This window comes from Lipophrys pholis (assembly GCF_963383615.2).
Source record: "Lipophrys pholis genome assembly, chromosome: 2".
Lineage (NCBI taxonomy): Eukaryota > Metazoa > Chordata > Actinopteri > Blenniiformes > Blenniidae > Lipophrys > Lipophrys pholis.
Window position 1 is genome coordinate 23,003,517 of NC_137636.1, and position 236,552 is coordinate 23,240,068.

Below are 236,552 nucleotides of genomic sequence, written 5' to 3' on the forward strand. Positions count from 1 at the left end.
CCTGAATGAAAATGTGTTTGACCCCCCCCCCCCCCATGATTTATTTCACAAGAATAACCTGTGAAGACCAGTGTCTCTTAATGCCAACAGAAGCCAGATTTCAGTCAAGCAAGGCTTTCTACTGAGGTAAATATCAGCTTACTGGAAATCGACCAATCAGCAGAGCGGTTTCCACAGAGGGGGTGGGACTTAAAGAGACCAGGACCTAACCTGCTGCGGTCTCACAGCCACTGAATTCTCACTGGTTTGACTGTGAATGGAGCTAAAACCAAACCAGTGAGATGAAGCGCTGCATCCTGGAGACAGAGTCACTCTGCTTTCTGTTCTTCTGGGGAGCAGACAAGCTGGACTTGAAGAGGAGGACGACGGGCCGGATCCGCCGGGAGAGGATCGACTCCCCGCTCACCAACGACCTGGAGAACCGGAGGAGACCCCGAACCAACAGCCAGTCAGACCCCATCCGGAGGGGGAGGGGCCGACCCAAGACCGTGGGCCTGAAGAAACAGGACGAGGACAAAGGTAGAGACAGAGGAGGGGGGGTGGGGGGGTAGCTGTCTGAAGAAATGTGGTCATTACAATAATGTGTGTGTGTGTGTGTGTGTGTGTGTGTGTGTGTGTGTGTGTGTGTGTGTGTGTGTGTGTGTGTGTGTGTGTGTGTGTGTGTGTGTGTGTGTGTGTGTGTGTGTGTTGACAGAGAAGCAGGAGAAAGAGGTGGATATTTATGCCGGGCTCTCTGACGAGAAGGCCTTCGTATTCTCCGTGGCTCTGGCTGAGATCAACCGCAAGATTCTGGGTCAGAGACTCATCTTATAGACGAGCAGGGAGCCGAGAGGACGAGACCAAAGAGACAGAGACTGACACCCCCCCCACACCCCACCCCCCACCCCCAGAGACTGAGCCTGCTCCTTACCTGGACCAAACCTGCAGGAAGTCCTCAGCTCTAACACACACACACACACACACACACACACACACACACACACACACACACACACACACACACACACACACACACACACACACACACACACACACACACACACACACACACACACACACACAGTGTGCTGACTCATCAGGATTAAGAAGATGAGCAAACAAACACTTTTTAAACTTTGTGGCCCATAAAAAAAACACAATACAGTGTGTGTGTCAGAGTGTGTGTGAAAGTGTGTGTTCATACATTCAGAGTGTATTTTGTAAGTTGATGAAAGTTTAAAAAAAAAAAAAAAAAAGTACTTTGGTTTAAAATAAAAAATCAGTTTATATATCAATTAAATCTTCAACCTACAATTGAATGAATCAAAAGTCTAAATGACATTGACAGCCTGTTGATTATTTACAGTTAGATGATTGTCAAATATATCTGGGTGTTTTCTTCTCCAAAGAGTTGAAATGTGCTCGTCCTGTCAGACCAGATGAGTCTGACCCCCCCCCCCCCCCCCCCCCCCCCCGTTTACACATGTTTTTAACTTTTCACTCCGGTGCTACATTGATGATGTGGATCAATATCCAGAGTGGGCCAGTGGTTTGCAGTGTTCCCTCACAGCAACAGGATCACGGTTCCACTCCAGGCTTTGGGACGTTCTGTGTGGTTTGCATGCTGCGACTCTGCTCTCTGGATGAATGTTCCACCCTGCAAGGTTAAAAACTGTTGAACTAAAACTGACTGTAACATCCCATCCATTTATCTTCTGTACAGTTTTATTCATTTTTCCACTTCCATCCATTTACATGTCGAACGTGCGTTTAATTGGGCAAAGTGTAATTTGACTCCCTTTATTATTTCATTACGTGTCAGTTGTTACTTTTATATTTAAAAAAAAAAAAAAGTGTTTTAGAAGAGATCAAACATCTGGCCATCCAGCTTTACTAAACAGGGATTTTCTTCGGTGAGAAAAGTTCATGTCACACACGTGTTGTGACGTGCGGTTTTATTAAAATGTAAGTATTATCTGTGTATTATAATGAGATGTTTTACCTCGTGCTCACTTATGAAGAGACACGGTTCGGGCTCGCAGGTTAAGTCTCCTCGCGATATCAGAGGAGTTTTTATTGTATCACTTGAAATGAAACCAGTTATCTACGGTTCTAATAATAAAGGCTTTACACAATAATAGAAACGGTTTATTCTGAATTTATTTCACTTCACAGAACAAAATAACTGAAGTAGGTTCAGGCACGAGTCAGACATGCAGGAATCACCCGTTTATCATTTCCAATGATTATTGAGAAAGAAGTGGAACTTCTCTATCAGGAAGTGTAATTAGTTACTCATTCTCAGGTCCTTACATAACACTGCACATAATGATACTGGCTATAGAGTAATGGGGTTGAACAGGTAATATGTTTGCTGAATCTGAGCTATATCGAAGTGTTTTTCTTTAGTGAATAGAGCCATTAAAAGTAGTTGTCTTGTTAATGGCTCGTAAGTTATTCTACTGCATCTCGGATGGATTTAAGGTAGAAAACCAGGATGCCACTGAGCTTCACCTGCAGTTTTTATGTTGGTTTTAGTTTTTTTTTTATCTGTTTAATCTTGTTTTAACTGGTCTACAAACATTTCTCCAGTTCAGTTGAAATGAGGAACATTTCTCATCAGTTTAAATGTTTTTTAAGCAATTAATTCATAATTTACAGTTAAGTTGCTGACGTGTGTAAATAAGTCAACAGGCAAACAAAAAAAAAAAAAAGATGGAATCGTAAAGTTAATTTCATTTTATTTCAGTAAATGACAGTGATAAATTCTGTTTATTTTGCATCTTTAACTGATTTACAAGAGGGTTTAAACACGTATTTAAAAGCAGAAAAAAAAACAAAGAAAAAGAAAACGCCTCCAGCAAATCAACAACAGCTAAAGAAAGAGAAATAAAGAGATTCTGACGCTGCGACACACGATACATCATTATAATTATATACTCTGTCAACCACCGTACAATCCTCAGGAGGAGCTGCATCAGTCCCACAGGACAGTGATACTGACAGAGGGGGGTCGGTGGTGGTTTTGGGGGGGGGGGATTACAGACCTCCTCTGTAGTTAGTGATGTCTGTAGAGACTAATCTGAAGAACTGTGGTCTTACAAGCATGAAGCATGCGAACACACCGGAGCTCCGAGCAGGTCGGCCCATCCAGGACACAGACAGGCCAGGAATGCTTACTGAGATGGAGAAAACAATACGGATCTGTTGGAAAGATGCACACACACACACACACACAGGAATGATGGCGGGGGGAGGGGCACACGGCGCAGACACATGAGGATCAAAATAAAGGACTGACGTCTTTCAGCTCATCTCGATATTTATTATTTTTTTTCTTATATTTCTGGCCTACAGAAGAATGTGGTGTGTGAGTGTGTGTTCTTCCGAGTATGTGTGTGTGTGTGTGTGTGTTGTGGAAACAGTGAAACTGGGAGGCTCTAAAGCACAAGGCCCTCGTAGGCGGGGCCCTCGGACTCGGGCGACTCCCTCTGCAGGCGGAGGTGCTCCAGTGTGTTGTGGAAGTGTTTGTTGATCTGCTCCGTCTCCTCGCTGGCCTCCAGGTTGGGCAGATCTTCCCGGATCTTTTGGATCAGCTGGTTTAATACCTGCACCGTCACCTGGAAGAGAGAGAGAGAAACCCCCTTCAGTAAAAACAACCCCGGAGCTACAGATGATTTAATGAGCAACATCTTGATAAGAGAATGTTTCAGTTGTGTTTTCAGTGGTTCAGAGCACCAATGTGTCAACGGACACACAAAGCGCAACTAAAGTTTTTAGTTTTATATTGAAAACGTTAAGTAAACATGTGTTAGTGTTATATTTTTGCGTCTGAGACCCTGACATTTTCTTTTTTTTTTAATAAACCGGTGACTTTAGTAGATTTTTGCCTGACTCCGCTCCGTCGGTTTGATCAGCATGTCAAGAACTGAAAGGAAGTTTCTTGGGAGCATTCAGAAAAGTTCTATGACCATTTAAATATGTTTTATATTTTTAAATACATTTTTTTGTTTGAATTAAAATCAATATGTTGACATCCTGACTCTAGTTTGGACCACAGGAGGGTTGAACAGGAGCTTAGAAAGAATAAAAAAACTTTTTAAAAAATTTAATAAAACTGCCTGCAGTTCCTGAATCGTCCACAAACTGAATTCGCTGCAACAGTTTGTTTCCTTAAGACAGTAATTTGCCTCATTGATCTGAACAGAGTCCAGGTACAAACACCTGAAGAACAGCTCCATTTCTTTTATTTTTTCTTTTCCTTCTTTCTCATCCTGTGTTTTCACTTTCTTTGTCCTTGGTGTGTGTTTGAATAGAAGTTGTGTCGTGATGTGCAGACGTGTCGCACCGCGTCGTTTTCTCTCTCGTAGAAGCAGACGTATCTGTTGAGGATCTCGATGAAGAGCTGCACTTGCAACGAGGGGTCCATGCACTGGTTGGCGATCTTCAGAGCCTTTTTCAGACACTCCATCACCCGCTTCCCGTCACGGATCTGAAGAGAGGGAAATACATCCAGGCACTACTTTCTCTGATCCGTGAATTCATAACTAAATGAATTAAAAGTCTAATTTGAATCTATTGGTTTGAATGTATTTCACAATAAAATCAAAACGCTGACAGTTGAGCTTCCAAATTCATTTTCACTTCTCTCCATTCAGGTTCAGTTTTTTGATTAAATGCATTGAGCCACACGTCTAGGATCTGGTGTCAGGTACCACTAGTCAAACAAAGATGGAAGGAGGTTGATTTGACGACAGCAAAGTGCTTTCATTTTTTTTTACGTGGCGTAAACACCTCTGATGCAAACAATTACTGGAAATGTACTGTAACTATAAAGTGGCCCGCTGGCACACCGGGACAAATCCTGGTGAGCCGACGTGACGGTGAAAACAGTCCGAGATGAATGGCAGAAAATATCCTCAGGATTTATTAGGATGCTTTTCTGTAAAGAAAGAAAACCTCAAACTCTCAACATGAACAGAAACGATGTAGAAAGGTACCTCCTCGCCGTTCTTGTCGGTGCTGCGTCCAGACCAGAAGAGGTGAGCACAGATGCTGACGGCTCTGCACTGGTCGGGTTTCTTCAGCAGTTTGGACGCAGCCAGCGCGCACTGAGTCCTCAGAGGCTCGTGGTTTTCCTCGCTGAAGCAGCGCATGCGCTCAAAGGTACCGATGATCAGCGTGATGGCCGCCAGCTGGGCTTTGGAGTCGCTGATCTCGTCCTCGTACAGGGAGAAGGCCTGAGGACACGGAGTTAGCATTAGCATTAGCAGCTGCAGCGGCCTGCAGTCGTCACTTTACACCAGCGAGACCGGGGTTCAGATAAAATTATTTTTAACCTTCGTCTCTTATCTCGTACTTTTGATGTGACAAATGAAAAATGAAAGATCGGTTCAGTCATTTGTCAGCGAAAATATGAATCACATCCTAACAAGTCAAACAACAAAAGGTAAAAGGTGAAAGTGTGACATGGACATGTAACAGGTAAAATAGGTAAAACTGCCAAAAGAAGAACTGAAACAGTGCAGATGGATAACACAACTAAAATATAAAAAACTGTTACACAGATTAATAAAAACAAAAACTAACAAAAGAGCAAACATGGCTGAAACAGCCAGACGGCTAAAACTGCAAAACACATAAAATGGCAAAAATTGCTAAAGAGCTAAAATACTGAAAAATGCAAAAGATTGAAAATGGATAAAAAATACTAAAGAGTAAAAGGTAGCTAAACATGCTAAAGAATCAAAATAGTGAAAAATGCTAAAACAGCTAAAATGTCAAAGTAGCTTAAGTCAAGTTTTGGGGAAAGCTTCAGAACTTCACACTAGGTTTTGTGAAGCAGGCGAGAACGTCTCTCTGGATGATGAAGGAAGCCGACGTCCAGTTCAGGCGTCACTGTCGTTACCTGCGACATGAACTCGTAGGCCACTGTCTCGTGGTTCTCAAAGCCGATTTCCCCCGCAGCCAGCGCCCCCTGCAGGAAGAGTCGCAGTGGCAGCTCGGCCAGCTCCGCCTTGATAAGAGCACTGATGGTCTGGTGGGCGAAGGAGAAGATCTTTTGGCACTTTTTTTCCCACTTGTCGTCCTGATGAGAGACAGAAGTCGACCATATAAATCCATGACGAGGGGCAGGACCATGAGAGGGTATTTACAGTTGTTTTATGGGCCGCACTCACCGTGGAGGAGTTTTCCTTGTATCTGAAGGCCAGCTGGTAGGCAGCAAACACCAGAGGAGGCAGCGTGTAGCGGATCCTCTGGTTTCCACCGGCGCCAAAGTGTTTCCGTGCCGTGTTCAGAATCTACAGGATCACAAACCACAAGGACCATCGATCAGAGAACAGAGAGCACCGGGACACTGGAAACTCAAAAAGCATAGAGACTTTTAATGAGAGGGTTTTCTATTACAGTGACAATCTTCAGATAGACCCTGTATCAACCCTCTACACCAGGGCCGGCTTGTTATACTGTAGAGGAATTGTGGAAAAATGAGGAAGCTACAACTATGATGACAGTATGTTAATTCATTGACATCCCGATGTTTACACGTGGACAACAACAAATCAGGGCTAAAAGCAGGTCCGGAAGACTTGCAAAATTCAGGTTTTTCTGTTTCATGTCACAAAAACAATCAATTAATTAACAGAAACCTCTTCTGCTCAGTGTCTGAGGAGTTTTAGCGTCCTTAAGAAGAAAGAGGCATTTAAAGACAGAATCTGTTGTGATTAGTGTTTTAGAAAAACTTGGGAGGAAGTAGCAGTTGTAGATCCACAAATGAGAAAAGCCCTAAAAAAAACCCAAAACCCTCACAAGATACTGTTGATCTGGGTCGTCCGAGTGCAGCAGATGGATGAAACGGCCCACGAGGCTCTGCTCCTCAGCGAAGTCCTCGGGGTCAGGATCGTCTGCTGGCTGGTCCGGTTGGTCTTGGATTAGTGTGGATACCAAGTTCAAGATGGAGTCCACCTAGAAAACATTCACAAAGGTCACATTTAATTTTCTTTTTACAAAAAATAAAAACAAACTGATCATATAAATGAATGAGAAGAAAAAAAACAACAATGATTCTCAACATGGAGCACGGAGGAAGGAGCATCATGATGCACGGCTGCTTTGTGAAGCATTGTGGGTCGTTACTGTTAAACAGCGGTGAAAAAATTGCAAGTCATTTTAGACAGTGTCTTGAAATATGATAAACAAAGCGACTTGGTTGTGTGGGTTTGTCTTTAATCAACTTGGCTTTTAATTCAAAGTGAAAGTCTTTCTGAAACAGGAGGATCCAGAAATACTGTGACGCTCAGTCGTCACTCTCATGACTCCAACTTGTCCAAAACGGTGCTCGCTCTTTAACGGAAACGTCCCGACGTGAACATCTTACTCCTGTGATTCAGTTTCTCACAGCTCATTTAGGAACAGATTTAAAGCTCCTACTTTTATTTTGAAAGCCACTCGTGGCCTTGGTCCACCCTCCCCGTCTCTATGGTGACGGTGCATTCACTGTCACTGTCACACTCGTTTAAATCAGGTGAGTTTGAAGATGAGATTTAAAAAAGTATATTTATATTAAACAATGTCAGTCTGCTGCAAATGCCTGAATGTTTTTGTTTGTACAGTTTTTAAATTTTTTTTAAATGACGTTTACTTGTTTCTAACTGTATTTTTAACATGTGTATTGCACAGTGACCTTGGGTGTGTTGAAAGGCGCCGATAAATAAAAAGCAGTTGTTACTTTTATTATTACAAGTTCAAAACGTATTTAAAGTGGCTTTCAATGTATAGTATTTACCGTTTATGTATTTGTAGATTTTAGAGTATTTCCATTCATTCGTATTGTGTTTTTGTGTATTATGTATTCCGGTTCATATTATTCCACTCAATCTGATGCAAGAGGGTTTTATGGATGCAAAGTGATTGATTGGTGGATAAAATCCAGGTTCTACCCTCACACTCTGGTTTGCATCAGGTTATATTTCATGATCAGTTTATACAGTAAACTGGGACATCTGAACACATGTTGTTGCGCCTGTGTTACGAGAAGTGAAATAATCAAACTTCATTAATGAATAATAATTCTCATCTTCTGCAGGTACGAATCATCAATATTAACCATGGACATAATTCCTGCCTGCTCTGCAGCTGTAATTGGACTTGAAACCCCCGACAGCTTCTAAGAAGCTGCAGACGTCTCTGATCTGTTGAAACATTCCAGTGAAGCCAAACAAAGCCGACCTGCTCCTGGGCCACGATGGTGGTGTTGTAGTCCAGCGTGTTGCTCAGCACGTAGCAGCTCATGCTCTTGCGGGACTCGTAGTCGAAGTACTCGAAGAGCGGCGGGAAGTGTTTGAGCTGCAGCACCATCAGGATGTTGTTGTACGTGTCCACCGGGATCTTCAGCAGGCGGGTGAGCTCCTTGGACACGGCGCTGCTCGTTGCGATGCTGCATGAAGGACGAGGAGAGTTCATTCAGAGGTTTTAGATTTCACTGTCATTATTGAGACCCCGGACCACAGAATTATTGATGCGATTGTTGCCCATCACAATGAGCCAGTTTACGTCTCCAGGTTTATCATATCATCCTCTGACAGGTTAAAGTTCATCATTGGATTGATTTCAGTTGTAAGACTCAAACTTCTTTTTATTGTTTTAACATCTGGTCTTGTCTGGTTGAACAAGGTGAATTCGGCTCTTAGCTTTAGCATTAGCTGTGTTGAGGATTTTCATTTAACGTAACTTCATCTCTTCACTCCAGAACTTTCCCTCCGGCTGTCCGCCTGCCGGCACTTTGCCTTGTACATACTGTATACTGTATACTACCACTGGCTTACCTATATTCATCTTTCGTGTGCCTTAATTTTCCTTTATTGTCATTATTAATATTGTCCTATAGTGCGCCAGTAAAAACAATCCCAGCACTTGTCTGTTTTTTTGTTTTTTAACAAACGGAGAAGTAAAAGAGCAAACTAAATAAATTTAACAGGATCTATGTACAGAGATATGGGAGTAGTTTGGGATGTAGGCGTGTTAGTCTGATTAATCTCACTAACTCCAGACAATCAGATTTCTCATGCTGTTGCACTAAAAGGAACAAGATTTATAGAAAATTATTAAATGTATTGTGATTGTCTTTTATGTTGCTGTGGCACTGTTGAGAACAATTGTGTTCACGGCAAGTAATGAAGTTATCAATGTAGCTTTACTCTGCTCGCCGTCATTTGAAATGTTTTGCTTTGTTTCATTCTATAAAGTCTTCTGAGCCCATCATTAAATCACGAATGATTGGAAGACTGGAGCGATAACTGAGGGGAGCAGAATGGTAATTAAAGTCTTGTTCACCTGATCTTCAATTCTCTGGGTTCAATGGAGTGATTGATTACAGCACAACAGCTTCACCGTTTCTTCATGAAATTCTAATTTGTAAACGATGCAGATTGCATCAAGCTAAGTTTGAAAAGTGGAATGTTTGGTTTTATATTTCAAATAGTGGAAGACTGAAGTAAAGTCCCACATGAAGCCAGAACAGGACAGCCTGGTTGAGGTTTCAGAGTGTTGAGGACTGTGCTGACGTACTGTTCCAGGTTGAGCTTGTTGAATATCTCCACTGTACTCTCCAGGACCTTGTCCACATAGTCAACGCGCTCAGGGTAGCACTTCATTGCCAAGTTGATTAGAGACACTTGAAGAGACACCACGTCCTCTGATGGCATGTCCTGGCGAGACTGTGGGAAGAATCACAGGAAGAAAAACATCCGCTCAGTTTATTCAACACTTGGGTTAGTGTAAAGGTCAAGGTGTGAAGCTAAATGAAATTTACCTGAATGACTGTGGCCACCTGCTGAGAGAAGATGTCGAATAGTTTGATTTCGGCCGGGATTCCCGGGCCGTCTTCTCGATGAGCAAACAGAGCAAGTCTGAAAACATTTTAAATCGTATTTTATGTCCAGTAACTAATGAGATAAACTACCAACATGAAAGCAGTTCCTAGAAAAGAGTATAACCTTTATTCGAGGCTGCGAATGCAGCTTCTTGAATACATTAGCACTGAGGATTAAAATAAAAGACCCATAACGCAGAATTTAGCACATTTTACAGCAAGATATTTTAAAAATGGTGTGTGATTAAGGAGCCATTTGAAGATTTTAATCACAATCTGTAACAATTATATTGGATAAATGAGTGACGTGACAAACTAGGTGTTGCCTTTCTGCTCTACGACAGTTTTCATATAGTAACATGTCATTTTCTAAAGCCGTATACACGAGATTGTTGATCACCAACTCATACAGACGTTGATGTTAATACATTCCTACAGTGCACAAAGTACACAAACTGTTGATTTATTCTACTGTTGAATTAATTTAATTGTGACAAATTCAATTTCACTTGATGTGAGCATGGCAAGATGGCTTCACTCAACATCTTCTGGCTTCGTTAGATCAGAGAAACGTACCTGTCGATGAGGGCGATGATGATGTTTTTTACATTAACGTGTTGATGGAGCTCAGCACAGGATCGGAGGAAAGGATTCAGAGTTTGAAGGTGGAACTCGTCTGGAAAAACCTACAAAGACCACAGTGTTGTTTAGTTATCTACATGCTAAGCATTATTAAAGTGATATACTGATTAACAGAACGCTCGGTCCCTCGGTGCACAATACGCTTCGGGCTGCGCGGAAATAGAAAACAAAACCTTGTATCGGTGCATCCCTACTACAGATACACATTTTATTGTAACCAACTCATTGTTAGTAGATTATAGTCCATCCACATTTTGTTTCCACTGTTTTTGATGTAAAATCGATCCGTTTTGTATTCATGTATTCACAAAGCGTTTCGGCATGTTGAGGATTCAGAGTTTAAGAGAGGAGGACGCTCTCCTCTGCGTCTACCTGAATGATGCACTCCATGAGATATTCCTGGGCCAGCGAGTCTCTGCAGTTCACCACCTGCTCCAACACTCCAGCAAGCACAATCTGCTCAATTCAAAGAGAAAACACACTCAAACAAAACATCCCCAAACATTCCTGAAAATCTGATGACGGTCTCTACTGCATGAGCTGTTCTCTTAACAACACTTGTTCGGAGACGGTTTCAAACCAGACCTGCTTGTATTTCTCCACGTTGACGCCCTCCAGCTGGCTGAGGCGAACCAGGTTGGTTCCCACCAAGATGCGCAGCTCCTGCCGCTCCTTCTCCCTCTTCTCTCGGTCGCGGCTGTGACCCTGATGCTGCATTCGAACCCACAACTTGTTCATCTCCGCAAAGTTCAGCAGCACAAAGTCGATGGAGTCGTTGATTTCGCCAGTCATCTCCTCCGTCCCCCTGCAGAGTAAATGGTAGACTTATTCAAACACTAAAGTCAGTTCATTCAAGAATCTGGTTCACTTTTTAAATAGCACCACTTTATTGCCGTTACATTTGTAGAACATGACACAGTGAGCAGTGGATCAGACAGCACGTAGCACTCGTCCTTACTCTGCCTGCTCTCCGTCATCCGGCAGGATGTTGCGGGTGCACTGCAGCAGGTAGTTTCGCAGGAAGAGGCCCCTGAGAGGGTGCTGGACCCCACGACACATCTCAACCAGGTCCTTCAAAATGTCTTTACGGGACTGAGGGAAGGAGCGGACGTACACCACGCCCACCGTGATCAGCAGGTAGCTGCAGGGACACACAGAAGAAAGAAAACCGCAATCCATGGGTTAATGCTTCAAAAATAACTTAAATTGAAAAACTAGAAGAACAACATTTATGGTGAAAGGACTTTTACTATGTATAGCACATGCTCAGTCACAGTAACACACACAATCATTTACACACCAATGAGGACAGCTGCTGCACAAAGTGCTCATACAACACCGACAGCAACCCAAAGCGTAGTGTTTTTGCTCACATGGACAGTTCAATATGGCGGTCCAGGCCACCAACCTTTGTGAAGACTCAAATGCTCAACTCTAAATATGCAGACAGAGACAGGCGGGGCCTTCTGTCTATCTTTTGTGGTCATTATTATGTAATTTGGTCTGTTCCCCAGGAGTTCAGCTGTGTAAGCAAACCGAGTAATACTACTAGTGACCTGCAGGGGCAGCAACTCATGTGTGACCAGAAGTTAAAACTATGTAATCATATCCCAAGACAACATTTTTAATATAACTTGCATCATAAATACCCTTTTTATTAGTTTTTAACCAATTTCATGACTGTTTGGATTAGAAACATTTTCCTACATAAAGATAACATGCACTGCCCTCTACTGAACGTATTGATTAACAACCACACAAATGCAAGAGAGAAGCATGACGATTGAAAGGCACAGTGAGTAATTCACTTAAAGGAAGCATATTTGGACTTTTATACCAACTGAGCCCAAGTCAATTTAAAATAAAACTAGTAAAAATAAATGCAAATTCAAGAACACTGTGATTTCAGACAACCCAAGGATGAAAAGTACTCTGTATACAGCGAGTGAGGTAACTAGGATATAGTAGTGGGTGTATTTCGGCAGTTGTGCTTCGTTTGCAGTCAATCTTTGGATAAAAGACGCTGGAAACATCCCTGAGATTTTGCTCCATTTTAACGCGACGACGTTGGAGAACTTCCATCTGTTCTGTGTGTGAAAGTCCCAGCAGGTTGTGAAACATGAGACCTTCAGTTCTCTGAGTGAAGCTGCTTCATGTCTGAGGGCGGCTCGGTGAGCTACTCACAGTCGGGGGATGATGTTCCCTGCATACTGGACCAGCTCGTACAGGTCCGCCACCTTGCGTCCTTTGGTGAACTCGTCGGTCAGGTAGACCTCCAGGTAGTGCAGCTCGTCAGAGATGGCCATGTCTGAGAGCAGCTCAGGACCAAGACAAACAACAGCAGCTCCACTTCAATTCTACACAACAAACTCCTCAGACACTATATGGAAATGCTCCGTATCATTTTTCAGTACAGGACTAAAAATGAGTATTTGTTTGAGACTTTGGTTTTCATTGCTGGAAGAAGCCAAATAAAAAATAAAAAAAGGTTTGCTCACAGTGGATTTATGTACAATTTCAAATAAATGCACTATTTCTGTCCTGTTTTATTTAATCAAACATTTCTAATAATTTAAACATAGCTGAAGGATATACATTATGACATCCAAGCTCGTCATGAATAACTTGATTGTGCATTAAAGGAACAGGATAGGACATAAATTATTGTAAGAAAAAAAAATATATAAAAAAAAAATTATTTGTTGGGTCTTATAGCTTCACATCGTTACACCATTAGTATACCCTGCATACATGTTTTTTTCTTTGGGAATTATTCTTCCTACATTCACTGTCGCACCATCCTGATCCAGATTTATCACTTATACATACAAACATTCCTCTATATCAGGAGGCAGGCCTGTGGGTCAACGCTGGCCTACAAGAGGCTCCAATGGAGAAAAAAACACTAAGAAAATAGTGAAAATTTTAAAAAAGACATTGATTTCCAGCTTGTGGCATTGAGTTTGGATTGTGTCTTTTGGACATTAAACTGTATTTTGCACCAGAAGGTTTGATGAGAATCGGCTTTATGATGAGATTTTAGTCATTTTCTATAGTAATTGTTTTTGTGAAAATATGGACATTTTCCTCACGTATACTCTGTGCCTCAAGAAAGAAAAGTTTAAAATGAAAGATTATCATGGCACTATTTTACCAGTCTGGCCCACTCAAGATGAAATTGGACTGTATGTGACACCTGAACTAAAATGTATTTGATACCTCTACTCTGTATAAAAATAAAATACATTAAAAAACAGGAAGTAAAAATAGCTGATACAATGTGTGGAATGACAATTTAAATGTTGTCGTTAGTAAAGGAGCAACTAGAAAAATAAAACAAAACTGATGTGAAATAATTGAATGAGTGAAATAAGAGTAGGAAAAAAAACCCATAAAAGAAATGACATAAAGGATCAGTCCAAAGTTTTGGAGCAGTGTTTGATCTGTGAAGGATACAGAGCTCGTAGTAGCTCTTTGGAGACAGCATGGACGTGCGCAGCTCTCCCAGCATGTTGGAGGCGTGTTTCAAAGCGTCCATCAGCTTGTTCTTGTCCTGCAGGTCACACACAAAACTTTTAACAGCATGGTTTAAACAAATAATGTGTGAGAACAAAAATGAACATGTGAGCAAACCCTTTATTAGAAATTTATGAAAAACAAGAGACATGATTGATAAGCAGCAACAGAAATATTCACTGTGTGAGACACAAAAGTTATTTCATAACCATATTGACAAAAATGTGCTTATAAACAGAATTGAATCTGTGGAGAACTACAACTAACTTAAACCTGTTTGTTACTGCAGCAACACGCACATATCAAATAATCTTATGGATCAGACATATATAGTAGGTGACAGCAACAGCTTTCAAAATAGTTGGGACACATACAAGGTTAAAGCAGGAGAACTTGAAATACAGCAGTAACATGTCAGGAGCAAGTAATCAGCCAAAACATTATGACCAGCTGCTTAATGTCATGTAGATCCAACTTTTTCTGCTAAAACAGCCCTGATCTGTTGATCCTGACTCCTGCGCTGGTATCTGGCAACGAGATGTGAGCAGCAGATCTTTATGTCCTGGAAGTTGTGATGAGCAGCTTCACGGATTAGACTTGTTAAACCACAGATGCTGGATTAGCGATCTGAGGAATCTGGTTTGTGACATGCTGCATCATCCTGCCGATAGCGGCCATCACGGATGACCCTTTTCTGCGACAGGGTGCACGGGGGCTGCAACAATGCCCGAGTAGGTCAGAGTGATATTCACATGGACAGCATCAGTGAAAGCATCATATTGCTTCCAACAGCTCGCCTTCTTCCCAGAATTCATCCTGGTGCACACATGATGTAGAAGCAGTTTGCATGCGCAGGAGTCAGCACAGGCGCCCTGACTGGTCTGCAGCCTGATGTGCAACAAAGGCGGAACACGGGCTGCACAATAGCAACATGGATACAGAACGACTTAACTGCAGTAAATTATATTTACATGCACGAAGCATTCATGCGCTGCAAATTCTAAATTGTAGACTTGTGCAATTAAATCATTAGTAAATCACAAAAATTGTTCAAACAAACTAAATTTCTAATGTTTGACAGCAAGAAGCACAAATCGGAAATTTTCAAACATCATATACTTAAGCCTTTTTCATTACAAGTCATATCTTTGTAGACATATTTGGTAAGATTTTCACATATTGCACATTGATCCTGCAGCCTTTATGTGTTCTGACTTTTCTCTATTAGAAGCAGGATCAACTCCTGCAGCTACACAAGCTCGTCCACTCAGCTGAGCGTGTATTAGCTTCATCCTCCAGGTGCATTAGTGAGTCTGGGCCGTCCACAACTTGTGCAGCTTCAGAGATGCTCTGACCAAGTTGTGTAACAATCCCATGCTTCAAAATTCAAATGTTCTCTAAATAAACCCCTCCAACCACCAGGTGCCATGATAAACAGATCAAAATGTTATGGATGTAGGTTACAACTCAACCTTTCAAAGAAGAGCGCAGAGGAAAGGGAGAAGTCCTACCAGGCATCTCTTCATCTGAAAAGACTGGACCTTCACAGCCTGCACAGCTTCATCCAGAAGCTTCTCCTGCTCGTCCTGGGGGGACTGCTGCGTGGCTGGCTGCAACGACAACACACACAAACACACAAGCAGCAGAGTTTATCAACCGGCATGTTCCTCCAAAATCAGCTCGGACGTCAAAATGTTAAGGAGACAACCCGAGAGGCACCATCATGAAAATATACATGTTGGTTTTAGGCCATTTTAAACATTAATGTACAAAATGTGACACTAAAAGTGCCTGAAAATCTAAAAATTGTATAATAAGAGTCAGATTTGGAGCGAGGTAAATATATGGATTTTGAGTCTAAAGTAACACGTCTCCTGCAAATTATCAAATAAAGCTGCAAAATGAATAAATCGTTATGACATCAACATCTCACAAAGAACTGAACCGCATTAACTTTCCACACGCTGAGCATTACTCATATCAAATTTAGTTACTTTGATTTTCTTTTATGGGTTTTATTAGGCTCTTTATTTTGTGTACAGCACTTGTTTAAAAGTGATTTACAAATAAAGATGGAATGGATTGAGATTGATGCTTTGTAAAATAAAGACAGAATTACAAATGCAAAAGATGTGCAAATAAGTTAACAATATTGTGGAATTGACGGCCCTGATTATTAAATACCTGACGAACACAGGGTCAGAAGCACACACATCGAGAAGAAAGGACCAAAAAACTAAACAAAAAATTGCTCGAAAACAAAAAGCAAGTATTTAATTAAAATATCATCATTGCAACAGTCTCTTCATTGCTTGATTAAGGTTTTTGTGTCAATGTGGCCTGATGTCATCCAAATTCCAGTCTGAATAATGGTCCCACATCGTCTGTTCCGTCTGTCTGGAGGATTAACTCCCTCGTGGGACTTTTATTCTGCTCTGGTTATTGATGCAGACGTCCTCAGTGATCATGCGACTTGAAGCATGATCAACTTGCAAATCACAGAAAAATACACACTTTATCTAAAAGGTACCAAACAGTATTTTTGGTCACCTAAATTTCAGTTATTGCCTCCTCCAATGTGTTTACTGCACATAATGTATGTTTACCGTCACAGGAAAATCTTCATTGTCAGTTTGTCTTATTTAAAAATTAGGTCGTACAATGAATCGTTAAACATCACCAGACTTTTAATAAGCCGTCATTTGCAGTAGTGTTGAGCTGTGTTACATTGAGGTGTTCTAAATAATTTGCACCTCTGATGTTGAAAATGTTAGAAACGGCTCAATATGTTGAAATCCTGCTCAAAACACCAGGTGAAGTAGAAGAATGTATTATGTTTTTGACATTTTCGGTCACATGCAGTCACTTAAAAGGTACATCAAATCCGATTTTCTTTGTGACATTTTTTTGAAGATAAACATCTTATACTTCTTCAGAAAATCAAACATTAATGTGGTCGTCAGGGTGCAATTTAAGGCCCTGTCCCCATGACAACGTTTCAAGTGAAAATAAATTATTTTTGCATTTTGTTTTTAGAAATGTGTGGAGTTTACATGACAATGTTTTAAAAACAATGTCTGTTCACACCGAAATGGCAGAAACGCTGAAAACTACGCACTTTTCATGCTTGGCCACTAGTTGGTGCTGTTTGTTTCTGTGATGAAACTACACACACGAGCAGCAGAGAACAATCCGCTCTGAATGTTAACAATGATAGAACACAGACATACGTATAGACAGTCAACCAAGTTGGACCGTTATTACAGTGACTGTCGACGATAAAACTACCGAGTCCCAGGAGAACATAGACTGGGAGTCATGACACTCTGGAGGAAACGTTCTTGTTGTCCTTCTACTGAGCATGTGCAGAACTACTAGTTAGTACAGCATGCGCAATAGCAGTGTTTCAAGAAAAAAAAAAAAAAAACAACAACTGCGATTTCTCTCGTTTTCAACAAGACCGAGTCAGAGCGTTTTCAAAAAGTTGTGTTTTCATTGGCCCCGAGGACCGGTATCATAAAAACAAGAATACATTTTCTGCTTTTGCTTAAAAATGGAGGCCTAATTTCGGAGCAATTGATATGAGTAATCATCTTTTAGTCCCCCGGCTAGCTCAGTTGGTAGAGCATGAGACTCACAATCTCAGGGGTAGTGGGTTCGTGTCCCACGCCGGGCGCCACCTTCCCGTGGGCCCACCACCTGCAGGAAGGTTCTTAAATGGTGCATTGTGATCTGGGTGACAGTGCTCAGACTGTCACCCCCGTGACCCGGAAACGGATAAGCGGAAGAAAATGAATGAATGAATCATCTTTTATCTCTTATTGTGGCCAAACAAATCTTTATTTATAAGCCTAGAAGTTCGGGATAGATACTAAAGGTTTTATTCTGACACTTGCGATGGACTTTCATGACACAATCTTCACACTTGACCTTTAACCAAACAAAATGATGTCAAGTGTCTGAAAGTTTGATTGTAATTATTTTAACCATGGAAATAGTTTGACAGCTGCTGCAAAGCTGCTCACGACTAATACAGAAGCAGCAAAAAATGATCAGTGATCAATGTGACACACACACACACACACACACACACACACACACACACACACACACACACACACACACACACACACACACACACACACACACACACACACACACACACACACACACACACACACACACACACACACACACACACACACACACACACACACACACACACACACACACACACACACACACACACACACACACACACACACACACACACACACACACGGATTGCTATAGAAGTACAATATTGGACCATGTTCACCTCTTACCTTCGTCACTTCCTACACAAAGCTTTCTAAATGCTAAGAGTGACATGTTCTATTTTAGAGGTGGACCATCTTGTCATTAATCAGATTATCCGAGATTGCCCAATACAAGACGGTGGGGTAGTAATTTACACTTTTTTTACAGTGATGAAAGACGTCATGCTACGGCCACTCACAGCCACATAACCTACATTCTGAACACGGCACCTTTAAAACAATGTGACACAGACTTTCAAAACAACACTGACAAACCTTTCATGAAATCTCGTCACTGAGCCACTAAGAACACTTCAGTTCTTAAACTGCTGGTTTCAATACAGAGGTCACAAATAAAACAAATGTATGAAAATAAACTAATACCAGCAGTTCTTTCTACTCAGACATTGACCCGAGCTTCACTTTGTGTGTGACAGAGTGGTTCAGCTTAGTAGTATTTGTCAGATTTTCTTTCAAGAAGAGTTGTTTAATCTGATTCATCACAGCCTTTAAAGTGCTGACCCTCGGTCCTTCAGTCAAACAGTCCTGCTAATGATCAGGTGCTCTGCAGAGCTTGATGAGGAAACATTCATCAGATTAAGGTCCTGTTTACACGAGAACAATCCACTGGAAACTGGATTGTTTTTCCTTTCTTTGTCGTGCAGGCCCAATCAGTATCTGTTGTGTGAGAGAAATGTGTCTCCACTGATCCAGACGATGGCGAAGCGAATATACATATAGCCTAACACAAGAAATTCTAAAATCTTGCTGACTTACTCGCACACGTGCAGAAAAAGTGTGCATGAGCAGCACTGTGCATTTCAGAAAAGAGGCATTTTAATTCTTTACACGGAGATAAAAAGTGGTTCTCTGACTAAACGTTTTAATCTATAAGGGATTGTGATAAAGTGCTGGTTTCAGTGCCTCCGTTTTCATGTAAACAGGAAGAACAACAAACGTTTTTGTACTTGTTGAGTAAATGGGGCCTCAGGCTTATCAAAGAGATGATACTAATGATACTTTGTGAAACTGTAAGGTTAGTATTCTCAATCATTATTTTTCATTCATACACACATCAGCCTCTGACATCCTGAGCTTCAGCATGTTTTGGTCACTCACACCGCTGTATCAGCATCACTAATCACATGCAAGAGGAAGCAGGTTGACCAACCAGAAGGAAAACGGATAAATGGCATCATTGTTGTCACTTTGATAAGACAATTCCACCCACTCTCTGGGTCTTTAACGTCACACTGTGCAACACAATCCCACTTCACTTAAACAAGCGGAGGATTCTTGAAATTATCTCATGATAGAAATGAAATACTGCCACACAACTCTGAGGCTTGCCGACTAAAATGCATGTATGTTCCAAACTCAACCACAGACTGTGTTGAGGTCATTTCAATTCGCTGTCCTAAACACACCTCGACCTCCAGGATAAATACTAAACTACAGGGCAAAAACAAAGCATAAAGTGCACCAGTTGTTTACAGATTAGGACGGAGCTTGATGAAGGATTAAAAAAGACACAATCCATCTTCCTCCTTGAGAAGGAATCTTGTTCATGTCTGGGTAGATCCATGCTCCAATGGTGATTGCTTTCCAAGTATTTATATTTTTGTTAATTTAATACTACAACCTGTGCACATATCTACCAACCAAATACAACCGTAATAAAGGATGTTTATATCCGTCTGCGTTGTTTCAGTCTGTGGTTTCATGCTGGATGTGTGGATAGACGGACTAACTATGTAGCCTGTATTGTATTTAATGTCCTTTTAATGTGTGAAAACCCACGAGCAGCTGCAACACACCTGGAAACTGCAGGACAGAGACCCTCCAGGTCCTGATCATGCAGGACAGAGACCCTCCAGGTCCTGATCATGCAGGACAGAGACCCTCCAGGTCCTGATCATGCAGGACAGAGACCCCCCTGGTCCTGATCATGAAGGACAGAGACCCTCCAGGACCTGAATCATGCAGGACAGAGACCCTCCAGGTCCTGATCACGCAGGACAGAGACCCCCCTGGTCCTGAATCATGCAGCACCGAGACCCTCCAGGACCCCGGTCCTGCCCTCCGGATCCAGCCTCCCGATGAGGAGAACCAGGAAGGAGCAGAAGCTGCTGGATGACTGCAGCTGATACAGACGTGCTCACAGTGAACATTAATGTGCAGGAATGTGCAGTAGCCGGTGTTAGTGCGAGTTTCCGACTCCGTGTTTGTGTTTGTGTCCGGCGGAGTAGGACTGGAAGAGTCCAGAGAAACGTCGCAGCAAAGCGGAACATCATGCTAACAGCAGCTAGCTCCTCCTCTGTCACTGGTTCATCCGGGGAGCGTCAAACTCTCCACTTCGCTCAAAAACACATTAAATACTGAATAGAACTCCCCGGCTGGTGCTTCGAACGTGCCGTGAGCGAGCGAGGCCGGGAGAAAACACGTCTCCAGCAGCCGGGACGTCGTTAGCCGGGCTAGCTGCTGTCAGAGGCGCTAGGCCGAGGCAGCTCCCCGGTACCGCGGAGCCCGCCGACCTGACACCGGCCGCTACACCGAGCACTGCGCACCCCGGGCGGGTACCAGGGGTGGTAGCTGGCGCCGCACGGCTCGGTGTGGTGTTCGCGATGGGCTTACTTACCATGGTGGCTAGAGGTGCTTCAGACGGCTCCGACAAGCTCCGAGAGGCTGGCCTGTCATGTGACTCACATTTACGGTGCGTTCACGGTCACCGCGGAGCGGGCGGGGGAGGAGGCGGGGAGAGCGGGCGGGGCCGCGGTGGATCCTCCGGCTCAGAGCCAACCCAAGTTAACCATCAAAAGCTGTCTTCTTCTTCTTCTTCTTCTTGTATCAAAATATATAATTATATTATATTCAGTTGAGTTTCACATAACAATATTAAATAGTTAAATGTGGTATTTGTCTCGGAGTCTGGTTCAACAGAAAGTCTCCATCATTAAGTCTGGTTCTGCAGTTTGCTTCCTGTTAAACATGTTTTTCAGTGTGAAGTCACATTTTAACACAGAATATTTTCTCCAATGAAACTAGATATAAATAGATTATTTTCTGATGTGTGCAGATTGTCTCATGACAATGATCGGCTATTTTTTCTACTGTTACTCAATATATTGAAACAATAAAAGGAAACATCAAATACTCTATTTATTTAGCACGTTTCAACCTTTTCAATTCCATATTTTGATCATGTTACAATGTTTTAAATACACAATGTGCGTGTGCCAGTGTGTTAAGAGTCCCTTAGTCCCTTAAGTAAGTATTCCCTGGATTTAAAGTTGACATTAAAAGGTTTTATGGGTGAATGAATTATGCTGTATGACAAAAAGTCTTTTTTTCTTCCATGACACAAAACACAACAACTTTCTAAGTTAGGAAACAGTTTATTATCGAAACTAAACAAGCAGGAACAAGAACTCACTGTCATCAGATGCTGTTACAGCTGGATCATACAAACTCATCCAGACGTCAGAAGAAATGTTTTTTCTTTTAATTTTTCCTGAAGAAAGGACTGTCAGGAGCTTTGTTTCCTCCTGTTGTCTCAAACCGCCAGCACACAGACCACATCTATCCTAAAACCTTTAGGCCCTCGGCTCCTTCTCAAAAATTGAGATTGATGGACTGTGGACAAACACGTATCTGATCATTTTCTGAATATCTCTCTTGATCTTTTTGAATGAATTGAATTTAAAATAAACACATTTTTGATACATTTTTGGAAAATGATCAGTTTGGTAACATGTAATGTGGAAGTCAATTACATAGTTTTGCACTAGACATCATAATTGAGTTCAACTCACAAGTAGCCTGTGAGTCAGTTCTGGTCCCTGGTTTATACAGTTTCACTGATTTAAACAGTACTTAAGTGTCATGCAGTTGTTTTTAGTCCAATTATTATATTCTAAATTTGGTTCAAATGCTATTTCAAGCCAGTTTCGGTTCAAATCTGTCAAAGAAAGGAGGACACAGAGGGAGAGAAAAAGAAAGTAAGAAAGATTGAGCTAAAGAAAGAAAAATAACTTTTATAATCCCCTTGGGGAAATTCATTATTAAAATCAAAAAGTCTTTTCTAAAAATAAAACATGATGCATTTCTTTTTTGAATCTTGTGGATTTATTTGGCAAAAAAATGTACTTCTTACTTCCAAGACATTTGAATTATTTTAATATACTATCACAATGTATATCTAATCCCCCCCCAAAAAAACTTCTTAGAAGCACCATTTTCTGATTGTTTCATATTGACATTCCTCACTTGCAATCATTTTAACAAGAAACACTTTTACCTCCTTTTTCTTCTTAAAGCAGAGTTCCTACTTCTATACATTACCCATGACGTGGGCTCACAGAAGGCAGGCTTTTGCTCTGTGTGTTTATAATACTCTTCTTGTTCCTCCTCTGATGAATACTCACCCTGTCACACCAGGAGGAGACCTCCTGCGTTAGAGACGCTCAGATTTCATCAGCAGATCGTCTTCACCAATGTCCCGATTGATGCTTGCTCTTCTTTTTCCCAGGTACGGCTCTCACTGGTTTTCATGTTGAGGTTAATTGTTGTGTGTTGATGATGCATCAGGTTAAGTACTGAGCTTTGTGGCAAAAACAACAACTCATCAAATCTATAGTTTCAATGGAAGCAGCAGAATAGACGGTTATTGTCTTGTTATCTGTAAACTAATGTCACACTGACGACTGATGACAAAATGTGACCAAAATCAGCAAGAAAAAGTGTTTGAACAAAACACATTTCCATGTGTAAGGAACTGTAACTTTTACTCGCGCTCACAGATAATGTGGATAAAAGGCCGATCACATTGTTTAGAAAAAGACGCCTCCGGCAGACTAAATGAAAGCTACAGGATTTTTTAATGCATCATCAACAGCAGTCATTGATTCCAACTTGTTGAATATTATATGATTTGAAATAAATACTTTAATAGATGACATCATCTTTGTGCGTTTGAGACGTGTTCTTCCAAATAACAGTGCTTTCTCTTAATTTATGAAAATTGATTTAGATGAGAATTTATAACAATAAACTTAAGTTATCACTGTTCAGTCTCGTTCATGCGCTGACATGTCATATGTCACAACTTTGTGATATATATATATATATATATATATTGCGCTTTCGTGGTTAAACAGAGTTCTTGTTTTAAAGTTGCTCATGATCAACCTGATGTCAATGCGGAGAATGGAAAACAAAATCTCACATTCAGCATTTTTACAAAGAGAAAGACTGAAAGTAGCAAGGAAAAAGTATGACGCAGACATACATACAGTATTGAGTTGTCCGAGGTGATTGTATGCGTTATTTTTGTTTGTTTTTCAATCATAAATCAGTCATTTTGAGTGTTATAGTGGGGCAGTGCAGCTGATGCTGCGCCCCCTCAGGTATGGAGTACTCAGGTTTATATCGTTTTCTCATTGCCTGAACATCTTATAAGAAGTTTTCATGGACCAAACCAACAAATCAATTAATAGGATTATTAAATGTTTTATGAAGACGGTTTGACAATTTCTGGACACACTGGATTCTTCATAGGGACGTGTGTTTGTATTTATTTGGCTATGTATGAAAACTTTAACAGTAAGTAGAATAAGTTGTAACCTGTCTGAATGACAATAAACCTGAAGCCTGAATCTGTACGGTGGAAGGAGCATCAGCATTTTGGGCTGCTTTGTGGTAGTCATGCAGTTATGATCAGGAGCTACTATTTCAGGTTATTAATGGTAAAAGAAGTTAAAATTTCGGGTTTTGTTTTGTTTTTGCAGCACCAGTATAAAGACAGGAAGCAGAATAATTTGCGTGGCATCAGCTGAACTTGAGAGAGAATGAGACGTTTTGTCTGAAAAACAAGTTTGAAGTTAACCTACAAACACTTTAACGCTTGTAAATATGGTTTTGCTATTTCCATCAAAGATGTAAACAAACTGAATTTCTCAAACTCACAAATTATAACTGCTGATATTATTTAAATACTACTTCCCTTAGCCATGTGTTTTTACCTAATTTAGCCATTTATACATATTAAATATGTTTCCCCTTGTGAGCAGTTTCACTTTTATACCCTTTTTTTTAACATTTGGAGCCATTTTAGCTTTTTCAACATTTCTTCTCTCTTCCATTTTAGGAAATTAAGACATTTTAATAATTTGAGCTATTTTAGCTGTTTTAATGTATTTGTCTGCTTTGAGCTATAATTAAGCTATTTAAGCTGTTAAATACATGTTAGCCTTGTTGGAAATTTACCTTAAAGACCTTTTAATCATTTTGAGCTGTTTTAGTAATTTCAGAACCAAATAAATGATTTTAGCCATTTTGACTAGTGAACATCTTTAATAGCCACTTCAGTGAGTTTTTATATTTTCAAACTTTGGCTTTAACAATTTTATTCGTTTGACCTTATTTAGCCACTCTTTTGAAGATCCTCATATTTCACATGTTTTACCATTTTAAAAAGTTGTACTTCTCTTTGCCATGTTCACCAATTGAGTGTTTTTTAACCACTAGTAAGGGTTTTAGCTGTTTTAGTTTCAACTAGTTTTACTTTGGTCTCTATGGTTCTTGTATATTTTTTGCATTTTTTTTGGTGAGGTTAATTTGAATTACTTCAATCTGATTTAGTATTTGTAAGAGTTTGTCATGTCAATTTAATCAAGAATAAAAAAAAAAGGGTTTTGAAGGTGTCTGAATTATGTTATGAATCGTTTTTGTGTGCATTTCTTCCCATGTGGTCACTGTGTTGGAGCACGTCAGTTCACAGCGAGACAACGAAGACCAACGCAGAGGTTTTAACCAAGTTACAAACATCTGAGTAATTAAGGAATGGATTCACAGATAAAACTGTGCTTAGTGTGTGGAGAGAAAAAAATCATCTGGGACAAAAATGACAATTTAAATGAACATTAATAATAGAAAAAATGACAGAAAGTCAACATGTAGATTAATGAAGTGCTAAAAATAAGGAAAACATCTAAACTACACTCTGCTGCATGTGACGATTGTCGCTGTAAATCCTCCATGAACAGATAGTTGAATAGTAAATAGGAGTCAGGAATCTCTAAATAAAAAATTAACAGGCCACCTTTACTTTACATGAGTAGTTCAATTAGTTCCTCCCAAAGTGAGTTTAAAGAAAAAGGAAAATACTGATTGTGCAAAACGCTTGGCACAAGTTTATTTATCAATTTGAACTTAACACAAACTATAATATCACATTTTGCCAAGAATTTCAGTGCAGATATATATAAAAAAAAAAGTATGCATGCCAAATAAAGTAACAAAAGGCTGTCCACTGATTCCCTAAAGTCAAAAAAAAAAAAAGATGATAATAAACTGAGTGAAATTTTCTTCCAAAGGAGAACATTTTCTGAGCTTTAGTTTTTTTTTTTTTTTTTTACAGACAAACTAACTTGATTAAACTGCATTTAACTCCCTCGACACACACACACACACAGCAGCACCCACACAAAATCATATCTGAAGATCACTTTGTCCACCACAAAAGAAGAAACTCTGAGGAAGGGGGCGCTGGAAGGGCTGCTGCACCACTCCGCCAATGAAAACAAAACCAAACTCACAAGGCAAAAAAAAAAAAAAAAAACTGGAGTGGTTACATCAGCGAGCTCTAGAAAAATAGACTTTCCTTTTTTGCTTGGAGTATTTTATTGATTTTCTTTTTTTATTAAACTATGGAAACATGTTCAGTGGCAGTCTTTCTAGGGCCCGTGTCGGGAACACACACAGGACGTATGAGGAAACAGGAAAAACAAAAAAACCTCCCCAAACACAAGGTCAAATGTGAAACTGGAAGCATCAGAGAAGCGCAGAGGACAAGGACTGGACGATGAACTGTGACGCCACATCAACATGCTAGGGCAAACAGGAAGAGATCTAGAAAAAACAAAAAGGACAACAGGGAGACAAACTGGGGTTAAAAACAGCGAATGGGGCACAAGACAGGAGAAAGAACAGAGAGACACACAGTGATCGAGTGAGAGAGTGTGTGTGTGTGTAAGTGTGCTACTCTCTACAACAATCAGGTGAGACACATGCAGAACTGACACAGCACATGTAGGACAGTCTGTGATCCCGTATGGAGGCTAAAAAGTGCCACTGTAATAATCATCATTGGCATTAAAGCTGTATGGACAAAAGCCAAGGTCAAAAAAAATATATATTTTTTTCAAATTTAAAATAGCAAAAAATAATCAGTGCAGAAGTGTGGAAAAAAAAAAGATGTTTTAAATGTTATGTCATCTTTACTCATTGAAGTATTTTATGTATACAATAGTGATAAACTGATCTGGGCCAAATTGTGTGTATTTGAACATGTATGTATGTGCATGTTTTTAATAATTCTTTGGGTATTCCAGAATTTTATCTCTTTTCATACCTGTTTAGTCTATTTTCACTGTTTCACTGACAATTTTATTGTAAAAACCAACCAACAATGACAATGAAGTTTCTAGTTGAATCTAATTTGAGCTTCTTCTTTCTTCCGACTTAGCCGATCACCTCTGCGGTTTTATTGTGAGAAACAACTACAACATTCATAAGAAAATATAATTTATTTAAATATTTTACTAGTAATGTAGTAAAAACTGGTCATATGTAAACTTGCAGCTATTGAGCGGTTCATCAATTCTAAAGCTTAAAAACAGATAATGTACTTTTTAAAAGTGTGTTTTAAAATACAATTTTAAGAGAAACCAAAACAGTTGTGAGGGGACATTGTAAAAATGATGAGCTCAGTTTTTAACTGTACAGAATCACAACATATTATTACACCAGTTATGGGCGATCAGCACTGAGGAAGAGCAGCGTAGTCGCAGCTCGCCTGGCCTCTGCAGTCATCACTTTACACTCTGTGGAGTTTCACTGATGGTGCGTTTAAGTTCCCTTCGAGCTTGGGAATTTGCATAGTTTTTTGTCGTTGTGGAGGAGAAATAATGACAAACCAAAAATAGTTGGCATAAACAGCAGTTTTTTCACCGACTCATACATTCAGATCAGCTATAATGTTACCTGTAGACATGAAATTACCTTGTTTTCAGGACTGTAATATCACCGGAGTATAAATCAAAGAGAGAAAAAAAAAAGATTATTGTAATTCTTACATGTGACTTGCTTAAAGAGACAATTCAACGACGCCCTTTGAGATTTCACTGGTTCCCTTACAAGCTTCTTGCAGTTTGACTATTTTCACACCAGCATGAGCAACTTAAATCTGCCGTTTTTGCTCATGTGGGACACGTGAATATTTTCTAAAGACCTCTTTCATATGTAGTCCTAAATCAGATAAAACACAACTGAACTATAAAATATTTTAACGATCATGTAGGATTTATCTGACTCTTACGTCAAGCTGGATACGGCAGAATAAGTGGATGTCACCTTATCTGCTGCTGATTATTGGCGATCAACATGGTGGCCATATTGGATGAGGACCCATTTCTCTGGGTCAGAGGGGAATCCATCGCCATTTTATTTTCTGGACGATAACTCACTTTTTTGGTTCATTTTTTGCTGCGACCAATATCAAAGACCAACTTGTATTCAAAATATACCACCAGTGACCACTAGATACCACTGTATGACCACAGAAAAAATCCTTCATTACGACACTGACTGACAAGGCAAAAAAAAAAAAAAAAAAGTGTCTCCAAAAACAAAAATCTCCCCAGCAGAATTTAATGTAGAGATAGAAAAATTAAAGAGACCAGCTCCATGTAAACTGCACCTTTTCTGAAACACTGCTAAAGCCCATTACTACTGTAGTAACTCCTTATTCTGCACATGCTCAGTAGATGGAAAATGAGAACAATGAGTATTATGACTCCCAGTCCATGTTCTCCTGGGACTTGGATTGTTATTAAGTTGACTCAACTGTAAAACTACCAACTTGGTCGTCTGTCCATACAAATGTCCGTGACCTCCCATTGTTAATGTTTGGAGTGTATTGTTCTCTGCTGCATGTACGTGTGGTTTCATTACAACAACACCAACTAGTGGCCTGGCATGCCAACTACATCATTTTCAGTGTCTCTGCCATTTCTGTGTAACTGGACATCGCTTTCAAAACGATGTGTAATCACGAAACTTTACCGGAACAAAAACACAAAAAAGATGCATTTTCACTTGAAACATTGTCACATAAACGGAACATTAGAGTTCAATTGTACACTAGAAAAATCATTAATGGAACCATAGAAATGAAATTATATGCACATAATTTCATTATGTATTTTCTTTGTATTTTTCCTTATTGCATCATTTGTACTTTGCAAATATCCATCTTGTAAGCTTTTTTTAATTATAAATACTGCAATTTTTAGCAGTTTGTTAGTTTGAATACGTGATTGCATTTTTATTTTCCTATATTTTTAATTTTATTGCAATTTTTACTTGATTCATTCTGTTAGTAATTGAAGTTCTACATCGGTCGTATTTGTCTCTGGAAAGAATTAAAAAAATAAAAAAGTGAACTATTCTAACGACACATTTTCCACTTTACATGGCTTGTTACAAATTATAGATGTAAAAACCGAGAATAAAAATCTTGCTGTAACAATTTCTTGTGCTTCCTTTATACATGTTCTGGTGATTCAATATTTTATGTCATACTTTATGTTTTTAGGTACAAACAGAAAACAAAAGTAAAAAAAAAAAAGGAAATCTGGTCCGTATCATCACGGTTGTTCATTTTTCACACAGTGAAGAAGTTTCTGGGCCGTCCCAGCCCACAGATCTACAACTAAACATCCTCCCTGGTCTTTTCATTCACCGGAGGGAAACCACTGAGAGTCCACGGGGAGAATGAGCTGCGTTTGTGGAAAATCAAGTCATTTATTTGAAGACACACATGACAGGAGATTCTGTAACCGATGGATCCAACAAACACTGTTTCTGTAAAGTCCGGATGCTTTGTAAAGAGCAGTGAAAACAAGAATCACATTTGGTTTTTAGTCGACAAAACGATTTTCTTTCATCTTGTGAGAATGTAAACGATTAAAGGATTTGATGCCTGAAACACATTACAAGGGCAGATTGATGGATAAAACTACAGATCAACCCCATTTTAATTAAACTTTACAAGATAAATAAGAATAGTCCATTTTAAACTCGACTCTTCACATCTGTCAACTATTAAAATTATAGACAACCAGATGATGAACGGAAAAGTGCTGGAAACTTGCAGGGAAAAAAAACAAAAACGGAAGAATTTACCAAACAAAGGACACCACGTTTATCAATTTTTCTAAATTGTGAAGGTTCATTCATGTTGAGGTGGTTTTCTGACTTTCAACTTGGGTAAACTTAAATTTTTGCTGACTTTGCTACTGAAGACAAATCTTAAATACGTCTCTAATGGGTGTTTTCCACCACTCGCTGTGTCGCAGGCAGGAAAATCAGTTATTAAGAACGAGTTGAAATATTTTTAAATCTGACTGAGGTTTGTTCAAATTTGAAGTTTGCGAAAATATTAAGAAAGAAAAAAAGAAGCAATTTAGCACTTTTTCGTACTTTAAGAACATAAGGCACAAGATGCAACAGTCCTTCCATTTTGTCGAAGGTGTTTGGTTTAGTGATTTGTAAAAACAGTAACACTGCTACGTTGTTTCAGTTAGTAGTTAGATAGCAGCTGTTTTTTTTAATCATTACAAGAGCAGTTGAGAATTGAGTTGTGAGTTTACTGTTTTAAAATAGTCTTTTATTCAATCTGCTGGTCAAGCAGCAGGAACGCAACCTTAGTTTTTGTGAACAAGAATTCAAACGACATGAAAACAAACTGCAGGCTTGAACAAACCCAAAGAGCTTAGTCTTTGAAGCACAAAGATTAAAAAGGTTCGAAAGATTAAACCAATTCCTGATTCTTGTTTTTATTGCATTTTACAAAATAAAAAGGTTCAGAAGGTTTGTACATACACAGTTCATGCCACACTGACAGATTGTACACATCACATAAAGAAACCAACACTGAACAGGCAGGAAGACGACACACCAGAAGTCTTTTAAAGTAATTTCAATTCAGATAAATAATTTAGGCAATAAATAGCTCCCCGACACACAGGGGAAGTATAAAACCTATATAAAAATAGAAAAGGCATAATAGTTTGAATATACAACTCAACATCTGTCTTGCTTTCCTAGCTCTAAATATAAAAACAGGATCCTGGAAGCTTGTGCAGGTCCAGGTTAGTCGTGATATAAATTCTCTGATAGTCGAGACGTGGAGGTGCAGCCGTCTGCCGATTAACTGTCAGCTAGCAGGAGTGTGTGATGACTTAAAAAAAAAAAAAATATATACCTGATTTCAGAAAGCTGCGAGCCTCCGTTCACCGTATTGCGCTAATGACAGCTGACCTTTGACCTGCCGCTAAAGCTCTGTGTTCACACTCGGTCTGGCTCAAATTATTCCACCAATGAAAACAAAGCGAGGAAACACTGACGGCGAAAAACACGTCACAACGCTAATATGTGAAAAAACTACACAAACCTGATGAGAAATCACCCGCTTCATTAGTGAGAGCCGTGCACGAGCAGTCAGACATCACCGAGCATGTGATGTCATGAGGGGAGGGGGTGGGGGGCGTGTAGGGGTAACTAACAGAGACCCAGGCAGCTTCTTTCTCCACTGTTACAATGAATGGAGGTCACACACACACACACACACACACACACACACACACACACACACACACACACACACACACACACACACACACACACACACACACACACACACACACACACACACACACACACACACACACACACACACACACACACACACACACACACACACACACACACACACACACACACACACACACACACACACACACACACACACACACACACACACACACACACACACACACACACACACACACACACACACACACACACACACACACACACACACACACACACACACACACACACACACACACACACACACACACACACACACACACACACACACACACACACACACACACACACACACACACACACACACACACACACACACACACACACACACACACACACCTCGGAGCTACTCCGGGGGAAGTGAAGAAGTAAGAACAGATTTGGCACCCACTGGTCAATGTGCAACGTATCGAAACAAACGACTCAAATGTGAATCATCTACCACAGCAAACTGACACCATGTTAACTGAAATCAAAATACACCAGTCGCTTGTCAAAAGAAAAACAAAGTGCGTAAACCACAAAACAACAGGGGGTCGGAGGAGAGGAATCCAGTCTAGTCTCAAAAACTCCTGCAGGTAGCGTTGAGCGCTGTATGTGTTTGCGCCTCGACAAGTGAAAACGCTGAGGAGAGGCTGAGCAGCAGATCACTAATGCACAGACAGAGTGCACCAGTCTGAGCCAGTGTGGATGCTCCACTTACCAGAACAGCACCCTGCCTAACTAAGTCTGGAGCCCGGCAGTGCCCTCAGTACGGCTTGCTGTCGTTCTTTGAGCGCTTCAGCTGCACCTTCAGTCTTTTCATACCGATCTGGAAACCATTCATGGACTGGATGGCCGCCTGCGATGACACTGGGTTGTCATAGCTCACGAAGCCTGGACAGGAAACGCACACAATCACACACAAATTCAGCAGGACTGTTCAAAACACTGTGCACTCTCCTATTCCAATGTGTAATTTTATAAAACTTCCCAGCATAAACAAGTAAGAATGTAGTTTTACAGAGTTATGACACACTTACCAAAGCACTTGCTGAGGTTCGTCTGCTTGTCGATGAAGACTTTAGCAGAAATAACATTTCCAAAGGGCATGAACATCTGGAGCAGGTCCTGGTCTCCAAACTCCTGCGGCAGATGGTAAATGAACAGGTTTGCGCCTTCGGGACCTGCGAATAGACGAATGTGTTCAGACGATCCTGCAAACAAACTGAGAAACCGACAAGTTTTACAGCAAAGATCCTAAAAAGTTGGGATTCTGAAAAATATGAAAACTGAGGAAAATGATGAGAAAATCATTTCAACTCTACACGTACAACCTGGAGATACAGAATGAACCAATGTCAGAATGCAATGGTGTGCAAATCATTTCCTCTTTAGTTATTGGCAAATAATACAAATATCCACTGTTAAGAAATTAATCAAATATAAAAAGCACAAGTCCATTTTGACTGTGATGTCAGCAACATAAAGGCTTTGAGATGAATCTTTTACACATCCAATTATCAAAAATACTGGTCACATTATTAAATCTTTGTTTGAGCATCCGGCTATGGCCGTGGTCTTTAATCTTTTAATAACAACAAAAAAAAGTCTTCTAATATCTGATGATAGTGCTTCAGTTCTATTAACCAGCTAGATGTAGCTCAGTAAACTCTGTGTGGCACGCTAGTCACATGTTATAGGAGTTCATGTTAGACAGTAAAGAATGTGATTGGTTCACACAATCCATAATTCTAATGTGTGCAATGCAAGCATGCTTAGAGGTTGTTGTTTTCTTTTTTTATTATGTGTGTGTTCACAAAATGTTTACATTTTAGCAAGGACAAAATGTTTGATTGACCCGATTGTGATATGGTAAGAGTCACGGTTAAGGTTAGGCCAATAGTAGTGAACGCCGAGTTTAGAGTAAGTCTGCAGAAAAGGAATTTAAATGTGACGTTCCTGCAATGACGTGTGTGCATTAGAGTTAAATTAGTTCATCCTCTCATGTCGTTGTTGGTCATTATTTAAAGACATTATCATTAGTTTAATGGTTGTGGATGTTGTCATTAAGGCCTGGGTTAGGACAGGTCAACACAATGTAATCAGAAGTGTGTGTGGTCTCTATACAGGGAATCATGAAATTAAAGGTATGACAAATGTGTGCCATGCTGGTGAATATTGCCTTTGATTGGACTGTTGTAATGGGGAAGTTTTAACATTTTCGACTAATCATAAACAGTCTCAGAGTTCTGGTTAAAAAAAGTAAGCATGACAAACATCATCAGTGGTGACATGTTAGGAATACAAGTCTGAAGGAAATTCATGTAAATCCACTGAATGTATACAAACATGTAGGTATGTTTGCATGACTTAATGTGTTCCTTATTTTCCAAACCATTTTGAATAATTTTCATCTGGGTTTATTAACATAGCAATGTGTGACCAGATAAAATCAGACTGATATCAAGTTGAAATTGATAGTCTATGTCAAAACAATATTTATAAATAGGGATTTAATAATTTGCACATTTTTTTTAAATCGTGCCCATTTTTGGTCACAAAAAGGTGGGGGGTTCAGAGCAGTGATGAGATCCTCTGAAAGGACTGATGGTATAAAAGAGGCGAGCAGAAGCTTTCTGTCGGAGCCTTTGGTGTTGAAATGGTCCGAGGCCGCGTTAGAGAGAAGGTGGTGAAATCTTACCGGTACTGCGTCTGTTGCTGGCTGTTGCAGCAGATTTAAAACAAGACAGAATCCTTAGCAGAGAGTGAGGATAAAACACACAACACACCTGAGGCCTATACCATGCAGCGGGATTTTCTATTATCGAGGTAACTTCAAGATTAACTCTGGTTTTACGTACTGCGACGCTGGTTCCCTTCTTACCTGGTAAATCACCGCGGTAACTTACGCTGAACGGCTCACCTGCTCGGGAGGAGGTTATGTTCTGGATAAGAGATCAACTAGTATATAAACTTCGCCTCCTGACCAATCGGATCTCTTGGATTGTATAGGTCATTTTCAAACAAGATCCTGATTGGTGTGTGGATTCAAAGGGGAGAGATGCAATCCTTTTGACATAATAAAATAAAGCCTCGTCACTGAGCTCTGAAGAATGCTTTTGTTCTTGTTCTCGACTTGTCCCCAAGTCTGTTTAGCTTCACTACGTTATTAATGAGGTTAATGACATAACTGCAGAAACATTAATTTCTGGAATGAACAACTACTCTTGACGTCACGGAATTAATATTCCAACACAAAACGCACGGGGGGCGGAGCCACAAAACAACTCTATGGAAAATATCAACTAAATGAAGCGCGGTGAGGAAACTCTGCCTGAAGCGCTTGTACCATTATAAAGTGAAATTGAGTGATTAGAGTGCTGCCAGTTGTCCGATGACTTAATACAATATAATCTCATGAAGATATACATTAACAGAGTCAGCAATATTCTGTCAGCATTCCTACCTGCCTTTGACTGCGGCAACAGTCTTGCTTTTAGCCTGGTTGATGTGTTTGAATCCTTCATATTTTTTTCGTCTGCTCCCCCGTTACATAAGCTGCTCTTCAGGGTTCCTCCATGTTTGCGATTGGTCAGAAACCCCAAGTCCCACCCATTGCATGTGCTCACACACTGATCAAAGTTTGAAAACTCTGGGTTGAACTACCAAGTTGATAACCTGCTTTGAGTTAATGCTTATCGGGATCGCGCATATCTGGGTAAGTTAACCAAGGTAACGGAGAGATATCCTGGGTATGTTAATCCCGCTGCGTAGTACAGCCCTCTGCTCAATAAATACTGATTAAGGATTGTTAACTACTAATTCAGCTAATCTATAACACATTTTTAACAACTAATGTTTGATGGAGCAGTGCCATGAGCAGCAACAATATACAATACAAGTATTAAACTTGACCCTGAGGCTTTCCTCCCAACATCCTACTTCCTACATTAGTGCTGACAGACAGCCGCCGTCTGGAGGACCCACCTTCTTTCTGGCTGCCTGCAGCGGAGACGTTCTGCTGGGACAGCAGGCTTTGGTTATACAGGCTGGGGAGCGCAGCCGCAGCGTACTGCTGGATGCCCGAGTACGCCTGGCTCAGCGCCTCCATTGTGTTTCCTGAGCCGTTAGAAAGACCCCCAGAGCCGAGGCTGCCGTTCAGTGCTGCCATGCCTGCATCAGTGAGAAATCATTCATGATGTGCGGGGACATAGATTGAGGGTCTGGGAAAGACTCGACCCTCCATGACCCCTGGTACCATCACTGATCGGTCCAAATGTATTAGCAGATTGCGTGTAAGAAATTATGAAGCAAAAACACCAGAGTCACATTTATATTAGTTAATTTTCAGAGATGTGGTTGGAACCATTTTTGTTTAAAAAAATAAAGAAATAAATGACAAAGCAGGAGCAATTAAATTCTGTGTTTTGTTGTCAATTTTGCCCACTTTAAACTTAATCATATCTGAGAAATAGATATAGGTATGTCACACTGGTATAAGATGCATTTATACGTTCAGTATTTCTTTCACTTTACAATAATCCATCAAGAGTATTCCAGAAAACACCAGCTTAGAAAAAAAAGAAGCCAAATCTAGTCATATAGTAACGTTTTAGAGAAACCCAATCTCATTCCACACGCGTTTCACTTAACTATAATATGCAAAGACTACACAATAACCATGACAAACAGAAGCAGAATTTCTATTTTTGCATAATGACAAAAGTTTCTTACTCCAGATAATTTTTTTGTTTCAATTCTGCAGTGAAGCTTTTTCTATTTTACACATTTTTCTTCGCATGCCAGTAGAAATGTTCTTTTTTTTTTCTGTGGTCCTGTAGCAGCTTACAGTGACATCTAGTGGACACAGACGGTATGCACCTCTATAGCTTAATCTATAAATCATGACCAATTGTGTAAAAGTAAAGCAGGAAAGTATTAAAAAAGCTACACAGGAATTTTGTTCTGGTCAATAAGAATAAGACAGACCGCTTGTAACCAGAAGTTCACAATGTCAGATTACATAAAACTGAGCCATGCTTCAGTAATCTGAAGAGGGGATTGACTGAGTGCAGGATGTGGGAGGAGCCTGGTGTTTTGGAGTTTTTACCTGCCAGGGAGCCCATGTTGAGTCCAGCTCCAGCACTGGCAGCCAGCGACTGCAGCGCCCCCAGAGACGCCATGGGGTTCACTGAGGAGTTACTGCTGGAGGTGGGGGAGGAGCCTGATGAGGGATTAACACCGAGTGTCACTGGTAGAAGGAAGATTACACGAGAACACGATCATCTAAAGCTCATTTTTTAGTGAAATTCCACCTGGACGGTCCACAGCTATGAAGCCTTCCAGTAGCGGACAGTGAACCACTTTCATGATCATTTTTGAAACTGGTCACTTAAATAAACTCCGTCAGCAGAGGAGATATTTGGTCTTTGTGTTCTTTGTGATCATCAAACCATCCAAGATAGTCGTTCATGTATTGTCATAAATAAGGCAGCTTACATGCATTTGTTGTAGACCAAAGTGTAAATGAGCTGCTGTTGTTTGGCTTTATTCTCCAATCACTGCACTAACAACAGAGGAGCTTTGTGCTTCCATGATGGCAGATATGATGACACAGACACATGTGGTTAAAAAACCTGAAGTTTTTGGCTTTTTTGCAGATAGCAATATGAGAGGTTATTCTTGTGTGTTGTGCATATCTGTGCACTTATAAAGTTATCTGCATATACTCTCAGCTCAGAATTGTGGCAAATGCAGGTTTTTAGAGCTTTTTTTTTTTTTTTTTTTTTCCACTTTTTGATTGACCAACTTTGACGTTTATGATAAGATGATTCAAAATAGACAACACAATAGTTAAAACTGGAGAATTAATGTTCGATGAATAGTTGCTCTTGGTGTCCATGTAGATAATTTGAGTTGCTGCACAGACGGTCAACAGAGAGAAACTTCGGGATCTGATCTGTCACACACCTCCATATATCACTGTGTACCTTTACAACGACACTGTCCAGTATTGAGCCTGTTTTTCTCACCTGAGCTTGCTAGTGCACTCAGAGGGCTGCTGGAGGTGGTCATGGCACTGGAGCCTGAAGGTGTGGCCTGTGTGGCAGTTGCTGCTGCCGCTAAAGCAGCCAGGTTCTGCATTGCATTTAGACCTGTTGAAGACAGTCCAGTTTAAGACAGTTAAATTGAGTAGAAGTCCAGGAAACTGTGTATGAAAGCCAGTGTTTGTGGTTTATCAGCATTGGTCCAAACCTACACAAGTCTGACACGATCATTATTTTTTCCTACTGATCAATTGAGACTTTTGTAAAGCAAAAGTTACCCAATGATTAGTGGTTGAATATGATTTGTTTAGAATTATTGAGCCTTGTAAGTCATTATTATATAATAACGATAAAATGCAAGTAATTTTCTATCAAATATCCTTAACTCAACATATATCTTTTATTTACATTTTGTAATAAATGGTCACATATTTCAGTGGCGATTACAAAAAGCATAATAGTCTATATATAGGGGTGTCCAATCCTGGTCCCAGAGGGCCGGCGTCCTGCCCGTTTTAAGTCCCTCACAGGTGCAACACACCGGATTGCATCAAATGGGCTCGTTATTCGGCTTTTATACAAGCTTGACGACATGAACATTAGATTTAGACACGCTGAAGCAGAGAGATGTCTAAAGCATGCAGGACGGAGTTCCTCCAGGACCAGAGGTTGACTCCCCTGGTCTAAATGTTGATGAACAGTGCAGTCGATGACTACAATATAGTACACGTTGCTGTCTGAGAATTTGAAATAATTCACTGATTTCTATTCACTTTTTTGGGGGGAGTCCATGACTATAAGTAAAATTGTATGACTGACTATATGTTATACATGTGTGCATGTACAGCAGAGCTGTGTCTCTGCAAAGACATCCTTTCAGGTTGGTTATTACTTAATGACTAATCAAATGAAAAATAAAATAAAAAAATGTGTGTGTGTGTGTACCTGACACAGGGTGCAGGTTGTTGAGTGCGTTCCCCGTGGAGGCTGACTGCTGCAGTAACTGTAAGTAGAGCTAGAGTCAGGAGGAAGATGAAAGTGACAAGTAATGTTAGAGAAGTGACACAGTTTGGTCGGGGGGCTCACTCTGGGATTGTGGCTGAACACACATGGCCTATAAATCGCACGCACGCACGCACGCACGCACGCACGCACACACAGGCACTCACTGCGAGGTACTGAGGGCCCAGGCTGTTGAGTCCAGTCAGATTTCCCCACATGGACGCTGCACTGAGCTGCTGCATCTGCTGTTGCAGCTGCTGGGCCATGCGCTTCTGCTCCTTGTCCTTCTGAGTGTCCGCAAACTTCACCACGATGGGGGACGAACAGCCCTGAACACACACAAGTCACACACTCTCGGTCTGTGATGCACTCATCTCGAACTGAAGTTGAATGGTTTCAGTTGTTTAAAATGGAAAATCTGTGCAAAAACAGATAAATGGCCCTGGAATAATAATCAAACTCAAGCTCGTGTTCTGAGTGTGAACTTCACCTCCATGGTCTGAGACTGGTGCATGGACTTGATGGCCGACTGAGCCATTTGCCTCGCTGTGAATGTTACAAAAGCACAACCTGAAAGAGAGACAGATGAGGCAGGTTTTCAACTTCACGTGAAATTAAATTTCAACTAGTTTGCCATTATCTCTCAGCACTTATGCATTTGTATGTAAAAATCACTCACAATAGATGTGTAACTGAAGTGTAATTCAATTTTCTAGTACACTACTCGAGTATTTCACTCTAATGGCACACTTGCTGCATTTTCACTGGGTTAATGTACTTTGTTATCTACCAAAGCTCCATCTACTGGGCTATATAGCTCAAATGTTGCCGCTGTATATTCAAATTTAAATCGGATAAAGAATTAACTTCTACAGCAGTTTGATCTACAATCTGTTTGGTCAAACCGCCTCCACCAATGAACCTGACCCTGGTTCACCGTTTCTTCTACCTTGGACCGCTTCTGATGGATAAATGAAGTTTGATTTGATTAAATTTCTCTCACTACAGAATAAAAGATGCAGCAACTGTTCCATGCAAGATCATCTTTAAGTTACCCTGTACATAGAGCTTAAATAATATATTAAACTTGGATTTTTAAAACAAGCAGAGCTTCATGAGTTTAACAATAGATTTTAGAAACCTCCATATAAGCTGGGCTCCTTTGAATAACTTACTTTTAATATCTTTTAAGTCTTTAGTCATTCAGATTAGTGATAAAGAGAAAACTTCGACCTGCACCTAACCTACACACTAAAATGTATACACATACATGATTATCTTTAAATGCCATCATCAAATCATCCAAAATGCCCTTGAAAAGTTTGGTTCCTTGTAAATTCATTTTGAACATTTGCTCTCAAAGAATCTGTAAATTACCCCAAAATGATCAATATTTTGTAACGACAATATATTATTAATGTATTTATCAATACCACACTTTGATTGCTTTCTTTCTGACTATATCTATAAGTTATAATCCATGACTACTACTACATAAAATAAAAATGAATAAAACCCAACCTTAATCAGTAGAATCAGACTACCGTAATTTCCAGACTATTGAGCGCCACTCAATGAAATCCACACCCACCGTATTTAAGAAGAAAAAAAAAAGATAGGAGTTACATGATGCACCTGAACGCATCACCCATGAATTGCTGGCATGTAGCTCCTTAACCCGTAAAAATCCATAAATTAGCCGTGCCATTGTTTAAGCCATAGGGTTCAAAGCATGTGAAAAAAGTCGTGGCTTATAGTCTGGAAATTACGGTATATTCATGACTAACTGACTCTCAAGGCTGTTTCATACTTGACGCACGGGCGTGAAGTGTAGAACTTAAACGCGTGGAATCATCTCTTGCCGCACAAGAGAACGTGTGCGGCATTTATACTACACATGGCTCCCACTCTCAAACTGCAGGGGGCAGCGCATTACAAACACACTTCCACCACAGTATTATATTAGAGCAGAAGAAGTACACTTCTTCTCTTCAACACCAGCAGGTGATCCTGCAAGTGGAGAGCGGACAGGAGCATGCAACTATTGTTTCGAATTACATTTTCCCTCTGTTGAAGTCTGACACTGAAGCAAATTAGCATTTATGAGTCAAATCTTGCGTTTTTTAGTGTGGATGTGAAGCTTTATGCTTTTTGTGTCTTTATAACCAAGTCTTCAGTCCTCCTCCTCTTCAGCGCCGCCATTTTTCCCCCATACATCTCCGTCCATGTAGTCAGAAATATTTGGAGGCGCACGGAGCGGTGATGTCCGTGTGAACAGGGCCACACAGAGGGGCGTGGCGGCTGAAATGAATTCGGCCGCACAAAGCCGTGCGGAACTTGCGGGCGCATCAAGCATAAAACAGCCTTCACTCACAGTCAGGCATCTTGGGGGTGTTTAGGAACAGAACTGGAGGCACATTAGAAGCTGAATTACCTCGGCTGAGTCCGTCAGGACCTCGAAGTATCCGACACTCCTCTATCTGCCCGTATGGAGAGAACATCAGTCGGATGTCATTTTCGTTACATTTCTTGGAAATCATTCCAATAAATAACTTCCGGTCCTCCACAGCTGTAAAGCAAAACACCAGAATACGTATTTTACTACAATCTCACAACACTTATCATCATATAGTAAAGTTAAGGAGAATATCATATAGTAAATCACAATTGACAAATTATATGGTGAGGGTATTTTCCACTTCAATATGAGCTGGAGGAAGTAAGGATGGATGTATGAATCAAAGGTTGAAGGGATTGAAGTATAGGTCAATTACTTGCTATTATTACATAGTTCACTAAGTTTTTATGAGATGTATATTGTGCATGTTGATAAATAATACTGCCTTCCATCAGTTAGTCTAGGGCTAATTTAAGTGTGGATGGCAAGATTAACCGATTAAACACTGCTTGGATAACGTAAAGAGTAAATAAATGTATAGATTTTTTCCAAATTCATGATGATGATGCCACGGTCAGCACCGTACTCCTCGGCGAGCTGGCATTTTAAAACGGTGACGCCTGGCTGCAGAGAGGCTGCCTCGCTGTACCACAGCTTTGCAAACATTGCACACTGCTGCAGCATAAATACGGCCAAACAGCGAACATGTTGTCATGAAAAGTTGGATAGCCACAGCACTGCTACGCTGGCCTGCTCACTGGCTGCAAACTGTGTAATGGATTTCCTGACTCCATTACTCCACGTCTCATTGAGACCCGCCTCCATTCAAGAAATCCTTTCCACATTTTGCAGCCAGCGAGCAGAGCAGCCTGCAGGGAAACACTTGTAGAGTCATTTCAGCAGAGTAAAGCAGACGAGGCTTCATGGATCGGAAATCTCTGCAGGTTGGATCGGAAATTTCATATCTGTGAATTACGTTGGTATCGGAACCCGACACAGATACTGGATTGGACCCATCCCTAATTTCAAGTGAATCGTTCTGGTGTTTTCATTTCAGAAAAGTGTTGCGTTCACACGGCAACGCTTTGAAAACGATGTCCGTTTACATGGAAAAGGGATAAAAGCTGAAAATAATGTGGTATTCATGTAGGACCACTAGTGGATGCCGTTTGTTTTTGTAATGAAACCACACATATGCACACAGAACAATACGCTATTAACATTAACCATGTGAGTACAGACATTCGTATGGACAGATAACCAAATTGGATCGTTATTACGGTGACTGTCAACTATAAAACTACCAACTCCAAGGAGAATATGGACTTAGCAACTTTCCCTCTTGTCCATGGAAACAAAGCGTTTCAGATAATCCCCCCCCCCCCATATCATTTCTTTCCAGTCATGGGAAACAGGTTACAGCTCATGTGACCCCTCTTTGAATAAAGTGGAAATTAAAATGTATAGAAAGAGCAATTTCATACAGAGCAGGGTCTTAAATCTAAAGTACTTACCATTGTTCTTCTCACTGTCAGCTGGCTTCATTTGAATTGGGTGGTGCATCTGAACACACAGACCACATTATAAGTATGAAAAAAACTAAAAAGCACATGCCATGATACTTTTTACTTAAAACACACATTTAACACAACTACAACAGTAGACTTTGGACACTGCAAATGATTGTTTTTGTTTAATAAATTATTTTAATTGTCACTTTGGTTTCAAAGTTATTCACCAATCTTTTAGTGTTATCTAAAAAGCAAATAGTCATTTACGTGTAGGATTGCTTTCTATTGGAGGTATGTATAATCTTCTAACACGTTAATGAATTAATGAATACACCTCGATATATTGCAGTCAGCCTCAACATATCTTTAAAAAACACCCTTAAAAAAAATGTTTTATTAAATGAAATCCTTACTGATAATTTCAAGTCAAACTAAGTATGTGCTCTCTTTGGTGAATAAGAGCGTTTTACTTGACGCTTGTGTGTTGGCAAGTCGGTGGTTATTCAACATCAATAAACATTTAGAAAATCTAGTACAGCAGGAGAATTTCACCTAATTTTAATAACTAAAAATTACAAACTTAAAAAGAAAAAGCCTGCTCCATTTAAAGACATTATATAACCAGTTACTAGTAGGAGATATTGCAGTTCACAGCCTCGATGTATCATCTATCTGAATCAAATTTGGATTTGGAGTTTTTTGAACTGGAACAAGAGTTTGAATCAGTTCCTGTAGGAATCATTTGTTTATGTCTGTTCATTCCACAAACTGAAGCCAGAGCTGCAGCTGATCACAGGCTGTTTTTACCAACCAGTAAAAGAGCAGACCAGAGGTCACTCACCCCCGGCAGGATCTTCATGTTGTGCAGAGCGTTCTGTGCTTCTAAGGCTGATTTGCGGGTGTAGTACGTTATGAAACAGCAGCCTGTCGAAGAAGGAAAAGAGAGACGTGTTTACCAGCTACCTCCTTTGACAGAATTCCTCTTGATCTGAGCTGTTAAAGAAATGCAGAGATTTGTTTCTAAATGCATTTAACTGCCCATGAAAATGATATAATATTTCCCTTTTACTAGCAATTGAATCATAACCAATATAATTTGACTTTTCAACAAGAAATATAAAACTTGGATGTCAATATGAATACAGATTTCTGCAATATAAAGTTGGTAAATAGGAACTTAATGAGGTTTCATTCTGACCACATCAAAAACACATCAGTATTACATTATGAATATGAAAATCCACTTTCTTTGTGCTGAACGTGATGTTCTTTAATACTATTTTGTCTTTATCTTTTAGTAATGTACACCAGATCAGATGGTTTTCTAACAAGAAATACTGAACCAAATATATATATTAATCAGAATACTAACAGATTATTGGATGCTGTGACTAAGATAACACTAAAATATATTTTATAGTTTTCAATTTAAGTAATGAAAATCACTGCATACAGTGAATGTTACGGATGCAATGCGCAGTGGAAATTAGGTTAAAACATTCTTTTTGTGTTCATGCTGGTTTCATTTAACATTTATAGATGAGTGACACATGAAAAGTTTTAGGGAGATTTTTTTGTTTTACTCTTCATGATTTTAGCCTATAAATCATGAAAATCCACAATACAGTATTTTAAAAGGTCACAATTGGGTCTTCTTTTCTTTCAGAGGGCCATGATGGGGATAATTAAAATGTAAAAAATGTTGAGAATCCAAATAATATTTTTTGTAACTTTTTGGACACTGATACATAGACAGTATTAAGATGGCCAATTGTATTTCTGTTGCAGCATATTATGATATAAAAAGAAATATAAAAGCAGTGGATGTGCTGCTGGCTGACCTTTGCTCTGTGGGGGGTTTTGGCTGCGGTCTCGGAGGACATTGATCTCATAAACTGCTCCGTACGGCTCAAAAAGCTCCCGGAGCTGCTCCTCGGACCATGACCGTGGAATCTGGCCGACAAACATCTTGATGGCGTCCACATCCGGCTGGTCGGGGTGGTCCAGAGACCCGTTCATCTTCTTCCCTCTGCAGAGATGGTACAAGAAAAGAGACAAACGTATGGGCCTGGACGTCTTATTGTCTTTTCAGAGGGAGGTTTGAGTTCAACTTATATGAAATACAGCACTGACGCATTCTGGAAAAAGTTATGGTAAGAAGCTTCAAACATAATTTTTTTTAACCCCTAACCAATTAATCATACTATAAAACAACCAAACGCCAATCATTGCAGCTATTTTAAAAATGTGAACCAGTAATTACTGCACTTTATTTGTCATTATATTATGCAATACATTTACCTCCAATGTCATCAGAGCAGCACACAGACCATGCTGCCACTAAAAAAAACAGTGTACAAATATCATGTTTCTTTAGGCAGGTATTTTCTTGTCTTTTTTTAACTAAATTTTTCACATCCTTATAACAAATTAATTATAAACACACATCATCCACTTCAACTTCACATCAACAGAATCTTTAGTGGCACATGTGTGATCTACAAGTGGCAGGAAATGGTTGGACACAAGACTACTTGTAAAATCCAGTCCTGGTAATCACACAGGATCACATTATATTTAGTAAAACATCAACAGGTATAAAGGAAGCAGTGGAATTATGAACCACTTATGTAGCGTCCCTCTAGCTTGAAAGGCACATTGGTCACAGACCTCGTCTTGTCCATTAAAGGAATAAAAACTAAGCTAAAACATCAACAAGACAATTCCCTGCAAGCTGCTTACATTCAAACACCATCACTGTGATCACATTAGTAGTTTTTATCGTCTATGTAAGCATTTATCTGCCGTTTTATTGTTTTATCTTTGTCTTGTAAAGTGTCCTTCAGTGTTTAGGAAGCCTTTTTAAAGCCGAGGATCGTCTGAGGACTTGTTGGGTCACAAAAAAGATGTTTGTCTCTAAGCCCCAAACCACCAATCTGAAGTATTAAACTTGCCTCCAGGCTACATTTTTACATCGTCCTTGTCTGTATGAGTGAGGACGTTTGACATGAAGCTGAAGGTCAGAATGGAGGCTACAGAATAACTGACTAAAGACCTTCAGTTATCAGCTTGTCAACACTGTCTGTACTCAGATGAAGGGAAGTGACAACATTTTCCAAGTGAAAATAGGAAACTTCTGTTGCGTTTTAGAGTCCGTTTACACAACAAAGGTGCTCTGAGCCACTGAAAATGCAAATTTGTGAAAACTGCTTTCAAGGTGGCACTTTTTGAACGCTGCTACTTCACTTGTGCACCACAGTCGTATTAAATACTTCTTCTGCACATGCTCAGTAGCTGGACAATAAGAACAAAGTTTCCTCCCGAGTGTCATGACTCCCAGTCCATGTTCTCCTGGGACTTGGTAGTTTTATAGTTGACAGTCACTGTAACAACAATCCAACTTGATCATCTGTGTATACAAATGTGTCTGTGTTTTTTCATTGTTAATGTTTTGCATGTTGCTCTCTGTTGAGCGTGTGTGGTTGCATTACAAAAACAAACAGCTCCCACTAGTGGCCTGGCATGCCAATGACAGTTATAAGCATTTCTGCGTTTCTGAGTAAAGAGACCTCATTTTCAAAACACTGTCGCGAAAACACAAAAACAATGCGATTTCAGTTGAAATGTCACAAAAATGGGACCTCGGTGCCACAATGTGTTGGAGGTATGGGTGAAGGCCATCAGAGCAAACACAGACAATCTCACACATTTCATGTCAACAATCAAACTCCAAAGCACATTTCTTTTCAGCTGTAGAAGGAAACCCTACAGAGAGAACATGCAACGCTGCATTTCCAGGCCTTGATTTGATCTGGTTTCATCACCAAAGTCTAGTTTCTTGTTTGCCAGCCATTTGTGGATGTACCTGAAGCAATGAAGATGGATTTGTAAGGTGGACTAATCAAGCTTGCTGAAATAACACTGAAACGTTTCTCTTGTTCATAATTTGATCAGGATAATGCTTCTCATTCATGTTTGAGAATCCTACAGTTGTTGTTTGACAACCACTGTTAGATTAAGCGGACAACAAATAATTTGTCCCCAACAATGGAGAACTGACCAAAAGAAGTGTGAACATGAAGAATAAAGATAGTTAGAAAGCACCGAATAGAAATTTTCTCACAGACCTGTTTATATGAAGCATATTATTCCCATCATTTCTATCTGATAGACCAGAAAAATTATTATTTTAATAGGAGGAGGAAATTGCTTCAACTAAATTTAAATCACAACACTAGCGTTAAAGTACACTAACAAAAGCACCTGGTTTCCCGAGTTGTACAAAGTATTGTATTGTTGGATATTTGAAGGAGACTAAACTTCAAATATCCAACACAGTTTATTCTTATTTTGATATGAATTTCTCCATATCTGATATAAAAAAGGGCAACATGATGTGCTTGTTTACATTACAATTGATTGTAATATTTTGAATGGGTAGCTCCTGTACTGTGACACATGTTACCCCACCAGGTTCTTACCAACACACAGCACTGATGACTCCAGTGTTTAAGTTTAGCAACGCTACATACAGTTAAAAGAAAAATTATTCAGCACAACATGTTGGTTGCTGGGTGTGCAGCATATATTGGTCTAACTTAAAAACCATAATGGTGCTATAAAATGATTAATGTACCAGAAACACTTTGATCCGTTATTTTTCTCAAAATGTAACTAAACCAGAATCTACTGGGCCTATTAGCATATGAGAAGACAAATGCTAAATTGCGATCTGTTGTTCTGGTCATTTATTGAATTTCTATCTTAATTTGTCAACTAAAAATAAAATAAAGGCACGAATAACAAAATCAAACACAAAATTAATAAACTTGGGCTACATGTCCTAACTGTCATAAAAACAGGTAAAATAATTTCCATCAGCTTGGGCCAAATAGCGCTAAAGTAAACTCAAACCCGAGAACCAATTTAAACTGATTGTTGTTCCTGGTTGTGGAGCGACACAGCAAATTAACTTCTCACATTCTCCCTTTTTGAAACTTGCATTTCCCACAACATATCTTTTTATCAACCAAACCGTTTCTGTATGACTGTATTTTGTGTGTAGGATTATGTGTTTGCCTGTTGATGGCACTGTAACCTATTCAGTGTGTAGCTTGTCCTTCACCCACTGTGTCCTTCAAGCAATGCTAGTGGTGAAGGCCAACATGTACAACACATGCAAATTAAACTCCTGAAAACAGTTTGGCAAAACTGTTGCATGCAATATCCATAATAAACATGAGTTGTGAGCCACTCGTCTTTGCACAGTAATACAACTCCTTGAAGTACCGAGAAAACTCAGCACCACTAATGCAATTTTGAGTTTAATCAGGCAAACCCTCCCTGAGTCCAACACACTAATGGATGGACAAATGGGTGCGATTGTTCAATATTATAAATATAAGACGAAATAAGATGTTACAGATCTATATTTTTATGTCTACCTACAATAAAGCTTAAGCAAGGAAACTTTAGAAGTTCGAGTCAAAATGTGCAAACATACATTTTTTTCCCTAGACAACAAGTAATGGGTGAATAATTTCTCTCAATCATGCATTAGAAGCAGATGCAACCACGATGCCTTACCTCAGTAATCAGTTATAAACCCTCTGCACTGAACTAGATACTATACAGCAACTGATGAGAAAAACAAAAGAATCAAAAGAAAGACACAAAGACTTCATCTCTTTTTGAGAAATTGCAGAGAAAGGAAAAGAATCAGTGAGTGTGTTACTCAAAACTTCAACACTAAGAAATGTCGACCACTGACAGAAACATGTCTGGCTCCAACAAAGATCGGTCCTAAACCACAACTGAATAAAAATTGATTATTGAAAGGAAATAGGTGACGATAACAATGTTATGATGACTGGAAAGACATGACATGAGAAAATTAGGCCAACAGGAGGCCCAAAGGAAATGTCTTCACTTTCTGGGGGCGACGTGATCCAGAAATATGAGTCAACATAAAAAGAAAGGCCTGATAGAAGGCAGATATAGAATACTTTTTGGGTACAGTCAGTGGTGGTCCAGGAGCCACCAGTGAGATAACACCCTCAACAAAGACCTGGGAAACCTTGGGAAGAGTTGGATGATGCCATGGAGAAAAAAAAAAAGAGAAGCATTTCTGTCTCCTTAGTTTTGTCATCGTCACATATAGACAAAACAATTAGAAGGATGAATTAACTAAAAGAAAAAAAGAAAAACACACACACTTGCCCTTGGTCACAAAGCAAATGCAGTATACTTTAAAAATAGATAAAACAAAATACTTCACTGTATCAGATGAGAAGCTTGTGTGTCATTTAGAAGGAAAAAGTATGATTTCTCAAAGTCTGACTTCAACTATCAGACGTGGCAGGAAAAAAAGAACTTTGAGAGCCTTTCATTGGGCTCATATTCACTGAAATGTACAGAGTGACAAACAACCTAATAATAAAGTGGAGACATCGGTTTCATCATGTTTAAATATAGGCAGTTTTATAGTGGTGTCATCAGCAACGGTCACAAAGGTTTGTCAGTTTGAAGGGATGAATGTAGAGAAAGGGGCCGAGTACACATCCCTATGTCCTGCTTATGAGGTGTTGCTCCAGATGCCCAGAACACAAGCTCACAGTGCCTGAGAGGCCAGTTTCTGTTTGAGTTCAATAATATCACTCGCATAGAGTCCACCTTAGCATCTCTAGACTACCAATATAATACACCAACTGTGGGAAGCACTTGTTAACTATGCAGACTGTGAGGCAACTAAACTGATGGGTGTCATTTCATTGCGTTTGTCCCGATTTTAAATGATATAGTGAAATGATTTGATGTTGGAAAGCTCGGTCTGAGCCGAAAACATCTCCCGTATTACATTTCACCAATGACTCGAGGAGCACGTCAATATCTGAGAAACACATTTTGGGTGCAACATGTAGAATGGCTTGACATTACTAGAACATTTGACAATGACTAGTCTACTGTGACTGTTGAATTATTTGTAAATGATGAGCCAAGTATAAATGTGATCTAGAGATTATCAATTGCTTCATTAATCAAGAACTACACATTGATTAATGCACGTGGCCTGCTTGCTTAGAAAGTTAATGTCACAAAGGAGAATGTTCAAAATATCATGATGGTACAGATAGAACAGGTTTTGCTCTTGCAACAGGAAGAAACTTTATCTTTATGACACCGGAAGGCTCTCAAATCACATAATACCATTTGCCTAAGCTGCCGACCAGGACAAGGGGTGAAAAAAAATAAAGTTAAAGTTTCCAGCATAAGCACATGATAACGATAGCATTTAAAGTTATTTTGCTTTTTGGTCCTTTAGTTCAAATCTTCACAATGTGATAATGTTGGTTAATGGTTTTCCCAAGTTACATCTAAACAAATGTATTAAAATACTGAAAAGTCAAATGATCTTGTTACAACATGCAAACACAAAATCACAAAATCCTTAAAGTGTCTAGATTTATGAAACTGCACTGTCAGGGATTGAAATTCTCAAGAGTTCTTGAAACAAACCAAGACTGGAAAAACTCAACAAACCTACTTTATGCTTTTATAAAAAAAAAATTTTCCCAACTTTTTTTCTAACTGATTCTTTAAATGGGTCTTAAATATTTTTGTGCATCATTCTGCGATAGAATTTTAACCAAAAAGGTACAAACTGCCAAAGTCACACACAATTAAGTGTTAATTAGTGACAGCTGACCTGCTATCAGCCCTAAATGTTATTTTAAACGGTGATGCTCTTCAGCAATGACGAAAAAAAAAGTTGGCAGATTAGTCCCCTTGACTTTGCCCATTAAGCAAATTTTGCAAAGTCAGTCAGTTATTCATTGTGACTGAATAATAATTACTATTATGCTGCAGAGTGGAGCCTGGCTCTCACATCCAGCGCACAATGGTACAATAAGAGGGACGACTCATTCAGTTTACAAACCCTGAGAGCAGCATCATAAATTAAAATCACATTTAAATCTATGAGTCTAGATAAGATCTTTAAAAAATAAATAAATCTATAGGCTAAAACCTAAATGTGACACCAGATATTTAGTGCAATCATACCAGTATCCAGAATCAAAGTAATATCATGAACTAACTACATTGGGAAACCTGGACAGACCCCCTTTTTTAATATGTTAATATATAGCATAAGCACCCATTTTCATATAAATACAACCTCTTTTATGTTACTTTTTAGTCACTTTCCAATATAGTAGATCGAGTTTTAGTGCTGGTGCATCCCTAATAGCACTGAAAGCCTGACATTGACCACACGTTTCGACTCTTACGTTTTAAGGCTTAAACTTCAGAAGACATTCTAGCAAAGTCCTTCAAAGTCCTGGGAAAACGGTTCTGTAAATCAAACCAATTTTCAAACAGAACCAGACATGTGGATATTTAACAAGCACTTTATATCAAGAATAAATTCAGGAGAGACACAATTACGTAATAATTATATGCTAAATCATGATAAAGAAAAGGCTGACAGGACAAGCCTATGAGATGAATAACACTGCGAAGACAGGCGGAGAAATGTACTCACACGGGACTGGAATTCAAAGTGCAGTGGTCCACCATCATTTCTGGGAGAAAATCCAGCTTAAAAGAAGCCATGATGGTAAAATCTGTTTCCCTGTCTTACTTCTTCTTCTTTAACACGATGAAGTCAAACCGACACAGCGATTAGACGGCGGTTTTATACTCCAGAGTGTACACTTGCTGGTGGACACTGGTGTAATCAGGCAAAAGTGCACAGAACGCACGGAAAAACAGCTTCACGACAAACCAATCCACATGGACGACCCGTTGACTGGAACAAGGACACAACAAACAAGATCTGGCCGAGAGGACACCTTCGCCTCAGATGCGTGCCTTCGGGTTGGCTTTCCAGGTTCTGAGACTGGAACTAAACACTGTGTGGAGATCATGGAGTCCAGAGGGATGCTGGGATAACTGGGGCCAAAGGGAGTAATGGCCATTTGGCCCACCACAATCAAAATGCTGATGATCCATGGCCTTTGTGAACATTTCTACTAGGCCAGCAGATCTGGCTGCAGCGTCAGATAAACAGGGTGTCAGATTGATGGTGATAAGGCCCAGTGGGCAGAGGGAATGAAAGGGCAAGAGAATAGTACTCCCCAGTCAGGAGCTAATCCCTGGACTAGCCACACCAGGGGCTAACAATTAGGTTCCGGCCTGAGGGGGGCTGTGTTTGCCCTGTTCTCCTACATGCTACACTGGTTTGTGTGTGAGTTGTGTGTGTCAAAACAGAAGTGAGGCAACGTCAAATAACGCTGGCTGTGGCCCATAGACCACAGAAAAATCTACATGCACAGCTACCTACAACGAGCACTATTTCTGTTGTTACGGTAACAACTGTAACAGAAGTAAAGTCAGCATGACTCATTAGTTTTGTGTGTGTTAACATGAGTTAAACAAGTTCATAGCACTATTTTTCAAAGGTATCAACAATAGTATTGTAAAAAAAAAAACACTATTAATTATAATCTCACATACGTAGCTGAAAGTAAATAGTAAAAGTGTAATATACGGTAACATCATTCACATGTGCCTTCCGATGGTACAATGCCCAATAGTGAAATGTCCTGTATAGTGTGCCACCCAATGGTACAATATCCTCAACACTGCCCTACCATCCTTAACTGCACGACCCAGTGGTGCAACATCCTTAATACTGCACCAAATAATGGTGCAATGTATTCTATGCTGCGCTGCCCAATGGTGTATTATCGTGTACACTGCGCTGCCCAATAGTGCAACATATTTAACATTGTGCCACCAAAGGGTGCCACATCATTATCACTTTGTCACCCAATGGTATATTCTCAATTATGCTCTGCTATCTGATGGCAAGTATTGACATTCATCTTAGTGAATGTCATTATGCTACATATTGGTTCAGCCATAAACACTGTGCTACTCAATGTTGCATTTCCATTTCCACGGATTGTCTTTCAGTTGCATCGTTATGAGTTTGATCCCTCATCTCGTCATGTTTGTATGTCCAAGTGTTCTTGAGGAAGACACGGAAGACACGAGCACCTTGGCTGGTTCCCGTCCTCATTTGTATGTGCATATGAATAGGTACATGACACAAACTGAAGAGCACTTAGAGCTGAGGCAGTGAAAATGCCCAATATGAGAGGTCTATTTATTTACTTTTCTGCTGCTGTGGTGATAACTTTGCACTAGATTTGTGCCGACTGGCTAAAGAAAGCTAAAGAACGCTTTTTTTAAATAAATGTAGTTTTAATTTGTGATGACTGATTTAAAATGAAATTGATGTCTCCAACAGTGTGACTCACACTGAGATGCAGCACCAGCTTCTGAACGCAAACATAAGAGGTCCATGCCCACTTAATATCGCGACTATATGATTTTCCTTACAAAATTACAATAGCTTAAAATATCCTTTCAATTTCTTCATCACATAGTGATAAATAACAGGAAACTAACTGAAGTTTATGGTGTCAATGCTGCATAAGTGACATTTTCCACCTAAATAAATGAATAACTTTATAATGTATATATACATATATAAAATGTAATATAAACTTATGCATTATATTACTTAAATCAGTAACAATGTGTCCTCCCCTACAGATGGTAAAGTAGTATGATGTTAAATCTGCTAGGGCAAAATGTCATTATTTCCATCTCGGGAATGGTGTGATGCCATTTACACTTTGCAGTAGTATTAAGTTATTTATGTGGCATTGTCGTCTGCAACAATATTATTTCATTTCTACTGTGATGTGTAGTGGGTCAGTGATCTATAGGTCATCCTAACAATAAAACAATGAAAAATTACCATCTTCTGCCTCGGAGTAGTATAATTACTCTTTACCATGGCCCTGGCATTTAAAGTGATCCCCTCAACAGTTACTCACACCAACAAGTTGGAATATTGCCATTGTCACATCATTGTGTTCATTATTCCATTAGAAATGTTAGAAATATCAAGTAAGCTACAACATTCCCCACCTCTCATATGATTAAAAAAAAAAAACATCACTGTTGTATAGATTTGTACATAGCTCTTGTAACTGTTGCACTGAATTAAAAGACACAAAGAAGGAAACCTTCACCGTATATATTTAAAACTGAACCAGAAGACATTGCGTTGTAACATTACAGCTAAACCACAGATTACAAATCTACAGTCGTATCAATCTCACACTCACAGAGAATGTATTGAGAATGACCTGCAATAAGTTATGGATTTGTCCTGCACTGTGCATACATTAAAACACATTTAGACAATCTGATAGAGCCATGCAGTCCTTCATGGTGTTTAAAAATGATGGTATATTGTTTCAATATTACAATATATTAAAACTGGGAGCAAAAGGTGAGAAGCACAAATGCAAAAATAAAATCATAAGAAAAAATCAGACTGAATACAACAAAGTGTTCTGCTTCTGAAACACAAACATGTATGTGATTATAAAACAAAAGCAGCACATTATCCTGTTGAGGGCTGCAACTAACGATTATTTTTTTTGATTAATCAATGAATCGGATAAAAAAAAAAAAAAAAAAAAAAAAAAGCATCTCAAAGTGTAGGACCAGTTGATTTTGAACGAACCAAACACCAAATATGTTATGGTTATTTAAAAGCACATAACTGAACCAATACAAAGACGTGTACCTGCTCTGCAGGTTGAGCTTCTGTTTTTAAACTTTATTTCTGTCAGCCAGCATTGATAAAAGTTCCAAAGGTGAACTAAACGGCTCCGTAAAATGACGAGTGACGCATAAATCACGTGACACAACGAATTGATAATTTAATTTGTTGCCAACACATTTTCAATAATCGAATTGTATCGATTCGTTGTTGCAGCCCTAATTCTGTACACACATCATTGTTACTGTTTATATTGTTTTTCCTACTTATTTATTGTTCGTATACTTTTCTTTTGGTGTCTTATATTACTGTACCGTTTCCCCATTGTGGGACAAATACAAGATTATTTAATCTCGTCTTCATCCCAAAACAGAAAGACATCAACATCATAAAGTTCAAGCGATCGCAATAGTTCAAAATGTTATTACAGTGATGATGTGTCAAAGTTTGGGGATTTGAAAAGAATAACGTTCTTAAATATACTATTCCCAAATGTCTCAAAAGGCCTCAAAGAGACAGAAAGTTTGTTCTTCAAAAGAGATGTACTCACTTTTTCCACAGAGGAATTTTAAATAGACTAACCGACTGAACTGTGGAAGAATCTTTTTTCTCTTGCTACCCTGTTCAATAGAAAGAAGTGGATAGAAGGTGTGGTCAGTTTGTTTTGAGTGTGATCAGAACCACACTTCTTACCCCTCTAGAGCCAAGCTGGAGACCTCCGGGTCAGGGAGGGAGAGGGAGGGCTGTCCAGGTTGCTCTGGAGACACATACAGGGTTTCGGGGTCGAGGCAATCCATCCAGAGCCTTATACAGCTACTGTTGGACAACACAGCGAGACAAGACACACACAAAAAAAAAAACTATCACACAACAAACACTCACACATTTTACACATGAAACAGGTATTGTTGAAACAGCGACAGGGAGATAAAGAAAATGAAAATCACAAAAAAACATGGGCAAAAAAAAAAAAAAAAAAGATGACTCATGGACACTAACAACTCTGAAGTGGGATTTGAAAGTTCCATTTTAAAAGAACAAGAGACCAGAAAGAAAAATATGTAGTGAAAAAAAAAAAACACAACAAAAGAAATTGAAGAGATTCTACTGGCTTTCTCTCATGAGACCTGATTTAAAAAAAAAAAAAAAACCTTCTTTGAAGTTATCTTCTTATCATTCAAGAGGACAATTTCATATAACAATGTGAAATGACAAATGAGAGGCTGTAACCATAATACCTTGATCATGATTAGATGAATGATTATTGTACACGTTTATGTTGACACTGAAACTAAAACTTTATTTTTATTGGTGAAAAAGGAACTTCCTGAGATGCACTTCTTTTTCAAACTTTGTCCAAGATTTAAAAAAAAAAAAAAAAGATTGACTTTTAATGTCTTTTTAAAGAAACCACAAATGTATGGGTTATTTGTGAACAAATCAACTAATTCAGCAGCAGTTATGTTTAAATGAAGATTAAAATATCAGAAAGAGGAAACCGCTTTTTTTTTTTTTCTCTTAAAAAAAGCAACTGCACGTTAATCAGTTCTGCTCACAGATGTGCAGCTCCTCCTCGTGGTGTGCAGTTTCATGTGTTAATGAGCCTCTACCTGTCTGGACCAATGAGGAGGAGCAAACAAACCACAGTGATGCAGCTGTGGAGAGCTGAAGACTGATGACAGGCTCACTTTCTGCCCTCACAAATGGTACGCCTAGGTTTACTGTCGTTTAATTGATAAAAACAATAAATCACTCTCCAACATCGCTCCGAGGTTGTCTGATAAATAACTCTTTTCTTGAATGGTGGACAACACACGGATGGCACGGCCAACGACACACACATTTTGCAACCTCGTACTTACAGGTGTGATGCTCACACATTTTCAAGTAGGCAGCTACTTTAAAAAAAGTTTTTAGGAAATCAATCTGAAAACACTGCTTTGTACAGTGTGGCTGTTAGAAATACTCAACATGACTGCTTTGTGAACAGAGAGAATTCTGTAGGACCGGACAAACAGAAAATCCTGTGTAGCCCTGCACTCTACCAGGGTCCCGGACCAGGTTGCCGCAGACAGAGTGAAAAGGACTGGAGCAGATTGTTTTCAGCTAGTATCCCACGTGGTTTCTCCCTTGTCAGTCTACAGCAGTCATGTGACTGTGCGTTGCTCCTATTGGTCATTAAGCTATGAATCTGTCCCGAGCAGTCCTGGACCACCACAAACATGCAGGATCAATACATTTTAGTCCAGGACCACTCCGGACAAGTCCTGAAATATCTAAATGCTTTCACATGGCCAGGATCACACCGGATCTGGTCCAGGAACAAAAAATGTTATCCGCTGGCCTCGCAAAAAGAGCGCGTGGGGACACATTTCTTGTCCAGAGACAAAAATAAATCCGTATGTGATCCACTGTTATATGTTCATGTTGGTCATGGTGGTGATTTGCCAACATTTCCTCAGGTGGTACTCACAGTGAAAACTTTAAATTCCTATGATCCACACATTTTTGACTCGTCATCACGCAAATAATTTACCAGGTTTAAAAAGTAGATCAATCTGCGCAGACTTGACGTGATTACACAAGACTATAACGTCGTATGCACGAGTATGCACCACCCCTTCAGGAAAAAAAAAAAAGGTGCAGAACATGGACAGAACTCTCGCCCTTGAGGTATTCTTATGTTTGGAGAAAAATCCTGTGTCGTGAGGATAACTACGTAATGTTATACTGCATTTCTATTGGTTTGTTTAAGCTGACATGATCGCAGCTGTCGCTATGACTCCCCAAATATCAGACACAGTCCGATATTGATTGCTGGCTTACGAGTCATACCTCAGCCGTCCCAGAACTGTGCACAAAGCCGACCAATTTGTGCAATGTCCGCAGATTTTACGAACGATTCTCCCACGATCCGATCTTTTGTCTCAGACGGCCGAAAATTGCTCTGTTTTTGGGAGCCTTAAAGAGTGTTTAGTGCTTTGTTAGCTTCAGTCATGACTTTTACAAGAAAACTTTAGGACAAATCCCAAAACGATCAATTACATTTTATGAGTTACTACAGGATAACTGCAAAGAGTACTACCTGTTTTGTTTTTCTTAACTTCTGCTTTAACTGGCTCCAACCGCTGACACTATCAGGACCAAATCGTGATTGACATACAGATTTTCTAAACAAAAAAAAAAACAAAAAAATGCATTCAACAAAATAGTACCAACAGATAAATGATGTCCGTTGCTGTGATGAATCTGCATTCAGCTTAAGAAACCTCAATATACCCTAAAAAAAAAAAGGACATTTTACTTCAGATCACATGACTAAAGCTGCTGTAGAATGGTTAAATGTGTGTTTTGTTTTTTTAACATGAGCATGCAGATTTTGTAGCACAGTAGTTGTTTTCTCCAACAATGATCATTTAACTTGAATGAGGAAGAAAAAGCCAGCTCTGTCTGGTTTACCTACTTTACAAATGCAACAAAAAAAATAAGGTTTGAGCAAGTAGATCAGGAACAATCAGAGTACATTTATGTGAAATACACTCACGTGGACACATTCTAGGTGAACTTCCAGACAAAAATAAAATGTTTTTTTGAATAACATGAAGCCCATCAAAACAAAAAGCAGTCATCATTGTTTGGTTTATTTTCAAATCAAACTGTGATGAGCCAAATGAAGACTGCATCTAATCGTAACATGAACCCAAGAGTTTGTTTCAGACCGTTTCTGTAACTTTCAGGGGCAGCTGTCTGTTCAATCTGTGGTTATGCATAATCCCCACTACGATCACCAATACTCAGTCTGATTGGTTGTGTATAGATGCCTCTTGCATGGTGCACTGTGTTTAAGTCCCCTCCTCAGGGGATTCTAACAGCTTGAAATGGAATAATCTAGCACATTTTAGCAGTGAGTCGACACAGAAAATGTCCAAGGGCACGTCCAACTGTTAATTGTTGTATCTGTGTTTCAGACAAGGTCTGTGCACTCTGATAGTAGAGATATCTGAATAACAGGCACAGACAGACACTGTCTGCAGGTAAAGTCCCAAAACAAACTCAAGAAACTCAAGAGTAAAAGCTACATTCAGGGCAGAGAAACATCCAAACTAATACGTCGATTCAAGCTGAGTGCAATTAATGAATCACCCACTCTTACAAAAACAATCTTTACAAAACCAATACAAATTTAGAAGGTGATGAACGATAATGAGTTTGCAGTGAGTTCAAATATATTGCATTTTGAACGGTGCAGCGTTAGTTTATGCTACTAAAACATGGCCGAAGATCCTCCCGAATTATTGTCAAATTATTCAGATTTGTATCACGTGCACGTGATCTCACTGACCTTGAGTATTCTTAAACTACAGTGAAAGGAGTATCAAGCTGCTTGGAGATTCAGTTTTAGGATTTGACCCGTCTGTAGTCATTTTGAGATCAGTTCCAAACACCACTCTTTCAGTTTTCTACCTTTAGTGAGGCGCAAAAAATGTATAGCTGTTTAGAAAACTGAATACATCTCACTGATCAAAGAAGATGACGACTTCTGTTGTACATAGAATCACTGGATCACTTATTAGAATGACTCTTCCTTTTGCACCTGCACTTAGGGCTGGGCAATATGGCCTTTTCTCAATATCTCGATATTCTTAGGCCATATCACGATACACGATATATATCTTGATATTTTGCCTTAGCCTGAACTCAACACTTTTGATGCTTGCAATCACACTAGTATGGCGATTGTATGTCTACATTAAAACATTATTGTTCAAACTACATTAATAAATGCTAATATTTAACTTGGATGCAATAAGGGGGAAATCACAACAAAGTGAATCTTGCCAAAGCAGTATTTATTAAACAGCACCATCATGAAATTGTCATTTATTTATTTATTTCCTTCTCTCACTTGAATAAACAACGCAGATAGAGCTTTCTCAGCTAAATATTTGTGACCCTTGGAAATTTCATCTTGGGTCAAGTGTGTTTTCTGAATCCAGACTTTTCAACCACACTTACTGCGACCATGTCTTCTGCTATGTGGTTTCGACAGCATAAGACATGGTCACGTCTCCCGCCGTGTCGCGGGAGACGTTGGACCGTTGGAGGTTGGCTGAGTACCCAGAGGGCACGTGGAGTGGGCAGCCTGGGCTGGGCCACCTTGACCGCGTTGACAGTTTGAGTTCCGAGTGCGGACCCCCCGCATGGTGCCAGACATGGAGCACATGCCATGGTGTCCTCCCCCGAGCAGGCACCCACCAAGATGACCCGTAGCGGGGGAGAACGATGGGCAGGCGACGCAAGCCCGCAGCGTTCATCCGGGGGTCCTGCACCATGGTCAGAGCCAGACGGAGGTGTTGCCTCGGGGCGATGGGCGCAATCTGCAAGCACTCTGCTCAGCTAAGGTGTATGACACAGCTCTGGCAAGAGTACGGGGCGTTTGTAGGAGCGCTCGCTTTGTCTCTGACAGTTGGTCGCCAATTGAATGCCTGCGGCTAAAACTTACAGTGTGATAGTCGAATATTCACGATAGTCATTTTCTATATTGCACAGAGAACAAACAGCGATACATTGAGTATACTGGATATATCGCCCAGCCCTACATGCACCCACAAGGAGAAACCAGTTAAACCAATTCATAAACTAATGACAAGAAACAGCTGAAGCAAACTACAGACATGAAGTTGAAAGGTCTTCTAAAAAGGAAGCAAACATTGATCAAGACTGTGAATTCTAGCCACAGCTACTGTAGACACAAACTAATGCTAACAGTTTTCATGTTGTTTTCAGGATGACAGAGACGCATCGCTTTTTTCCCAGAATAGTTTCACATTTACACGGCAGTGTATAAATGCTGAAGACAATGTAGTTTTCACGTAGGGCCACAACTTGGCATTGTTGTTTATTTTTGTAATGAAACCACACACATGTACACAGAGAACAATACACTATAAACATTGCCTGTCTATCAATCTATCTATGGTTAAAATTTAATTTTATTGTCCATCGACTCGCTCATCTGCAGAAAAATCATTTACTATGGCCGTGGTGCGCATTCACACTTGCAGCATTTTAGAAAAGTTCCTCCCCTCCACTTCCATGGAGATGGCGCATCTTCAAAAAGTTCTATTTTTGGAGCCGCCGCCAAAAGTTGCCTTTCAGTGGCTCCAAGCACCGCTGTGGTGTAAACGGATAACAGAATATGCAAATAAAGTTTTGCATTTTCACTGCAGTGTGAACAAGGCCTTAATTAGTTCAAGGATAATGATAATGACCGACTCCACTTCAGTTAAACAAGAGCTTTTGAAAAAAGAAAATGGCCACAAAACACCAGCTGATAGAGACACAGATACACATTGAGATTAATAATGTCTTTCACAAGTGTGTCCTGAGGAGCTTGGGGGGCTGAGGGTCTTGCTCAGGGAGCCTCGGAGCATGTTTGAACTAGTTCAAAGTTCAGTTCACAAATTTTAAGATGAACTAGTGCAGCTCATAATTCCAAATTTTTAACTAAATTCACAGTTCGAAAAATTAACTATTTCATAGTTCTTTTTTTCCCCCCCAATATGTTGCTGTGAGCCATTTCCGGAATATTGAATATAAGCCTCACCCACCAAATTTAAAAAGAAAAAAAAGACAAAAGAAATATCGGAGTTACTTGATGCACCTGAATGCATCACCCACATATAGGGGCATGAAGCTCGTTAACCCTTAAAAAGCTGAGTCATCCTCAGTTCAAAGCATGTAAAAAAAAAATATATATATTTTTTAAAAGTAGTGGCTCAGTTCACATTCGCCCACATTATAAACGAGGTCATGAACGAGCGTTCAGTGAACTCGTTCAGGCCCAACACTGACCATGCGGTCTCATATGTACGAATAACGATGGGTAACAACTCGGGCTCAACGATTAATTGCATTTGTGATAATATTGCGATATGATTAAAACAGGATTTTCTAATCCCAAGGGCTGCGATTTCACTTCTCACGTGATCCGGTCACGTGACGACTTACGCGTCCTTCGCGTGTGATCTGCCCACCTTAGCCGATTGGGCTAGTGGTTTTTAGGGATGGAGCCGATCCGGGATCGGGTTCTGATATCAACGTAATTCACGGATCGGAAATTTCCGATCCAACTTGCAGAGATTTCTGATTCAAGCCTCGTCTGCGCTTTACTGTTGCTAAAATGACTCCACAAGTGTTTCCCTGCTGCTGCTCTGCTCGCTGGCTGCAAACTGTGGACTGGATTTCCAGAGTAAAGAGTCAGGAAATCCATTCCACAGTTTGCAGCCAGCGAGCAGGCTAGGGAAGTAGCTATCCAACTTTTCATGACAACATGTTGCTGTTTGGACGGATTTTACACTCAAAACACCACAAAGCAACGTGGATGTTTGCAAAGCAGTTGTACAACGAGGCGGTCGCTTTGTCAACAGACGTCACCATTTTAAAATGGCCAGCTCGCCAAGGAGAATGACACTGACCGCTGCATCAAAACAATGATGAGCTCGCTCCTCTGCTGGAGCAGTCGATTCACACCTCCGTGAAGCTGCGTCCTACTCCGCGTTAAACTCCCTGAAAACAGTCCCAATCATTTGTGTTGTGTTCGAGCTGGAAGCACTGCTGTTTGTGCTGCGCTGCTAAATAATTTCCCCGGGAATTAATAAAGTGATTCTTAGGTTTGAAAGACAGAACTAGTTTATTCTGAGATGATGACGTCACGTAGACCCCCACATTGTCCAAAGAGAACAAAAATAGTTTGTACTGCTTCCTTTTGTGTCCTGATACTAACCTCAAGTTGTCTTGTGAGAGAATACATGCATACATTTGTACAATTCATACAATACTGTAGCGAGGAGTTTATTACAGCCTCATTTAAAGTCAACAATAATGATAATAATATTAAAGCAAATAGAGCTCTGGTATCAGAATCGTATCGGCAGATATATAAATTTAAGTATCGGGATCGGAAGTGAAAAAACATGGATCAGTGCATCCCTACTGCAATATAGATGAGCAAACCACTCAAAATCCTTAATGTGAAGCCCTGCATTAGTATAGTGACCCAGCCTGGGTTTACGGCTTTGATAAGCACAATGGACAAGCAGTTGGCTTGTTGTGGTGAACGCTTACAAGACTGCAAGTCACAGTATTTAGTAAGTTTACAACTGTAATTGAAGTAGAAGATAAATAAACTGTCTTTCATATTAATACATGCTTCATTTGACTTTATCTTAACATAAGCCTAGCCAATAACAAAGCACAATTTATGTATAACAAATCTGATATTGTTTATTATAATACAGATTGATTGATTTATTGCTTGTGTCTGTTGAAATATACATGAGAAGAGGACCTTGAAAAAATAATCGCAATCGCAATATTGAGCAAAAAATAAATAAAAAAATCGCAATTACATTATTTTCACAAATCGTTCAGCCCTAGTAACAACCTCATTGAAATGTCAGTGATCATAGCTGCATTACACATTTCCATATGAGTGGAGCATTTTTTCCTTCCTGTGCACAACAATCATTAAAATAATGCTGGAAGTGCTGACTGTACACTTATGTATGTACAAGAGATCCTATCAACAACTGGATTAATGAAGAAAAGTTTGAGCAAATAAATTTTACTTCACCACAATGTTTATGATTATGGCCATCTGTTGCCTTGCATTGCGATGTCAATTATATATTTTTTCCTTCAATATATAATTTTTTTCCTGCTTTTGTAAGACATGGGCTAATTGAGAACTTTCTCTGGAAGTTGAACACTCACCACCACCATTGTTTAGTGTTTCTGCCACACTGCCAGGCTCAAGTTGCACCTTTGCAGGTAGACACCAGCTGTCTGTACCTGGACCGAAGTACATAAATGCAACAGTATACCGGCTTGTGTGGGGCCAAGTAAATGCACGTGCATCCACAACACACAGGAATGCACCTCATAGAGAGGGGCTTTAATCTGCATAAAGACAAAAAAAAGTCAGGTCTGTGATGGACTGCATCAGGGAATGTAAGGGGATCAGCTAGTATGAAAGAACATGTTCGGCTCAAGATCAGTAGCTAAAGTTCTGATCAAGACATCCTGAATACCACACGTAAAACTATAGAAGAACACAGACAGAGCAGAGATAGCCTGTTGTCGTTACAGAACGAAATTCAAAACTGAAAAAGAAGAGGTCGATATTTATTTATTGTTAAATTGATATAGAACTTATGGCTACACAGAAGCCGGTTCGTTTTAGGTCACATTTTAAATTCTCAGGCCCTGTTTTCACGACAACGGTGCTCGGAGCCACCGAAAACACAGCTTTTTGAAAATGGCTCCCAAGGTGGAACTTTTTGAAAATCCTCCATCTTTGTGGAAATTCAGGGGGGGGGACCTCTCTGAAACACTGTTACTGTGTGTGTGCACCAAGTCTGTAGAAAATTGTTTTTCTGCAAATGCTCAGTAGTTGGACAATAACACCAACGTTTGCCTCAAGAAAAGTTTTCGGAAAGTTGCTGCGTAAACGCAAATCTTTTCTGAAACGAAAATGCAAAAATGATGCGTTTTCACTTGTAATGGTGTCATGCAAACGAGGCCTGCTACAGAAGGATTACACAGACTGGAACATCCACACAGACCCTCGTGCTTTAATCAACTTGACTCACTCAAATTCTAAAAAGGAAAAAACTTTTTTTTTTTTTTTTTTTAAACTATAGAAGATATCTTCTATATTTACGCAGCTACATACATATCAAAGCCTGTCTCGAGCTAATGTTCAGGTAATTTAAGTAAATGATTGCTTAAACTCTGTGAAGATCATTAAAGAGTCACAGATTTTTTGGAGCAATTCTGATAAAAAAAACAAAACAACATGTGGCAGTCAGGAGGTCAGAGTTGGAGCTTTTCTCTATATAACATCCTTAAAATAAGTAGATTATTTTGGTACAGAGCAACACTGATGGGAGAGCTGAGGATCAGCAGCTATGCCTGATTCCTTCACACCTGCCAGCTTTGCTAACTCAGTCTCATAGTCTGTTATAATAGAGTGATTGTTGACATTTGCATATTGACTTTCAGCTTGCATTGTGGCATCTTTGATGATCACTCCCAAAAGCTAGAACAAACAAACTTAAGTCGTAATTTCCACAGAAGCGCAAACGTCTGCAGAGTAAAAAACTCAAACTATGCTTCAAGAATCCAACCACAAAATGTTACATAATCCATATTGTTGGGGTGAAAGTATTTATCATTTTCACACTAACTGAAAATTTCCCCTCCGATCACAGTGAATGTAAGAGTGCAAAAATAAATTGAGGTTTTATTCAAATCACAAACTAATTACTAAAAAACTAAAACATTGCGTTCAACGTACAGAATCCAAATTTTCTCTAGACTGATTTCATATTGAAGTATTACCAAGGGAAATGCTTCCAATTTTATCAGAATTCTCAAAAGTTGTCAGCAAATCAAAATAGAAACTTTATTTAAACACAAAGATTTCACTGGAAAGACACTTTTACAACTGCAAATATGCTCAGAAGTGAGTTTTTCTTCTCCACAATGCCCACTCATGTGGGTTGTTCAGTGTTAATTTGTTTGTACATCACTTTCAAATGGTATTGCACTTTTGTTTATATTGCAGTATTTGGGGTATAAACTGCACCACACACTATGTATGAATTTGTTACTGAATTTTGCACGATTAATCATAAATAGAAATATTAATCATTGCACAGCATTACTCTTTTAGTGGTTGTGTACAAGTGCACTTTTGCTAATATTGTTGTAATTTGGAGATCAATTGCACCATATTTCAGCAATTGATAACTGAATTTTGTGCAATTAATAGTAAGTACGAGCATTAGTCATTGCCCAGCGTTACTTTTCTTAGTAGTTATGCACATGATTTATGGATGGTGTTGCACTTTTGTTTATATAGGAATATTTTGGGGTTAAATTGCACCTTATTGGACAGAATTTCGTACAATAAACCAAGTGTTAATTGTTGCACAGCATGACTTCTTCAACCATTCTGGTCCCGAGTCCAAGTGGGGGGTCAGACAAGTGGAGATACCTCAGTGACGTCACGGAGGTGCTCACCTTACGTGCTGTAAACACACTGTACGTCACATTGTACGTAGCTACGTACGTTCACTACCTGCCCGTCGTAACAGTGCAGCTGCAGACGTCACAGCTCGCATATGCGAAGTCACACACAAGTGAAACATGAATCCAATAACACATGACTGTCATGGCCAAAAACTACTAGAGTTTCTCATGCAGGTGTAAAAACCATGAGCGTGTTTGACGCCGGAGCGAACGTTGGAGCACGCTCCGCGCACATTAGCTAGCAACAGCGGCATCTGACAGCTCGCCAGGAGCAAATACTCACCCGCGTGTCTCACGCCACCATTAAAGTTGCGTTCCAGGGAGCTGCTGAAGACGGGTCGGTGGGATGTCAGTGATTCTGAAGCCCTGGCTGCGACATAAAGCAGCGGTGTTTCGCCCCGGAGCGTCAAGCTAGCAGCCACAGTGTAAAATGGCAGTCCTGCTCGGGCCCGTCCACCCGTCAGCTGTGCGGGGGGTGGGGCCCGGAGCGGGGGGGAGGCTGCAACGTTGTGATACTCCGCTCTGTGAGGAGGATTTAAATAGCATCATGGGGCTCAGGATCCTCACAAGCAATGTCTGTCTTTATTACCTCACTGTGGTATTTGTTGCGCCATGCAACAGGAGAACAGGTCCAGGTGACTACTCCCTTGGTTGAAGACTAACGTGGTACGGTCCAGACAGGCGTCCCCACTGTCAGGTTCTTACTTTATTTTTATTTACTTCATAATTTACTATCTCCTTTCATTTTTACATTCAATCAGGATAAATGCAACAGATGCACATTGATCATGTGAAAAATCAGCAATCAAAACTCTTTTTGGCATTTAAACAAATGTAAGATTAAATGTTTCATAATTAACCTCTAAACGTAAGTATTTATCCATCCAGGGCTAATCCTGGCCAAATGAAAGACACTATGAGTAACGTTCCCATAAACAGCAGGAGTAAAGTATGTGTCATTAATTGCAGATAAAAGAAGCAAACGTTAACTTGGTGGATCCAACAGAAGCAGTTGCAGAATGTAAGTAAATAGTGTGAGATTGTGGGAACTGACAGAAATTGAAAGTCAAGAAAAAAAAGGACTTTTATAGCTGAGTGACGTTATTAAACACTGTCAAAATAGATAATATCATGAAATATCCTTGTGTATGACAGGCCCTCATGAGCACTGAGGCCAAACAAAAATTTGTAATATACCTTTTTTGCAATTTGTGAATTTGGCTGAAAATGTAAGGGAAACGTTTCAGAACTATTTACTCCAAACAGTCCCGTGAACACCTGCTTTATTTATAAGCATATTTCTTTTTCCAAAAATTACATTATCTCCAGTTCTTTTAAGTTTGGCTTAATTAGTGAAAAAAAACTTGGGCTGCAATAATGTTCCAGAACAATAATCCATGATTTCAATTCAAGCACTAAAACAGGATAATGCAACTACAAAGACACATCAGAAACCAGCTCATTGGCTGCTGTTCAAGCTGGAACAAAATATAATTTCATAGTGTTACTGATGAAAAACTGGCAGCCTCTGAGAGTGAAAATTAGTTCCCACACTCAGGAGTGTTATTGAGTGATGGGAGTATATTTTCAAAACTGTAGTACTATTAGTTATTCAAAATCAATCAGTTATTGGATTCATGTTTCACTTGTGTGTGACTTCGCATATGTGAGCTGTGACGTCTGCAGCTGCACGGTTACGACGGGCAGGTGGTTTCTTAATTTTAAATTAAGAAACTACTTCCGAATATTGATGAGTTTTCAGAATTTGTTGTGATTATTGGATCATCAACACAAAGTCGAATAACATAATTATAGTGTAATTCCAGTATGGATGAAAGAACATATTAAAAGATATGCCGACCCGAACAATCTAAACCCATAAAATGGAAAAAAATGACCGCTGTGTCCGTCACCAACATTCATTTACTGCAGGTCAAAGATAAAATACAGTGTTACAAGTGTGCCGCACCTGCAAATGTCTTAAAATAGACACATATGACACATGAACAACAGTATATTCAATAGATATTGTCCGGTTCACATCCAGTAAGGAGGATCATGTCACACTGTCGAGTCCTCTCCGATCTTCTTGACTCAGCTCTTTCTTTCTGCTAATAAACATCCCTCCTCCTGTCTGAGCCGGCGAGTTCTTCTGCAGGCTCTGATGCAGGTAGCCGTTGTAGAAATCAGCTGCTGTTAGTCTCTTTTTGTGGAGCACGGCCTTAAACCCAACCCAGCCATCCTGGACAAGGAAAACAAATGTCAGCGCCATAAACATAAAAAAACAAACAAAAAAAAAAACCATCATTACATCATGACATTCTGTCCTTATGATGTCAGAAATATCCTCATCTACACGCAGTTATAAACACATGAGATCATTTCTTCCTTCATCTTTCAATGCAGTACATCTTTTAACTCCGGATGGTGCCATTACAGCACAATATAATTTATGATTTAATAGAAGAGTTAATATAATAAATATTTAATGTTACAATGAGTTAGAAAGCAGCAGATGTGGAACATTTAGGTCAGTGGTGTCAAACTCAGATACAGAGAACCGAATTCAAAAACCTGGTAGAAGTCGAGGGACGGACTGATTCAGTCTTTATTGAAAACACTGGAATGACCTTATATGCACATATTGAACCATTACCTCACAAAGCCAATATGTTATTGCTTATATAATATTAACCATTAAGTAAAGGAAAAATCAGTTACATTCATTTCTTAGGTGTCAATAGCTGTTTGAGCTATCAGGAGCAGGAAACAATGTTTTAATGAAGCAACCTGCCTCCAAACCAAATCAAAACCAATATTCTGTCTCCTTGTTTCACCCTGATCAATGTGAGCAACAGGCATTGTTGGAAAAAAAACAAAAAACAATTTCAACATGCTGCCAGTTTTTAGAAAAACTCAAGCAACTCCTTTTAGGTTGTAGATATTGGTACTAACACATCTAAAAATAGCATGATGGACCCTGGTTAGAATCCCAGTTGCAGTCAAATCTTCAGTGGAAGGTGTATTTCTTTGCTGGACTGACTCCTGTAAATCAAGGCACTTCTAATCTCTGACAGTATACAGTGACTGTAGGCAGATGACTTCTGTGCTTCAAACTATGGTGCGAGCGACATATTTTTGCTGCGTGACCCTTGCATGACATACGAGTGCTTCTCCCATCCATCCACCTGCCCGTCATGACAGCTTTTGATCAAAGGAATGAACGTTAGCAGGGTATCGCACCATGTTTGCCATCATCCCCGAACGGAGACAATTCTGTCCAGTGTCTCCACTGGTTGGATTAGGATTTATCGCTTCTGGATACAAACAGCAGCATTATTTTGATCCAACAAAAATAACCATTAAAGTCTTTGCAAGCGTCGAGGTAAACACTGCTCAAGCTGCAATGTGTGTTTTCATTGTATTCACCGGTGGTACAAAAGCGGACAACCTATAAAAAACACAGAGAAGCTTTTATTCTCTGGGGATTTGATGATAATATTTTACTGTAGACAAGGAATTAAGCTCATATTCCCATTTTAAATGTGAGGATTTAGGGGTTTGTGACTTGCTGAGTTGATACTTTTGTTAAATGGAATTATTTTGGAAGATAATTTGCAAAAACCTGTAAGCCAAAGTGAAACCTGAGAATTTAAAGTCTGTCAATAAAAAGCAGTGCATGAGAGCAGTTCGCTTTTTGTATGACTGGGTTTTGTTTATTAATGATGAAAATGAACTCTCTCTCTCTCTCTAAATAAATATACTTTTTGGAATCATACTTGCTGTCTTATTAATGAGCACAAAGATGAATTAAATGGCGACCTCTTCTGTGTCTAGAACTCCAAAATCCTTAAAGCTTTACTGTTAATTCTGGTAATTGTAATTAGTTGAACTATAAATTCACATTCCAAATTAATTATTTAGTTTGAGACTGAATCGGCTATCATTTCCTGTTAAACAGGTGGTGCTCTTGAGGTATCTGATACAGATCAGATTCAATTTTCAATAAAATAATTAATAACTATCTTTGAGAATTATTAATTATTAATCAATAGCCAAACTGACAAAATCCAACATAAATGGTACCCCGTGTGCAGATTCCCAACATAAGTGGTAACTTGTGATCCTTATGAGGTAAGAAATCACAACATGTAAATAAGTCTCTTTTCTTAATACTGAATTTAACAGAAACCAATGGGATCCATTATAATATTTTTGATATTTTTATCATGGCTACAAATGAATCTGTATAAATTAGAGCTGGTCGATTTCGCCTAAAAACACAAAAAATATCATGATTTTTTTAAAGAAAAATTTGTGATTCAATTCGATTTTTATCGATTTTTTTTATTTTTCTTCATTGCTGTAAGTGTCCTCAGTTAAAAAGTAATACAAACAATCCCAAATTAAAAAGTAATTGAGGCTCAGTCATTCAACAAATTCAATATAGACCAGGTTTAAGCAAAAGTGCAACAGGAATGGTAGAACGGAACACAAACAATGTGGAAAAACGGTGGAGGGGAAACAAACTTGAATTTGCAAAATAAAAATCTTTTTTTAGCTACAAATTCGATAAATCGATTTTTTTGCCCAGCCCTAGTATAAATGTTATATGACTACATGTAAGTGTCCTGGTCTATTCTTATTTCTACCCCAAACAAATTCCCTGTATGCTGAACATGCCCAGCATTATCAGCCTTTCAGATTGTTCTTTCTGATAATCACACTTAATTTGGTTTGGAACTTTTATACAAAATGTAAAAATGTATTATAGTGGATTAACTTTATTGATCCCCAGTTTTGTTTATGTATTTATAAATCAGATGCTTCACTGATCCCCTTGGAGAAACGATTTCTCCACATTCAACCCATCGTATTCATATTTAAACTTTACACACACCAGGAGCAGTGGGGGGCTGCTGGGGGTCCAGAGTCTTTACTCATGGAACCTGTCGGCAGTGGGATTCAAACCCTCCAAACACAAGCTTGCTTCTCTAATCTTCAGGTCATCACTGCCATGGTTTGGTTCTGGGCTTGGGTTGTTTTCTCTGAAGAGTTTGTGCATGTGAGGATTTTCTTTAAGGACTAGGATTTGTGACTTGTGTTCATGTGATGAAAGCGATGAAGAAAAGAAAGTCAGGGGTTAAACATTCGCAGGGGTACAGAGTTGGACAGACCTTACAACAGACAGCCAGAGTATTGGACTCCTTCTGATAGCTCACTGAGCCGGGGACGGGTCTCTTCCTTTCGTCTGCAACAACATGGGAGAGAAACATGTCCGACTGAGGCTCAGCACACCGAACGTATTCCCAAAAACTGCTTTTTATATTCAGAGGATATTATAGCTGGGCTGCATTTCATACGTACAACCCTGGTGACACGTATGTACTGTATATGTGAGAGGTCAGTGGTAGAAAAACCACCGGTCCTTGCCTACAGAGATGTCATGAAACAAGTGATTCTTAAGACAACAGCACCAAGTTCAGTGTTTTGAAAGGTAGAGGGAATTCAAGGACAATACAAACATCTTTGTTTATTTCAGACTGACCCACCTCCAGTGTCCATGCAGCAGATGGAGCCAATCACATGTGTTAGTCTTTAGATCAGGGGTGACCATCATTTTTCAGCTTGTGAACTACTCATAAAATGACATGACCTGATCCATCTTTACCGAGTATCGTTTATCTATCCTTTATATACAGAATTTAAGTCGGAGTAGCTTGCAATAACCTGTCTGGCATAATGCCAGTACATTTTTGGTCAATCAGCCAGGGTTGACGAGTCAGACAATAGCTGCTGATAGCTGCAAAACTGTCTAAACTGTGAATAGAAACATTAGATGGAAACAGAATGAACTGATAAGCACTTACCTGCCAGTGAAATGTGACATTTTCCTACAAAATCCAGAAGCTTTATCGTCCTTCCATCCCACGTCGTCCTCAAAGCGGTCTGATAACAGACAGAATGACAGGATGGTGAGATTTATGTTGTGTTGTTGATACAGTCAAGACCAGCGTTTTACTGCTGCTCACTCGAGAGCCGATGGCACGATAAAGACGATCGATTTGATCGCAGCTCTGCTCCTCCCACAACACCCAGCTCATGGTCTTATTGATCTTCGGAGCTGTGGGAGGAAATAAAACCCTTCATTTCCACGTTATGTACATTTAAAATGATTGTTTTCTGGAGTTGAGACATACGTACCAAACGTGGCTCCTGCCTGACTTTGCTCCCTCTTGTTTTCCATTGTCTCAGAAAGATTCTTCAGTGTGTCAATAAGCTGCAATAAACAGCATCTTCTGTTAGAATCCTCTTTACCTGACGATCACATAAGCTTTTCCTGCACCTCATATTTCAGACGCTCACCAGATGTGCTCCCTTCCTGGCGAGCACAGCTCCGAGCTGGTCTGCGGTGCAGCACTGAGGGACCTGGTGGAGCTCCTGGTTCAGGATGGGGCCCACGTCAAACCTGGGACAGGACGTCTCTTTTAGTCTGTGCTCGGACACAAGACAACACCGAGGGCCGTCTCCAAAGTGCTTACCGGTGAGGGCGGATCTGCATGATGGTGACTCCTGTCACGGCGTCACCGTGCAGGATGGTGTGGAACACGGGGGCAGGACCCCTCCACCGAGGCAGCAGGCTGGGGTGCACGTTCAGAATACCACTGCAATTAAAGATCAGCGCCCCGTTTTCACAAAGCATCCTAAGTAGCTCTGAGTGACGTCACTCTTAAAAATAAATCTGAGAATTCCTCGAATTTTAGGATTTTTCTTAGAATTTTGCCTTACCAAGATAAAAGTAATTCACAAAGCATCTTAAGCCCTAAGAGAGCTCCTAAGGTGGAAAACCGTTAAAAGTAGTGAGGAGGACTTTCAGGAAGCCGAAGACTTTCTTAAAACAGACAAGGTGACAGAAAGACAAAGAGAAAGGAAAGATGTTCTCCGTCTGTTTGACGACAACGATCTAATGACACGCTACCGGCTCGATCGAGAAGGAACAATGTTTGTCGTCAACCTCATCAGGGAGGAGCTTACTTCTCCCACAGCGAAGCAACACAATAACGCCGACATGAAGGTGAGCACAACATTGCCATACGTCGCTACAGGTAAGCTGCAGCAGTGTAGCGGTGATGACTGTGGTCTGTCCCAACCCTCCGTCAGCAGAGTGATCAGTCTGACCGTTACGGCGCTGTCACAGCCCCACGTTGCTCGTAAATCACCGGAATCGGTGACGCTGCGTCCGTGTCCACCATTAATACCAAATACATTAAGTGGTAAAAATAACCAGCGTGGACAGAAAAGATAATAATTAAATCAATATAATAATCGACACGTGAACAAGGTAAGTTCAATCATTTTTAAGCCTTGAATAAATTAATTCAAGCTTTCTGAGTTTCATCATCACATAAAAGATATTTGATGGGTTAATTTTACTCTCCATTCATTACCAGGAGCACAGAGGCTTTTTTTCCTGTCTTCCTTTCTCTAACAACCGATCACAGCTTTCAGCAGACGGCATCATAAGTAGCAGCGGGGTCAACCACACCTCCTCACGAAGATAAAGGTTTCTGTCACCTCCTTGCTCAGAGTTGCTCTTAGAAACTTCCTGAATCACTTTCAAACTAAGACTCCTTGCTAAGAATTTGTAGGCTAAGTTAGGAGCTCTCTGAGAGACTCCGAGACGCTTCGTGAAAACAGGCACAGGAGCTTTCCAAAGTGCGGCAAGGATGAGGCACCATCTCCGAGAGCATGAAGCACAGTTAAAAAAAAAATCTTTAAATAGCCTTCAAATGACTTTCTCCAGATTACATGGCGTGGAATTAACAAGCATCACTAATTGTAAAAAGTGATCCTCACTGTGGAAACTTGTTGATCAGTCCCTTGTTGAGCAAACAGCCAAACGAGACGACCACCCCCACATCGAACTGTCCGGTCACGTCGTGCAGAGGCCAGCTGTGCAGTGTGAGGCGGTTCTGTTGAGCGAACCTCTTCACCGGGACGTTACCGGACAGTGTGACCACGTCCAGGGTGTCCACGATCCCCTCATTGGCGTTTCTGTCATAGAACGCAAAGGTTATCAATGGTGTGGCCGAGTTCAACAAGGTTAAATGGCAAAAACTCACTCTACTAATACTAATATACACAAATCTCTGTAAAAAAAAAAGCCAACAAGTAAGTTTAAACTCCAACTAGCGATCACCTTTACAATAGCTCCTACAGAAAAGAATCCGGTTATGAGAAACAAGCAGCAGACTTTTGATAGTCACAGCTCCAGCTTGAACAGGTGAGGCACACCCCAAACCCTAGCAGAGGGTTTTTATGAGATGATAACTTTGTCACTACACTGATATGACTTTACATCTATCAATTCATCCACTAAACCTGTGCTATCCATCTTAGAGTCGGGTGTCTGGGACTTCATGATGGGTCACATGGTGCTGTGGTGCTTAATGCTCCAGCCTCATCGTGGGTTGGGGTTGGGGTTGGGGGACATTCATGGGTTTCCTCCGACCGTCCAAAAACATGCATGTGAGGTGAAGTGATTGTCTCTGTGTTTATCCTGTGATGGACTAGGGACCGGTCCAGGGTGTACCAGCTCTGGGTGGTGACCCTGAGCTGGATAATGCAGGAGAGAAGGTGCATGGGTCTCTGATGTTCTGCGAACTGAGGAAGGTTTTAATTCAAATCTGCCTGCAAGTGTGCAACAATCAAGTGACGGGTCGTGCAATTAAGAGTTTAAAATTATCTAAAATGCCGTGAACAGTGACTTATAAAGTGATGCCTCACTGACGCTTCACCACTTTTGACATTAACCCCTACCAGTAATTAACGGATTACAGCTAAGGAAATAAACGATGTGGTTGCAATTACTGATGTTTATTGTTATTGTATGTTATTTTGTTAAATAATAGTGACGCTGCTTTCTCCTCCCAGTGTCCATAGTATAAGTAGCTTGATACTACAGAACTACCACGTTCGTCCCTCATCAGTGATAGGCTGCATATATGCTGCAAAAATGATTTCCCTGGCAAGATTTCTTTATCTTTGACAAAACCTTCCGATATTTCTCACAGATGCCTTCTTTAAAGAAGGTTTTGGCAGGTTTTCGTCTTTTTAACCCTTTATATATAAAATATGTTGTGAATAAAGGTACATCAGTCTTATCCCTGGATGCATTTGACCACAGTCACTACTCTACTAAACTCCTGTTTATTGGAGGACTGTTTCATTATATGTTCCATATTTGATGTAAATTGAGCTGAACCACACAGTGCTGACAGCTCACATGTTGTGTCACAGCAGCTCTGCAATAATAATAATAATAATAATACACACGTTACAAGGACAAGTGAATCTGGAGATATGAGGAAAAATAGGACAACAGGTACAAGTGATAAACAACTTTTTGTATTCAGTACCTCCACCACTTTGAAGAAGAAATGATCTTGTTATTGTGACCAGGAGGTTTAGTGAGTCTCACCTGCTGGACGTGAGCAGCTTCAAAGACTCCACGGCGAACTCATCCGAGCCGAAGAAGAGGAGCCTCCAGGGAGGTGTGGATGAAGACATCCGTGAGCAGAGGCGGTCAGAGGAGCTCTTCCACCTCCACCTCCACCTCCACCGGCTCTGTGTGCAGGGCTGCAGCAGGAGGAGCTGCATTCTGAGACAAGCTCCGGCCGTCCTGCCCGGTGACCACCACATGCTGGCTGCTGAGTGTGTTTACACACCGCGAGTCCACAGTGTCGGTACTGTCAGTCCTGCAGCAAGCACACAGTCTGCTTCTGCGGGGCCTGACTCCTCTCCATGGTGCCCAGGCAGGGCGCCGCCATGTTTCCTCTCTCTACTTCTGATCTGTCTTCTTCTTCTTCTCTTGCGTTCTGGGCAGGCCGGGCGCCATCTAGCGCATTGCTGCCCTTCCACCATCCATCATGTAGGAGCCAAGAGCGCTTTAGATCCTGAGGTGTAGATTGGTACTGCAAATAAATTCCCACAGCGCCGCCGCTACTTCATTCCTCTGTAATTCTGGACCCAGTATTGTCTTTAATGAAAAGGTTGTTAAGCCAATTTCCCCAAGTCTTTTGAAGAGACGGATTATTTTGCTTGTACATATCGCAGTTCATCAGAATGTGCTGAACAGTCTCTTCACTTCCACACTCACACAGGCCATTTATTTCTTTTCCAATTACAGCCAGATCCGGGGCCAGGCCAGAGTGTCCTAATCTTAATCTGGAGAATATGATCTGTTGATACCTGCCCTTTCCCCAACAGGAGTCCCCACATTTAACACTTTGTTGAATTGAGTAATAATGTCTCCTCCTCGTCTCTGTGTCCCACCCTCTCTGCAAGATTTGGGATATCTTCTTTCCTACGATGCTATAGTACTCTGAGGACCTGATAGATGTAATTACATTGACAGATTCATGATTCAGTGCCTTTTTAGCAGTTGCATCTGCCACCTTATTGCCTGTGATTCCCACGTGAGCAGGGACCCACATAAACACCACAGATAAGCCTATAGACTCAGCTCTCTTATGTGCAGACAGAATCTCATATATTAGGTCAGACCGAACTCGTGGTTCGGTCTGACCTAATCGTGGCTTCCTGACCAATCGTGACCATATCAGCAGAGTTTTCCTTGCCCTTTTCCCTGAGAATGTCTCTAGCAGTCCAGTCTATATCAGCCTCTTGAAGCACTCATGGGGGAACAGAAGGCCACACGACACTCAGAGCCATATCCAAGACCCAGAACTCGGGGGATTTTGCCCATACTCTTTTAACAAATGCTCCTCTCCCCTGCCCACCCTGAGCTGTCTCCCAACTTTTCTGAAGCAGACATTTCAGCGGGTTACACTCTTCCTGGCTCTGAATTCTTCCAGCATACTGGAGGCCTAACTTTTCTCATCTCAGCCACAGGGACATCCGATCTGTCTATTTCGTGAGAATTCAACAAAAGATGTTCTACTTCTACCATCAGGACACTTTGGGAATTATTATCTTTATTATCATTATTATTGTCATTATTATTATCATTATTATTATTATTATTATTATTATTATTATTATTATTGATATTATTATTATTATTATTATTATTATTATTATTATTATTATATAAAAGCTAAAAGCTTGACTTCCATCTAGGGTGCCAATTTGGACATTCTTGAGGACTATTATTTCAGGAGATTGACGTCCTTCAACATGTTTCACTATGCTGAAAGTGTTGTATTTGATCCTTTCTCTGTGTATATTAATGACCATAAAGCCTGCACATATTGATATTTAATATCACTTATCTAAATTTATCCTGTATAGTTGATATTCATCTATGTTTTCTATCTATTATGCTGTGTGGGGCAAGACATTAATAAATTTCCTTCTGGCATCACTAAAGTATTTCTTTTCAATTATATTCAATTCTAAATGTAACCACCCCTCGCTGCAGCGTGCAGAATGAGTCGGGGTCCCACCTTCACCGCTAGGAGGCAGCATTGGGACCTGATCGAGTCCATTCTACCGGAAATACTCATCGAAGAAGTATAAGCGGAAGTAAACGCTTCCGATATTAAACCTGATCCGAGCGGAGTTAATCTGAGACTTTCTGTAAAACTCTGTGATTCTAAAGGATTAACAGGATTTGAAGTGAAGAGGAGACGTCATGGCGACTACTATCAGCACCCAGAGAGGACAGGTAAACCGCTGTGTGTTCGGTGTGTTGTGACGTAGCATAAAGTGCCGCTGTCATCAGAATCTGACATGTAAACACAGCAGCTGACATGTAACTCTGGGGTTAGTTATCAAACCACGACATAGAGTCGCTCACAGCAGCATTGACACTGTTATGTAATGAGGAGCGGTCTGATCCTGCTCCTGGTGGAAGACGTGGCCCTGAAATCTTGTCACCAATTTAACTGGTAATATAGTTTTCTAAGACAGTTAACGTGTCCACCCAGACTGAACTAAATCAACACAATTTTTCTTTTTACACATTCTCTTCCATTTCTCGCCCATCCTTATCTCGATCCAGCTGATATGGGTCAATATTTAAACTACTCATAAAATGTAACGTGACCTTCTTTAAACTTCTGAATGTCCAACTGTTCAGTGTTTTAGTGCTTTGTGCACAATCTACTGAGCTCTAATCAGGTGTTTGTTCCACGAATGAATCCATACATTTCTTGGATTCAACTAGAAAAGGCATTGAAACAGTCCTCCTGCTGTTGAACTTTTTAACTGTTGTCACCAGACGAGTCTTTGGCAGTGGAGTTGTTACCGTGTGGGCCAGTGTGGAGTCAACACAGAACTGTCCTACTCTTTGTGAATGGTACAGTGATGAGCCCAGAGGACCTGAAGAACATCAATAATCCAGTCAATGAGCCCCTGCATGAACAACACTGGCCTTGTTTCATCTTTATGGACCACAATGCTCCAGCTCATGGAGCTGGTATCGTTTAGTGAACGACTGCTGCACACTGGGGGACCTCAAATGGAGCCTGCACGTTCTCCACACCTGAATCCATAGAAAACCACTGGGATCAGCTGAGTCTCCATGTCCAGCATGAGATGTCATCAAGCTGTAATTGATGCTCAAGGCCACATGACAAATTATTGAGACACTGACATGTTTTGTTGTTTTCTACCCTCCACTGTTGTTTGAGATGAGGAGATCACCATTGATGCTTTTATCTAAATGCTTTACTTTCCTCATATAATATCACTGTAGCATCAACCTTTTCCATAAATTACACTTGAAAGCCAAATATCCTGAACAAAAATTCCTGAAATTCCCGTTTTCTGTAACTTCCTCCAGCCCATCTTGCAAGATAATTTTATTCATCAGTTCTCCTTGAATCTTCATAAACATCTCCATCATCAGCTTTAAAGTCTGCTCTAATGCCAAAAATGGAAATATGAACCAAATCTAAAGTTCGTCTTTATGCTTATTTTGTGCAAGTTGGACACAGATTGTCTCGATTCATTTAATTAAACTTGTATATAAGTCCTGGATTACCAGAAATGATCTTTCTTGTCTCGGCTGTGTTAACCTGTCGCATTCTGTCGAATTCGAAGTTTAATGGTAGCTTTTTTGAAACAAAAACAACATTGGGTATGTCATAAATATTCAGTTCTACAATGGAACCTCCACATTTTGGACATGCGGGTGGCTTTGGTCTCGTCTCTGTTGGGTTTTCACCTTCCTGTAGTAGAGGCAGTCTGAGTCTCTGTGTGTGTGTGTGTGTGTGTCTGTGTCCACAGGTGTACATCGGGGAGCTTCCTCAGGACTTCCTGAGAATCACTCCCACCCAGCAGCAGCAGCAGGTTCAGCTGGACGCTCAGGCGGCCCGCCAGCTGCAGTACGGCGGCGCCATCGGCACGGTGGGACGGCTCAGCATTACGGTGGTCCAGGTGAACACAGCTAAACTAAATCATCTGACACAGTCATTACACATCAATGAAACCTAAAAAAAACAAACAAAAAAAAAAAGTTATTTGAAAAACACACTTCATCATCAATTTTCATGCCGAGGAAACTAAAACAGCCAAAGTTTTGTCAATGGATTCAACTCACAACAACACACATTTCCTTGACGGGGCATAACGGGTTACCATGTGAACGTACATTCATATTTTGAACTTGATTTTCTTTAAAACTACAATTCAAGCACAAAACTTGAAATGCAAACATGCAAAATCCTTCTACATCTATTTCTTCAAATATGTCATCACATGTAATAAAAGCTGGCTTGATATTCAGATGCAGTGACTAAAAACTAGGAGATGTCATCTTTGTGGTGACTGTGTGTCTCTTAAAACGTGAAGAAATATAGTTCGTAGAAGCTGTACAAATATACTCTGTGTCTGGAAAAATAAGCAGGATTGTTGTGAGCTCCTAAGATGTTTTTGTAGAGATTTGCACAAACTAATCAATGTTGTTCACGGTCCAAAAACTACACGTGTTGTGATTTAAGAGATGAAATAATGCAGAGCTGCATGCATCACATTCACATTTATCAGCAGCCAGTGAGCCACAGCGGCTTCTTTTGTGCTCTCCAGGCCAAGCTGGCCAAAAACTACGGCATGACTCGGATGGATCCGTACTGCAGGATCCGGCTGGGCTATGCAGTCTACGAGACGCCGACGGCTCACAACGGCGCCAAGAATCCACGCTGGAACAAGGTGATCCAGTGCACGGTGCCTCCCGGGGTGGACTCCTTCTACCTGGAGATCTTTGACGAGGTGAGGGGGGCCCGTGGGTGTTGAATCCCACTGGTCATGTACATCACATCACTCCAGAGTCCAGGACAAGTTCTCAGATCCATCTGCTTATTTGAAACAACAACAAAGACGGTAAATCAAAGTCTAAACAGTGACATTTGAGAATTTTAGCGACGAGTAAAAATGTATGAACCCAGTAAAGTTATCCGACTTTTCCAAGAGGAAACATTCATCAGTGATCAGATTTTCATAAGATGCACAAATAGAAATTTGTTTCATTCAATTTATTGGAATATTTCATGTCTTTTCAAAAGACCCAGCGAGGTGAGAAAACACATTATCTTAGTTTGATTATATAACTAAGTTGTTGATATATGCTAAATTAAAATAGAAATCCATAAAATGTCCTCCTGTGATTTGAAAGTAACACTTTAAAAAACCTATTTGAAGAAGTTGTTTAACCAACATCCAACAGTTTATTTTTGTTTCATAAGACCAGATGGTCTTATTTCTTTAAATACATAAAGTATGTTTTCTTTTGTTTTCTGAGGAGAATAAAAGAAACTTTGAAAGACTCAGATTGCTGTCGATTTGTAAATTGTTCCTCATATTAAAGTCCATTATTCATTACTTTAGGAATATTTGAGGGAATTTCATGTTTTGCCTTAAGATGCCTGTTTGTTTATTATATTATAAGTAAAGTTTAAAAAAAAAAAACAGTTTTTTGTCCTGTAACGAAGGAGTTAAAATGATCTTGTGAATGAAAAGTAACCAGTATGTTTTCCCGTGTGTGTGAGTGCAGAGGGCGTTCTCCATGGATGACAGGATAGCGTGGACACACGTGACCATCCCCGAAGGCCTGAGGGACGGCAGCGTGGTGGACGAGTGGTTCACCCTCAGCGGCCGGCAGGGCGATGACAAGGAGGGAATGATCAACCTGGTCATGTCGTTCGCTGTGAGTGGGACACAAACAGACACCTGATATGTGACTGTAGCTACAGGATTATTTGTTAAGAAAAAAAGAAGTTAAAGGCATTTTACTGTAAAATTATAGTTTTAATAAGGCACCAACCTCAGTTTGTTTGTTTGGATATTTAATGTTTTGAATTATACAAGCTTCATAAGTTCCACCTGGTCGAGGTAGATACAGCAGAGACAATTATATTGATACATAACTCAGCTGTGTTCCCCAAAATAAACCAAAACTCTCCTTCCTGAGTAGGTTCCTGTTCTTATACAAGTTTTTCAAAGTTATTGTGTGTGTGTGTGTGTGTGTGTGTGTGTGTGTGTGTGTGTGTGTGTGTGTGTGTGTGTGTGTGTGTGTGTGTGTGTGTGTGTGTGTGTGTGTGTGTGTGTGTGTGTGTGTGTGTGTGTGTGTGTTTGTTTCAGTCGTTACCTGCAGGGATGATGACCCAGCCTGTTGTTCTCATGCCCTCTGTCTATCAGCAAGGAGTTGGATACGTGCCTATCGCAGGTCAGGCACACACACACACACACGACTGGGCTGGGCTGGGCTGACATTTAGCAGCTGGTGTGTGATCTGTGTGTGTGTCTTCAGGAGTACCTGCAGTCTACAACCAGGGCATGGTGCCCATGACGATGCCCGCCGGGATGCCAGCCATGGGGGGCCAGGGGGGTCCGGTGTGCAGCGAGGAGGACCTGAAGGCTCTGCAGGACATGTTCCCCAACCTGGACCAGGAGGTGGTCCGCACCGTGCTGGACGCCCAGCAGGGCAACAAGGACGCTGCCATCAACTCTTTGCTGCAGATGGCCGAGGAGCTCTAAAGACACACGCACACACGCACGCACGCACGCACACACACACACACACACACACACACACACACACACACACACACACACACACACACACACACACACACACACACACACACACACACACACACACACACACTCTCCTGGCTCCTGCTCGCTCCCCCTGCTGGTAAACACAGAGACATCTCGTATCCTGTCCCGAGTCGGTGGGCGGTCTCTGCTTCGAGCCGTTGGACCCCAGATCATTCACTTTGGTCTTAATCGGTCAAATCAATGTTTTGTGTCACAGAAAAAGACTCAAACCAAACATGGAATTGGCCCCCAAGTGTTATTGTATTCTACCGTCGTCATGGTAACCCAGTCCGCATCCCGATCCCAAAGTTTGATTTGCACTTGTTGGAGCTGTGGCGTGTCCATCTTCCATTCCTGTCTGACTTTTTTTTTTTTTTTTGTATGTATGTGTGTGTGTGTGTGTGTGTAATCCGTAGGTTTTGTAGTAAGTTGCAGTGAAATGTTTCGTAGCTATAAAACTGTTGAGTTCACGCAGAATCAAAAAGAATCGTGAGGGATGTTTTAGACTAAATGACAGGATGAAGAATGAATGAAAGCTAAACATTGCACCCATTCACTGTTTCCTAAATATCTGCACAGATTTTAGTTTCTGGTGGAATCGGCGCATTTCAGAGCGAGCGAGCTAAATTGCTAATGTTGCTAACCTTTGCTGAGTGAAGGTCTGAAATGTCTGCAGACTAGATTTGAGTTATCTGATGCTTCAATGTAACAAACAACAGCTTCTAAGTGCACAAACAAGCTTCATATATCTAATCTTTTCCACAGGTTAAGTATTTTGTGTTTCTGTTCACACCCGTAAAGGTTTTGTTGCTAACGTGCTGCCTGCCAAAGGTCTCGTATGAGGAGGCGCTGTCTGGCCGTGACTTCTAAACCATCCACATGTTTTCAAATGTTGTCACGTTGCGTGGTTGTTCTTTTTATTCACGACACGGGGTCTTTAAGCCAGAGCACTTTCTGCTGAAGTTTGATTTGCAGGTTTTAAACTGTTTTATTTATTGATGCTTTTAAGCCACGAGGCGAGAACAAAGAGTGTGGGTGTCCATTCCTTCTCATGACACGCTGAAATACACTGACCAAAACTGGAAACGCTGCAAGTCATCATTTCTTATGTTTTCAAAGCTGTAATGAATAGACACAGGTAAAACAGTCTCTCACACACACACACACACACACACACACAGAGAGAACATGCAAACTTCACTCAAACAGACCCGTCCAAGCCCAGAATCAAACTGTGGTCTTCTTACTGTGAAGTTCATCCGTCTCCGTCACAGAGGGATGTGGCTGGTCGTTATTGTCTTACAGTATTTTGCATGTTGGGTTTAACATTTGTTGAGTCCTCTCTGTGTTGTGGTGTGGAAATGAGTGCAACAGGATTTTCCCATTTCCAGTCCCTCATTCCCACAAAGAGTTCAGAATCGGATGTTTAAATTGCAGAAACACTTTATTTATAGGATTTACTATGTAATCACAAGATGAGAAAAGTATGAATCACAGCAGTACATTCTTGTACGTATAGGAAGCACATAGCGGGATATAAAAACAAAACAAAAGTTGAGCTGAATGTCTGATTCTGACGGAGAGCTGGGAGTGCGTCATCAGCGTCTGCGATCTTCACACTCTGTTTCGCTGCAGCGGCATGATTCTACTACGGTGTAGGTGTGTTGGGTCTTGGATCCGTCTTCACAGATCAGCTGCACCTGCTGCTTGCTGGTCTCCTCCTCCTGGCAACACTCACACTCGTGCATCATAGTGTTGGCTGCTGCTGAGTACCTGAACACACACACACACACACACACACCACAGCTCTTATTTACTGCACTGACTCATGAGGAGCCTTTTATTTTGCCGTTAATGTTACGCAACGGTCCCAACTTCAAGACGAAAACCATGTAATAGTGGCCATCAATGTCATAATTTAGGTAATTTAAAATATAATTATGCCAAAAATGTAATACTTTTAGCCAATTTAAACATTATAAAGCTAATCATTTTAGCCATTTTAAATGTAATAAGGCCAATAATGTACCAATTTAGGTAATTGCAAGTGTAATAAAGCCAATAATTGATCAATTTTAGTAAATATGATAAAGCCAATAATGTAATAATCAGATGTATGAGTTCACGTCATTTTAAATGTAATAATGCCAATGTTATACTTTTAGCAATTTTAGATATATTAAAGCTAATCATTTTTACCATTTTTAAATCATGTGATTTAGTTCATTTTAAATGTAAGTCAGCCAATAGTCTATTTGTACATGCCAAAGAAAACCACATTAAGACCAAGACCTCCGTGGGGGATTCACAGGAACCTTTGGCTGACCCATGGACAAAAGGTTCACAACTGCTGGTCCAAACTATAGAAAATATCAGGTTTTAGGCTCCGATTACACGTTTTCAGGTGAAAAAGCAAAACTTCTGTAGTGTTTTGGGTGTGTATTTACTGGACAATGGTGCCCAGAGCCACTGAAAACTACTTTTTGAAAGCGTTCCGACTCTGTCACCATGGAAACGGGGGGAAAACCAACTTTTGGGCTTTGTCTCAGTGTAGACGGCCGTAGTAACTAGTTAGTTGTGCACATGCTCAGTCGATGGACAATAAAAACAAAGACTGCTCCGGAGTGTCATGACTCCCAGTCCACGTTCTCCTGGGACTTGGTAGTTTTATAGTCGACATTCACTGTAATAACAATCCAACTTGGTCGTCTGTCCATATGAATGACTGTTCTACCATTGTTAATGTTTAGAGTGGATTGTTCTATGCTGCATGTGTGTGTGTGGTTTCATGACAAAACCACCCAACATCGTTTACTTGTGGCCCAACATGAAAACTACATTGTTTTCAGAACATTGCTCTCTACACATGAAACTCTTCTTAAACAAAAATGGACACTTGATGTGTTTTCACTTGAACTATCGTCTAAACCTGGCCCCAGATGTTCTATCTAATTTGGTAACCATTGCAGCTCTCTTATCTTTTCTTTTTCTTTCCTCTTGAAGTGGTTTCAGCTGTGATAGCAGATTTAGTCATTTTAGCCTTTATAACGGTTTTAGTCAGTTTAGCTGTTTAAGACTGTTTTCAACATAAATATTTGGTTTTCTAATCACATATTTAACATCACTGACGGCAAGAGAAAGGAAATGAATCCATCCATGGTTGTTCATCTTACTGAGAAGTACGTTGCGATGTGATAAAAATATTTATCAAGCTATTCAATCATTATCTGCTCTCGAGCTGCGAAATAAATGTTTGCTGGACAACAAAATCATAAATGACATAAAAAGTCTAATAAATCATTTGGTGAAAGCTTTAGGGAGCCAAAGCAGACCGATGTTATATACCGTATCTCTAAGATGGTATTTACTGTATTTATTTAATTAACTAGAAGGAAACGAGCGGCTTTGTAGCTATTCTTGTATCTTTCTATTGAAATTGACCAGGATGGTGATTCACGTTATCAACATATTGCTTCAACACAAAATGAAATGCAGGTTGTTTGAGAAGAAGCGTGTTGTGCGCAACAATTTGGGGAGAAGATAAATGACCATGCACTAACTTTGACGAGCTTCCGCAGTGTCCGCTGCACGATGAGATGGGGACCGGTCCCACGCTTATGCAGTCCTCCACCTTGATAACTGTCTGCTTCGTCGTCCTCTCACAGACGCTGCGGATCTTACCTGAAACACAAGACAGCTGTTACCGACAGAGCACAGTGTTTGTCCTGGAGTCCACGTGTCGGCTTGAGCTTACAGCTTCTGCAGCATCCCGCAGCGTCAGTGGTCTCCGTGCCCTGGAGGAGGAGGACAGAATGTTAGACAGGAAATGAGGGGGTCAGTGTTCTGAACCCCGGAGGTCTCACCAACTCACCGGCTCGCAGTCCAATTGGTTGAAATCAGGACAAGTCTGTATCTTTATCTCCGTGACGAACTGTCCCTCCCTCTCCACACAGCGGTACACCATACAGGGGTCATCGGGGGATTTATATGTTTCGTTGATCTGTGTGAACACAAGCAGCAGGAGATGTTTCATCCTTCTTGTAATGACACTACACAGCCAAATGACATTTGAAATCAACTTTGCTCACTGGACATAGTTAATGTGAATAATTCCAAGTTTGCCTCTATGTTAGGTTATATTTCTTGGTTTTGGTGGGATTTTTGGAGGAAATTATCATATTTACCCTAATATAAGTTACCTTTCTTTCTTGTGTAATTGATCAAGCAATCAATTTACACATAAAAAAAAACTGGTAATACCTACTGGGACCTCTAGATGTCACTGTATGACAACAGAAAGCTGTTACAGTAAAGCAATAAAAAAAACTACATTACTACTGTATTTCACAGCGCAAGTAAAATGGTCAGACAGAAAAACCTAAACAGCAAATTGACAGCGAAAATGATCAAATGTGCAGCAGAAAACAATCAGTAAGAGTTTAAAGTTTTTGAGAAGCTTGTGACAGAGAAAAGCAGAGAAACTATTACCGTGTTGACGATAAAGAAGAAAATATAGAAAGCTATTTGCGAAACGGTGCAGTTATTACATGTTTTTTAAAATATTCATTACACATTTTGTGGCAGCTGTGACTTATACTCAGGTGTGACTTATAGCGGAGAATACAGGACACATTTTTCATTAAATGTGCTTTCCTGTCTCATTATTTCAGGGATATCACATCACTCAGTTCTGATGGTTCTTTTTGTGTTTGATTAGCCTGGAAACAACCATTGTCTTAACTACTCACTAGGTCTTTATCGTAAGATCAACTTTTTGTGTCTTTACAAACATTTATAAACTCTGCATGGATGCAGGACAGTCATAGCTTCATCTCTGTGCTTACATTTTAAACTGCAATACTTCTGTGTATTTGTACAGCATGCTATTTTAGTAGTATTTACCACTATGAGGCAAAGGGGTGGAGGACACAATTGGAGCACAAATATAAAATCAACAAAAAGTACAACAAGATCAGAAAAAAAAAGCAAATTGCAGCATTGACGTGTGATAAGTGGAGAGAAATATTAGATTCATGCTATAAAATCATCCACGTATATTATTGTATTTGCTTTACGGCTTGTTTTGGGCATACATTCTATTGTTGTACCTTCTGAAAGGTTTACTCTAATCCCATAGGAGCTGGAATATCTAATTGAGAAAACAAAACGTTTCTTGAAATGAGATCAGCAAAATTCAGGACAAATATTCCAGAAAAACAAAATTTTCTTAAATTTAAATTTTTGCATCTTTCGTTACATTCTCAAACCATGGCTCCTGCTTTCACTTTCACCCTGGTTTGGAAAATATGCCCTCATGATGCAGGTGTGCACCTAAAAACAAAGGAACTGGGAAATAATATGATTGGCTTTGTAATGGTTTCCAGATGAAACCTTTCTAAAAGTTGAATCTGAATTTTGGGGGAACTGCTTCAGTTAAAACAGGCCTGAAGAAACATATGAATTCATACTGACCTTGATAATCACTGTCTTGTTGCTCTGTGGAGTATAAATGCAGCTCTTCTGAACGCAAGATCCACAGCACTTATCCGGTGAAATCTCATATTCATACCCCTGGGAACAAAGAGAATACAGAAAGATTAAGAAAACCAGAAAACTGCACTTCAACAGGCGGAGATTTATCTGATTTTTGCTTTGTGTGAATACATTTTGAGTTTTGGGTCCAAATCCATCGTAACATTCCGTTATATTTTTCCACCATTTCAGTTGATCAATTTCCAACAAGCTTTGAAAATTCATTGTAACTCCTGGAACACTGTCCCAATGCTGAATGTTTTGCAGCGGACAGTGGTCCAATTTGGAACATGGAAATAAAGTTTGTGTCTGGAATATTTTACACAGCAACTGAGCATTTTTAGTTTTTTCCTGAAGTTGATGAGTTTAAGAGCAGAGAAATGGACAACTGTGAGGATTTGAATGAGTTTGAACCAGGTGAGAAGGCTGCTTTCATCTAATAGTGTTGAAAGTGTGTGTTAGCTTACTGCAGGACATTCTTTTTTGCACACTTTCGGGGTGCAGACGATGACGTTGAGCTTGGTGGCTGGATTCACTTCAGAGCTACAGTAACAGTCGTGGCAGGCCGGCGGTTTGAAGGTTGCTCCTGGTGTTGTTTGTCCAGGAGTTGTTTGTCCGGGTCTTGTTTGTCCAGGAGTTGTTTGTTCCCCTGTTGTTTGTCCTGGTCTTGTTTGTCCAATAGTTGTTTGTCCAGGAGTTGTTTGTCTGGGTGTTGTTTGTCCAGGAGTTGTTTGTCCAGGAGTTGCTTGTCCCCCTGTTGTTTGTCCAGGAGTTTCTTGTCCCCCTGTTGTTTGTCCAGGTCTTGTTTGTCCAGGAGTTGCTTGTCCCCCTGTTGTTTGTCCAGGCGTTGTTTGTCCAGGTCTTGTTTGTCCAGGCGTTGTTTGTCCAGGTGTTGTTCCTTCTGTTCCCTCAGGTTTGTCTGGTGTTGGTATCTTCTCACCAACCTGCAGAAACACGTTACATATTATTGCTCTCAATCAAGTCGTCGTCCCCCCCCCCCCCCCCGAACAGTATTTCAGTCATTCGTGTCCACAATGAATTCGTGCAAACTAGAAAACACACCATTCAAGTCAAACTGACTAAAATGGTTATGCAGCAGACTTCGTCAATGTCCATGTAGTTAAAAGACTTCAGGTAAAATATACATTAGTATTTCAGTAACAAATTTGAGGCACAAATATCACCCTATCATTATCCAATCACATGTCTAGGATCCAGTGCATGAAGCCGAGGATTCATACCAAGGCACCCGTGGCAGTTTTTTGATGTTGAATTAAACACACCCATTGCCATTTTTTCATATGTCTGTGGAAAACATGTGACAGCCAACATACACCTCACCCCAATCCGATGACACTCTGAGACTGTGTGAACAAAGAATTTGAACTGTGTGTACCTTAAACTCAGTCATGTCGCCGACACATACACCTTTAGGATCTGGATGAAGAAAAACAAGAAAGTAGTTGGATTAATCAGTGATTCCTCCCTTTTTTGGAACGCTAAAGTTAGCCATGGTGTTCCACATGGTTCAGTATTAGGACCCATACTTTTCACAAGGCTAGTTGGTAATGATGCATACCATAACAAAAACACACCCAGCAACCCTGCATACATCTCAGTCACTATGCAAATGACACTCCGCTCTATTATTTTTTAAAAATCTGATAAAATTGTAAAATGATAAACATTTCTGAAAGGAATGAGTGTCTGGATGAGGTGTGGTGTTCTACCTCTAATCATATTTGCTTCTACTGCTCCTCCTCATTGTGGACCCCCATTTCTTGACAGTATTTGGTTTCAAACTCAACTTGTGATAATACAATTTGTCTGAATAGCATGACTTTGACCTTCAATACCACAACAGGGAATGTTTGACCAGGATTTGTCTCAAAAGCTGACTTCTTTCACTTGTTTGATACAAAAATCACACAGATCCAGTCTTTGAGTCACACTAAAAAACAAAACAGTCCATGCATCAGTCACGTACCACACGTGTAGATTGGGCAGCAGGAGGTTGGAGTAACTTTGAGAGTGAAGCCCAACGGGCAGGTGACGGGAGTAGGACACAACTTTACATTGCATTCTGTAGGAAACAAAGATTGACAGTCTATTAGTACTCTCTGAAAATGGAGATGTTGAAATGTTTTAATATAGAACAGTTAATATGGAAAACACACTGTTGATACACACACACCTCTGTCATGCAGTCAGTCTGATCACTGAACTGGAACACAGATATGTTCGATCTGTGCTTCTGTTTAGTTTTTCTTACCAAAACAGGAGCTTGTCTTTGGTTTGTTTGAGTTTTGGGGGAAATAAACCAGTGCCTGACTTTAAAGACGTCATTGCTGGTTATTTTGGACATTTTAAAGTGTTTTGATTATTATATAAAACAAAAATTAACATTTTTTTTATTTCTTTTTAGCTAACAATATTTAAAAATTCCAGTATTGTGTTAGTGCTGTTAAATGATCTAATTCACTTCTGCACATCAATGTGCACATCGATTGGTTGATCTTTTAAAATTTCTGCAGAGCTTCTCAATGGCTGTGCAGTCTATGCTGTGCTACCCACCATACCACAGTATGTTACAGTGGTATGGTGGGTAGCGCAGGTTCAATTGCAGATGTAGGGGCCCTTCTAGGTGGAATTTGCATGGTCTAGCTGTGTGTGGGATTTTTCTGGGTGCTCTGACTCCCTCACACAGTTTATGTGTGGTAAGTACATGATGTGCGTTCGTGCGTGCGTGCATGAGTGCACCAATCTGCGTTTGCAGCACTACTTTGTTTGTCAGCCTGGTTCTTTCAGATCAGATGGTTCCATTTACGTGAACACTAAATAAAATTGATCAGATTCATGTGCCAGCTTCTACACACAAAGAATGTCTCCCCAATCAGTCAGTGGATCAATTCCATAATGCATTGCACTTCGACATTGGCCCTTTGTGACATGACCACATGTTCAGAGTCATGTTCATGTTCAAGACCAGCGTTTCTTCTAAATCCACCAGTACGGCTGCAGCTATCAGTGTATTTGTGTTGCTATAGCAACCCCTGATGTTAGTGTGCATAATTTCTCACAATTTTTTTTTTGCTGTTTCTTTCTTCATTGTTCATCAAAACAGTAATGTCTTATTACTTTCTGGGCCTTGTATGATGATTATTTTAAAGATTTGATCATGAATATATTCCTAATACAAACAATTTGGCACACTTCATCACTCACTACAAAAGGGGAGTCAAATATGAGGCCGGTCGGCCAAAATTGGATCTAATCCAAAGAGGCTCTAATCTGGCCAACAAACCACCAAGCAAATTTGAATTTAAAAAAAAAAAAAAAACACAGACGATTTAAAAAAATTATTTGTTACAAGTAGCAAACGCAACACAACACTGAAACCCGAGCTGAGATTTTGGTAATGCTGCCATAAAAGACAGCAAACTAGCATTCGCTTCAAAGCCTTGCTGTCAGGGTGAGTTTGTAAAAATATGACCGTATGTGGCCCCTGAACTAAAATGTGTTTGACGGTTAAACAATGCTTCAAGTTAACTTGTGAAGTTTGTGATGCTTCAACATGACGTAATATGACTTTCGAGACTGACTTGGTTTGTTATTGTGCAAGCTTTAACCTGGATACCCTGTTTTCCTTGGCCAGAGTAATTATACCTGAGCTTGGGACACAATCAGGATAGAGAAGTTTACATGAGAACGACAGGTGTACACAGTTCTGACTCAGCAACTGACCACATGTTTCTACTGGGCAGCACTTCTCTCTTTTCTTGACGAGCTGATAGCCGGGCATGCTGCAGTCGGGAGGCAGCGGCAATACGCACTCATATGGCTTACACACCACACTCATGGATTGATTGTTACACTCGCACGTGCTGCACTCGCTTTGCCATATATCGCCAGGCTGGTGAACAGGAACAAAGTGTGTTAGACGCACAGCTCATGTTTTATAAGTGTACAGAAAGATAATAGTCAGAGTTCTCACTTGTTTGGGTTCTCCTGTGGGCCCGACACAGCCTGAAAGCCAAACAAACAGAAGTGGCTGTCACTATGCTTGGAAAGGTTGAAAGTTCTTTGTGTTCATTTTTGCATTGAGTCTCACCACAGAAGGCAACACATGTGTCTTGGACTTTGTTAAACAGGATGGTGCCTTCAGGGCAGAAGCAGCCCTCCTTGGTGTCTTCAGTTCCTGCCTCATTTACCGTGGATTTGTTGCTGTACCTGATGAGAGAAATGGACTTACTGGGAATTGTTCCCACTGAATAATATTAAATACTACCTACAAATACATTTTGTTATTGTGAATTATCAATTCCAACAATCCATTTGTATGTTTTAGATAACTACAGAGGCAAGAAAGACGTGAATCTTGTGGCTGTGCTGAGCAGTGTGGATTCAGGTCTGACTGGATCTATTCCGAAGGCGGATTTTCCTTTTTGCGTCAAACTTACTTCAATGTCTAATAATGTCTAAAACTGCAGCAATAAACTTACACTGATCTGCAGGTGGTGGACACTGTCCTTTAGGAGAGTCTGTTAAACCTCCATCCATTGGGCTATCACCTAAATGATCCACGTTTTTAAAAACGAATATGCAAAAACAATGTGTTTTCACATGTAAACGAGGCCTCAGCTTGTTAGCAAAACCCTCTCAATGTCAATGTTTTATGACGTTTTAAATCACATTGGCCAGTTTATATTAACGACTTAGCATAAACTCCTCCCAGTATTTTGCACAATCTGGGAAACACACCTGATATTTCACATTCATGAAGGCAAACATGCTCAACGGATAGTTTGAGTGAGACACAATCAGTAGGTGCCCTAAGATCAGCTTCCACACCAGTCATTAGTGCTTCAGGGTCTCATTCAAATAGAAAAATCAGCTAAGCCTTGAGGGCATGAGGCAACACCCTTTGATTATATTAACTATGTTCAGAATAGTTTCCCTGATATTAGTTTGAACACACAGTGTTTGAATATAAATGTCAATAACATGCAGAGCAGATTTATAACCAGTTTCAACACTTTGTCTTGCCACCGGCATCAACTAAAACAGCCGAAGATGAACACATGAAAATATCTGCTATTCTTAAAACTTTCACCTCTCGTTACATGTAGGCTGTACAGACGGTCCACAGGCCTTGTACACTTTATCACTGGAACATTTGTGTTCTGCAATACAAAAAAAAATATATAAAAATGTATACACTTTGTAATGAATCTAATAGCTGCAGAGTCACAGTCGACTGTTAGCAACATATAACTCACCACACAGGCCGTTGGTACTGTTCCTCCAATCAATGCAAACTCCTGCACTGGCGCACACGGTGGCGTAAGCCTCAAGGCTGGAGCACGTGTTTTCACCATTACAAGTGTCTGACTCACACATTGTCTTGAACTTTCCCGGAGCCACGTATGTGTGGCATTGTTTAAACAAGCTACAGAGGAGAAAGCAGTGTGTCAGGGATACAATTCCACTCACAGGGAATGACTGGAAAGACGTAAACATCTTTAAATGTGCCAATAAATGAAATAAGTTGAACATGAAGAACAATGAGGTGGGGTGGGTGGGTCAGGATCACGGTTACCTGCTAATATTTTACAATATATAATGATCAAAAGAATGAAGGGGAAATTATATTGTCTGAATGGAGTCAAATTACAGCTATAATAAAAACTTTAGTGCAAAGTGTAACGGTTAAAACATTTGGAGCATATATATGAATAAATATTTCAAATCTAAAGCATTTAAGTCAGTCAGGAGTAACTTTTGATCCTGGTGAGGGCAACAAAAGGGTCATATTGTCTACCTGTAGGCCAAAGTTTGAATGACTGAGAAGCAGTAAATTACCTTGAATTGAATTCATGTAGTTTGAATGTGATTATTTATTTGCATTTTCCTCATGTGGAGCCATGAGTTTCACATGTCTGAGCTAATTAGTACAAGTGACACTTTTGTTCTTCTACAGATCCCAAAAGCTGTTAATAAATATGCTCAGAGTGGTTCAAACTCAGCAAGGGTGGGCTCATCCTCCCACAGTTTAAACTTCAATTCATGTTTTTTACCAAATATTTTCTTCATTAATTTGTACAATATTCCTGCACAATATTTTAAAAGGTAGTGACCCCCTCCTAATCTGTGAAAGACTCAACCTCACTATGATGTTATACCGACGTTATATATTCATCATGTTAACCTCAACTGATGCCAGTTGAACTCTGTGGCTGTAATATGTCTTTTAAAAACAGATTTCCAATATCGTGTGATAGGTTTATTGTTTCTTTCTTCTAGTAAGTCATATTTAATGTGCTTTTTTTGTAATGACAGATTGTAATCTAGAACTTGACGCTCAATAATATTGGCATTCTTTCAAGGAAGCTTAAACCTATTTTCAATTAGAAATACTTATTATGTGCGATGTTGTTATTTTTACCACTTTGCAGGACATTATACTTCATACTAATTGAAGTTTTGAAGTATAAAACAATGCCTTGAGGTTAAATTCTCTAGTATTTTAGACAGTGCACTATAAGGGGTTGAATTAGTAATGCTTGTCTTGTGTGCACCACATGCTTCACCAAAAACACACACAGACCCATAAATCCTAACATATTTGTTCTTGGCATGTCAAACACTGCACTGTGCTAATGCCTTCAGCGAAATCAATATTTCTTTTCTCATAATCTACCATGAATTGTTTGGTATTTCTCTGTAAAATGGCCGTGTTGTATTTGGCACGATAGAGATAAAGTCGGATTAAATTGAATAATGATCAGTTTAATCATATATTTCTTCTGCAGCCTACCACAGCCCCAAAACATTCATATAGAGATAAAATTAGTTAAAATGAGTCCCCTTTGCACCCACAAAGCACTCACATCAGCTACATTTATTCAATTAATGTTCACATAAAGCAACAGGGCAAATCAGGCAAAGGTAGAGAGCAGAATAGAAATAATTTAGAAAAAAAAATGAATCCCAGAGTGAAATGCTAAAATGCTTAGAATAGGCAGCCTGTCAGATATCCCACATGAAAAAAGACAGAAATGTGTTGGTGGTTGCTCTGACCTGCTGGTGAGGATGTTGCAGATCACAGGCTTGCAGGGTTCCTGTGGTGTGGTGGAGGTGGAGGGTGCTGTGGTGCCGATGGGCGGTGAGGTGGTGGTGGGGATACATTCGCTGCCAGGAACCTCCCACTGGGCTGCAGACTCAGAGCAATTCACTACCTGTCCATTTGGAGAGCGGCACTCGTTGGCCAGGGAGTTGTCACAAGTGCCTGGAAAAGAAGAGGTGGGCTTCGATTTCAGGAATCACTTCTGGTCAGTTTAGGACTCAAACCATGCAAACAAAGACAGATTGTATCTCTTGTTGACTTGATTGAAGAAGAAGTGAATGAACTTGGACAACAGTGTTTTAATATCGCCATCATATGCAATCCTGTTTCATGTTGCCTTATAATTTGTCCTATGTGTACAATTTGTCAACTTTTTTTACGCTTTCTATTTATGCACAAAGGGAGCAGCCCCTGCAATTTCATTCAATGTGACGTACAATGACAATAAAGCGGTTCAATTCTATTCAATATAAAACAGAAGATGAGGGCTACAAATCTTCCGGCATCCCACTCACACTATAAAAAGTTTTTTCGAGAAAAGGCCAAAGGTAAAAGAATAAAGCACAGAAAGATGAATTTGAGCAGAAACTCCATTACACAAAAAAAACCTGCTGAATTACAGTCACGTGAGTAAATGTAAGTCGTTACTTTCCACTGTCCACCTTTTCCGATTGACTTGAGAAGAATGATATATGACTGATCAAGTGTCAAGTTCAAAGTCAGTGAGTGGCCGAGTCGTCGCTGAGTAGTGTTGACTTAAAAAGCATGTGTTGGCTGTTGTGCTGACTCACCACACTGTCCCTCTGTGTTTCCTTTAAAGAGAGAAGAGGGAATCTCGACGCTGAAGAAAAGGTCCCTGTAGGTCACTGTTGTTTCAATGTCTGGGATTTTTAAGGTCATCACCATATTTGTACTAGTTATTAGCACGTCACTGTTCGAAAACTCTTGGTAGATGGTTTCATTATTGCGCGTCACCTGTAGGAAAATGAGAAGAAATGACATCAGAAAAGAGTAGAAACTAAGAACAACACCAGATGTACCACTGGCCATAATACTGATGAACTATAAAAGCGTCAGTGTGTAGGATTCAGACTTTAGGGCAAGTGGCGAATGAAGCTGTACTATCAAGCATATGCTGATTTTGTTACTAATTGACTGGCCAAGTAAAGGTCAAGGCTGCACGGTGGCGCAGTGGTTTGCGCGCTCACCTCGAGAAGGTCCAGGTTCAATTACCGGCCAGGCCTTTCTGTGTTGAGCTTGCATGTTCTCCCTTTGTGTGTGTGGGTTTCCTCCAGGTACACTGTTTTCCTCCCACAGTCCAAAATCATGCATGTGAGGTTAATTGGTGACCCTCAATTGCCCCGAGGTGTGAATGTGAGTGTGTGTGGTTGTCTGCCTCGCTGTGTTTGTCCTATGATGGACCGGTGACCTGGCCAGGGTGTATCCTGTCCTTGAACATAATAAACTGGGATTGACTCCAGCGCAGCATGACCCTGAACTGGATGAAGCGGTATAGATGGTAGATGGATGGATGTAAAGGTCAGAGGTGTTAGTTATTTTTACCAGTAATCTTGTCTTTTACTGTCTTTGTCTTTTTATAACATCAACAACTAATGTGACCTTTGATATGACTTATACATTTGGGTTTGCTTGATTGTGTCCACAGCAGCAGTGTACTTGACTTGTAGTGGCCTCTTGCAGTAGAATGAGTAAACATGGTTTAATAATCAGCATGCAATGTGTTTGTGTGCTTATGAATGCTATATATTATTGAAAGACTGATGCTGCAACTCGGCCAGCAGCATCCACTTCTGGTGGGTATATCAGCGATGTAAATGCTGTTAAAGCAGTGAGCTCAAGATTGTAGCAGTATGAGAATTGTGCATCATGACTACGGTGAGTTTAGAGCCCATTGAGCTCTGTACGCACAGCCCTCTACTACTTCTGCACCCAGCCTTTGCATGAGAAAATGCCAGAAATGTGATGGTAAAGTAGCTTGCATAGACGCATCAACCCTGGAGTAAAACTGACCTGACATAACACTTGTTGTGTTGATATGTCTACAATGTACAGTGGCATAGTGGTTGGCATCCTCGGCACAAGGCGAGAATACAGTATAAACAGTATGTTTGAGTGTGACTTCCACAGTGCAAAAAATAATAACTTCAAGTCAGTCTACTTTGTGTTTTTGATGGTAAAAAATTGCAAATCGAAAGATGAAACTGAACGGTCCTGCAAATATTGCAGAGTTTCATTAAGTATATTTTTAAGATATTGGTCACATGTTGTACTGCGGTGTTTGGTTACCCTTCAAACTTCACACTAACCAGACTTCAGTTGAATTCTGAGCTTATAAATCTTTCTGAGTGGAGTATGTTCTCCCCTGTTCTGTGTTTGTCAGCGCTCTGGATTCCAATGTTCGACACATGCACACTGAAATACTTAAGTATGTCTGTCGCTGTGAATGTGTGAGACGATCTGTGTGAAGCTGACTAAAGTGGTATGAAATATGCAACCACACAAGATTGGAAATTTTGCAGTAGCTGTAGGTGACATGATGTGTGGACATTTACATGATTTACCAATCTGTAAACTCATTGTTAGATCCCACTAAATCATACACATTGAACCTTTAAACAAACGCTCTCGAAACGATCAACGTTGTGAAATTGTAACACGAAAACATAGATTTTTTAATTGCTTACCACAATTTTTAGTGTTCCTGAAGTGTTCTGCTGCATCAACACAATGTCATTGTCCTTGTAAATAACATTGAAGGCCTTTCGACAGAATGGGACGTCTGAACCGTAACAGTTATTGTGCAAGATAATAGTCAGGTTGTACTTCGTTTGGATCTCCTTGACCAGATAGTAGGAGCACTTCTCGTTGAAGTTGTATAGTTTCCCATCAAATGTGTTGTAATTAGACGCACCCGAGACATGGCATGAACCTGCAGGATAAAGAAAAATAAAGAAGCTATGGGTGGAATTTTTACTAGATAGCAAGCGCATATTTAGTTTTTCAAGATTTGCCACAGTAATAATCCCTCTTGATATGGATTTGTATTGAACATTTGCTATCAATACATTCACAACTTTTTTTTTGTATAATGGTTGCCAACTTGTTTCAGGCAGAAATGATATAGTGAGTATTCTGCAACATACAGCAAAACTCCCCAAAAATATGTTTTCTATATACATCTTGTTTTCTCTTAACATTTTGTTGGATGCACAACACTGGCGCCCTTCAGCAAGCATTTCTTTCAGAATGTCAATATGATTGTAGCACACTGACAGAAACTATCTGCAGGAAAAGAAAAAAAAAAGCCTTACATGGACAATCGTATTTAAAGCAACATCCCTCATCATCATACACCTTGACCGATTTGCGACCATTGGCACAGATGACTTCTTTTGTGGAGGGACATGTGGTATTTGTCTTTGTGATGTTTCCGTTGGTGCAGGTTGATGTTTGGCAATTGTTATCCTTCCAGGATTCTCCATTCTGAAAATATATGTAGAGGCGGTCCGTCAAACAGGAATTATAGAGATGCATCAAAAACTGTTTAAGAATTTTTTTTTTTATACATTTCAATGCAGTTGCATTGACCAAATACTTTTCCACCATCATTACATGACAATCATGGTCGAGGTTCCTTCTATTGTTTTAAAATCCCAATAAAAATAGCATCTGTTCTTAAATCACCTCTCTCGGGGGAGACACATCGGTACAATCTTTTGTTGTAGGGGTGAAGGTAGGAATTGTTGTGAGTGGAGAACTTGGTCTTGACTGTGTGGTGGTGCTTAATGGTATAGTGGTAGGAAGTGCAGTTGTTCTGGGAGTCGATGTTGTTGGGCAATCGAAGGGTATGGCCTCAACTTCGCAAGAAGCATTGCAATGTGCAACGTAACACCATCCTAACCCATCAGTGAAGTTGTACACCTTGTCTCCTGCAAAAAACAGAAATGGCAAGGATTTAGTGCACCAAACTGACACTTCAGGAACAGTTGTAATTACTAAGAGACGAGACAAGTCCAAAGGACAACAGCAAAGTCATGTCACTTTGCCAAAATCATTTGATGATGTGAAACAAACCAATGGATCAAAGATGGAGCAGAATATAAACTCATAAAATTGCTGTTTCACTTACTGCCGCATGGTGGTGCAAACATTGGCGAGAGAACTTCTGTTTGAACTTATGCTGAAAATGTCTCAACACTAATCTAAAACTGTATTTCAATCAAAAGTATCTTGGACATTTAGATCCAGGTGCTTCTCAACGAGCTGAACGTTTCTGTGCTTGTTGTGTTTTGCATTTCTACTATGACTTAGAAATCCCACACATATCATGGCAATCAGGCTCATGATGTAGGGAAAAGCAATGAATGTAAATGCATTGCAACTGAGGGGCCAGGAAGCTTCAGTAAAAAGATGAAGAAAATCACACCATAACAATGCCATCTTTGTCTGAAGGATTGTGATTATGGTGGATGTATTTGATGGTGCTTTACTGCATTGTAAATGGGTTGATTAAGACAACAATTGAATTGAAATGCAGAACCGAAACACCAGAAATGCTACAATCCTTCATCACCTGCAATCACCTGTTTTTTTTTATATGTTGGGTGAAATATGGTATGAGTGGTCATTGAGCAAGAGATGTTTATCACTGCACATCACACCCACAAGGTTTCTAAACCGATCCAATCCTTCCTTTTCCCAAACACCAGGAACTTTTTCGGGAACAAAATGTTCCAGCTGTCAAAAGCCACCAACTTTGTGGTTCCTGGCACTGATGGAACATTTCTGCAGTAAAACCACAGCTTGAAACATACACAGTCATAACTATGAAATATCTTACACATCTCCATTTCTTATAATCAAGGGAACTCTATCCAACTATTAAACATCACCACAAGATGAAACTGAATGGGGCCCAGGTTAAATAGGAGGAAGATGCAAAACCAAAGCATGCCAGTGTGCCCTAAAGCATAATGAAATGGTTTAAGCTTGGAACACACTACCGGATTTTTAAAATCTTCACAGATTTAGAGAACACGCACTTGATGATCACAAAAGACAGATCGCACGAGACCTTCCTCAATTTGATCTGATAGTGTGTGGTACGACTCCAGAGCTCACCACACACTAACCTATCCTTCAGCAGAGTAGCAGGCTCTTCATCATAGACTTCTATAAAACAATATATATATAGGGCTATGTTCTTCATGCTCAATATTCCAAATCTCCCATAGTCAAACGTGAGTCTGTGTAAAACACAGCATGTAGATGTGAACAAACATGTTGCCACAAATCAACCTCGGCCTTATGTCACAAATTAGGATTTTCTTTTATTGAAGTGAGTTCAGGATTAACCCTAGGATTTCCGTACTTTGAAGCAGATTCACTTCTATCAAATTAATCAGACAATTTCAGAATGGTAATTTTTGTGAAGTACATTCCCATCACTTTAAGTGTGGTTAAAAAGTGCTCTAAACTGACATATTCACCCATGCACATGCACTGTCATACACCAGTTGTAATGTTTATCATGCAGTGTTCTCAACCTCTGAAATGCACAAGTTGGGAAGGAGTGTCATGTCCATGGAATCTATGACACTGTCCCTTTAGATCAGAAGACAACACACTTTGACAACAGTTACACAACTGCCAAAATTGAATATCTGAAGATTCAAGAATAATCAGCAACAATTTTGGTAGGCAAAACTATTGTTGAAAAGGACATGATTGGAATCATAAAAAGCTTTGATATGGATGTCCAAAAGGTACAGAATTTAACATTTTGGGTGAGGATATCAAAACAACCCAAAGAAAGTCCAAATAAGATCCAAATTAAATAATTAATTAAAGAAAAGGGAGAAAATTAAATGTAACCTACCACGGAGATATGAAGTTCCATTGTAGAGACAAGAACAGACAGTTGAGGCTGTGGTGGCAACAGTACTTGTTCTTGGTTGGTAAACAGTGGTAGTCCCAGGAAGTGTCTTTGTTATGGGACCAATGGAAGTTGTGGCACCGAGAGTTATTCCTGTTGTAACTGGAGTTGATGCAACAGTAGTGTTGAGTTCTAAAAACTGCGTATTTGTAGAAGGAGTTGTGAACTGTGTAGGGCCAGTGACTACAACAAGTGTTGTATTTTTTACAATACTCGTAGATGATGTCATTACAGGGACAGTAGATACCACTGTTGAGGGTTTACTTTTGCTGGTTGTGACTTCTGCAGTGGTTGTTTCTTCAGGTGTGGCAGTAGTTCCCTTTGTGGTGGTGCCAGGGCCTTCAGTTGTTTTGGTGGTGACACTGGGTGTGGATGTCACAACTGTTGTTTCTTGGGCCGTTGTGGTCTCCTCTGGTGCGCTTGTTGTGGTTTCAACAACACTAGTAGTTGAAGTGGTTACAGGGCCAGTAGTTTCTGCTGCAGTGGATTTAATTGTGACAGTTGTGACTTCTGCAGTGGTTGTTTCTTCAGGTGTGGCTGTAGTTCCCTTTGTGGTGGTGCCAGGGCCTTCAGTTGTTTTGGTGGTGACACTGGGTGTGGATGTCACAACTGTTGTTTCTTGGGCCGTTGTGGTCTCCTCTGGTGCGTTTGTTGTGGTTTCAACAACACTAGTAGTTGAAGTGGTTACAGGGCCAGTAGTTTCTGCTGTCGTGGATTTACTTGTGACAGTTGTGACTTCTGCAGTGGTTGTTTCTTCAGGTGTGGCTGTAGTTCCCTTTGTGGTGGTGCCAGGGCCTTCAGTTGTTTTGGTGGTGACACTGGGTGTGGATGTCACAACTGTTGTTTCTTGGGCCGTTGTGGTCTCCTCTGGTGCGCTTGTTGTGGTTTCAACAACACTAGTAGTTGAAGTGGTTACAGGGCCAGTAGTTTCTGGAGGAGTGGATTTACTTGTGACAGTTGTGACTTCTGCAGTGGTTGTTTCTTGCGGTGTGGCTGTAGTTCCCTTTGTGGTGGTGCCAGGGCCTTCAGTTGTTTTGGTAATGACACTGGGTGTGGAAGTCACAACTGTTGTTTCTTGGGCCGTTGTGGACTCCTCTGGTGCGTTTGTTGTGGTTTCAACAACACTAGTAGTTGAAGTGGTTACAGGGCCAGTAGTTTCTGCTGTAGTGGATTTACTTGTGACAGTTGTGACTTCTGCAGTGGTTGTTTCTTCAGGTGTGGCTGTAGTTCCCTTTGTGGTGGTGCCAGGGCCTTCAGTTGTTTTGGTGGTGACACTGGGTGTGGATGTCACAACTGTTGTTTCTTGGACCGTTGTGGACTCCTCTGGTGCGCTTGTTGTGGTTTCAACAACACTAGTAGTTGAAGTGGTTACAGGGCCAGTAGTTTCTGCTGCAGTGGATTTAATTGTGACAGTTGTGACTTCTGCTGTGGTTGTTTCTTCAGGTGTGGCTGTAGTTCCCTTTGTGGTGGTGCCAGGGCCTTCAGTTGTTTTGGTGGTGACACTGGGTGTGGATGTCACAACTGTTGTTTCTTGGGCCGTTGTGGTCTCCTCTGGTGCGCTTGTTGTGGTTTCAACAACACTAGTAGTTGAAGTGGTTACAGGGCCAGTAGTTTCTGCTGTAGTGGATTTAATTGTGACAGTTGTGACTTCTGCAGTGGTTGTTTCTTCAGGTGTGGCTGTAGTTCCCTTTGTGGTGGTGCCAGGGCCTTCAGTTGTTTTGGTAATGACACTGGGTGTGGAAGTCACAACTGTTGTTTCTTGGGCCGTTGTGGTCTCCTCTGGTGCGTTTGTTGTGGTTTCAACAACACTAGTAGTTGAAGTGGTTACAGGGCCAGTAGTTTCTGGAGGAGTGGATTTACTTGTGACAGTTGTGACTTCTGCAGTGGTTGTTTCTTCAGGTGTGGCTGTAGTTCCCTTTGTGGTGGTGCCAGGGCCTTCAGTTGTTTTGGTGGTGACACTGGGTGTGGATGTCACAACTGTTGTTTCTTGGGCCGTTGTGGACTCCTCTGGTGCGCTTGTTGTGGTTTCAACAACACTAGTAGTTGAAGTGGTTACAGGGCCAGTAGTTTCTGGAGGAGTGGATTTACTTGTGACAGTTGTGACTTCTGCAGTGGTTGTTTCTTCAGGTGTGGCTGTAGTTCCCTTTGTGGTGGTGCCAGGGCCTTCAGTTGTTTTGGTGGTGACACTGGGTGTGGATGTCACAACTGTTGTTTCTTGGGCCGTTGTGGACTCCTCTGGTGCGCTTGTTGTGGTTTCAACAACACTAGTAGTTGAAGTGGTTACAGGGCCAGTAGTTTCTGCTGTAGTGGATTTACTTGTGACAGTTGTGACTTCTGCAGTGGTTGTTTCTTCAGGTGTGGCTGTAGTTCCCTTTGTGGTGGTGCCAGGGCCTTCAGTTGTTTTGGTGGTGACACTGGGTGTGGATGTCACAACTGTTGTTTCTTGGGCCGTTGTGGTCTCCTCTGGTGCGCTTGTTGTGGTTTCAACAACACTAGTAGTTGAAGTGGTTACAGGGCCAGTAGTTTCTGCTGTGGTGGATTTACTTGTGACAGTTGTGACTTCTGCAGTGGTTGTTTCTTCAGGTGTGGCTGTAGTTCCCTTTGTGGTGGTGCCAGGGCCTTCAGTTGTTTTGGTGGTGACACTGGGTGTGGATGTCACAACTGTTGTTTCTTGGACCGTTGTGGACTCCTCTGGTGCGCTTGTTGTGGTTTCAACAACACTAGTAGTTGAAGTGGTTACAGGGCCAGTAGTTTCTGCTGCAGTGGATTTAATTGTGACAGTTGTGACTTCTGCTGTGGTTGTTTCTTCAGGTGTGGCTGTAGTTCCCTTTGTGGTGGTGCCAGGGCCTTCAGTTGTTTTGGTGGTGACACTGGGTGTGGATGTCACAACTGTTGTTTCTTGGGCCGTTGTGGTCTCCTCTGGTGCGCTTGTTGTGGTTTCAACAACACTAGTAGTTGAAGTGGTTACAGGGCCAGTAGTTTCTGCTGTAGTGGATTTAATTGTGACAGTTGTGACTTCTGCAGTGGTTGTTTCTTCAGGTGTGGCTGTAGTTCCCTTTGTGGTGGTGCCAGGGCCTTCAGTTGTTTTGGTAATGACACTGGGTGTGGAAGTCACAACTGTTGTTTCTTGGGCCGTTGTGGTCTCCTCTGGTGCGTTTGTTGTGGTTTCAACAACACTAGTAGTTGAAGTGGTTACAGGGCCAGTAGTTTCTGGAGGAGTGGATTTACTTGTGACAGTTGTGACTTCTGCAGTGGTTGTTTCTTCAGGTGTGGCTGTAGTTCCCTTTGTGGTGGTGCCAGGGCCTTCAGTTGTTTTGGTGGTGACACTGGGTGTGGATGTCACAACTGTTGTTTCTTGGGCCGTTGTGGACTCCTCTGGTGCGCTTGTTGTGGTTTCAACAACACTAGTAGTTGAAGTGGTTACAGGGCCAGTAGTTTCTGCTGTAGTGGATTTACTTGTGACAGTTGTGACTTCTGCAGTGGTTGTTTCTTCAGGTGTGGCTGTAGTTCCCTTTGTGGTGGTGCCAGGGCCTTCAGTTGTTTTGGTGGTGACACTGGGTGTGGATGTCACAATTGTTGTTTCTTGGGCCGTTGTGGTCTCCTCTGGTGCGCTTGTTGTGGTTTCAACAACACTAGTAGTTGAAGTGGTTACAGGGCCAGTAGTTTCTGCTGTGGTGGATTTACTTGTGACAGTTGTGACTTCTGCAGTGGTTGTTTCTTCAGGTGTGGCTGTAGTTCCCTTTGTGGTGGTGCCAGGGCCTTCAGTTGTTTTGGTGGTGACACTGGGTGTGGATGTCACAACTGTTGTTTCTTGGACCGTTGTGGACTCCTCTGGTGCGCTTGTTGTGGTTTCAACAACACTAGTAGTTGAAGTGGTTACAGGGCCAGTAGTTTCTGCTGCAGTGGATTTAATTGTGACAGTTGTGACTTCTGCAGTGGTTGTTTCTTCAGGTGTGGCTGTAGTTCCCTTTGTGGTGGTGCCAGGGCCTTCAGTTGTTTTGGTGGTGACACTGGGTGTGGATGTCACAACTGTTGTTTCTGGGGCCGTTGTGGTCTCCTCTGGTGCGTTTGTTGTGGTTTCAACAACACTAGTAGTTGAAGTGGTTACAGGGCCAGTAGTTTCTGCTGTAGTGGATTTAATTGTGACAGTTGTGACTTCTGCAGTGGTTGTTTCTTCAGGTGTGGCTGTAGTTCCCTTTGTGGTGGTGCCAGGGCCTTCAGTTGTTTTGGTGGTGACACTGGGTGTGGATGTCACAACTGTTGTTTCTTGGGCCGTTGTGGTCTCCTCTGGTGCGCTTGTTGTGGTTTCAACAACACTAGTAGTTGAAGTGGTTACAGGGCCAGTAGTTTCTGCTGTAGTGGATTTACTTGTGACAGTTGTGACTTCTGCAGTGGTTGTTTCTTCAGGTGTGGCTGTAGTTCCCTTTGTGGTGGTGCCAGGGCCTTCAGTTGTTTTGGTGGTGACACTGGGTGTGGATGTCACAACTGTTGTTTCTTGGGCCGTTGTGGTCTCCTCTGGTGCGCTTGTTGTGGTTTCAACAACACTAGTAGTTGAAGTGGTTACAGGGCCAGTAGTTTCTGCTGTAGTGGATTTACTTGTGACAGTTGTGACTTCTGCAGTGGTTGTTTCTTGCGGTGTGGCTGTAGTTCCCTTTGTGGTGGTGCCAGGGCCTTCAGTTGTTTTGGTGGTGACACTGGGTGTGGAAGTCACAACTGTTGTTTCTTGGGCCGTTGTGGACTCCTCTGGTGCGCTTGTTGTGGTTTCAACAACACTAGTAGTTGAAGTGGTTACAGGGCCAGTAGTTTCTGCTGTAGTGGATTTACTTGTGACAGTTGTGACTTCTGCAGTGGTTGTTTCTTCAGGTGTGGCTGTAGTTCCCTTTGTGGTGGTGCCAGGGCCTTCAGTTGTTTTGGTGGTGACACTGGGTGTGGATGTCACAACTGTTGTTTCTTGGACCGTTGTGGACTCCTCTGGTGCGCTTGTTGTGGTTTCAACAACACTAGTAGTTGAAGTGGTTACAGGGCCAGTAGTTTCTGCTGCAGTGGATTTAATTGTGACAGTTGTGACTTCTGCAGTGGTTGTTTCTTCAGGTGTGGCTGTAGTTCCCTTTGTGGTGGTGCCAGGGCCTTCAGTTGTTTTGGTGGTGACACTGGGTGTGGATGTCACAACTGTTGTTTCTGGGGCCGTTGTGGTCTCCTCTGGTGCGTTTGTTGTGGTTTCAACAACACTAGTAGTTGAAGTGGTTACAGGGCCAGTAGTTTCTGCTGTAGTGGATTTAATTGTGACAGTTGTGACTTCTGCAGTGGTTGTTTCTTCAGGTGTGGCTGTAGTTCCCTTTGTGGTGGTGCCAGGGCCTTCAGTTGTTTTGGTGGTGACACTGGGTGTGGATGTCACAACTGTTGTTTCTTGGGCCGTTGTGGTCTCCTCTGGTGCGCTTGTTGTGGTTTCAACAACACTAGTAGTTGAAGTGGTTACAGGGCCAGTAGTTTCTGCTGTAGTGGATTTACTTGTGACAGTTGTGACTTCTGCAGTGGTTGTTTCTTCAGGTGTGGCTGTAGTTCCCTTTGTGGTGGTGCCAGGGCCTTCAGTTGTTTTGGTGGTGACACTGGGTGTGGATGTCACAACTGTTGTTTCTTGGGCCGTTGTGGTCTCCTCTGGTGCGCTTGTTGTGGTTTCAACAACACTAGTAGTTGAAGTGGTTACAGGGCCAGTAGTTTCTGCTGTAGTGGATTTACTTGTGACAGTTGTGACTTCTGCAGTGGTTGTTTCTTGCGGTGTGGCTGTAGTTCCCTTTGTGGTGGTGCCAGGGCCTTCAGTTGTTTTGGTGGTGACACTGGGTGTGGAAGTCACAACTGTTGTTTCTTGGGCCGTTGTGGACTCCTCTGGTGCGCTTGTTGTGGTTTCAACAACACTAGTAGTTGAAGTGGTTACAGGGCCAGTAGTTTCTGCTGTAGTGGATTTACTTGTGACAGTTGTGACTTCTGCAGTGGTTGTTTCTTCAGGTGTGGCTGTAGTTCCCTTTGTGGTGGTGCCAGGGCCTTCAGTTGTTTTGGTGGTGACACTGGGTGTGGATGTCACAACTGTTGTTTCTTGGGCCGTTGTGGACTCCTCTGGTGCGCTTGTTGTGGTTTCAACAACACTAGTAGTTGAAGTGGTTACAGGGCCAGTAGTTTCTGCTGTAGTGGATTTAATTGTGACAGTTGTGACTTCTGCAGTGGTTGTTTCTTCAGGTGTGGCTGTAGTTCCCTTTGTGGTGGTGCCAGGGCCTTCAGTTGTTTTGGTGGTGACACTGGGTGTGGATGTCACAACTGTTGTTTCTTGGGCCGTTGTGGACTCCTCTGGTGCGCTTGTTGTGGTTTCAACAACACTAGTAGTTGAAGTGGTTACAGGGCCAGTAGTTTCTGCTGTGGTGGATTTACTTGTGACAGTTGTGACTTCTGCAGTGGTTGTTTCTTCAGGTGTGGCTGTAGTTCCCTTTGTGGTGGTGCCAGGGCCTTCAGTTGTTTTGGTGGTGACACTGGGTGTGGATGTCCCAACTGTTGTTTCTTGGGCCGTTGTGGTCTCCTCTGGTGCGCTTGTTGTGGTTTCAACAACACTAGTAGTTGAAGTGGTTACAGGGCCAGTAGTTTCTGCTGTAGTGGATTTAATTGTGACAGTTGTGACTTCTGCAGTGGTTGTTTCTTCAGGTGTGGCTGTAGTTCCCTTTGTGGTGGTGCCAGGGCCTTCAGTTGTTTTGGTGGTGACACTGGGTGTGGATGTCACAACTGTTGTTTCTTGGGCCGTTGTGGTCTCCTCTGGTGCGCTTGTTGTGGTTTCAACAACACTAGTAGTTGAAGTGGTTACAGGGCCAGTAGTTTCTGCTGTAGTGGATTTACTTGTGACAGTTGTGACTTCTGCAGTGGTTGTTTCTTCAGGTGTGGCTGTAGTTCCCTTTGTGGTGGTGCCAGGGCCTTCAGTTGTTTTGGTGGTGACACTGGGTGTGGATGTCACAACTGTTGTTTCTTGGGCCGTTGTGGTCTCCTCTGGTGCGCTTGTTGTGGTTTCAACAACACTAGTAGTTGAAGTGGTTACAGGGCCAGTAGTTTCTGCTGTAGTGGATTTAATTGTGACAGTTGTGACTTCTGCAGTGGTTGTTTCTTCAGGTGTGGCTGTAGTTCCCTTTGTGGTGGTGCCAGGGCCTTCAGTTGTTTTGGTGGTGACACTGGGTGTGGATGTCACAACTGTTGTTTCTTGGGCCGTTGTGGTCTCCTCTGGTGCGCTTGTTGTGGTTTCAACAACACTAGTAGTTGAAGTGGTTACAGGGCCAGTAGTTTCTGCTGTAGTGGATTTACTTGTGACAGTTGTGACTTCTGCAGTGGTTGTTTCTTCAGGTGTGGCTGTAGTTCCCTTTGTGGTGGTGCCAGGGCCTTCAGTTGTTTTGGTGGTGACACTGGGTGTGGATGTCACAACTGTTGTTTCTTGGGCCGTTGTGGACTCCTCTGGTGCGCTTGTTGTGGTTTCAACAACACTAGTAGTTGAAGTGGTTACAGGGCCAGTAGTTTCTGCTGTCGTGGATTTACTTGTGACAGTTGTGACTTCTGCAATGGTTGTTTCTTCAGGTGTGGCTGTAGTTCCCTTTGTGGTGGTGCCAGGGCCTTCAGTTGTTTTGGTGGTGACACTGGGTGTGGATGTCACAACTGTTGTTTCTTGGGCCGTTGTTGTCTCCTCTGGTGCGCTTGTTGTGGTTTCAACAACACTAGTAGTTGAAGTGGTTACAGGGCCAGTAGTTTCTGCTGTAGTGGATTTACTTGTGACAGTTGTGACTTCTGCAGTGGTTGTTTCTTCAGGTGTGGCTGTAGTTCCCTTTGTGGTGGTGCCAGGGCCTTCAGTTGTTTTGGTGGTGACACTGGGTGTGGATGTCACAACTGTTGTTTCTTTGGCCGTTGTGGTCTCCTCTGGTGCGCTTGTTGTGGTTTCAACAACACTAGTAGTTGAAGTGGTTACAGGGCCAGTAGTTTCTGCTGTAGTGGATTTAATTGTGACAGTTGTGACTTCTGCAGTGGTTGTTTCTTCAGGTGTGGCTGTAGTTCCCTTTGTGGTGGTGCCAGGGCCTTCAGTTGTTTTGGTGGTGACACTGGGTGTGGATGTCACAACTGTTGTTTCTTGGGCCGTTGTGGACTCCTCTGGTGCGCTTGTTGTGGTTTCAACAACACTAGTAGTTGAAGTGGTTACAGGGCCAGTAGTTTCTGCTGTAGTGGATTTAATTGTGACAGTTGTGACTTCTGCAGTGGTTGTTTCTTCAGGTGTGGCTGTAGTTCCCTTTGTGGTGGTGCCAGGGCCTTCAGTTGTTTTGGTGGTGACACTGGGTGTGGATGTCACAACTGTTGTTTCTTGGGCCGTTGTGGACTCCTCTGGTGCGCTTGTTGTGGTTTCAACAACACTAGTAGTTGAAGTGGTTACAGGGCCAGTAGTTTCTGCTGTGGTGGATTTACTTGTGACAGTTGTGACTTCTGCAGTGGTTGTTTCTTCAGGTGTGGCTGTAGTTCCCTTTGTGGTGGTGCCAGGGCCTTCAGTTGTTTTGGTGGTGACACTGGGTGTGGATGTCACAACTGTTGTTTCTTGGGCCGTTGTGTACTCCTCTGGTGCGCTTGTTGTGGTTTCAACAACACTAGTAGTTGAAGTGGTTACAGGGCCAGTAGTTTCTGCTGTAGTGGATGTACTTGTGACAGTTGTGACTTCTGCAGTGGTTGTTTCTTCAGGTGTGGCTGTAGTTCCCTTTGTGGTGGTGCCAGGGCCTTCAGTTGTTTTGGTGGTGACACTGGGTGTGGATGTCACAACTGTTGTTTCTTGGGCCGTTGTGGACTCCTCTGGTGCGCTTGTTGTGGTTTCAACAACACTAGTAGTTGAAGTGGTTACAGGGCCAGTAGTTTCTGCTGTGGTGGATTTAATTGAGACAGTTGTGACTTCTGCAGTGGTTGTTTCTTCAGGTGTGGCTGTAGTTCCCTTTGTGGTGGTGCCAGGGCCTTCAGTTGTTTTGGTGCTGACACTGGGTGTGGATGTCACAACTGTTGTTTCTTGGACCGTTGTGGACTCCTCTGGTGCGCTTGTTGTGGTTTCAACAACACTAGTAGTTGAAGTGGTTACAGGGCCAGTAGTTTCTTCTGTAGTGGATTTAATTGTGACAGTTGTGACTTCTGCAGTGGTTGTTTCTTCAGGTGTGGCTGTAGTTCCCTTTGTGGTGGTGCCAGGGCCTTCAGTTGTTTTAGTGGTGACACTGGGTGTGGATGTCACAACTGTTGTTTCTTGGGCCGTTGTGGACTCCTCTGGTGCGCTTGTTGTGGTTTCAACAACACTAGTAGTTGAAGTGGTTACAGGGCCAGTCGTTTCTGCTGTAGTGGATTTACTTGTGACAGTTGTGACTTCTGCAGTGGTTGTTTCTTCAGGTGTGGCTGTAGTTCCCTTTGTGGTGGTGCCAGGGCCTTCAGTTGTTTTGGTGGTGACACTGGGTGTGGATGTCACAAGTGTTGTTTCTTGGGCCGTTGTGGCCTCCTCTGGTGCGCTTGTTGTGGTTTCAACAACACTAGTAGTTGAAGTGGTTACAGGGCCAGTAGTTTCTGCTGTGGTGGATTTAATTGTGACAGTTGTGACTTCTGCAGTGGTTGTTTCTTCAGGTGTGGCTGTAGTTCCCTTTGTGGTGGTGCCAGGGCCTTCAGTTGTTTTGGTGGTGACACTGGGAGTGGATGTCACAACTGTTGTTTCTTGGGCCGTTGTGGACTCCTCTGGTGCGCTTGTTGTGGTTTCAACAACACTAGTAGTTGAAGTGGTTACAGGGCCAGTAGTTTCTGCTGTGGTGGATTTAATTGTGACAGTTGTGACTTCTGCAGTGGTTGTTTCTTCAGGTGTGGCTGTAGTTCCCTTTGTGGTGGTGCCAGGGCCTTCAGTTGTTTTGGTGGTGACACTGGGTGTGGATGTCACAACTGTTGTTTCTTGGGCCGTTGTGGTCTCCTCTGGTGCGCTTGTTGTGGTTTCAACAACACTAGTAGTTGAAGTGGTTACAGGGCCAGTAGTTTCTGCTGTAGTGGATTTACTTGTGACAGTTGTGACTTCTGCAGTGGTTGTTTCTTCAGGTGTGGCTGTAGTTCCCTTTGTGGTGGTGCCAGGGCCTTCAGTTGTTTTGGTGCTGACACTGGGTGTGGATGTCACAACTGTTGTTTCTTGGACCGTTGTGGACTCCTCTGGTGCGCTTGTTGTGGTTTCAACAACACTAGTAGTTGAAGTGGTTACAGGGCCAGTAGTTTCTGCTGCAGTGGATTTAATTGTGACAGTTGTGACTTCTGCAGTGGTTGTTTCTTCAGGTGTGGCTGTAGTTCCCTTTGTGGTGGTGCCAGGGCCTTCAGTTGTTTTAGTGGTGACACTGGGTGTGGATGTCACAACTGTTGTTTCTTGGGCCGTTGTGGTCTCCTCTGGTGCGCTTGTTGTGGTTTCAACAACACTAGTAGTTGAAGTGGTTACAGGGCCAGTAGTTTCTGCTGTGGTGGATTTACTTGTGACAGTTGTGACTTCTGCAGTGGTTGTTTCTTCAGGTGTGGCTGTAGTTCCCTTTGTGGTGGTGCCAGGGCCTTCAGTTGTTTTGGTGCTGACACTGGGTGTGGATGTCACAACTGTTGTTTCTTGGACCGTTGTGGACTCCTCTGGTGCGCTTGTTGTGGTTTCAACAACACTAGTAGTTGAAGTGGTTACAGGGCCAGTAGTTTCTTCTGTAGTGGATTTAATTGTGACAGTTGTGACTTCTGCAGTGGTTGTTTCTTCAGGTGTGGCTGTAGTTCCCTTTGTGGTGGTGCCAGGGCCTTCAGTTGTTTTGGTGGTGACACTGGGTGTGGATGTCACAACTGTTGTTTCTTGGGCCGTTGTGGTCTCCTCTAGTGCGTTTGTTGTGGTTTCTTTTGATTTGGTTGTAATTTCCTGAGTAGTCCTGGTTTTTTGAGTGGAACCCTGTGTCATTCCCTCCGTAACTGTTGTTGATTCTACCGTTGTTGGAGTTGTGATTTGTGTTATGGTCATTCCCTCTGTGACACAGATGAAGACATTTGACACTTAATCAACTGACAAAAGAAAGTAATTCTTTTTATCAAAATATTAACATTCTACAGTCATTAATTCATGAAAAATGTCCTCACCTGTGGTAAATGTAAAGGGGGTAGTTGTAGGGACTGAAGTTGTGGAAATTGCACATTCATATACATCTCTTGTTATAGTTTCATTCGCTCCACAGCTCGCTGTTATGCATTTCTGCACCCCATCTGTTGTGTTATATATGATTTCTCCATAGTAGTAGTGTTTCCCACTGACAACGCATGTACATGCTGCAGATAAGAAACATTAAATTTTTAATCCTACAATAAATGCAAAACACTTGTATCTACATCTTTGATACGATCTTGAAATTCCTATGAAATTATAATCACACAGCTTTATATGTACTCACAGTTGACGTCGTAGCTACATTCAATCCCTGAGTCTGTGCAGGAGCTTTGAAGATAAAGAAATTGTTGAATCATTTAACATGAACAATGATAAATTCACACATTTCATTTTCACCATCTCCCTTCTTTCAAAATACATTGATGTGCAAAAACAGTTCATAACATATAAAGAAAACTAACGAACAGCAGTCGAACAGTTCTTCCAAGTGGCCAACAAGCATATCCCTGGTTTGATTTTTGGCTTGGGGCAAGATTGAATGATGTAGAAATTGCTCAGTCAGGGAAACAAAGAGGTCATTAGTTTACCCTACATGGTGACCTTTATACAACTGTATGAACACATTTCCATTAGTATAATAAACATCATGTGCTTCAATCTGCCATTGTGGCATAGTTACAGACAAAGATAGTTTTGAAAAGAAAATATGTCAGGAATACATTAAGCCACACAGGTTTTTCTGCAGCTTTTCAAAACATTAATTTGAATAAATTGTAAGTTTTTTTCTGGCTGTATGTTAGCATATGAGTTGCAACACAAAATGATTTTTCAAATGCAGATTCTGGAAAATAAGTCAGCCAGCATGAAGAGTCCGACCCAGATCTTCAATGCAATTTAAAATGCAGATGCTATTTACTGCTTATACACAGAAAGAGATCAAGAGGAACACTAGATGATTGCGTTGATGTACAACAGGATTGTAAGTCCAAATATAACATGTCATCAAATAAAATAGGGTTTGTCAAATGAATTATTCCTCTAAACAAACTTAAAATTGGCCTAACAGGCAGTTGTTGTTTTGTACTTTTTACAAATGAGTCAATGAAACGCTGCTGCATTCTGCTGTATTCAGACTCTCACGCAGAGGTGTCCAGCTCGAGGGCCGCTGTCCTGCATGTTTTAGCTCTTTCCCTGTTTCAGCATACCTGAATCTATTGTTGATGTCATCATCAAGCTTGTGAAAAGCCCAGTAATGAGCCTCTCTTTGCAATCAAGTGTGTTGTAACTGGAAAAAGACCTAAACCATGCAGGACGCTGGAGGTCGAGGACCAAGTTTGGACATCCCTGCGTAACGTTTTCTGAGATAGATCCAAGTTGAGACGTACCAGGTGTAACAGTTGTTCCCTGGAACTTTGTCTCCAATATCGAAGTGGTTGCCTCTATTGTCATAACATCCACATTTTTCCCAGGCCACACACTTCATACCATCTTCATAAAAGAAGGGTTTGCTTGGGGGACACTGTGGATAGCAGCCTGGAAAACCATTAAAACATACCAATTAGCTTTACAAGCAACACAAGTTAAGTAAAACTGTAACCTGAAAAGTCATCACACCAGTCTAAAACTGGCATGTTAGAGAATGGTTATATCCTACCTTCCAGGTTAGTGATGAGATGAGAGCACTCTCCTGATGGATTCCTGCACGTCTTCATACATTTAGCTCCACAATGCCTGTAGTGCCACTCACAGCCATCAGGGGAGTTGTAGTAGTCACAGAAAATAGCTGCGAGAGACCAAACATGATTCATCAGTTTTTTACATAACCTGCTTTATGTGGCAAACATATTGTGCTTTGGATGTCCAAGTTACTCATTCAAGTATGGAGAGGCTAAACTTACGGCACAGTTTTGGAGATCTCCATTGAATGCAGGCTCCAGCTTCATTACACGCTTTGGCATAGGCAGCCACAGCAGTGCAGAAACACTCACAGTCGCCACCGGAGTCACAAGCACAAGAGTCTCTCACACAAGAATCATAATACGGACCAGGATCAACCTGCAACACACAATAAGAATGTTCAGTTAGTGAGAGCAGTAAAGGTCAAGGATAATCAAAACGTTGCACTGTGGAGATAACAGTACTGTTAGCAATGCAAGTCAGCATGCAGGTTTGGCTCCTATTGTACTATTATGAGTAATAAAGGAGTGAAAAGCCATACAAAAGCAATACAATTTATGTTATCTTCCGAACCATGGCTAAAATAGTGCAACATGCTGGCGGTGACTGGGGTTACCTGTAAGTGACAATTCATGAAGGTGTCACTGGTGATGATGCTGCACTGCTTCTGAGACCAGGCCCTCCGGTACGGGTTGGAATCACAGGGATCTTTGATGAGCTTGGCATTGGGGCAGGTGGACGACACTCTCCAGCTGTTACCGAACTGCAGAACATCTGCCACCGTCTCCTGAGAGCGGGTGGTGAAGTCGTTCTTACTGTTCTCATCATAGTTTCCACAAAGACCACAGACTTGACCCTGAGAGAAGAAAACACATCAAACTAGTCAATCAAGTCAATCAGTCAATAAAGGGCTACAATCTTGTATCAGTATTCATATTCTTGGGCCGTTCTGTCTCCACAAAGCCCTGAGCCAAAAACCCTCTTAAAGTCTCTTGAGAACATCCCAATGTGATTTCAGCTGGGTCAGACCTGCTCAAATATCCAAGTGCTTCACTATGAGCCCTCTATTCTAGCACATTTTTTTCTTGAATGTCTCAATAAACATACATATAAATGTACATTATTGTTCTATAACTCCAGTGCCATAGGCAACAGAGCAGCACCACAGAGGGATTCTGCCTCGTTTTTATAGTATTTAGGCTGTTTTTGTCTTTATGCACTTGATTTAGTGGCTTAAGTGGAAATTTCCTCCTTGGATGCAAAATGATGTCATTAGAATCGAAGAATTTTACCAAAAGTAGTGGCGTTAGCAATTATGACTGCAGTTCTTTTGTGGAGAAAAACCTTTTTAATGGATATTCTGATGGTGTAGCTGCTTTCGAATAAACAAGCTGAGGTGACTTTAATGTACAGACTTTACCTGGTAGTCTGCACTGACTGAGATGAACAGACTAGTCTTCTGGTCCCACATGAGCACGAGTCCTTTCTTGATCGCCAGCACCAGGTAAATCCCCATTTTCTGCACCTGATGGTGGAGCAACAGGCTGCTCCCCTTCACCACGTGGAGTCTGTCATCTTTAAACTGAAACTCACTGTCCTGTGGGCATCAACATCAAACACACGCAAACACACACACACACACACACACACACACACACACACACACACACACACACACACACACACACACACACACACACACACACACACACACACACACACACACACACACACACCTTTGTAAGTAATTGATTACCAAAGTGAACTTCGTTACAAATGCTGATGTTTCACTGTTACTTTCATATGGATGAAAATAGTTGAAGAGCTGCTGTCGTTCTTCCTCTAACGTATTATAGAGCAGTTTTTACCCCCAAGAAGATCCTGATGGTCTTGGAGCAGGTGGTTCCGGTGGTTCCACATGGAACGTTCTCAGTGATGATTCGGAAGCTCCCATTGATCTTACTGTTGCCACAGTAGTCCTGAGTGAGAGAAAGGCCAAAGATATTGTCACAAGATTTATTGGTAGTTGGATGATTGGTGCAAATGTTTGGAAGCCACAGCATGCTAAAGATAAGGAAATGTACATCACAACATGCTTTACATGTCAATAAAAAAACAATCTGATGGCATTATCTGGACTCGAATTCCACCCCCAGCCTCGCAGCAGGAGATTGGCTCAGGATTGTCTGTTGGCTTTACTTTAAACAGACACATGTGAGGCGGCGCTAATCTATTCTTGATAGTGCCACACACAACCACAATCTGTTCTCTTAATTACTTTCAAAATCAACAAAATGTTCACACTTTTGCTCCTCTGCCACTTTACCTGGAGGAGTGTGTATTCACACTGTCCACTGAAGTCAAACCTCTTATCATCAAACGTGATGTAATGACCGTCGCCATAGATGGCACACTCAGAGTCGCACACGTTGGTGGTACATATGAACTTTCTTCCACTGCAGAAGCTGAAAGACAACCACACACAAACACCATCTAAAATGTAACACAAAACTCCAGAGAAAATGTGTTTTGGTTTTAAGATAACCAAACAGAAACAGAGAGCTTTTTGATATTTCTGGAAATATATCCATGCAGATGCTGGTGTGTCTTTGATGCACAGTACAAACCATGTGTTGCAGTCGACCTGCAGTGTCTCTGCATGCTGGTACATCTTTCCATTGTGATAACACGGACAGTCACTCTCATTGACGCAGTTTCCTGCTTCATCTGACAGCAGCCCATCGGGGCACATGCAGCCTGACGTGCAGCCCATGCTTATCTGTATCCAACCAAAAGGTGAATGAGCCACAACAAAAATCTTAACATATGGTGGAGTAACCGCGCTGTACTCACACAGGGACTGTCCACTGTTGTGCAGCTCTTCTGACACTCAGTCCCAACGGCCTCCAGAGAAGCATTAGAGCAGTCGAAGTACTTCATGGAGGCAGAGCAAGACTTTGGGTCTGGATGATGAGTGACAAATTCAGAGTTTTTGAACGAGCCATGGTATTATGAAACTAGTGTACACACTACAAACAGAGACATACCCCTGGTCTTTATTTGTTTGGAGCAGTTCAGATATCCATGTTTGCATAAGCTGAGGAAAATTGAAAAGGAAAGAAAGAATAGCAATTTCACTTTTGTCCTGTCTTTCAGTTTACCTTTTTTTTTTTTTTTTTTTTTTTAATAATTTAGTATTTGAATGAGTCATCTCTACCCCATCATATATTTTGTTTGTTGTACTGCAGATTTTGATTTGATCAAAGATCATCCCCATGCTGTTTTGGGTTTTTTCTGTTCCCAAATTCCAATATATTGCCACATTATGACATATTTGATAACATCCTCTGTCAACAAGTGTAATTCCATCACATATCTGTGCTGGTGGTGACTCAACACTCAATGGACTCACTCCATAGTGACACAGGCAAACAAACAGAAACTCTACCTTTTCCAGCTGATCGGTCCTGTGTCAACAGGATGTAAAGCACACAAAACCCTCATTTAAATGTTCCTGATTAGGCGTGATGACGCTCTGCGTCTTATTTTGAGTGTATCACATGTAAAACACAAGCAAACTGCTTTTTTGAAGATTTCTAAACTAATAAAATCACCTACAGCCAAAATCAAACCCAAAAGTCCAACAACTTTAATATTCAGCACTTACCAATCAACTCCATCCTTGCGGACCATCTCTCCAACAGGAATGACGTTCTCTTTATCGTAACAGGGGCAGTCAACGCTTTTCACGCACAGGCCCTTCTCATTCATATATGTTCCCTCTTCACAGCCGCAGCCGTCCACTGAGACGAAGCTGGTCTTGCAGGAGAAGTCAATCTGACTGAGGGACTGGCAGGTTCGACTGCAGCACGTCATGTTGTAGCTATACGTTGTCTGTGCTGGACACAAGTTGCTGCTGAATTCTTCTGTTTGGGAGAAACAAATCATGACAATCAGATTTTTCATCAGGGCAGTGCAACCTGAAATATCAGTTTTAAGTTCTTTTGTGTGAAAAGTTTCAATTGCACTTAAAAAAAAAAAAAAAAAAAAAAAGAGCTAATAAAATAGAAATACGAAATCTAGCTAATTTGAACATTTTGATGCAAAATGATTAAAAGGTCCTTCATTGTCATTGCTATGCTGCTGTTGGTTAAGACTATTTGGGCACCAAGTGAAGGGGGTGGGGCGGAAGGGTGGATATCGCTATGTTTTTATTTTCTTTTTACCCCAAATGAACATATAAATTGCATAAACTAGAAGGTAAAAGAAATCAATATGAATAAATTGTCCGTATTTTGGGTATTTTGATAAAATTATTCGAACCCATTTTGAATTGAATCAATGTTTTGAGTTATGCTGCTATAGGTTTAGAATACTGGGGAACCTTCTCCGAATGGACCACCTGGTTTTCATTTTGGATGACATTTTCAATGAAAGTTCGGACTTTTGGTGCAACTGAAGAAAAATCTGAGCATGGCGTAATATATGTCAAGTAGGTTCAAAGTTTCAAGCTTTGATCCATTTCATTGTGATGCTGCTATATGTTTGCACTGCTTTCTTTCGCGCAGTCTTTCTGCTCCAAAAGACGACCTATGCATCTATATGCTACAATTTCATTGGTAAGTCAGTATGTGAAGCTTCATTTTCATCAAAGTGAAAATGGAAAACTTCCGTAGCATTTTTTTGTGTCCATTTACACGACAACAGGGCTCAGAGCCACTGAAAACGCAACTTTTTGAAAACGCTCCAATTCCATCGTCTTGTCGTCCGAGGAAATTGCAACTTGGTAGAAACGCTCAGGCTTCATCTCCATGTCGACGGTGGAGACACTGCTGCTGCGCATGCACACAACATGTTTCAAAATATAATTCTGTCCGTTAAAGAAGATATAATTCTGTAAAAATGTTGCATCATGCACTGTTTAGAGAATTCATTTAATATCTAACTTGAGACTTGTATGAATAGCAGCCCGGCACTTTAAACCTAAACTTTTTGTATTATAAAGGGAAGATAAATTGTGTCATAATTACCACAGATGGTGGCCCTCCAGCCGCTGAGATGGATTCCCGCTGCTGAACAGGCGTAGACATACGAGGAGACTGCAGAGCACATGCCTTCCTGACTATTAAGAGCGTTACATGTGTCATACATGCAGTGCTGTGAGGGACAAGGAAGGAATGGAGTGATTAAAACATGTTCAGCAGTTTATTTGTAGTGGAAACTTGTTATTCAGACCGACCTCTCTGTATGTGTTGGGGCTGATGACAGCGTGGCAAGGGGCGAACACTCCTTTGGCATCAGTCAGTTTGGAGCACCAGTGGTTGGCATAGAACCCTAAGAGGTAGTCAGTTAAAGCCCAAAATATAGTTTAGGGTGATGTAGTATTGCAGTGGCATTGAAAAACAGAGCTTTTTGTACCTTTGTTAATTCCTTGGCTGCAAGGGTTTCCAAATTGCATTATGACGTCTGGGCAGTTGGCAGAGATTTTCCATGAGTTGGCAAAAGCTACAGAGCCTTCAACGAGCCCACTAACTGCCATGAAATCATCCTTCATTTTGTCGTTGAAGTTTCCACACAAACCTGAGGAAAGGAGCGTGTTGAGAGTTACACACACACACACAAATACTTGTACACTCAAGTCCTTATATGAAAAAGTTTTTGCGAATAAGAGAAGATGACGTTTTACCAGAGGTGGTTCCTTTGAGTAACGTGTCGGCTGAAATAAACACCTGCATCATGGGGGACAGCTGGACAATTATCTGTATGCCCACCTGGGTACTGACGAAAATGTAGAAGGAAGACGGCTTGAAGACGCTCAGTTCAGCTGCGGCAAGCAAAGGACATCAGTTACTCAGTGTAACAGCGACATGTCCATTCAATCACAGAAACACAAACATAAAGCAAATATGTATTTTGAATTGAGGCCAAGTCCATGCTTGTTTTCTGATCTTCTTGTAAACTTGGTCATCCGTCTGTTCTTTGAATGCCAAACAAAGAAAAATCAACGGCCAAATCTTTCTTTAATTTGTACGGTTTTGTTGAAAAGCTGAATTAAAAAAAATCAGAAACACAATACACAAGTATGCATCTTTCAAGAGTTAAAAGTTTTGGTGCGTCTTGAAAAAAAGAGTTCTGTTCTGTCATGAGATCTGAGAGAAATGTAACTACTTGGCTCGATGGCACTAACCCATAGTGTATTTTCAGGGTCTCAGATTTTACTACAGACTTCGTTCGTTTTCACACTGGCCGCCATTTCTTTTGTAACTCAGATTCAGACCCTGGACCCCAAATCTCAAGATCAGGACTGAACCAACATTAGTTACTTGAACATTCAGAAAAGTAAGTTTAAGAATGAACAAGTCAGAATAATAATAGAAAAAAAAACTCAGTTCAGTAAACTAGTGACAACTCAAGCCATTACTAACCAGTAGGAAGTAGCTCTAAGTCGGAAGAAGCTTTAAAGGGCCCATATTATGCAAAATTTACTTTCTAATAGTTTTCTAACAATAGCATGTGTCCCCACAGCCTGTGTATGAGGCCCCAGAAGTGAAGCCAATCTGTCATCTCCCTCACTCGCTTGTGCCACTTTTTAGTGAATGTGTGCTCTTACAGGCAATTCAGAGATTATCCCTTCATGATATCATGCAGGGAAATAACCCCTCCCTCTGGTAGTGGATACTACTTTTGACCCTCCCACAGGTAGATGAGCTCTGCCCTTTAAAATGGAAAGTTGAGCGCAATTTTGTTAAATGCTACCAGAAAACTGACATGGAGTATGCGTGGACAGACACCGCTCATTAGTATTTAAAGGTACAACAGCCTGTTCTCTGTCATGCTCACAAGAGGGACTTTTAGACTGGCTGATATTCAAGATTTGGGGAAATACACTTTGAATACAGTGTTATTGAACCTCTGATATCTATGTAAAATTGTAAAAAAATTAAATAAAATAAAAAATACATATAAATTGAAAGTTTATGGAACATATTTAAGGTTCATAAAATTGCTGCTGTAGGTTTAGATTGCTGGGAGACATTTTTTACCTAAATGATTTTGTTAAAAAAAAAAATTTCTAGCACGCTATCAAATGTTTTTACAAATTCCAAACATCATTATTAGATTTCCCTCTTTTCTATGGTGGGTATTCTGTAATATAGATGATAATATCTGAAGGAACTCACATATGAACAGTGGCAGTTGAGACTCTACTTGGTTGAGCAAGACTTTCCCACTCTGCTTGATTTTAACCTGTCATTTGGAGAAAAGACACATTTCAGAGTACATCAAACATATGTCAAACAGTGTTTTAAATTCTAAGTCCTATTTTATCTACAACCTTGAAAACTGTTTTTTTCCTTCATGTCGATGGGAACAGGTACACAATCTTATCCGATATTCAGTCACTCGTTCTTTCACTCTTAGATCATTGTATTTGTTCAATCAAGTGTTTTCTGGGAATCAGGATATTATGATTGGTTCATAATTTCTGACACACCTCAAAAGAGCAGATTCAATTAGATAGAAGTCCTATTTACATGACGTTTAATTGAAAATTGTACACTTCCATAGAGTTTTTGGCTGCTTGGTTACACCACAATGTCATTGGGAGTCTGAAAAAGGCCCTTTTGAAAACAACTTCCAGAGTCCAAGTTGTTTCGGGACAAACCATTTTCCGCCTCCTTTTAAACAGGACAAAAGCAAACTTTCTGAAATGAGCAGTACTGCGCATATGATCGAGTCAATGGTTTTTAAGTTTGACAATAACTACAGCTTTTTTTGGGTACTGCTCATTTTTTAAAATTTATCAGCGCTTCTTCAATAAAGACTTAAGATTTACTACACCATCATCTGGAGACACATTTCTAACATGCAACAGATCGTTTTCACTAGGCTGCTGTCTAAACATGAAATCCTTCTGAAAATGAAAGAAAACTATGTGGTTTCCAGTTAACTGTTGTCATGTGAAAACAGCAAAAATCTGAACCTTTCTTGTCTTTTGGTGTTTGTAAGAGAATTTTGTTGACATAGTGAGAGTAGGAGATTTGAGATCCCGTGTGACCTCCTAAAATTGCCAGAATTTGTGAAAACATAAAAATGTTCTAAAATTGACATATAGACGGGCATGTCATCAAATCAAAATCATATAGATTGTTTTGTGTTAAGGTTTTGGAGAACTTAGAATGAAAGGTGAAGTCTTCATGAAATAGATGTGACTATACAATCACCTGAAATGCCAGAAACATTAATACAACTGTGTGATTGTGCTGATGCTTACCATATATTTGTTGTTTAAGACCAGAGTTACAGATCTGAGACATGTCTTAGTATCCGTCACGCCACATTTGACCAGCTCGCCCACCACAACGAACGAGTCATTACTCTGCAGTAACACACAACGGGACGAAGGATACCATCAGCAACAAACATTCACTGGATATCTGGGTCTATGTAACTAAGTAAGAAGTTTGTTTCTTTGTGTGAGAAAACAAAGTGTAAAGGAAGAGTGTGATGTACTCAGTATTGACACATTGTTTTAGAAAAACTGTGCTAACAAACATACTTAGCAGGGTCATTCTATCCAAATTGACTTGCAGTTCAATGCAGTTCATGGTTTGACAATAAAATTGTGAAAGCTGTTCGGATATTCTGATATATGATGATCGCTGTGTTTAGCAAGATTATCAAACCCAACGCCAAGACTCGAGCCACGAGATCAGTGGTGCCGTGGTCAAAGCTAAAGTAGCCTTGGGATCAAAGCCTTCGTGTGGCTGAATTTGCGTAAACATGCCACCATTGGTGTAGTTCCCACCAGTTGGCATCATTAAAAATGGATTTGTGTTATTGCACTTATATGTCTTTAAAAATATTATTCACAGTTCAAGTTATCAAAAACGTAGAATACTTATTTACACAAAACCAAAGACAATCTTTGGACTTGTCTGATAGTTTGTATTTCAGAGTTATCATGCAATCTGTCCGTTTATTATTTGTTTTATTATTCTGGCTAGCTTATGTTTTTCAGGCTGTTGATAGTCAATCAAAATGCTTTTACCTTTTTCACCCCTTCATCGAGCACATTTCAACCCTCATTGTTTGTGTCACAGTTCATATTGCCTAAAGCATGTTAAATGTTATTAACTTTACATCTGTGTTAAAATACACATTAAGTTTTATGAATATTCCAGCGTAACATTCCCACACATCTATTGCTTTTTTTTGCATCTGCAAATCAACATTTCACTGTAATGACAATAAAGTTGTATGTAATCTAATATGCATATAAGAAGAATAGTGTATTACAAATGCATTGTGGTTGGTTTTTATGGGAATCATCATTTTTATGTTGGTATTTATTTGTTATTTAAAGCATGTAAATTGAGTGACATGTCATCTTGTAAATTAAGGAGTATGGTAAAAACAATGCTATATCATTTAGCATGGAGATGTTGTTTTTCATAGCTTATCAAAAACAGGGACATCAAGCACGTTTCTACTGAGCTGCCTTTAATGTTCTCATACCTTGGCAAGAATATATGTGCAATCCCCATGGAAGGTGTAGACTTTCCCATCAAAGGTGTTGACGTGGGCTCCTCCCTCCACCGAACAGGTTCCCGGGCAATTATCTTCGATACACTGCCACTTACCCTTCTTACACACACTGACAGGGCACACACACACACACACACACACACACACACACACACACACACACACACACACACACACACACACACACACACACACACAAACACACACACACAATGGTACATTCACTTTTGTGTCCTGAGATGTCCTTGTTCAGAAGACCACCTGTCTGATAGTGACTGTAGTGAAGTGTTAAACATCAGGATGAAGCTTCGGGAAGTAGTTTCACTCTATTCCGTACAACCTTGCATTACAAAAATGAGTGAAAACACATGAGTCACACCAGCAGCTATGATAACAGCCACAACAAGACTCCAGGCTGAATCTGCCCCCCTTCCTTTTCTACCCAGAACACACACCTACATAAGAGAAATGGCTGCTGGCTGGAGCTCCTAATGATGAGTGAAGCTCCGCAGGCAGCACGTGTTCTTTACTTATATTTGCTTGTATTAGCACCTCTGGAGCAGGCTGGAGGAAGTGAACGAGGAGCAGGTGAATACATTCAACTGCAATTTAGTCAATGACATTTGAAACCAGCGGAGCCACAAGAGAGGATTTTTAAAAAAAAAATCAAGACGTCAGGCCAGAATTTACAGAAATGAACTTCTCTTTTGTTTTTTAATGTGATGTTACAAGTTAAAGTGAATTTTATCCCCCCCCCCCCCCCACCTCCACTCACTTGACCTGTCCCCATCTCCACTCTCAGCCAATCACAGGCCACAACAAGAACACAACTGCAGAGATGTTACACTATTTTTGTAATTTTTCTGAGTAAAACATATTTTGGCAGAAAGTCCCCCCTTTTTTTACAATCAATCAATCAATCAATCAATCAATCAATCAATCAATCAATCAATCAATCAATCAATGACTTAATTTGTCCCCAGAGTGCAATTAAAAGGTTTTATAGAGCAGGCAGTGCAAATAAATAAATAGATAAATAATGCAACAAGAGACAACAACTACATCACTGGGTAAATAAATACCAGTAATAGTAAATCAAACAAAGAATGAAGGTCAAAGGTTAAAATATGTATAAACATGGTGCAGGAGGCCAGGCAGGGATCAGCAGTTGTTTCATTTTCTTGTTGAGACGATGCTGCTGCTGAAAGTAACTAAAAAAAGTAACTTTCAATCTAACTTAGTTACTTTTAAAAGCAAGTAATCATTAAAATAATAGTTACTTTTAAAAGGAGTAACTAGTCACCAGTAATCAGATTACCTTTTAAAGGTAACTGTGGCAACACTGGCTGTCACTCTCTTTTGTTAAAAAAAATCTAAACATTTGACACTTAGCTATTGGATAAACACACAAACATGTCTGGAAATGTTCAGCTATATTCATGACTATACATTGACAGAAACATTGTCTTCTTACCAGTCTCTGCAGTTAACAGAGAAGGAATCTCCTGATTGGTAGATTTTGTCATTGTGCACGCATGGACAGTTGGAGACGGGAATACAGCCAGTCATCGAGATGTCGTCAATGACCGTTCCTGAGGACGTAAAAAATAATACAAGTCTGAGCTTACAACATGAGTAATAGTCATGAGTAGCTCATATAGGACAAGAACTGCCTATCAAAGGCTTGCAGTCCAGTTTTTGTTCACACCACGGCATTTTCAGACCTAGTATTATTCAGTCACGCTGCTGGTATATTGCTACACTGACTCGACCCCATCGAACGCATCACCAACACGGTGCTACACTGTTTCAAATCACAACTAAAAGACAGAAACGTCTCTGTGTCAGATGGTGATTTCAAGTCAAGGCTCGATAATATTTCATGTGGTGTTCCCCAAGGCTCTGTCCTGGGCCCACTATTGTTAACACGCTTCCACCGGCTGCCATATGGAATACTGTCTCAAAAGTATGCAAATGAAGCACAAAGTTTCTCTTTCAGTTGGAGCTATACTGCACTGCAAGCAGTAAGTCAATATTTAGTTGTCTTCAGCTTGATGACTGAAGATTTTGAAGTCATCAGGGAGTGTTATCGTGGGGTCTGACAAGCTATTATAACATGCATGCGTGTGTGTGTGTGTGTATGTGTGTGTGTGTGTGTATGTGTGTGTGTGTGTGTGTGTGTGTGTGTGTGTGTGTGTGTGTGTGTGTGTGTGTGTGTGTGTGTGTGTGTGTGTGTGTGTGTGTGTGTGTGTGTGTGTGTACCTGCAGGGCAGTTGCAGCCATCGTGGCAGTGGCTGTCACACGACTGACTGGCTTCAGGCGTGGAGCAGCTGTCAGGACACGAACTCATGCATTCCAAGAACTCCATGTTGTTTGGACATTTTTTAGCTGTGGGGACAAAATTCCCCATTTTGCTACATCATCCACGATCAAACAGTTCTACTAAGGATTCAGGACAGGCTTTTAAATGAACTGTATGTTGCACCCTTACGGCAAAACTCATCGGTCCTCCATTGTGTAGGCTTCCCTCCAGCGTGGACACACTGTCTGGAGTACTCTGAGAAGGTTTTACACAGCATGGCATCCGTGCTTTCCTTGGTGCACTTATCTACCATGCAGGCCTGAACGAACCTATCCAAATCCAGAAGGTTTTCACAGCTGGCAAATGCATCAATGTTGAAAGTCTCTCTGCAAGATTCCTGAAAAACAAGCCAAAGAAGAACAAGATATAGGTTCTGTTCTTTTATTTTTCTGAGAGATTTGGTCTGATGTGGTAACAATCTGTCAAATTCTAGGTTTGTTAAGGTTTTCATCAAGGAATAAGTACAGGTTCTCAGGGGATGAACAGGTAGACCAATAAACTGCCACTTCACTAGCACAGTGGAAAAACGCATGTGAACCTTAAGATATGACCAATCTTCATTTAAAGGAGTCATCACCTGGTATTCTCAAGTAGCCAGTCTCCCTTAAATTGTCTTTAAATCAATTCTTTAAATTTATTAGGAAGAAAAATCGAATATAGACCTTGTTCTGACCCTTTTTCATACCGCAACTTCCTCTTGACAGTACAGGTAAGATTTCGACTGGTATGGATGTTAAGCATGCGTTGAAAGGCCACAGGAACTGTACATCATGGATAGCATAGCAATAGCCATAGCGGTCCTTTGCTCACACGAAAAAAACAACAACATTGTGGAGCCCCATCTACAAACATCCATGCCACAGAGCAACGTCATTTGTAAATCACATGAGGTCCAAAGTTTATAATAGTCCCATTAGCGGCTAACTGCTAAATCTAACAGAGGTGATTTATGGTACGATAAAACCTCGTTTTGAGGAGCGCCACCGCCACCGCGCTACTGTGATTTGAGCAAAGAGCCCAAATAAAAAATCTCAACCACTTTCAAACTGCTGATTTTCAGGCAGAGGTCCAACGCCAGTATGCATGTTTCAACAAGGAAAAGTGGGATTTCCGGTGATGAGTCCTTCAAGTCAAAAATATGATATTTAAAGTCTTTGAAAGACAGAACTCTCACTGGAATTCATGTTTGAAGCAATCTGGTTATAGAGGTACTCCTCTCAAACACCCACCGTGATTTAGATGTCGTGTTTTAGGCTATATCTGGTTAGTCCGTCATAGCCTTGATTTTGCCCAAATATAGTCATTGAAATTGGGTTGTTATTGGACAGTCCAATGTGGTCCAAATATAGCCCAAATTTAGTCGTTGAAATTGGGGTGTTATTGAACCACATTGGACGGTCCACCAACACCCCAATCTCAAGACTAGATTTGGGCTATATAGTAAATGTGGATCGGACATTCAACATTCAAATTAAACATTCAAAGACAAATATTATTGATTTTTCCCATCAAACTAGTGTTCTTAGTCCTATTTATCATGATCTCATGAAGAAACGTGGTATATCTTTTCACACCTTAAAAAAAAACCCAAACCACTTTTACAAATCAAGGAGAGGAACTGAAATACAAGATGAGAAAACTGTGATGCTGCTGGGTTGTTTTTATATGTATTTAGCTTTTTTTTATTTCAGGTTTCAGGTTGATGTTGTTTACTGAGATCCCATTTACAGGACAATGACTCAAGTGAGAACATTTTACATTTGTTTTTCCAAAAAGTTTTGCATTTACAACGTTTTGAAAATGATGTCCGTTTACACAGGAACGGCAGAAACACTGAAAAGATGTGTGTGCTGTTGGTTGTTTTTGTAATAAACCTTACGTGTGCACAGAGCACAATACGGCATAAACATTGACAATGGGAGTACACAGAGATTCATATGGACAGACAACCACTTTGGATTGTTATTACAGTGACACACAACTATAAAACTACCAAGTCTCAGGAGAATATAGACTTTGTGTCATGATACTCTGAAGGAAACATTGTTCTTATTGTCCATCTACTTAGCATGTGCAGAAGAACTATTTACCACCGCCGCATACGCAGTAGCAGCGTTTCAGAAAATCTGTTATCCCCCATTAACATGGAGATGGTGTCGCAGCATTTTCAAAAAGTTGCATTTTCAGTTCCTCCGAGCACTGTTATCATATAAACGAACTCCCCCAAAGGCAAGAAAATAACTATCTGGATTAAGATGATAGAAAGGTTGACCGTTACCTCTTCGCCACAGCTCTGGAGGGGTGCGAGCTCGAGCTCCTCACAGCTCTCTGTGGCGTTGTCCATCTTGTAGAGTTCAATATAGTCTTCTTTCGACAGCTCGACGCCTGCAGTCAGCACATATTGAAAAGTTTTTTTTTTTTTTTTTTTATGTTGTTGAGAAATCATACATTGTTCCTGAAATAAATACTGCTATATTAATTTATTCAAGCTCTGTATTAAAGGGGAAATTCCTTCCTGTATTTACTCATCGGTAGCAGCCACACACATGCCAGTGCATGTTTTTAGGAATGAGGGAGGAAACCCACATACACATGGGGAGAACATGCAAACTCCACACAGAATCATTCTTGCTGTGAGGCGATAGCACTAACCACTGTGCCACAGTGGTGCGTACATGTATATACATATATGTACATGCATGTAAAACATGTATATAAATGTATATGCAAAACATGTGCAATTATATTTGTAAAAATATATTTAAATCTTAAAATCCATTGACGTCCTATATGAGTATAACAGGTAGTCTCAATAGGCTGTGTTGCTGTTTTTATTTATTTATCTAACTCAATCCAAATAATCACAACTTCATATTTTTTGGGTACCTTAATTTCCGTATCAAACACAAAAAAACAACCGATTGTTTTTGCACTCCACAGTTGTTGTTCTTTTGGTTTTTTTCAACGGGTAATATATTTTATTAGTCACATTACATTTTCCTATTCACACTTTTGAATATTTTAATCCCATAAAGGTTTTGAAACCTTACTTTCATGTATTTTTGACAGCACAGGCCATTGTTAACATACTTTTTAAACATCATTGAGAAAAACACCAAGGGTAAAGTAAAAACTTGTCTGGTGAGTTAAAAAAATAATTATATATATATATATATATATATATATATATAATGAAGATATGACCATGAAATGCTTAATTAGGGTATAACCAATCCACCATATTTGTGAAAGTAGCCCCTTAGTGAATGAATACGAGCTTGTAATAAATCAGCCATTGGTTATTATGTCAGTACAAATGGTCGCTCCATAACACCGAGTCGTAATCTCACCGCTTTGGCTTTGGAAGTCGTTAGGATAGCCATCAAAGTTTCCACACAGTCCACAGACTTTATTTTGGTAGCTGCTTTCCAGTTCAATCTGTGGAAACAGCAGAAAACGGTCATTCCTAAAATCACAAGACATTATTCATTTTGTTTGGATGGATGGATGGATGGATGGATGGATGGATGGATGGATGGATGGATGGAGGAACTTATTAGTTATTTTACTTATTGATTTATTTCGTTTCATATTCACTGGAGATAATTACATAATTGGATCTATAATAAAAATAATAACAAAATGTTATCCCTTATTAATGACAAGAAAGCAAAGTGATACCTGAGTTCTGTGTGGGCGGGCTGTAAAAAGGACGGGTGTTCATCAAAAATACAAACTAAAGTATACTTAGTAATAACAGTTTTGTCATCAATAACCTGTACAATTTTGTTTTCCAGGTCATAATTATAATGAAGTGTAAAAATAACAACAAGCTTTGTGAATGAGGTTGTTTTATTTTATATTATTCTGATTGCTCACTGGTAGAATTTGAACCTCAATAACATGAACAATGAAAAAATCCCATCCAGCCTTTCTCCCAGTCACAACGTCCTTTAATCACTTTCTCTTCCATGAAGTGCTCACTCATGTATGTTTACTTGTAGCAGATATATTTGCACTGTGGCATTCAGTATTCAGACTTGAGTTTTTCTAAATGTTTGCTTATCTCCTCAGGACATATCCCATAAGCCCATCCCATGACTCACCAATACTCATGCACCATGCGTTAATCGCTGTTTTCTATTATTGTTGTCACTTGGATTCGTTTGGATCGCATGAAGACTCAACATTAGGATGAGTATTACGGACTTATGGTTCACAGAGACAGAATTAATGAGTAATATATCAACACAATACAACAGCATTAAGCCTAATAATGTCTTCTAGACCATTTCCCACCTTTTTTTTCCTGGAGCCTAAGAAAGGTTTCAGCCCCCCTACAAACTCTGATTTCCGAAAACATTACCGTGAAGCCAAACACTGGCAGATACACTAAAAGTAGAGCAGCGTTTCTAGGGTCTACTCTTGTTCTTGAAAGTGTCTTATTAAGGATTTCTTTGAAAAAGTTACTTTGAGACTCTCAGAGCAGGCAAAGCTGGACCACAGGCTGAGAATCAAAGGTTTAGCTCAAGCTGCCGTTCAACGCAGTCATCACTACTTTAACGGTAACCATCAGGTCTGGTTTGGAAAATGTTTGCTGTTTGGTTTCTGACCCATGACTCAGCAGTTCAGGCAGTTCCCGACGCTCTCAACAAGTTCTCTAGTTCTGCACACACGTTTGAACACGTTGGTCAGAAACTTTGTCCAAAGGACATTTCACATTTTAACCCGTGTGATTTTGATCTTTATGGAAGTTGCAGGGACTGAGAAAGAATTACTGCTCAACCCTTCTTCATAGATCGGCAAGCACATGGATGATGTCACTGATCAGGGTATAAATGAGTATTAAACTACACACTGGATTAAAAATGCATGCAGCAAACTGTCTTCTGAATCTTTAAAGCGACTTCACTCAGCTCCTGACTCATCTTCATATGACTCAACTCACTGACTCTCCACCAGCCAGAGGCAGAAATTTGTCACTGAACTCGCTCATCAAGTGAGTCTAAAGGGCCGCTTTCTGTATTTGTAAAAGTTTGAAAAAAAAAATCATTCATATGTTGTCTCGGAACGACGCCAAAAGAAAGCATGTTTTGTCTCTGCAGATGCAGATGGAGTACAGAAACTGGAAGCTGGGAGCTGTTCTCAATAAGTTGCGTTTTCAGTGGCTCCAAGCACCATTGCCATGTAAACGGATACAGAAAGCACAACAGAGGTTTTGTATTTTCACTTGAACATGTTGTGTAAATGGGCCTTAGGCCACATTTAGACATAACTGGGTATTTACAAAAATGGTATGTCCTCCTCTACGTTTTCAAAAATAACATTGTTCACACCAAATCATTACAAAAAAAAAAAATTTAGAACAGAGCCACATAACAACCTGGTTAAGAGCTATTACGAACATGACAAACAAATAGGCGGCAGTGTAACGAGAAACATAAAGCCACAGTTCACATACAAATGATCCTGATGACACTTCGGTTGTGTGCTGTGACGTTAAACTTCATCTCACTCTGTCTACATCCAAACGGAAAGACAGACTTTTTCCAAATCTCCACTTTGGCCCGGAGTTTTCAGATATGATTGTTTTCAGTGACTTGTAGCTTTGTTTAGGTGTGAATGAAAGGCCCAAAGTCATTTTTGTTGTCATATAAACAGGACTTTGGACTGCTTGGAGAGCTTCGGGCAATAACACTTTCATTACATTGTAGGCATATATAGGCCTCCTCTGCATGTCACTAACATTCTCTTGCAGTCTGTTCCAGTAGCAGGTTGATTATTGTGCTCTTTGTTGCTCATTGTGCAACTGAGACCTGTACTCAATGACATTGGTAAAGAATAATAGATGAATACTTTCATGTTCTGTCACTATTCATACAACTGAAACAGCTGCAAGACTTTACGGGTTTCTTGCAAATGTAATGTTAACAAAACAATCTTGTAGTGAAACTGGGTCGTTTAGAAGTGCTTCTGGAGCAATAACAGATGGGTAAATTTGTCTATTGTAAAACAAGACATGTGCCTGAACCCAAAGAAGAGGATGTGTGTGTGTGTGTGTGTGTGTGTGTGTGTGTGTGTGTGTGTGTGTGTGTGTGTGTGTGTGTGTGTGTGTGTGTGTGTGTGTGTGTGTGTGTGTGTGTGTGTGTGTGTGTGTGTGTGTGTGTGTGTGTGTGTGTGTGTGTGTGTGTGTGTGTGTGTGTTTGTGTGTGTTTCTGCGTGTTTGATACAAGGGTGGGCGTCATACATCCAGAGAGTCGTCCAGGTTCCAGATGGCTCGGAGTCCAAACATGGCGTTCACAGTGATGCTGGATGTGGTGCGCTTGATAACAGCCTCAACCGAGATGAGAGGCAGAGATACCCTGCAACAAGAAAACACACCAAGCTGTGGAAACTGAGAGATACATGTCACACAACAGATAATGACTGAATGAGTCTGAAAGTGTGACAGGGTGCAATACTTCTTTAATAAATGTGGTGGCTGAAATATTACAAAGACCTCTCAACATCGCCACTGTTTATGTAAAACCTTTATCGTGATTTCAATCAAAGCAGATATCAGATTGTGAAAGTAATATACTGGCCTCTTAGTGTATCTTTTACAACTCATGTTCTACCACAAATACAATCTTAGTCTCAACTTTCCACATGTTTTTGTGGTTAGAAGTTTTAAAGAAAATTGCATCACTGATGTTTTCTTCATTCTTGCTTGCAGCATTTTTAAGCATTTAGACTTTTTTTTTCATTTGTTCACCTCAGCCTCTAAACAAGACATGTATGGAGCAGCTAAAGGTTGACAAAAACCAAAGAATCACAAACTTTGAAGAGTGCATTAAAGCCATTGCAGTAAAATAACATGGATAGTGAAATGAAGCATAGCAAGTGTCAATAATAGGGAACAGGGTTTGGAATCTATGATGATTGAAGGATCATCAGAACGTCAAAAAGTCAACCAAAAATCTACAGTCATTTTGTTGTTATGGAACCGGGAACTTGAATGGTTACTTGGTAGGAAGTTTTCACTTCACAAACCAACAACAGCCTCTAAAGTGGCTGGGGGTGTGTTTTCATAATCTAGATGCCATTAATAATACACAAGTTAAACAGAAAGCTCAGTCTACTGTTGCAAATGCTCAATCTGCCACTCTGTCCAGTCTTGATGCTGCCGACTGAGCGACTGCACTAAACTCACGAAAGGACCACTATCTTGTGTTACGTGTGATATTTTATTGTTTTACTCTGCTGAAGCTGTTTTTACTGTTTTCACTGCAAAATATTTGTCACTTGCCAAGACCTAAAATCTTATTTCCATACATGATTGATAATTTGGCTTGTTTTAAAACGTAGCTATCCACATTTTTTTCAATCAGGCACCAGCAAAGACCAACCAAAGATAAGATAGTTACCCTCTCTATCTATTTTCTATAAGTCTGTTTCATCTCGACACAAATGTTCAGAATGACATCATGTATTTAAATGTGCATGACCATTTTTTTCAATTACGAGTAATTCAACTCGTTACTATTTCCAAACCAGTAATCAGATTAGTTACTTTTTCAAGTCACTGTGCGTTACTATTGCAGCGTCCCGCAAAACGTTGGAAAGGAAGATGCATAAAGCTGCTTTATTCCTGAACAGAATCGGGCCGCACCTTCATTCTCCTAATGGACACACACACATGCAGTCTCCATCTCTGCATGCTCACCTGGCCCGCCCCCTTCTCCACTCTCAGCCAATCACAAGCCAACTCGCTCTCACTGCACATTCAGGTAACACAAAGGAATCGGAACCAACTCGACATCATCGCTAAGCCTTATCATTGCAACATTAACACAACTGCAGACATGTTACACTATTGTTGTAATTTTCCTGAGTCAATCAATCAATCAATCAATCAATCAAATATTTTATTTGTCCCCAGGGGAGCAATTTAAAGGTTGCACAGAACAGGCAGTGCAAATAAATAAATAGATAAATAGGGCAACAACAGATGAGTCAGATATAAATACAACAAATAATGTAGGTCAAAGGTTAAATATGTATAAAGATGATGCAGGAGGCCAGACAGGGATCAGCACAGAGTTTATGGAAAAACCAGTTGTCATTTTTATGTTGAGACGGTGGGGGGTGTTGTTGGCAGCAGCTGAAAATAAATAAAAATTTACTCGTAATCTAACTTAGTTACTTTTAAAAACAAGTGATCAGTAAAGTAACTAAGTTACTTTTTAAAGGAGTAACTAGTAATCAGTAATCATATTACTTTTTCAAAGTAACTGTTGCCACACTGTTGGTGACAATGTGTATCTTGTAATTTGTGGTTATAGCCAAGGCTTTAAGGAACACTATTCAATGTAAAAAGGCTTGTTCAATATTGATTTTTAAATAGTTTTCACATTTCGGTGACACTGTTTTCCTTTTCTCCATGTTTCCATTCTCATATAACTTTTAATACATTCATGTGAAGCCATTACGACACATATTGTGATAACTGAGGTTGTCATTGGAAAAGGGTGTCTTTTGTCTAATGACCCTGAACAAGGCCTCTTAAAGTCCCTTTGATTGATTGTTGTTGTTGCAGCTGCCCGTTGAGGTTCAGTAAAGTGGTGTGAATTTGAATCTGATTGTATTAGGATAGCTTTTGAGTTAAATGGGTTTGAATAATCAAAACCGCACAAAAACTGATTGAAGCTCTGTAGTTGATCCCGTGTCAGCAGTGGCGGACCTGGCTGCTTTCCTCTCCTGGCAGAACTGAGCTGCTGCACGGCGCGCCCCCGTTAGGTTTGTGCCCTGGGCAGCTGCCCCACTTCACCCATAGCAAAATCCACCACTGCGTGTCGTCTTCACAAACCCTTGCAGATAGGCAGCGGAGAAAGCATCACTGTGTCTGATTGGTGAACTCACTGTTCTCCGTTGACAATGACGGCATTGGAAGAGAGCTCCACCAGCATCCCATTCAGCTTCATGGTGATGAGGCTGATGGTGGAGCGGCCGCCGACAATGCTACGCCTCAACTGGATGTTGAAGTTTTCGTAGTTGTCCTTACAGTCCGAGGCCAGGATGTGGTTACAGGTGGAAGGCAACTGGAAGAATTGTCCATCGAAGGTCTTGAAATGGTGGTTTCCCCAAGTTGTGCATACTCGGCCAATGTGAGAAGCATTAGCTGCAAAAAAAAAAAAAACACCAAATTAATACGGATGGAAAAATTGCTGTTAAAACTAATTGTTAAATAAGCAAATGTAGATACTGTGCATTTGTTTAGTTACCTGAAGTCACGGTCAATATCGGTAGATTTGGGTTTGAAGTTGTGAATACTGCAAAAGAAAATAAATGTAATGAAAATTACGTATTACTCACATCACATGATACAATGAAACCAAGTTGACATATGAAACAACACAAACAATACTTCAATAGATATTTCCAGAAATGTACGCTTTCATAGAAAATGTTACAGTATGTCAACAAGCAGGGCATTTTTAAAGTACTTCTATTCAAACAACAGTATTTGCTCCAGTCAAAGAACTCAAAAGAGAGAGATCATTCTCATTTACCCATCCGAGTCCGCGAGCCGACCATCAGGTTCAGGTAGATGACCCACAGGATCAGCTGGACTCCTACGGCCCCCATGTCAGTGCTCAGGACTGACCCTCTTTGAGACGACTCACCTGGAGGACGTCCTTTTATAAACTGTCAGTCCAGGTGGAGCTAAACAGTACGTAGAACCCTGAACTGTTTACTTTTAGTCTGCAAATATGTTCTTGACGGCAGCACACCTCCTAATGTTTCTTCAACCTACAGGCATCTGACAAACTACATGAACTATGGGTGGCGATGTTTGGTAATGTTTCTGTGTCAGTGATGGTAAAGTCTCAGCTGTTTATGGGCCTTGAGTGGTGCAGCCAGATGATCACAGAGAGGATTTGTGCACTGAGAGGTTGTCAAAATAAAAAATGCACAGAAAACAAGTTAATACACTTTTTAAAATTTATAACAGACCTGAAAAAATGTCTTTCATTGTCCAGAGTCCTGAGGGTGAGAAAGTGGCTTCATTGGAGGTTTTTGGTGAACTGCAGCTATTCCATCCATCCATCCATCCATCCATCCATCCATCCATCCATCCATCCATCCATCCATCCATCCATCCATCCATCATCCATCTATCCATCCATCCATCCATCCATCCATCCATCCATCCATCCATCCATCCATCCATCCATCCATCATCCATCTATCCACCCACCCATACACCCATCATCTATTATCCCTCTATTTACCATGCATTCATCCCTATATGTATCACCATCCATCCATCAATTTATTCATCCTTTCATTATTCATCCACCCATAAACTATATACCATCCATCCGTCCGTCCGTCCGTCCATCCGTTCATGATCACAGGATTGACACACAAAGTCAAACAGTGACACTCCCTCAATGTAGACTCACTGATTCACTCACCAAGGCTTGCTGTTTGTTCTATGTGCTCTTTATTCCAATCCTAACCATCTTAATCATCCACTTTATTAATGCTCATGTCTGTTCCACTATGCTATTGATAAAAAAACATTTCCTGATCAAACATTGGACACATTAAACTAGTTCAATATTACAAAAAAACAATCCGGTAGTGCATTTTAAAGCAGGAAAATTGTGCTCCATAGCATTCAGCCAATGTTTTACAGGAATACTGCGAGAAGTATATCAAAGAAACAAACCTTTTGAACTCGCAATGTGTGATTTTTGATCATTATAAAATATTTCAACATGTAAACACTGATGTGTGAATAGTATTGCAGGGTTGTTTTGTTTACACTGATTTTAAATTAGTCAAATTTCCTTGGATTATATTCTGATGTCCGGTGTCAGACTGGCGACCTGTCCACGGTGAACCCTGCCCGCGTGCAGAGAAGGCTGGGATCAGCTCCAGCGCCCCACGACTCCGATCTGGATAAGCAGGATAGAAGATGGATGGATATTCGTGTTAGTATTTTAATGAAGACTGAAACAAACACAATTTTTTTTTTTTACTTTGAGTGTATTGTTGCAGCTGTTCTGAGACATTGTCACATTAGTAAATGTAAGTTTTCCGCTTTGTTTCACTTGAATATGCTCTAAATGAAAATGTATGAATAGCCTATAAACTGTGTTAGTGATGCTTTATTTTTTATTCCATGGTAAACTGTCTTAAAGTGGCTTTAAAATTAGGTTTTCAAAAAAGTGTGAGGCAGCAGGTGTTCAAATGTTAGGCTAATTTTTACTGAAATACTCCAAATATGTCTAAAATTGAGTGTTGCTGACATCTATCACATGCAAAAATCACACACGTGATCATCTTTCACTAGATTTCTGTATATGGTTGACTAACATATTTATTATTGTTTTACATCAGTTTTCATCATATTTTAAAGAGAAACGCTTCAATCTGCAGATTCTGTTGTAGATGCAGAGGATATTATATTTTCAAGTGTGAAGCAGAACGGTTGAAAACAAATTCCTGAAAGAACACAAAGACAACTGTCGCTTTTTTCAACACAGATATTGAATCTTGTCCATTGTGACTCACATTAATCTATTATTCATGGTTTTCCAGGATATTTATGGAAGTCAATGAAATGGTAAAGAGTTAACAGGAATCGGCTTATGTTCGGAATAATTTACCCAGTGTTATATAAAAATGGTTCAATGCTGAAAATAACATGAAAATAAATACTTCCATTTATTATCAGGAATTTAAGTTACAAGTTACAGTAATTATGTAATGCTTTGAGATGCTTTATATTACTTTTACCGTGTAATTTTACTTATACTGAAATACAATTTGCACCATATTATCTACTTCTAAATAAAATCCCACACTGCTTTTCAGGATTGACTCGCTAGAAGCTGAAACTGATGGTGAAACTGATGAATTAATCATTCCGGGATATATTTCCCTTAGTTTGTGTGTCACTTCGGTAGATGAAAACATTTGGAGGACAGCCGTCTCTCTCAGTTCTGCTCCATCGGGGCAACATCAACTGAAGATGTTCAGAACTCAGAGATAAACTTGTTATATAAAATAATGAAAATCAAATAGCTTATAAATATTTTTGCGTCCTTATTTGTGATTGATACATTTTTGAATCATAAAGTTCTCAAAAAGTGATATGAAATAATTTTTGCCATCTAAAATAAAGTCATGTGGTTGAGGTTTAAAACAGATATCTTACTTTTCTTTGCTCAAAATGTGATAAAAGTGACTTACTGGAATGACACTTTATACTTTGTCCAGGAAACAAACTTAGAAAGCTTTTTTTTCCGAGGAGGCTGTGTTATTGAATGCATTGAAATCAGAAAATAAAGCATCTTAGATCTGGGCTAATATAATGTTTTAAAATGTTTTGAAAACGGGCCGCCAGCTCAGAAACATTGACATAAACAAATCCTGGGAAATAAAAAGTCACACGCAAATTAGTCTGATGATTCCTTCTTGTAAGTACAAAGCACTAACTAGAGATAAACTTTAAGTTTTGATGTTTATGTGGAGGTTGTCTTTACATGTGGCTCCTATCTAACTGTTATAAAAGCGTGTCTGACGCCAATGGCTTCTGTTGGCAGCTCGGAGCCACTCTGCATCAATTGTTCAGGGACAGAACAGAAGAGGGTTTATAGTGTTGACTTTGCCTACAGAATCTCTACGTCCTGATCAAATCAGACATGTGTGGCATGTACTTGACAAACAAATCCAATGCATGAAGGCCACACCTGAAATCCAGTGATTCTCCACAAGATCTGCAGCTCAGACATCTGAGGATTGATGGCGAACAAACGTGACATAAGCCAGGAGATCATCATGTCATGTCTGTTAATCCTAACTAGCTGAATACTTTGTAAGACAGTCGGACTGTATGAGATTTTATAATCTCTTATATGAATGTAATTTTTTTTAGGGTTAGGGCAATTTTTGTTAGTTTTACACTTTCTCTCACAGATTTAACACCAAATAAAACACAAATAATAATAATAATTATAATAATAATAATAATCAATTTCATTCCTTTTTTGGAGACTTTAGTAACTTTAAAAATGGAAAAGGTCAGAAAGGTTGCAATTCACTTCTATTACAGATTTTTAAATAACTTGTGAAATACTGTTTTTAAAATGTTCACAAACTAAAAAGCTCAATCAAAAACACTGGAGCCTGAAAACGTAATCTAATATAAAGATACTGAAGTGGTGCAAACTTTAAATTGTCACAGTATCAATGACACTTGAGGTTTTAGTGATGAGTCATTGCTCATATTGATTGTGCAGTTCAGTGGAGGTTACCCAGTGAGTCGTCCAATCAGCATGAAGACATGATTAACGAACCCAAACCGGACCATGATGCGCGCTGATGTTTGTCACAAATGATTTACGAGTGACATTTCATAAGATGTCAGTTGTCATGTGTGTTGCTCTAAGGAGGAGAGAGACTGTAGGGCTTGTGTTGGGTAAGCCACAGTGACTCAGCTCACTCTATCCAGGATATACATCCTGCGATGCTTCTATAAGAAACTCTACTGTGTTTTATGTCAATAAAGACTTACAGACTATTCATGGGTTGAAAACACAGTGATCACTGAGTCAAGACTGGAAATTCTTCTATAATATTGCGTTAAAAGGGATGTTTACTTTGACTTTCACTTTTGTAGAGTCTGTGTGCAGGATGTGGGAAGTTGCTTTCTGGAAGTAAAGTTTATGTTTATTCTTCACTTTCTCTCAGGGGACTCTGTTCCATCTACTACAGGATGTTTTTTTCAGCTGCACTGGGAAACATCCAGTACTGCCATGTAATTAATCAATCAATTAATTGAGTTAATGATTTTTACAATGTTCATTCTTAATTACTTTAATTCCCAGTCCTTCTTTGAATGGATTCAATAATAATTAATTATTCATCATTTATAATTAATTTTGTAGCACATTGTTGGAAATACTGTAGTGACTGCAACCTATAACACTTTCATCAATTTAACTATTGAATGACCGATGAATCAAGGATTCAGAAATATGTCCACAAATTAAATGAAGAGGACAAACTAAGTCTGGAAATGTATGAATTTGAATGAATGAATAACTGAACTAACCAAGGTAAATTGGCTGATTTCAACGTTTAAATACGTCATCCTATAATTAACTGTGAAATATTTTCCAATATATTTGTGTGTTTCATGTATAATGTTACTGAATCTATGTTTTTATATGTTTATTCAAAATAATTAAATTTAATTCATTCATTCAAACCAATAGTCGTTTCATTTTTGGTGAATTTATGCCACAAAGTTTGAGAATGTGGCCCACATGTAAGCCACAGATCGCCAGATTACCTCATCGGCATTAATATGTATTTAAAAGTTCTTTATACATTTATTTAACCTTAATTAAAACAACCTTAGTCAATAATGTATAATTCAATAATGTAATAATTGTGTACAGGTTTTTTCTCTCTGAATGATTATACTTTGTTTTGTTTTGTAATGGAAAAACGGCCATTCACCAATATTGTTTAATTTGTACTTTGTATATTTACATCATGTGTATATATTGTCTTCCATTAATGTAATAATCTTGTGTCCATCATCTTCGAGCACTTTGTGGGGACATTTCCCAGTTGGGGGATGCCACACAAGTTCTAATATTAGTTTTAAAAATGTTATACATGTCCTCCAACTGCATCAAACTGAACTTTATAATGTGAGATTTACACAGAATTTCAAACAAAGCTGATCTCAAAATATAATCTGATTACAATGAAAAGAAGCTAGTTTGGGTTATCATGTTTTTGATTTGTACACCAGTTTTAATTAATGTTAACTACATTGCATGTCCTCTACCGTCCTGAAGCATCCATTTATACATCCACCTCTCTCAGTGCAGAAGACTACAGTTGAATTTCAACATCCTGCCAATGAAACTGAACCATACATGAAGGTGTTTATGTATACTGAGCAGAAAACTGAGTTTTTGTCAGGTCTCTGTGTATGCCCCTGTGTGTCTCACCTCGTGTTTCCAATTAACCAATGGCCTTATCCCTCTGTGTGCACCCATCGTTTTGTTACACTTGTGTCCGCCAATTCCTTGTGTATTTAAGCCCCCTCTCCCTCTGTTGTCCTTGTTGGATCGTTGCTCCTCTTGTCGCCCTCGTGTCCCCTCGACATGAATAAACTCTGTTTTTTACGGAACTCTGTGAGTCTCTGCTTGGGTCCATCCACACACCACCTGCAATCCCAGACGGTTTTGTCTGGTGATCGAGATGCTATTTCACTGCAGGAGTTTGGTACTGTACAGTACTCGGAGGGAGAGAGACAATGCTTGCTAACTTGTGAGTTCAGCTACATCCTGGAAAGGACTTCAGTCAACTCTGAGCAAACATTTGTAATCAATTAGACTGCCCAGTATGTACATCTTTGCATTGTGAGAGGAATAAAGAGTACTAAGAGAAAATCCACACATGCACAAAAATGTGCAAACTCCACATCGGCTCTGAACTGACGATGTATTCACCCTATCGTCATGCTGATTAATACCCAATGATACTCCGACTCCTCCACCACAGGTAGGTGCTCAGAAAGAAGATGAGGATGTAAACGGACACCAGGTCAGATGGATGTTTGGCGTTTACACAGTATTTTACTTGTACTGGAATTGCTGACAGATCTACTTTGACAGTAATTACTTTTCATTGATGCTAAATAACTGTTAAATGAGTAAACATCCTTATGTGCTAATACTCTGCCAAGTGCTTGTTTCCTCCTCTTGGCAGGTCTTCAGTGAAAAATTAGATTTGTATGTGAGGCCCAGCCTTGCCAACAGTGTCGGTGTTAGTGTCCCGCCCTGTGCTTCCAGCCACTGAGTGTGTCTGGTTTGTCATCACAGCTTAGGCTTGATCGCTCTCTCTCTCTCCCTTCAACACCTTCGCCACAGAAGTCTTCTGCAAAGAGGAGTAATCCCCAAGCAGGATGCGGCCACGGCTCTCACATAAGAAGGTGATGAATGGCTCACACGGCTGCTTGACTGTTCGGCTTTAGCTGTGTGCAAACACACGTATCAGAACAGAGGTGACTATACAGACGCATGCGGACTCCTTGACTGACATTTGTTTCTCGTCATTCAACTTAAACCTACAAGATCTTCGATTCCATTTTTTTTTTACCAGATGTAGAAACACACACATCTTCACCTACCAACACATTTAGGCACATGTGGTTGATAATTAAAGGTCCCACACTATACAGGTTTTCAACAATTTCACATCGGTGTACGAGGTCCAACAACATTGAATTCAAAGTGTATTTCCCCAAATCCAGCCTTGGTCCTGGATTTCAGCCAGTCTAAAAGCTCCTCTGGTGAGCTCTGCTGAGAACAGGTTGTTTCTGTGTCTGTATGATGAGCCGTGTCTGTCCAGGCCACTCTCTTGGAGAAGATCAGTGTTGTCAGATTTCCACCCAATTGGGCTTCTTGGGGAGCCTGTTTGTATCACCGATTTTCTTTGTTTATTTAGCGCAGTTATGTGCTGATGATGTGTTCATTATGCATATAACAGTTTTAGGGTTTTAATATGAAAATTACAGAGGTTAAGTTTTGGGCTGGTTTAAATCAGGTGGGCAGGTTTTGCATTGTGTATTGGGCTGGAAACAGCGAGTCAGATCTAGAAACCAAATGGTTATTTGTCTCGACATTTATAATTAAAGTGTAGGACGTTGACTTGTTGTTTATGTGCTCTTCTCCGTGACCTTCTGAAAGTTCATCTCAACCACATCTCACCAGTTAAGCATCATGTTTACAACCTCATCTTCAAACGATCACAAATTCAATCCATGCCAAAGACGAATGTTTCCTCCAGGTCTAAAGTCGTCAACGACCAGCCCACAGGAGCAGCTAGCTAGAAGTAAGTTACAATGAAGCTTGTGTACAGGAGCTTGAAGTGACAAAGCACAACAACCAACTCCAAACCAAAGTGCTGGACGGGGAAGCTCGCTCTCTGAGGGACAGTATCAAGATTGTCGGGATACAAGAGGATGGAGATAAGGGCAGACCATTGAAATTTGTCTCCTAGCTAATACCAAAACTACTAGAATACTACTTTCCCCATCAGTTACAGTGGCTCGTGCGTGCTGCAGCAAAGGCCGGCCGCTAACGCCAGACTGCGCACCATCCAGGCACGCACCACCTCTTTCAGGATAAAGAGTTGATACCGCGCCGCGGCAGGATGCAACCTATAGAATATAACGGCAGTAAGATCCTGATTTTTCCAGACCAGAAACCAAAAGAGATGGCCCAGTAGCGTGATTTCCAAGATGTCATGCAAATCTTGCAGGATCAATGAATTGGATCTTTTTTGCGGCTCTGACGAGTCGATTTATCCTGTACTTTTGTGTTCTCAAAGAGCAATGGGAGGGAGGGAGGGAGGGAGGGAGGGAGGGAGGAGACGAATCCGGGCAGCTACAGTTTGATTGTCCTTCAGAGTTTTGATAGGAAGATAATTACTGAAATAATGACGTGTCAGCTGAACAAACACGCCATCAATCATCCACTCTGACCTAACAAGTTTTCATTTTTAAACGTAAGATGTGTTCTTAACACTTTATAAATAAAATATGCTGGGACCAAAGGTACATCAGTCTTATCCTTGGATGCACATAAGGACTTTGACCTAGTTGTGTGGCCTTACATGTTTGAATCATTGCACAGATTTGGATTTGGTGAAACATTTATAGCCTGAGTTAAGTTGTTATGCGCCAGTCTTAATGCTCCATCTTAACCAATGGTGCCAGATCAACCCATTTCCTATTAACAGCGTTCTGCACAGCAGGGCTGCCCACTTTCACCAGCCCTCTTTGTTCTGAGAAATCAGTTTCCATCAACTTTGGGCTCATTATCTCTTTTAGTAGACTGTCTAGGAAAACAGCCACGGTGTCTGAAGGAGAGATACCGCCGGTCATTCCTCCCTGCTGCAGTCAGACTCTTCAACCAAGCCTGCTCCCAGTAGACCACTGACACACCACAACCGGACAATATCACTCCACTCCAACTGTGCAATAAGTGGTGCAATAACAATAATAATCTATAAAAACGTATTTACTATGTGCAATACATCCACCCCCAAATTCTGTACATGTCCACACTTGTAGGCACCGTGTGCACATATTTATTATATTATATTTTTATCTGCTTTTTTAGTTTCTGCTATGTGTGTTTCTTTCTCTTTACTATCCTGTTGTACCACTGCAAATTTCTCCACATATGAGATAAATAAAGGATATCTTATCTTAACAATAAACTAATCAAAAAGTGTGTTTATGCCCCTATCCGATGGAAGTTTTCTTGAAAATTTGCATTTTAAACTATGCAAATATCAGATCCTATCTTGGCTTGACAATGTCAAACAATCCTAAACTTTTATAATCTTATATTCAAGCTACACTTCTCCTTCAGTAAACCAAAACACACAGGTTTGAGGTGTAGATGTATCTCCCAGGCTTATCAATCACCTTTTACCTCTGAAACTGAGACAGGCATCTGTTGGAAATAGAAATTACTCTCCTTTCCCCGTAGACAAAATACCAAACCTCTAAATCACTAGATGAATACAGAGAAATATTAAAACTTATTAAAACCCTGCCTTAAAATTTGTACGAGTCTAATATTTGTCTCATATTGAAAAAAGTAAGGGAGGAGACGGATCCAGCCAGCTACAGTCCCGTTGCTCGTCAGAGTTTTGATAGCTGAATAATCACTAGAATGATGGCGTGCTGACTAAATGAACACATGCCATCAATCATCCACCCTGATCAAACAGTCTTCATCTCTGGAAGGTTTTTGTTTTGTTTTTGGTCTCAGCACAAGACGTCTCCTTAACACTGCTCATGGCATGTTCTTCAATAAATCAATACCGCAAGCAATATAGATCCCCCCCCCCCCCCTCTTTTTTTTCCTCTTCTTTTCTTTATTGTATTTTGTTGCCAACATCTGTTTTAGTTTTGTCAGTACACTCTTCTATTCCATTGGACTATTTGAGAGAAGTCAGAACTCAGTGAATGCCGATGGTATCAGTTGAATTATATGTGATTCTGACGTTGGATTTATTTTTAACTTTACTGGTATCTTTACTGTGGCGCCTCCTATCGTGTCACAGCAGACATCTTTTGTTTGCCACAGGCAACAGTCTGCCGGACCATCCACAGCGTTGTGGATGAACTAATGAACACCATCCACAAAGTGATCCACTCCCTCAGACAGGAGGAGATGGAGAACATTGGAGCTGGTTTTGTTTCCTGGTTGACTATCAGGTAATCTGCTGTGCTGCTGGGGCCATTGATTGGTGCCACATCCAAATTCTTCCTCCTGCAGACCCACAAACAAAATCTGTTACCTAAACAGAAAACTTTTCCCCTCCATTATATTGCAGTCTTTGTGATGCCAAAGGGACGTTTATTGACATGGACATTGGCAACGATTGGTCTGTGCATGACGAATGCCACCATCCTGCAAAGATCACCAATGTACCAGCAAGCGCTGTATCCAAAAGCTGGGTACGTTCTGATGGAGGATACCCATGCCTGCAGCTCCCAGTTGCCATTATGACATCCTACCAGCAACCTGTTACAAGTAAGAAAGCTTTATCTCAATAATCAAAAAACATGAACACAAAGGATACGCAATGAATTCTAACCATGGTTACATCACAGTAAACAAATGTTTTCCATGTGAATTTTAATTGACAGGCCAGGTCGAGGCCCGGTACAACAGACACGGCGCCAAAGGGAGGAACATAACAGAGCGCATCTGGAGAGGTCTTCTTTTGTGACAAAGGCAGTTGATACCTGCTGCATCCTCTGTAACATCGATGCAGCAGCGGGTGGCATCATGGAGGTGGAGGAGGAAGGACCAGGGATAGATGATAGAGACGATTCAGGAGAGGTTGGCCAGAGGGACCTGGTAGGAAGCAATGTGCGTGTGAGGCTTGCTACTCAGCTATGTGCTCCCGAAGAGCTGCCTGCATCCCTCAGTGAGCAGGACTACATCTAGACAGGAAGCTCTCCAGATGGAGTCATGTTCACTAGTAATTTGTAAATACATTAAAACCTCGGATGTAGGGACGCCCTAAAATCCAAAGAAGACAAGTGTCTTCTCTTCGGAGGGATGGGTCACAAGGACAAAATGTAGGACGAGTTGATATTAAACGAACCAAACACCAAATATCTTATGATTATTTAAAAGCATATAACAACCAATACAAAGATGTATACACTGTAAATGCATATATACATATGTATTTAATATGTATACAAAATAATTATTAGATAAGATTAAATGTACTTCAGGGACCACATACAGTCAAGTTTCATCTTAAGTGGACCAGACTGGTCAAATATTGCTATAATAACCTTTACATTTACACTTGAAAGTTTTTTTTTTTCTTTTTTGTGGTCACAGTGTTGAAATTGTCTATATCTTTGCAAGATCAAACAGTTAGTACTGAGCATAAAGTCAAGGAAAACACACTCTGCCCCTAACTGAAGAAAAGGTGGTCAATCTTTCTTCGAATGGTTTAAAATCTATGATGAATATTGGCTAACCTAAATACATGGTCTCCTTTTCCCCGTGTGTTCCAGTCTGTTCTGTTCATAGAGAAACGGCTCCAAATGGCTTTTTGACGGTCGAAGGTTGCCGACCCCTGCCCGAGTCCCACTGCACCCTGATGGACGGCAGAGGACTCTGGTGCAACAGAAACCTTTCTTCTTGGCGCTGAAGCTTCTCCCTCTCCATCAGAAGTCTCTCTCTATCAATCAGAGGACTTTGATGCAGGAGACACGTTTCCCCTTGAAGGTGAAGTTGCTCCCTATGATACACGGATTCTGCCACTTGCTGAAACCCAGAACAGCACACAGTCCAGCCAGCAGTTAATCTCTGTGTCCATAGCTACCTCTCTCCTGACCTTCTGATTTTCTGTTTACCTTTGTTTTGTTGCAGGAATGACACTGCATTTGTCATGTGCACAGATCTGTTTGTGAGGTTTTCTACAGGTTCTCCCCACAGTCCAAAGATACGTCACTTTATTGAAAATGAACACTTGATTCTTTTGGTCATCTTTTATTTGGTCTTATTTCTTATTTGTATTCCAAACTACTGATACTGACACTGAAAACATTTTAATAATGGTCTCCTTCAGGATGAACAGCATTAATCGTGCTACACTGTCATATATTCATTGTCACTTTATCTTACACCATAAAACACAAGAGAAACGCCTAATATGTGGACTACAGCAGCAAGATGACTCTGTTCATCAGATAAGGGGGAAAAAAACAAAGCAGAAGAATTTATATGTATAGCACTATTCCTACACAAGGAAATTCAACGTGCTTCACAAAGATACGTCAAGATATTAAGGAAATAAAAGTACATTTAAAAGCTACTAAAACAGGAGACTGAATGGTGAAGAATTCAAAATGAAGCTAATAAAAATGTATTTATAATAGTGAAAAATTAGAATGAATATGAGTGAAGTATTAAAATCATGAGAATGCTGGAGTGAACAACGAGAGCAATCAGAGATTTCTGACATCTGCCAATGGTTGACCTGGACTCAGAAAAAAAAAGAAGCTTCTAGATCACCTCCAAAATGTATTATGTCCTTGGCAGACGTAATAAGGTTTATTGATTGAGTTAAATAAACCAAGATTTTGAGCAGACCTCAGGTGTTCAACAAGTTTGGACCTAAAGTGAAGAGCATATAGAAACTAAATGCTGCTTCACTTTGTATGGCTCTAGTTCTGGGAACACATAGTAGACCTGTCCCAGTCTGGATGCTTTATAGTGAGGGAACTAATAAATCTTGTAAATATGTTGGTCCAAGACCATTCAGCACTTTGTAGATCAGCAATAAGATGTTAAAATCTATCATTTGACTCATAGCAAGCCAGTGTAGTGTTTTGAAAACTGGTGTAATAAGGTCCAGTTTCTTGGTGTTTGCAAGATCTCTGGCAACAGCATTCTGGATCAGCTGAAGCTGCCTGATTTTTTTGTTAAGACCTGTACAAAAGACATTTGGATTAGCATTAGGATTCAAATTTATTTTCATTACACATATACACATACATATACTGTACACAAAGTCAGAATAATGAAAAGTCGGTTGGCATCTAATACTGAAGTGCAATGTACAGATTTTCCACATGTTGGTAATTATGAATATATACAACAAATGTACAGATATACTGTACCATACAGAAGTATATATACGTATACATATATTGCTTTCAACTGTTGATATGCTGTTTATACGGAAGAGTTTTAGGGCCACTGAAGAAAAAAAAAAATTCGGAGGCTAAAAAAAAAAATCTTCGCGGCCCCAGAAAAAGTCGAAAATCAAAGTCGAGATTTTTTTTTTTTCACGGAGAGACCGTCTCTCCATCCCTCATCATTTGCCCGTAGATGTGAATTCACATTAAATCACTTAATTCTGACTATATCGGGTTGCTTACTGCTTATGGACAAGTGATTTTACACAGGATTTCCTTGATTAATAAGAACACATTTAAATAAGCAGCCCGGGATCCGTGCCTTTGTCCTTCGTACTCGACGAACTTCCGCGACGGAACAAGGCAGCAGGCTGCTCTGTCTCTTATAGTCCTGATACTGATGATAACTGCACCGTGTTTATGAGCTAGATTCTGTCCTGAAGCATCTTTTCATCACTTCATTAAACCGCCTGATGTGCATTTTGAGGAAGCAGTCACAAGCGCTGGCATGTGGATGGACGGACTTTTTTTTTCCACCGTGAAAAAAAAAGTCTCGACTTTGATTTTCGACTTTTTCTGGGACCACGAAGGTTTTTTTTTTTTTTTTATAGCCTCCGAATTTTTTTTTTCTTCAGTGGCCCTAAAACTCTTCCGTACTGTTTAGGTTCTATGTCGGTAAAATGTTTTGTTTTGTTTTGGGGCTGCAGCGGCTCATTTCGCACTCCATCCGGTAGGGGCGCTATGGTAAATAAAGCGGAAGTTAACCGTACTGGAGGAGTGAGTGTCTCTTCCGGTCCCGGTCTGTGTGAAGCAGCGTTGCACACTGCGAGACGAGGATTTTGTCCTCATGCTACATAAATAACCCTTTTAACTCCTCTAGTGTTTGTCGTCGACATGGTGAAACTCTCCGCGGAGCTCATTGAGCAGGCTGCTCAGTACACCAACCCTGTGCGGGACAGAGAGTTGGATTTACGAGGTCAGTCTCAAGACGACGTCACGGCTTCATGTAATCCACGTTAGCCGGTCTGCTAGCCGGTGTTTCGGATTAACTGGTTGTCCTGTTAAATGGTGACCGACCGCTTTGGTGTCTTGTTGCTTCCAGTAACAGCACATGTTAAAAATAAGACAGTAGTCAATAGCCGTCCTGGTGGACACTGTTTAGCAACATTTAAAACAAAGTGTACTTTTTGTGGATCTCTTGTTTAACATAACGATGTTACAAGCGGCAACGAGCGGACGTCGGTCACCAGTTAACCGGCAAACAAGTTAATCCGCAACACCGGGCTGCTAGCTTTAGGCGGGCCTCTTCAAATTGTTCAAAACCTGTATATTTTTTAAACATTACTAGACAATACTCTTATAAATGAGGATGAAATTCAAATATACGAACTGTAATGACGGTAGGAGAAAATCGTGAAATTTATCGGCCGATCAAAACATAAAAGTAACTGCTCTGTGGTTTTAACATCTTCGGTCTTTGTTTTAACCAATTTTTGACATGCTTTCTGTCTGTCACAATGACACCTGGTGTTTGAATTATTAATTTGCCACTGTTGGTATGAAAATATCCCAAAACACCAATTGCGACTTAACAAACATCTTCCACGGTGAAATGCAGATTCTTACGGACTACTTATTTCAACCTCTGATAACCCGTGACTCTAATGTAACCGATATTTTATCAACATTAGTATGCTAATTTGACTAAAGTACGTTAAAGATGGACAGTAAAATCAGTGAGCATGAGCACAGCACACCACATAGAATCGAAATGTACCGCACTCCCTCTATAGCAAGGTATTGATCCATATTTCTTCCTGCAGAAAGGTAATGATCCTTATCTTCACCCCATAGAAATTTATTGATCCTCAACTCCCCCTCTAGAAATCCATTGATCCATGTCTCCCTCTATGGAAAGGTATTGATTTCCTTATAGAAATCTTATAATCTTTAATCCTAACTTCCCCCTTGATAAATCTGAATTTTATCTTCCCTATAGAAATCTATAGATTCTTATCTCCCCCCTTGAGAAATCTATTGATTATCTTTCCTATAGAAATCTATTGATCTTTGTCTCCTCCGATGGAAAGGTATTGTTCCTTGTGGTGAGATATGACTCTTCTTCAGCCCTTATATCAGATGTAGCAGGTCAGGGTGGGTCTGATCATCTACAGTTCAGCTTCTGAGTTTTGAAAAACATTAATCAACATCCAATCTGCCACAGATTAGTTTTGAAACAACTATAGTAAATGTTTATTTCTTGGTCAAAACACTAGACGCTAACATCACAACAACCTTGTGAGAGGAAACAAACTCTCCACCATAAATAATATTCATAACGTTTCAGAGATACTGAACTTTATGGAAACATCTTGGAGGCTGAATCTCAATAAACTGGATAAGGATAAACTAATACACAAATCCATATCTTTAACTAAAACAGAGTACCTTTGCTGCCAAAGGTAGAATGTCTCTTTATCGTTTCTCTCTCTCTTTCTCTCTCTCAGGTTATAAAATTCCTGTTCTTGAAAATCTGGGAGCGACTCTGGACCAGTTCGACACCATAGATTTCTCTGATAATGAGATCAGGAAGCTGGACGGCTTCCCGTTGCTCAGGAGACTGAAAACACTGCTAATGAACAACAACAGAATCTGGTGAGTTCGGCATGTCATGAAGAACAATGTGAGACAGATATGTTCTCCCTGTTTTAGTTTTTTATGTCACTTCTTATTGTGCGCATGCATGCTGAATGAAATAAAGCCAGATAGCAGCATACAGATGGATTTACCTCTGATCATCAGCTGTGCGACCAGTCTCGCCACAGAAGGCAAAATCTTGTTACCGTCAAGAAAGTTAACAAAATATTAACGCGTGTCAGCACGTTAAAATGGTTTTAAACGCTTTGAATGACTTGACCTCAGGTACACAAAGGCGGTATGAAAATGATCTAACTGTAGTTTTCGGTGAGGAGTTGTCACTTCATGCTGGTAACCTTCTGACGTGTCGCTTCAGTCGCGTCGGTGAGAATCTGGAGCACTGCCTGCCGAGTCTGACGGAACTGGTCCTCACCAACAACAACATCCAGGAGCTCGTGAGTATAAATACTCTATATTTAAATTACTGTGATGGCAGATACTTTGAGTGGACGCTCACCAAGGCACTCGTGTTGTTTGATGTTGTGCAGGGTGACCTGGACCCCCTGGCCTCAGTGAAAACTCTGACTCTCCTCAGGTATGGCTACAAATGTTGATTATTTTAATGTGAACAAGTCTGCAGACCTGATCTGACACGTCTGTACTGACTTTGTAGCCTGTTGAGGAATCCTGTGACAAACAAGAAGCATTACAGGCTGTACGTCATCAACAAAGTCCCACAGATCCGCGTACTTGACTTCCAGAAGGTAAAACTGAAGGTAAGAGGATGAGTTGGAGTCAAAAGTACATCTGAATTCATAATGTCTCTACAGGATGTGAGAGATGGACGGTAAAGCTGCGGTGGTGTATTGTGGATGTCTGTGCTCTGGTTTTGCCGCCCCGCTCGGCTCAGCCAGCAAATGACCACGTTTGTTTTTCTCACTGAAACTGTGTGATATCGCCATAGGAACGCCAGGAGGCGGAGAAAATGTTCAAGGGCAAACGGGGGGCTCAGCTTGCAAAGGATATTGCCAGGCGAACCAAAACGTAAGACGAATGTCCGCGTCAGACAGCAGCTCCTCAGAAGCACTGGACCCCGGCTGGAGAAACTAAAAGGCCATTGATCATTTATACCACAAGATTGGCATGAACTGCATCAAAATCATCTACAAACCATTTGAAATTTAAATGCTGCGTCAGGTCTGGCCTCATCTGTAACTTCTTGTCCTGGTTTCAAATAACTTGAATGCAAATCTGTTTCTCAAAAACACGAGAAGCATTTTCACTGCATATTTGCATACCAGACTCCACTGTGAGTACTTTGCATTTGCATTTTGATTTATTTGGCATATAAAGTGAGTGCTTATCATCTTTTGTAGTTGCACCATTTGACATTTAAAGTCTTTGAAATCAGCATGAACACAAAGTCCAGATTTAAAACAAAATTCTAGTGTTTTTCTTCGCTCAAATCTTCCTCAACCATCATTCAAAAACAGAGACAAATAGTTTGTCCATCAGCCGAAAATTCACGAGTTAAATTTCACAACTAAAAGGATAACACGCACTGCTGACTCAGCAGATCTTAGCCAGAAGCTTTCAGGACTGCTGTCTCTGGACGATGTATCAGTGTGTTTGACTGAAGAAAAGATACTACACTGGTTGGAGGTCAGAGAAGCCCATGTGTGTGCACAGATGCTCAGAGTGAGGTGTGTGGTTCCTTTCAGGTTCACTCCTGGAGTTCCCGCACAGCCTGAGAAGAAGACGGGACCATCTCAAGCTGATGTGGAAGCCATCAAGGTTCACATCCTGCTTTCTCAGTCTCATTTCAGGCCCTGTCCACACGAGCCAAAATTATCTTGTTCTCAAAAATAAATTTGTCCACACGTCACTAGGAACACTGCTTAACACAATACCTAAGAGCATGTAATATAAGACAGGCCTTTAGGGGCGCTGTTTGGTTGATGTAGAATTGGATTTATCAGACTGCACAAGCTGACTTTGAAACGTTTGTGTATCAGAACGCTATCGCCAACGCTTCGTCCCTGGCAGAGGTGGAGAGGTTGAAGGGGATGCTGCAGGCGGGGCAGATACCGGGCCGGGACCTCCGACAAGGTCAGTGCCAGACCTGTTCTCTGAATCTCAGCTGCTTTGAGCGGAAAACGTCCCTGCATTTGTTCTTCTATTAGCACTATTTAGCCACAATAACGGCTACAGTTGGATTCTTTAATACGCATTAAACAATCCAATAAAGAAGTCCAAGCGGATGCATAACTGATCTCATATTCTGACATCAACGTCCATCCAGGTGCCGTGGAGGAGGAAGAGGAGGAGGAGGAGGAGGAAGACGAGGAGCCTCCACAGATGGAGGCGCACATGGACGGAGGCTCCGGGGAAGAGATAAACGAAGAGGATCGAGCAGAGGATGATGAGGATATGGAAGAAGAGCCACCTGTTAATGGATCCTGAGTTAATGCTGAAGGCAGCTTTTTGATGCTTGTAGATTTGTGCTCAACACGTGTTGGCCTGATTTCTTTTTTTTTTTTTTTTTTTTTACTCTGTAAAGTGAGACAATAAACTGATTTTCTTATACTCTTGTGGATTTTGCCGCTTTTCCTTATCAGGTTAAATTCCAATTTTTAGCTTTAATGTTGTACACGTATCAAAGATGAAGGCTTCAGCATGATTTCAACAAGAGAAAGTTTGTTATTGATACTTTTCTTAATCTTGAACTGTATCAGCATGATTGAGAAGATCACTGATAAACAATATCACATTTTCTTTCATTCTATAGGCAGTGAGCAGAAAAATAATTTATTGTGCAATATGCATGACAACTGAACCAAAAGGTAGTTGTAGTTGAAGACAAGCAAATTGAAAACGTGAAATATGAAGAGTATAATTGCTTTGAAGAGAAGATGGTACCGATTTATTTTGGGGTATCTATTGAAAAACCCAATTACCTTTTAGAACAGGGTGGGCAACAAAATTTCCCAAAGGGCTGGTTGTAAAATATGCTCAACTACTGAGGCCTGAAACAAGTAGACGAGTTCTGCTCAATAAGAATTCTCTTGGGGAAACAATTAAGAGCTACTATTGCTCTGCATCACAGTTTTGAGCTGGGTACATGAGTTAAAAAAAATAATTTTTTTTTAATTTGTGAGGTAACTAGGTTCTAATCCGAAATAAAGTACAAATCCATTGCTTGATCTTCCAGCCTCTCCCCTAAATCGACATCTTGTGCTCAAAATAAAGAAATCCACTGAACAATTCAGTGACATTTTCACTCTTTATTTAGAAACTACACAAGAGGGTTCAATAATCTTTAAAACAAAAGAGATGGAGATTTTAAAACTGGCTCTGCTCCACTGCATGTGCATACTTCTCACACTCGTCGTCAGCGCACTGCCCGTGAGTTCGCCAAAAACCTTACATTTTGGCTCCCGTAGTAATAATTGCTAGACCCAACCATAGTTGTGAAAAAGCCAATAGTAACAGTAAATTTAATTTGATTACAGATTTCTCAGAGACACCGTGAGGGCTGGTCAAGCTTTATACTGTCGGTCTCTTTATGATTGCATGCTTTACGGAAGCGTATTAGGGCCACTGAAAAACATTTAATAAAAAAAAAACCTTCCATGCCCTCCAGAAAAAGTTTGTAAATGTTCAATAAGGACAAAGTAAAAAAAAAAAAAGTCTTTATACTGTCAACCACTAAAGATTCTCTCCAGTGAGACGACACTTGCTTTTATTAGACTTTGTCCGTTTTCATTGAAAAAGAAAAAAAAAAAAAAAAAATCTGTTTTAGGGGGCGGGGCTTCACTGTGAATGAAGTACGCTTACGTGTTTACGTCACGTGGTGACACGTCATCTGAAATGATGATGTGCATTTTTAGTTTAAACAAACATGGCGGACACAGGAAGCAGAAACCAACATAAATAAAACACAGTTACTGAGGTTTATTCGCTTTTCGAAGTCTCTACTTTGGTATATCCACGTTTGAAACCCGACATGGACGACGTGGAGATTGAAGACGTCAACGACGACTCTCCTTTCCTGGTGGAGAAGGAGCCGCTTAAAAACCAGGACCTGAGTTCCTTCGCTGACATCGGTAAAAACATCCACATATCGCTGCTGGTTTGACACGTTCTACCAACTATACGACCTTTAGCTATAGCTGACACTGTTTGGATATAAACCCAGGAAGTCTGAATCTCCGCTCCTTTTTATTGAATTCGCTCCTCAGCATGTGAAAACTGGAGTTAGCATGCAGCTAACTCAAAGCCAAACCTGCATATTTACACATTAGTACGTTGTCGAATAGTTTTAGTCAGTAAGATTTCCCTGGACGTGTCATACCTTCATCTACTGTTGTGTGCTTTCTTATCTACTGTTGTCCACACCTGTTGACATGCTGCTTCACATGATGATAACTGTCTTTGAACGCAGCATGGTTCTGAGTTTCTCACAACACGATGATCTCCTGGGATTGTCACACACAGCTATCTGAAGAGTTTATACTGAACGTATGACGAGAAGCTGTCCACTGAGCAGCAGTTCTCTGGGTGGCGTTGTCCTGTTGAGTTCAGAGGAGAATGATCAGGCTCATTGAATATGACAAAAACGTCAACAGGAACTAAAATAAATGCTGAAACATCTTTCAGCAGATGTACTAAGACAGTAAAAGGCCAAAGCTGTCAACTAAACACAAGAAATTCAGTCAATTCCTGATCAGCTTTTTGTTTCATCCAAGCATGGATCCGTCCTGCCTTGAATCAACAAAGCATAACAATTCCTCTGCACACTTTAGGCTCCTGAGTACCAGCAGAGTGAGTTTAAACTCTAGAGTCAGAAGTTGTGAGCCTCATGTTCCCACTTATTCCCAATAAATCTGCAGCAACTTTATCATTTCTTTCCCTCCTTCCCAAACACAAAACTGTCTCAGAATCCAGAGTTTGAGCACAACATGGCTGTAAAGAGGCTCATCTGGGATCAAGGTGGAAGCTTTAGAAAAAACATCTTAATCTGAACTGTTTCCTTTGTTGTGGAACAATAAGTCGCTAGTCAAAAGGTAAACTGACACACAGTTTCCAGGACATAGAGTTCAGCTCAATATGGCTGCAAACGCTGTCACATGTTGGCATAAACAGGATTTTATTGTTGGTTTTACCACACACGGTTGTTTCATGACATTATCAATGACTTGTACATACAGCTCTGCCCGTGGGTTTGAGAATATGGTCAATGTTATATACCTGTTTAGACTATCACATTGTGTGGTCACCTGTTACTTACCCCGTGTCTCTGCTTGTCTGTTTCTGTGTTACCCCCCCCCCCCCCCCCCCCCCCCCCCGCCCCCAGCTGGAGAGGTCCTGTCCCTGTACGGGTGGCACCTCCTCCTGGTGGCGTTTGTCCTTGTTCTGCTCATCCAGCAGCTGAAGAAGAGAAGCTCAGGACAGAGCGAGTCCAGCACGGCTTCTGCAGCGTCACAAGGTACACATGCAGGTGAGGATTCACATAGTGTTCATGATTTGCCTAAATCTCACACGTTCTGTTTAAGAAGGTATAAAAAACGGGGAACAGCTGCTCCACATCTGCTCCACATCTGCCATAATTTCCACTCTTCATTTGGAGAATTTAAATGAGAGGATCAGATGTGCAGGTTTCAGTGCTGTGTGTTCTGTTTTGTTTGCACAGACGCTGCGTTTGTGGCCCGGCGACAGGAGGCCGTGGAGGCTGCTCGCAGGAAGATGCAGGAGGATCTGGATGCCAAAGCAGTCCTCTACAGAGAAAAACAGAAGCAGGTAGGACGGTGAGAGGAGAGAGAGGTGGAGGTGTCTGTTTCCAGGAGGTCACAGTCGAGCGTTTTCTGTGTTTCCTGGACAGAGAGAAGAGGAGAAGAGGAGGCAGAAGCTAGAAAATTACAAAGGAATCGTACCGTCTCAGGACGAGGCCGCCTCGACATCATCAGCTGCCGTGAAACCAAAGACAGACAAGAAGCCGCTCCGCAGCACTGGTACGTAGGTCCGAGGGAACGCTTCCCGTCATCCAGCTCCCTGCAGAGTGTGTGTGAAGGTCTTTGATCTGTTTGTAATCCTAACGTGAAGAATTTGTCACATTCCCCTGAGAACGTCTCGTCTCAATAAGGATGTTTGTTCCTCACCCTGTTTTATCGACTGATAAAATAAGGTGATATGTTGATAGAAAGATGCTCCGTTGGTTTAGTGAGGGAGAGATTTTCCGGTGGAGACTGAGGAGGAACCAGAGAGGATGAAATATCCTGACGCGTGATGACCAGAGCGTCTGTCTTTGTGTTCCAGACTACAGTCCTCTGAGCGGACAGGGAGGAGCAACGTGCACCTGGCGGCCGGGCCGGAGGGGGCCGTCGTCCGGTGGATGAGGGTAAAGAGCGTCAGAGACGGTGGTCCGTGTGACCTCTGACCTCTGACAGCTCAACGCTCGCGCTGACTGACTGAAACAAGCTGGCGACGTGTCCGAGGCCGCACTCTACTAGTATCTCTCTTGTTTTGTGGTGGAATCTTTTCACAGATAAATACAAACTAGAGTTAAAAAAAAAAGATACTAAATCTAATTTCTGCTAAAACGTGTTTGATTCTCTGACTCCGGGGGTGAATCGAGATGTTTTAGGGTCTCGTGCCGTCCACAGCTTGTCATGAAGCCTCTCCTGTAAACGGTGTGTGTCCGCTGGGTTTGGCTGATGTTCACAGTCGGTGTGTTTTTCTGTTTCAATGTTTCTCTCCATGTGCCACCGCAGCTTTAGAGTTGTAGCTGGTAGTCTGAGTTCCATACTTTCTCATTTAACTGGTCCAACCAGACAGTTTTTGATATATCTTAACGTGAGGTGGTCGTGTCATGTCCAACATGTACATTTTATGCAATAAAGAAATTCCCCAGGAAACCTGTGCAGGAATTGATTGAGTTACTTTAATGGTCCAGAAACAAATGAGTCATCTACGCACTCTCCAGGATAATAAATTAAGATGAAACACCAACTGGAAGATTGATCAGTCAAGTTGGCTTGATGGTTTCCAAGGAGACGGACCGATCAACACACACACCAACAGGAATGGCCGGCACACATTCCTAACACTTCTTGTGCATGACATGACTATTTAATGTACTTTCAGCCACCCGTTGTTATTATTACCAACCTTGACTTGTGTTCTTATTCTATACTTTCACATGTGTGCATACAACTTGCAGCATTCATTCATTCATTCAATCAGCGACTTGCTGAACTCTCCATCCGAGCTTTGCAGGGTGGTGACACAATGGAGAAGTGGAATGTCACATTTTGACCCAGAAAAGGAGAAGAGACCAGTGTCTTTGACCTTTGACACTGATCCTGCAGAAGATTTACCCAAAGGAACCTCGTACTCTGTTACCTAAAGATCTGCTTGATGCTTGAAATCATCCCACAATGGCCTCCTGGAAGATACGTCAGGTACATTAACAAATCTTATTCCAGAATGAAAGATGTCCAATGAAGAAGCACCTGATGAAGTAAACAACACTTAAGAACTTTGAAGTGCTTCTTGTCATTACTTTCTCCACAAAATGACTTCAAAGTGTCCTGGAATGCTCCTGATAATGGTTTTTAGGCTCGTTAACTACTAATTCATAAATCACAGTGTGGAACATGAACAACAGGGCTGTCAAACTCATTTCACTTCAGGGGCCACATATGGAGCAATCTGAGCTCAAGTTGGCCGGACCGGTAAATTTTACAATTATAATATTGAAATAACTAGCTCTCTAACTCTTTGACTTGGTTGTGCAACAGAGTATTAATGTGTACTAAGAAGTTTACATTTATCGAACTATCCTTTTACAACACATGCAAAATCTGAACATTTTATAAGAAAAACTTCAATTTCAACAATATTCTGCCTCAGTTCAGCATGTACTTTACAACATACAGATCACAGTGGATTATGTGTACACTATGTACATCTGAAAAGGCAGAAAACGTTTGGCCACATGTAGCTGGAACCCAGAAATATATTCGGCTAGTTCCTATTATAATCAGAATTACTTGTCAAATTGTAGAAATGATCTTTAACTCCGACACATTTCTACGTGGTAATCCTGATCACCTGAACTGATTCACCACAAAATAAATTATAGTCTTTGGCGCCCCTGGTGGTCATATTAATATATTGCACTTAATGTCGTGACTTGTCTCAGCCAGCGAATTTCATCTTGCGAGCCATTTGCGGGCCGTATGTTTGCCAACCCAGATCCAGTCAAACACCAGCAGAACCCTCAAAGACACAGTGAGGACATGCAAAACTCCACACAGAAAGCGCTGGAATCAAACCAGGATCTTCTCACCGTGTACAAAAAGTAACCAATACACGTCTGTGGAGCACTTAAAAGATAGAAGTTTAAATAAAAAATAAAATAAAATCATTATTTCTAAATGATTTCATGATTTTCTTTAGCCCCAAAGAGAGACATGGGAATGTCTCCTCAATTTTAAGTCAGAAGCAACAAATGAGATGTTTCACAGCTTCTCTAGAGAAGCATAAAAGACAGTTTTGGGTCTCTACGAATCCAATGAGCTGCACCTTTTAAGACTTAAACAGCAGATTATTTCCCCTCTTCCCACCAAATAAAATTCATTGAATTGTCATATCAGTTTATCTGATGGTGGAAACTAACGTTTTCTTTGACCTTTGCGGACTTCACAGTCAGTCTTGGACTCGCAGCTCTTCTTCTTGGCTCTTACACATTTAACCAAGTCAAATGAAAACTCAAAACCATAACTGGCGATTCCTGCTGAGATGTAGCAGACGCTGCTCCATAAATCCTCTTGAAATGAGCAGATAAGCCACAGATTAGCTGTATTAGATGGAGATTTGCTCCCAACAGGAGATCGTCCCTGGAGCTAATGTTATGGCCGCCAAATGTTTGCAGACTACTAAATGAGTTGTTGGTAGAGACTGAAAGCACAACACAAAGTTAGAATTGATTGGGGAATCGATTGCTCACTGTAGTCTGGCTGCAGATCAATAAACATGTTATGTTGTGGAAAACACCGTCATTATTCACTGGAATTTCCTCAGTAGGATGTCAAATCTCATAGGAGTCATCATGTACTATCAAGCACATCTAAAGTACATACTGAGCTAACACTGTGTCAATTTCTGTTTTTATCATTTTCACCTTTAACTGTGGAGCTGCTGTTGCTGTGGAATTAATAAAGTATTACTTTAAAAACATTACATTTTCTGCTTAGATATGTTTGCTAAATTATTGATAAAGAAGTTCAAATGTTTGTCGACCAGTTTTACAACATCAGCAGCCTCTTGTAATTCATCCATTTTACCACACGATGGCGGATAAGCTCTGAGAGTCGCATTGCTGGATTTAAAGTCGGAGTATTTTTCAATATTACAAACATTTACAAAGGTAAGAAAGCTCAGCAGCAACCAAAATAAAACAAAAACAAAGTTTTCTCCAATATATTTTCATTTTGGTATCTTTTCCACAACTTATCCTCTTAATTTTAATACTTCTGTTTTAATATCTGCCTTTTCTAGGCACAAACCTGTCTGAAATAAAGTCTGATGATTGCTGAAAAGACTGACTTATTGAAAGGATTTTTTTTGGCTTCAGGAGGAGGAGGAGGAGGCCATAGATGTAAAAGTAAATAAAGTCAGAAGAGGCCGTTGATTATTTTAGAGCTGGTCAAATAGGAAAAAACGGGAAAAATGACATTCCTGTAAAACAATTGCCAACAAATGTAAATGTCTTAAGCTATTAAAATAAAAATAGCTCAAAGAGGCTCAATAATGTGAAACAGACAAAAATATCTGAAACTGCCATGGAATGTCAACAGTTCATAATGAAAGTTCTTATATTACATTTTTTCCCACATAAATGTTGGTGAATACAGTAAAAAAAAAGAAGTAAATTTTAACAATTTTTAAGGTGAAACATGACCAAAACCAGCTCAAATGTCTACAATGAGCTTAAATGGATATACAATTCTACAACGACGAAAAAATTTATCCAATACAATATTCAGAATTAAAGATCTCTATGTATGATCCATGGATTTAGCCGATATATCAACATGTATCAGGCTATGGTTGTTTAAATGGCTGAAATGCCCAAAGGGCTAAAATAGCTAAAACTGTAATACAATCTTAACATTTCATAATTATTATCCTTAGATCTAATAAATTCAATATAAACTACAGTTCTGGTGAATTTAGCTCAATAGTTACGGAGGTCCTACGCTTTTTCTGGGAGTTTAAAATTATTTGGGGGATCATGAACGCACCAGCTGCTTCAGTCATTACAATAGCTCCCGCGTGGTTGGTATTTTTTCCTAAGTTTATTGAACGCAGCATCGCAGTCTATAGGTCTTAGCCAATCACGGCGCCTCTATGGAAAGCCGTTTGGGTCAGCTCAGTACCGGAGCGTTCGCATTTCGTGCTGTGGACAGTTACATTCTTCAGCCGCGGTGATAATGGCGAGACCCGGGCCGCTGACCCAGGAGAAAAGAGGCTGAAAAGAGCTAAGCTTTCTGCCCATGCGGGACGCTGCGGGGCGGCTGGATGAGCAGCGGGGAGCGGCGACACGGCGGCCGGTACGGTGTCTCCAGGTAGCGGTTCAAGGAGACTGCTGCGATGCTACGTAGGCATCTGGAAGAAAAGGGCTTTTCTACCATGAGAGAGTGTGTGTGAGCGACCCACCGCTGCTTATTTATTTTAATTTCTTACTTTATTTTTTTATTTTTATTTTTCCGGGGGACACAGCGAGGACAGGACGAGGGGAAGTTTTGGGGGAATGGCAGGTCGAAGTCGAAGAGCATGGTTTAGTGTTCTGCTGGGACTGGTCGTCGGCTTCACGCTGGCTTCCAGACTCATCCTCCCCAAGGCCAGCGAGCTGAAGACGGCCGGCCACAAGCGGAAGGTCAGCCCCGCCGCCTGCGGCTGGAACGCGGGGCTCCGCAGGGATTACGGCGGGGGGCTGAGCGGTCCGCTTGCCACCAACAAGCCCGAGTCCCGGTCGGACAGCTTCCTCTTCGTCGGTGTCATGACCGCGCAGAAGTACCTGGACAGCCGCGCCGTGGCGGCGCACAGGTACGTGATGAGAGCCCGGGAGGAGCGCTGCCTCTGTGGGGAACGATCACTTAGGCACCCCCCCTCTACCTGGGGGAGACGGAGGGGGTGAAGGGAGCTCTCCCTCCGGGTGGAGAGCGCTCTTCACCCCCTCTGCCCAGCCCCAGGATAATCCCTCCATAATTCAACCAAATGTCTCTTTTCCCCTAATTCACATTAAAATACATAATTAAGGTACAAAATATTCTGATTTTCTTCCATTTTTAAAACTATTTTTTAAACGGTCCACTGAAATAGTAGATCATCGCCTTTGTCACACACATTTTTACAAAGTATTTCCATTTGTTTGAAGCTTTATTTAAGTTGGTAAAAAGGATAGGGAAAAATCAAGACACAAATGGACTAAATCAGAGGTGTCAAACATAAGGCATGTGGGCCAAAACCGGCCCAGCAAAAGACTAAGCAAATGTTTAAAAAAAAAAAAAAAAAAAAAAAAAGCAACTTTTATTTATTTTTTACATGGTTTGTCCGGGTGAGTTTGTAAAAACATGCATAATGCAACCGCTATAGGAGAAGTTTTTTTTTTTTCAAAAACATTTTGCTGTTTTGCACAAGAGGTTTACATTCAGATTGGCTTTTTGTTGAGATTGTAGTCGCTTTTGATATTAACTGTGAAACATTCTGCAAGAAACATTGACTTAAAAAAATAAATTCTACTCCACTCCACAAAAAAGAAAAACTTTAAAATTAAAATTTAAAGGTTATTATGGCAACATTTTACCAGTCCGATCCACTCAAGATGACATTGGGCTGTATGTGGCAAATGCATTAAAATGTGTTTGACACTTCCGGACTAAACTAATGTCACTAGATCTGCACGATATCACAACTTCAACAAATACTCATCGGATAAGACTGGAGTGAGATAAGTTCTGATTCCATGCACTGTGTGTTCATGCTCTCCAAATTCAAAATGTATGATTGATTGGAATTAATTTCCAAAATTGTGTGATAAACTTTAATAAACGGACTGAAACTCTTGACCGTAAACTCTGTTCATGAATACGAAGAGAAAACTCCCCCAAACTCTGACTTTATATGACACAACCACAATCTGTAAAGCTTTGTAACTGTTGAGTCTAATTTTCTCCATTTGTGAGGAAAAAAAAAAATCCCCAAAAAAGTCAACAACTGTTCTACTTCTGAAATCGCTGCTGGTGGGAACCGCACATGTGATCAAAAGAGGAATAAAACCTAACATGGCCCCGTTGTGTCTGCTTAAATGTGGGTCAAAGATGAGAATGAGCACAAAGACATCAACGTCATACATGTAGGTGTGAAATCATTGCAGGACATGCACACGTCATGTGTTTCTTTTATCATTCAGCCCTGATAACGGCAATCATTATGTATTACTGGTAGCTTATTATTGTGGCTCCAGATTCATTCAAACGGGGAGAAAATAGATAAAACCATCCCGTTTGGTCGCAAAGTTTGCAGACCTCTGTGTCTGTCATTCCAGCTGAATGACGTGCTTTAAAAAAAAGAAAAGTTCAAGGAACCGTTTTCACAGAATGAATACAATTTCTGGGATTTTTCCAGACATGTTTGAAACCACAGTGGTAAGCCGTATATATCCTTCAAAACATTCCTGTAAATCCCAACCATTTTTGTTGTGCCTGAGAATGTTGTAGGAATTTCAAGAGTATGTTACACAGGGTCTGTTTTTTTTTCTTTTATGAAGCGCCACACAAAAACAGTTTTACATTAGAAAATTCAAACTGTGCACGTGCAGTGGGACTTTTAGTTTGTCGGAAAATTGAGTTAGAATTATCACTGTTTAACTCAACACTGAGATGAGCCTGTTTTGTCTCTGGAGTGCAACCTTTTAAAGGCGTGACACTTTTTTATACAACAGGGAGATGGATCATTACACTGCATGACTTCCCCTCCGCCTGAATGTAAAGTGTGTGTGTGTGTGTGTGGGGGGGGGGGACTGGCACGTATGCAGCAGTTTGGTGTTGTGTTGACACCACAGCGTTGGTATCCACGCCTGCATCCGTTTGGCGGCGTCTCTTTCCTTTTAATTAACGCAGCTGTCCACACTCTCTTTACCGGCGCTTCATATGTTCACTGACCTGCGTGTATTTGTACGTTTTAAAACGAAAACAGTCTGCTGCAGAAAATATCCCGTGTGACACAATGGAAAGACGAGGTGTTAGTTTGGAGACAGGGTTTCTGGTTTTGGTTGGTGTTACGTTTAGAGCAAAGGTGTAGAAACTAATTCTAAATGAAACTTTCACCCGACTGTGTTTTAACAGGCTAGATCCGCAATAGAATGGTAAATGCAAAGCCGATTAAACAGAAAATGTGGCTGCCGGTGACCAAAAACAACATAATGTAAGAGAGCAAGCGAGTACACAAAATCCAGTTGGAATCTCCGGGTTCAGAACTAAGAGCTCTTTTCTGCTCTTCGTCGGATACAGACGTCATCTGTATGTCAGTCTCCTGGAAGCTTACAGAATGGACAAATGTTGCAGAACCACCCGTAGTCATAAGGGGGCACTGTTGAGATTAAAAGCCAGGAACATCGTGTTTTCTCCTCCTCTGTCACCATGTTAGTTTAGGATTTGCTTATCTGATATGTTTACGAGAAAAAGTAGCGGGGTGAGAAGTGACTCCTCTCAGAATCACAGAATTGGACACAATCAGTGTTTTATCCTCCCACGCTTTCAACCACTGTTCTGAGCAGTCAAATGACTTTCAGAGGAATTATACACGTATGATTTAGCATTTTACCTCCTGGGCTTTGCACTTTATTAAACAAAGCCACCTTTTTACTGCTGTTCAGACAGCTGCCTGACTCTTTTAGTATAACAATATATCAGAATGAACTTATGTTAATGGGGACTTCCAGGACTGCAACCGCTGATGGAACTACTGTTTAAAAAAACCCCATTGATTGTGGTGATCAGACGCACACCTCCTGTCAGTGCTGCACGTCGGATTGTAACGTGTGATTTGTCCTCCGGCTTCCTGGCACATTCACCGAATTCAAGTTTGTTGAATCAGAAACACATTAAAAACACGAAATAATTCACCTTGTGTCTATGCTGCAGGACGTGGGCGCAGACGATACCGGGCCGAGTGGAGTTTTTCTCCAGCGAGGGCTCCGACACCTCCATCCCCATCCCCATCGTGGCTCTGAAGAACGTGGACGACTCGTACCCCCCGCAGAAGAAGTCCTTCATGATGCTCAAGTACATGCACGATCACTACCTGGACAAGTACGAGTGGTTCATGAGGGCGGACGACGACGTGTACATCAAGAGCGAGAAACTGGAGAACTTCCTGCGCAGCCTCAACAGCAGCGAGGCCATCTTCCTGGGCCAGACGGGAATGGGGGCCCGGGACGAGCTGGGCAAGCTGGCTCTGGAGCCCGGAGAGAACTTCTGCATGGGGGGGCCGGGGGTCATCATGAGCCGCGAAGTCCTCAGGAGGATGGTTCCTCACATCCGAGAGTGTTTACAGGAGATGTACACCACCCATGAAGACGTGGAGGTGGGCCGCTGTGTCAGGAGATTCGCCAAAGTCCAGTGCGTCTGGTCCTACGAGGTAAGATCAGGTCCTTTGGACTAAATTTAGTTCGCATGTCGGGAGCCTGGTAATGGCTGAAAGCACCAGATCGTGGTTTTCTCTCATGCTTGCAAAACTCCTGGGGTCTGTTCCTGTCAATATCCGTGTGAAGTTGTTGACATGGATTTAACTGGTTAGATTGTGATGGTCAAAGGTGAAAGTCAGCGTAGCCTCAGTCATGCAGTGTGGCGTTAACATCCAATTGGTTTTTAGAGGGATTACACGGCAAGGTGCGATTCAGTCCAAAAGCACATTTTTAGACCGCTCCATTTAATACACGAAAAGAACATCTCGGAACTGTCTGTACCAGACGTTCTTGAACCCTGAGTTAAAGTCACAAGGGGGATGTGAAGCTTCCAGATTGCATGTTGGGCTGTAACATAGACTTTCAGGGATTTAAAGCTCGGAGACTCGAGAGACGCAGTGTGACTTCCAATGAATCCATTTCTACATAGAAATGATCTGTGGGAAGAAGTAAGCCAAAATATGACAAAATACTAAATTATTCTTTTATCGATTTATAATTATTTTTTTTTTTTAAATTAAGCACAATATTCTTTTTTCTATCAATGTTTGTGTTTAAATTCTTAATTTAAATCTTGTGTGATGAATGACTCAAGTTTTGCTACTGAATTAGACATTTTGACATTTAGTGTCATGAACCGACTTCCTAAAGAGTTGTTTTTCTTTCTAAACATCCGGAGCTCTTGATTGAAGGCAGTGTATGGAAATGCTTTTAGCTTTAGTAATTACGTCGGCCAAGAACGTAATAAAATCATCAGCGTGTCTGTTTGCCTGTTAGCAAGATTACGTCTAAACTACTGCACGGATTCTTTCGGAATTTCCCCCACATATAGATAACCGGCTATGGCAGATTCCATAAAGTCAACCTTTAGTGGACGTTGGAAATCTCTGATTGCTCGTGTTGCTAGAGCATGCCCTTTGTGGAAAAAGGTTATTAAATTCATTCAACCACTCTACAGGTGATAGTCCTCAGTTAAAACTGTATTTCATAACGTACTGTCCTGTATACTGTGTTTAAAGTGCAACAGCACTCGACATTCAGGTTTTTCCCTCTGAATTACAAAAATCAGCTGAAATACCTGTCATGACACGACTCGGATTGCATCGGTTGTCACCGCTGAGTGTGAGAATCGAAAGGTGACCTGTTGTTATTTTACTTCCGTCGTATTCAATGTGTCCCACATGCTCAGTCCCTCCTTTGAGGACACGGCTCCAACTCCTGCTGCTCATCTCCTACACGCACAGAGCAGGCGTATGAGAGCATCCTGCTGAATGTGAGACAGGTGCCAAACTACAACCACTCAATGCAGCCTCTCTTTCAGCGGCTCGGCGCAGAACAAAAGTGTGCTCCGAGCCGTGGAAAAAGAGGCTTCCTGGAGGCTGGCGGGTGAATAGAAAGTGGGCTTAAGCTTGAAGCTGCTCATTTCAAACAGAGAGGCTGCAGGAAGACGCAGTATGTGATAAAAATTAGGATTAGATTCAGAGCAGGAGGGACCCGGACCGTGACAACAAATATAAAAGCCGACTTTTCTATGCTAATTAAAAGTGGCTGCTGCAGCAGCCCCATGTTGGGACATCAGCACGAGCCTGAGTGTCTCAGTCAGGCTCTTCCCCAACGTGTCTAGACATGGCTGTGCTGGAGACCTGCTGCTCATATGACCGGTGTTCACATGAGTCGGCGCCCTTTCAAACTAATGTAAATTACACAGCAGCGTGGCGGTTTAATGAAGTGACTAGATGACGTAAAAGGACGATCTTATCGGTGTGTTGTGAAGGCGCTCGGTTTGAGCATGTTGGATGATTCACGGACGTCGTTTGGCATGTGAAAGTAGATCTGAAGCTGGCGTCACAACACTGCTGTTGCACTTAAGACCTTTCTTAACTTAAAATCAGGACGTTTTCCTTTCTGTTTTCGAGCTCTCAGAGCAGTCTGTGAGCGAGTAGTTGTCCAAAAAGTTAAATTGAATTATATATAGGGCGTAGTAATGATACGATTCAACAACAGGAAATGCAGACTTGGTTAAAGATGTACTTGCAATAGAAGTAAAAATAGGCACTTATCACCCTGACCCAGCTCTTATTATTGATGTCTGACATGTTGTGTCTTGTACCATATAATTGTGTTCTATATTTATGTAAATGTGTGTGTGAAGAGTTCGTAATATCCTTAAAGAGCTCACGCTGAGGGAAATGAGCTTGAATCCATGAGAAATGGGAGCAGAACGTCAAGATTCAAGAAGTTATTTCTCTCTATTGGATGAATTTGTTTTGGACAAAAGGGAATGTTGTGCACACAATACGAGACAATGTGCCATGCAACGATAAAAACAAACTGGAACTGTCTAATACAAACGTATAATTATGATATAGGTGTAGGCCGGTAGCTTTAAGATAATGAAGACAATGTAACCGTCCTCAATCTATTATAAAAAGTGCATAGCCAATAGGGCCATGTCCAGAACAGTTAATCCAACTAAAAGAGAAGTAATGCTGTGAATGTTGGTCAACAGGCTCATCAGGTCTCCAGTCATCAAATTCTTTAGTGAGCTGTTGTGTTTTCAGTCGATATGACATACAGGACGGGCCCTTTCGAAGTTCTTTGTCCAGGCTGTATGTGCTATGACGTATATGCAGTACCTTGATGGTCAGGATTGTGCATTTGTCGTGAAATCACATGACACTGGTTGGTAGTCTTTACCTCCCCGAACGAGAGATTGTGTGGCAGCATACTTGGACCGTGAATGAATTTGTTATGAGGAAACACCCACCTGTTTCCAAACAAGCTTTTTATTTCTTCTGGATCCGGAACAAACCACAAAAGCAGAGTCCTGGAAATCATATTAAGTGGACCAATCACAGCCCCTGCTGTCTGCGTCGCTTCAACATGCAGTTCCACATTTCTGGAGGTGCACATTGATAGAGAGAAGAAATAATGTGTGTAGCAGTTGTGTTTACTTTGAGGTAACGTGCATATTCTCCCTGAGGTTATCAGGATGTATCATGAGTACATGAGTTTGTCGGCTAAAATGTAATCGTCTAGTCTGATGACGTCTCGGGCAGTGATCGGAGGAGGTGCTACCATGATATTAGCTGCTATTGGGGCCGCGCCCGTGCTTGATGTTTGATGGCAATGCTGTTGAACCAGACGGTGACGCTGACCATTTTGCCCGGGGTATGCTGCATGTGTTTGTTGTCACGGTAACCACATCCCGCCATAATGATGGACAGTTGCTGTGGAAGAAATGGTCTCTCAAACACAAGAGCAGCAGCTTGACAAAAAGAGCTTTATTTATAGAAGCAGAGGGAAATGTTATTTTGGGTCCGTCACCATGGTAAAGTCTCTCTGGGTAAAGGGGCCGAATCCAGCGGGCGTTTACAGAACGGCAGGAAACCCTGCGGCTGGTGCTGACCCAACGCTCAGAAGTTCAAGCCAACAGCTGACGAGTCGTCACACTTTGAGCATTTCAATCTCTTAAAGATGAGTCGGCAGCTAATGAGGCTGAGCAAATTAAAACTCTTCTGCAAACGTCGTTTAAAATGTTGGGTCGGGTTTGTTTTAACGCCCAGTGTTTTTACGAGCAGAGCTTACTGCTACCTCGCATCTGAACCTTCTTTTTCATGACGTTGTTAAAGACGATTTCATTGTGCTTTGAAACAAAAAGGTCGCTCTTTCTGATCAAACGCCGATGTGTTTTTCTTTGAGTGTCGAAAAATGATCGATCTTTAAATAAATGCTAATTTATCTTTTTGGTAAGAGCATGTTGACAGACCGTCCGTTCATCTATCTTCTGTCTTGCTTAATTTTAATTTTCATAATGGAGACGATTTGGGGAGCAAAGACTCTCAGACAGTCATGACCCTTGCAATTTTAACATTTATTAATCCGACAGTTGTTGTACTGAATATTAGTTAGAAGTTATTTGTTGTCATAGACAGTTGCGCTACATCAGAAAAGCCAAATAGGTTCTTTTGAGGTTTAGATGGAAATGCTGTGGTACTCACAGCTTGAGGAGTAAAGATGGTGATTCTTTATGAATGGCCGTCAAGCACGCATAAAACTTAATCACAACATGTTCTACCTGATTCTAATAGTATAGTATAGTATAGTATAGTATGCATCCGGGCTTCCATCTCTCTGCTGAGCCTCTCACTCCTGTGTGCGTGTTACTTTAAAGCAGAATCACAGCTTATCCTACTGCACGCAGTGTCCTCCCTCTCCAGACCCGTACCTCCTAACTGTGGCAGACAGACTCTGGTCACAGGCCAAGTGTCTTCACACGAGCTTGGCTCGCAGCCTTTACCGTCGGGATTGGCTCCGCCGTGATGACGAGGCACAGATGCGCTCTCACGATGTGGCAAGAAGTGGCTTTCTGTTTCCTTTTTCTCGGGGCTGCAGGCATGATGCCCTACACATACCTATTGAGACATCATATCGCCGCAAATGATTCATGCGTCTCACACGTTTTCCTCGAGGGGCGAGACACATCTGGTGTCGTCACTGGTTTCCGATGTCCTCTGACTTACTGGATGGAGGCTTTTCTGGCTTTGTGCAGCCAATAGATGACTGTCTTGACTCAGACTTTTCTTGCTGACTACAGTTTAGTTCTTGGGCCGCACCAGCACAGAGACACATGTTTATTGTTGGAGACGAGCGATCCAAATAGAAAACTGCTGCATCAACTGCTCAGTGTCAACGCTCGCTCGGCTCCAGCTGCCCCCACAAGCTAAAAAAAATAAAAATAAAAAGCCGTGTTAGAGAGTACGCTGGCCCACAAGCGCTTTTTCACTGTCAGTTTCTCAACTTTTTTTTTTTTTTACTACTAGAAGATCAATGAGGCCTGCTCATTCAAGACTAGTCCACAGGAAGTCCTTGACGCCCACACTCGCATGTGCGATGCCTCAACTTGCTCTTATCTCTTCTTGACGGTTGTTTCTCTCCTGCCTTGTCACACATTTGCTCTCTTTTCTCTCCTTCAGCACAGCTCCTAAAGGGCGACTTTTCACTCTTTGGAGACTCTGTAGGTAGATTTCTACTCTGTAATCCCAGCGCAATGCTTATTACAGTGATTCTATGAAGACGGTTCCCCAGCAGACCTTGCATTAGGAGCTGCTGGTGCTATAGCTCTGCATGATGTGAGTTGGGGCTTTTATTGCTATCATAGTTTCTACCAATGGGTGATGTGTGCGGGAGGAAAAAGTGTCATTGTTCTCGATTGCAGTGATTGCCAGTTACTTGTGAGCTACTCTTCTTTATTCAATGAGATTTAGTACAAATTGCACAACGTTTTTCTTTTATTGGTCATAAATGCAAGACCTCCTCATGTCTATACGTGAGGTAGCAGGCAGTGATTCACTGGACTGCATCATACTGTGTTCCTGATATTTAGCTCTTTAGATATATGTGGGAATGATTGAGTTTGTATGACTTAGTTAACCAGTGCAAGTTTCCCTAATAATTGTGGCTGTTGCTGCTCGTTTACTTTTTGTGTGAAGTTTGCATGTTCTCTCTGAGCATGTGTGGTGTTTCTCTGGATACTCTGCCTTCCTTACTTCTTCTAAAGACTTGCTTGTTGAGTTTATTGGCGTCTGTAAAACTGGTGACACATCCAGGGTGTGTCCCAACCCTAATGTTAACCTCGATAGCAATTTTAACTTGGACTAAGCGGGTGCAGAAGCTCACTGGATGGATAATGTAGCATGATGATCAGTTTAATGAGTTTTGGGAGGTTGGCCTGGTCGTTGTGTGTCTGTGCACAACGTGCCTCTTGTCTGCCCGTCTGTTTCTTCCCGTTGTGCACTCCTCCAGCCCAGCGTGCGGTGAGCCTCGTGTATTTTCAGACATCCTGTGGCTGTGCGCCGGTCCTCTGTCTCTCCTCAGCAGCGCCTTCGCATCGACTAAAAGTAGGCTTGGAGAGTGAGGCCCGACGAGTAAATAAATGTTTTTTTGCTCGTGACTCAAAAATAAACCAAACTGGGAGGCGGGAGTTCTGATTGAGCATGAATTATAGGCTCTGCAGCATGAAGTGCAGGCTCTGTGTGGCTGCTGCAGCACCCGGCTCGTACGCAGGACGCTGGCGTTTTTTTGGACAGGGTTGAGTTGAGGAAACAGGAGATTGGACATGGCTTGTCGCAGGCACTGAAGCCAAAAAAGCTTTCATTACCCCTTCATATCTGATTTGGCATAGATGTGTTGCCTCCCTCAGGATGTACATTTCATTGTAGCACCTGTTATTTTCTTGTAATGTAGACTCTACTTTAGGGCTCAAACAATTCCTCGAGTTATTCGAATAATTCGATTACTAAAATGCCTCGGGGCAAAATTGACTGACTCGATGCTTCATTTAAGCCACTTCCGCATTTTGATGTCCTCATGTCCGACGCATACGAGCGACAGGGAGGCCAAAGAAAACGACGTAAACTGTCGAAAGTGTGGGACCATTATAAAATAAATCGGACGCAAAACACAAGTACAATGCGTGTTACTGTAAAACAGAATTAGCTTTCCATAACAGCACTTCTTCAATGCCACAGCACCTGAGCCGAAAGCATCCGCTGTACCCACCGAGCCTGCCGAGTGGGCCCAACAGGTAAGGCGAGTGTAAATGTCACGTTCAGAAAAGTATTTAATTTCGATCAGTGATTGTTCCTGTAGATTACGGCAGGTAAAGAACATAAACGTAGCTGAATAATGGCTGATTAACAGGGGAAATAATTGTAGTGGTCACATGGCGAGGCATTATGTGAAAAAGTGTATTGGTGAAGTGTTGTTAGAAAATTACAGAGAAAATAAAAAGCTACAGTTACTTTACGCTTCATTCACGTTATTATCATGGTTGTCCCACAAACACGCACACTCTTTCTTTCTCTCTCTCACGCACACACACACACCAGAGGTTGTCAGACCTGGTCATTGTCTGTCATTGATTTGTTTAGGCATATTATTTTAACGACAAAATATTGGGTTCATTCATTTTAATTGTTTAATTATTTAATTGAGAGTAGGGTTATCAGTTGTAGATCACACCATAATATGTCCATTAGCCATTAATTTATGCCTAATAATCAATGAATAAATAACTAAATTAATTATATTCTGTCAAAAAAAAAGAAAAAAAAGATTTTCTCTGTCATGTATTACTATTAAATTAGGTTCAAGGAATCTAATGTAATAAAAAAAAAATTGTATCCGATTACTCGATTAATCGCCAGAAAAATCGATGGAATACTCGACTATTAAAATAATCGTTAGCTGCAGGCCTACTCTACTTGCTCTTTGGGATGTAGCACACTTTCTACCCTGTTTTGTTCTAGTTGTAGAGGAGTTGATTGGCAATGATGAATAGCTCCGATTTCATGATAACATAGCTGCAACTCGTAGCTTTTTTTTGGATTAAATTCTGTGCAATGTTTTGAAAGCATGCAGTACGTGGTAATATTGAGTATTGGTGTTATTACTGGTATCTTGAGTCCACTGTATTCTTCAGGGTCTTTGTTACGTGTTTTTGGGGCTTTCATGAGTTACACTTTGAAACTGATTGGATGTGTGCAGGACATGTTTTACTCTTGGTAAAACTTAATACTCGGAGCATTGTGGTTTTGAAGTGTATTCAAACAGACTTAACATGTCATGTCGTGGAACCAAAGTATGTCCAATTAACTGACATGTTGTGTTTCTCAGCTGCAAGCTCTTGTCTGACTACATTTATCTCACTTCATGACTTCAACAACTCCCATTGACATGGGGCCAAGCATCAAGGGCATTAAAGGAGTCATCAGCTGGTATTCTGACACATCCAGTCTCCTTTTAATTGTCATTAAATCAATTCTTAAAATTTATTAGGGAAACAAATTATATAAAGATTAGCATTAGCATCTGCATTAGCATCTAGCGCAATTAGCTGCTGTCTGTCTACTGTACTTTCAGTGTCTTGTAAACAATGAAGCATAACGTTACACAAGCATCGAGGCTTACCGAATTACCTGCAGGTGATTCCCTGACATTCGGGATCTTTCCAAACGCAGGGTTGATGCGATCTTCACCTGGTATTGTCCCAAATTAATGACACTTCCAGGCTCTAAATGTCAAGCACAGACATGAAGAGCGGCTGGGAGAGTCGCAGGAACACTGTTGTTGTGGACCCATTTAATCAGCTGGTCCCAGGTAGTTTGGTTCACCGATGCAGGGACACTGAAAACTCTCTTGTGTTGATTTTGGGAACCAGCAACAGAGCAGCTGACATGGGAGAGATGTTTAGACATTTCTCTCACAACTCGTTGGTAATGGCGGCGCCGCGGCAGGGTAAGCTGGTGATTTCAGGTGGCGGGCGGGGCAGGGTGGTGGAACAGAGGTGGGTTTATGATATTAGCCTAATGTGGAGATGACATCGCAGGAGCACATTCAAAACCCTCCCGTTTTGTGGTGCGCCCCCTTCTGGGCGATTCTGTTTTGAACAAAGAGCCCAAATGAAAACAGTCGGTCACTTTCAAACTCCAGATTTTCAGGCAATTTTCAACTGAGGTCCAACACCAATATACATGTTTGAACAAGGAAAACTGGAATTTGTCAACACATGGACACTGTGATTCCGCTTCCTGGGCACCACCATCACCCAGGACCTCAAGTGGGAGCTAACATCAGCTCCTTCTTCAAAAAATCCCAGCAGAGGATGAACTTCCTGTGGCAGCTGAAGAAGTTCAGCCTGCCTGTGAAGGTGATGGTGCATTTCTATACCTCTATCATGAAGTCCATCCTCGCCTCCCCTGTCACTGTCTGGCCAAAGACAAGGACAGGCTGCAGCGCATCATTCACTCAGCTGAGAAGGTCATTGGCTGCAATCTGCCTTCCCTCCAGGACCTGTACGCCTCCAGGACTGCGAAGCGTGCGGGCAAGATTGTGGCTGCAATAAATGGATTCTGATTTCTGGGTGATGACTCCTTTAAGGTTTAATGTGATTGACATGCACGCATCCAGTTATTCAAGTGAGTTCTGTTGCCTCACCATCACAATCTTTTTGCTATGAGTTGTGCAGTTTTCAGTGCCAACACACCTATTATTGAAGACGTTATTGTTGAATTACAAATATCTGATGTTTTGTTTCGATGACGTTGAAAGTGTGACAAAGCTGAAACTTTGGCTCTTTGAAAATGCACACATGATGTCGGCGTTGTTAATGGGTGGGAAGGGTTTTCTCATTTTTTCCAATCCACCATCAGCTTTGTGAATGCCATCTGGTATTGTGAAGCAGCTTATACTTTGCACTCAATCTTTTGCCCTTAGCACTTTTAGTCCAGTTTGGATGAATGGAATTGGATCTGAGGCGGAAGATGCCTGCTGCTTTTTGTTGAGACAAACAGGTGCTGCCACTTAAGTCTGCTAAGCGAACATCTCTGAGTGTCCATGCTGTGTCCCACAGATTCTGATCAAAAGCACATTTTAAAAGAATCCTTAATGCTTCCTGCCATCAGGGGGTCAACTGCGATCAGCTGGCAGATGTCTCTGCACAGAGATCTGGTGGGCCAAAGCTCTAGTGTTTTGTCTGCAAATACAGCGTTACCCACAGGACTCTGGCAGACTGAGGCAGGTGGATCTGACGCGGCCACTCGAGGGAGGAGTGTGGCCCTGCACTGCCTAAACCGTCAGAAGAAAAAATACCTTCAAAAGGTAATCTGCTGCATTTTGGGAACAAAATTGAAGGCTGTATCAGTGCGTTGGCTTGATTGATGTTGACACAGTAAAGAGACCTGACACTCACAGCACCAACACAAACTGACAAGTGTGTATGTCCACTTATGTCAAGCTGAGATTGCAACGCTTATGATGAATCTGGTTTGTCTGTTATGAATTGATGGAGAATGTTGATTTTTGGAGAGAACTAAGCTTGCTCGAAGATTCTCGGCCTGGGTCAAATGTGTGTGAAATATTGTATATAATCGGGCTCCCCTTTTTTGATTGAATTTTCTGTTTTTAGGAGTTATTTAGATCAACAGTCTTAAAGCTCCTTTACATCCAAAGTTGTTTCGTTGTCAGTTGACTTAACCTCAACTAAGAAATAGATCAGTGCTTATTATACAGGGGTGACAACAGTGCTCGGATTCACTGACAATGCAGATTTTTAAAAACTGCTCCCAAGGTGGAACTTTGCACAGGCATTCGTATGTACCTTTTTGAACTCTCCTTTGTTCATGTTTATAACGTATTGTTCTTTGTGTGCATGTGTGCGTAGTTTATTGCAAAAATAATCAACAGCGGCAATTTGTGGCCTTTTTCAGTGTTTCTGTGTAATCGTTTTTCAAAATATTGCAGTGAAAGCGCAAAACTTTACTGAAAAGAAAATGCAAAAATTAAGCATTTTCACTTGAAATGTGTAAACTGGGCCTCAGTGGTGAGAGACCACTTCACACCACATGGATAAAAAAGTGAAGTTTCTTATAGTTAGGTGATTTTGTCCTCAATCAGATTGCTGAAACAGTTGGACATATGTGGAGAGGAAACAGTTTTTGTTACGTTCAATCCCGTGGCCAGTGCCTATTAGCAGTGTCTATTGTGACCAGCCAGTTAAGTTTGTTGCTTTTTGATCATGTTTCCTTGATTATTTTATTTTATTTTATTCATTTTTTTTTGTGTGTGCCTGACTTAGAATCAGTCGTCAACTTTTGTTTACGCAGCTTCTATCAAAAATAAATTTAATGCATTTTGTTCGCAGACCGCTGACCTCCTAGGAGTCTGAAATGTGGCTTGGCACTTTTGGTGGGAACGCGAGGTGGTGGAAAATGAGGATGGTGTGCCACATCCGCTGCTGGTGTAAATTAGGAGTTAACTGCACATTTCCAACAACCTCTGGCAACATTGCCAAGAGGAAGCAAAAACCCAAACTTTCATCCCTTCAACTATCGATATACATTTGGATTATTGGTAGAGTCAGGCCTACCGCCTGATACTTTTGATAGGACTACTGAGTTTTGGTGGATTCTTATCTGGATGCATTAGTTCTGAAGTAGGACAATGTTTGAAATTCAGGCCGCAATACTCAACCTGCACAACGTCCAACTTTGACATGCTATCTCTTTCATATTTGGAAGTCTATCCAGACATAATAAGTGGCTGTGGTTGCCGATTTGGGCATTGCAGCATAAACCTGTATCATTACAGTTTTTCCTGAACGTAGTGCCGAGCCGCCAAACCTACATCCAGCTGTCTAACTGAGCAGTGCTGCCTGGCTTTCCTCCTCCTAACAGCTGCCCCATTGTTCTTTTCTCTGACTTACGGACTCTGTTCCTCCTGGCTATCTGCATTCCCATCTCTCTGCTCTTAGCCCATACAGTTTGATGACTGTTGAGCTCTGAAGGTACCATACACTCGGACTGAAATAACTCCAGTATTCAGTGACCACATAAAAGGAATTACCGGAACCATGTTAACAGACTGATGTGGAATGTATCCAGTGATAAATCTGTCATTAGCTTCAGACATACTTTAAAGAAAGTTGAGAAGTGTCATTATTGTCCTGGCATCTTGCCGGGAAAGTATTATATTAATATCTTGCATGAAGATTAATGCTTTTAACATCAGTGGTGGCTTTTACTTCCTGCCGTATTGCAGTGGTTTCCTAACAGATTTCCCACACAGTGGTAGCTTCTAAGAAAGGCTGCAGACCCCCTGTCAGGTCTTTAATTTGCCAAAAGTGTGATGTATGAATGTCATGGACTTTATATTGAACACCTCTGACATTCATGCTATAGCATCCTTTCTCAAATAAAATGCTTTTTGCATATTTTCATTCTTGTGCATACGTTCTCGAGTGTTTTAAGCGTGTCAGGATTTAAGTTGAGAGCTGAACATGATCAGAGGTACCTCTGATCATGTTCAGCTCTCAACATAATCACAGGTTGTACCTGTGGAAATCTGCTTAATTATGAAGGACCTTGTATAGGAGCACAAGCTCCTTTCACAACACAGCTGGAAGGGAACATACTCTGTAAGTTGAATGCAGCGCCCCATTACATCCAATGCAATTTGGCTTCCGGGCTAACCATTCGACAGAGACGGCAAATAGGTTTGTTTTTTTTACTGAAAAGGTTAAGTCTCAACTGGACAAGGAGCACTGTGTAGGAGCCGTATTCTTAGATCTCAGGAAGGCATTTGACACTGTAAACCATCATATCCTATTGACTAAGTTTACATATTTTAATTTCTCTGCAGAAGCCATTTCATTGTTTGAATCCTACCTGTCTCACAGAACATGATGTGTAACGATTGATGGTGGGAAATCCCCCCATCTCTGTTGTCATGCCAGAGTACCTCAGGGATCTATACTTGGTCCCCTATTATTTTCATTATATTTTATTAACATCCTAAATATTTGTGCCTGTGCTGATGTATGCAGATGACTTGGTGATCTTCACTGCAAGAAAGGATGCAGTGACAATTTTCTCACACCTCTCAAAAGTGTCCAAGATTCACGATTGGCTAAGATTGAACTGACTCATGCTCAACACCAAAAAAACTGTTTGTATGATCATCACCCCAAAAAAACCTGTGAAGAACATTAGAGAAAAATCTGATAGGGGGTTAGGGTTTGTGTCACTGCCCTAAAACCTATTGAACAGCTTTATTAAAAAAGGTGTTTGACTTAAAGCAACATCATCTCATCATTGTGCAATTTTAAAGAAATATCAACTCCTCAGCTTGGAGAATTTTAGATTCTTTAATAGTACTTGCCTAATATATATATATATATATATATATATATATATCCATGCATGGGATGGCCCAACCGCCCTTGGGGGATTTAATAAAAAAAAAAAGAAAAAGAATAGTCTTACAGGTCAGCCACCAGGGGTAATTGTGAAATTAATTTTCAGAAAGTCTTCCTTTCCTCAGAATGCCTCATCTGTTAAAGTTTGCAGAAACTGGACTTAGATAGATCGTACTTACTAGATCTAGAAAGCGCCAACTTTTTTGGTTTTAAAGAACAGTACAAGACATGGCTCATTAACAACCAAACTTGCAATCACTAGGAAAATCATGCACTTGAAAATATATTTTAAAAAAACAGGCACTTTACATATGCCAGACTACTGTGTAAGCAGTTTAGCTTAATATTTGCACCTTGTGGTAGGTTTTTAGGTAGAATTATTTTATCATCATTGTCTTTGTTTTACCATATTGTTTTGTTTCTTTATTAATGATTGTAACCTTGTATGGTTTTATGTGGGACAACGGATGGGAATTAACCTTGTGCTAAATCCTGGCTTTACATTAATATGTTCTTTCCAGTTCAAATAAACAAACAAATAAATGAAATGAATGAATAGCCTAGTCTAGCAGGTAAATCACAGCTATTAATTCAAGACCATCAGACACGCATAAGCCAGGCAAAATAAAAAAACAATAAAACAAACTGTCCAAACTTTGAGTTGTGTTGCTGCCATCACATTCAAATTGAGCTCATATTTTCATTAAATTCTTAAATTTGATACTATGTCCATGATCTCTTGTGAATGAAATGAGTTTGGGGGATTTGCAAATCCTTGCATCCTGTCCCAAAATTTTTTGGAATGCTGGTGGTTCAAAGGAAAAAACAAAAAAAGTCACGATCAACTCTCTTTCTCTGAGAGAGAGAGACAGCGAGAGAGAAAAGTAACACAGCTTAAAGCTTGACAATGTGTGACAGTGCTGCTGCTATCTGGTGCACCGTCACTATCCAGTGGGGGTTTAAGTTTGCTTCGGAGTGAGCGGTGAATCAGGTTACTCTACAATTTTTACGACGATGTTTAAAAGTGTAGAGTCATGACTAGGAGGTGGTATTGACTGTATCCTTGCCTGGTTTGAAGTAAAGTAGGTTATCAAGCCACAGCCAGGTGCTGGCCATGATCAGAGCCTCTGCTGTCCAACTGGACGGTCCCTTCTTGCCACTACTAGGATTCCTTGGAGTCAGCTATTTCCTCTCTCTATCTCTCTCTCTGTCAGTGACGCTCGTGGCTCTGGCTCTGGCACTGGCACTCACTAATCCTCACCCGTCCTCTATCAGTAGCCTGTAGTCAGATGGTGCTGGACCGAGGGCTGAACTCTCCCTCCATTGTGAGGAGGTTCTGTGTGTTGGTATAAATGGGGAAATTCCGTCTCACTGACAACCCAGCTGGGTCAGTATCTGTCTGTTTTTAAAGGACCCCTTATTCCATTCAACAGCCGAGACTTGTAAGCCACAACATTCAGCCATCGAATATCAAGCAGAACAGGACGCTGTACGGGTCAACGGCTAATGAAGCTTAACATGATCAGCAAATTAAAAGAACAGATTTTAACTAGATGGGAAGGAGTTTGGGTCAAGAGAAGGCCAGAAGAAGGAATTGAGAATAAGGTTAGGAAATTGGAAAAGCAAGAAGAAAGTTAGGAAAGGGAACGGAAGGAAAGAATAATGAAGGGAGTTTGGAAGGACTGATAGAAGTTGGAAGGTTTGTAGGAAGGAAAAGAGTCTGGAAGTTTGCAGAGAGGAAAAAGGTTTGGAAAGAGATGCCGATGTAGTTTGAAAGGAGGTAAAATTATAAAACTGCATCTGTGGGAAAACATTTTATTGGATTCAGTTTCAGTATTTAGACCAATTAACCATTTTTCTTTTGTGGTTATCTTATCTAAGTTAAACTGCTGTCTTAAGTAAAGGGCAGTAAAGAGTGAAGTTTATCTAAATCAGGTCTGTCTGAAAGTGAAAACTGCAGTCTGGTGAATCTCGAAGACAGAAATACCAGCAGTCTGCTTTAACAGCTCTGTGGGAGTCAGTAAGCATACAATTAAAGTGGAGTGGAAGAGGGTGGTGTATAAAAGGAAAACAGGAACATGGACCGGGGCACAGAGGAGGAGCGTGGCTCACTCTTCAGCTCTCTTTCAGCTTTAACTCAGCCCGGGATTTGGGAACCGAACCTGCCTGAACAAAAGTTTTGGATGAACCAGACACAAGGGGCCTCGTAAAAAACATACACTTTCTATCTATATCCCAAAATACCCTCTAGTTTTCAACGGGACTTGTACATGAGTACTTCAAGTCAGATGTGGCAGTTACTGATCATTTCAAAACAAAAGTCTTTTGCAGAAATGTTGTAAAACATAAAATGGTATAGGAACTGCCGTTCCTTCATTCAAACTGCATTTGAAACTTACTTATACTTCTTTTCCATCCAAACTCCCAAACTTACTTTTTTCCTTCCTCATAACTTCCGACAGACTGCTAAAAGGATTGGACATCACAAGGGAAGAAAAAAAAAAAGTCAATGTTGATTTCATACTTGTATAATATTGAGCTGTTAATCATGTCATGGCAAGAGGTATGCTTGCAACCCTCAGCCTCATTTTTATAAAATCCTTGTAAATCTGTATTATCTGAGCCTGTAGGATTTTTAATCATTTACACAACCATTGGTTAGGAGACAAACTTCACCACAGGAATACCAATGAAACTGAGGTCTATGGCTCAAAACCAAGCTGGAAACAAACATCGCCGATTGTCATCAGGTAGTGGGCTGAACTGTTTGCCATGTTAATGGGTTCTGATAGATCTGATGCATTTCAAATGGTGTCTGACGTCAGACACGCATATTATTGGTGTAATTGAGACCCTTTTCATATACTACGTAACTTTGACCTGTCAGCAGATGAGTTCCCTTTTCAACATATTTATTATGAGATGACTTTACTCAGTCAATGCCTCCTCTCTTTTCCTTTACTATTGACTTCAATCTTTTGTACCCCCCCTCCCCCTTCATGTCCTTTCTTTCTATTCAAATGTCTGTTCCATTCCTCTTTCACTTGCATCCAGCAGCCTTCTTCTTTCCCTTCCCTTTCTTCTTGGCTGGCTCTGTGAGGCCTTCTTAATGTCGGCCTTCAACCACTTTCAAACATCTTGGCGTGCAAGCAGACAAGAGTTATGGTGAGGTCCGACATAAAACTGTTTCATTGCATGTCAATAGAAAATGTAAAGCTAAGCATAGGACTGCAGCCACTTTCCACATTTTGTTTTTAAAGGAGAGCCAGACAAAAGAAGGAATATAGTTAAGTTGGGAGGGTGTTTTACCAAAAGTAAGCATCGTGTTCAATATATTTGAATAAACTTGTTGTTGCGATGAGTGCACTTTGTGAGGTCCATGAAATCAGGCCATCATAATGCTCTTGTGTATTGTCTGTTGTTGTCATTTAACATGATCAACCAGTTCAGCAGCATCAGTGTGTGGGGACATTTAAGGGGTGGTGTTGGAGGATGTTTGCGCACCATAATGTCTTTGAACCAAGATGATTAAAACCTTCTGGTAAATGTTGAAATCATGACCCGCAGCCCAGCGGGGGGGCCACTGTCTCTTTGTGATCTGCCGAGTACACAGCCGACCTCTGAGCAGAGCAAGGATCTCTTTGCTTTTCTCTTGATGTAAAACAAAGAAAATAGTCAGTAGCTGCTGCTCCATTTTGAGATTGTCTTTTTCTTTGTTACAGTCATATTAAACTATTACTATTTCTATTCACCAGCTGCTGTATCTTAGGTTTGAAGTCTTTAAGTGTTTCAAACCACTACTTGAACAACTTTTATTGAAACACTTTTTTCTTGTTTTGGGATTAGACTTTGGTCTAAATCGCAGGATTTTGCTTTCCTTATTTTGTTAAATCTCCTTCCATCTTCCATCCCTCAGCCTCTGCTGAGATAGCAACCACTCAGCCGAGGCTGGGCCAGATGCCTGAGTATCAGCAGAGATGATGTGGACAGATAAATGTGACGGGACTCAAGAGGGTCGGCGTCTCATCTGCTGAGGCGTGGGAGTGGAAGGAGAGAGACTCGGGTCACAGTGCAGTTTGCTGTGATGACATATTTGTGGGTGATCTTGAAGCAGACAGTATGATTCAGACTTCTATTTAAACGTATATGTCATGGGATAACATGACCTATACATCCTATAACATTAATACTCTTCTTTGTCTGATTCTGCTGTGACTGCTTTGCGTCCTACTAGGAAAGTTATCATTTTATTTTATTTGCGGTGCCAGTGATCGTCTTGTGCTAAATAGAACTGATTTAATGTCGAGACATTTGTCTAATGCTGCTGGCTGTGGACGCTCTGCTGTGTGTTTGCGTGCTTTGTTACACATCTGTTGGCAGTAACTGTGTGTGGATGTCTCATCAACAAAAGCAGATGTCTTTGCAAAACGGGATTCTTCAACAACATCCGCATTGTGCATGCATGTTGTTTGGCAGTCACTTTTATGCATTACATGCATTTGAAATGAGAAAGAAGACAGAGTTGTGCATCAGCAGCTCTGCAGCGGTGGGAACCCATTGGAAAGCTGCCACTTTGAATTCCAGCTGGAGGTATCTGGCCGAAGGGAAGTGAAGTTGAACACTCCGGCTCCTCTGTACAAATAAAGAAACGAGCTAAAACATCATCAGCACTTGTCCAGTGGTCCTCAATGTATGAAGTTCGGAAGGTGCTGAGGAACTCCAGCAAAACAAGAGGCTGTGTGCTTCTGTCACCTTGAACTGATGTTCATTATCTTAAGGTTTTAATTGATGTAGGTGTTATTGTTATGCCATTATTAGTGTATTTTCAGCTAAGAAGGTACTGGTTTTCGTTACCCAGTGGTAATTAAGGGGTCCCACAAGTGTGAATTTCAGAAGTTGTGGACGAACTCGAACCAAACACGCCGGTGTGTACTTATGTCATCTTAAACTAGTGATAGTCATTAGCTGACTGTTGGAGCTTCGTATTATTGCCATTTCTGTGAAGAAAGTGCTGGTTTTGGTTACTCTGTGGTAAGCAGAAATGTTATCAGTAGGCGTCCACATGAACTTTCCTGACCTATTCTCAGGTAATTATGTCTGATGAAATGCTCAGTTCTGGAGGTCACACCTCGCTGTCGGAGAACTCTAGCTGAAGGCTTGTCAGGCCTGATGGCTCAGGGTTATTTTTTTCTTCCTGTCTTTGATTTTTATTCTGGTCATGCTTGCTTGAATTGCACCTCTTCTTTAAACTGTGCAAAAATGACAAATACTCTTTTTTTTTTTATCCCACTTCTTTTCTAGCAGTCATGCCTTTAAGAGGTTGTGACCAATTATTGAATGAAATCTTGACTAGTTTCTTAAATCAGAGAAGGGTATTAGTTTTGATCTCACAAAATGAAAGCTGAGTTTGTGAGATCAAGCAAATTCACCCAACACAGGAGCAAAGCGCTTCTCACACCACACTACTTTCTGCTTCAGCTGTCTGTAGAATAGCTGTCAACACTTGTTTAGCTTATTCTAGCTCAGATCAGTCCACACTCTGCTGGTTTCAATGATCATCAGTACAGCACATGTTGGGATGGTTCCCCATCGAGTTAAAAAAAAAACAACCATACTAAACTTAAATAAATGCAACTAAAAACATCAAGTTTCTCGGCCTTTAGCTTTAGTTACATCTTCGGTGATTGGCTTATTTGCCATTCACCTCATGATTCTGCCATGTGCATAATTTAGTGACTCGCAGTACAGTGTTAGTTTGTCTGGCTGGTTTCCAGGTGCGTGCATCATGCCTGGAATGTCAAATACGTTAGTTGTTCCAGCGCGGGTGTCTCAGGTAGTTGCGATGTGCCCCAGCTTAAAAGGCGTAGGTTTTGATCTCTTCATAAATTATATCTCCTCCGCCTGCTTAACATTCTGCAGCTTTCACCTCTGCTTCGGCCCTTTTGCCCATCCGTCACACAGCTTCCCCCTTTCTGCACATCGCAGCATCACTCAGTGTATGACTTGAATTAGATTCATTCATCAACTTGGGTTTTGATGTCTTATTTAGAATTGGAAGTCGTGTCAGTGTCATGCACGATGGGAGGAGGGAAGCAATCACTGTCAATGCTTCTAATCAAGGTGTCGGCAGCTAAAGAAACAAAAGCTATCAATCAATGTTGTATTCTTTGAGTCCCTCCCTCCATACTTATCCCAAATAAAATGCAGGCTGTCAGCCAGAGAAGATCTTAGCCCGGCGCTGAGGGCGGTGGTGCCGATCACACACCCAACAGGACAGGAAATTATCTTCAAACATGTGATGCAGAAAATAAACTGCTGTGATGCCTCACAGCAGCCTTCGGGACCATTTCTAGATGGTCCAGTGATGTGAACCTCTTAAAAGTGAAAAGGCAGTCATCGACTAGTTATCCGATGTTGTGACTGGAAACGGTAGTAAAATAACATTTGACATGTTTAAAAAAAAAAAAAAAAAAAAAAAGAGCCTCCTGATAAATGGAAGTGATGTGAACCCGTGTGAACTGGTAGGAGGCGGCTCTTCTCAACTTGTCCTCAGAGTACTTCAGTCTGCCCAGCAGAGGAGCGGTCTGCCCAGCAGATAAAGCAGATTTAAGCTCTGATGCTGACATTGGCCTACATTGGGTGCAGCGCTATGACCAGTAAGCCATAATCCTGATCAGTCCATGTCAGGATGTATTTATCTGTCTGCATGTCCATCCACCCGTCGCTCATTATCCAGACCGTAGGTGTCCAGTCCTGGTCCCGGAGGACCATTATCCTGGAGGGTTCAATGTTTCTATGCTGGACTGCACCTGAAGCTAATGAGTGCATCCTCATCAGGCTGTGCAGAAAGACTTCAGCCTACCTGCTGTGCTGAAGCAGGAGACTCTAATAAACCTGCAGCACAGTGTGACTTCAGAACGGGCATTGAAGCGATACCTCGAGCACACAGTCAGTTACACAGCCAAACATACACAAAGCAGCTGCAGCAGTCAGAAGTTGCACGGCCTGTTCTTAAATGTAGTTCCCCGTCATTTCATTTTTCACAATCACAAAATACCGTTTGTCAAAGATTAATGCTGCAGCAGTAGACCCTAATCTGATTTTTCTTGGGGGGGAAAGCACTTAATCAGCTGTTGTAGGTTTTCTTTCAAGGGCCAATTTTGTACAACAACAATATTGAAAGATTTTCCATCATTTGAAGAAATTACTAAAGAGGACTAAGGGCAGATCTTTTCGATGTTGGACACAGAGTTAACTGCTTTGTGATTGTAATTAAATTGTCAGCAACAAGAATATGTCATACCTCTATTACATGTATTGTGGTGAAGCAACTCAGTATCACCAGCTAATGAAATCTTTCCCTATCATTTTGTATCCCACTACATGTTTCTAAAATCCCTACCATACTGTAATTATACCATCATACTCACCATTAAGCTGTTATCATAGTCTGATCGTCAATACATGTCACTGTGTTGATGTGTTGTTATTATACTTAGTTATTGCTATGGTAAGATTATGCCAAATAGTGCAAAAATACCCCCCCCCCCCCCCCCCCCCCCCAAAAAAAAAAAGAATTTTAATGCCACATTTAGACAAATAGACACTTAACATCGTGTCTATAAAAAAAAAAAAAACATCGTGCCTTTCTTTGTGGCGTCTGTGTGTATTTTCATAATCTCTGGTGACCCCATCGTGAGCTGGGACCTGCTCCAGACACCTGTGACTCCAAGTTGGATAAAGCTGTGGAGAAGATGAATAAATTAATGGATGGATGGATGGATGGTTGAATCTTCTCATGAATCGTCTCAATTTCATTATGACTATTGCATAACTGAGCTGATGAAGATAAAACCCTCAGTACTGCAGTAACATAAACGGAGATTCATCGCGTGTATGGTGTATTTTTGCTGCGGAGTGGACTCAAACACCTGTGCTGACAACGTTAAATGTAGAACTGAGAATAAAGTCACTCCTGTCTACAAGGGTTTTTCCCATTAGGCCCGCCGCAGCGTTCCAGCACCGTGCAGAATTACGGTGACAGGCGTGTCCACAACAGCTTCGCTGCAAAAGGGAACGGTGCCAGGCTGTGCTGCTGCGCTCGATTAGATTGTCAATGTTCTGCATGCATCTGCCCTCGGTGTACACACACACACACACACACACACACACACACACACACACACACACACACACACACACACACACACACACACACACACACACACACACACACACACACACACACACACACACACACACACACACACACACACACACACACACAACTGTGTCCACGAGGACAACCAGCAAGGTAGATGTGTGTGAGAAGACGTTGTAAATGAGCTCAGATGGAGAACCAAGACGACGTCAACATTTGTGGATTATCAGTATCAGAAAGAAACCAATTTTCTTTTCGTATTGCGGGTCACAGTATGTAACAAAGTAGATGATCCTGTTTAGAAAAAGGCTAATACTTTTCAATGGGAATGAGGAGTTTTGTATTTAAGACAAGAGTCGTTCATAATCAAGTGAGTGTGCACACAGTGGCTTATTAGATTTTATTGTGAAGTAATTATAGTAAACACAAAGAGAATGAGTCTGTGTCATATGAGGACATTGACCATCAACAACTTTGAATGGAATGGGTGGACAGCAGTGACGGTATTTTCTTTAAATGGATTTTGGCAATAGAACAAGTTAGACTTGTTATAGTCTGAATAGGTTAGCTGAAATAACAAGCAGGTTGCTTGGGAGCTCAACAGTCTGGACCCATTCATCGTGCCCGATCCTTCATGACATCTATCAGAATCAATCACAGCCTCGTTGTTAAATCTCCAGCATCCAATTAGAGCAGATTACGTTGTAAGAGTCTTACAATGACCATGCAGGTTCCCACCATGTGTTTCTTCTTCATAGATGGATCACAGAGGGGCTTGCACTGACACCACTCTGCGGTCACATCGCCGTGGCCTTTTGCCCGCATGCCGTCTGTTGTGTACAGAGGATTTGGTGCCGTCACTAGAACCAGTATTTCTGCTCTACCACCTTCCTAGCCAACATAGTTTCCAGTCATTCATTCATTCATTCATTCATTTTCTTCCGCTTATCCGTTTCCGGATCGCGGGGGTGACAGTCTGAGCACTGTCACCCAGATCACAATGCACCGATTAAGAACCTTCCTGCAGGTGGTGAGCCCACGGGAAGGTGATACCAAGGAGTCATACCAAGTAAAAATAATGTTCAGACCAGGGTGTGGTTCAACAAATAAACAAAGTGTTTAACCAACAACCACAACGCCATGCCTTCAAGGTGTAAACCTCAAATGACAAAAGACCTGGTCTGTGTTGTTGAGCTTTCTTTGCTTAGTTGAATACTAGACTCTCTATTAGGACTGGGCCATGTGATTTTTTTTATCAATATCTCGATATTCTTATTGTGATTCTTCCATATCGTGATACACAATATATATCGCGATATTTTGCCTTTGCCTAAATTCAACACTTTTGATACATGCAACCACACTCGTATAACAATTCTATGTCTACATTAAAACATTATTGTTCATGCTACATTAATATATGCTCTTATTTAACTTGGATGCAATAAGGGGGAAATCATAACAAAACAAATCTTGCCAAAGCAGTACTAAATACCACAAAGATGAAATTGCCATTTCTTTTCTTTTCTTCCTCTCACTTGAGTATACAATGCAGGTGGAGCTTTCCCTGGGGAAAGTTTTTGACCTGGCAGATTATGTCTTGGGTCAAGTGTGTACTCATTCGTGTTGAAATAACACTTCAAGAAACAAATATGTCAATACGTCAATTTTTTTTTCCTGTGGGGCCAACCCAGTGTATGTCGGCCCACAGTCCACTGCTGCTTTGTGTGTGTGTGTGTGTGTGTGTGTGTGTGTGTGTGTGTGTGTGTGTGTGTGTGTGTGTGTGTGTGTGTGTGTGTGTGTGTGTGTGTGTGTGTGTGTGTGTGTGTGTGTGTGTGTGTGTGTGTGTGTGTGTGTGTGTGTGTGTGTGTGTGTGTGTGTGTGTGTGTGTGTGTGTGTGTGTGTGTGTGTGTGTGTGTGTCAGTTAACATGTCTATCTATTTATCTGTCTGAAAAGAGTTGCACAAAGTAAGGGAGAGATTTTAATATGAGCAATATATCAAATACTCACATCATCAGACTGAGGTTCTGTTTTCAGTGTAAGGTTGAGAAAGGTCCACCGGTCGGCTTCCTTCAAGTTTTTGTAAACAAAGCGCAGACAAAGTTGCCCGTTCTGCGTTAACTCCAGTTGACTCTGGTGCTACCTCAGACCGAGATGCCCCATCTAATGTGGCTCAACACTGCCTCAGTCTCCAGCATGGAACGAGACATCTATCCTTTATGTCTTTGATAGTACTGTGCTACGCTAAGGTGTATGACGTAGCTCTCGAGAGAACGGGATGTCTGTAGGAGTGCTCGTTTTGTCTCTGAGAGCAATTGAATGATTTCAGCTAAAAGCTACAGTGTGATACTCGAATACTCACGATATACTCATTTTCTATATCACACAGAGAACAAGCCGCGATACATCAAGTACATTCAATATATCGCCGGCCCTATGCTCTATACATTTCATATTAAAAGATGACTTTTTGGATTTATAGACTAGTCTTTGCTAAGAAAATAAACAAAATGTACTCTGAGAGTTGCCTCTTCCCCCAATGTCAACATGAAGTTGGCACCAGTAATCAGAGAGTTGTCTGTTTCACAAAAACAACATATTTACATATAAATGTGACCAACAGGAAACAGAATAGTCATTTTGCTGACTGTATTTGGGATGTCCACTCCAGGGGCTTGCTGACCTCGTCTCTGGCCCGCTCACCCAAGCACGCCACTTTGTTTATGTACGGTTCAAACTTTCTGGGAACTCAACAGCAAAAATTAGTGCAGGATACTCCAGCCATGGGGGCAGAGGCGGAAAGAAAACAGGACGGTCCTGAAAGAAAACGTATCTCTGGAGTGTGTCGGGTTTTTCTTGCGGTCTCTCGCTCTGCTTTTCTGACTGAAGAGGAAAAACTTTTTCTTCAGAGAAAGAGGAGCCCTGCCAAACTGTCCGTGGATAAGTGTAATCCCAGCTGTGTAACTGCATACAAATGAATCTGCAGCTTCTATAAACACCGCTGTCCCTGTAGGTGGGATTCCACCTCCCATACCTTGGCTGTGTTGTTCGTCTTCTGTCTGCCTCAGTTTTGTAAGAAGCGGAATGAGCACTGATGTCTGCAGTCATGAAATGCAGACACAGTTAAATACCTGAGATTGCAGTGAAATAGTATTTGTTATGTATACAGTCACTTAATCCTCGATCCATGAGTGACTTCAGTACACCTCAATTTCACCAACTGCCTGAACTCTCTGCCCACTGACCTTGGTACTGCCCTCAATCTAACACTCCCTATTTTCTCTGCTTCTTTGTTGTAGCTTATAAGCTTACTGTTGGGAGGCATGTCCTTCTTAAATGGATTTAACTCTATAATGTACTTCATTGTTGTGCGAGTGCGATGCATTCCATCACCGTGTCTTTCCCGACTTGTGTTTGTTGGACCAAACTTTAAGAAAATACAGTTGAAAACTGTCACGGTTTCATATGTTCGACTAGCAGTGATTACTGTTAGACGATTTATATGAATTTGTCCCATTTCAAGTGTTTGAAGCAGTAATGATTCTGTTTTGAATTCATCACCTTGAGCATTGTGACAATAACCCCAAGCTGAATAATTGTTCCATTTGATTCAGATCCATGAACACATGGAATATATTCAGAACAGACTTTTGACTTCTACTACCAAGTAGTAAAGCTGTAGATCAGGATTATTATACTCTTCCTCCTTCAGGAGCTGCATACACAAAACTAGGATAAACCATTAAAATAAAAGCACAGAAGCCTTCAAATGCTGACAACAGTTTTTCCCCCTCACTTTAAGTACAGAAATCCCCCACGGACTCAACCTGGTGGTGTGAATGATGCTGGTGTTTATTTGTTATTGGGACACTCTGCACAGGGCCGTATTGATCCCTCATGGGACCACAAGTTTGACAGCCCTGCTTTAAATGGCCTGGCACCTTATTGCATCTCTGACCTTTGGGCTTGGGATATTCCCAGTAGACCACTTAGATTGGTGGATGAGGCTCTACTGGTCATTCTGGGATCATGTTTGGTGGCAAAGGGTGTCCGAGCATTTGCTATTAAAGCAGCAACAATTTTGATCTCCTTACCTATTGAGCTTGTACACAAACATCTTTTAAATCATGTCTTTTTATAATGAAGGCTTTGATTGTTTGGGCTTGTCTGTGATTGTAATGTTTTCACCATTTAAATGACCTATTATATAATTCTACCTATTGAAGTTACTAAAACTGAGTTGTGTGGCTTATCGCCAAGCTGAATGAATAAAGTGCTCAGATGTACCTGTACATAACAGTAATGGCAGTGGGTGTTGTGGCCGGGGAAAGAAAAGAGAGACAGTAGATTCAGTCATAACGGTAGATAATCCATAAATCCCTGTAGTAGGTGTAGTAGTTGTTATGACTGGCTTTGACCATGGGATCCATTTATGCTAATACCATATAGCTTATACAACATAACAACGTAGGCTTTGGCTTAACTGCTGTAATCACTGTCTGTTTCAGACCGACAGTCCGACCCAGTCTTTGATGCATAATTGTAGCGGTCACATGTGGTTTGTATTTTGCTTATGGCAAACAGGATTCACTTCATTGAAATGTTCATTCAATATTTCTTAATGTTGTTTTTTTTTTTTACCCAGCATGCACTATTCCCTTTCATTTATTCTAGCAAGTCGTGATACAAAGTGGAATGAGGAGTTTAAATGGAGATGAGATACAGTGATTAACTACAAATGTGACACATATGTCTGTTGCAAATATTTGGAAGGACCTGTCCACCTGGCTTGACTTCAAAGTTTCTAGCATCCTATAATGATGGCTTTTATTGCCTGTAGATCAGGAGTGTCAAACTCATTTTAGTTTGGCGGCTACAAACAGCCCAATTTCAACTTGAGTGTGCCGGACCAGTAAAACAGTGCCGCATTAACCTTTAAATTTAAACAGTAACGTTTTCATTTGTTGTAACGCAGCGTCTCTGTGATGAAAATGTCCATATTTTCACAGAAATCAAAAGATTACTACCATGAATGACTACAGGCTCAAAGCTGAACTGAATGGAAACTTCTGGTGCAAAATACAGTGAAATGTCCAAAAACCTTCTCTTCTCGCTGTTGGATTATGCATGTTTTTACAAACTCCCCTGACAGCATGGCTTTGAGTTTAGTTGGATAGGAATAGGTTTGCTAGTTCTCATGGCAGCATCACTAATATCTCGGCAGTGTTTCAGTTTCTCTTAACAAATTTGTTTAAAAAAAAAAATAAAAATCTATGTTTTCTCAAATATTTTGACTATTTGTTTGGTGGTTTGTTGCCTGGAGCCTCTTGCAGGCTGGTTTTGGCCTGAAGGCTTATGTTTGATAACCTTGTTTCAGACCCGAACATGCATTCACATCAAAATCTCTTAGTGAAATTTCTTATGGAGTCTGACATTCACCAAAATGTTCCACTTAGCATGAGATTCTAAGTAACAGCATGTGATTTTAGATGTTTTAGCGTGACTTTAACTCATGCTTTACTTGGATCTGATCTTGGATCTTTAATCACGGCCAGAGGGAGATGGAGTTTACTGCCAACCCTCAGCAAACTGCATCCTGATCAAGTTTTATCTCTGCAAAGTGCAAACATTTACTGCGACCCTTCAGTTCCTCAGGACATTTACGTGGTAGCTGTTACAGGTGCTGTTCAGTCATTAGTCCAAACTGTTTGAAGTTGCCATGCCAGCAAACCGTATAAACTGATTTCTCCACGTAAAAAGGCTCTCTCATTGATTACTTGTCATGGTGTCTTGAGTGGACACAGACAGGCTCAGCTTTTCTTTCTGTCACCTGGTGGGAAACTACTCAGGAACATATACATGTTCAGTATGTGGATAATTGATGACAAGCCTGGACTTGCTTCTGAATGCATAAGAAAACCAGATTAGCTTTGGTCCACCAATTTGAACCAAAGCAAAGGCACCAAGTCTTCACATGTCGGCAACAGAAAGCCCTTCCTCCTCAACAGGATGTTTGATTCCCCATTAAACTAATTATGACACCACTTAAGTTAGTGTTGCACCAAGCAGAAAATTAGGCGCCATTGTACCCAACGACGGTCTTGTATTCGGAGGAAGGGGAAGTAATAAACGTATTCACGTGACTGTAAGTAAAGTTTTGCCTTTAGCATTCCCAGAATATCTCCACATTTCAGTGCCAATAAACATCACAGAGTGCAGAAGCCACGGTTTACATGCCTTTAGCTGGCAGATCAGTGTGAAAACATGAAGCTCTTGAGTATTACAAATCATCTTTTATGTATGTTGACTTAAGACACTTTTCTCAAGGCCACCCGTTTCCAAGGAAAAGGCCCAGGATTTATTGTCTTATTGACATAAAAAAAATTACAAATACATGCAGGAAACCTTTACATGGACCTAGTGTCCACACAGTGCAGGCTCAATGTTTCATAGCACACACAGGAAGTCAAAGACATGCCGACACACCTGAGATGAGAATCTGAGCAGTAAACAGACCATTAACAATGACGCAAAGTTACCTGCATTACAGACAGGTTTTTGTTTAGGTTTTTGCAAAAGAGAGGGCTCCATCAATGTCTGTGTTATTGCACATTCCCTCCATCTAGTGAGTGTGGGTCCGTCTCTCATCACTGCTTTAGATCAAAGCAAGGCCAGCAACCAGGAGAGGAGCCCGAACTCTCTGCACACATCAACAGCATGCAAGTACCTGAAACTTGGTCCAAGCCTCCTTCTGTTTGTCGGTACACATCGTTGACTTTGAGCAGGAGGAAAAATACCAACTCACTTAAGTACAATAAGTGCTTACTTACAGTGATACATTTAAAGGTAAATCCCCTTTACCCCCTAAATAAAACTAAGCTCGGTGTAAATGCCATATTTGAGGTTCAAACGGTTAGTTCCGAAGGTGATTTTGTGCATTAGCATACATTTGCACTGGTATATTGAATAGCCTGTTAGAAATGAAATTGGACCACATCAAGAGAATCAGATTGTTTTTCCAAATTTTCCACATACTTTTCTAATGCGGAGGTTTCTCAAAACTGTCGTATATATTGAGTTTTTTTCTCTAAACGCAACTGCTCTTCTGTCTAAAACATGGAACAGATGATAGAAATCTCTGATATTGTAAATGACCTATTTTTACGGGGATTTGAAGGTTATGACTCAGCGTCTTGTCTTGAGGTAAGAAATCTTTTTTTGACAATTCAATAATAAAAAAAAAAAATCTTATAGATTTACTCTATTTTCTAAACTACAGTATGTAGAGACTTGATTCCCATACTACAATAACTACACGCTGTGGTTCTGAAGCACTACTAAATTGAACTGGTCATGTTAAATGACACCACAATCGTCCATCCATTTCAAAATGTAGATTTACTCTCCTCCTTGAGGTCAACCCATTGAGCTGCATAATGGATTGAGGTTAGGATATCAGCTAACTGGCATGTTGCCGTTCCATCATGTCTTTTTTTTGTTTTTTGTTTTTTTCTAAATCATGAGATTAGAAAATATGTGAAAGTACCATGAGCTCTTCAATACAGAACACCTAGAAATGAATGGGTGATCTTCCAGAGGAGTTTTCTGCCTTGTATTGTCAGTAATTCACATGCTCTGCCTTAATGCGAAGTTCAGGTGGCGTGGCGACGTGTCAGTATCATACCAGGGCTGTCACAATCGACAACAGCAGTGTTACTGAAAGGCAGGTCGTCAAGGAACTATATTTAACTCATCTATGTTAAAATATAAAAAGCAGGCGTTCTCAAATTCTGTTAAATGCTCATGCTGGCGTCATCATAAGGTTTTTAGGGCTTGTCTGCTCATCACTTCTCAGTCTCACGGTACTTTTGGCTTTGAAATTTTGGAGAGGTTTATCTAGATTAAAGTCTTTCTGAGGAGCATCATCCTACAACACACAGAAGTTTAAAAGAAATCACAGTGGTTATAGATTAAGTTTACTTTTGGTAACAGAAGAAAAACAGCTATCTTTTAAAATTCCTAAAAGCCTTTGTGGATTCTTCTTTGAGGCCTATCTTGGTTTCCTCTCCGGGGATTAGTTGAAATTGTGTGTGGTTTGGAGCACTCGCTCCTTTCTCTTGGGTGATGACTTTAAGTGCAGTGTCTTTTTTGAAGGTTTGTGTGTTCCCTCCTGTAGTTCCACCCCATCTGAAAGTATCCAGGAAATAGAAACTTAATGTGTCACATAAATAAACCAGCTGTTCTCAGGGTCTCACCACTGAAAGCATTTAACTTTAAAACGCTACAGTTGAAATTACACAGGTGAAGGAATCTTTCACTCCCGCTGCTGATTGCGCTGTGTGTGGTTGTGGGATGAGAAAGCTGCCATTGTCGGTAAACTGTAGCCGGTTGGAGCTGAACGGAAGGCTCATGTTGCTATTGGAGAAATGACTGTAAGGGAGAGGTGAGGATGCCTCGGAGACGGAGGAAGGGATCAGAGCCCAGAGACAAAGGGTGATTGTCCTTCCCAAGTGTGTGGTACGCTCTCTAAAGGAGGATCAGACACCCCAAACTCATTTCTAATCAGCACTTTGCTGCTACATTTAAATCCCAGACAAAATTCAAGATTTGGCATGATTGGGAAAAGTTCTGATCATGCCGAGGTGGCACTATATTGTTATGGAAAATGACCGAAACCAAATTGAGGCGAGTAGTGATAGAACTGTGTCATGGATAGGCCAACAGTGTATCGGGCACCATGCCAGTCTATTTCGGGAGAGGCAGCACAAGAACAGAACAAGGTGTTGCTTCATATCACAATGCATTCCAGTTTTGATGAAGTCAACCCTCATTTTTCTGAAGGTGGGAAGGTGTGCCATTGCATAAGATGATAATTAAAGGTTGCCCCCACATGGGACCAATTTGTATCATTAATTGTTGTCGACCCACAACTCTGTCACTGCTCACAATTCCTCCCTCCTGGGACCATGTTCAATAGATACTGACCACTTCCCAACATGAGCTGCAGATTTGGAGATGATCACACACATTCGTCTCACCATTAAAAATCGTCAAACTCCATCCAATCTTTGCACTCGCCTTATTTTCCTGCTTCTAACACATAAGCATTCTGAGAACTGTTCACTTGTTGCCTAATGTATCCCTCCCACTCACAGCTTCCATGATTAAGATTCAGGTCCACTGGTCAGTGGTCACAATGTCATTGCTGGTTGGTGCCTGTCACCCATCAGTCAGAAGTAGCACTTGAGGTCCTGCGCACACAGCTCGGTCCCATTTTCAAGTCAAAACTGCATCTGCTGATTTTTCAAGGAGACTTCATCTTCAGCATGCCTCAATCCTTTCAGATCCTTCATGTTTAAGATTTGAAATATCTGCTGGTCACAGCACTGCACCTGCAGACGCTGGAAGTGATGCAATAAAAGGAGGACAGTGGAAAGTCACTAGGCCGAGTGGAGCATGGCTCTGGCTTTGTGATGACTGGATTTTGTTCCTGATGTTGCTGCCTTGGTCTGGCCGGGTCTGAATAGGTGATTCATCATCCCGCCGTGGACTGCACCAACTGACTGAGAGGCAGTCTGTGCCCAGCTGTAGCTGGCAGGGGACACTGGCCTGCTGCTTCTCAGACTCAGTCGGATTGCTTAAAGCCATGAAGCACAAACTCATCTGTTTTAGTCATATCTGAGATGATGCAAGTCTTTGTGAGTGGCAGTATTTCTGTTGTTCTTGTGTGACATTTCATTGGGACACGGGTCATCCCACAGGGCATGTAACAGCCGCAGAGCATATTTGAGTCAAACATCTTCTATTATTGGCCCATTTTTATGAGCCCCAAACTGTCTGAAAGCAGTGTCATTACAGGCTGTAGTTTAGACAACACTTAGCCACTCGGAGATATGAGCTTTTACCTAAGGCTGTCTTCCTCCATTTCCACTTACAGCTGAGAGAAAGCAGCTTGTCTAAACATCTCACCTGTTGCAGACGATTAATTTGCCTGAGCGGCTGATAAAGAAATCTTTAATAAGTTGCCTCCTGAAATTAATTCACTCATGGCTTCCTGAGATCCCTGCTCACTTTCCTCTTCAACCTGTGCCGCCTGTCTGGAAGTGCGCTCATTTTTTCCATACTCTCACTCTTCACTGTGCTCTGCTTTCCCTGAGCGGAAATAGCCGTCTCACCGAATCCACAAGTAGTGACGAGGCAAATCATCAAACCCGACAATCAATCTGGTTTCAGATTCCACCCCATTCCGGCTCTCCACTTCCTGCTGTTAGCCTTTTCTTTTGCCATTGGGAGGGCTCAGAAACACAGCCATAGGATTAGTAGCATCACTGCATAATAACTCCTTTAAGATAATGTGCTGTGTCTGTAGTAGAATTACCTATTTCTGTAATTACAGCACAAAAAATGGTGACAATATACCTACAGTCCTTTGCTGCATTATTGAAATGTTATGTGATTTATCTGTGGTTTAAATAAAGCGATTACTCATCTATTTTCCAATTAAGTCACGAAAACTGTTACAGAACAACGTGTTAGCACTCGCCTGCGCTGGCTGATGAAAGATTGCCTGAACAAGCAGCAAAGCAGATTGTTAGACTTCTGTTAGGCTCCTGTTGTAGTAAAAGTTATCATGTTGCCTGCATGAGAAGCAGACAAAAAGTCACTGCTCACTAACTAACTATGAGATCAACTTGAGATGGAACATTAAAGACCTCATAAATATGGACTCCAGTTGCGGGAGTTGGCTGCAGCAGGGTTAAATGTGAAGGGGAGATGGTATTTATAGCCAGCACTATAACCATGGCTACTGAAAGAAAATATGGCTCCCACTCGGAGGAATACGATCACAAACTGTCTTCATCAATCAATCATTCAACTTTTTTTTTTTAGTGCACTGGAATTCCTCCGTAAAGGTGACATACAGTGAAAATGCTTTCAGCAAAGGAGCACATCATAATTTGTGAAAATGACTGAACTTCTCTCCAGAGATTTGTGCAAGGCTTTTTGCGTCACTGCTTTGGAAGATTAAACCTGTGATTAAAAATGTAGAGAAATACAAGAAAACACAGGAAAGAGTAACAATGGTCTTTTCTTTAGAAGATACAATGAAACCCTGCATTTTTACATGGGTTTGTAATTATTTAGGCTTGCTACTCATCAGTCATTTGAGTTTGCCAATAGGTGTTTGCTGTAGGCGTGAATATAAAATCACAAGTAGGTCTTGTCATGTTTTTCAATGTATGTGACACATGCGGATGCATTTTCCTTTCAGAAAAGTTCTGCATTTACACTGCAAGGTTTCGAAAACTGTCCGTTTTCACAGAAACGACAGAAAGGCTAAAAAACTATGTAGTTGGCAAGCCAGGCCAGGAATTGGTGCAGTTGTTAGTTTTTGTAATGAAACCACACACACACATGCAGCAGAGAACAGTCCGCTATAAACATTAACAATGGGAGAACACGGACATTCGTATGGACAGACGACCAAGTTGGATTGTTATTACTGTGACTGTGTACTATAAAACTACCAAGTCTCAGGAAACTGGCCATCTACTCGCGCATGTGCGACTATTTACCATATTTACTATTTACCACGGCCAGTTGCAGTGTTTCAGAAAAGTTGAGTTTCCTCGGTTTCCAGGTCGACGGTATCAGAGTGTTTTCAAAAAAATGTCACCTTGGAAACCATTTTGAAAACAGTAGTGCTGTCAGTGGGTCTGAGCTCCGTTTTCGTGTAAACCGACAACCAAAATGCAACGAAAGTTTTCAGTTTTCTCTTGAAAGCCTTGTCGTGTAAACACGGCCTAAGAAAGTCTATTTGCTAATTGCTAGACGTACACGGTGAGATGAAATACCTTGAAAGTATGACATTAGGAGGATTATATTCCTCTTCCAAATAGTACAAAGTGTGACATAATTTTACAACAAATCTCAGTCCCAGTCTTGACAAATTGAGGCCGATTTAAAGGAGTCGCCTCTTTGTTGTGGTGTCACTCTCAGCTTTGGACCAGCAAGTGAAACGTGTTTGATGTCACTATTTATCTGAACCCCTCACAAAGATCCCACTGGTGGAAAAACATCAAAACTACCGCTGGCTGGGAAGTTTCCAGACTACACCCCGCTCTTTCCGTCACGGGATGAAGTCAGCTTCAGTCCCACCGAGTCAGACATTTGAACTCTGACGCACAGCTCCTCCAGCTAATGTCAAGATAATTCCAAGGTTGCAGTACAAGTGTGAAAGCGGCTTTAGACCGTGAAGCTGAGTGCTCCTGCCTTTGTTCATGGTTGAAGAACCAACAAGAAAGTCTGTATGTCCTCAGGCAAGGCATCTATTGTCCCACTAATCTCCTGTACATTGAGACATTTTTAATTAAACTGGGAGATGGGTACGATTGCTACAGAAAAAGTGGCCTCTTTTCTCTGAACAGCAGCAACCAATTGATTGAAAGGTGAGGTCTCACCTCATGGCTTTTGGACTTTGACTCTTTTCTCTGACCAAGGGAAGAAGGTAAGCAGTTGTCTGAGAACAAAAAACATCCAAATCAATGAAAGCTGCATTGCTAGAGTTTTTAATGATAACAATGAACATGAATGGTCATCCCTACAACACGTTGAAATATAGATAAAAAAAAATTCTCAGAATGGAAGTTTATGAATACAAAAAAGAAATTGGTCAGCTTAATGTGTTAAATGTACACCTCCTTGTTATTCGACTCCAGAAAATCGGTTAGTGTTTTACTAACGTGCATATGCAGGGCGTGGCTTGACTCTGCTCAAGTGGACTGTGCGTAAAGCACTGCAGCACCCAAATTGTAGAGAAACCCTTTCTTAAAATAATTACAATTTGTCAGTACTGTAATTTAAGTAGACTGTGTCAGACAATAAATTGCACATAAATACACCACTGCAACAATGCAGCGAGTGACTCCTGCCTATCAGTTTGAACATTTCATGGATGGAAAATGTCGATGGACAAGAAGTATCTGCTTGTCAAAATTGGAGATAATCATCACAAACATCGCTGAGCATGAAAACTTCTGAAGTCCAACTGTCAATGAGCGGGAGAACCGTTTCAATTACGCAGCTCATCACGATAATAACCTTGCAATATGTGATTCCACTTACCTTTGTTGATAAAAGCTTCTGGAAGTTAATGGAAACGTTGACCCCGAATACACTGTGCCAGGACTCACAATGATAATCTCCAGAGTACCTTATGGCAACCCGTACTTCAGCCACATTTAAAATCTGATGTAGTTGTTGACGGTTAGAGGTGAAGGCTCCAAACAGCTCTAAATACACTCTTCATAAAGTTATGAAGTCCATTATGAAGAAAGTTCTTCATAATGAACTCGGGACCAGTCCAGGATTGAACCTGATACTGTCACACATAGTCAGCTGGGATTGGACTTCTGACCCCAAATTTGATATAGTGGTCTAAAAGATGGATTTTGGATATATTTGTTTACAATTTTGAAACCAATTAAGTGGGTGATAAAACTATGGTTTGGCATTCATCCAACAGTTACTAGTTGGCGTGAGGTTTGGGGTGTTGGCGACATTGTGGTTCAAACTCTGTAAAGGAGGCTCATCCTACTACTACACTTACAAAACCTCTGTCCTGTATCATTGAGATGTCGTTTTAGACCCCTACTTGACTCCTCTTGTTGCAATGTGTACTTCGTTGCCACAGTTCCAAGTTATCTGCTTATCTGTTATGAGTCTTGAAGGATTGAGGTAAATTGCTGGGATGCATTTAATGTTTCGGTTGCATGATTTTCGTCACCATCATGGAAGCATACTCGCTCAGTTAAGCTAGCAAACAACTACTGTGGCTTTTGAATGGGCTCTGGCACTTTTGACTTGTGTTGGGCGCCTGCCCTGATACACTGTGTAATTAGACTTTCTCGAGTTCTGGCAGACTAATAATCTATGTGTGTTTGTGTGGGCATCCACTGTTTTCCTGGCACCATCAAGATAGTACAAAGCCCCCGTTAATCCAGTTAGTGATAGCACCGTCCAGCCCATCCCCCATAGCAATCCATCAGCGCTGCCAGGCTCCCTGCTGCCTTTCACCTGGGCAGTGATGTAATGGTTTTACCTGGCCTCGCGTCTCACTGCATCACAGGTACAGCAACGCTGTTTTTATCCAAGAGGATCTGTTACTTTCTAGAACTGCAGCCACATCCAAAATAGGCTCGTTCTTTTTGAAAAGTGGTCACCGTGAGTTCTGACTGCACGTGTCTGGGATCAGCTGTGAGTTTACGAAGCTGTAATATCACCAGAAAGAGAGCTCATTGTGTTTGGAGTTCACAAGCCAAGCTTCCACATTTCTTCGGGAACCAAAGTGGCCCTGCTTGATCAGCTTTAGTTGGATCAAGGAGTGTTTCTCACCTCAGTTTGTAAGAGTAAAAAAGCCTTTCGGTAAATGTAATCAGGGAGGTATTCAGCTTTATTTAGAAGTTTTCCTCCCTACGAATGACTCACGATTCGGCAATCCCACCACTATCATTTTAAACCACAGTAGCTGAACTTTCCTTTTTAAGGAACGGTTTCCCTCAGTTTCTTTCCTAAAGCATTTCTCACCAGTTCCTCTTGGCCCTCCATGTTTCTTCTCACTTTTAGCAACACTGTTTGTCACATGGGAGGAATCCGTAGTGATCGCTGGCCGTCCCGGGAACATCTGGACCATGAGCCATAACCGTCGGCATGCAGCTGTTGCCATGCTGTCCTCGGGGTGAGGTGACTTGTGGAGTCGGCAAGATCAAACCGGGAACAGGGTTGTAATTAGCACTCTGCTTCCATCCTCCTCTCTGCCCCCCTTTTGAGAAGGCCACAGGGTTCAGGATGGGGGTGGGGGATTGATCATAACATGCAGCTTGTAGCTCCACAGCTGAATTCTCCCAAACACTTCCTGGAAGTGGACATCCCGCTCACTCCTCTTCATTGCACTCATCTGCTCACTCTATATCCACAACTCCAGAGAAGCATGGTGCCTCTGTTTGGACATGGAGGCATAGAATCGCCTTTGTTTGGAAACACTCGGCTTAGTCTGAACTCTGAATGACGCTTGTAGTCACTCACTCTTGAACTGACATCGTTAAGAACAATGTAAAGAATATAGCAACGAGATTAATGGTGTAAAGTTTCCTAATTCTGGTTTGTTTCAGACTTGTCTTGAAATAGCGTAAACCCTCAACACTATGACAAAAACAAAAGAAGTCCTTATTTTAAAATGTACTTTATATAGTGCGATATATCTATTTATATATATATATATATATATTTTTTTTTTTTTTGCCATATATACACGGCTGTCAAAAAAACCCCTGGTGTACTTCAATATTGTAATAAGTTTGTGGTCAGTGAAAGAACTTAGATTTTCTCTCTTGAAGAAAGGACAACACTGCCCCCAAGCAGCCAGAGGAGGAAGGACCTTTCATTTTTTCCATCTTGTTTCTTTGTCAGCTGGTTTATTGAGTTTCAGAAAACATTGAACTGTTAGATGTTTGAACATAAAAGACTGACATATTCCACTGATTCTGTGAAAACCAAATGTCTCGGTGTATGTGTCGTCCATGGATAAACTGATGTTCCCCAAAGTTAGACATCAGGTTAAGTTTTAACTTCGATTTTAGGAAACCCCACCTTGAGTTTGAGTTGCAGAAGGGCATACAGCATAAAAAATAGCCAAGTATGCACGGCAAGTTTCATTGACTTGCTTTGTGAAGCTTTGTTAGATTGAGCGTCTAAATACGACTACATACATATGAGTTATTATAGGAATTCATCAACTTTAATATTCCAATATTGCATGTATTTTTTACAGACCTTGTATTGCACAATTGATAGCTGCATTTAATAATTACTTTAATAATGGCAACTGGTTTTCTTAGTTTGAAAATGAACTTGTCAAATGTGATGTGGTCTATTTTTACCCCTCTAAAAATGTGTAACCCTGTGTTCATGCAAATCCAGCAGAGAACAAAGAGCTCTGAATGGACCAAAGCATGATATCCTCACAGTGATGTGTAAATTTAAGAAAGTTCTGCCACTGACTCTGTCTACATTTTATAGAGTTCTTAGCTGGTAAAAATCCCACCACTGTAATCAAACATATGTTGTGTTTCTTATAGTGCGGAACACAGCACTGTTGTGGGAATAAACGTCACAGTAGCTGTGTGATTAGTTTATATCTTTGGGTGTAATGTTAGAAACGGCAGTGGGCATGAACTAAACTGGACTGGAGTGCAGTGTTTCTCTGACGTTGATGTGGACAAAAGAACTGTACTACAAGGTGAACGGGTGACTTCCTCCTTCTGATTGAACAAAACTGTGGATATGGCGGTAGTTTTGTGTATATTAGGAGTGTGCTGAAAATATCCATGAAAAGCGTCCTTACCATATGTCAACCATATACAGTGATGCCTTTTGTATGGCCTGGTTCTGATTGAGGGGCGTTCAGTCTCTCTGTCGAATTGTGTACCAGCATTACACAAACTCCAGTGTAATGTCTCAAACTCCAGTGTCACTCCAGCAAGCTAGAAATTTAATTAACCGTTTGTTTTTATAACACGTCGTGTTTCCATCTGTTTCCATCATCCTTCCATCCTGAATGATTTTCAGAGCTTCTGATTGGTGGGTGGAGAGGTTGTGTGAACCACACAAAAGCCCCTCCTTGTTACCAGTATCATGCATTTCCTCTCCTCTTGACGCACTCTGATAACACTCTCTGTACACCCGGTGGAGGGGGAAAGTGGACTTCAAAGGGAGATTAGCTTTAGGAATGGAGGGATTGTTTAGGGCCGGGACAGAGGGGCTGATTATAGGCCTGTGTAAACATATTCACTTTCAGTTGTTGATGTGTGCGGAGAAAGAGTTGTCTGCGCACTTTCCTACACCCACGAGCCAGTTCCTGTTCATCCAGCTTCCTTGGGCGGCACTCGCTAAATGCTAGCTACTTGGACCACCACGACTCCGCAAGTATGCCACTGCCCACCGCACGGCTATAATTACGTTCAACAATAAAAAAAAAAGGGAAAAAAAAGACCAATATTGGGTAGTTTTTTCCTTCACTTTTCTGCAGGTTTTCAATTTAGGCTTTTGCCTTGATGTCGCAGAGCTGTGGACCCGCCCATGGTCTCCTCTGCCGGCTTACAGACGGTAATGATGCAGCTTTCCTCTGAGAGGACCAGTGACTGTGTGGGTGACTGAGGTGACAGAAGGTCTCATTCCTTGTAATTGCCTGGAATCTCTCTTCATTTCATTTTCTTTAAATGGCAATAATGCCATGCATACATGAAACCAGTCTCCGAAGAAACCATTCACCAACTGTAGAGCCATACTTTGGACAGATAAGCTTTCAGGTATGAGTGGGATGATCCTGGCTACTCCTGCGAGTGCGCCGATATTTTTAGAAGAAGGATGGATTAAAGGGAGAGAAGGAGACAGTAACCCTCTGCCATGGTGTCATAGTGCAGTCTGGAACGGAGCTGGAAAAAAGTAAAAAAGCAGTTGACCTGAATCTAAGTCATAAAAGAAAAGCACAAAGTACTAATATCACAAAACAATTCAAGTATTGAAAACGTTCAGTGATGCCAGAAACATAAACCGAACAATGCATTTTAAAACTAGTGGAACCTCTTTTGGCAGCAATAATGTCACCATGTTCCTCCAGTAGCTGCTGATCAGCAACACCTAGAATAAACATTTGACTATTCTTCCTTTCATTACTGCTTCAGCTCAGCCTGAACCTTAGGGTGTCAGTTGGAATCAGGCCTCGGTTTTAACTGAGAGCCTTTATTTAAGCAGTTTTGTAATAGATTTACTTTTATATTTAGGGTCATTATTTTGCTGCATCAGCCAACTTGAACTTGTTTCCATCCATCCATCCATCCATCCATCCATCCATCCATCCATCCATCCATCCATCCACTAAACATGTTCATATGTGTTGACCTTTTGCTCTTTTTAACAAAGATAAATTCATGAATGAGTTCTGGTTTCTTCTTACAGGATAGTTTAAAGGTTACACATACTTCTTTCAATGCTGTGTATTGTGTTGCTCTCAGGCTTTTCGTAGCTTCCTCATACTACACTCCTTGTTCCTCTTGCATGAGTCCTCGTCGTTCCACCACATTACAATGTCTCCTAAGTAAAAGCAGGCATTGTGAAATGCTGGACATCCATTAGTGTCCGTCACCAAAGCAGTTTGCTCTCTTTTTACATGTTATTGAAGTCCACACGAGTGTTTATAGAGGGCAGGAGATGCAGCGTGGGTAAAGAGAGGCCCACTTCACAGCAAAAGCCTCTCATACCAAACCAGTGGCCACGCCTGCAAAAGCTCGCCTTTCTGTGTTTGTGTCTGCCAAGATATATTTGGTATAGCTTGTTATGTACAAGAGTGAAGTGTGTTTGCCACACGTTTTGTTTGCCACATTGTATTCTGGGTGTGAAGCGGAGTGAGAGCAGCCTTTCGTATGTGTTGAAAGTTGCTGCGTTCTTCAGGGATATATTGGCTTTGTCCATACTGCTGCAATCGAATCATTCAATACAGGTAATGTGCAAGTGATGTAGATAAAATTTGATGTAAACGGATCAACCAGCTCCTTAGAGTGACGTGAAAAATGCACATTTTAGTAATTTAGTGACATTCAAAATGATCTATAAGCAAACTGTTTCCATGGTCAAAGCCAGGATTATTAACAGTACTGTAGGACTTTTATAACCTTCAGCCCCTATTTCCATTAGTTTCTCATAAGGCCTCTGACACCTTTCTTTTGGAATTTCTAGCCCTTTCCTCATGTGCAAAAGCTTTCAGCTCTCTAATATCCTCTGGTTTCTGTGCTGCCAGAGCTTTCTTAAAATACCTCCAAAGATTTAAAGTCAGACTCCCAAACCAGCAGGCTGAGACGGCCACTCAAAGCTTTCACAGAGCTGACTCCTGAACCAAATTTGCTTGACTTGATGCATGTTTGTGATGTGTTGCTGGAAAGTTTCAGTGCTTACCAAGCCTCTATTTGCTCACAGCTGGTATTGAACTCTTCTTTATAATGGCCTGGCACTTCAAAGAATCCCAAGGCTGACCCGTTCCCACAAGAGGCTGAAACCAACTCCAAGTGCAACCACGGGGAAGATGTTCTGCTCATCACGTAGCCGCTGCGCTTCATTCATGTCCCCTCATACACGAAGCTAACACGTGATTCATGTAGGAGAAAGTTTCAGCATAACCTCGTAGATTCCACACAGGTTGTTTTGTGGAATCTACAAGTCTGTCCGGACTGTTTCCTAAACTTTCAGATTTTTAGTGAAGAAAGTTGTGCATTGAGGTTTTAGCATTCGAAGCTTTGTTTAGAAGTGATTTTTTTTGTTTTGTTCTGGCCTTCATCAGGACCTCCCGTTAGGCAGTAATCGCCTTGCGGATTATTTTCTATCTTTTTAGCCAATGAAAGTTCCAGTACTTCCCCCGCATGTTTTAAGTTCATATTGCTGCCAATTGGATCTCCTGGAATTTGGAGTATTTTTAAGCATTTTTTTTTTAATTGGTTGACTTCCTGTTTTACTGACCTCTTTACAACACTGTCACCTACCTGGGGAGGAGAGACCTTTTTTTTCATTGCTTTCTCTCTAGAATTTGCACATCTAACCGTGAGAGCATAAATTTTCTCCATTGACCAAATACATGCTTGTTGTGTGTGTGTGTGTGTGTGTGTGTGTGTGTGTGTGTGTGTGTGTGTGTGTGTGTGTGTGTGTGTGTGTGTGTGTGTGTGTGTGTGTGTGTGTGTGTGTGTGTGTGTGTGTGTGTGTGTGTGTGTGTGTGTGTGTGTGTGTGTGTGTGTGTGTGTGTGTGTGTGTGTGTGTGTGTGTGTGTGTGTGTGTGTGTGTGTGTGTGTGTGTGTGTGTGTCTTCTGTTTTATTTGATAACCCGTCCTGGATGTATGTGACATATACAAGCTAGAATAGGCTTCACCTTTCATAACTTAGATGCATGTTGGTTCAGATGAGAGAAGGAAGTTCAGAAAGATCTTTGTTATTCAAGTGCAGTAGTGCAATAAAACCTGCTTTTAAAATTATATTATTCTTTATATTACTTAGGAGTACAGATGCACATTTATTTGCATTGCAACGTATTGCTTGTTATAGCCTGTTGTGCTTTGTAAGTAAACAGTCTCGAAGAAGAATAGATCTAAATTGCAGGCTTATCTCAGAGGAAGTGAAGCAAGTGTGTTCTTCTGCTTTTGCAGAGTGTATCGACAGGGTGTTGGTACCTTAGTCTTTAAACAAGCAGCTTCACACTCTGTTCTCTGACTCCACAGTGTGCGACATGTCTGCAACATGCAGTATCTCAAAGCCTGATAGGAAAGGGCCCAGATAAAAAGTTCATCCTCTCAAATGAGGGACTTCTCTCTCAGCAGACTGAGTCGGAGTTTACCTGGAAAAACTGTCACAAAGACACGTTGCTGTTTGGTCTGTGGTTATGCTTTCAGCACTGCAAACACAATTATAGACTGCAACGAGTCAAAGAGAAACCTGAATAAACTGGAGGTAAAACATAACAAATGCCTCCCACTCTGGCCATTTTGCATCGTGTAATAAAGCAGTCATGCTCTGTAGAATATCTAAATATTGCTGAGCAGTTGCTTCTAACAAACACCAAAACAACAGTAAATGCTTGAATACAATATAAGAATGCTGAATTCTGGCCTAGTTTGGACATCACAGTGGGCTTGTGTGCAGCACTACCAAGTAGCAGCTTCTGCGGTATGGCCTCTCTGTGTGGAGTTTGCATGTTCTCCCTGGATTCTCCAGAAGTAGAAAGAAGAAGCGCAAACTGATATAAAGTTGTTCTGAGTGTTCGGCATTCATCCTAAGGCAGAGCATTTTGCACTCATTAACTCAGTTTTATTAGAATACTGTACATTTGTTCAGTAAAATGCTTAGTCAGTGATAAGTCTATAAAAATGTCTTGTCAACATGGCCACACACCCAATTGAATTGTTCATTGTTATAATCACAAAGCAGAGTTTGGGTTTTTGCCTATAAATGAAATGTGTGTCTCAGTTCTATTATGAATAGTTTCACAACTCAAACATTAAAAGGAAAGACTTCCTGTTTGGAAAAACATTTTCTCATGACCCCGAGATCTGCTCCTGCCTCCCCCCAGAGGAGGAGGCAGGAGCAGATCTCGGGGTCATGCCTCCTCCCCCCAGAGGAGGAGGCCCGACAACCTCAGCGTAAAATGATTGTATTCAGCATCACATGTGATGCGGTAACTTGATTAGAAACTGGACTGCACGCTGAGTAAGATTTTGAGTTTTTCAAGCAGGCTGTGTAGATTACATCCTCTTCCTCCATCTTCCAAGTAAGAAATAACAACATACAGGGAATTTGCCTCTCAAACTCTATTGTAGATTCATATAATTGGTGTTGAGGCGTTCTGGATAATTACTCGTACACTGTGGCCAAACATCTGATGAGAAGAGAGTGAGTGTCATGGTGAATGTGGGAAAACGACATAATTTCTGAGTTGATTCAGAGTTCAGGCTTTTCTTGTCGGCTGTGAAATCTGTCAAGCCTTTTGTTCATGTGACCTTCACTCTCTCTTGGCATACCGGAACGGTGCACAGGCTGTTCCCATCTCGTCCCGAGATCCTGAGCCGAAGACGACATCTGGATGGAGGAAACAAAGAAGCTTTTTTAAGCTCCCATCTGATTCTCAGATAACACACACCTCCGAGTCCGAGCCCTGTCCAATTTCATTAGTACTGCAGTAATAAGATATCGAGCTCTTATCAACATGATAAACGTCCTATTGTGTCACCCCCATTATGTAGAAGACACTATGAAGATTTATTGTTGAGAACAGGCCTGATAAAAGTGTCGAGACAATAAAAGTCTCTTCAGACATGCAGGTTTTAACATTTTATTTCCAGGAAATAGCATAAAAAGACAGTGCTGCAATCTTTCTGTTACCACCTCTGTGATATTTCACAGCATGGCACTATTTCAGATGACGTGGGACGTTTTAGGGGAAACACTATTTGTAGAAAATACACTCCACTAGAACCTCCACAGGACTATGTCCAGCTGCCGTCTGTCTTCGTTACAACCGCAGCCCTCTCTCGCAGCTATCAAGGCCAGCTGTTAATACAGGCTACCTGTATTTTGTTTACAAGTTGTTGTCAGCCAAGGTGAGCTGTTCTCTGGTGTGTGACACAGTGGAAAGACACAACTGTGACTTTACCGCACCACTCATAAAACTGTGTTCAGATGATGTATGTAAAGGTGGGTGAACAAGTTCATGACAGATACTTTTGCTTGGGGTTTTGGTGTGTCGTTTAACTTTTGGTTCACTTTACAAAATACGACCGACAAGCCTTATGTTTGACACCCCTGATCTTTTTGAAGTCAAATTGGGAATTCTGCCCTACAAAGAATTGTTTACATATTCTCTCTGATTAAAGTTAGGTAAAATACCAGCGCAAAGTCCTCAATCATGTCATAATTCTAATTCGATTTAGATAAAAGTTGACTCCGCAGATCATTCATTCACTGAATGATGGGTTGGATGATGATGTACAGTTAGACTGCAGTTGACATTGGCACCATTGGAATGAATGTTCAGAGCAATGTAAAAACCAACCATCAGATTATTGAGTTGTTGTTTAAAACCACACAAAAATACACACAATTAAAGTAATGTAAATCTATCCTGTGCTTATTCCAGCATTCAGTGCACTATAGATCACACTCATTCATGGTTTCCGCCATTATTTCATATGGCTTTAGAAACAATTTTGCTAAATTTGCTTTACACAGTCTTGAAATGTGAAAGATGGAGTGTTTCTCGTGAATAGTTAAAAGAGTTGAGAGATTTCCTCACCCGGCTGGTCATTGACAGCTTAAGGAATCAAACGGACGCGCTGGCGGTCAGTATCTTGCCTTTAGATGCTGCTGGCATTGAGTGATTGTGATTTGCAAGAGGTGGGATGGTGGTGGTTGTGCTGCAGTAAACACTGACATGTTGGTGCCTGCGCTGTATACTTGAGAGCGAGCCGACTCGGCTCCTCCACATCTCTGCTGCGTTCTGGAAGAGCGGCCATGAAAAGATAAACATCTGTCAGCGTGTGAGTGCGTAGGTGTGTGTGTGTTGTAATCCTTATTTGGTCAGCTTCCATTTTTGTGACTGAGGTGTTGTGAAGGTAGAAGGAATGTAAAGTTTTCCCATTCAGCCGGTGTCTCCATGTAATTTTTCTCTTCCTTTGGTCATTCTTTCCAATGTAACGATCAGATTGTCCTGTTTACGTGAACATTGAATAACGTGATCAGATGGATGTTTATATGCACCATGAATAGCACCACATTCAGCCCGTGGATCAATCTCATGATGCTTTGCACTGCAACGTTGACATGCACACACGGCTTCCCGTCCAGCTTTACACCGCCACTATTGACGATGGATTTGTTAGCTCGACTAAAGGAGTTGTAATTTTGAAACTGCAACACTAAAGAGACATGGTCTGAGATGTTTTATGCATGATGTCGTGACGTTACGTAACAGACATGCACAGGGAGGATAGTTTGATCCTGACTAGGGAGGCTTGTGGAAATCTTTATGTGGAAAGAGAAATGGGTCAATTTGTACAGATTTCTCTCTATAATGACGCCGAATGAGGCATTCACATATTTGGCAGCACCCAAGCTGCAGCTCACTTGTCTGCATTATGAGTTCGACTCTTTCCTAAACAGACCTCGTCCTCATTGGTCATCTCTGATTTGAACTTGTTTCACCTTCTTTGTTTTCAGAACAGTCAACACTTCTGCCAGATTTACAATGATTTGTAGAAGTGACCCGTTGCTTGTGTCCCAGGATGTTACTGGCAGTGACTCACGCCGAAATATAAAAATACATTTTATATTTTAAACACAGACAAGTGGAGAGGTTACAGGGTAAACACGGCCTCCAGTTGGTTTGAACTGAAGCTACACACTCTTTACATGAGTGAAAAAACTAATGGGGAAAATACAAGCTCTGACATTTTATTCTTGGTTCTTTACTGCTGTGGAAAAAGTCATTCAGAATTAAATCCTACCCATCAGCAATACATACATATTTTTAGTTAAATATGGTATTAGCTAACTCTATCTGCTTATATGTGTGTATATTTTTTAATTTTTTGTTTATATTTAGAGTGTTTGGGTTTTGTTCTTCGGTTTGCCGTTGATTGAATAGAAGTGTAATTGCAGTGATTGTTGTTTGTTGTATTTATTGTTTGGCCATATATTTTAGTGATTTCTCACTTGTGCCAATTTGACTTGAATAGTACGCTTTAAAAATGAGTATTTCTTCTTTGTTGTTAAATCTTTTGGTTTCAGATAAAATGAGACATTTTGAAAACATGGAAAGACAGTTTTGTTCTGCCAAGTTTCAAAAGCCAAACTACTCGGCCATCCACTCAGAAAGATAATGTTGTGCTTTCTGATGGATTTAGACATGGCTGAGGCCTCTCGGGTGTTTGGGAAACTTCCATTAATACAGAGTTTAAATACACTTCCAGCTTTTAATGCAAATGTGCATTTGTCATCTGATCAGTGTGCTCAATGCACTTTGATATTTTGTCAATAATTTTTTATTTGATTGAGAAAATAGGAATCCATTTATCAGACCATCTATGTTTGTTCCCTTCACCAGCTTTGTCCAAGTCAAAATTGCAGGGTTGGTTAGAGGCCAGCCAAGCTGACATTGGTGAGCTCCTTGAGGCCCGCGTGGTTTTCCTCCCCCAGCGTCCATGTTAGAGGGCTAATATCCACGGAGTCATCTGGCTCCATGATTGTTGCAAGCATCCCTCATCACACTAAACTGGAGCTATTGTGGAGCTGTCTTAGGTGTTAGAGGCTTTTCATGGAGCTGAGAAATTAGTTTGGACAGACCACCCCTGTTTACAAGAGAGCCAATTACAGCAGCATAATGCCGTCTCCAATTAGATTTGCATGGCTCGCTCAGAGGCAGGCACTGCTTATTGTCCAGCAGATTAAACCCGGCCAGAGCAGCAGTGGTCATGCTGCTCTGCCGGCCACGCCACCTACTCTGACGGAGGCTCTCGTCTCTCTGCTGCTGCACAGAGCCTGGAAACCTCGCACACGCACATTAAACCTGCTGATTTCTGTACATACAGGAGAGACAACTTGTAACTGTTCATGCAAACTGGTCAAAGTTGAAGCACGTCACTGAACTTTGGTGTTGAAAAGCAAGAATAGTGAAAAGAGTAAAGTTATTGTTTACACTATATAGATATTCTCAAAATGCTACGGTAGAGTTGCTGCTATCAGGGTCTGTGTCGTACCACAGGAGGGAAATCCACCGCAGATTCAGCAGGATGAATGTGAGTGGTGGGCAATGAGCCAGGAATAAACTTTCTTAATAGATCTACATGAACCCTAAGGTCAAGATACGTTTCTGTAATTCAAGACCGCTTTGCCGTCTGCTTCATGCTGCCATCAGGCCATCAGAACAGGTAGCCGAAAGCAGCGGAGAAGTGTTAATGTGTGATCTGGCAAACAGCTGGAGAAAGAGCACTTTAGGACCATTGTGCTCAGGAGTCCGGCTTTGAATTTCAGTAGCGATGGAAACAGATAGGTAAACATCAAGGACTTTCAAACAAATGTATCTACATTTTCAAACAGCCTAATACAAGAAGCATCTCAATATTACATACAATTTTTTGTATGATGAACATTTAATAAGGTATTCTCAAGTTCTGATTTGATGTTATATGATGTGTTCTTACTTCTTTCTAACAGCTTCTTTGCATTTCATTATTCATAGACATTCATAGTTACCTTGCACATGATTTATTTTTATTGTGTGTTTTAAGTTTAACAAAAGTATTTCTACAAATATAGATAAGAAAAAGAAACCCAGTGTGCTAAAATCAAAGGTAGACCTTAAGAAAACAGTGAGTGGAGCTGTGTGGCTGCGGGTGGCATCAAACTTAATAGTCCTGGCGATTCGAGGTGAAGCGTGTTTTCCTCGACTTCGCCGTGGTTGTGTCCAATACACCATGATGAGTTTGAAATGAATTTACTGATAGAGCTGTGTTCTTAGCGCGGTTATCAGCAGCAGTGCAAACAGCTGTGCACACATTTCTGCAGCTTCCAGGAACCAGTGGCGACTGACCTCGGCCCGTCTTTGCAAGGAACCCATCAGAGTTTATCGGGAGGGGTTGTTGTGAGGTTAACGGCTGTGAAACAATTGCACTAATGAGCCATGTGTTGCACCGGCGAGGCTAGCAAAGGTGCTAATGATGGCAAAGCCACGGGAGAACAACGTGGAGACTTCCTGAGCGGTGGGTTGTCAGCTGACGACCGTCAGCATTACTCCGCTGGATGCAGTCTGAGCTCTCCTCCAGCTTCAGCTGCAGCACTCAGCTTGAACCTTTGGCCACTTCTACTGCAGAAACAAAAGGTTAGGTGTGTGCTAATCCCTAGTTGATCCAAGAATGGCTCATTTTGACATGTGTGTCCGTTAACATGTGTTCCATGACATTTTAATATCGTGTCCAAATAAGCGCCCTACGCAAGTCCTTTCCAGTGTCCTAAAAAGATTCTTTTTTCGATTTCTGTAAGTCTTCCTGGATTCCTGGTAGTTGTACCACACTTTGAGAGCCCTGGTTCAAATGTAAAGGCTGTCCCTTCACCTCTGGAGGCACAGCTCTGCTCAAGACATCCATTAATAATGAGGTTAGTGTGTTTTGATTGGCCAACTGCCCTCTCTCCGGTGCAGAGGAATGCAGAAGAGAAGCGGTGGAAAAGCAGAGTTACCCAGGCGCTTCCTGTGATCGTGTTTAGCTTGAGGTGTCACTTTGCAGCGCTCTCAGGCCTGTCCTGTCTTATTCCCAGTATGGCCTCTCCCCTGGGGATCAGGCTCACAGCCCTATTGCCGAGCGGTTCTCTGAAATTAGACTTTTCTGAGCTGCAGGCACACTGATGCTCCCTTCACTAGGTGGTGGTGGGACAAACCCTGCCTTCTCTAACATGGCTGAGACCTTGTCGGCTGCTCAGAAACAGCTGTTCCACTGTTTACCCTTTCAGCTTGCTTCCATTCGTGGAGCAGCAGGTTTGTAAAGCTCCAGCGGGTCTGCAATAAATACTCATTCACTTACTTTCTGTCAGCACTGGACTGAGCAGTGAGCTCAGTGCAGAACAGGCTCCTGGAGACCTTTTAATGAGGAGTATGCATCAGCAGAATGCAGAAAAATGACTGGATTCAGTGTTTATGTGCAGGTATACAGTGTTTTGAGCTGGAGATGCATCAGGGAGAGAGTATACTGAGCAAGTATCTATCAAACACTGCTCAGCTTTACAGTGAACTGTGAAGATAGCACACAGAATGTTGATAATGTAACTTTTTTTTTTGACTCCATATAATTATGTTTTGTTTTGGTGTAATGATGCCTCTGTACAAGCAGCTCCTCTTAGTCGAGCTGAAAATCACAGGTTTCAGTTACGGCGCAGTTTGAGCCGAAAATTCTAAGTTAGAATGGGCACTAACGTAGCTCAGATTACACCCTCAACCCTTTCACTCCAGGAGTTGTTGTGAAATAACCTTTTATCGTGAAACACGGGTATTTCGGGTTCAGCTAAAAACTCCATGTGACAAAAGACGCGTGTGGTATGAGAGTTAAATGTTCAACATGTTGGCAACCCTGAAGGTAACGCGTGTGTTAGCTAGGTGCGCTAATGATAACCAAAACTCAGCTTTGCTGGTGATAATTTACCACAACGCCACCAACAATGATTTTTGTCAAGTTGTGTTGACCTAGTTGGATCATACGCCGGATAGCAAAAACACCCAAAACCAAATGAATTCAATAATAACAGTTACAGTGGAGAAGCATCCAAGCTACTACTATTAACACATGTCAGAGAAAAACTAAATAAGAAACGTTCTGCACTCAATGGCCTGCTGTGAGGGTATGTTCTCCAGACTTCACTGTAAAGATTTGGCCAATCGGGGAGGGGGTCCGCAGGCTTTCTGAGAGGCATTCTCAGAATGTTAGAAACCACAGCTATGGAGTCCTGTAGCTCAGTAAGCTTCTCAGAACTTCAAGTCAGGAACAGATTTGCACAGATTTGCATTTGTACATATGTGCATGAAATACTGACAGTCCATCGTCCAGGCTCAGAGGTGCTAATAATCCATCTTCTGTCTCCACAGATGCAGCAGCTCTTCTATGAAAACTACGAACCCAACAAGAAGGGTTACATCCGAGATCTTCACAATAGCAAGATCCACCGAGCCATCACCCTGCACCCCAACAAGAACCCCCCCTACCAGTACCGCCTCCACAGCTACATACTCAGCCGCAAGATCGCAGACCTGCGCCATCGCACCATCCAGCTGCACCGGGAGATCGTGCAGATGGGGCGCTACGGAGCGGCCGATCCCAGCCGGGAGGACCTCCAGCTCGGCATGCCGCCGTCGTTCATGCGGTTCCACCCGCACCAACGGGAGGAGGTCCTGGAGTGGGAGTTCCTGACTGGGAAGTACCTGTTCTCGTCGCTGCATACCCAGCCGCCCCGCCGTGGGATGGACTCCTCTCAGAAGCAGGCCCTGGACGACATCATCATGCAAGTCATGGAGATGATTAACGCCAACGCAAAGACACGGGGCCGTGTCATAGACTTCAAAGAAATCCAGTACGGCTACCGGAGGGTGAATCCACTGTACGGTGCAGAGTATGTGCTGGATCTGCTGCTGCTGTACAAGAAGCACAAAGGAAAGACCATGACGGTTCCTGTGAGGAGGCATGCCTACCTGCAGCAGACCTTCAGCCAGATCCAGTTCCGAGAGGAGGAGGAGATGGATGCTAAAGCTCTGGCGAGCCACATCAACAAGGAGTCAGACTCGCTGTCGTTTCTGTCCAACTCTCTGAAGATGCTGGTGCCCTTCAAGCTGGCCTCCTCTGGACAGGACCAGAAGGAGCCCAAAGAGAAGAAGGTCAACATCCTGGTGCCCCTGTCAGGGCGCTATGACATATTTGTTCGCTTCATGGAAAACTTTGAGCGAGTCTGTCTGATCCCCAACCAGAACGTCAAACTACTGATCCTGCTCTTCAGCACGGACAACAACACAGAGCGGGTCAAGCAGGTGGAGGTGATGAGGGAGTACCACATGAAGTATCCCCGGGCCGAGATGGAGATCAAGCCTGTGACAGGCTCCTTCTCCAGGGCTCTGGCTCTGGAGGTGGGCTCCTTGCACTTCTCTAACGACTCGCTGCTCTTCTACTGTGACGTGGATATGCTTTTCACCAGCGACTTCCTCAAGCGGTGTCGAACCAACGCTGCCCTGGGGGAGCAGATCTACTTCCCCATCATCTTCAGCCAGTACGACCCCAAAGTGGTGTATGCCGGGAAGGTGCCCAGCAACAACCACTATGTCTTCACCTCCAAGACGGGCCTCTGGAGGATCTACGGCTTCGGGGTCGTCTGCGTGCACAAGGGGGACCTGGTCCGAGTGGGGGGCTTCGACACCTCCATACAGGGCTGGGGCTTAGAGGACGTGGATCTTTACAATAAATTTGTCCAGTCGGGGGTGAAGTTGTTCAGAAGCCCAGACACAGGGACAGTGCACATTCACCACCCGGTCGTATGCGACCCCAACCTGGACCCCAAGCAGTACAAGATGTGCCTGGGCTCCAAAGCCTCGTCGCACGGCTCCACCCAGCAGCTGGCCGAGCTGTGGCTGCAGAAGAACGACCACGGCTTCAGGAGACTGGCCAGCAATAACGGCTCGGTTAGGACAGCGTGAGACCACGCCAAGCGCTCACTTCCTCCTCCTAGTGGTGGTGGTTTCACTACTTAATTTATTTTGTATGGAGATGGGACTTCACATGGATCTATTTTGAAAATGTGTCTTTTTTTTTTTTTTTAAGAAAATATACAGAAATGCCATAACGAACAAAACAACAGCGCTGTCTCTCGTGTGGAAGCACAGGCTTTAATTTCCCTTCGAAGGATCAGCATATCGACGTGAGCCTGTTGCTAATGGAGGCTCTCAGCCCGTTACTGTTTCATTCCAGAGGAATACAGTGGAGGCAGGGCTTCTCAACGCGCTGAGGTACACGGTTCTGGTTTAGCATGCAGAAAACGGACTGCGTGCCCTCTCACACCGACAGTGCTCCAAAACACACACACACACACACACACACACACACACACACACACACACACACACACACACACACACACACACACACACACACACACACACACACACACACACACACACACACACACACACACACACACACACGAACTCCTGATTGTGAATGTTTACAAAAGACTGAACAACACAACATGAATGAAAAGTTCAAATCACAGCATCTCCATGGTTCATTCTGCCTCGTATGATTTACAGTGGCTTTCTTTTCCATTCGCTTCTACGGTTTCTGTACTACGACTTAACACTGTTATTTTTATTTTCTTTTAAAAAAAAAAACCAATTCTGTATCAGTTTCTGTGAACCCAACTGCTGGATTTGATATCTGCAATTCATTATTTGCTGTCTAATTTATTGAATTTGCAGGCTCCATTTTTCTACACACTGACTGTTGAAATGTGTATATTGGAACGATTGTATAACCTCGTCAGTTGTGGGTTTTTATTTTTTGTTTTCCTGTCATGTTCCTTTTCTTAAACTCATCGTCACCAAAGAGTTTTGCACAGTCTGTTTTAGATATCATGTTACCTGCTGCGTGTGTGTGGGTGGGTGTGTGTATGTGTGTGGGGGTGTGTGTGTGTGTGGGAGCTGTGTTGCAGGCATGAACATGAAACTGGCTGTATAAAGAAGAGCAAACACAAAAGCTCGATCTACTCCAGTCTTTTTTTTATTTTCTTTTATTTAATTGTATTTTATTTCTTTGACAGCCTGGCGTGTACCAGCGAGCGGACATGAGAGCAGCGCTCTGATTGGCCGGCTCGAGATGGCATGCTGCTGGCTCTCTTCTTCGTCTTTTTCTAATTATTATTTTAAACTGCTTCCCCTATCAGCTGAAATCAGAAGGTGTTGTGGCTCAGTCCTGTTTACAGAGGCGTGGCTTCAGGAGTGAATCCACTGAGCTGTGACAGTCAGGTCCAGACCACCCACCCTCCACCCCCCATCCCCCCGTGCTGCCTATAGACAGGTACTGTACGTTGGTGCACTCCGATGGCTCATCGCTCAGCTGCAGTGGTGTCACAACATGAATGGCTGATTTTTAACACTGATAACAGGATGAATGACTGTGCTGTCACCATAATTTTTTTTCTGGGCTTCTTTTTTTTTTTTCCATTTTATTTTTTTTTTTTTGGTTCTTTTAGCTCTGTCCAAACGGGCAAAGTTTTTTTTATTTTAAAAGAAATAAAGTGGGGAGAAAAGAAAAAGCTGCATTTGTGGTGTTTTTGAAGTTTACACAAGAGCAACAGGTGAAAGACACTTTATCGTGTCTACTGTTTAAACTCATTTCTCTGTGGATGAAGGATTCCACCTGGTTGGTAATTCAGCGCTGGGGCACGTTCCTGCTCTGGCATTCATAATCAGGGCTCTGTTTGAGAAAAGCAGCTTACACAAACTCTGAGTGTGACCCTTGAAGTGTGACTTAACAAAACCTGAGAGGGGAAACTTTCCAGTTTCACTCCGAGTTCCGCTTCTGTGTGTCAACTGTAATGAAACGGTCATCAACTGAGCCCTGATACCATTATTCACCACAGAAAACAGGTAACGGTGCCGTTTCAAGTCACTTCTTCTGCAGTGTCAAAGAATTTAGTACGTTTTTACAGCAAATCACAAATAAGTAGAGTTAAAAACTAATATTTTGCCCAATCGGACATATATAGATATGAAGCTCTGATCACCTGACCTCCACTTTCAAAGTAAAATCTAACTCCGATGTCAAATATTGCAAAATCAACCCGAAAAGATGTAACAAACTGCTGTTCCTGGTTTGTCCACTGGGATCGCGACGCAAGATCTAAATCGAATGGCCTTAAAGCATGAAGCCATACCTTTATGTGCACTTTCTGGGAAGTGAGGGGCGGTAAACTGAGGAGACAAACTGTGGGGATTTAGTATTTCTGATATTTTCTGGATGCTTGAGGATTGTTGTTTTTTTTTTGCTCTTAAGCTGTGGGAAACTGTTGAGTAGCTGCTATTTTTAGGTTATGATGCTATCATTTCATTGTGAGCTTGCATTTGCAGCACCTGAACTAAGTGGAGCTGGTCTGATAACAATCAGATTATCATGAGTAAATACAGCTTGCCAGTTAGTTTAGAGCCGTTGGAGCGTGTTTCACGCTCAATGGATGAGAGCTGGCAGCTCTGCTCCACTTGGATTTTAAAACACACTTATTTGATGTGTGTTTAGTCACATCAAATGAATAACATTGGTGACAGTGCTGCGAAAGAGAGGTGCACGTTTACTCTGGCAAATCAGATTTGTTTATATCACAGGTGATGAAAACCAAACAGAGAAATTCCCTCTGAGGTGAAAAATGAAACACACTGTGCACACACATTCTTCTTCCACTCCACTCCTGATGAGATCTGATTGTTTTCCACGCCTGTCCTGTTTATAGATCCTCCTGAGCTCTGATCAGTAAGCAGGAACAAAAACTGAGGCATTAAAGCTGGAGAATGGCACGACAGGACTTTTAAGTGGAGAGGACCGATCATATAATAAACACCATGTGTCAGATTCCTCAGTGAATGAAGAGAAAAGTGATCCACTTTACTCACACAACACATTAGGAGCAACTGGAGGTTCAGGTCCTGTTAACATGAAAAACAATATCGGCTGTAAACGGCATTGTTTTTATATTTCTGTCTCAGAAATGTTGTGTTCGGATGGCTTGATGATCACGATCACCACACACAGCAACCCGGGAAACATTGAACATGTTGTAGTTTGTATGCCAGACCACTAGTTGGTGCAGAAATGTGTCCTCACTGATGCAGATGACCGAGTAAATTTAGTAGTTTACTCCGTTATTCTTGTCGATCATCTCACACATGAGCAGAAAAACTGACTAACTTTGACTTTCTTGTGTACCCACTTACATTTCATAAACGTTTGACTTTCCCTGTTCACACAGAGACGGGATCATTGCACAAACGTACTCTGAGGGTCTTTCATGAAAAATGCTGTCATTGTTGATTAAACAAACGCAACAAAAATTTACCGATTTAACTTGGTAAACTTGTTTAGACAGGACCTTGGCCAGGACTGTGTCTTGACCTAAAGAAACAGATATGCACAGTGAGACGGAGTATCGATCCACAGATAATGAGACTGGAAGACAACCCACTCCACCACCGGACCCCCCGCTGCTCCAGGTTTATCCAGGACTTATTATCTTCATTCCAAAGAGGAGAAACGGTTGATGATCAGTATCTGCTTCAGGGGAAAAGTTTAGTTGTTCAATAAAACCTGCCAGCTGACACGTCAGTTACCATGGTAACTATCTCAGTGGGACTGAGTCAGAGTTCACATTGTCTCTTTTTGTCTGTCGACCTTCGGTGATACCATTCAATCATGCTGCTCCCAATGACATAGTTTTGGAATTTTGTAGCTGAGAAGATCCATTTCACCAAAACAAAGCCACGAGCACCACACGCAATAAACCTCCAACACACACTGGAACACACACAGTGGAGTGTGAAGACCATTTCAAGGATCAGCACCCACCAAGTGTGAAATGGAATCAATAGTGGTCCTTCTTCAGGGAGGCCTTAGAGAATCTAATTGAGGTAGAAGATTTGAAGTATCTCAGGATTAATATGAGGGATTAAAGCTTAAAGCTCTGTATTTCCCACGCTCTCCTTTGGTCATGAACTTTGGGTTGTAACCACTGGCGAAGGTGGGAAGAATTCAGATTCTCTTCATGAAAGAGCTCGAACTAGAGCTGCCCATCAACATTATAAAGGCACCAGGTGAGGTGAAGCAGGCATCTGATCAAGATGTCTCCGGGTTTTATCATCAGTGTACAGGCCCTGCTGTAGGGATGAAATGGCATGGTTGACCTGCTCCAGACTATACAAGATGATTCGGATTTGCTTTGCCACCTCAGAACGCAGGGCACCTGCCATCATGGAGGAATTGAAAAACTTCAGGTTAATGGCATTCATTGGCCGAAGTTTGGTAAAAGTTATCTCTTAAAAACCTACAATGATACATCAATCACGACACATCTCACCTTTACTGAAGAAACTAACAACGTCCCACCTCTTAAAGATAATGTGTGTTTGAGAGCGGACAAACCTTCTGCTTTCTTACGTTCATACAAAGAAAGTGCTGACAATCAAATACATGACAAGCTACTTTGGTTTTAATGGAAACATCAGCATGTGGACAGCAGGAGTCAAGAATCAATGAGGCACAGAACACAGAACACAGATATGTGTGGTATTTGGTTGAAAACATCCTGTTGTCAGCACCTGTAACCTAAATGACCTTTTCTGAACAATACAGACAGTCCTTCACTTCATTGGATCTGGCTTAATCCGATGGCTTCCAGACGGAGGGGGGGCTCTGTGTGTTATCGGTGAAAAGGTTTAACGAGCAGAGCGGTGCATGAAAAGCACCCAGCAGGATGTGGAAGTGGAAGAGCATCTCATCTTATCCTGCTCAGCTGATTGGGCTGATGTGAGCCAGATGAGTCCAGAGAGGGCCTCATTACAGCTCCCCGCTGAGCTGCCACAGAGCTGCAGGACAGTGTGGCCGATAAGCAGTGAGCCATTAGACGGTCCCATTAGCCACGGAGAGCCCGGGCATGTGTGCGTCCAGATACTGTTGAAGCAGCACTCTGGTATTTTAGGAAGATCCAGATAAGCTTTCCTTCATGAAATTGACTCTCAGTGCAGCCTCAAATGAGGGTGTGGAGGACACACCATTCCTAGAGCTGTGTGAAAGTAGATTCTTCACGCTCTGGGAGCTGGTTTGAGATTTTAGCAGTTTTGCTCTCTTAACGAGCTTCATGTGGATGAAACGTCCATCAGATAAACATACATACCTGTGTGAATAAACTCAAACTGTCTTTGTGTGCATGAGGCCTTAAAGTCCAATGTGAGGATCTTTCACTTCTTTTATTTCCTTCTCTTTCAGTTCCTTGCTGTGGGTGGCAGTAGAGAGTCGCAGTTCCTCAGTGTTTCAGACACCATCAATAGTTTCGGTTCAAGTGAACCATTTTCACATTTCCGTTGCAGAAAGATTTTGTCTTTACATTGAAACGTTTTGAAAACGACATCTGTTTACATGGAAACGGTTAACGCTGAAAACAATATAGAGCCACTAGTGGGTGCTGTTGTTTGTTTTTGTAATGCAGCCACACACACATGCAGCAGAGAGGATCGACTCACTGCAGCATTGTCTGGTGCAACATTTTGAAAAACGCTTCTCCTTTAAGAATGAGAAGTAGAGTATTAACTGATGCCCATTAGCAATGTGGAAAACATTTTAAATTATAGCAATGGAGATTCCTCAACGTTCCAAGAATTTTCATCGATCAGTGGAATTGACCTTCAGTTTCAGTTCAGGAGATAAATAGTTTCTAGTTTTAGGATCGAACTTTCCTGTTTTCTGAATCTTATAATCACGACTGGCTCATGTCACTTTGGTCCATTTTCTTAGTTAATCTGCTTTAGGGTTCGACTGGTCAATCTTATTTAGTGAACTGTCTCCTCTGTTGACTCTATACATTGGAGTCTGTGCTTGTGAAGATCTCTCCACTTTGAGTCCAGGTGGCACTCAGACCCTTTCTGTGTGCAGTTTGCATGTTCTCTCTCTGGCTTCCTCCCGCAGTCTAAAAACATGCCTGCGAGTTCACTGGTGGCTCTAAGTGGCCATGAGTGTGTGTGACTGCCCGTCTTTGTTAATCTGTAATCAGCTGACATTGTCTCTAGCGCCAGCAGCCAGAAATAAATGTAATGCGGTTGAGAAGATGGATCGTCGCCCTTCATCATGTTCTTTTCTCTCTTCTAATAAATACATCACATGGAGATTCTGAGTTCGGTTGTTGTGAAAACACAAAACCCTTGTTGTGTTTTGGATTTCTATATACACAACAACAATGCTCGGAGCCACTGAAAAGACAATTTCTTCAAAAACACCCCACCACCTTCTCTGGAATTTCAGGTGCAGTGAGAAGACTGAACGGAACTATTGTTCCCACATATTAACTTTCTCCACCCTGGTGATGGATCGTGGTCACAGTTTGAAATAAAACACATTTTGAAGACTAAACCGACCAATCACAGTGTTCAAAGTGTAGTTTGTTTGACTTACTCTGTAAGATTGATGGCAGCCTTTCTTTTTCCTTGAACGTGAATGAAGTCTTGTTAAAGGAATGATGAATATAATTTTGAGACTTTGAAAAACACTAAAACAAGAGAGCAGCTGAAGCACTATGATCAGTCTTCTGTACGTCTCAGTCGAACACAGAAAATGATCTCGCAATGAGATCCAGCAGAATGGGAACTTGGAAATTCAGGCTCCATTTAGACGACAATGTTTCAGGTGAAAACGCATTGTGTTTTTGTTTTGGAAAGGTTTTGTGCTTACACGGCATTGTTTTAAAAATCATGTCCATCGTGTCCAATGGCAAAAACACTGAAAACTAGGCAGTTTTCATGTTGGGCCACTAGTAGGAGCTGTCAGTTATTTTTCTAATGACACACACATGCAAACAGACAATAATATGCTGTAAACAACAAAGGCAGTACATGGACAGTCGTATGGACAGACAACCAAGTTGGATTGTAATTACAGTGACTGTCCACTATAAAACTACCAAGTCCCAGGAGAAGATGGACTGGGAGTCATGACACTCTGGAGGAAACATTGTTCTGATTATCCATCTACTACTGGCATGTGCAGAAGAACTAGTCGCTACGAGCATGGTGGGCATGTGCCGTAGCAGCATATCAGAAAAGCTGCATTCTTTCCTCGTTTCCACGGAGATTAAGCAGCTTTCAAATAGTTGTGTTTTCAGTGGCTCCGAGCGCTGCAGTCATGTAATCAGACTCCCAAAACACAACGAAAGCTTTGCATTTCCACTTGAAAACATCATGTAAACAGGGTTTGAGTCTCCTCCCACATCCATTCATCATCCACTGAACCTGAATCAATGTGTGTGTGTGTGAGTGGGTGAATGTGACTTATAGTCTAAAGGCCTTTGAGGCTGGTGAAGTAGTGCAAAATGCACCAAAAAGTTAATGCAGTGGTTTGTGGTGGAATATGTGATTGGAAAAACGAATAAAGTTAAAATCACAGGATGCAAGCAGACTGACTCTTGAAAGAATAAAACTTAATAAGCTTATACTTCCTCCTACTCCTTTTTGAGCATGTTGAGCTTTCATTGTATGTTTCTATTCCTATTTTCTATGTTTGAAATAAACAATCATTCATTCAAAGTCTGTTTACTGACCTCTCTGGTTGTGAAGATTGTCCGATCTTTGTTTTGGTAAATCGCCGCCTCTGTCTATGAAGGCTTTAGCAGCACTTTTCCTCCCTGGAGACCGCCCACAGGTTATTACCAGTAGGAAAGGATGTGATTTTAGAACATTACAGTGAAGTCAAACACACGCAGACGCATCACTATTACAAAGACCCCTTCGAACAAAAACAGTGGCAGTTTCCCAGCTTGGTCGAGAGTCTAGAAAGTGTCTTTAGTGCATCACCAAAGAAGTCCAGGACCCTTTAAAAACACAGATACCTACTTTGTCTGATTTCAGTATGAAATGTTACTTCTATGCCACAACATTAATGCAGCAGTTGAGCTTAATGATGATTTCTACAATGAAAAATGACAGTGCGACGACACTTCCCAGCTTGTAGAAATACTAAAGGATCCCAAAGATTCTTAATTAAAGAAGGTAAAGCCTCCAGATGTTAGCGAAAGCCCCTTATTACCCCAGCATGGCCTTAATGTCGTCAAATGTTCCAGCCCTGGCATAATTAAGACGAAGCAGTTAAATGAAAACGCTGTTTACTGCAGGAGTGACTCAGAACAGCCGAGTGCTAACACCCAGCAGCATGAAACGTCCCCTCGACTCTAAACGCTGTTTCACACATCATTGCATTTGTTTTTATAGACAAGCTTAACTTAGATGTGCATTCGCACGGGAGGTTTTGCTGCTAGAATAATCTATTTGATAGACATGCATTATGCATCACTTGTGCTGTTTTCATGTTTTGTTTTCCCTCATGTGTAATTGTGTCGTGTTGTTCTGGTCTGGAGTTACACTCCCTGCATGTGTTCACTGTCTTCGTGTTCATCCTCTGATTATCATTATCAGCTTTACTCCATGCATTACGTTTTCCCCTCCTGGAATGTGCTGATTGTGTTTTTTTTCCCCATTTGGGACAAGAAGTATAAGTTTGGGATTGAGAATAGAATATCCTTTATTATTACTGTAAAAAAAACAACAAAAAAAAACAACAACTCTCAAAGTCACACCCATAATCACAGGTTGTCTATTGTGCATTATTAGATGTTCAGAAACCTGATTGCTCCTTGATGAAAACATCCTGCATCGTCTGGTATTGGGCAGAAAGTGGCCATTATTAAAAACTAAGTATGAAGCAGAATTTAGTCTCTGCCCACATGTCTTTTACATTTTGGAGGTTGTAATCTGCTGTGGTTCATTTTGAGAGGAGTTTCTAATATTTGGGCCGTCAGGCGACACACCCCAGGAGCTGAGGAGAACTCAACTTATCTCGGCTGCTAATCACAACCTCAAAATATTAACATAGTGACTTTAAAAGTCCCCCTGGATGAGGCAGGAGACGCGACCTTCATCCAGGATTGTGTGTGAAGTTGTTTATCACCGCACCACAAGTTAAAACTCCTATGTGTAAATGAAACCGGGTAGAAACAAGAAGCCGTCGTGCTCCGTGAGTCGCTGCCTGAAGATGGAGTGAAGTGAAGAAGAAACCCAGAATGTGAACTTCCTCTCGTTGATGCTGTGGGCAGTTTGCATGTTCTCCCTGTGTGTTTGGGTTCAGACTGGGTTCTTCAGCCTCTCCCAAATGACTCCTGACACATGTTGAGGCCTCGTTTACACGACAACATGAAAATGATATATTTTTACAAGGAAATGGCAAAAACACTGAAAAGTATACAGCCGACATGCCCGGCCACTAGTTGGCGCTGCTGGTTGTTTTTGTGATGAAACCACACACACACACACACACACACACACACACACACACACACACACACACACACACACACACACACACACGCACACACACACACACACACACACACACACACTCATGCAGCGGAGAATACGAAGTGACAGCATTGCAGAAAAGTTGCGACGGAGAATTTTCAAAAAGTTTTCAGTGGCTCTGAGCACCGTTGTTTCATAAACAGAGCCCAGAGAGGCAAAGAAATGTTTCCGTTTTCACTTGAAAACGCTGTCGTGTAGACGAAGCCGTAATGAGTTCACCTGTAGCTCCAAAAGTGTTACTCGGTGTGTGTGTGTGTGTGTGTGTGTGTGTGGTTGGTTATTCACTGCACACGACGGGATTTTCCTTTCACACAGAACCAGCTGTGATTTAAAACCTCGTTACTCACTCACAGATCACACAAGATCCCAAAAAGGTAAAATATTTCATCATCAGGTAAAGACACGAGTTAATGCTCGGTGAGTCCTGTGCTTCCTGGTTTGACGGCCATCAGTGATCAGATAAGAGAAGAGTGAGGAAAAGCTCGAGCAGGTTCCCACCCGACACACTTCTTCACACTGATTGTGACTATTTCCAAGTTGAAGTGAGATGAAATACAACAATCAAAGATTCTAAAAACAGCTCCCGAACAGCCAGCGTCTGAAATTAAAGTCTTTATTTATACAGCCTGGCAGGTTTAGAGGCTTTTGTTCTGTAATCATGTGTTCCTGCGGCGTTTGAGTCGGGATTTCCCCCGAGAAACACCGAAACTGGACCACAGCACCAAACACACCACTCCGTCTCAGTTATTTCAGCATCAGCACAACAACTGCAACAACTCAGTGGCTGTAGTTTTGTTATTGAAGCTCTCCAAGTTGTTTGAAGTGCTAAATATTGCAGCGAACGAGCACACACACACACACACACACACACACACACACACACACACACACACACACACACACACACACACACACACACACACACACACACACACACACACACACACACACACACACACCAGAGTGTGAGTGTGACTGAAGGGGATTAGAGGAGGGAGGATGGGAGGGTGCTTGCTCGGGTTATGAAATAAACAACACCCCCTCAGAGCAGGACAATGCCTCTGTTGTTTTCTGCATTTGCTTCTTGTTGGGTGTCTCACAGACATCTGGCTCAGTCCAAGAAATCTCCACATCGATCACCTCTACACGTCTTTAATGCTGCCGGCAGGGATGACGTCTGTCTGCAACACGGCTACTGTTCAGCACGCTGCTTCTCCCCGCATGGATCATTTTTGGGGGTCAATTGTGCAAAAATGACTATTTTACCTCGGCAGTCCCGGTTAAGTTCTCCCGGTGTCCTGAACCTCAATTCAGCTTGTGTCCAATGACAGATTGTTTTTCTTCAATCAGGTTTGTTTTGGAACCCTACGGCAAAGATGAGCACCTTAACAATGAAATTTGAGGCCTTTTCCTTCCCTTACATTTTTTTTTTTAAGACGTCTTGGTTCATCAATACTGGTGCTGGAACATACCGGAAGATTTCAGCCAATCAAGATACAGAAAACCGAGCCCAACCAAATCCAATGCAAATGAAGCCAAAACAAGCTGAAACCAAAGCAAACAAGATGAGACCAGTCCAACCAAGTCAGAGGACCAAACCCCAGCTGCTGCAAATCAAAGAAAAACAACCCAAACAATACCCAATCAAGTTAAGTTAAAAATAAGAAAAAAATAAAAACACAGCCCCAAAACAAACTAATACCCAATCAAGTTAGGTCAAACCAAACTAATATGAAGGCAACCCAAAACTAATAGCCAATCAAATCAAGTCAAACCAAATCAAAACTCAATCAAACTAAATTGAATCAAACTGAGACAAACCAAACCAATACTCCAAATCTTCCACATAAGAGCTGAATTATGTTTATTTGGTCATTTTTTACTTTATGATAGGCTCTGAGGAAAACTGCAGAAGCAGTTGAAACATGTCAGTGAGGTAAAAAAAACATATTTCCCTACTTAATGTTGCTTAAAAAGAAACAATATCATGAAGTTAAAAATGACAAAATGAGTATAATTCAGCAAACCACTAATCAATTAAGTTGAACCAAACCAAACAAGCAGGAGCAATTCAAATCGGACTAAACCAAGACACAAAGTATTACATTGATATTAAATTGTTGGTTTAATCCCCCAAGTGATTGCTGACATTTAACTGCTTATCAGGAAGTGAGCATATCTCTCAGTTAAAGTTGCAAAAAGTATTTTCCTATTTTATTATTGACTTCATCACATTCAAAATACCCTAAATGAGTACGTCATTGGCTGTCATGGCATCATTACATTATTAGTTGCCTGAAGAGTGCAGAAATATTTGTCAGAATGTCTGTGAAAAAAGCATTTGAGTCCAAAAACGTTCCTTGCGTAAACTCTGTTAAACTTGCTGGAGCTCAGAGAGTTTGTTAAATTCCTCCTCACGGTCAGTTTGATGTTATCTCCTTCCAGCCCTCCGAGTTTACACGATTAATCTGCAGCGTGCAGAGTTTGTGTCGCTCCTCCAAACCTGCAGCTGCTTTCTGCAGGTCGGATTAGATTTGTGTCTCTGCTGTTTTCACTTATTTTGTTCCTGCAGACTCCGTTTGCCTCAAAGCTTCACTTTATTCAGAGTTCAATATCGTGACGGCGTTTAAAACGGAGGATTTCTTCTCTGCTCAGTCTGTGTGACACATCTGCAGTACGACACCGACAACAACAACAACAACAACAACAACAACAACACACCACTGAGGCTTTCAAACTGCATGTGAAGGGAAGAAAATGAAGTTACAACTCCTACATCAGAGTTTTTCTTTTCCACCGTCTCCTCGACTTGCTCGTGTGGTTTGTTTCTATAAAAGTGTTTTGAAATGACTCTGTTGAATTTGGTGCAAAAGAAATAAAAGTAATTGACTTGAACTGAACATACAAAAGCTGAACCTTCTCGACTAAATGTCTTACTCTGGTTTTTGTTGACATGTGCAAATCTAATTCATTCAAACTGTGTGAAGGCAAAGCTCAGACCTCTGCTGTGTATTCTGGCTCCTCCTGAGTCCCCGACCCTCAGCTGGCTGAGAACTAATGACTCTGCTCCTGTCATATCTGACAACATTCCTCAAAGGATACTTAAAACTGCTAATTGTGGTCCAATTTGTTTCTTCTACTATTTGCTTTGTGTGAAGGCCTTGGCTTCTATATATATTGTGTCACCAACACACATAAACACAGATAGGAGTCAAAGAAAACTAGTATTAATTTAGTATGAATTCTTGCAGTACAAACCGATTTTGACCAGTTATCAGCCACAGGCAGAGTGAAACTTGACCCTAAGCTGGAAACGCTGCTCCTCTTTCTGCAGAGTGACCCTGGTTCATCTGACCAGCATTCTTCAAGTCGGTGCGCTGAAAACTACAAAACTTAACCCAAAAGCAGAAACATAATGGGAAACAGCAGAAAAAGCTCAGAGTTTGGAGGAAATTGGGAAGTCAAAGAAAAATCTAAAAACAGCACCTTTGATAGAAACAACACATCTGCATGTTATTTATCTGTTTGGTTGCTGCTTCTTATTTGCTCATAAATCTGTTTGAATACAGATTATAGAGCGTCTTCCTCCACTAACATCCAGATTATGGAGCATCTTCTGAAGTCACTTTCTCTGATTTTACTGTCGCACAGACTCAGGGCTGACGGCTCCGATTAAAAACGCTACTTTTTCAAGTTACCAATGGAGTAATTCCTCTATTTTCTCACATTACATCCCATCATGTGCATGGCTAATGTAGAACATGCGAAGAAGAAGAAGAAGAAGAAGAAGAAGAAGAAGAAGAAGAGGAAGAAGAAGAAGAAGAAGAAGAAGAAGAAGAGTTGCTCTTACTGTGTTAATTCATGTTGATCATAACTCAGAAAAATGTGACCTGATGGTAACTAGGAAACACCCTGAGTAAAGCCCCCAGGCAACTCCTCTCTACTGCCCCCTTCTGTCCAACGTTCCACTGAGAGCAGGTCTGGCCTGTCCAACAGGTAGAGGTAATGAGAACCATCCTTTGTGTTGTGTGTGTGTGTGTTGTGTGTGTGTGTGTGTGTGTGTGTGTGTGTGTGTGTGTGTGTGTGTGTGTGTGTGTGTGTGTGTGTGTGTGTGTGTGTGTGTGTGTGTGTGTGTGTGAGCAAAGGTCGAACGAGAGCAACCCAGCATGATTTATTCATATCAGTCCCACAGAAGCCCGAGTCTTTTTAAATGACAAGAGCATCATTCATGATATTTGCAGCGTTGAGCAAACTGCAGGCCGGGCCCCCGCCAACACTGTCATGTTGTTTACTGCAGCGCCTGCAGGTAAACAAGGTCACATCTCTGCAGCGTCTGGACGTCTCTAAGCTCTCTGGATCATCTCAGGTGAAACCTGAGCTCTGACCCCCTCAGGAAATAATCACTCTTCTTCACATTCTGTTGTTTAATTACCTGATGTTTTCTCTCTATTGCGTTCAGAATGACTCCAGAGGAGGAAATATCTACTTAAATATCAAAATGTAAGACTAAAAGAATTTACATTGAAAATCTGTTACAGGAATACAATAGTTCATTCTGGTTATATGAGCTAAAGCAACAAAATGCAAACATGAAGATGCACATATTGAAGTCTGTTTCCCACTCATACATAAGATGTAGTTATTATATGTCACACCCCCCCCAATAGGAAACCAACTTCAAGAGAATACAGGAAAGACACACACACACACACACACACACACACACACACACACACACACACACACACACACACACACACACACACACAGACACACCACAGCTTTCGTGATATTTAGATCACTGGATCCCAACCTTTTTCTTGAGATACCCCGATTATTACCACTGTAAACCTCATCGACCCCTGACCTCCACCACATTCTGTCCCATCGCACAAACATTGAAGGATCCTCATAGCAGACTATACGTGAACTAGTTTCTTTGTTCTATTCTGTAGTGATGCTTTCACTTTTAGTGCAAACGCAATAAATTTGTGACATAAAGAAATGAAATGCTGACCCACTTATCTTTAAGACATAAAAAATGTTACACACTTTTAAAATCCAGCAGGCTTCGTGACCCACTGGTTGGAAATCAGTGATTTAGAGGCAGACACTCTAGACTCCAGACACACATGGTCAACATGCAAACACCATATACTTCAGTTTGTTTTCTTTAAACAGCTGTTTCTCCCCATTGAAGAGCTTCATGTGTCATCGCGGTTAGATATATTATTACCACCGCTACATCCAAACCCATGTTCTAATCTGGTAGGAGGCTTCTCAACGCCACTGAGGTCGACTGGGTTTGTTCATGTTTCACTCTTCATCCAAATAGTTCAGAAGAGTCAGGCGACGAACACACGATGCAACTTTGATTCAGCGCAAGACGTCTCCAAAGTCCTGCTGATTTGGTTCATATACTTTGAGATGTTGGAGAAAAGCTGTTTTTAAACATTTGTTTCAAAGTAAAGTCCACTGAAGCAGAAGCTCTCAGGCGATCCTCAGTCAATGCTAAAACAATAACTTCAGGAGGTGTGTGAGGAGATGCAGGACCGGAGGAGCCGGCTGGAGACGATCGAGGGATTCGTGATGAAGAAAAGTGAGAGGAGGATTACGATAATCCCACCGCGATGACATAATGGTGTGGATAATAACTTCCTGTTGGCATGTGATTACAACAGATCAGAGTTTTGCAATATTTCCCAGGTGAACAAACCACCAACAGGTCAAGGCAGGAAGGTGTTTCTCAAGATTCATTGTGGATCCGCCTGCTGCTTTGTGATGACTTCCACAAGTAATGACGCAACCATGAACGTTTAAATAATTACTTTTATTAATAATGTTTGGACAATGAGGAACCGTTGAAGAATATTATGAGTCATGCAAAGCTTCTTTTTTCTTAACCTGCGGCTGTACTGACGGTGAATTTTATTCACAAACTAGAAAATTCCAGAGGATAATCTCCTCCCATGAGGTGCATCGCCCATCCGCCTTGTGTGGGACAATTCTTCGCAGTCCATTGCATTTTCCCTGGAAACGGTTAGCCGAATCATTAACAAAAGTTGTTGTAACTTATTCCCAAACAATGATTTGCAATCGACTGGACACGATATTGTGAACTACCCTTCTCTGACTTTCTGTATTGTCCCTCAAGAGGTCCCTCCCCTGTTTTTTCTGTCTCCATTCATGCTCCAAATGCTTTCCAGGGGACATGTCGGGATAACGGCTCAGCTTTTGTTGCCTGGAATCGGTTGCTATGCTACAGCTGCACGTTGACCCATGGTCAATAAATGCTACTTCTGGTATCAGCCAATGAAAACACACCCTGGAACTCAACTTCAGCTCGTCTTCATAGTTTGATGCTTTGAGACAGCGACAACAATTGCTCTCAGAGGAGATGAGAGATCAGAGGAGATGAACTGCAGCCCTCCGGCCTCTTCCACACTTCAACAATGACACTATTGTCGATACTGAAGACACGTTTAAGACTGAGATGAATGAGCAGAATGGACTCGGTGACCCAGGAAGCCTGCAGACTCTTTCATTAAGCTCACATGAAAGCTGAATGACGGTGAGTTCCGAATCAGAGATCGACGGCGACGTCTTTGCTTGTGACGTCGAAGATGAACTCAGCTCAAACGAGGTCAAGCAGTGTCATGGAATGTTTTGACATGAGTTTTGTGGTGGAGGTTTTGACCCTTCGGCTCTTCAGACAAGCCAACATGGACTTCCTCTCAGAGAAGTTTCACTCAGCCAACCAGTGGCTGTTTCACTTCATCTGGGCTGAAGTCGAGGAGGATTATAGCCACATCAAATGCACATCTTCAAGGACCTGAAGAAGCTGTGTGGCTCCCCAGAAGATCTGCATCGCTTTATAAAGTTGGATCAACCAGGATATGAAGACACCTCAACCAAAAACCTGAAAAAACAAAACGCTTCTTCTCATTGGGCTTCATCTTCAGAGGGTTTCCTGCTGCGAGTCTTTGCAACTTATCGTTAAAACTCATAATTCTGAACCACATTCATTGTTATTCACTACAACATGAAATATTCCCACACGACAAGAGAGGGAGCATTTTGCTGGACTCAACTACGGCGGTGGCGAAGAAGAGAGCGGCCTTCGCCGAAGCTACTCTGGAGCTGCCGGAATGTTAAGTTTGGTGTCCAGTTCCCTGCGGTGCTCCGCATCACCGACTCGACAGGTCAGGAGGAGCGGTTTGAAGATCCAGCGGTGGAATATATTGGAAAGAACTTGAAGCCCAAGGACACCGTGGCTTCATTTTTACCAGCTGGACGATGGAGATCAGACGTGGGTTAATTACAAACTGGTGAATCCACTGCTGAAGAACTGAGCAAAAAGCTGTATTTTTATTAATTTTTTAATTTATTCAAGCTTATTTGCTTGTTCACTTTCCTTTTTTCATTAATAGCCTTCGCGGTAAGGAGGCTGACATGTAATACTGAAATTTTATATTTTATGGACACTGAATACTTGGTTTTTAAGTTACAATACAGACTTTATTCCTCCCTTCCATTTATGTTATTCTTTTTCTTTCTTTCAGGGTACACATGCATTTCATATTTTAGTATTTGAGTATTTTCCCCTTCAAAGGTCTTGCAGGTAGGGTTGCAGCCTCCACCCTTGACTGTTGAACTTCTGGCTATAGCCCTTTGAGTAGAAGAAGAGATCTCTGGTATCTCCTGTGGCGGCAAAATTCATGATGTGGTGTCACGTGTGGATGACCTGCTTTTTTATACATCCTACCCGACAGTATCAATAACAAAACTATTATCAATGCTATTATCAAAACTTTAGAAATCTACAAATTGAACTATTCAAAGAGTTTTTTCCAATCAACCACAAAAATGGAGATTATTCCAAATTCCTTTTCAAAATACAATGCAATATGTTTATATATTTAGGAATTAAACTTACCCACAATTTTCAGTCATTATTAGGACAAACAAAGCAGGACTTTGGGAAATGGTCAACTCTACCGATTTTGTTAGCAGGTCACATAAACATAGTTAAAATGACAATTCTATCTCGATTTCTTCATGTTTTTCAGATGATCCCCACATTAATCCCCATGAAAACATTTAAACCATTAGATAGACTAATTTATATGGAGCAATTCTTATCCAAAGATGACAGAAATGTACTTGGAAGTTCCTAAAGATGCAGGTGGGTTAGAACTACCCAATATTCTTTGGCATTATTGGGTTGCAACCATAGTAAAACTAATAGTAAAGCCTCACTCAGGATATGTTTACAGTGTTGGAGACATTGTGAGTTAAAGCAGTATAGCAGGTATTTTCCCACTTGAAATAATAATTTCTTCCGCCTATCTGGGTTCGTTATTGCATTTCAATATTGGTATAGTAATGGGTTGATGTTCTTCTGTGATTTGTACACTGATAATGTGTTTATTTCATTTAAAACACTTGAAAATGATCACAATATACCCAAATCACATTATTTTAGGTTTCGTCAGATCTGTAGCTCTATCAAAGGGAAGTTCCTCTCGTTTCCTTCCCTACCATAGGCGAGATGCTATTTTTTAATTGGATCCTTATGCGAAGAAACGTGTATCTGTGATTTACAAAACGATAGGAGATTTGAAAGCGATACCATGGGTTAAAACTAATAGGGCCTGGGAGAAGGATTTAGGAGTTGAGCTTTCCGAAGATATGTTGCAATATAATGTAAAACGTATCCATACCTCATCATTGTGTATACACCATGGTTTCATTCAATTCAAAGTACTTCATCGCCTGCACTATTCAAGAAATAAATAGTTTAAACGCTTTCCCACTGTAGATCCTGGCTGAGGTGTAGCTATGTGCCTGTCACAATAAGATACATGTTCTCCCTCAATGACTATTGGAGACAGATATTCAATCTATACATGTCTGTTTCTATAAGTTGAATGTTTATTAATGAAAACTGCAGAATAAAGTTTTGAAAAAAAAAGAAAAGGAAAAAATGGCTACAATGTCGTTCTGTGGCCATAAGACTCTATAACTCCTCCCTGTACATAGTGTTTGCTGTGTTTTAGTTAATTTAAACCTTTCTGTGCATACATTAGTCCAGCAAATTTCTATCCTGTCTTATTTGATATTCAACTTTCTTTGTATTTATTCTGTGTGGAGAAATGCTTGAGGGAATTTTCTCTTTGGGATTAATTCTATTCTATTCTATTCTATTCTATTCTATTCTATTCTGACAGGTACAAAAACAGCTGAAAATGTAATGAAGTATCTACATCCTAATTTTTTATTGAAATTTCACAAATGCAATGTAAGATACAGTTTTTGTTTCAAACCTACTCTATATATGAAACTTTAAGCCGTGTTCACCTCATTTTAAAGGCCCAACATGTTTTGTGGCTCCAGTTAAATTTGGTTTGGTGGAAAATCACAAAAATGGCTCTTTTGGTCATAAATGTTGCAGACCATTGGGTTAGGCCATGTGATTGTTACCAGAATGTCAACATGCATAATGCACACACTGCAAAAACAAACAAACAAACAAACAGGAAATATTATCACAAACAGGAAAAATGTCTCTGAAACGCTGCTGGTGAAAAGTACATTCATACATGTGGATTAGAGGCAAGAGAAAGAGCACTGTTATTCGGAGAGAAAAAACCCCCACCACAAAGCACGAAGATATGTACTTAAGATATGGTTGTTGTAATAATCAACAGCATGAGAGGTGAGCCGTGTGGGGGGACGGAGGATCTTCAGGATGGCTCAGCAGGAGGAGGCGGTTCAGATCTGTTGTGGCGTCTGGAAAACCGCAGCAAGAAAGTCTGTCAAGTATTAACAACGTCCCAGTTCTCTTCCATTAATTGCTGGAAAATGTGATTTAATCTGCATCTACATAAGTACACAGACGCTTCTTATGTTTTTTTTTTGTTTTTTTTTAATTGAAGACATCAAAGATTCTCATTGCTCCTGGAGAAAGGAAGCGAACTGTGGATTTAATAACTGCTTGAATCTTCTTTGGCAGCAAGAACATGAGCAGAGTTCTTCCAGTAGCTTCTGGATCTTTCTCACAGATCATTGAGATTTCTGAGCTCATCTCACCGCCTCTCTGTTGGACTCACATTCACCTCTTTGCTCTTTCCAGGTTTGAAGCAGCCAGCAGAGTTTTGCCAACAGTGAGCAGGAAGTTTCTTCTTCTTCTTCTGTTCCTCATTGCGAGCAGCTTCCTCCTTTTATCGTAACTTCATCGGATCTCTTTCTGTCTTTCAGTCAAGTGTGGCCAGAGAGAGCAAGAGAGAGAGTAAAAAACCCATTTCCATGAATATTAATTGAAATTTCTTTCCGTTCTAATAAGAAGTTGGAACTTTTATATCTTATATTCTGGTGGCACAGTGGTTGCCGCTCTCGCCTCACAGCGAGAAGGTCGTGGTTCAAGTATGACCCAGGGCCTTTCTGTGTGTTTTCTCTGGGTACTCTCACTCTGGCTTCTTCCCACAATCCAAAAACATGCATGTAAAGTTAATTGGTGATGCTAAATTTGCCCCTAGGTGTGTGTGTGTATACACACACATATATATATATATGTATATACATACACACACCCTGAGCTGGATAAGTGGGATAGAAGATATTCTCAGACAAAGAGGAATCTCAAAAAGTGTCTCATCATGTTTTTACCTTCACCTGGATGGTGCAACAGGAAAGTGGTTCATGCTCTCATCTCACAGGAGAAAAGTCCTGGTTCGAGTCCAGTCAGACATTTCTGTGTGGAGATATCATGTTCTTCCTGTGCACATATGTGTTTTCTCCAGGTATTACAGTGTTAACCTGTCTCCGTGTTGTCCTGATAATAAACCGTAACCTCCGTCCACCCACAGTCAGCGCTGATCGGGCTCGACCTCCCGTCACCCTGGGGTGGATAAAGCGGTAAAACAAAACACAGCAGCTCAGTGTGATCATCTCCTGCAGCAGCTGGAGGCCATCGAAGGATTTATGGTGAAGAAAAGTGGGCGTTCATTAATTCACCGTGATGGTACAATAATGTGAATAATCACTTCTTGTTGGCAGGTGACACAGCAGTTTTGCAATATTTCCCAGGTAAACCAGCAGGTCAGGTCAGGACACGTCAGTGTTTGTCAGATTTCACAGCCTGATTTTAAAACATCAAGATCTCTCAAGTTTGAATACTTAAACATGGGCTTCCTCCGAGTGTTGATACTCTGAACCTGTAGTTTCACCCTTTCACTCAAGATTTACCAATATTAAGAGCTGCTGACTGAGAAAATCAGCCATTCGAGCCTAAACCATGGAAAATGACATCTGTCAGATTTAATTGAAACTTTGCACGTGTTTTTTTTTTGATGAATTACTACAACAGCACAAGAGTTGTACTAATTTCCAATGATATGTATAGTTTGTTGTTACTTTGAAAACTCCTCCGTATATGTTCCTGAGAAGTAAAAAGTCAGACTGTACCCAGTTCCCATGGCATACATCATTGTAGCTTGTTTCCATGGCAACCAAAATAGCTTTTTACAGAAAAGTACTTATTTTGGGCTGACCACACCAAAAGAAACGTATCCAAAGTTTTATTGAAATCGGCCCCATGGCTGATTCTCTTAATGATACACTCTTTTTGTAATATAGTCCTAATAGCTTAGACATTATCAAATCAGTAGGAATGAAAACCTTATTTCTATTTATGGAATACATGACTTATTTGAAAGTAAGGAAATGAAAAAAAAAAAAAAGTGGTTAGAAGCATAGAAAAAGTTGTTTGCCCACTGTGAGCAAAGTTCTGAGCTGCCTCAGCTCACCTTTCACCAAAGAGACACACATACAAGCATCCCAATAAATCCCAATATTACAATTTAAGGGTGAAACAGAGGCTGCACCTTTCTGGATTTATGGGCCCAGAACTGGACGTTTTAATAAACAGAACCAAAATGATGGTCAGAACTTTATTCGGCATCACATTATACAGTGATTATGTCACAATGCACTTGAGTTATACATTCCAGGAAATAAATAACCTGCGTGTTTCCACGGAGGAGTAATGGAGCCACAGTCCATCGCTGGTCCCTGCTGAACTGTACACGAGCTAAACAAAGAGTGTGGCTGAGATTTAAATACTGTGTATGTAAAAATAACAAACCATGGGAGAAACAAACCCACAGCGCGACCGTTTGTTTTTATTCGCCGACACAAACATCCCCGGAGTCTGACTCACTTTACTTCTGTCGTTAAAATCGACACAATCAGACGAAACCCCGACGGCTTTAAAACAGGAAGGAACTTCTCATACAAGCACAGGCGTAGAAAAATCGGAGCACTTTAATACATATCATACATTTTACATGATTTGGTGGCAGCACTGACGTGAAGACTCGCCGATATAAAGATATAAAGTGCTGAATGCTTCGTGGTCTGAGCAGCTTCTGTTCCACCGACATCGGTACATCTGAAGTTTTCTGACATCAGCTTTTCTGCTCAATAAAAGAGCAGTAAATGAAACCACATGAAGCTGCCTGCTCTTTGTGTCCGTGAGCTCAGA

At 41.2% G+C, this 236,552-nt stretch overlaps 9 protein-coding genes across 23 annotated transcripts in view; 5 read left to right on the forward strand and 4 right to left on the reverse strand.

Moving 5' to 3' along the window:
• cUnh16orf87 (chromosome Un C16orf87 homolog) overlaps positions 1 to 1,105 on the forward strand; it is a 4,462-nt gene extending 3,357 nt beyond the window's left edge. The window contains exons 3-4 of the mRNA XM_080458890.1: positions 340 to 519; positions 695 to 1,105. Coding sequence (XP_080315016.1) covers positions 340 to 519; positions 695 to 813 — 299 coding nt within the window. The 3' untranslated portion in view covers positions 814 to 1,105. The remainder of the gene's footprint in view (positions 1 to 339; positions 520 to 694) is intronic.
• Positions 1,106 to 2,703: 1,598 nt separating this feature from the next.
• vps35 (VPS35 retromer complex component) lies at positions 2,704 to 21,033 on the reverse strand. Of its 2 annotated transcripts, none has more exons than XM_080458934.1 (17): positions 20,945 to 21,033; positions 15,520 to 15,618; positions 13,949 to 14,045; positions 12,677 to 12,800; positions 11,451 to 11,633; positions 11,078 to 11,297; positions 10,865 to 10,948; positions 10,427 to 10,536; positions 9,791 to 9,887; positions 9,547 to 9,695; positions 8,209 to 8,416; positions 6,790 to 6,945; positions 6,159 to 6,281; positions 5,888 to 6,067; positions 4,980 to 5,219; positions 4,328 to 4,471; positions 2,704 to 3,599 (listed from the first exon to the last, which is right to left on the reverse strand). In XM_080458934.1, the coding sequence occupies exons 1-17, from the start codon at positions 20,945 to 20,947 to the stop codon at positions 3,420 to 3,422; spliced, it is 2,397 nt and encodes a 798-aa protein (XP_080315060.1). In that variant the 5' UTR covers positions 20,948 to 21,033; the 3' UTR covers positions 2,704 to 3,419. The 2 variants fall into 2 exon arrangements, with proteins under 2 accessions (XP_080315060.1, XP_080315059.1); XM_080458933.1 differs by having other exon boundaries at positions 15,520 to 15,627; positions 20,945 to 20,969.
• A 4,355-nt stretch (positions 21,034 to 25,388) lies between these two features.
• On the reverse strand, positions 25,389 to 65,192 carry celf1 (cugbp, Elav-like family member 1). Of its 12 annotated transcripts, none has more exons than XM_080458311.1 (16): positions 65,006 to 65,192; positions 54,319 to 54,441; positions 43,820 to 44,007; positions 42,820 to 42,902; positions 41,982 to 42,030; positions 40,504 to 40,638; positions 38,560 to 38,639; positions 38,237 to 38,398; positions 38,013 to 38,070; positions 37,053 to 37,175; positions 36,131 to 36,244; positions 35,008 to 35,193; positions 33,722 to 33,742; positions 32,061 to 32,204; positions 31,742 to 31,914; positions 25,472 to 26,214 (listed from the first exon to the last, which is right to left on the reverse strand). In XM_080458311.1, exons 2-15 carry the CDS (start codon positions 54,420 to 54,422, stop codon positions 31,787 to 31,789), a joined length of 1,575 nt encoding a protein of 524 aa, XP_080314437.1. In that variant the 5' UTR covers positions 54,423 to 54,441; positions 65,006 to 65,192; the 3' UTR covers positions 25,472 to 26,214; positions 31,742 to 31,786. The 12 variants fall into 12 exon arrangements, with proteins under 12 accessions (XP_080314439.1, XP_080314435.1, XP_080314438.1 ...); XM_080458306.1 differs by having other exon boundaries at positions 36,131 to 36,271; XM_080458308.1 differs by having other exon boundaries at positions 38,013 to 38,082.
• A 797-nt stretch (positions 65,193 to 65,989) lies between these two features.
• mtfmt (mitochondrial methionyl-tRNA formyltransferase) lies at positions 65,990 to 74,602 on the reverse strand. 3 transcript variants are annotated; one of them, XM_080458767.1, is made up of 10 exons: positions 74,204 to 74,571; positions 72,744 to 72,777; positions 72,580 to 72,647; positions 71,265 to 71,387; positions 71,089 to 71,191; positions 70,927 to 71,002; positions 70,755 to 70,846; positions 70,593 to 70,671; positions 69,900 to 69,973; positions 65,990 to 66,964 (listed from the first exon to the last, which is right to left on the reverse strand). In XM_080458767.1, exons 1-10 carry the CDS (start codon positions 74,422 to 74,424, stop codon positions 66,779 to 66,781), a joined length of 1,056 nt encoding a protein of 351 aa, XP_080314893.1. In that variant the 5' UTR covers positions 74,425 to 74,571; the 3' UTR covers positions 65,990 to 66,778. The 3 variants fall into 3 exon arrangements, with proteins under 3 accessions (XP_080314893.1, XP_080314891.1, XP_080314892.1); XM_080458765.1 differs by having other exon boundaries at positions 72,580 to 72,777; positions 74,204 to 74,602; XM_080458766.1 differs by having other exon boundaries at positions 66,626 to 66,964; positions 71,265 to 71,363; positions 72,580 to 72,777; positions 74,204 to 74,582.
• Positions 74,603 to 76,244: 1,642 nt separating this feature from the next.
• Positions 76,245 to 81,870, forward strand: tollip (toll interacting protein). The gene is made up of 6 exons (XM_080458226.1): positions 76,245 to 76,411; positions 77,977 to 78,126; positions 78,775 to 78,957; positions 79,739 to 79,891; positions 80,326 to 80,410; positions 80,495 to 81,870. Exons 1-6 carry the CDS (start codon positions 76,379 to 76,381, stop codon positions 80,719 to 80,721), a joined length of 831 nt encoding a protein of 276 aa, XP_080314352.1. The 5' UTR covers positions 76,245 to 76,378; the 3' UTR covers positions 80,722 to 81,870.
• A 342-nt stretch (positions 81,871 to 82,212) lies between these two features.
• Positions 82,213 to 133,815, reverse strand: LOC308106463 (uncharacterized protein). Its single transcript, XM_080458225.1, has 48 exons — positions 133,720 to 133,815; positions 133,432 to 133,479; positions 133,070 to 133,328; positions 130,416 to 130,530; positions 127,519 to 127,606; positions 126,447 to 126,553; positions 124,298 to 124,505; positions 124,069 to 124,194; positions 123,281 to 123,398; positions 121,777 to 121,915; positions 120,533 to 120,637; positions 119,439 to 119,505; positions 117,944 to 118,081; positions 117,676 to 117,837; positions 117,497 to 117,591; positions 117,288 to 117,414; positions 115,925 to 116,183; positions 115,305 to 115,354; positions 115,111 to 115,220; positions 114,885 to 115,036; positions 114,584 to 114,722; positions 114,126 to 114,236; positions 113,678 to 113,854; positions 112,874 to 113,113; positions 112,479 to 112,635; positions 112,235 to 112,363; positions 111,966 to 112,113; positions 110,864 to 110,907; positions 110,556 to 110,741; positions 99,342 to 110,444; positions 97,148 to 97,392; positions 96,775 to 96,946; positions 96,148 to 96,392; positions 94,234 to 94,417; positions 93,397 to 93,604; positions 91,596 to 91,765; positions 91,430 to 91,499; positions 90,428 to 90,546; positions 90,311 to 90,342; positions 90,061 to 90,229; positions 88,304 to 88,399; positions 87,713 to 87,753; positions 86,784 to 87,260; positions 86,257 to 86,355; positions 84,656 to 84,784; positions 84,539 to 84,578; positions 84,345 to 84,465; positions 82,213 to 82,557 (listed from the first exon to the last, which is right to left on the reverse strand). The coding sequence occupies exons 1-48, from the start codon at positions 133,793 to 133,795 to the stop codon at positions 82,383 to 82,385; spliced, it is 17,775 nt and encodes a 5,924-aa protein (XP_080314351.1). The 5' UTR covers positions 133,796 to 133,815; the 3' UTR covers positions 82,213 to 82,382.
• Positions 133,816 to 147,190: 13,375 nt separating this feature from the next.
• Positions 147,191 to 151,663, forward strand: snrpa1 (small nuclear ribonucleoprotein polypeptide A'). The gene is made up of 9 exons (XM_080488836.1): positions 147,191 to 147,411; positions 148,943 to 149,090; positions 149,449 to 149,527; positions 149,621 to 149,667; positions 149,746 to 149,848; positions 150,037 to 150,116; positions 150,794 to 150,866; positions 151,088 to 151,181; positions 151,375 to 151,663. The coding sequence occupies exons 1-9, from the start codon at positions 147,330 to 147,332 to the stop codon at positions 151,533 to 151,535; spliced, it is 867 nt and encodes a 288-aa protein (XP_080344962.1). The 5' UTR covers positions 147,191 to 147,329; the 3' UTR covers positions 151,536 to 151,663.
• A 1,233-nt stretch (positions 151,664 to 152,896) lies between these two features.
• Positions 152,897 to 155,990, forward strand: selenos (selenoprotein S). The gene is made up of 5 exons (XM_080491765.1): positions 152,897 to 153,178; positions 154,429 to 154,572; positions 154,765 to 154,871; positions 154,954 to 155,083; positions 155,388 to 155,990. Exons 1-5 carry the CDS (start codon positions 153,079 to 153,081, stop codon positions 155,465 to 155,467), a joined length of 561 nt encoding a protein of 186 aa, XP_080347891.1. The 5' UTR covers positions 152,897 to 153,078; the 3' UTR covers positions 155,468 to 155,990.
• Positions 155,991 to 159,853: 3,863 nt separating this feature from the next.
• On the forward strand, positions 159,854 to 216,146 carry chsy1 (chondroitin sulfate synthase 1). Its single transcript, XM_080458275.1, has 3 exons — positions 159,854 to 160,184; positions 163,283 to 163,778; positions 212,957 to 216,146. The coding sequence occupies exons 1-3, from the start codon at positions 159,889 to 159,891 to the stop codon at positions 214,547 to 214,549; spliced, it is 2,385 nt and encodes a 794-aa protein (XP_080314401.1). The 5' UTR covers positions 159,854 to 159,888; the 3' UTR covers positions 214,550 to 216,146.
• Positions 216,147 to 236,552: the final 20,406 nt, after the last annotated feature.

Coding starts and splice junctions, on each gene's coding strand:
- vps35 (XM_080458933.1), bottom strand. Junction 9,888..10,426: donor ATCATCGCCCTCATCGACAG/GTACGTTTCTCT, acceptor AAATGTTTTCAG/ACTTGCTCTGTTTGCTCATC. Junction 6,946..8,208: donor CCATCGTGGCCCAGGAGCAG/GTCGGCTTTGTT, acceptor AATGTTTTCTAG/GTGGACTCCATCTTGAACTT.
- celf1 (XM_080458302.1), bottom strand. CDS start 54,422: ATGGATTGCCTCGACCCCGAAACCCTGTATGTGTCTCCAGAGCAACCT. Junction 37,176..38,012: donor CAACCTGCACCCTGTGTCAG/GTACACACACAC, acceptor TGTCTTCAACAG/GTCTAAATGCAATGCAGAAC. Junction 36,272..37,052: donor GAGTGCACTAGCAAGCTCAG/GTGAGAAAAACA, acceptor TCCTTCTACCAG/TGACACTCGGTGTTAATCCC.
- mtfmt (XM_080458765.1), bottom strand. CDS start 74,424: ATGTGGTGGTCACCGGGCAGGACGGCCGGAGCTTGTCTCAGAATGCAG. Junction 70,847..70,926: donor TCAGGCAGGAGCCACGTTTG/GTACGTATGTCT, acceptor TTCCTCCCACAG/CTCCGAAGATCAATAAGACC. Junction 70,672..70,754: donor ATCGTGCCATCGGCTCTCGA/GTGAGCAGCAGT, acceptor GTCTGTTATCAG/ACCGCTTTGAGGACGACGTG.
- tollip (XM_080458226.1), top strand. CDS start 76,379: ATGGCGACTACTATCAGCACCCAGAGAGGACAG. Junction 78,127..78,774: donor TCAGCATTACGGTGGTCCAG/GTGAACACAGCT, acceptor TGTGCTCTCCAG/GCCAAGCTGGCCAAAAACTA. Junction 79,892..80,325: donor ACCTGGTCATGTCGTTCGCT/GTGAGTGGGACA, acceptor TGTTTGTTTCAG/TCGTTACCTGCAGGGATGAT.
- LOC308106463 (XM_080458225.1), bottom strand. CDS start 133,795: ATGGGGGCCGTAGGAGTCCAGCTGATCCTGTGGGTCATCTACCTGAAC. Junction 116,184..117,287: donor CTGGAGGGCCACCATCTGTG/GTAATTATGACA, acceptor TCTCCCAAACAG/AAGAATTCAGCAGCAACTTG. Junction 115,355..115,924: donor CGCAAGGATGGAGTTGATTG/GTAAGTGCTGAA, acceptor AATTTTCCTCAG/CTTATGCAAACATGGATATC.
- snrpa1 (XM_080488836.1), top strand. CDS start 147,330: ATGGTGAAACTCTCCGCGGAGCTCATTGAGCAGGCTGCTCAGTACACC. Junction 147,412..148,942: donor CAGAGAGTTGGATTTACGAG/GTCAGTCTCAAG, acceptor TCTCTCTCTCAG/GTTATAAAATTCCTGTTCTT. Junction 149,849..150,036: donor TCCAGAAGGTAAAACTGAAG/GTAAGAGGATGA, acceptor ATATCGCCATAG/GAACGCCAGGAGGCGGAGAA.
- selenos (XM_080491765.1), top strand. CDS start 153,079: ATGGACGACGTGGAGATTGAAGACGTCAACGACGACTCTCCTTTCCTG. Junction 153,179..154,428: donor GAGTTCCTTCGCTGACATCG/GTAAAAACATCC, acceptor CCCCGCCCCCAG/CTGGAGAGGTCCTGTCCCTG. Junction 154,872..154,953: donor ACAGAGAAAAACAGAAGCAG/GTAGGACGGTGA, acceptor TTTCCTGGACAG/AGAGAAGAGGAGAAGAGGAG.
- chsy1 (XM_080458275.1), top strand. CDS start 159,889: ATGGCAGGTCGAAGTCGAAGAGCATGGTTTAGTGTTCTGCTGGGACTG. Junction 160,185..163,282: donor CGCGCCGTGGCGGCGCACAG/GTACGTGATGAG, acceptor TCTATGCTGCAG/GACGTGGGCGCAGACGATAC. Junction 163,779..212,956: donor AGTGCGTCTGGTCCTACGAG/GTAAGATCAGGT, acceptor CTGTCTCCACAG/ATGCAGCAGCTCTTCTATGA.